Source organism: Myodes glareolus, chromosome 6, assembly GCF_982192425.1.
Source record: "Myodes glareolus chromosome 6, mMyoGla1.1, whole genome shotgun sequence".
NCBI lineage: Eukaryota > Metazoa > Chordata > Mammalia > Rodentia > Cricetidae > Myodes > Myodes glareolus.
Window position 1 is genome coordinate 27475440 of NC_142031.1, and position 273584 is coordinate 27749023.

The window sequence follows — 273584 nt, forward strand, 5'->3', positions numbered from 1 at the left end:
CTTTGGGGTTAAGAAAAGTTAATACATATTGGTGGGGAGAATATATAGTCAGGTATGACTTCCTAAAACTGGTTCCCATGGAGCTGGTAGTCACACTATGTGATCTGCCTTCCTCCCAGGGCCTCTGCCCTCTAGCAAAGGGGCTAACCCCAGAGTCACCTAGTGGGTTAGGTTATAGGGTGTCACTATCATCTCTTATTACCTTGGCAAGTCAGTTCCTTTCTTTATTTTTAAATCTAAGAGGGGGAAAAAGAACTCTTGATATCAGTAATGGGCTAAAGAAAATCCAGAAAAGTTAAGGGAACAAACAAAAGTCCCTGGTGATTTGGGTCCATTCCCTCCTGTTCTTTCTCACCCTTGCTTAGATCTCTGTCTCCCATGGTTGCGGGTACACTGTACCAACACTGCTTGTCCTGGCTTTTGTACTATTATGAAGTCACAACTGTCCCTGCTATTACAGGCTTTATAAACAGCGTCTGGATACTCAGCCCAGAGCTGTTCTGCAGAAGACAGACAGGCTGCCTAAGAAGAGGCCTGTGCCCTGGTTTCTAGGGAGCGAGCGAGCTGCTTTCTTGTCTCCAGTGTTGGTTTTGAAATTGAGTCTCATGTAGCCAAGGCTGTCCTCAAAGTCACTGTTCAGCTGGGGATGAGCTTAAACTTCTGACCCTTCAGTCGCTACCTTCCAAGGGCTGGGACTGTGGACAAACACTGTTGCCTCTAGTTTGTGTAGTGTTGGGGCTAGAACACAAGGCTCAGTGCATGCAAGGCATAGCTGGGAATCCTCTTTCATGTGCTCTGCCAGGATGCTGCCCAGGCCTGAAGCTGTGACCTGGGCTTCTGCTCTGCCACTGATACCTTCCTTCCTTGGGGGGAGAGTTGCCAGGCAAGGCTAGCATGCTAGGTCTGTCCCACCAGGCCACTGTAATCATGAGTCTCCAGAAGGAGTCTGGAGGGTGGGGCAAGGGAGAAAGGTACAGAAAGTGACCCTCTGTCTCTGGGTGTTGTCCATTGCCACCTGAAACCGTTCACAACCAGCCCACTTGAACTTGTCAGCTATGACATCCTGTACCCAGATCTGAATCACACACAGGAGGCAGGGTAAACTCATCCACCCACCGGCTGGCACAGTCACAGTGCGCTCTGGGGTAGAGGGCAGGAGCTGGGTTGGCTGTCAGTGGTGTGCTGAGAACCATCCAGGGGCTAGATGGACATGGAATCCAGAAGTCCTGAGCTCAAAGCACCCAATAGTCTTCCCTGTCTACCCGAGGAGAGGTATACAGGCTACAAGTTTGACCCCTGCCTTGGCTGGGAAGGAAGGAGTCCCTTGCCCCTAACTTCATCCACCAAGGCCAGGTACCAGATGCTCCCTGGACCAGCTTTCTTTTCTTGACTGGTGGCATTTGGAGCTCTGAGCACCAGTGTTCCCACCACCAACCTAGTGTCAGGACAGATGGCTCAGTGGAGGCCTTTTTCTGGGACTGTGAGAAGAACCTGGGAGAGCCTCCATGACAGAGAGGAAGGCTGTGTGAGCCTGGCACATCCTAGGCATGGAACCCATCCTACAGCCAGGAGACCAGGCCCACGGCTGGCCGCCATTGCTTGCCTTTGCAGTTGTGTGTGATTGTCTGCAAGGGCTGCCTTCAGCCCTGCCCTGGGTTCTAGATCCCCCTTCAGCAGTCACTGCAGCTGCCAGAACTGAAATGTTCACCACCATGGTACATAAACAACCTGACGATGTTGTCTGCGCAGCCACGGTGGGCAACCCCTGCTTGCTTTCATCCGTGCTGCTATTCCTAGGAAAATTTACAACCCCATTGCCCCACTACCCAAAGGATTCACTGGCACAGGAGACCAGGAGGTGCCTTGGAGCAGCAAGGGTTCCCAAATGCGTCTCTCCTATGGATGAGGGATGTAAGTCCAGAAAAGGGAAGAGACTGAGCTGAGGAGAGTACCTGACTTTCTCCTGCTAGCACCAAGGAGGATCTGGGCCTGGCTGGTCCTCAAGGCCAAGTGAAGAGGTGTGCAGTCAAAGCCGTGAACTCACGTTTCTTCTGGGGTGTGGAAGTACCGAGGGCGCATGGGGAGCCACTCATGGGAGGATGTGAGAGCTGAGTCATGGACACCCAGTAATGCTGGGAGAGGAGGAGGAGGAAGGAGGAATGATTGGAGCTGGGAGAGGAGGAAGGAAGGATGGTAGAGAGGGACTAGGTGGGCTTCCTGGAGATGCCTAGAATCACAGGCGCATTCCTATCATCCCAGAAGACGGTAGGCCTAGCTGTGCAAGCCCCACCCTTCTTCTTATAGGGATGCCCACTGCCTGGCACAGAAGTGGGGACTCCCTATGTCCTCACTCACTTCTGTCCTCCAATATCTCTTCTGACTGTTGTGTGACCCATGGCATCTAGAGGGGCCACAAGAGTCAGTTATGTTGGACCAGGAGGTGCAGAGCTGACTGTGTGTGTGTAGAGGGGGTGCTCTCAGACAGAACTCTCCCCGTATTTGTCTGTCTAAGGGAGTCAGAGGTTCTTGGGTGAATTTCAGACTGCCCCAAGGAGCTGGTACCTGAGGGACAGGATTTGTCCACACAGCTCTGGCCTGCCCAGTTCTACTTCTGGAGTGGGTGGGACAGTTTCACAAGACTGCTAGGACAGGGTTCCAGGTTGAACAAGGCTGTGACAGAGAGCATGTGAGTTTTCAGTGTCCACGAATGGTTCTGGGATCTTAGATGTAGTCTGGCTGTCACAGGCTGTGTTCTTCCACCTCTAGGTTATGAAGCCTGTCTGTCTCTGTGCGGCATTGTGGGACCAGCACAGGAGATGGAGTGTGCTTTAGGTCCTCTGGGGGTGACTACATTTTCTCTGGAGATTGGCAGAGCTCTCTTACATCTGCTCACTGTGGCTGCAGGGACCAGGAGGCTCAGCAGCTGTACCCCCTTTGTCTTTATTTGGGAGAGACTGGAAAACCGCTTCTGGTCCAGTCCCTCCCCTGCCCTCCTCACTGGCACCTGACGAGCAGTCTTCCAGACCCGTCAAGTGGCAGATGCTTGGAAGGGAGAACCCTGGCCTGTGTAGCCGCAGTTTCCCCACCTGACTCCCAGTTTAGCTGGAGTATGAAGGCCATCTTGGCTGCTCTGGGTGTTTCTTACCTGTGCCCCTCCTTCCCGGCCCAGGTGAAGGTGTGGTTCCAGAATCGGAGGACAAAATACAAACGGCAGAAGCTGGAGGAGGAAGGGCCTGAGTCCGAGCAGAAGAAGAAAGGTTCCCACCATATCAACCGGTGGCGTATCGCCACGAAGCAGGCCAACGGGGAGGACATTGATGTCACCTCTAATGACTAGGGGAACAACCATGAGCCCACAAGGGCAGAGCATTGCTTGCTGCTGGCCGGGGCCCCAGGGGGCCCAAGCTGGACTCTGGCCAGTCCTTAGCCAGGCTGCAGGAAGGCCTCGAGTCACGGCCCCACAGGGCTTGGAGCCTGGGGCCATCACTGTCAGAAGGACAAGAAAATGGGCTGGCTGAGGCCTGGGACTGCTCAGCCTTCTGGTGGAGAGCCTGCTGCTTGGGTGGGCCACCATCACTGCAGCCTCCCAGCTGCTCTCCATGTCTCTTTCTGTCTTTGTTTTGAGACATTTCTGTTTTAATTTATTTTCCAGGTACCTGCTATAGTTCGTAGTGATCCTCTCATGCCCCCCCTTCCCTATGGGAATAATAAAAATCTCTCTCGTAATGACACAGCCATTATCTTCAACTGTAGAGCCTGGGCTGGTGGGTTTCAGTTCCCAGTGCAGTGGGGGCGGTCAGCAAAGGTGCTCAGGGCCCAGGAGCCTGAAGGGAAGCCTCGTTGGGTCTTTGCAAACTCATGGAGGGTCAGGAGGGTGGAGAGTCCTTACATATACAGATACACATACACAGCTGGCTTCTCCAGCTGAGGAGAATCCAGACGAAGGAGTCCTGGGAGTGGGTTACGGAGGGTCCAAGTCCAGGCCTTGCACAGATGTGTGCACGTCCAGAAGAACCCGAGGCAGCCTTTATTTATTTATTTATTCAAATGCAAGATCTTACTCTGTTGCCCAAACTGGCTTCCTAGTCACATCAATCCCCCTGCCTCAGCCTCCTGAGTACTGGATTGTAAGTATGAGAGGACACACCTGGTGTCCATGGGCTTAATGGTGAGCTTGCAGGGGTCGTTGGCAGAGAAAGGCAAGACAGGTCCAGTGAACTCTTGTCCTTCTGTCCTTCAGTTTGTCTGTTTTCTCCCCCCTTGACACATTTCCTCCATCCTAGAGAAGTTCGATTTGTGTTTCCAACAGTCTCCCCAGCCAACACCCAGGCCTGCCTCTACTTCCCCAACTGTCCGTCCACTCTAGCACTCTGCGGTCACCAACCACTGCCCCAGTCCCCCTGGCAGCCACACCCATCCACTCCTCGCTGAGCTAGCCTGTTTCTCCTTTCCTCCCTAACCCCATGTCTCTATTTTGAGTCCCTTGTCTCCTCTTCCTCTGGTCCATCCACACCTCACGTCTGTTCTACCCAGCTCATTTCCAGACCAGACAGTGGTGTCCAGTCACGCTTGGCCAGTGCAGCTCCCGCAGCGGTCCCTGCCACCTGCCTGACCCCAGTCTGCTCTCTGGGAAGAGCATGGACATTAAGGGGCTTCTGTGAATATCTAAAAAGGTCCTCCATGCTGTGACCAGGAGGGCTCTGTCACGACCCCCCATCAGGCAGGATAGTGTCCCCCCTTTCTCAGTCCCGTGCTGACTTGTGGTTTCTCCTACGTTGCTCCTGGTGTCCCTGAGCGAGCGGTCACGACTTTTGCTGGCCTGTGCTGTTCTTCCCATCTGGGAAGTTGGTGAGTACCCTGTGGACACCTGATCCAGGCTGAAGGCCCATGCGTGTTGCCTGGGCGAGGTGCAGAAAAGAACACGGGTGCTTTTGCCAAGAACACTCCCACTGTCCTCTGGGCACCTTTTTCTACTCTGCCTGTCTTGCTGATGTCCACTCCAGAAACCAAAAGACTTTGTTCCTCCTGTCCCCTCCTCCATCAAACGAACACCACCCGCAGATCTTAAAAGTCTTAACCTGGCTGAGTCTGAATTAAACCCTCAGCAACTCTTCCTGCCAACCAAGTGCAGTAGTTGTGTGTCGGGGGGTGCATGAACAGGTAGGGTGGGAGTTAGGAGAGGTTCCCATCTCAGCACTAGTGGTGGTGGGACAGAATGGGTGGGCCCTTCCTCTGAAGATCCTACCATGCTTGGCTGGGGGGTGGGGTGGGGGATGGGTCCTGGAAGATCACAGCAGAATGCCCTGTCAAGAAGATAAAGGAGTAGAAGGACCGGAAACCTGCCAATCTTCCTAGGCAGGCCTGCTGGGGCGGGGCGGGGAGCCCCTCCATCCCCCCATGTTGTGCCTCTCCCGCAGACGGTAAATATTGGTGTTGTGACTTCATTAATAAAGGCTTCTGTGAGCCTGAAAAACATGGAATCAGGATGAACTATTTTCTGAGCTGCGGGCTTGCCAGGTTTGCTAATTTGGGAGTTTTTGGGCCCTCTCCAGGGAACAAACCGAAGTCTCTCCCGAAGAGACGAAAGAGACGCAGATGCAGCCGAACAGGGAGAAGACAGGACTGCGGCTCCTTCTTCCCAGCAGCTCCTGCCTGGAGAGGGAGGCCTGCAAAGGGCCAGAGAGCTGACACCGGCCCCTCCCCTGCATCCTAGCCTGGTGAACAGCTGTACCAGGCCTCCCTAGGCAAGCCTGCTCGGCCACTTCTCATCAGTAGTTTGCTGCCCTCCAGAGCATCACCGAATGATGGCCTGATTCTTCTGAGCTGCTAAGAGCATAGAGTCAGCCGCACAAGCCTCAAGGGTAGCAAGCAGGAGTCCTTAACCCTTAGGCCCAATCCGTGTCCTTCCTCTCAGGGAGCAGTCACGCTGTTTCCTCTTGTCCACAGAACTTTCCCAGATCGGTCTCTGCATGGTGCCTGCTGTCTTTACCAACTTCTCCTCACAGGTGCTGTGGTTGCTTCCCACAGGGCATCAAGCCTTCTTTGACTGGAGAGCCAGGCTCTGCCTGAGAGGAGTCAGCTTGCCCACGGGCCTCTCTGGGACCCTGCTCCAGGGCAGTCCCACAGTGGGAGGGGATGGGGGCAGCAGGCTTAGCGGTGCAGGCCCAGCCAGCTTTCCTGTCAGACGGCGCTGCCAAGGCGGAGCCAGACATCGGGAACAGGTTTAACCAATTACCCGAGCGCCCCATCTGCTGTCTGGGGTTCGTGTGAGGGTGAGTGCATGTGAGGGTGTTTGGAGTGTCTGGGAGGGCTGTGGGCGTGCGCGAGAGTGTGACTGTGTGGGTGGGTGTGGGTGTGTGGCTGTGCATGTGTGCTGTGCACGTGCGCGGAGTGTGGCTGCACATCCTGGCCATGCCCCCTCATTTGTCCAAGACTGAAGCTAGCAGCTTCTGGTCTTCCTGCCCACCCCCAAAACCTTGGGGTCTCAGTGGTCAACCTACCTAGCACTTCAGCTTCTTGTCAGCAGTTCTCCTCATGCCGGCGAAGAGCATTTTCAAGTCCCATGTGCAGACGCCCTTTGCTGGCTCCTCCTGCTGATGTGTTCACTCTCTCATCCACATTAGTGTGGGACCCCGCGTGACCCTTCCAGCTGTTCCCCCATTCTCTCCCGGATATGCCCCTGTCCTGCTGTCCTTGGTGGTACCAAGCTAGTAAGTCTTCTCAGACCACTCCTGCACCTACAAGTTGAGCGGTGAGGACACCAGATGATGGTGCCTGGGTGACACCCTCTGCACGCTCTCCGTGCAACCCTTATTCTCTTTGCTAAATCCATTCTTCCTCCCTAAAGAGAGACCTTAGACTGTCATTCTTCTCTCCGAGTCTCTTCCTGGCTACTGTCAGCAGAGACTCTTCCTTCCTTCCTTTCTTTCTTCCTTCCTTCCTTCCTTCCTTCCTCCCTCCCTCCCTCCCTCTCTCCCTTCCTTCCTTCCTTCCTTTCTTCCTTTCTTCCTTCCTTCCTCTCTTCTCCTTCACTACCTCCCTCCCCTTTGAGACAGGGTATCATGTATTTCAGGCTGGCTTCATATTTAATAAAAAAAAAAAAACAGAGAATGAACTTGAATTTCTGATCCTCCTGCCTTCATCTCCTGAGCGCTGGGATTACCTGGGTGTCCCACCATGCTCAGCTTAAGTGATACTGGAACTTGTACCTTGGGCTTTATGAATGCCAGGCAACCAATGCACCTACATCCCTGATTTAATGACTTCCATCTTCAGGGAGAAAAATGAACCCTGGAAGGCATGCCTTTGCATCACTTAGAGGAAGGAAGTTTAGGCTGGGAAACTGAGGGGAACTGACTAAAAGGAACCATTAACAAATCTGGAAAGCCATGAGGAATGCTGAAGCAGCCTTTATAAGACTGGGAGGCTGGATAGTGTAGCCCTTAGTAACAAGGAGAAGGCTGAGTAGCCCTTAGGCCTTAGGGCAGGAGCAGTGACCAGCAGAACCTGGAGCTATGACCCAGGGCAGAAAGAAATTCACAAAAGTTGGAGGTCCAGGAAGAATACAGCCCCTCAGCCTTGTTCCGCCAATCCCATCTTCCTGCTCATGACCCCATTGGCAGAAGTTAGGCTACAAGGCCCCCCAAGAGTCCACCTCTCAGGATTGTGAACTGTGGTGCATGTGCCTTTGACAGGGCCTCATGGATACTTCTGTATCTAATTCCTCCTCTGCACCTGCCTCCTGTAATCTCCTGGCTCCCTTGAAGGTCTCAAGAGCTCTCTGAAGTGGGATCCTGTCTATCTGTCCCTCAGGACACATTCCTCGGTTTCTGGTCTTTCTCTTGCCTTAATTTCTTTTCGCCCCTGCCTGAGTCTCCCTTCTATGCCCACTGAGTTCAGTGTCGGGCTGACATGACATATAACCTTATCTCTCTGCCAGCTTACAACCAAAGCTGAATAACTACTTCCAATCAGGGTCAGGGCGATGGCTCACTTAATAAAGTGCTTCCCCATGCAAACACGTAGACCTGAGTTTGATCCTCGTGTAAAAATAAACAAACAACAACCTCCCCACCCCGCACCATCATGATTCCAGTGCTGGGGAGCCAGAGACAGGAGGATTCTTTGAAGCTTGTTAGCCAGGCAGCTTTTCCAAATAGGTAACTTTTCGGTTCAGTAAAAGACCCTGGTTCAATAAATAAGACAGACAACTGGAGAGAGAGGGAGGGATGAGATGGCTTAGCAGTTGAGGGTGCACACTGTCCCTGCAGAGGACCTGGGCTTACTTCCTAGAGCCCATGTTAGGTGGCTGACAACTGCCTATAACTCTATCTCTAGGGAATGTGATGCCTCTGGCCTCTGAGGGACACAGACACACAGACAGACAGACACACACAATTATCTCCACAGGTTATGAGCCAGAGGCCTACTGACTTCCCAGCCCACAAAGCTTGTGCTTGCCCCGTCCTCACTGTGACCATTCAGCTCTCCTTGGCTGAGCTTTCTTGGCAGCTTCTGGTCCGTCCACAGAGGTGGGCTTCCACGGGGCTTTACCCTAAGCCTTCTCTTCTTGCTAGCCTACTGTACTCCTGGATGCAGTCAATAAGTAAATCCTGTGCACGTCTTTTGCTTTGCTTTTGCTCAGATGGTCTGGTGAGAATGACCGACCTTGCACTCCCAACTCTCCATCCTCCACTTCCCAAGTGCTGGGATGACAGCAGGCAGGTGCCACCTCAACTGGCTTCTAGTATGCACGCTTATATATCCAGCCCTTGCTGGTCTCCTGACATCTCCACTTGGCTGTCTTCCAGAAACATGTAAGAAGTTCTGAGATACAATGGCTGCCTCTCCTGCAGATTTAGCCTTCTCTCTGTCTTTGTAGGCTCAGAAATATAACATCCTTTCTCCTCAGTCTCCCTGCTGCCACACCCTCCCCAGTGACTTTACTTCTCTCTACCTTTGTCTACCATCCCGGCCCAAGCCCTGGCTTCCCAACCTCCCATGATCAAGCAGTGTGCCCTACCTGTCTCTCAGCAGCTGCGCTGTGTCAACTTTCCCCTCCGTGCTGCTCTTGGATGAAGTCACTCTCTCCACAAGGTCTCAGTGGCCTCGCTCGCCTCCCCAGGATCTTGCCTCTGTTCTGGAAATACACCGGATTTCATATGGCTCTTTCTTAGAGTGGCCAGAGCCTTCTGTGCCACCTCTGCCTCTCCCATACTTGCACAGGAAGAGGAAGAGAGTGGTGTCGGGTGGCCTGGGACTGATAGCAGCCCCTCCGTCCTCACTAGGGGTGCATGGACTCTCCCAGGGGAGAATCAGTTGCTCACCAGTCTGTTCACTGTCTCCTCTTTTCCCATCTGTTATTTCTCTTTCTCTCCACCTCTCCCAGAGCTTTGCAGTGGGGCCCAGGTCTTTGAACTGACTGAAGAGGCATCTTCTTAGAAAAGGCGGACAGCAGTTGCCTGGAGGTGTAGGTGTGGGGGACAGTTCTTGGCCATTGCCACTGGGGATACCTGGTACTACAGAAAAAGGTGGAAAAAGGACTTGGGAGAAGCAGGATAAATTCCCATCTGAGGGCTTACTAGTGCCTAGGGGAGATGGCAGGAATGGCAGCAACCGGGGGTGGGGGCAGGAGGTGCCGAAGGAGACCTCGGTCTGAATATAACTCAGGCCTCAGGAAAGGGTCACTCATCACTGCTCTCACACCCTTCCCCCTGCTGCAGCATGCTGACTCTCCTGGTCTTTGACTGAGTGGGAGGAAGACCAGATCCAGGCCAGTCCACGGGGATGGAGAGGAGAAGCTGCATTCTTCAAGTGTTAATGATCTCAGATCTGGGCAGGAGTGGAGTCCCCATCTAGGTAAAAACAACAAACAGTTCCCAGGAGGGATTTGTGTGGGTCCTGAGAGTCAAGGATTTCCGCCCCAGAGACCAGTAGCCTTCTGATCTCAAAGTATCACTTTGAATAGAGACCCCATCCTCTCCCTCTTTAGCCCTTTTAGTGAGGTCCAGGGCCCTCCTCATACCCTGGATGATTAGGAGGCAGGAGAGAAGGATCTGGTGCATTTCCCGCTGGTCTCTCTACTCTTCTAACAAGCCAGTGGGTGACCCTGTTCTTGTCATTTGGTAGATAAGTACACCAAGTCTCAGTTCAGAAGAACCTACACCAGGGGCTGGGGAGATGGTTCAGTTGGCAAAGTGATGAAACCAACTTTTAAAAAGCCAGGGGGCTAAGTGTGGTGGTATATGCCTTTAATCTCAGGATTTGGGAGGCAGGTGGGTCTCTCCGTTTGAGACCAGCCTGATCAATACACTGAGTTCTAGGATATCCGGGGCTATGTAGAGAGACCTTGTCTCAAAATAATCCAACTAATAAGAATAACAATAATAATGATGATGGTGATCACGATGATAATGAAGCCAGGTGTGCTGAGCCATGCTTGTAATCCCAGCAGTAGAAAGGTAGAGAGAGGCAAATGCTGGGGTTCGCTCACTGGCCAGACTCGGCAACTTGGTGAGCCTCGGTTCAGTGAGAGACCTTAAAATCTAGGCAAATGGCTCCTGAGGAATGATCTCTGGTCTCTATACACATGTGCACACAGATGTGCACCCAAATACTCACACACCTGTACACACACATAAAAAGAAGTGCCTCCAACAGCCACTGGCCGCGCTGGGGTTGAGCCAGCACCTGCCTACCACATGCTTTCTACCCACCTCAGCTTCTCTCTTCAGGGCTGGAGGATGCTCAGTGACCCCAAAGAAGTGGGCAGGTCTTCTCCTGGAGACTTCTAGGGGGAAGTCAGCTCTATCAGGAGGTGACAGTCCTTATTCTGGGGTGTCCTAATTAGGGTCATTATTGTGATGAAGCCATGGCCAGAAGTAAATTGGGGAAGAAAGGATTTACTTCACTTATTCTCCCATATAACAGATCCAGCACCGAAAGAAGCCAGGACAGGGACTCAAACAGTACAGGAGCCTAGAGGCAGATCCAGATGTCATGGAGGGATGCTGCTTATCAGCTTGCTCCTCACGGCTTGCTCAGTCTGCTTTCTTATAGTACCCCCGGGACCACCAGCCTAGGGACGGCAGTACCCACAATGGACTGGGCCCTCCCGCAGCAATCACCATAAATGAAAACACCCTACAACCCAATCTTATGGGGACATTGTCTCACTTAAGGTTCCCCTCCTCTCGTCACTATAACTGTGTCAAGCTGTGACATAAGAACTAGCCAGCACCTGGGGACAAGGGCAGAGGCCCAGGGCTACAGCCGTACACACGGAAAACACATCTGCACTTGGCACAGATCCCTCCCTCACAGGTCTCCAGGCCTTAGGCAGGCCAGGGTGGTCCCCTTCCCTTCACCCCCAGTTTCCTGGGTCCACACAGCACAAGAATCTACTGAAATACTAAATGTGTTCCAGTTCCTTAAGGTAAGTCTCCTCAGTAGCCATTCGGCCACTGGGCTTCTTTTGTGATTCCTTCTTTTTATGTGTGTTGGGGGAGGACAGAGGCTGGGGGCTCACATGCTATGGCATGTGTGTGGCCGTCAGGCGACAACTTCCAGGAATCTGTTCTCTCCTACCTCAATGGGTTCTGGGGATTAAACTCAGTGGCTCAGGCTTACAGGGCAATCTCTTTTCCTGAGCCAATCCAAGCCGGTCCTCTTCCGTGGTCTCCACCCACCAGCTTCCTGTTCAGCTTCCTGTCCTCACACGTTCCTCCTCCTCTCCTCTCCCCTTTCTGAGCCTTTCCTGAACTCTGGGCCTGTACCTTCCTTTGGGGGCATTTCCACGAAGTTCCCAGGCTGCCTTTACCTGCTCCCTCTGTGTTCCTTCATTCCTCCCCTCTCACCGTCCTATAATTCACAAAGCCACACCCGTGTGTTTTAAATCCACGTTTATTGCCCACAGCTCATTAGTATGGCATAAATCACATAAATTGAGAAATTTTCAGAGGTTAAAAAGACAGTCTGAAGTCTGTAGGTATGCTGAGGCACACATGTTGGGGCCTCACTCATACTTGCCCAAGGCTGGAAGCCTACCATGGTTCTGCCCACCCCCACGCATACTGGCTCTTCTCCTCCATCCCCCACCCTTCCCCAGGACGGAGGCTTCAGACAGGAGATATCCACAATCAGCAAGTGAGACAGAGTGAAGATGTCCTGGTTTGGTGGCCATCTTGGCATCATGGACTTTTGGTTCCTGCACTCTCAAATTGCTTTCCCAAGATGGAAGAGCAACCTTGGAGCCTTTGGGAATGTTTAAAGTAACCAGAGGGGAGGTGGTCAGAAATGTTGGGGCTGGGGAGCCTGTTGGAGATACACCCTGACTGTTGGCAAAACAAAAGCCATAGAGTTCATGTGTGCGCCTTTTCCCCTTGGCTTGCTTCCTGTAGCCTCAGCAGATAGGGGCATTTGCAGTCACAGAAAGCTTCCCTCATGGAGTTTATGAAGTCAGAACAGGGTTTAGCAGCATGCCTCCCTCAGTCACCATCACGCTGAACTGCAAGGACCTTTCCCCACCGCTCCAAAGGAGCAGCCCCCTCCGCTCACCTGGGCTTGTATTCAGGAGTGGGATAGAAATCACCTCCATACACAAGGTGTGCTGATGAGGGATGCTGAGGCCGTGCAGTGACAGCTAGTACAAAGAGAGCTGGAGGAGGCCCTGGTCTGTGGGGCCTCTAGGGGAGGCAGGGCTGGGTGAGGGCAGTTTTGGTCCCAAGATAAAATGTGTAAGAACAAGGCTCCGTGACAAGTGCAGGCAGGGAGAGTTGGGAATGAACTTTTCAAAAGAGGCTCTGGACACATCTAGTCCCTAATCAAGGTCTGGAGACCATGGTGCCAACACCCATGGCAGATGTAACTGTAGCTACACCCGCCTTAAGATTCTGGCAGGCAACCTGTGGCCTTGTCCCTTCTGTCCTGTGCCAGCTTTTTACTGCAACCATACATGGTCACCTTGGGCTTGACCCCTCCTGAGTCACCATGGGGTGGCTCCAGGGTCACAATCCAGGGCTCCCATTCTAGTAGTGACCCTACTAGATGAGGGCTATGTGAAGACCGTGTATCTCCTTTCTGTGGATCTTTTGGACCAGGAGTCACCCTACCCATCCCCACCTAGACCCTGGTCCCCTAGGTAGACCCATCTCTTCCTCTAAGGCCTACAAATGAGACAGGATCAGGAGCCAGCAGCAAAGAGCCCTCTGCGTCAGCAGTACGGAGAGGTGGCCTGTGGAATGGCACCTCATGCTTGCGTTAGGCATCCATACCACCTCCTCCACAGCCAGGAGGTGTTTGGCAGAAGTCAAGGTCTTCCAGGATGTGGGATCACATACAGAAAGGCAAAATCCTCCTTTGAGGCCAAGTGCTGGCCATTTCCAAAGGGGCCGGATGCATTTGCAGACCGGAATCCACCGTAGAGACATACTTGGAATGTGCAGCATCTGAGCGAATCAGGCAGAGAGGAGTCAAAGGCCTGGTGGGAACCCCGATTTGGTCATTTGCTTCCAGGCAGGGGATAGAAGCTCAGAGATGCGGGTGGTATGTCCATTGCCACAGAGCCCACCAGTGCCAGAGCTGGGGTGATGTTACCTCTCAGGCAGTTGCCAGAGATCTGGCCTTGTACCCTCAAGCAGGAGACTCCCCTATGCAGGAAGGTGTGGGATGGGACAAACAGGGCCGGTGGCTACAGACTGCACAGCAGTGGGCTCAGCCTTCCTTTGTCCCAGTTTAAAACTTTAGCTACTCTTGGAAAAGAACCTTCCCCAGAGAGCCCAGACAGGCTCCTCTTCCTGTTCACACAGAACAGTGTTCCTTCCTGGGGCTCCCTGACTAGAGCTGGAGAGCTCTCAGGGGCCTGGGTTCACCGATTTCCACTCCACTGAGGTGAGGACAGGAGTTGGCTACATTCAGAGCCCGCTGCTCCCGGAATCTTCCAGAGGTCTCTCACGCTCCCTTAGCAAGTGAGCCAGTTCCTGAGGACCTTGATTATGGCTGCTCCATGCTGTGGGGTGCAGACCTCCTCCCCTCCCTTCTCTAACTCAGGGGCCCCTTGAGTCTAGCCATTACACATTTCCCTTCCGTCAGTCCAAACCAGATCCCAGGCTCCTCTGGCTCCCTCCACCTGTCCTCCTGTCCACCTGCTGCTTCTGGTCAGCTGCAACCAAGGCTCAGACTTGCTTCTAATTAAAAAAAAATTAAAACAAAAAAATCCAACATATAAAAGGATCCTAATTCTACCCCGGGAACACTCTACAGTTCTTCAGCTCAGACGGAACTGTGCTGAGAGGAGTTTGTCCACCCCATGTAAGGCCCGGGGATGCACTTGATTCTTTTTGTGTAGGAAATGTGTCAGCATTGCTCTCCTCTATGTTAAAATGTGAATGGTTAGTCTCCCTACTGCTGGAGGGTGACCGCTCCCCAGGCAGCCCCTCCCTGCAGAGACAGCTCATGAGACTTCTTCCCCGCCCCAAACATCCGGCCTGGACAGTGTGTTTCCAGGCCGTCTGATCTTCACTCATAGCCCCTTATTGTACACCACTGTCCGGCTGCTTGTAGCCCGGGCTATCTCAGGCTCCAGCTGGGAGGTCTCAATCTGAGGAGAGAAAGAGAAGAGTGAAGAGGTTGGGGGGGGCAGGAAGAGAAGAGCAGTGGATCTAAGGAGCTCCCTGGTACCCATAGTTCTGTCCCTGTGCATGTCCCCCAGCCAGTGCCCACAGGTCCTAGTGAGGGGTATGCATACTTCCTCTTACATCACACCCTCCCAGCTCAGGGATAGTTTTTTTTCTTGTCTAGATCCTGGGTGTCCCTCATTGCAAATGCTCTTGTTCCCCACACTGCCAGCATATATGAAACCCTCTTCTACCTGCCCCCCTAAGTCTCTCCCCTGACAGCACCCATTTCACAGCTCTCCTGGACTGGAGGTCTCACACACACACACACACACACACACACACACACACACACACAGACCACACACACACAGAGACCACACACGCACGCACACACACACCACACACACACACACACACCACACACACCACATACACACACAGACCACACACAACAGACACACACACACCACATATACACACACACACACACCACACCACACACAGACCACACACACCACACACACACACACACACCACACCACACACGCCCCAACTCAGCACTCAGGGATCATTATTTCGGCTCCTTCCCAGACACAAGGATGCTTCTGATCTTGATTGGTAGAAGCCCTGCTTTAGAGGTCTCTGCCCATGTATCCGCCCTTCAACTTGACTACCTCACAGAGATCCTCAAAACCCACTGTCCCTGACTTCAGCCCGACCCTTGCGGCAGCTGACAACAGCTTCCCCCAGGCCCAGTGACTTCTCAAGTCCACCTCCCCACCTCCCAGCCTACGGAGGCCACGCTCCATCTTCTCAGTCACCTCAGCAGCTCACCTGCAGCTTCTCCCTCCTGAGCTACTGAGTCTGCTTGCTTCAGTGGCTTACTCCACTGCTTACACTAGTGGGGAGCAGCTCTCAGCCTCCCATAATCAAACCCATAGCCTACCAGGGTCCACACTCTGCACCTCCCTCTTGCCCCCTCAGAAGGCAGAAACACGGCCGGCTCCACCTTCCTTTTGCCTCTGCACAGCCTTCTCCTAGATGTCTGTCTCTCCCAACTTTGCTGTCTACTGACTTCTCCCCATGAGTGTCTAATGCCATAGGAACCTTGCATCTGAGGAAATTCCTTTTGCACCATGGCTGGCTTGCCTGCGGCCTGGTATTTCTTCTCCCCAGCAACCGCACTTCTTTAAATTGTCCATTCTGGTCAAGTCCACCTGTCCACTCCCACTGGCCAGCCCACAGCAAATCTGGCTCCTGCTCCCATTCTCCTCTATAGAAAGCTCTTTCTGCAAGGTCACTGTCATCCTCATTTCACACCTATTGGACACTTCTTGTAGTACTTCAGGCTTGGTCTGGCAGGGCCCTGGTGGCCGTCATGTCTGAAAGAAGTCCAGTTGTGGTCCTCCCTTGAGCCACAGGCCAACAGTTGACTGCTGGCTTGACAGAGATGATAGATGCTTTATGGGTACATAAACTCAACCATTCTGAAATGTTCTGAAATGGAACTGAGTCTGCTATTTCCCACTGTCCTAGCCCCAGCTCCATGTTATGGGCAATAACACCCTTATCAAACAGCTATCTGACCAAAGACCCTGGGTCTTCTTCCCTTCCCCCTTCCCTTCCCTATCCTTCCCTTCCCTATCCTTCCCTTCCCTTCCCTTCCCTTCCCTTCCCTATCCTTCCCTTCCCTTTACTATCCTTTCCTTTCTTTCCTTTCCCTTCCCTCCCCATCCTTCCCTTCCCTGTCCTTCCTTCCCTTCCCTTTCCTTCTTCTTTTCCCTCTCCTCCCCCTCCCCCTCCCCCTCCTCTCGTTCCCTGTTCCCTCGAGGATCTATCCACTTCAGCCTACTACCTTCTGAATCTCAGGTCTGATTGCCCCATCCTCACTTAAAAAAAAAAAAAAAAGGCCAGTGGCCTGAAACCATGCCCTCGGTCCCCACTGACAAATGTACTTCTTTGGGCTCATTAGACAAACTGGGCTGTTCCCTGCCTCACCCCAAGTCTACCTGGGTTGCCTGTCTGTCAGAGGCATCCTCCCACCCCCATTCTCATTCCCACCCAGTTTCTCTGCCTTCAGTCAGTTTTATAGGCTGCACTGTAACCCATTGCTCATCTAGGCCAGGTAGGACAACCTTTCTGGCTCAAGACCCCTGCATTCCTTATATCCAAGTGACATCACAGCACTGGGGGACTGACTGCTCTCTCACCCTCTGCCTTTCCATGTCAGATCACAAGAGCCCCCCTAAGACAGACCTGTGGATTTTGTTCACTCTGAATCGTTAAGGCCTAGCACAGTTTTAGACTCTCTGGTTGAATTAATGGGTGGAAAGAAAATGGGCAGCAAACTCCTGGAAACTAGATCCTTCTGGAAACCACAGTGGCCCAGATGTTGGCCTTCAGCTCCATGTTGAGCCAGAAGGGATAGCATGAGGTGGACCAATGAGGGGGGTGCTCTGTTAGGTTGGCATGTGACCCAGGCAAGATCATAGAACTACCAGGCCTTTATGTTGGAGCTCAGTTGAACGTGATCCTAGGTACATGCCATGTAAAGTCATGGAGGCCTTAGGATGTGGCCAGAGGGCAACACAAACCAGGGAGATTTCGGGGAATTCAGTTATGCCAGGGCATTGTAGGTCAAGGTCCAGGCAAGGAGTTTGGTGAGGACTGGAGCTGGTGGGCATGGAAGGCATGGATGGGAGCCTGGAGAAGGGGCACCTACTCTCTGTACTCCCAGATACCCTAACACTCTGGCTCCTTGAGATGGCCAAAGAGACAAGAGCTAGGCTCAGGACCCAGGACCCTCTCCTGAAACCGCCTTCTCTTGCCCCAACCCTCTACCCTGAGTCCCCTCCACCCCGCCAGCTCCCCTCGTCCCCATGCTGCCACTGACACAATGCACAGCGCCCACGCTTAAAAATCTAAATGCTTTTGAAAATGTTTAACCTAGTTAGACAAATTAGCAAAAATTTGTGCAAAACAATTTAGGTATTTAAAATATTCAATGTTTTTAAAAAACTGGAAAACTGTTCTTAGCTTTCAGCTGCAAAAACCAACAAAATATAACATCCCAGCAATCTTACCATGAGGTGTAACATAACCCTTCGGGAAAGCTGTTAAACAGCTACCGAGGCATCCTGGGAAATAGCACTTCATTTATTCAAATGCACATATGTCAGGCTTTTGCACCATATGTCATTCCAAGCTATTTACAGTAATAATTAAATCTTAATCAACGTTTAACCTCTGTAAAATGTTTGAAGAATCCTAATCACCCTTCAGACTGCACTAATGAAGGAGAAATATATAAACATAAAAGGAAAATGATGCATAGATACCACACTGGAAAGAACAGTAATTGCAAAATTGTATTTCTTTTAAATATAATCAGTAAATGATGTAAAGTAAGCCAAGGAGTATTTTAAGTTAAGACATCTTGGATGTCAGAGGTGTGAGCAGCTAATTTTGTTCTGCTACCCATAACAGATGTAGCATATTTTATTTTAGTGCCATTATTAGCAGCTCCCCATGCAGCTTTCACTGAAGCACTGAGGCCCACATTAAAATCCTAGAGGCTGCTCACCACCGAGGTGGAGGACCAAGGCCCAGGGCCACGGCCTGCAGGGCCCGCTTCCCACAGAACCCAGCACCCCCCCCACACACACACACACAAAACTGAGGCCTTTCCATCATTGCACCCAGGCTTCCCTGGGCCCCCACTGAGCTGAGGGCAGCAGGTAGAATGGAAACAAGTGTGGGGAGAAGCAGGCAGTGCAAGCCTCCTGGGGGAGGTGGCCCAGGCATTCGAGATTAGGGTCTTGGGGACAGCGCCGCTCTACCTGCTCATTTTCATTCAGAGTGTGTACATGTTCACATTAGCCAACTCCACACACTCATGTGGGTGAACAGTGATGGACGGGGCCAGCCCACTGCCCTGGAGAAGCTGGAAGTCTAAGGGAGGAGTCAGAAAGGGAAAGCAGATGGATTCCTGAGAGACAAGCAAAGTACCATGGAAACTGGGGAGGGCCTTGGGGTTACCATGTACTGATGAAGGAACGAGGAAGGGAGGCTTCTTAGAGGAGGTGGGCCTGGAAGAGAAGGGAGGATCTGGATAAGGGAAGGTAGGCAATACTTGCTTAATTAAGGGAAGAAACCAGCTGGCCAGTCAGCGTGTGTTGTGGAAAGGAAGAAGAGCTGGGGTGGTCACGGGGACATACAGATGTCAGCCTAGGACAGGCAGGACATCGTAGACTACCTGGGGGGTGTCAGTCATTATCTAAGAGAATTGGGGAGCTATGGGAGGATTGTGAGCAGGAATGGGCAACCCAGGTTTCAGAAAGGCCTCTCTGGCCAAGGCAGGGTGGGGGAAGGGGGAGGGAGAGCGAGGGGGCAAGGGAGCCTCCCAGCAGAGCAGCTGTTGGAGCCAGAAAGTTCTTAGGTCCTGCCTTCTGATGCTGTCCATGGAGACAGGAGGAAGAGTGTGCCAAGGAGCCTTTCTGAAGATGACATCTACAGAGTTGATGACCAATTGCATGTGGGGGTGAGAGCGAGGTGTCGAGGATGACTGGGCTGGGCGTTGGATGACTCCTAATTCTAGCTTAGGAGGTGCGGTGGTGGTGGTGGTGGTGGTGGTGGTGGTGGTGGTGGTGGTGGTGGTGGTGATACCATTCTCAGAGGCCAGGAATTTGGGAAGGGGGTGGGCTGGCCATGCTGAGGCTGGGGTGCCTGTGGGTCTCCTGGATGGACCGGCCTGGGCAGCAGATGGGCCCAGGGTTCTGGACTCTGGGTAAGAGGGAGTCAGGATGTGTGTGCACAGCCAGCGCCTCCAGAGTGGGGGAGCTTGCCCGGGAGAGCAGATGGAGGGGAACAGGCACATTCGAGGGGTGGAGAAGGGAATGAGCCCAGGAAGGCAGCCTTAGGCGGCCAGCGTGAGCAGCTGAACAGTGACATAGGGTACCCAGACACCTCAAGGCCCTCAATACCAAGTGAATGATGTCTCCCAGTGATGGCCTTGCCCCTAGTAGCTAGATTGTGGATCCTCCTCAAACCGAGACTTCCTAGTGTCAGTTCAGTGCTGACCTTGGGGGCATGTAGTCCTACTTCCTTTCTGAGGTAAGTCAGCTAGCCACCTGTGAGGAGCCCTCTCATTCTCTGGCCATGGCCGGGTCTGGGGCCAATGATCTACCATATCCAAATCTCATGTGTGTGGAAACCACTGAGGGCCCTCACCTTTGGGCTCAACTAGGGGAAGCCAGGACAAGGACCCCGGCACCGCCTATGTTAACAGGCCACCATTTCCTCCTGTTTTCTATAACCAAGTGTACTTGTAGTAGGTCACCTTTCTGAGATGAAGGCAGGAAGGCAAGGTTTCTCCAAAAGAATTTCTCCAGGCCCTGCCTGGCAGTGTCATCTAAGCCTGTGGCCCATAGTATGGTTGGACACTATACGTTTTCCAGTCACCCTCACCAGCTCCAGGTCCTCCCAGCGCCCCAGAGTAAAGGACAAGTGCTGTTCCCTCTCTGCTGCTGGGCAGGACTGAGACATAGGAACCTTTATATACCACCTTGGAAATGGCACAGTGGCCACAGTAGCTGGCAGATGGGGCTGGGGAGGGATGGAGAGATGAAGGCTCAGAGGGGCATAGGTACAGCCAGAAGGGACACCAGCATCAGAGCCCCAAGGGGTTGGCCTGAGAAGGCTGGGACTTGGCTATATCCACAAGGCAACTCCCCCAGGATCCAGGGAGATGAGATGGTGCTGAACAGCCACGGGAAAGGGATCACCCAGCTTCAGGCTGTTGGCTGAGGCAACCAGGAATCTGTGTGTCTAACCTGGTGGGATCCTTCAAGCCCAGGCGGGTAGAGCTGAATGGAGGCTCTCATAGAAAAGTGTCTGGAAAAAGGTACCAGAGCCTCTGAGAGCAGGAGCTGCAGGGACAGTGGAGGATGCTGACGGTATTGCTCACTACATGCTGGTTGGTCCTCTTGCCCCAGAACCTGCGATGCCACGAACATGTCTAGCCTGCCATGAATAAGCTCTACCACTCGGCTGGACCTGCTTGGTCAGCCCCATCTCCATCCTGCAGACCAAGTTTCAACCATGACACCCCTCTAAGGAGACACCCCCAAGTGCAAGCACCGTGTCCAGTATCTCCCCCAAATACCCCAAAGCCTAGCTAGCTCCAGAGCCCTCTTCCCTACAGCTTTCCTTCATGGCCTGGGAAGGGTTAACCTTGAGTTATTTGCAGCCAGACACCCTGTGTTGGGGTGGGGGCCAGGAGTCAGGAATGCACTGGGGGCACCTCTGCGTCCCAGCCTGGGAGCACACACACCTGCAGCCAGGCCCAGTGGATAGTTTACATATTTGAACCTGGAGCTAAGGTGCAGAGACATAAACAGGAAACTGGATCCCCCAGCCGTGCCCCATTCTCAAGGGCTTTCCCCTACTACAAAGCACTCCCTCCTCCTGCCTCCGCTGCTGTGGCAGGCTTTTCTGCCTCCTTTTCAAAGAGAAGGGCAGAGGGGTGGGACATTCAGCCTGACCCTGTGACACAGCCTAAAGCCACTTCCGTGCCTGCCCAGGGATCTGGACCTCTAAGGCAGGCAGGTGACATAGCACTTGACATAGGTTCCCAAAGCTGGTCCACCAGGCAGCCATATCCCACTTTTCTAACCAGGACTGAGCTGACCTCAGGTTTTACTCATATATACACTGCACATGGGAGAGTCTTTGAAAGACCAGAGTAAACTGGGTGGGATACATGAGTACCTGAGGCCTGAGCTTGAACCCCTGAGTGCCTGGGTTAGGCCTCTGGTACCCATGACAGCCCCCAACAACCTTCCTAATGGAGGCCACACTCCAGCCAGGCATGGGGGCACATGCCTATCAGCTCAGTACTTGGGAGGTAGAGACGAGAGGATTGAGAATCTAGGCCAGCCTGGTCTACATAGCAAGATTCTGTCTTAAACAAAACATAACCAGACTCCTTGATTCCAGACTCAGCAAAACCACCTCCCAGCCTGTCCGTCCCAGAACCTTCTAGGACATCTGTTAAATTTGGTGGAGAAGCTTGGGTGGGCAAAACTTCTACTGAGCAAAGAGCATGTCTGGCCTACTCAAGACCTCTTGGGGCTTTCTCTGAGTTCCTTGGATGCTCTGCTCTTGAGGTTTAAGTCTAGGCTATATCCGCCTCCTACTGAAGAGGTCCCCTGATCTCACCACACCCCAGATGGTGGCCTTGAACATTCTTGTTTCTATCTTCTTCACGTCTGTGGTGAAGACTAAGGCAGGGAGGAGACATTACAGCTTCCACATCCACACCACTGAGAGCCTCTCAAGATGGCTCAATATTCCGACTCAATCAAACTGAACTAACCCCGCCAAATGTTGGGCTCTTTCCCTGAACTTTGTAGACTCAGCAAGTGCCCCAAGCCCCATCCACATTTCAGAACTTTACACTGTTACTGGGTGCCCTCTGGTGGACTGACCTCAGAGTCTCTCTCCCTGTCTCCTCAGCCTTGAGGACTCAGTTTCCCCACATAAACAGTAGGGAAATTTTTCTAGGACAAAGATAACAGCTAGACGTGGGTGGGATAGTCTTAGGAGGGGGTAGAAACTCACTTGATGCTATGGAGAAATGGCAAGGTCATGACCGTCGTGCCCAGCCCTAGTCAGTAACTCCTCTTTCAGAGCTGGGCCCCCGCTGCAGTCCAGGCATGCTCCAACACTTCTTCTCTTAGTGCTTTTCAATCTGTGGAAGTTTTGCCCAGCTAAGCCTCCACTCCATTTTGAATCTCTCTAGAAGGTTCCGAGAGGGAGACCTGGGAAGGACAGGTTGGGAGGTGGCTTTCCTGAAGCCTGTCATTGAGATTGTGCATGTACTGGTGTGTATGCACGTGTGTGGGCCTGTGTGCATGCATGGGTTAGGATGGGGGTGTGGGGAACAGCAACATGACAGGTGGCGTTGGCGTTCCTGGGATCCAAGTGGCTTTGCCATCCCCGTTTGTCCCTCCTGGGGGGTCTTGTGGGCAAATTCCAAGAAAGCAGCGGGCGGGGAGGCGGCAGATTTCTGACAGCAAAAATAGCCTGCTTCTGTGTTCAGTGGGGATTGATTAAACCAGCAAACGAGAGAAACCCCAAACAAACATCTCTAAGCAAAGATGGATGTGAGACTGGCGGGCAAGAGGGACAATACTCTAAGGACACTGGAAGGTACTGCGAACTCAGGGGGAACACAGTACCCACCAGATATTGCTGCCTGTCTTGTTTTGGTCCTGGAAGAACAGAAGAAGCAGGAGGCAACAGCCTCAAGGTGAGTCAAAATGTCAGGTGGTGACAGAATTGGGTTCTCAGCCTTACATGGAGAGAGTGAGAAGCTCTGTCCTAAGGTTGGAAATGAGACCACAGCCTACATGTCTGAGGCAGGATACATCCTGAATAGCGAGAAAAAGGTTCCAGGGACAGGGCATTCTAGAAGATTCCCAACTCTTCCCTCAAATTTGTTCTCAGAGAAAGGGAGACAGACTGGGGAAGGCAGTGGCTTCTGATGTGGACCCAAGCGGGTCCACCAGCGCTACCACTTTCTGCAGGGATGACGAAGGTAGAGGGAGTGGTTCTCATACAAGAGGAGCACATTCTTACCTGGGGAGGGGTACATTTTTGTTTCTTATCTCTGAAAACTATAGAGGGACGAGAAGAGGTGAGGAGTAGGGACTGAGTAGGGACTGGATGTGGCCCTAAGAATTACTTCAGAGTCCCAAGTTGGGAGACTTGCATACAGTGCTGAGGACCAGCAGAGTACTTCAGCTTTCTTCCCATCATGCCTTGGCCCCAGGGGCCCTCTAGAGCTGAGCTGGGGAGCAGTTAGGCTGCTGGGGGATTGGCAGGGCTGATTGGCGCCTTTTATTCCAGTAAAGGTGTTCAGCAAAAGCTAGAGACTGGGGAGGAGGCTCCATCTGCTGAGGTGTCATTAAGGCCAAAGGCCAGGGGCCAACAAAAGACAAGACAACAGACAGAGCCAACAGGCCCAACGGGGAAACAACCTTCTGGCTTGGGAACATGACTCCTTGCCCCCAGGAGGCATCTGCCACACATCCTTCCAGCTGCAATTTAAACACTAGGACCTGATCCTCCTCTCCAGCCCTGCCTTTGAGGACAGGTCCCAGGGGACTCTAGGAACGGCATGCTTCACAGTAGGCTAAGGCCCTTGCACAACCTCCTTTTGGCATCATTCAGCTCCCATTCAGAGGGCACACTCACGCTGTGAGAAAGGCAGGCGCTTAAGGATCAGCATGAGACGCTGGGTAGCAAAGCTGCCACCCCTCTGATTCCAGCACCTGCCTCTTAGTTTCACGTCCAGGTTCCCACAGGGCAGAGACGGGAAGAAACTTAGCTCTAATACTTGCCTTTCGACTGAGGTCTTAACTGGGGCCATATAGGGTTGAAGCTGGGAAAAGCCAACCAGAGGGCAGAAGGAAGGCCCAAGGGTGCAGGATGGCCCAGGACCAACAATTCCCCCGCCACACACACCTAGAGACAGGGCTGAGCCTCAGGTGCCCCCCACCCCACCCCCCACTCGTCCCCAGACAAGCCCCGCCTTCTTCTGTGGACACATTTCAACCTCACCAAATCGGCTAATTATTGACAGTTGGTGAAGAGGAGATTTCACTTTTTCCTCCTGTTAAACTGCTCCTAATTAGCTCCCTGTCACCAAGCCGGCACCCGCCCGCTGCAGTCCCCCGTTCACAGCGCCTCATTAACCTTTCGCTCCTCTCCTGCCGCCTGCCAACAAGATGAGGACAAAACCAGATTGCGGAACAATAGCTCCCCGCTCATACAGCAGCCCCATCCCCTAGCCCCTGAGCTCCCCTGGGAGCAGAGGGGGAGGGGAGAACATGGATACGGGGAGTCCCAGAAGACTCGAGGAATTAAGAAAGACAGAGGCGAGGGTGAGGGAGGCTTGGCCAGGGCACTGCTTCTTGCTCCCTGGGAGACCCGAGGTTCATTAAACCGGTGGGTTGGATACATTCCCAGGTAGAGGACACCTGCTGTCAGATTCGGAAGGGCATTCGTCATTGCCCGGTCCCGACTCCGGTGACAGCCAAGCCCATGGACCCAGAGGCTGGACTCTGGATGATCCTAAGAGAGTCTAAGACACCAGTGTAGACTTCAGATGTGCAAAAGGATGGAGGTGACCACGTTCGCCTTGTTCAGAGACCTAATATTCACAATGGGCAGAGCCTAAAAGGCCACCCTAAATCAGGACCTTTTCAACTAGGGAGCCCTCCATAACCTACCCTGCCTCAAGGAGCCCTGGAGTGAGTGAGCCACAGCACAGCCCATGGCTTGACCTCCATCATAATTCCCACCCTCATACTTTATTTCAGATTTTTTTTTTTTGAGACAAGGTTTTATGTAGCCCAAACTGGGTGTAAATTCACTGTGTAGCCAAGGATGGCTTTTTTTTTTTCTTTTGACCCAGAATTCCCCTGTGTGATCCTAACTGGCCCACAACTTGCTATGCAGATGAAGCTGGCCTTCAATTTGTGGGGATCCCCTCCTTCTGCCTCCCAATAGGTGGGATTACATGTATGAGACACCACACCCAGGAACATTTAGCTACTAACTTTGTTTCAACACCAGAATACCTGCTTCTGGAGATTAGAAGACTGTCCCAGTCACAAGAGAGTAGCTTAGTCTTCATGGGAGGCCATGGGGCATCTTATTCTAGGGACACCACCATCTATCTAGCCAGTGCTCCACTGCTCATCCTCCGGGTCAAAGAGAAGATCCTATTCTCCCTGTCCAGTCAGTGAGTTGTGCCTACCAGGAGGCCAGACCTAGTTCCCATACCCAAGTTTAGAGCTTATTCCAGATCCCACCTGCTGGCTCCGAGATGCCTCCACCCTGCCTAGTTCTGAGTTAGAAAACAAAAAAGGAGCCCACTGAGGTCCCTGGAGATATGAGGGTGGATTCCCTAGGAAAGGCAGGAGGTCAGAAGGACAGTTTTGTTCTGCTAATAGATAAACAGTGGGCAGTCTAGGACACATACTTGGTTCCCCTCCCTTCCTTCCTTCTTTTCTTTATCTATCTTTTTGTTTTGTTTTGTTTTTTTGAGACAAGGTTTCTCTGTAGCTTTGGAGCCTGTCTACTAGGTCTGGTAGACCAGGCTGGCCTCAAACTCACAGAGACCCGCCTGCCTCTGCCGCCCGAGTGCTGGCATTAAAGGCGTGCACCACCACTGCCTGGCCTTGCTTTCTCTTATAGTAGGGTGTGGGCAGGCTGGAGAGGGTAACAGAATCCTGTCTGGGAAAGCTGCCTCTCTTATGACCAACATGGACCTTGGACAACACACTTAACCTTAAGCTGCCTCAGGGCCCTCCTTTGTAAATAGGGAAACTTCCCTTGCTGTTTACACCTCTAAGCTTTCCCCAAGCTCCTCTTCCCCTGTGCTCATCCTTGGCTCTCCTGAATCCGCTCTCTATGGGTTCACTCCCTACCTCTGGTTAATCTTGACCTTCCTTCCTCCCACATCTCCTCCTCAGTCCTTTCAATGCACCAAATGAAAGGATAGATACTAGGCACAAGACACCCCAAGACCAATTTCTCAGTACAAAGGAGATTTATTTGTCACAGAGGGGCAGAGGGCAGGGGTAGGAGACAAAGACAAGAGAGAGAGGACAGAGGAGAAGGGGAAAAAAACCAAAGGAGAGGGGAAGGGATATTTATCCCAGAGGGACAAAGGACTGCCTCTGGATGGAGAGGAGACAGACCTGGCCCATAGGCAAACGACAAAGGTAAAGGCAAAAGGGGAAACCCTTTGTTAGGATGAGGTGTTTAACTTTGATTGGGCATCTTAATTAGGGCAGTCAAAGGAGGGCTTTTGATAGCTGGACCTTGGTAATCAGCCTCAGGAGGAGGAGGTGGCCAAATAAGGGACCGGACCTTGGTGACTAACTTTAGGAATGAAATCTAATGGTTTTTAGGAAGGCAGAGGGAATGGGGGAAAGGCAAGGCCTGCCAGAGCCACATCTGCCATGCTCAGGCGGCTAGAATCCCTTCACGGAAGGTTCCTTGGCTCCAGCCAAATCTCTCCCCAGAGCAGTCAATGACCTCTGACTGGCTAGGTAACATCTCTTGATACCTAACTATACTCGAAGAACTTAAAACACAAGGCAAGCAGAGAGCTAACATGCAACCTTGAGTCAAGGTAGCTATAATTACTATTGACATATGATGCCATTTCAATAAGTAGAAACACTCATTTGAGAAGAACAAAGCTCTCTCCCAGGCATGGAAGGGGAAATGAAGCTCTTCCTCCAGCTCTGGGGTGGGAGAGTCGGCCACTACACCAGTCACAGCAAGCTAGCCATCCAAGGCACCAGCTCCTGAGCTTGGTCTCCAAGTCTCCTAGTTAATTAATTAGTACTTCAGCGATGACTTCTGTTGACAACCCTGGTGATTTTTGGCAAGGCTGGGTCAGCTCAAGCAAGTCCAGACTCATATGGTAAATTCCCCCGGCTTCTGGGACATGAGACTTGATCCCCGCACTGCAGAAACAGGACCTCGTTAGAATTAATTGGGAAGGTGAACAAAAGAGTGGGGGCCTTCCAACCAATGGCTGGTGGCTTTGGTGCCTTGGGTTGCAGACAGGCCTCAAGATACTCTATAATATCCAGGTTGGCCTGAACCCTGCTGGGGAAGGTGCAGCTGAGCAGGGAGCTCTGAAGAGCATGTTACTGCCTCCCTTCTGAAGGCCAAAGACCTCATGCAATTCTTCCCAACCTCTAAGAGGATTGGGTTGTGGTAAGATGAATTTGGCCAGACTCCCGGAAGCACTGCATGCATGTTTACTTGGGCAGGCAAGGGGGACAGAGGAGTCTTGGAGCAGCTTAGACCCCTATTTGTACTGGAGTATGGCCTCCCCTCATATCAACCTGCTGAGCTTCTGTGACTGGGGGCTGGTCCAGCAGAGCCAGGAGGATGATATGTGGAATGGGCCTTTCTAGCTGGGACGGCTTCTGATTTGGTGATCCGGGGATTCTCTGCTGTGGATTCTCTCCACAGGCAGAACTTTCAGCACAGTGCTGCCCTCAGAGACCTCAGAATAACCTCTGCCGAGTCTCCAGGGCTGATAGGTGCCTACAGTGTTGGGCTCCACTGGGAGTTCCCAGGCTCAACTTTCTCTGGGTTGGAAGAGCCTGCGGGCACAGGGAACTGCAGGCTCACAAAGCACACCAGGCTCTCAAACATGAGTGCCCCAAAATTCTAGGCTTGGTAGGGGACAGTGACTCCAGCTTCTACACTGAGGCCCCGAGCTTCCAGTCTTCACTAAACCCCCTCAGGAACCCTGGCTTGCCCTCTGTCCCTCATCTGGGCATTCCTTGAAGCAGGGCTGCCCTAAGATCACTCATGCAGAAGCGGCCCTCTCTAGCCACAAGCTCAGCATCCGCGTGAGTACTGGTACCACAGTGGCCTAAACAGCTGGTTCTTTGCTCTCTGGGCCCTTGCCTCTGACTTGCCATCATCTGTCTCCCCCTACAATTGCACCTGCCATCTGCCCACCCTCTCTACCAGCTACCCAGAGCACAGGGCTTGCCTCTGCCAAGGCTGGTTCCTTGGTCTGCATGCTAGTCCTTTTCTCTCATGGACTTTGCTCTTTCCCTAAAGGCCTCTGTTCTCTTCTGGAGTTTCCATTTTGAATGCATACAAGTTTTTCTCCCTTCCATTTTCTTTCTTTCTTTCTTTCCTTCCTTTCTTTCTTTCTTTCTTTGGATTCCAAAGGTCTTTCTTCCTTCCTTCCTTCCTTTCTTTCTTTCTTTGGATTTTTTGAGACAGGGTTTCTCTGTGTAGCTTTGGAGCCTGTCCTGGCACTTGCTCTGTAGACCATGCTGGTCTTGAACTCACAGAGATCCGCCTGCCTCTGCCTCCTGGGTGCTAGGATTAAAGGTGTGCACCACCACTGTCTGGCTCCCATTTTCAAAAAAACAAATAAAAGCTCAAGAGGTCTGCTGCAGCCCCCACCCCCACCCCCGTCCCTATCCCCCCCCCACCCCCCCTGCACCGTGAGGTAGGAGGAGGTAGGCTCCTCCTACCTCACGGTGCACAGGCTCCTCCCACCCACAGCTCGATCTGACTCAACTCTGTCCTCCATCGACCCTCCCTCTTCCCATCTCCATCCTGCGACAGCATGACTACATCTGCCTTCTGGTTTCAAAACCAGAAAGCCAGGCACACATCCTGCAGGCTCCTTTCCCCTCCCACCACACGCGGTTCTCGAAAATCCCGAGGAAGCGGCTGCCCCACTCTCACAATGGCCTTACTTCTCCATGCCCACTGCCAACAGCCCGGTCCAAGCCGCCATCATCTCTCACTGGACGCCCGCCACAGCTTCCTGATGGTTCCCTCTCTAGAGTTCCAACTCAGCTTCATGAAGCAGCCATGGAGACCATCCGTTCGCGATCAAGAATCCTTTGTGCGGCCCTTTGGAAGCCTTCTCCCCTCTGCTTCAGCCTTCAAGTTCCCAGCATGCCCCAGGGTCATCCGGCTTTACCTGGCTTACCTCATCTCTTCCCACTATTGCTCACAGGGCAGACTTCATTCAGGTATCCAATGTCACATATTGTCTTCCCTCAGAACCTTCATACCAACTGGTCCCTAGCCTGTGTGTTCCCAAAGTCTCAGTGGGCCAACTCCAACCCAGCTTCCGGGCCCCAGGGAAGCACGGCTTCCCTTCAGGTTCTGTTTGCTCGGCTGCCTCTTTCTGCCCACCCTACCTTCCTTGAACTTCATTTGCTATTCCAGAGCATCCTCGTGCTGCTGCCTGATAGCAGTCTTTGAAAGGTCTAAGTCTGGGTCAGTCTCAGTCCTTGTTTTTCCTTTTTTATTATTATTATTATTTAAGAAAGACTCTCACTCTGTAGCTTAGGCTGGTCTCCAACCGACTTCGTAGCTCAAGCTGGCCTCAGACTCACGGCAGTCCGGCTGCCACATTTTCTCCACCCCACGCAGCCACTGCCAAAAATGTTGGGATTACAGACATGAGCCATCACACCTGGCTTCATTCATGGTTCTCACCACCCAGCCTGGCTCAGAACTGGCAGTCAGTACAGGTTAAGTCTTTGTTAATAAATGGCTCCTCCCTGCCCTGCCCTTTACCCCCACTGACCTCTGACATCTGCGGGAAAAGGCTGATGGCCAGTGGCAGGGCCAGGCCGAAGGCTGCCAGGCACACGAGGCTCTGCACAGGCAAGAGTAGTCGCGGGCGTGCCTGCAAGAGAGCTGTCCTGTGGAGAGAAGGAGGACCATGTGAGGTGCACAGCCAGGGCTGGATGACCATGAGCTGCCAACCTGGGCCCCATGCTGCCTCAGGGCCAAGGCAGCCGATCCTGCAGCCCAGTGCGTCTCTAGCTAAGTAGAAGAGTGAACACAATCTTTGGGGCTCTCACTAATTACCACTGCTCTTCCCACACCCAGCTTTGAAGGACATGGCTGGACCCAGCAAGGAACCCTCAGCTGCTTAGATCATAAACAAGTTCTTACAGGGGGACACCCATCCACAATGGTCTGGCCCTGTGCATGGGGGTGGGGGTGAGGAGCAGAAGAGACTGTCCTGCCTGGCTCCAGGAGAAACACGTAAGCATGTGAGGTGGCCTTTGGATGGACTCAACAGCAGGAAAGCCCCAGTATATGCCATCTGGGGGAAGACACAAAATATACTGTGTACATACACACATGTGCGTACACACATGCACGTGATCAGGAGAGGCCGTCCTGTGTTCCATGCATGAGAATGGAAGACATTCCATTGACTTCCACTTCCATCCAAGAGCCATGGGGAGGGCAGGCATGGCCGAAGGTAACTCTGCAGGCAGCTGTCTGGACTCCTGGGGTTGCTATTATCCTGAGCTGCTCCTAGCTCCTGACTTCAGGATCCTTTGAACAGCTACACCCCCAAACATGGCACACTTGTCATCCACTCCCTATGGCAGGTTTTGGGGGGTTGGTTCCCGAGCAGAAGAGGAGTGTGAAAAACTTCCCTTCGATGTGCTGAGCTTGAGTGATTTCCTGGGACAGAGTCGGGGGACACCCTAACAGACAAGCACCTGTTCACCACACTTACCAGAAACCACCGTTTGGCAACGGCATTCCACCCATGGAGACCAGGCAATTCCACAGGATGAATACCTGGATCATCTGCTAGAGACATTAGGTGGGCACTAAACCTGACCTCAGTGGCCACAGCAGCCTCACAGGACCAGCCCAAGTGATAGATTATAACAGGAGATCTTACCCCTCCCCTACTGGAGCAGGTCTGGCCCCAGTCATAGAGGAGAGGCCCTTGCTGTACACGGTCTAGATCTTAAGTGTCTCCAAATTGCCACACATTAAAGGTTTGGTCTCTAGTCAGACCGTGTTGGGAGACAGCAGAAACTAAAGCGCTAGGGTGTAGGGGGAGGTCTTCCGCTCACTGAAGTGGGCGCCCTTCAAGAGCATAAGGAACTTCCAGTCCCTCTCCTGTGCCTTTTCCACTCTATATACGGGATCAGTTTGCTCTGCTACCCATTCACACCACCTTGGCCTGCAGCCCCAGGGCTAAGGCTGGGTGACAGGCTGAATCTTCTGCAACTGAGAGCCAAAATAAACGCCTTTAATACCAGCACTCGGGAGGCAGAGGCAGGCGAATCTCTGTGAGTTTGAGGCCAACCTGGTCTACAGAGAGAGTTTCAAGAACAGCCAGGGCTACACAGAGAAACCCTGTCTCAGAAAAAAAAAAAGTTTCCTAAGTTACATCAGATATTCAGATATTTATTCGAATAAGGGAAAACTGATTAATCCATCCCTCTGGCTCAGGGTCCCAGTGTTGGGGACAGGCAAACCCCCTGTGACCTTTTCCTTCTAAGGGCAAACTCACCCCCAGCAGACAGCACAGTTGGGAGCCACAGTTCTCAGATCTTTAGTGCATACTGAATGGTCTAGTTAAAAGTGTGACTTCCCAAGGGCTCTTGATTCCATGGGACCCTCCCTTAGCTGGCATTAGACCCAGGAACTGGCATTCAGGAATCTACAGATCACACTTCGGGGAGGCGGCTGCCTTTCCATGTTCTCACTCAGGTGTTACCAAGACCCAACTGCTTATGGATTCTAAGCAACCGCAAAGGTCAGCCAGCTCTGCAGCAGGTAAGTGTGCAGCATCGTTGCTGGTGCTGCCCTTATGTGCACAAGGGATGGGAATCCCGACAGCTGAATTGTTCTCGTGCCCTGCTTGGCTGGCCCAGACCCCATTCTCTGTGTTCGAGGTTCAATTGCTAGGGATTGGGGTAAGGAGTCTCCAAGGAAGAAGAAGAGCAAGACAGAGGTGCTGAAATCAAGCTCAACACCCAGAGGAGCAGACTATGTTAGCCCAAGGCCTCACAGGCTTCCTCTGGAGTCACACAGGGGTTGGAATGAGGCCAAGACCAGTCCTGTAAAGCTTGTAGCTCTGATCAAGGTCTCATGCCTGGGACTCAGGGCTGTCTCCTGGTTCTGCAGCCATTCTTGATGGGTAGAGGGTTCCTGGAGGAACAGCCCTGAGGGTCACCTAGGGCAGGGGAAGGTCTTCTGGGACTTCCTGGAAGTAATGCTGGACAAATTTCCATCCATGAAGTTTGTGACCTTGACTTCTCTCAAGGGAGGCTGGCTGAAGTCTCTGGAGGGCAAGAGAGTTCAGGGAGTGGCACCCTTTGGGAAGCCTGGGGAGTCTGGTCCAGAGCCCCCAAGAGAACACACAGCAGGATGGGGGGAGGGGAGGAGAGGGAAATGGCAGGCAGGGATTGGAAAGGCAGCTGGGGAGTTAAAATATGCAGATGGAGAGATGTGCGAATGCCTGGAAAAAGGAAAGACCCGGATAACAGGCAGCGAAGGAGCTGGGGGAGCGGACTCAGGAATCTACCATGCGTGGGACTAGGACCCCCATCCAGCTTCCACCCAGCCAGGGGCACTTTTCAGTGTATCCTGAGCCAGGGTTGCAGGGCTTGGGAGCAAACTATAGCCTTTCTGTCCCTACACCAATGCCTGTCTCTGCGATGATAGATTACATCTGTGGGCCTCCCAGACCTGGCTCTGAACCCAGCTTACTGGCTGGTAGGGGCTGCAGAGAAGGTAGGGAGTATGACGTTTGGGTACGTGCAGGAGAGGAGAGAGGACGCTTCCAGCATAGGTGGAGGTCCCTCTACTTCGCACTTCAGACTTCTTTTGATCTCAGGGGCAAGGACAATGGAGTGCACAAGCAGTTTTTTCCACCTCTGTCTAATCCTAGCTGGCGGCCCAGGCTCCAGACCCCAGTGCTCCTGCCAGAAAGGATAGACTGAGGCCAGAGGCAAGCAAGGCGGGTCCCACCCCGCTGCCACACAACAGCTGGTCCTCCCCCAGCCCCCATGGCTGTGCATTCCTTCAGCACTTGCTGCCGCAGCCCTACTTGGCGCTCCATTAATTTGCAAGTCTGCTTTGTAAGTGTTCTTTTGTCTTTCCTCCCTGGCCGTCCAGACTTCCCCACCCAACCTGCCTACAGGGGGTGAGGGGACCCCTCCCACTAGCCCTGAAGTCTTGCACCAAAGAACTCTGGGCAGCACAGCAGCCCACTCCACAGGAAAGGAAGAGAGGCTGGATGGTGCCAGATGCCAAGCCTGGAGGAGCAGGAAGACAACAGCATCCTCATTTTCTGTGTGGGAAACTGAGGCTGGAAAACCCTGCTTCCCTATTAGAAGTCTCAGCTGGCCCAGCCTCTCCTGTCATCCAGTCCCATGGTTTTATAGTGGGTGTGAGATTAATAAATCTTTGTGTGTACAAACTGAATCTTATCCACCTTCATATTCCTGAGGGAACTGGGACTGGACTCTTCTCCCTCAAAATCATCCCAGGAGCCCCCAGAAAGGAACAACTGCTTTGTAAGCTGCATGGGGTCCCAGACTACTGACTTCTTACCCTTCAAGCCACCCTGGAGCTTCCTGAGTGGCGAGGATGAGGCAGGCCATGCAGCACTCCAGACACCAGGTTGGGGAGGGCGCACAGCCAAAATAACCCTCATGCCACCTCCCATAGCTCCTAAACCAATGCAAGCTGACAAAGCAACGGCCTGCCAACCCTCCTTCAACCCTTTACAAAGTCCGTTCCTACGCAGACTGGAAACATCACAGACCATGGATTTCTCCAGCAATCTGCTGCCAAAGGACGGGCCTCGGTGGAACCAGTTTTCACTCACTTCTGCCTGAGTCCTCAGGTTCCTGTGAACTGTGCTGAGGGTGCCGGATACTCAGACAGGGATGAGGGTTGGAGCTTTGGGGTCCTGCTCCAGCTGTCTGCAATGGATTAGCAAGCCACGTTCTCTCAGGCCATAAAACCCAGAGTCAGGGCTTCTGGATTCCTCGGCTGCTTTGTGACAGCAGTCTGGCCAGGTGAGACTCCATTCTCCCTCAGCAGCTTTTCCTGAGTCTCAGGTAGCAGCGAGTCCCAGGCTTTGCTGGTTTCTGCTGTGTGCATCAAAACTTCTCTACCTAATCTTCCAGGTGAGGGCTCCGTCCCACCAGATTTGCACAAGTGACAGGTGACTAACCAGTATGCAGTGAGTGCCCTCCATGCTCCCCCCCCACTCCCCCTCCCAGGCTTCAGCACTGAAGAAAACCATAACCGTGCTTCACCTGCTCCTGGCCTACATGTCTGTACTTGCAGTCACTGGTATTTGGAGACAGTCTTAGTTCAGGAGAGGGCTTAAATGCAAGGCCAGGGATACAAAGGATTACCCTCCTCAAGTCTACTTTCGTTCTTGCTTATTTGTTATAGGTTTCCAGACTAAATTGACTTTCTTTTCTTCCCTCCTTCCCTTCCATTTCCCTCCCTTCCTCCTTTCTTAATGAGTTTTTAAAACAGGGTCTTATATATTAGCCCAGGCTGGAACTCACTATGTAGTCCAGGCTACCTTCAAACTCTTGACAATCCTCCAGCTTCAGCCTTCTGAGTTCTAGGCCACCATCCCGGTTCCAGATGAATAATTTTCAATCTCAGTGTTCAGATACAGAGGCCCTGCTCATTTCTGGGACTAGAGGGTCTCTCTGATGGGCACACAGGACTCTCATCCCTTTGCCTCAACGGGCATGCTTTTCTTCCAGCATGCTGGGTCCTAGGGGGTCTCCACAAGGCAGGTGTCCAAAAGAGAGAGGTGACCACCTGCTTAGCAGCACATGCATGTACCAACCAGGCTGTGTGCCTCTAGGTCCCTCCACCCAGGGCCCATCCCTGCCCTCACCAGGCCTACTAGGCCTCCATGTGCAGCTGGACCCTGGTTCTTTCCTCCTTCCCTGTTCGGTCTTTTCCCAGCTGCACCCTGGTCTTCACCGTCCTATTACAGACTCACCAGTAAAGAGGCAGAAACTGTCTGTTGTGGCCTTCCCTATATTATGTAGACAGTGGCAGAAGAAATATTTGTCTTTTGATCTTCCTCTGAAGGAGCCAGGGAGATGATTATTGTTCCTGTTTTGCTTTATTTTAATTGATTTATTATTATTATTTTTAAAGACAGATGTCATTATGTAGACCAGGCTGGCTTTGCACTCACAGAGATCCATTTGCTTCTGCCTCCTAAAGGCACGTGCTACCATTTCCAGCCTATTTTTTGTATTTTGCTTGTTCGTTCGGTTTTTTTTTTTGTTTTTTTTTTTTTTTTTTTGAGAAAAGTTCTTAACAATATAGCTCAGGCTGGCCAGAATTCGTCACGTTACCTCAAACTCATGGAGCAACCCTGACTCTTCTTCTGGTGTGAGGCACAGTCAGATTATTGTTCCGGTTGTAAGCACAGACTCAGTCTGGTTGAAAATCTAGGCTTCTGGTCTCAGACTGTCCTCACGATAGGCTGAGGCTACTCACTAGCGGAGCATATGCATGTGTCCACACCCTCACACTCACAGCTCACACAGGTTCCCACCAAAACTGCCAGCTACCCTGCCCCCTCTGCCAAGGCAGAACCACGCTTATCCATGGGCAACCTGGTGGCATTGGGCACCAGCTAGTTTGCATAGGAAAAGTCATAAGTTTCAACACCACTGTCTCGTACAGCAGCAGAGAGAGTGGGTGCTTTCCACCCCCAGAAACACATCAGGTGGCTGCCATGGCTCCCATGGGTCCCTCCCCAGCATTCCCTCTGTCCCCACAACCTGACTTACTTCTCCAGCACGGACATGACGATCGGGGGAAGCACCAGGATGGGCATAGGCAGGACCACACGTGTCAATGCTGTCTCCAGCAGGGCCTGAGGATGGGGACAGGCTGGGTGAGAGGGAGGCTCCGAGCTGGGAACAGTCACTAAGGAAGCAAGTCCCACCCAGAGTCTGAGGTGTGTGCGCTGCTGTTCAGCACAGCTGGCAGCTCACAGCAGTACACACAGAGCTGGGTCACAGATACCAGACAATGCTGCCGCACCCTCACCCACAAGTGCTTGAAAAGAGCAGATTCTCTACATGAGGGAAGGGTAGTAGAGGACAGCCTCCCCTCCACCAAGGATATGCAGGGATCAGGGGTTGGGGGAATGGTACACAGAGAGCCTCAGGTGCTCTCAAAACAGAGTCAGAACAAATCGCTGGGACCAGGGGGGTGCCCAAGCTCAATGAACCTTAAAGACGCCGATCTACAAGATCGTTTGTCTTCCGGCTCCAAGTCTTTTCAGTTTTTCTTTCTATGGCTCAGGTTCGCCTTGGACTACATAGGCAAGGGCTCTTGACCTTGAATTCTCTTGCCTTCACCTCCTGAGCACTGAGATTACAGGCCTGAGCCATCACCCCTGGATTTATGTGGTGCTGGGGATTAAATCCAGGGCTCTGTGTGTGTTAGGTAAGGACTCCACCAGCTGAGCTACATCCCCAGCCCTGATGAGCCTTAGGAAGAAGAGGCCAGCTTTGTAAGGGGTACAAGCTTTGGCTGAGCATGCTCAGGAACCAATGGGAATCTAAGGGTTCCCTTGGGACTCCGTAGGATGCTGGGAGGCAGAGCCTGAGGCCTAGCTAAGTGTCTGTTCTGTCTGTACTACAGAGTCAGCCCCTGCAGAGACCCTTTGACTCACAGTGCAGGCCCTTCGGGGAATGCCCAGGAATGGCTGGCTCACAGCTCACAGATCTCTAAGTCTCTCTAAGAAGATGTCTTTCAAGCAAGGTTGAAAGAAGCCTGGGGCTGCAGAGGAGCTGGGTAACCTACCTGGATAGCCTTTAGAAAGGGTTGTCATCTCTGCTCTCTTCATAGGGCACTCTGAAAGGATGGGTTGGGACAGAGTAGGGACCTGAGGGTAGATTCCCTGTGGTGATGGGCTGGGGGCTGAAGTTTCTCCCAAAAACTTTGTCCCTTATAGTCATCCTCAGGAAGGGTCAGGAGAGGGTCTTTCCAGGCCCCAGAACAGCTGTGGGAAGGAGGGGAAGGCCTAGAGCCAGGCAGGAAACAGAGTGTACTGCTGCCATGGCACCCGGCCCTGGCCCCATACAGGTCTAGACGGGCCCTGTCTTCCCCTAAGATGGATGAAGAAGGAAGAGAAGATCAGAGGCTTATCGACAAGGTCTCGTGCACAGGGGTACACCTCAGTCTCCACGTGAGAATTGCTGAGCCTCAGAGAGTGGAACATCCATGATGGTCTAGCCCCTCATGGCTGATCCTTTGTTTCATTCCCACCACACAAGGCTAGAACCCAGGAGGGTAGGACAAGCCACCAACCACCATCAAAGCAAGGCTAAGAAAGCACAGGACGTGTGTGTGTGTATGTGCACGCATGTGCGTGTGTGTGTGTGTGTGTGTGTGTTTAAAACACAAGCACTACAGTGAGCAGGGCTAACGAAGAGGCCTTATAAGGAGCCATTTGCAGGGCCACACATCTTCCACAGCCCTGACACCCCAGCACTCACAGCACTGCTGCTCCCCAGCGAGGGAGCTGCCTCATTCCACTGCCTGCAGCTTCCCATTCACAAGCCATGGGGATGTGAAGGCCCAGGGCATGGAGAGAAAGCCCAGGGGAGGCTCCTCTGCCCTCTCCAATTAACACCTTCTTAGAGGAGCTGCGCCCTGAGGGGCCGGGATAAAAAAAAGGAGGACATATCACAGTGGAGATGAGGACGGATGCTGGGGAGCAGTGAGGGACTGACTGTCCAGGAGAACAAGCCCGGCTGAGAGCAGACTTTGAGGCCCAGGGCTCACACGGATGGGCGATGGGGACTATGAAGGGGAGGAGGAGACATCTAGAGAACCAAGCCAAGGTTCTGGGACCAGAAGATCTCAAGGAATGCGCCGGTTATGAATGAGAACACCCATCCATTCCTGGCAGGGTTTAGGCCCTGGGAAACCCACATGTCTGGCTGCGATCTTTGAGGAGCCCACGAGGTTGCCGTCAGCATCCAGGACATCAATCCCTTCCTCTAGTTCCCCATACCGCATCAGGACCACGTTGCAGATATTGGCACTGGCTGGAGAGAGAGGAATACAGAGAAGCGAAGTGAGGCACAGATAGCTTCCTACCAGGCTCCACCCTCCAGCCAGGGCTCCCAGCCCCCAAGAGTTCTGTGACAGCAGAAAGGTAGAGTACTCTGCTGTGCTTCCGCTAAGACCCTTGGAGACCGCAGCAAGCACAAAGTAACAGGTGGAAATGGTGAAGGCTTTGGGAGTTGCCACCTATAGAGGGCGCTGTTCACTTCGCTTCTGGGGCGGGTCCCTAGGCAGGGAAACAGATGTGCACACAGAAAGCTCTCTGTCCCTGGGATGTGTCCCCCTGGGGCCTGAAGTTCCACCACCAGCAACTCAGTCCCTTGCTCTTAAATGCCACTCCCCATATTTAGTCCCTCATGTCCCACTAGAGCAAACCAAGAGATTTCCATCCACAGCAGCAGGTGACAGAGCAGACCCTGTGCTCACCCAGCACCACCCCCTCATCATAGGAACAGAACACACGCTCAGAGAGCAAGCAACGGGGACTTGACTGAGGTCACACAGCCAAGGGGGACAGAGTGGAAAGGCTGTGGTGCCTGAATTCCAGGTGCCCAGAGACGGGGTTGGAAAACAAGCAGAGTTCTTCCAGTGGCTGAGCTGTTTCACTTAGCCAGACCTTCCCCTGTCTCACCTGAGCTTCTGGGGACCTATGGCTGAGCAGATGGTCCTGGATCCTTAGATAAGCCGTAGGCGAAGGTGGTTGGTTTGGCTGCCCTGCTCCCCTGAACTGGGACTCACAGGCCAGGCCCAGACTCATGGTGGTGTACGGATAGAGATCCGGCCTGAAGTCCTCCAGTCCTGCTTCACGATGAAAATGGGGAGACTTGGGGGTGGTAGGTGGGTGGTGGGAAATGTGGGGGGGTGACAAATGCAGAGTCTGCCTGCACCACTCCTCCCCCCAAAGCGCCTTGCTGTGTTTAAAGTTTTAATTTTTGCTAATTAATGTCAATTAATTTTGTATAATGAGTGTTTAATTTTGGGGAGTGTGTGAGCCTGGGAGCGACTGCAGTTCTGGGCTGTGAACGCTGATTAGCATCAACACCTGCTGCTTCCCCCTCTCCAGTGGGGGGGCACCCGGGTTTGGGGAGCTGGAGGGTGGTGGGGCTCAGTGGGCAAGTGGAGTGGGAGGGAGCCCACAGATGCTCCTGGGACCTGAGCCAATGGCTGGGGAGCCCAGCAGCGCAGGGTGCTCACAGCTGGGGGGACAGGGTTCTGCAGGTGAGGGTTGGTGTGGGGTCCAGGGGTCTCCGAGCCCCATCTCCTACTGCAGTAAAGTAGGGAGGTGGGATAAGCCGAGGCGACGACCAGGAGGCTCTGCAGTCTTTGAAAGCAGGAGAGCAAGCAAGCTCTGAAATGTATTTCGAGCACATATGCTATGTTTGAGCGTCTCCGCTGTTCCCACATGATGCTGATCAAGGCTCACCATGGCAGACCTTCTGTGGTAAGGACTCAAGCCTCATGGCTCCTGTCCCCACGATAGACACCTTTACCTGGCTAAGCAGTGGCTTTTGGTAGGGGCAATGTGGGGAGAATTTTTTTGTTATCGTGGTTTGGGGGCTGGGATGGGAGTGTTACCGGCACATGGCTGGTAGAGAGACCACTGATGCTCTGAAACACAGCTTCTGTGGAACGGCATGATAGTGCACGGGGCAGTACCACAACAAGGTGTTACCTGGCCCCAAACGTCAATAATGCACAGACAGAGAAACTCACACCCGTCTTTCTGTGTAGCCCTGGCCATTCTCAAGTTGGCAATTCTCCTGCCTCAGCCTCCCAAGTGCAGTTCCACAATGTCTGTGAATGCCTTAACCACATTCAAAGAGAATTAGGAAGGTAGATCTGAGGTAAAGACTTGGGACAGCAGGGAAGGTCATGGAAGATGGGCGTGGTGCCTGAGTTTGGGAACACCCGAACTTGGGGTCATTTCTGGCTTTGTTTCTCTCTCTGCTCAGTCCCAAAGGTGAGCTCCTGATAGACCCAGAATGCCCAGGACCCAAATAGGCCTCTTCTGTTGGTGACACGCCCTCTAGTGGCCACAGGAATACTCTGCAACCCCTTGGGTTGCCAGACTCTGAGTTCTCAGAAAACATGAGACCATCACTGAGTGGGAAAGTCGGGTTTTCTGCCTGAGAGGATGACTCTTGCCTTCAAATGCCTTTCACCAGTGACAGCACCACTGTTCCTGTCCCCAAGCAGGAAACTGAACGCTGTCCCCCCTGCTGGGCATTCCCAGTACTGCACTTAGGGTCTCCAGGGGCTCTCAGGACAACACTCACACCAAATGCCAGCCTCTGCACCTACTAGGTAAGCAGGAGGCCTCAGGCCTGAGGCAACTCAAATGCCTGCAGCCTCCATCCTGGGTGTTTATATAGTGTAGGAGGGTTGACAAGAGGGTGGGCAGGCTTTGGAGGTGGTGGGGGCCAGCCCCAGGAGCGGGGGTGGCAGCTCACGTTCTCTCCACTCTCCAAATGTGGGTGTAAGGATAGCAGGACAGAGAACTTTAGCGCAAACACAGAACCAAGTGAGACCAAAAGAAGAAAAAAGTATGCCCTGGAGTGATGATGTGGAGCTGAGATTCTAACAGTCCAGAGGGAAGGAAGCAGAGGCAGGAGGATGGTAAATTCAAAGTCATCCTCAACTATAAATTGAGCTCCAAGTCAGCCTGGGCTACATGAGGTCCTGTTTCAACCCCCCACCCCAAATCACAAAAGAAAGTGAAGTTCAACGCCTTCCACTGTCCACTCAGTCAGACTCTCCAGGACATCACCGGTAACAGTAACCCTGACAGCTAAGCTGCCTGGATGGAAGAGATAGATGCTCAATGCCAAAGGAAAAGCAGCCACCACCACCCCAACCCGGAACAAGCATTCTCTGAGGTGACTGACCGAACGTTCAGGTGGCATGTGCCTTACCATCTTTCTGTTGACCCTACAGCGGTTGTCTGGTTACAACCAGCCTTTGTAATCATCCCAGTAATAAACAAGGACACATGTCCCCTGAAGGGACTGCGCTTGTACCATCTCATCTAGACCGTTTGATTCTGCCATTGTCCCCCAGAACTTCCCAAATCTCTCCTATCCCATTTCACACACACACACACACACACACACACACACACACACACACACACAGAGAGAGAGAGAGAGAGAGAGAGAGAGAGAGAGACTATGCATGGGTCTCCCTTTTGACACACCAACAGATCTACCACTGACAATATCAGCAGGTTAATTAAGCAGTCTATTAGCGATAATGTTACAAAAACTGGCACATTTTCAACTCAGATCGACACCATTCAAGACTCAGGCATGACTGACATTGGAGCAGTAATACTGAGAGACATCCTGAGATGAAGGGAGGGAAAAACAAGCTCTTGACTGCCACAGATGTTCTTGCATGGACCCACACCGCCATGCAAACCCATGCAGATGGGAAAGAGCTAATAAAGCAGCATCCACAGTAAAAGGGACAGTGTGAGAAACAGAGAGAGCCGTGGGAAAGCGTGAGGAAAGTTCTCAGGAGACCGTCGCTGAACCTGCACAGGACAGACAGGCAGTGCACACCTCTGTGAGACACTGACATCAACCCACACAGGAGGAGGACTGTCCAGACACACTCATGCAGAGCCCTAGGTCACTGACTTGAAGAAAATGAGATCCCATAACTCTTCAACTCTGAGATGCATTTTTCCACATCTTAATATCCTCAAAACGATGATGTGCGAGGCTGGGAATTTGGTGCAGTTGTTAATGAGCTTGCTGTGCAAGTGCAAGGACCTGAGTTCAATCCCCAGAACCCATGTAAAACGCATGGTATGGTGGTACATGCCTGACATCCCTGTGCTGGGGAGGCGGAGACAGGAGGCTGCCTCAGGTTGGCTGGCTAGCCTCACTAACCTCATAGGCAAATGCTAGGAGTCAGTGAACAACTCTGATTCAAAAGACAAGGTATGGTCACGTGAGATAGCTCAGTGGGTAAAGACACTTGCCACCAAGACACAACCCGAATTTAGTCCCTGAAGCCTTCACGGTAGAAGGAAAGAACCAACTCCTACAGGTTGTCCTCTGATCTCCATACAGGTGCTGTGGCACATGAGTGTACAACATGAATGCACACACATGTGCATATACACGTACACACACCACCATAATGACTCTCAGGGTGCAGGGGAACCCTTCCTGCTACCCAACGCAATTGACAGGCCCCATGTGAGTTTCACATGGGCAGGAGGATCGTTCCATTCAGCTGTCACCTCAGCCGACCACAGCAATCCACACAGAACTTGCGCTCAAACTTAGATTCCTAATTGTTGCCTGAAACATCTTTTTTAAAACTTACACTATAATGGTGCACGGACACGAAAAGTTATTGTACATGCAGAAGATCGTCTGCCAGATACCAGGCAATGCAATTAAAGGCAGTAGAAATTGCCAAACCATAGATAGCTACCCTAAAGAAATGCTTGCCCATATGCACAAAGAGACATTTACAAGGATGTTAATTATAGCGCTGTTTGTAAGGAGCAAATAATTAGAAACAAGCTAAATGTCCACCATTAGGAACTCACACTGGACTCTCTCCAAAGCAAATCACAACATGAAGAACGCTGTGGAGAGCAGACAGGTGACTGTGTCAGTCCCTGTCACTGACAGAGCCAAGTGTATGTGTGCACAAACAGACAGGTAATGTTTTGGAAGGTACCTGTCCCCCAGAGCTGCCCATGGAGGAAAGAATGCAATTTGAGACTTAGCGCTTGTTTCGAGAGATTTCTGTATTTTTAACACTTAATGCTTCTATATTATTTAAATTTTACAATGGGAATGCAATCGTGGTTTAATTACCTAAAAAGCCATCTGATAAAATATAGAAGTCTCTAGGTATACTGGTGCATGCTTTAATCCCAACCCTTGGGACGCATAGGGAGAGGCAGAGGCAGAAGGGGCTCTGTGAGCTAACCTATACAAGTTCCAGGCCAGCCAGGGCTACACAGTGAAACCCTGTCTCACAAAGAAAAGCAGGGAAAAAAAAGAATTTAATCAAAACTTTTTTAATTAAAAAAGGAAATACAGAAGTTAAGATCTGTTTTGAGCCTATATTATAAGTGAGAAGCTGGGGAAATATACTAATTAAATATAATAAACAAAGGTCTACTTATATGAAGTAAAGGTGACTGACTCCCAAGGAGCTATTCTACCCCCAAAAATTAACCCAGAGGACTTCCCTCACCGGTGATTAAAAGAGCCATGTGACCCAAACTCTAGCTAGTGAGGAAGGTCTTTGGGGGTGCTGTGAAGGATCTCCTCCCACCTGGGGGGCGGGGGAGACAAGAATCAGAGGCCCTGGTTCCTGGGAAGAGTCAGGCTGGGATGTGACGCCCGGAGCTGCTGTGGTCACAGTGACAATGAGAGCTCTAGTCTAGAAAAAGGCCACTGGACAGCTGCAGGGACGAAGCAAAGGGCATCAGGTTCCAGGGTTCCCTGAGACGCCCCAGCTGCGAAGCAGGACGTTCTCTGATTATTTAAGTCACTTCCTTGATTTCGGGCCCAAACATTCACACAGAATACAGAGCTTTAAAAATGATTAAGAAAAGGGGCTGGGGAAATACTCAGCTGACCCAGCGCTTGTCATGTAGGACCTGAGTTCCAGCCCAGAACTCAGGTAAAAAGCCCAGCATAAGCACTGTGAGCCTGTGACCTCAGCACCAAGGAAACAGAAACAGGTGGATCCCTGGGGCCTGCCACCCAGCTGGCCAGGTAGCCTACTTGGTGAATCCCAGGTCAGTGAGATACTCATCTCAAAATGGGGTGTCGGGGGGAGAGGTGCTGCAGAATTGGTTCAGTAGTTGTGAGTTCTGCTCTTGCAGAGGACCTGAGTTCAGTTCCCAGCACACATTTGGTTAGCCTACAACCACCTGTTCTCCAACAGATCCAACATGCCCCCACCCCCGCCAGCCTTGCGCTCACTCACGTGGCGTTGTACATGTGTGTGTACATACACACACTGGCTTAGTTAGGGATTCTACCGCTGTGAAGAGACACCGTGATCAAGGCAACACTTATTTCAAAAGGCATTTAACTGGGGTCTTACTTACAGTTTCAGAGGGTTAGCCCATTATCATCATGGTGGGGAACATGGCTGCACACATGCAGAAGCTGGAGCAGTAGCGTGGGCTACATCCGGATACAGGCAGGCAGGGTAAGAGAGAGACACAGGGCCTGGCATGGGTTTTTGAAACCTCAGAGGCCACTTCCAGTCTCACCTTCAACAAGGCCACACCTCCTAACCCTTTCAAATAGTTCATAAATTGGGGATCAAGCATGTACACATATGAGCCTATGGGGCCATTCTTATTCAAATCAACACATACACACACACACAGATAAGAAGGTGTATGGTGCTCACGGAGGGATACTTGACCTTTGGCCTACACACACACACACACACACACACACACACACACACAAAGAAAAAAATCCAGGGGTCAAAATTGCAGAAGAATGTAAGACTCAGAATTTTATGAAATGAAATATAAAAAACCTGATAAACATGAACTCAATCTTATGAATAGTCAAAGACAGACTTCTGAATCTAAGAAAAAAATCAATTTGCAAGAGCTCTTTATATTTTGGAAACTAATCCTCATTGGTCAAATGGTTTGCAAATGGCTGCTGCTGGGCTGCGGCCTGGTCCTCCCCCTGTGTGGATGGTATCGTCTGTCGCACGGTTTAATGTGCCCTCAAATAAGCAGCCCTTCCCTTTCCCGGTACTTTCTGTGTCAATAAGAAGCTGTCAGTGCTCATCTGTATTTTCCTGAATTAATTTAAAATGTTTACTTTTCACATTTAGGTCTTTAATCTGCCTTGGAATTTATTTGTCTCTATGAAATTCAGATCACCTCATTTCTTCTATCTGAAGATCCAAACGTCAAATAAAGCTAAGAAAATTCTCAACTACACCAGGGCTTAAAAGGAAAAGTAAGTCAATGAAGATGAGAAACAGCAGCTGGGCGTGAGAACACAGTCTTAGCATCAGGAGGCAGAGGCAGGAAGATGAACACAGGCGCAGCCCAGGCTGCACAGCTTAGCACAGAGAACAGGCGGTGGGGAGATGGCCCAGAGGGGAAGAGCACTTGCTGCTTTCACAGAGGACCCAAATTTGGTCTTCAGCATCATGTTAGATGCTTCACAACTGCTTCAAACTCTAGGGGATCCAACACTCAATACCAGCCTCTGTAGATGCGTGCACACATGTGCACACACACATATAACACAATTAAAAAATATAAAGTAAATATTACAAAACTGAAGCTTGCATGAACGTGCATATGAAAAGAGACCATTTCCACTCCACACAACATTTGAAAGTTGCTAATACTGAATGTTGAGAGATGCTCAAGAGGACACAGGCCTGGGGAACAGAAATCCAGACCTCATGGATCTGAAAAACTTCTGTCTGGCAAGAGCCTGAATCAGAAACACTCCCTCCACTTCTAGATGCAGGCTCCTGGATTCTCGGCACTGCCGGGCTACTGAGACACAGTCAGAGGCAGGTCTCAGATCTGTGCCTGATTTCAGCTCCCTGGACAGATGTACAGATGAGAGTTTTCAAAGTCAAGTCCAGAAAAAGTCCATTCCTGTCACATGAATGTGTGCTCATGGGAGTAGTGTGTGCATAGCTATACAAAGAAAAAGGAAACAGTCCCATATTACCAGCTGTGGACAGTCACTGTAGACCCCAAAGGGCAGCGGAAATGGAGGTGTGTGTAGTAACACACACACAAAAAATCTCCAAAGCAAGCTTCTGGAAGATGATTATAAGGGTGGCATCATGGCTCGGAGGGTAAAGACACTCATTACCAAGTCAGACCACCCGAGTTCAGTTCCTGGGACCCACATAGTGAAAGAAGGAAACCAATTCCTAGAAGCTATCTACTAACCTCTGAACACGTGTGCACAGCCACACACACACACACACACACACACACACACACACACACACAGAGAGAGAGAGAGAGAGAGAGAGAGAGAGAGAGAGAGCAAGACAGAGCAGGGGACTAACACACTAAAGTGTGGTGGTGTGAATAAGAATGGCCCTCGTAGGCTCACACAATTGAGTGCTTGGTTCCCAGTTACAGCTGTTCAGGAAGGATTAGGAAGAGGGGCTGTGTTAGAGGAGGTGTGTCACAGGGGTGGACTTTGGAGTTTAAAAAACACATTTTAAGGAGCTGGAGAGATGGTTCAGTGGTTAAGAGCACTGGCTAGCCTTTCAGAGGACCCAGGTTTAATTCCCGGCACCCACACGGCAGCTCACAACTGCCTGTAACTCCAAGATCTGATACCCTCACACCAACATACATGCAGGCGAAATACCAATGCATATAAAATAATAAGTGAAACTAAAAAAAAAAAACAAACAAAAAAAAAAAACAAAACAAAACACATTTTAAAAAGACACAGCCATTCCCAGCGTTCTCTGTTCCTTGCACGCTGCGTGGGATGTGAGTCCCAGCTGTCCTGCTGCCATGCCTTTGCTGCCATCGTGGACTAACTCTCTGAAGCCATCACACACTTGCTCCTGTGAGCTGTCTTGGTCACGATGCTTTATCGCAGCAATAGAAAGGAACACATACAAACATACTGCGACACAGTTCGCATCAAACTTTTAAAACGCATGAACAGGACTGGGGTTGATTCAGTCAGTAACATGTCTGCTGCGGAAGCATGAGGGTCTGAGTTTGATCCCCAGAATCCATGTTTTAAAAAATAGTCATATGTGGCTGTCTGTGCTGAGGAGGCAGGGACAGAAAAACCCCTAAGCTCCTGGACAGCACACACACAACCCAAATCTGTGCATGGTGCACATGTGCGTGCACAATTCGTAAACAGCAGAAGCAGTCATTTCTGGAGCATATGCCTATCCTGAGATCTAGAAATCGGAATGAGCAGGGCCCACTGGTGGTGGGTCAGCAGTTGCTTTGGAGAGGTCCCCACCAAGAAGGTGAAGGACACTGGGGTTTTAAGTGTATCTAACATTTTCTGTTACCTCAATTGATTTTCTTTGCATTTGAAATATTTCATAATTTATTATTCACTAATTCACTTACTTTAGTATTTGAAGACAGAGTCTTGCTATATAACCTAGGATGTCCTAGAATTTGAACTGTAGCCTAGGCTGGCCTCATACTCATGATCCTCCTGGCTTTGACGAGCTAGGATTACAGGTGTGCACTACGGTGCCTAGTTACAGTATTTCAAAACTGAAAAAAAAGGAAAAAACTGTCATGGAAAGAATCACTGTGGCTAGATCTTATTGAAAAGGGGTGCCGGGCGGTGGTGGTGGTGCATGTCTTTAATCCCAGCAATCAGGAGGCAAAGGCAGGCGGATCTCTATGAGTTTGAAGCCAGCCTGGTCTACAGAACAAGTCCCAGAACAGGCTTCAGAACTACAGAGAAATTCTGACTCAAAAAAAGAAGGGGGGGGGGACAAGTTAGAATTTTATGATTTTCATGGAAAGATTTTCAAAATTTGCCAGGTGTAGCTGTATATTCCTATAATTCAAGCACTTTGGAGTCAAAAGTAACAGAAAGTTCTAGGTCTTTCCCATTTCAATAGTGAGTTCAAGGCCAGCATGGACTGTGAGAGTCCTCTCAAAAAAAAAGGGGGGGGGACCAAAATCTACTGTGGGGATAGTGTTTATTTGATCCCAGTGAACTTGATTATTTAAATGGATACAATAAATAATGACATTCATACACTTTTACTGTTTTTTTTTTTGATAGTCTCATGTAGCTCAGGCTGACTTGCTCTGTAGCCAAGGATGCCCCTGAACCTCTGATTCTCCTGCCTCCACCTTCTTACTCCTGGGGAGATAAGCAGACATCACCCCACCTAGTTTGACTGTAAACTTTTAGGCATTTACTTGACTTTGGAAGGGTACAGACAAACTTGTGTCTGGAAACAGGATTTACTTTATGCAATAATTCTATATTATCAGCAAAAACCACCTTTTTCCTATAAACAAACCAAGAACTGTGGTAGCAACAGAAAGTAGCTACCATTCTTAGCTCCAAATAGAGATGGCTGAAGTTCTTCCAAACTCCACCCCCTCAGCTTCAAGGAAAGTCAGGCAAACTTGCTCCCCGCCCTCCTCCCCTCTCCATCACTTCATGGGGGAATGGAGCCCACACGCTGTACATTCGTCTATAGTTGCAGGGAATACAGTCCATCATGGCAGTTACGGCACGGCAGGAGCAAGCAGCGGCCGGTCGCTTTATATTCAGAGCACCGCTAAGTCCTCTGCTCATTCTGTCCAGCCCTGGCACTGTGCTGCTCATACACAGGGTGGATTTTCCCACCTCAGGCAACCTAACCGGGATAATCCCTCCCAATGCCCGGAGTCATTTGTGACTCTAGGTCCTGTTAGATGGGCAACGATATTAACCATCACAGCGTGGTAGACAGTTCAAACCACACAGAAAGGAGAATAATCAAACAGCAGTTAGTCGCCTCTCACCCCTGGCTCTTAGCCTCATCCCCTCTTCAGAGGCAACAACTACTGTAGCCAGGTTCTCAGGCCAAGCCCCAGGGACAGGCACGGTCAGGCACACGCATGCGCACATTGACAGACTCGCATACTCGCTCAGCCTGCTCAAACTCAGCGCCTCTGTCTTTGGAGGAGCACTTTGCGGTTTGTGAGCTCACCACACAACCGCATTGACCTTAATATTTGCTTAATTTCACAGCATGGCTCAATAGTGCATCTGAGAGGCAGCTCTAAATGGCCCAGATTTTCTTTTAAATAGCTTGAGAATTGGGGAGAGTTTCACAGCCCATACTGAAGTGTCAGCAACTCAGGACTGGAAATTTCTAAACTGGAAAAAAAAATTAGCTTGTACATTCTAGGTATAGCTAGCTCGGAAGCCTGTAATCTCTGTCCAGAAGATTCCCGCTAAGGTAGCTGGGGAGACAGTTTGATAATTGTCCTTGCTGCGCGACGCAAGGCCCTAAATCCAATCCCTAGTTTCCCAATCACTGTGCATGGAAAAGGATGCACAGTGTGACAGTGTGCACTTGTAATCCCAGTGCTGGAGAGACAGGGGATCCCCGGAGCTGGCTGGACAGCAAGCCTAGTCCTCTTTAGGGAGTCCTAGGCCAGGGAGAGACAACACAGAAAAAGGAGAGAGAGAGGCGGAAGGTACCTGAGCAACCACATCAACGCTTGTCCTTTGGCTTCCATATGCACACACACAGTGAACAAGACTCCTGCTAAGACACCCCTCTTCTAAATATAAGGGGGCAGGAAGGGGAGCACTGACACCTCCTAAAGGCTTCCTTAGCCCAACAGTTCCTTAGCTGGAGACGGCAGTGGCTCCCCAGGTGATGAGATGAAGTTTAAACCCTAAACTCCTCGAGGCTCCAAGGCACCCTCTCCTGCCCTCCGACTGCCCCATCCTCTCCTCCCCTCCAGCTGCCCCAACTTCTCCTCTCCTCCTTGCCCTTCTCCTGAGCTTCTCTACCTCCTCTGCCTCTGGATCTCTCCGCCTTCCAGAGATTTCTTGATTAAGATAGCTATTTGTTTAGTAATATTTATGGAGCACCTACAGGATGTCAGCACCTAGGCAAGCTGCCAGAAAGTGGTGACCCTTAGAGCTTTCTAGGTCAGGCTACTAACTAGACACATTCCTAGAACTCAGGGTCACTCCGGTCATTCCAAGGACGCCCAGCCACTCTTGCCGGGCTCCCGCGTGTCAGGGCTACTCTGGAAACCAAGTCTTTTATTCTGAATGTCCTGTCTTCAGTGGCACAATGGAAACTAGTGTGAGCCACATACCACAGAATGGGCTTGCTCTGAAAGGAGCCCATGAAACCCCTCTGACCTCCAGGATTTCGCCCCCAAGTCCCTCAGTCAAGTCACGTGGCACCTTGACATTTGTGTAAATACATAATGTGCGTTCATGTGTGTGCAGGTGCATGTGTATGTGTGCTTGAGGAGGCCAGAGGATGACCTCAGGTGTCACCCTTGGAAACTCCACCCACCTCCTTAGAGACAAGAACTCACCAATTGTCCTGGAACTCACCAATTAGGCTAGGCTGCCCAGACAGCCTCCTGTCTCTGCCTTCCCAGTACTAGGATTACAGGTACTTGCTGCCATGCCTAGAATTTTTACATGGGTCTTGGGTATTAAATGTCAGGTCCTTGGCCATGTTCCTAGCCCCTGCAATTTTCTATTTTTTTCTTAAATTTTGTTTTTTGAGATAGGGTCTCACTATGTAGCTCTGGCTGTCCTAGAACTCACTATGTAGACCAGGCTGGCCTCAGAGTCACAGGGATCCATCTGTCTTTGCCTCCCAAGTGTTGGGATTAAAGGAGTGTGCCACCATGCCAGGTCTCCCCTTTAGTTTTTTTTTTAATTTTTATGATTTATTTATCTTTTATTGTATGTGCATTGGTGTGAAGGTGTCAGGTACCCTGGAACTGGATTTTCAGACAGTTGTGAGCTGCCATGTGGGTGCTGGGAATTGAACCTCGGTCCTCTGGAAGAGCAGTCAGTGCTCTTAACCACTGAGCCATTTCTCCAGCTCCCCTCCCCTCCAGTTTTTAACAGTATGCTTAATATCAGCCCCTTACAGCTCTTTTCAGATATTATGCCTTTGTCCCATGCATTCATAGCCCTTCTATATCCTGTCCCTTGAATGTGAGCCACAGGCCTCCTCTGTCCAGGCAGTCAGTAAATTAACTCAAGAGGACAAGACTGTAGATTGAGCTTGGGACACAGAACTAAAGACTTCTTTCCATTTGGACCCCCTGGTCAAGTTCTTTGGAAGCCCAAGGCATGCTGGGAGTCCATGCCAGTTCTGAGGCAGCCCCAGTTCTGGGTCCTTAGTCATCCTTCCTGGAAGTTGTGACTTAAGGGTCCTTCTGTAGGTGTTCAGACTCCATGTCACTCAGCCACACATTCCTCTGATGGAGAAGCTAGTGAGCGATCCCCCTCAAATGAAACATGCACAGCCTAAATAAAACACTAAATTCCTAAAATCTAGGAAGTACAGGAAGACTGTCCGGAAACAATGTTTCATTGGCTCTGTGGCTGTGTTCCTATAACTCTAGCTCTAGATGATCTGAGGCCTCTAAACACACATACACACAGACGTACGTTCACACACAGAGACATGCACATACACACGCACACATGCACACACCTTGTGGAGTGTAATCAAATCCTAGGCATGCTAGATGAGCACCCCAGCATTGAGTCCCAGCACTGGCCTCCATGAATTGTTAGAGCACGTGTCCCAAGAACATTTTCTTTTGTACCATTTTGACTATCCAACCAATGCTGCCTCCAAATTAATATTTCATAATGCTAGGTGTGTGTATGTCTGTGTGCAGGTTTGTGCACATGAGTGTGGGTGCCCGCAGAGGCTAGAAGTGTCAGATCCCCTGTAGCTGGAGTGAAAGCAAGCTGCTGAATGTTCAGGCTAGACTGGACCTGAACCTTCGGCCAAAGCACTTTGTTTGGGCATTAACAAACCTGCATGAAACTCTGTCATGCTAATCTTCACTGTCAACCTGATTGGAATTAGGATCACCATGGAAACAACTGCTGGATGTGTCTTTGAGGGTGCTTCCAGAGAGGTTCAATTAAGGAGGGAGGATTCACCCTAAACATGGGCAGCATCAAACCATGGGCTGCAGTTTTGGGCTAAATGAAAAAGAGAAAACAGGGTGGGGGAGGTGGCTCAGCAGTTTAAGTGCTTGCTATGCAAGTAGGTGAGGACAGGAGTTTGGATTCCCAGGAACCCATGTAAATTCTTAGGAGGGGAGTGATCCACCTGTCATTCTAGCCTCCAAAGGGGATCCCCAGAGAGGTGATCTAGCAAGGTTAGTCACACCAACAAGTTTTGAATCTGACTGAGTGATGTGGCTTTGTTGGATAAGGTGAGAGGGAACAAGGACGATCCCCAGCATCAGGTCTCCACGTACACATGTACACATGCATGCCCACATGTGCAAAAACATGCACACACACACATGCATATCACACACATGAAAATGGGGGGGTGTATCAAGTTGAGCACTAACATTCCCCTTTCTCTCTCTGTCTCTCTCTCTCTCTCCTTCCTGACTGTAGGCTCAATGTCACCAGCCATCCTAGGCTCTTGCTGCTATGACTTCACCACCATGGTGAATTCTTTCTTTTTTTAAATTTTGCAGACTTTTAATTTCATAATAAAATAAAACAAACAAAACCCCCACAATACACAATACCCAACTCTGCTATTCTGTGGGAGGGAATTTTCCGGCCTTAAGGCATGAGGACAGGATAGAAGAGCTCCTTTAGACATGACAGAGACAGGTGGGTCAGGGCCATCCAAGGCTGCTGGGGGAGCCCCAGGGACACTATGCACAGGGCACGGGTTCCCTAGGGGGTCTCTAATCTATTTCTTCCATGCAAAAGTATTCTCATCACTCAAGTGGGGGGAGGAGCACTGGGCTCCTCTGCTGTCACCTCATCTTATAAACGCCCAGGCCTAGTTTGCTCATGCAGCAGAGTGGGTTTGGGGATCCTCGAGAGAGAAACCTGGGTGCTGCTGCTTGAAATTCCTCTGGTGTATTCTTTCTTAAACTGTAAAGCCAAAAGAATTCCTTTCTCCCTTAAGTGATGTGGGATTCCTCTCTGTATTCTGTGAATAAATAAACTGTCTTGAGCCTGAGCAGGGAATAGATGTAGGCATTGGTGTGGGGGTGGGGGGGACTAAACTGAATGCTGGGAGAAAGGAGGCGGAGCGAGGGAGAAGTCATGTAGCTCCACCAAAGACAGACGCCGGAACTTTAACCAGTAAGTCACAGCCATGTGGCAATACACAGATTACTAGAAACGGGTTAAATTAAGATATAAGTGTTAGCTAATAAGAAACTAGAGCTAATGGGCCAAGCAGTGTTTTAAATAATAAAGTTTCTGTGTGATTATTTCAGGACTGAGCAGCTGGGAACCAACAAGCGTCCTCCATGCAACACTTAAGTTTGTTCTAGGCAGAGATTTGGCCACAGTAAGAGAAAGTAACTACTTACACCCTGGCTATATGCTGGGCTGAGGGGCCTGAGGAACAGTACCTGAGACACCCACACAGTCTGACGAGAGAAGCAAACTTGAACTTAGGCAGCCTGTCCTGGACAGGCACAGAGTAGTTGGCAGCCAAGTGGAGGGCTGAGTATGGGGAAGAGTGAGCATCTGGGCCAACAGAGCCATGTGCCTGAAGCTCAGCAGGAGGTAGAGGGGAAGACAGCAGTCACAGCAGCAGTGGGTCCAGGAGCAAGCACATAACAGGCCCAAGCAGGCTCTGCAGGACACCAGAGGACTCTCAAGGGGACACGAGTGCCTCATGAAGTACCACTGACCCCCGTGGGGGACACAGCTGCCACAGGTATGCCCCTACTGCTTTCCAGCTCACAGGGGGCGTAATGGGAAGCAATGTTTTGATGGGGGGTCTGAAGCTCACGGAGCACTGGTCCACCAACTCCTGGAGTAAAGCAAAGGGAGAGTCAATGCCATGGAGACCTCTGTGGTCTGGGGCGTGGGAAGGGCACAAGGGAGATCTAAGGCTCACTGGGTATGAATGTTGGAGGAGGCTGCTTGTTCTTCCCGGCCGCCCAGAACTGAAATAATCACAGAAACTGTATTATTTAAATCACTGCTTGGCCCATTAGCTCTAGTTTCTTATTGGCTAACTCCTACATATTAATTTAACCCATCTCCATTAATCTGTGCATCACCATGAGATCGAGGCCTACCAGCAAATTTTCAGCACGTCTGTCTCTGGCAGCTCCATGGCTTCTCTCTGACTCCACTTCCTCTCTCCCAGCATTCAGCTTAGCTTTCCCCACCTAGCTCTGTTCCCCTAAAGCTCTGCTATAGGCCCAAAGCAGTTCCTTTATGAACCAATGATATTCACAGCATACAGAGAGGAATCCCATATCATATGAAGAATCAGGAAACACTCTCCAGCCCCAGACTTTCTAGAAGTCCTGAGCAACAGCTCCCCAGGGAGCATAGAAAAAAAAACTTTTTTAATGGCAGTGAAACATTTTTTTCTTTTTTCTTTTCTTTTTTTTAAATATTTATTTATTTTTTATGTATATAATATTCTGTCTGTGTGCACACCTGCAGGCCAGAAGAGGGCCCCATTACAGAGTCCATTACAGATGGTTGTGAGCCATCATGTGGTTGCTGGGAATTGAACTCAGAACCTTTGGAAAAGCAAACAATGCTTTTAACCTCTGAGCCATCTCTCCAGCCCCCCAGTGAAACACTTTTTGACAACTCATGAATGGTACCCCTTGGAAGGATCTAGACTTCCTAACTAAGGATGGACTTTCTGGTCTAAGAAAGATTATTATCCTATGAACGGCTGGGATGGTTCATACGGATTCTCAACTTGATAGAATCTAGGATCACCTAGGAGACTAATCTGTCCATGTGGGAGTGTCTACTCTAGGTTAACTAACTGCGGTGGGAAAACTCACCGTGAATATGGGCAGCACCATTTTGAGGGCTTGGTTCCGGACTGGATGAAAAGGAGCAAGCGAGCCCTTTTCTGCTCACTGCCCTCCACTGCTCACTGCACTAACAAAGGGACTCCAGCTCCCGCCATCGTGATGTCCTGCCATGACGGACTATACTGTCAAACCAACAAACTGGGCCATAGCAAACACTGCCCCTAGGGTGTTTTTGTTACAGCACAAGAACAGTAACTAATCCAGAGGCTTGAGCTCAGAGGTGCACAGAATTCAGATAAGGTCTTCATTACCCAAGAGCCTTTGCTGCTGTTTCCTTCTCCTTAGTACAGTCAGATGGACATGGAACCGGGGCACCTGCTCTTACCAGATACACTGAGACAGGTGACTACTGGGGCGTCTCTAGAGGCCCCATTCCATTCACCCCTGACCGCAGGCCTGCCCGTTTTCTCAGTTGTCTTATCTGGAGACCCACGCCTTGCACTCCCTCCTTGCGCAGAAAGGCTATCGAGGGGACCTGCCCCTGCAGAACGGCTCAGCCCAGGAGACCAGCAACTGGACCCAGGGGTATGCACTTTTCCAGTATCTCCTCTATTGGCCTTTAATGGCACTGTTTGCCCAGTTCCCAAACCATTAACTTCCACCTCCCAGCAGCCACACATCAATTAACGGAGGGCCTGCTCCAAGCCTGAGCTCCTGAACACAATTAAGCGTGACAGTCCACAAATAAGAAAGAACTGGAGAATTAATTAAGGTCTAAACAAATTAATTACCAGTCCCCAATCGATTCTGATGCCAGTACACATGCTCCCAGGCTCACCTTCTTTCCTACCGTCTCTATGTATAAATAGAAACCAAGATCTCCCACGTGACTGCTGTTCTAGACCAGAGCAGGGGATTGTGGGTGCAGAAAACCTCCCTGAGAGAGAGAGCAATGGCTGCAGGGAGCATCCGGAGCTTGCTTCCTGTGCACTTGGCACTTACGTGCACACAAGTGCTCACACAATCCTAGATGAAAAGTCAGGGGCAGTCTTGGAGATGGAATGCTCACTGCAAGACACAGCATAGCCCAGGTCACCCGCCCCCCCCCCCCACATCTAAGTTTCTCCACTCCAAAGGCACGTTCACCACAAGATTGAGTGGCCCTGGATCGGGGTTGGGAGTCCTCAGCTCTGGGTGCAAGGTGTAGATCCGATCTGGAATTTGTATATTCTTTTGTAAAATGGGGTGGTAAGCTCTGCCTTCGGTCCCTCCCAGCACTGAATGAGACACACTGAAGGGCTCAAGGTGGGAGGACTTGGTGGTCCCTGGGAGTTCTGGGCTCTGCAAACCTAGTGCAGGCCTGCGACGTTGTTGAGGTGGCCCCAGGATAGAGCAGAAGACTTAAACAAAGGGATGAAGCATTCCAAGCTGGGGTGGGGTAGGTTAGTAACCAGGGATCTGGATAGTGCAGAGGCCCCTAGATGCCTAGACTTTGTTTTCAGCTAGCATCTGGAGGAGCAAGCCAGAGAAGTGGGGACACAGCAGTTCCAGTTTCCTTGTTTGCCTAGGAAGAGAGGCATGGTTCCTTCCTATGACAGAGAGAGTCGTCTCGCCATGCTGGTGCCCTAAAGGGAAAGCGGCCTTTTACACGGTGAGGCAGGCTCTGAGGCTGGCGGCGACCAGCCAGCCTGCTGCAGAAAGCAAGAGCCAAGTCCTGGCCAGGGCACGGAGGGACATGGTAGAGAGAGACCAAGTGCAGGCAGCAGATGATGGCTTTGACCTTATATTACATTGTGGCAATCACTCACCAGAGAGACGAACAGAATCCTCTTTGCAGATGGGCCTGCTTCTCCCAAAGTCCTGGGAGTGAGAACTAGCAAGTTGCAAAGCCGGATGTATACAACTGGCTATGTATTAGGGCCTCAAGCTGTGTGGCAGAGGCTGTACTTGGGTGGGAGGGCTGAAGGCTGTCCCATGAAGACCGGAGGGGAATCAGGCTAAGGCTAAGAGGAGCAGGGCAGAGTGTCTCCAGAGGAGGAAAGGCTTTTCTCCTCCTGAGTCCCAGAGAGGTTAAGATCAGCTCAAGGTCACACAGCACAATGGATGCTGGACGGGGCTGGAACAAGCCACTGGCAAAGTTCTTATCTGAAGCTTACCCCCACCCCCACCCCAAGTCCCAATTACAACTTGGTGGGACCTCTGAGCCAGTCTAGTCTGCCTCGGACCCTCCAGCCCTGGCGGCTGAAAGCCCAGCCACTGAGTAGCTACGTTCTTTGCTCAATTAGATCCCATGACAAAGTCAGCTTTAAAGAGCTATTCCATTAATGGCCCACGGCAGAAATAGCTAAGAGTTCATTACAAGTGTGGAGTTGCTATAGCAATTATCTGGGTTGGCTAGGCTCCACTGGGTGGTTGGTTCTGGGAGTTTATTAGCTGCTGGGCATGGAGTGGGTGAGATCACCCCATTCTGTAGGTACTCCACAGCAAGTTCCTGTCAATGGAGTTTGGTCTGTGGCCTCACGGGCAGTTCTGGGTCAGAGATGGAGAGTACCAAGCCTACATAGTACATACAGGAAGCTGAGGCCTGAGGGGAAGGTCAGATCAGGGCTATGGGAGGGGGGCTGTGGGGTAGAGGACTCAGCTCTTCAGAGTGAGCACTGTGGGGGTGTGGAGGACTCAGACCTTCAGAGTGAGCACTGTGGGGGGTGGAGGACTCAGACCTTCAGAGTGAGCACTGTGGGGGGTGGAGGACTCAGACCTTCAGAGTGAGCACTGTGGGGGGTGGAGGACTGAGCTCTTTAGAGTGAGCACTGCTGGGGTAGAGGACTCAGCTTTCAGAGTGAGCATTGTGTGAGGTGGAGGACTCAGCTCTTTAGAGTGAGCACTGTGGGAGGTGGAGGACTCAGCTCTTCAGAATGAGCACCATAGGGTGGAGGACTCAGCTCCGTGGGGATGGAGGCCTCAGCTCTTTAGAGTGAGCAACATGGGGGTGGAGGACTCAGCTCTTCAGAGAGAGCACTGACATCAGAAGGATGTGGAACCTTCAGGCCTGGGCTGGGCATGTTCCCACTTTGGTTCTCCGACAAAGATTCTGAGCAGGTAACTTGGACTCGTGTATTCTCTGAACAACAAATGCTGACCTGCTTTGTGTTGCATTAACAGCTATTTCTTTAAAAAACAAAACAAAAAGACAAAAAAACAAACAAAAAACCCCACAAAACTTTGCACAGTGGTCTCCTTTCCAGAAACTGGCTGCTGCTTCCTGAGAGCCAGGCCAAGCTTTTCAATATCCTAAGGCTCCAGCAGAAAGTGAGCTCCCCTGCAGCCAGCGGCCCCTCTGACAGATGGGCGCAGACTAAACATTCCTCTCAGATTAATATTTCTATAGTATAAAACAAAATTCAAAGGATTTATAAAGATAATAAAACAAGTTATGAAAAAATTTTATTGTGATTTAGTAATAGATGTGCCTTTAAATTTCTTTATGCGGGGGAGTATGTGTGAACAGCAGAGGACCACTTTCCAGGATCAGTTCTCTCCTTCTACCATATGGGTCTTAGGAACTGGACTCAGGTTGTTACCTGTGGCCCAGGCTGCCTCAAGCTCACTATACAGCTAAGGATGATCTTAGACTTCTCGTTCTCTGTCTCCACCTGTCATGTACTGGTATTACAAATGTGCACTCCCAAGGTTAGCTGATCAGTACGCCTTTTATGACTACTTATATTTACCCTGCTCAGAAGCACCACATTGCGTAACATCACAATGTGGCATGGAACACACACGCGCGCGCGCAAACACACACACACACACGCACACACACACACCCCTGTGTGCAGATCTTACCTACTGCAGGGAAGGGCACGAATCTCTGCACAAGCAGGCGAGTGGCTGGGGTGAACTTGTTGGCTTTCTGAACCAGCACATTAAGGCCCACCTTGGAAAGGAAAGAACACAGAAAAAGATGCAGGATGCTGCAAGGGCTCATGGGATGGAGGAACAGACCTGGAGGGACGGCAGGAGGGAATTCCCTCCAATTTCCCTCAACCCCACACCCAGGTGCAGCCCTTCTGAGGCCAACTGGGCCTTCTAGCCTCTAGCCTTTGCTGACCCGGGCCCTAGATCTGGGGTAACCCACCCACCTCAGGCCACACCTGCTCCCTCAGGACCAGCTCTGAAGTCTACCACCTCTGTCACTTACTAGCAGTGGGACCTTATGCAGGTGACTCATTATCCTTTCTCTACTTCACTGCCTGGTGGTAGAAAAAGCACAGTTATTTCTACCACGTTCAGGGTTCAGGATAAGATCGTACATAAAAGGAATGAGCTTGGCACACAAGAGAACTCAGTAAGTGCAGTCATGGGACAATGGCTCCTTTCCCAGGCAGGCAGACCATGGGTCCTGTTTTCCTGGTACCTTCCTCCAAGCACTTAGTCCTCGGCTCATCAGTGTGGTCCCTGACCCTGGACCCGTGAGAGGCAAGGACCACAGGCCTTTTCTATGTGCGCTCAGCACTAAATGCTGTGTCTAGTAGCCCTGAGCACACGCTCAATGAGCTAGTGGTTGAGGATTAGGTACAAGCAAACACCTGGATAGAGAGCTCCCACAAGTGAATGGCACCTTCTCTGGGGGACAGGAAGGTGAGTGAGGCCATCAGAGAAGAAACTAGATAGGCAGCAGGCATGGGAAGACAGCAGATGTGACTCAGAAGTCTTGGTACCCTAGACTGATGCCCAGACAGCCCTGCCATGATGGTCCATCTTGGGAAGAGGAGGCAGTGAGGGGCATAGCAAGATCCGGCCTGTATTCAGCTCTGGACTCCTGGTGGATTAGCAGGCTGCCCTGTGCTCTTAGCCTGGCTCTGGACTCAGGGTTTTTGTTTGCTAGGGCTTTAGGAAGTCTCCAGGAGGTCGAAAGCCTGCAGGAGGACAGGAACAGCTGGGCCCGGAGTCCAGTGCAGGGACATGGGACAAGGGTGTGCCAGATAACCATCCCTTAGGCAGCCAGCCACTTCCGCCCAGGGTGCTCTGGGTGCTGAGTGTATATCCTATGTATTGTCAGCACGCTTACTTGCAAAAGGTTTTTTATTTTCACAGTGCTGGGGGATGAACCCAGGATGCCTGGCTGCTGGGCAAGTGCTCTACCACAGAGCTACCCCGCCGCTATCACGTACAATGTCTGAACAAAATATTTTCACCAAGAAGAGGCAGGCCCGGAAAGGACTGGTGACTTTGCCAAGGACACACAGTCATGTCGTGGCAGGTAAAGCTAGGATTTGAACTCAGGGCCTGCTGATTCCAAAGCTTCACCCCCACTTTCCAACTGACCTCTGTGATAGTTAACACCATTAACTTGACAGAATCTAAAATCACCTAGGAAATAACCATCTGGGTATGTTTGTAAGGGAGTTTCTAGATTGGGTCCACTGAGGTAGGAAGAGCCACCCTAAATGTGGACCAGGGTCCTGGACTGCATAAGGAGAAAGCAGGCTGGACATCGACATTCACCCTGCTTTTCCTCCTACTGTGGGTACAGTATGACACGCCACCTCTGTGTCACCATGCCTTTCCTGCCATGACAGACGGTATCCTTAAACTGAGAGCTCAACCGCAAATCCTCCCTCCCTTAGGGCATCCTTACGGGTGTTTGATCACAGAACGAGAAGCAACTAACATAGCCTTCTCTCAAGAAGCAACGGCCTGATACCCCAAACCATGGAGCATGTGTGGAACACAGAATCCCTGACAAAGGCCCATGAGGCATTGGGGTCCAGGTGTTGTGTGAATGGGAGGTGGGGCCTTTAATGTATCCCTGTCCTGGAAGGTGGCAAAGCCCTGCACACATACTCAGAAAGACGATGAAGCATTGTGGGAATGGGAAGCAGGAGTCATGGGGGAAGGGAACAAGGAGGCCCAAGCTTTCTCATGACTGGCAGCCTTCTGGGAGTAGGCAGAGCTGAAGTGTAGCGGGGGTGGGGGGGAGACAGAGACTAGAGACAATTGTTTGTAGCCAACGCGGAAACTTGCGGTGCCAACCTGAGACTGACCCCTCCTTGGCTGGCCACTCTCCCCCCTGGCTAGGACTGTCACTGTCTTGAAGGGGTGATCTAGTTGGTTTGCCCCATGCCAAGTGGGAACCGGGGGTAGGCAAGAAGGACGGGCAGAGTCTCGCTGAAGCCGTAGGAAGCTAGTCCCTTTAGGCTTCCCACCAGCAGCTCTGACCTCACAGTCCCCTTGGAGGTGAGTGGTCACACAAGGACCCGTGCCTCCTTCAGGCAGTGGCCGCTGTCCCACGGGTCCTGAGCATGGGCATGGCCGCACTAGGAAATCGCCTGCAAATCTCTACCTTGTTTGTTTTCCCCCTCTGCCCAAATGGAGCCCCTGTTTGGTTAATTTCTGTTTTGTAGTTTATTTGGAGGCTGTTAAAACAGACCCTGGGGGACCCTCGGCAATGGCTGTTCCATATCTCATTATCTCTTCTGAACCCGATTATTAGCTCCGATTCTTCTGATCGCTAGCTGCTGTTCGTGATGAGTTGTGTGCCATTAATGCCAGCTGGTTCCCTTAAACAGGACCCACCATGCCAGGGAAAATGAGCTGGCATTCCGAGCCTCCAGCCACTTGGCTTTTTAATTTTAATGGGCTCCACCAAATGTTCCAGGCCAAAGGACCCCGAGAAACAAGAACAGACGGGCTTCAACCCCCAAACTGCAGCCCTCCCTGGGACCCTTCCCAGACTGTCTGTCCCTGTCCAAGGTTCTGGGGGCAGTATGGCTGGGTGTCGAGGAGGTGAGAGCAAGTGGCCGTTTGCCTCCGTGTCTTTGGCGCAGACTCCACACTCACTGCCAGTGGGTAGGCGAGGCAGTCATACTGCCTCCCAGTGAACCCCCAACTCGGCAAGGACCCTCTCTCCACTTTGTAGTCCCCTGGTTCCTCTGTGGGTGTGGGGATGTTGGTCTACCTTCAGATAGATGTGTGTTTCTTGTTTCACCCCAGCCAAGTGGGGCTTGCTAGTTTTGTTTTTATACTTTATTGTTATTTTTTGATACATGCTTTCATGTAGTCCAAGATGGCCTCAAATTTGCTGAGGATGACTTTGAACTCCTGATCCTCCAGCCTCTACCTCCTCAGTGTCAGGTACAGGTGTGTCCTTGGTTTATTTAATGCTGGAGACTGAACCCAGATCTTCAAACATGTTTGGCAAGTCCTCTAACAACTGAGCTCTAGTCAAAGAAGCCTGCTAGCTCCCCACTCCACCATTTTAAAAAAGAATTGCATTTAACATTTTATTTATTTATTTATTTATTTATTTATTTATTTATTATGTATACAATATTCTATGTGTGCCTGAAGGCCAGAAGAGGGCACTAGACCTCATTACAGATGGTTGTGAGCCACCATGTGGTTGCTGGGAATTGAACTCAGGACCTTTGGAAGAGCAGGCAATGCTCTTAACCCCTGAGCTATCTCTCCAGCCCCTGCATTTAACATTTTTAATTTCATTTCATTTTTATGTATACATTTATGTTTTGAGACATGATCCCACTCTGCAGCCGTGGCTGGTCTATAATTGTGTAACAGACTCGAGTCCAGCTCACAGAGCTCTGCCTGCCTCTGCCCCCTCACCTTGGAACTTCTTCCTACCGTCACCTAAGCCACTTCCACCTCCATTCCCCCCAGTGGCTTTTTACAGAAGCCACAGAAGGGGTCTTCTGAGAGTGAGTACTGAGGCCAGTGAGAAGGCTTAGTGGGTAAAGACACTCGCTGCTAAGCCTGATGACCCAAGTTCAAGCCCCAGAACCCACCTGTTGGAAGAACTGAAAGCTGACACACAATTAAGAAAGAAAACGGACACCAACCTGCTTCACAGCCTTCACTGGGTCTCATGGCATCCACGGAGCCGCAGAGCCCCGAATGACCTCACTCTACAGATTTGGAGGCTCCTCTTGTGGACCAGTCCTCCCCGCCCCCACCAGGGCCTCTGAGCACTGTTCCTGCCAGGCCTCCTCTCTGCTCAGGGTGCTCAACTAACAGTTTCTGAAAGAGCCTGGAACTGGAACTGTATGTGGGGTGCTGGTGTTCATGTATGCTCGTGTGCATGTGTGCGCATGTGCCTTTTGTTCACGTGTACTCATGCACACATGTGTTCATATATATTTGTATGTGTGTGTGCATGCGTGTGTGTGTGTGTGCGTGCATGTGTATACTTATATGTGCGTGCCTGTGGAAGCCAGAGGGGGCATGGGATCCCCTGGAGTTGAAGTTACAGGAAGTCGTAAATTACCCTAGTGTGAGGATTAAATTCTGGTCTTCTACAAGAACACCAAGTGCTCTTAACCAGTGAACCACCTCCCCAGCCCCACACTCAGATGCTTCAGTTGTCAAGCTTGCAAGGCAAGCATTTTCACCAACTGAGCTATCCCCCCCACACCCCCCAACCCCAGGCCCAAGGCCAGAACTTTCTTCCATGTAGCTTAGTCTCCAGTACATATGTGTTTGCCTTTTACACATCTCTGAATCAAAATAATACATGCATCTGATAACTGAAAGAACACTGCAATATTTTGTATCTGTGGACTTGAATAAAAACCCATCTCTCCCAACAGACACTGAGTACCAGGGCCCAGGGCTTGCCATCTCTTACCCGCTCACTGAGTTCCCAGCATGTGGTAAAATGAGTGTGGACTTAGTGATGCTTCTAAAATACATCGAAGTGAATGATGTCCAAAGCATGAAGGTAAAAGGGGGAAGTCCCAAAGCAGACCTGCCTTTGCAGCCACTGCATCTGCCGTGCAGCTACTGCATCTGCCTTTGCAGACACTGAGCTTGCCGTGGTCCGTGGCAAGATGCTCACTCAGCTTGGGGAGGAGGCCCTGAAGGTCACCAAAGCTTCAGAAATAAAAGTGCATCTGATTGAACCCTGGGGGTGAGAAGGAGGAAGCTAAGTGGTGAGGGAGGAGGGCAGATGGAGGAGGGCGCCGCTCTGTAGAGGTGAAATCATGTAATCCCGTGTTGTCTACAAGGCTCTGCAAACTCTACTGCGCCTGTCAGTGGGGTCTGAGTGATCCTGAAGAACAAGGGAGGAGGAGGCATGCGACAGGAGGGATGCATGAAATCAGACCTCAGACCTCTCTGAGGAGATTGGGCAATCATATGCCCAAATGGTCCTGGGTTTGTGTGGGTCCCAGAAAGCAAGGGGTCAGGAAATCGCTGAAGTACCAGAAATACCCACCAGAGGGCACAGCTTTGTGAACTTAACCTGGCTACCAAGTGGACTGACTGGTGACCCTTCATGAAGGTCAAATGTCTTCCAGCCTCAGCCAGCCGGTTGCTTGGCAATGAGCTCAGGGGCAGAGAAGCAAAGGAGAATGGGATAGTCAGTCAACAGTCGTAGTTCCCGTCCTGGGCTGCAGCTGCAGGGGAGGGGCTTATCTGCTAGGGACAGTGCTCATGCCTAAGGCCTGAACTCTGTCTGATAGGTACTAGTGTGCTGGCTGTGAGGAACTACGTCAGACCCTTGTCCTCCCAAGAATAGATGCAGGGCTGCTTCTCCTGTTTGACTCGCCACTGCCAGCACCACCATCTGCAGGCTTCTGGAACACTTCACGGCTGCTGGGTCTATGCCATGGCCCCTCCAACCCAGAAGTCACTTGAAGGAAAAGTAGCATGCAAAAGACTGGACCAGGATTCATGGGTACATCCCAACTACCCTGGGAACTCTGAGGAGAACAGAAAGGCCTGGCTATGCCCTTGTCTTTCAAGAGGCAGGGTATGACCTGGATCATACCATTGACTTAATGTTGGGCAGAAGATAGAGGTCTATAAACCAAGCAAGCAGGTTGGTGGTAGACCTAAAGAACCACCTCTAGTCTCGACTGCTCCCAGGATGCCTGTGGGGGGGACCAGCCTACCAAGGGGCCCCAGTGGGAACAGGACAAAAGGTCCTTTATGTTAACAGGAGAGGATGTAAGTAGCCCTGGGGTGGGGAGCAGAGGCTCTGCCCTTGACTTCAGCTTGCGCTCAGTTTCCCTCTCTGTAAAATGGGGTTGAGCTAGCATAGTACCAGCACTCTGGAAGCATCAGCCATTGTTACTACTTGCATGGCTGTTTACTAACAAGGGCACGTGGGGTTGCCAGTAAGCAATGAGAACTGGAAGGCTCCCTGGGCCTCTCCCTGCAGACAAACGCTGCACCCAACAAGGAAGGACTACTTGGGGGAAGGAAGCCTGCATTGTTCCTTAAGGAGAGGTCAGTGTAGCTAAGGTTTAGCTGAAGATAAAAGAGTCAGGTACAGGACACAGATGTGTCTCTTGTCATTAGGCTCCCACAACCAGCTCCTGACAAATCACACAGATCAGCGCTGAACCTTCCTCCTAGCCAGGAACCAGTGGTCAGTGAGTTGCATCGGCCACCTCCTACTTCTGCCCAAGAACCTGCAACGCCCAGCCTTGGACTCCTCGTACGGCACTCACAGCCCTAGTGAAGAGCGCTGCTCTCACACTCTTGTCCCCTTCACCCTTATTCTCTACACGGCAGACACGCTTCTGACGGTGTCCAGAATCCGTTCCCATCTTTCTGAACCTACTGTGCCCTCTCTCCAGGACACCCAGCCCTGCTGTCTGCTGGCTTTCTCCATCTGTCCCATGTGCCATCCCTGGGACTGAGTTAGGTACTCAGAGTCAGCGCCACCAGGTTTCTAACTGCCCTATGCTCTCCACTCACCCTCCTAGCATCTCGAAAGCCATAACCGCAGCCCTGGCTCCTGCAAAGTCTGGACCTTGCAGATTTTGCAGAAGGAGTCAGGGTCCAACCTGCTCTCTTCCTTCACTGAGAATGCAAGGGCCAGCCCAGAAGCATTCCACACAAACTTCAGAACAAAAACACAAAGACGAGAGAGGCTTCCTTTGTTAAAAGACGGCAAACTGTTAGGTTTCAAAAATAACTTAAGACGGGATTTCTTTTTTATTCTAGAGCAAGCGCCCAGACATTGCCAAATCTATTTAGGAGGGCCCCAGAGAAGCCTCTCACCCCAACAGTTCGGGGCCCAGCATGAGGTTTCGTTTGGGGGAATGTCTGGTTGGCAAGGGGGTGCTACTGGCTAAGGTCAAGGGTTTTCCTGAGAGAGAGAGAGAGAGAGAGAGAGAGAGACAGGGCTCTGAAGACCTCGCAGAGGAGGCTGCATCTCGGCTCAGCTTAGTCTCCAGGACCTGCTCTCAGCCCGTCAGGCTCCATCTAGCCACCTGCTTGTAGGGACTCGTTTTAATTAATGCCAGCACTGGGCCAACCACTGGGGCCGCGACACCTGTTTGCAGGTCGTCTGCTCCTAACAGGCTCGCCCTGGGAGGGGATTTGTCTCTAATTGAAGCCGAAATCAGTTAATGAGCCTGCAGGGCCTGGGGTTCCGGGGAACAAGGGAGAGGAAAATAAAATCAAGGCCCTGTCTTAGGCAGTTTTGTGATTTATACACACAAAAGAACAGAAAGCAAGCTGCCGATTTTCCAAGTCAGGAACTCCACTCCATCTGCCCGAGTGAGCCCCTCGCTGTGTGAAGTCGTCAGGCAGAGGGACATGCCACTGCTAAGGCTCAGGCTCCTGGAGAGGAGAGGAGGGGCCTCTCAAGACCAGCAATCAATCAGCAGCCTAATTAATAGGTATTTATGGCACAGGGCTCTATGGTGCCCTCTGTGGGGTACAGGACAGATGCCTGTCCCTAGCTAACTTGTAATCCTACTGGGGACAACGAGAGGACAGGGACAGGGTGTGACTGAGTGTGGGAGGAACAAGAAGTTTCTGGGACTTAGATCAAAGAAAATCTCCTCTGGGGGCATCTGGAACCAAGCAAAGAGGAGGAGGCCGAGGGTGTCCCACACCGTGCAAGCACAGCCCAGTGTGAAGGAGCAAGCCCCAAGTAACTCTGCTGGGTTTTGTGGTTTCCACTAACCAATCTGAGGGCAGTATAGGTCTGGGAAGGATAGGGATGGAATAATGGGAACACCCCCCACCCCACCCCCACCCCCGCTAGGAACCTAAGGGCTGGGATTCAAGAGAGGCCAGAGCTTTCATAAGTAGAATTCCTGAGCCCTAGGCCCAAGGGGAAGGTACCAGGGCAATGACCTCTCCTTTGAAGCCCTTCCCTGTGTGGCCCCCACTCTCCTTCCAGATCCTTCTATTTCATCAGAACATCTCCAGGAAGGGGGAAGCTGTTGAAGCAGCTGGGCCAGAGAGGCTCCAAACTCCTCTTGAATGAGGCCTCTCTCCTCGGCAGAGTCAGGAAGCCTCAATTTTTCTGACTCCCAAATTAAGTTCCATGCAGGGTTGCAAGGCAACCGGGCGGATTTGCAGGTTTTCTACAGTGAGTCGTCTACACAGGTCTGGCTGCCTATGGCTTCTCACTGGCAGCAAGGCATAGGATTCAGGGAAAGAATGAGATAGATCCCAGGCACAAGAAGGGATGCCCCACTTAACAGCCACTTGGAGATGGCTTGGTCTGTGTGGGAGTGAAATAAAAGAGGCCACTTGAGGACAGCCCCCAAGCTCTACTTTGGAAGACAGCAATAGCAGAGAGTGTGTGGGATGAATGGTTTGTCACAAGTGTGTACAATTATGTTTAGTGACAGGAGAGATGAGGAAAGAAGGATTTATCAAAAGATTAGTATATACAAATTCTTTCTTTGTGTTAATTTGCATTTTCTTTCCTTTTAAAATTTGCTTTTATGTGTGTTTGGCCTGCATGTACGTGCACCATGTTTATGCAGCACCCATAGAGGCCAGAAGAGGGTGCAAGATTCTCTGGGACTAGAGTTATGGACGGTTGTGAGGGTGCTGAATCAAACCCAGTCCTATAGAAGAGCATTGTTCAGTCATCTTTGTTGTCAAGACAGAGTCCCATGGAGCCCAAGATGACCTCAAACTCACCATATGCCTGGGGATGACTTTGGGTTTCTGATCCTCCTGCCTCTACCGTGTGAGTGCTGGGTACAGGCATGGGCCACCATGACCTGTTTTTTGAGGTGTTGGGAATTGAAACAAAAGCGTTGTGCCTGCTAGGCAAGCACTCCAGCAGAGCTGTGCTCCCAGCCCTGACTTGTACTTTCTTTCTTTTTTAACAGTTAATAATTGTCGTGTTACTAGTTCAGAGTTGAAAGTTGTGAAGGTACTTCACCCTTTGGAGTTGGTTACAAGAAGCCACCCCAAGGGGGATCTAGGAAGAGCCACACATACAGGGGTAGGAACAAGATTGGACAATGTCTCAGAGGCTGTGGCCCACATCGCTCTCGGTGGCCTGCTTGCTGCCCCCAACTGGGAATCACTAATTCCACTCTCGTTCAGTCAATCTGCAAATTCCTCTAACAAATTCCAGCTTTCTTTTTACAGGTCACAAAGGCTCAGCACGAGCCTGACTTGAGGCGTTTTATAAACCTTCTGGACAGTAACCCTCCATCCAAGACTGAAGAGACTGCACACAGTTCTGTCCCCTGCATGCCAGTCCGACTGAAGGCCAACAGCCTCCTCTAAGTGACAGGACCAAAAAAAAAAGACACACACACCCTTTACTCGTGGAGCCTCCAGCTTCACATGGCTGCTGTCCAGGGACCCTTAGCTCAGTTAGGGAGAGGAAATTAAGGATCTGGGTTCAAGGAAGTTTAGAAGCAGTGAACTGGGACTGTAGACAGCCATAGACTGTGCCCCAGAGCTTCTAAGGAAAATAGGGAGACAAACAGCTAAGCTGTTCAAAGTGAGTGCTCAGTGCAGGGAAAGAGAGATGGCCGCCCTCCCTACCCTGAACTACACATCCCCATCCTCCCAATACCCTGGAGTGTCGATTTGTGTTCTTCCTATCAGAGACTCTTCTCGGAAAAATGGCTGGGCATCCCCTTGCAGACTCCACTCCCCACGCCCTGGCAGCAGCTCACGGGAACTGGGTAAGGATTACTCACAGCGATGGAGACAGCACTGATGACAGCTCCCAGGTAGCCCTGGATGAACTTGGATGCAGGTGAAGGCTGGAAGACACACAGAAAGGTAGACACACCGGGTATCCAAAGCTCCTGGCCCATGAGAAGCGCTCCCCAGGAAGCCGAAGGGGCCCAGGCCTCCCTCAACAGCCTTTGAAGCAGAACATACAAGGCCGGGGCAGGTATCACTGGGCCCCTTTACTCCTGCTTTGTTCTAGAAAGATCTGGGCAGACACTGTTGGCTGAAGGTGGGAAACAGCAGGGGCCCACACAGGCCCTTTATGCCCAGGCTGTTCAGGGTCCCAGTAGGAAGGTTGTGCTATGAGCAGGTGTTTAGGCCTGGCACACTTCTATGTGAGATAGCATTGTCTCACCAGCGACAGTCTAGTTGGCTCTCACAGCCCCCTCAGCCCAGCCATTGGGCAGCTTTGCTGTGGGTACTGCTGCCCAGTCGTTCCATAGAACAAAAGACCTCAAGTCCCGACGTAAAGAGAATTACAGGAAAGCTGAAGAACCTGGCTTTGCTACAGCTGCAGTTTGGAAACAGGTTTAAGGTTATGTAGGAGGTAACTGAGTGCAGCCACATAGGTGAAACCTGCAGGAGGGATGAGGGATGCAGGGCTAGATGAGATGGTGCCCTTAAAGTCTCCGGCCCCTCAAGCTCCCACTGCAAAGACCAGCTTCTAACTGCTCTTTTTGCCTCTGTCAGAAAATATTAAGAACAGCCCCTCAGAGGGAACCCAGATTCCTCTGGATCCGAGGATGGCCCAGAAGGAAAGATGGCCTTATCAGACATCAGCTTGTGTGGTCGGCAATCTAAGAGCTGGGGACACTGAGCTGGCTTCTAAGTGGGTTCAGAAGCTTAGGGCAGTTCAGTCCTCAGGAAGTTGATACCGTCTAGATGCGGTCTCTGAGTGTACGAGCTCCTCCTCCAGAAGCACCCGGAAGCCAGCAGAACTCACCTCCTACAGACCTCCCTCATTTTACCCACCTATGGCAGGGCTCTTCCCAGAGGCTCCCTGACCCATGCCACACAAGCTGGACGCTACCTGCCTGTGGAGCTGGCAGCAGAAACAAGCACTCAAAGGGGGCAGTGCTTGGCACCAACCATGGTAGCCTGTCACACTGCAGAGAGAATGACCAGGTCACTCCCACCTGAACCGCCATGTACAGAGAAGGCAGCAACACTCACCTTGGTAGCGTTGCGGTTTGCATAGTTGACACAGGCGTTATGGCTCTGGTTCAGCCACTGAAGGCAACAGGGAGAGAAGGGAGGGAAGGCACGGTCACCTCTATGGAAGACCCCACCTCCACTCCTGCCAGAAATCATGGAAAACTGTCTCTGTATGTAGACAGAGATTGGGGACACTGCGGTGATGTCTAGGTGAGCACGGAAGTTTGGGGTGCGGGGTACAGTCCTCAGGATATAGATACCATTTGCACTCAAGATCTGAATGTACAAATTGTCCCAGAAGAATCCAGAAGCTAGTCAAAGTCCCCTCCTACAGAGCCTCTGTTATTTGACCCCTCTTTACCTGCCAGAGCCACATGAGTTTCTTGCTGGTTAGCATGATGTTGGCATGAGAAAGGGGCTACAGGGCCCTGGTCACTGACCAGTAGTCAAGCAATCAATGGGTAGAATGAGTTGCCAGTGACATGCCATTGTGTTCCAGGTGAGGGTACCCAGCCCCTCATCACCTCCATCTGAAGGTTAAAGTGACACAAAATAGCCGGCATCACACTGAGGTGGGGGGGGAGACTGTTCAGTAGAAACAAAGTCTTGGTGCTTTAGGGATGGGGCAGGGCCTAGGAGCACGCGACCCAGGGCTAGGCCTGAATGGATCAGGGGACAATGGGGAAGTTCCAGACCAGTGTGTGTGTGTGTGTGTGTGTGTGTGTGTGTGTGTGTGTGTACGCATATGTACATGTGCCTGCCTTCAGAAATCCTCTCCACAGATTCTTACCTGCCAGAAGACAGTGGATGCCAGAGTCTGGTTGGGCAAGAGAAGACCCACCACCTAGGAAAGTGAGAGGAGTAGGTTAGGGAAGGCAACAGAGATGCCCAATGCTTTTCTTTTTGTTTCCTTCCTTCCTTCCTTCCTTCCTTCCTTCCTTCCTTCCTTCCTTCCTTCCTTCCTTCCTTCCTTTCTTTCTTTCTTCCTGAGACAGAGTCTCACTACATCCAGGCTGACCCAAGTTGGCTTTGAAATCATAGCAAGCCTCCTGCTGCAGCCTCTTGAATGCTAGTACAGGTGTCTACCACCATGGCTGGTTCACCCTGTGAATTTGCAAAGCAAAACTATATAGCCATGGAATAGAAGGACTTGGAGCTAACGGACACCGGTGTGGTCTGGTGTGCAGGTGAACAGTGGTGCCCCGGTGAGACTGCATGCAGCAAAACAACCGGAGTGCAGAACTACATCACTGTGCAATCCTGTTTATATGAAAGAAAAAATATAGCTGTCTACACACACACTCACACATTCTCACACACATTCATACACATTCACGCACACTCATACTCATAACACTCACACACCCACACTCTCACACACACTCACACTCTCATACACACTCATACACACATACACACTCACAACACTCACTCACACACACACACACACACACACACACACACACACACACACACACACAGCATCTGTAGTTAGCAGAATCAGTTGAGGATTTCCATGGAAGCCATTCCACAATACCTCCTCATAGTCTGACTGCCGCCTTTCTCTTAACAATGGATTTTATTTATTTCCATAATTGGAGGGAGCCATAAAAACAAATGAGCAAACCAAGGAACCTCACTTCTTCCCCTCAAGTAGACTAAACCTTTCTCCTATGTGATTCTTGTGATAATTAAATAATCTCAAAGTCCTCCAAGGAATTCATACACAGAATTTGGGGAATTGTTATCACTAAGCCTTTGTCAAGAGAAAACTGACACTGTGGTTAACCTAATGACTGGGCCACAAGAGTTTAACAAGCAGTGGTTTCCATGGGCGTTAGACTGCCCCCAGGGTCATGTGCTAAAGGCTCAGTCCGTGAGGGCACTGCAAGTTCATTCCTGAGTTATCAGGGGAGGAAGTAGGTCACTGAGATGGTACCGTTGAAGGCATATCCTGTCTCTAGGCATTTCCCCTCATGCACACTCTAGGCCTCCTGTCCACCATGCACTGAGCCATTTTGCTCAACCACGAATGTGTTCCCTGCCACATGTACCTCATCATGGTCGTAGAAGCAACAGAACCAAGTGACCATGAACTGAGACCTCCGAAACCATGACCCAAAGTAAACCCTTTTCTCTTTTATATTGCATTTTGCTACAAGAGGACGCTAACATTTTGAGTGAATGAAGAAAGAAATGCACTAGGCATGGTTGTCGACCCATTATACCTCAAACCTAAATAGCACCTGGAATCTAGACTTGCTGGCTACCTTCAAAATGTTATTATTTATTTATTTAGTTGTTTATTTATATGTGTGTGTTTCTGTGCATGAAGTCCCAAAGAGATCATTGGATCCCTGGAGCTGACGTTATAGGCAGTTGTGAATTGCCTGATGTGGGTGCTGGCAACTGAACTCAGGTTCTCTGGCAGAGGAACACATGCTCTTAACCACTAAACCAGTGGTTCTCAACCACTGTTACCCTTTAATACAGTTCCTCATGTTGTAGCAACCATCAACCATAAGATTATTTTGTTGCTGCTTCATAACTGTAATTTTGCTACTGTTATGAATTGTAATGTAAATATCTGATATAAAGGATACAGTCCCTGTGAAAGGGTTGTTTGAATCCCAAAGGGGTTGCTGTCCACAGGTTGAGAACCATTGCACTGAACCATCCCTACACCCCCACACCCCTTCACACACACACACACACACACACTTTCTAAACAGTTTTATATGTCCTAGGACGGCCTTGTACTTGTTGTATAGCTGAGGATGATCTTGAAGTCCCTGCCTTGCCTCTGTCTCCCCAATGCTAGTATTGCAGGAAACAGAACCATGCTGGGGTGCTGGGGATTGAACCCAGGGTTCTGTGCATGCTGAGCACCAAGCTACATCTCCAGTCTTGACTGTATGTGTGTGTGTGTGTGTGTACGTATCTGTGTCTGTGACTGTGTCTGTGTATCTGTGAATGTATGTGCACCTGTGTCTCTGTGTGTATCTATGAATGTGTGAATCTGTGAATGTGTGTGTCTCTGTGTGTGTCTGTATGTGTACCTGTGAATGTGTCTGTGTGTGCATCTGTGACTGTGTTTGCATGTATGTGTCTCTGTATCTATGACTGTGTGACTATGTATCTGTATGTGTCTCTGTGTCTGTGACTATGTGTCTGTATGTGTCTCTGTGTCTGTGACTGTGTGTCTGTATGTGTCTCTGTGTTTGTGTGTGTTTGTGTGTATATCTGTGACTGTGATTGTGTCCATGTGTGTACACACAGACACCACGGCTCATGCATTTGGAGGTCAGAGGACAACTTTTACAAGTCAGTTCTCAATTTCCATCTTGTTTTGAAGTGAGATCTCTCTTGTCTCTGTCCCTGTGCTCCATGCTCCAGACAAACTAGCCCATACACTCTGGGCAATTCTCCTGCCTCCACTTCCCATCATACTATGGAAATGGTTAGATTATAGATGGACACTGCTGTCTCCAGATTTCTACATGGGATCCATGGATCCAGGCTCAAGGATCTGAACACAGGTCATCAAGGTAGGTGCTTTACCCACTAAGTCATTTTCCTGGCCCTTTGCTATTTTTTTTTTTTGAGACTGAGTCTAATATAGCTCTGGCTGGCTATAAACTTCCTACGTAGTTGAGGAAGATCTTGAACTCCTGATCTTCCTGCCTCTACCTCGCACATGCTGGGCTTACAGGCATGCACCACCATGCCTGGCTGATCTTGACATTGGCTGCGCCATGGACATCAAAGATTCGTGTGAGCCTCTTAAGTTTACCTTTGGAGTGTTTGTGTGCAAAGCAGCATCTACTAAGTACTGCTGCATATGGGGAAAATGTGCACAGCCATCCACATATTGACTTATTTATTATTCCTGTAGATAAAATGGCTCTTTGGCAAGAATTTCTGCAAGGAACAAGTATAAACATCCAATACTATGCAGTAAATCAAATTCTAGACATCCTTAGCAGCATTAGTAAATCATGTTTTAAACATTAAAATGTTTTAAAACAGCGAACACACACGCACATTTATATTTATTGGCCCATATCAGCTTGAATAAAATTATATAATGCGAAGCCATTCCACAGCTCCAACAGGAGCTACACACAGTAATTCTTTTCCAGGATGAAATCTCTATTTTATTTCTTTGTGCAGCAGCCACAAAGGGCAATGAACTAAAACCCAGGCAGGTGACCATGAGCCTCGGCTGCAGCTCTAGCCTGGTGGTCTCAGATCCATGATTCCCTCTGGAACATGACCTTTCTATGCTATCAGTTCCACACACCCTCCACCCCAGTATGTGCTGTGTTATGTGTGTCTGGGATCTATGTTTGTGTGTAGATACATGTGGAGGCCCGGGGGAGATGTAGAACATGTTCCTCAATCACTCTCCACTGTATTCATTATTTACTTTTAATGTACATGTGTGGGTGTTTCCCTGCATGGATGTCTGTGTATCACTTACATGCAGTGCCTACAGATGTCAGAAAAGGGTGTTGGATCTCCCGGGACTGGAGTTGTGAGTTGCCGTGTGCTGGGGACCTAACCCAAATTCTTTGCAAGGGCAGTGTGCTTAACCACTGAGCCATCTCTCCCTAGTCCTACCACTTTTATGCTTTGAAACAGGCTCTCATGGAAACTGAAGCTCTGGCTGGCCAATCAGCTTTAGGGACTTATTTGCCTCCATACCACTCCTCCACCATGCTAGGTTGCAGGCACACACTACTGTGCCTGGATTTTTTTCCATAGGTCTGGGAATCTAAACTCAGGTCCTCATGCGTGTATAGTAGGCAGTTTTTAGATTTAGTCATCTACACCCCTCTCCCAGCTCAGTTTAAAAGTCTATTCTCAGGTTACAATTGTTTGGAGAGGTAACCCCATTGTCTGTGAGGTGCTGTCTCCCAAGGGATCCAGACTTTTTTTTTTCCTGCCTTGGGTCTCTAGTCAGAGCAAAAAGAAACTGAACCTAGAGTGACAGAGGAAAAAGTCTAACTGACACGAGGGAAAGGTGGGGTGTCACATAGTCACACATGAGCCCATGAGCGGCCACCTATAAACGGGCAATTCACAGTGTCCTTTGGTGAGTGTTCAGGTACCCCTACCTTCTGTGGTTTATACATTATCATACTGAGGACTATGCAGTACACCCCTCATCACCAAATCCCACATTTCTGGATGGTGCTTAAGCATCAGGAATGTTCTCAGACACCATTACCTGGGGCTCTGTGTATTGTCACCAAGGCACTTGCTGTCCAGGATGATCACTGTACTTTGAATGATGGGGTCCTGTAGTGATATTTCATGTGTATTTTAATAAAGCTTGCCTGAAGATCAGAGAGTGAAACAGCCACACTGATCAGCCGTACAGACCAGGCAGCAATGACATACACCTTTAATCCCAGTAGCCACACTAGCTTGCCATAGAAACCAGGTGGTAGCGGCGCACACCTTTAATCCCAGCGCTAGAGAGGACTATAAGATGGGAGGAGACAGGTCTTACTCACAGTCTCATTCTGAGATTTCTGGAAGCAGGATCACCATTTCAGACTGAGGTAGAGGTCAGAGCCAATGGGTGGCTGTTTTGCTTTTCTGATCTCCAGGTTGAACCCTAATTTCTGTCTCTGGGTTTTTATTAATCATGCTACAGGGTCCCTTCACTGAATTACCTTAGAAAGACTTCTTGGTTTTTCAGTCAGAGGTTGTGTGTCCAAACAACTGGTTCATATCTCTCCTGCGGTCCCTCGGTCATTTACCTGTGTCTGAACACTAAGAAGCCCAGGCCAGGGTCAGTAAGATGGCTCAGTGGGTAAAATGCTGGCCATGCAAACCTGACGATTTGAGTTCTACCTTAGAACTACCCACACTTTGAGTCCTCAGAGTTGCCCTCTGACCTCCACACATACATGGTATTACACACACACATGCATAGAAACACACACGCACACAGACATAGACGCACAGACACATTCACACACACAGAGACACACAAGTGCATACACACACTAATAATAATAACAACAATAAATAAAATTAAAAGAAGCCTGGGCCAGCTTTCTCTGTCCACAACTCTCATGGATACAGACCCACACTGCTCATTTCTTCCCATTCCCAGCCTCATGATCTTCTCTTCCCTTCCCCTCTCTAACTTCTTTTTTTTTTTTTTGGTTTTTCGAGACAGGGTTTCTCTGCATAGCCCTGGCTGTCCTGGAACTAGCTCTTGTAGACCAGGCTGGCCTCAAACTCACAAAGACCCACCTGTCTGCCTCCCAAGTGCTGGGATTAAAGACACGCGCCACCACTGCCCAGCCCTTGGTGTCATTTTTATCTTTACTCATTTTATTCTATAGTATGCATTTTAAAAACTGACATATACTATTTTCTAGAATACTCCAGAGCCCTGAATGAACGTGTACCTAGGTTGTGTCAGGCATTGCACATGATTCTGACTAGCAAGTGTTTGAATGTGTTGAAAACCTTGTTACCTGCTACAACACAAACCTGGGGTCCATACCAGGGCCTCAAACCACTGAAACTTCTCCATGCTTTTCTTAGGGAGATCACCTTGTTGGATGACCTTGCCAAGCATGAGCCCCTTGCTGGAACCTTATAATAACGAAGACCCTATAAAATAGAGTCAGCCTTCCACATTTTGCTGAGGCCTCAAGAAGTGCAGGGATCTTCCCAAACCTTTCTAGTAAATTCAAGAGCCGGGTCTCTCAATCTCGAGCTTGGCATCTTGGTTCTGATTTTAGGGTGCTCCTCCAGCTTGTCTCCATGAGCTCTAAGGAAGAGGGGGCCCAGGTACTAATCTGGTTGATGGGGCATAGTATATGTAGTGTGCCCTGAGGTAGGGAGTGGGGAGCTTAGGTGGTCCCTATGATGGCAGGGGAGGGGAGTGGGGAGCTTAGATAGTCCCTGTGAGGGTTAATCTTCATTGCTAACTTGACTGATTGAATTTAGAATGACATACACCTCGGGGTGTTTCATGATAGAGTCCATAAATATTTAATTGAGGTGGGAAGATATGCCCCTCAAATGTAGTTGGCCCTATAGAGAGCTAGCTGCTTCCCGAGAAGTGGACATCATGTGACCAGCTGCCTCAATTCCTGCTGCCACGACTTTTCACCATGGGAGACAATGTCCTCAAACTACGAGCCAAAACAAACCCTTCTTTACTTAAATTGTGTCTATTGTGCATTTCGCCACAACGGAGAGAAAACTAACCAAAATACTCTCCCTTGTCACAAAACATAAAGCACGGAAGATAGCTAGGCAGGTCGATGAGGTTCATGGGAGCGAGCAAGGCTGCCGGACCCTAACACTCAAATGGGACTTTAAGAAGGCCAGGGTTGACTACTGGCAAAAGAGGCCAACTTCTGCTGAGGCAGCCGTGTACACGTGAGTGCATGCATGTCTGTGTGTGTGTGTGTGTGTGTGTGTGTGTGTGTGTGTGTGTGTGTGACAGAAGTCAGGCAACAGAGGCATCAGGGACAACAAAGTTACTGATCTGACCAAGGAGAATGTCCCAGAAATCGACAAAAGACAATCTGGAGAGGATAAAGATAGCAGACCACGGACCCCAAGGAGCCGCCGTAGGCCCCAGCCCTCTGGGTCCCTGGCGAGGAGGGACCAGAGCACACGATGCAGCCCCACTCCCTATTAGGCAATGCACAGCACCATCTGCACAGTCCCAGGAGCAAGAGCAGGCATTTTATAACTTCCTTTTCTTTTTCAGTCTACATTAAAAATAAATGTTCCCTTCAGCTCTCAGATGTATATCTCTGGTGCAACCTGCCCACATTCCCTCCTGCTGCCCTTTCCAGAACATGGCAGGGGAAGGGAAGGAAGAGAGGGAGAGAGGGAGCCAGTCCACCCGGCTGATGCCAGTGGATCACACCTCTTCCAAGAGGGAAGCGCGGCAGGCATGGCCACACTTGGTGGAGAGTGCCCAGAATGCATGGGGACCAGGGAACGTGGAAGTAGAGGAAACAGGAGCCAACAGCCAGGCTTTCTTCCCGCCCCCACCCTCCCGCGCTGCAGGACCTTGGCCAAGTCACACATCCATCTTTTCATTTATAGTTCATGCAGTGGCTGGAGTCCCCTTACAGTTCCAGCCCTCTGGTGGCTGTCCTCTCTGCACATCTGTGGGTGCCATGGGCCATGCAGTCCCATCATTTGTCCTGCTGTGGACTAGTATGCTGGAGCCAAGACTGGCCCAAGCAAGTTACCTGAGGTCTTCACACCTGTCTTTACCTGTTAAATAAAGAGCTGCCCTGGCATTTCTTTGGAGACTCAGGAGAGGAAGAAAAGCACAGACGGAATCTGCCTCAGTGTCTGGCACATGTTCCCGGATGTCAGGTGGCGGTGTCATCCCTCCTCCAGTCTAGTTTCTCTTTCAGTCTAGCCTGCCCCCCAACTTCGGGCCCCACAGCCTGCACCTCATAATTGAGCATCATCTCAGAACATAAATCTTTGTGTGAGTACGTATGTGTTCATGTGTGTGCACATGCAAGCACAAGCCTGTGAAGGCTGGGAGGACCAAGGATCAGACAGACAGCACGGATCAGAACCAGCGGTTTGAACCTCTTCCAGAGGTTGGTTCCAACTAACCAAGAGTCCCTCTGAGTGTGTGCGGAGTGTGGGGTGTCTGTGACAAAACACTGCATTCTTCACTGTCTCGGGGCAGCACACCAGAGTTCTGCTGCTGTTGGCACTGTGATCAGCGAGCCTTACATTGCCATCTTCACTCACGCTATCGGCTCCCGAGCCCCCACCCACCCGGGCTCTGGGGCTGGAGAGGGACAATGTGCTACTCTAAGGACAGAGCAGGAAATGGGGTCAGTGGCTCCCACCTGGAAGATAGTTCAAAAGAAAGCTCACTCCTCCAGTGTCCTAACGGCTATACATAGACAAGGTTTTTTTAAGATTTATTTGCATTTGTATTTATGTGTATATGTGTGGGTGTGTGCACAGGAGTGCAGGTGCCCACAGAGGCTAGATGAAGGCTTAGATTCCTTGGAGGTGGAATTTAAGGCAGCTGTGAGCTGCCCAATGTGGGTGCTGGGAACTGAACTCAGGTCCTCTGGAAGAGCAGGCAGTGCTGTTAGTCTCCGCATCATCTGTGGAGCCCAACAGTGTCTCAGACATCTCAGTCTTCTGGCCAGGAGCCTTACCTGAGCTGCCCAAGGATGTGTGTGCGTCCATCCGTGTGTGTGTGTGTGTGTGTGTGTGCGCGCGCGCGCGCGTGCTACCTGAGTTGCCGAAGTGTGTGTGTATGTGTGTGCATGCTACCTGAGCTGCCGAAGTGTGTGTGTGTGCGCGCGCGCGTTCTACCTGAGCTACCAAAGTGTGTGTGTGTATGTGTGTATGTGTGTTATCTGAGCTGCTGGAGGCGGGGCATGGGCCACGCAGGGCACCAATAACTGACCTTGGAGAGACCTGAGCAGCTCCTACAGCTTGCCACTTCCCACTCTCGGTTGGTGGAAAGACTTTGTACAGAGCTCATAACAAGTTCAAGGCTAGCTTGAGCTATATGAGGCTGTACCCCCTCCCCCAGTGTGTGTGTGGGGGGGGGGGGCTGGAACAATGGCTCAGTGGTGAAGTGCACTAGCTCTTGCAGAAAAACCTGACTTCAGTTCCCAGCACCTACGTGGTGGCTCACAACGGTCTACAACTCCAGTTCTCAGGGATTCGATGCCCTCTTCTGACTTCCATGGGCAGTGCATGCACATACTTGCAGGTAGAACATACACATAAAAGATAAATAAACAAATCTAAAGGTGGGGGCCACTGGGAGATGGCTCTGTTAGAAAATGACTTGCTGTACAAACATGAGGACCTGAATCTGATCCCCAGCACTCACACAGAAAATCGGATGCAGCAGTATGCAATCCATCACTGAGGAGGTGGAGACAGGCGTCGTCTAGGGGCTAGCTGGCCAGCCCGTCTAGACGATTGGCTAGCTCCAGATCCGGAGAGAGATACTGTGTCAAACAGTAAGGCAGAACACAATTAAGGAAGACATCTGAGGTTGACCTCTGGCCTCCAAACACAAGTCTGTACACCAGCATGTGTATGTGTGCGCACACACACAAACAACAAAGCAATCAAATGATTGGGAGGTGAAACCACCACAGGGTACCATCAAACTATCCCAACTGACAAGAAAAGGATAGGAATGAGCGACCCTTTACCCTCCACTCCTCTGTCACTAAGCTCAGCACCCCTCTCCATTCCTCAGGTCTCCACTCCGACTGAGGTTCTGCCCCTTTGCAGGCTCCCTCCCGACATTCACCTCGGCTGTCGCCAGGATTGCTTCTATTTCCCCAGAACTGTCCTCAGCCTTGGAGGTGAGAAGCCAGAGGACGTTCACAACCCTCGCTAGTGGAACACCTGTCTTTTGGTAACGCCTCTTTCCACCACCTCCTCCTCCTCCTCCTCCACAGCTGTCTCTCGCAGACCCGCCACAGCTGGGGCACCCAGCCATGTGCTAGGTTTTTTCCCTATGCTTTGCCTCCATCTTCTGATTTATATGGCAATGATCAGAATGAAGAGTAATGTTTAACACTTGGTGTATCGGGGACGTCGCTGCCATTCACAGGGCACAGCCGTCTCAAGGAGCACCTTTCGTCAAGACTGTGTCTAGCCTTGGCTGCTGGGGTCTAGCTCTAACTGGACTGACACCTCTTGCATGCTGTGGATGGGGTCAAAATGGCTGTTATTTGGTGACACTGGAGGTGGGCTGAGGGGAAACGAGGGCTGGGATTAGGATACTGGAGAAAGTTTGGGTTAAGGAGGACTCGGGATGCCAGGAAAGCCCCGGGATGTGGACAAACCCTAACTAACATCCTTTGCTACTCCCTCACGGTGGACATTCAGTGACCTCAGGGATACCTTCCGAGTCTTGGGGTTTCTATACTCATGGGGGCATCTGTAGCAGTGGGAGAAGGTTCAGAGTGTGTAACCCAAGCCTAGAAATGTCCCCAAAGAGTCAGAATCTGTGACCGGGAAGATAGCTGGGTTGGTATGGTGATCGTCTAATATGCACAAAGCTCTAGGTTCCACGCCCAGCGCTGCATAAGCCAGATGTGGAGGTGTACTCCTGCAAGCCTAGCACTTGGGAGGCAGAGCAGGAGATCAGGAGTTCAAGCCCAGCCTCAGGTATTGAGTGAGTTTAGGACAGGCTCAGTTATTTCTGAGACTCTGTCTCATAGACAGACAGACAGACAGACAGATAGATAGATAGATATGGCATCAAACTCATTGACCAGGGGCTCATGGTCTGTGTCCCTCATCCTCCTGAGATTTGAAAGTTCCAGACTGGATGGGAGCATGAAGCTGAGGAAGGAGGTGCAGATGTCCTCAGGGGGCCCGAGGCCCAGGAAGGCCAGAGTTCCTGGTGTGTGAGGCGTGCAGGGCACAGGCAGAAGAGTTGAAGAGACCCCAGGGCAGGGGAAGCTGGGGAAAGAGCTACTGACTGTAGGAAGCACCCCCACGGTGGGAGCTTCTTGGAGTACCGAGACAATGGGTACCGGGCCACAGCAGCCGCAGAAGTGGCCCGGGCACACTGGCTTAGCATCCGTGCTTCTGTATAAATTGGGATCTTTTTGCCACACACTAAAGTGGGGGAAAGTTCCCATCTTTAAATGTTAAGCTTAAAATAAGCCCCGACACGGGTGCCAGTGGATCTGTGAAATCTGCTGACTAAACTGGCACCCGCACTGGTGAGAGAACCAGCTCGTCCCTCTGGAGCCCCTGGGTAGGCAGTGAGGTGATTCTCAGGCTACGCAGGAGGGCATGGGGTCGGGCAGGGATGCTCACGCAGGCAGGAGGTTGCTTGGATGTGGCATCTAGAAGCTTCTCGGTTGAGCTACCTGCCAGCCTTGCTCGCCCCTTCCCTTCATCACTCAGGGGCCCAGTTCCTAGTACATTCGCTGGCACCCTTGTTTCTATTTCGGTACGCGTTTTCCGTGGCTTCTACATGCGTATGATTTCTTATTCTGACCACGGGCTTCATGAAGGTGTGGACTGGAACCTTCCAGACCCTTTAGGGCCAGTAATGAACAAATGTTCAAGGCTGTCAGGCATCAGCGGGGCATTCGAGGGGCTACTGTGGCTGAGGGGCTTCAGGCTTCAGGCGGAAGTGCTGGAGAAGCAGTCATGTTCCTTCTACATAAGGTTAAGTTTTGATCTGGTGGCAGTGGGAGTCCAAGCCCAGAGACAGAGAGCCATGGCTTCTCCATATTCACGGACTCAACTGGAGATCCACATCTGGCCCAATGCTCTGGATCTCAGAACATGGCTATCTGGGACTCAGAAGACAGTTCACTGCTGGGCTGTCTACTGGACATCATGTCCCAAGCCATGCTGCCCATTCGGCCTCAGTGGAGAGATCACTGCTGCTTTGAGGTGTCCCATCTCCACGCTGTACACTACTCAGAGGCTCTGAGGACTGGTCCACCCCGGACATCTGCTTTCGCAGCGCGTAGTCCACGGCAACGAAGACAAGCATCCCAAGCTTAGACGCCAACCAACAGGGCTGCAGTTCCCTGCAACCAAGGGTTTGTCTCGGGCATGAGGGGAGCATCTTGGGGGCACTTCAGGAACAAAGACAGAACTGCAAGCACATACTTCAGCACACAGCAGGCTGAGGCAGGAAGATCACAGTTCAATACCAGACTGTGCTATACAATGAAATCCTGTCTTAAAACAAATACAAAACCACCCTGACAAAACAGAGCTGAAGCTCTTAGCTTTGTTGATTTGTCCTGGCTGAGGGCAGCCACTGACTCTGCAAAAATCTACCTGGCCACTTAGTGAGTCATGGGCCCATATCTACCCATGAGTGACCAGCTCAGATGCCTAGGTCTCTGGTTTGATAATGTTGCCAAATTATGTATCAATGTCAAAGCGTATAAAAATTATTACGTCACGGATGAAGAGATGGCTCAGTCAGTAAAGTGTTTGCCTTACAAGCATGAAAACCTGGGTTCAATCCCCCTGGGGACACTTTAAAAAGCAGTGACGTATGGGAAGTGAAGGCACATGCTTATCTCAGCACAGGGGAAGTGGGAGCAGGAGGATCCTTGGCGTCCACTGTCTAGTCTAGCCTGCTTGGTGAGTTCCAAGCCAGTGAATGACCCTGTGTCAAAAACAAGATGGCACCTGAGGAACAACACCTGAGGTTGACCTCTGACCTACACATACACAACCATGTGCATACACACACACACAGAGACACATGTGCAAACACAGAAATGATTATGACAGACCCTTGCATGCCTATCTATTAACTATCCTACCCTTCTTTCTCATTCATAAAAATCTCTGTATGATTGAGAGTCAACTATGCACTAGCTAAATTCTCCATGAAATGTCACGGTTGTATGGGACTCCCAAGAAAACTCCTCAAAGATGAATGACTCAGTTGGGAGATATCTCACTCCTGTCTTCTTTATCCTCTTTGAAATGTGCACACGACGGATTCCAGCAGCTGTCATGTGGGCTGAAAGGTGACATATACAATAAAAACTAGCACTGAGAATGAGTGATGAAAAACGGAAGGCTGGGTTCCTGGTGGCCTTGGGAAGTTCTAGCCACATTCAGACTTCTTCGACATTCGAGAGAAATAATGTTGTTCAAGTCATTGTTAGCCTGGATTTTCTATAACATGCAGATGAGCCTACACATACCTGATAACAGTTGTGCCACAAAGAAAACCACACTAAATTCTAAATGACAGACTGTCAAAGGTCACATTCTCTGGGCAGGATTAAGCTATAGTGATAACAAATAATACTTTTCTAAAATAAACCAATTAATCTCAACCTAGGAGTTGGAGAGATGGCTCAGCAGTTAAGCGCTGGTGCCACTCTTGCAGAGGACCTGAGTTCAATACCCAGCACTCCCAGTAGGCAGTTCACAGACTCCAGGACTCCAGCTCCAGGGGATCCCATGTCCTCTTCTGACACGTGCAGGCACTGCACACACATGTCCAAACCCATACACAAGAACACATAACTGAAAATAAATCTTGAGGCCAGAGATATGGTTCAGTGGTTAAGAGCACATACTGCTCTTGCAGAGGACCCAAGTTCGGTTCCCAGCATTATACTAAGTGGCTAACAAACACCTGTGACCCCAGCTACAGGGAAATCTGACACCTCTGGCCTCTGGTCACTTGGACGCCTATGCATACACACACACACACACACACAAAAGTTAAAAGAAATCATTTTTAAAATCTCCACTAAGGATTCAAAATTATAATTTCAAACTTATTTGGAAAACAAAAGCATAGGGCTGCTACGTTATGTATCTATACACAGGAAAATATATGATACCAGGACCTTTAAAAGGCAAATAACAGTCATAAACACTTTCAAGACAAAAACTAAGAAAAGCAGGCTGGGGCCTGAGAGGGATGGCTCAGTGAGTAAAGGTGCTTGCCCCAAAGACCCATGACCTGAGTTCGAGCCTTGGAACCCGCCTGGTAGAAGGAGAGAACTGATTCCACCCATGCTCCGTGGCATGTGCACAACACCCCAATAAACACAGTGATAAAAATACTGTTTAAGGACGCCAGGCCAGAAGTAGCTTGGTTGGTAAAGTGTTTGACTAGCATGCACCCAGCAACACATGAACCGGGTGTGGCAGTGCCTCCCTGTGATCTCGGGGCTCTGGAGTTGAAGGCAAAAAGAGCTGAAATTCAAGGTCATCCTCAGCTAACTGGTCAACCTGGGCTACTATTACTGGGCATTCTGCCAACTGAAACCTTTCTTCCTTTCCTTCTTCCATTTTCTTTTCTTTTTGAGAAGTGACCTCACCATGTTGATCTGACTGGTCTCAAACTGCACGGCTCAAAGTGATCCTCCTGCCTCATCCTTCATTGGCGTTCTAATGCTAAGCACAGCAGGGGAATCTGACTCCAAAAGAATAACTGTCCACGATAACTTGTATGTACACACACGGGGGCTGAAGCGTGTGGTGAGGGCCTGCGCTTCTGTCTGTATCGTCTGAATCCGGCCAAGAAGACACCCATGTATCACTTATATAAATGCTAACGACTTCATTTTTAAATGTTAACTCCTTTCAGTCACAGTCTCGCATGTCTTAGGGCTTTGAACTCTGTGTGACTGAAGTTGGCCCTGAACTCCTGATCCTCCTGTCCCCATCTCCAAATGCTGGGATTACGGGCATGCGCTAACATTAAAATATTCTTTATAAAAAAAAAAAACCTCTTGGTGGTATTTTTGAATCCCAAAGAACATATTCATATATTACTTGTATAAAATATACATCTTTTTTCTTTTAATCCTAGAGATATTTTTGAACACCAAAGATAAGAGAAAAATATATCAAATGATTCTCAAAGAGATGAAAAAATTTACTTACAAAAGAAAACATATTTGAGCCAAATATTGTTCATGCCTAAAAGGGGAAGAAAGACATTGCCTGCAAACCATGTAGCAGACAGCGGATGATCCATAAGCCCAAATGTCACTCAAAAGAGCATTCTAGCCAAACACAAAGTCTACATAATCACGATGTTTGAGACAATTGTTGATAAGACTCCAAATCATTTCCAAAAAATTGGCAGGTGTATAGAAGCAAAGGCTAGAGGAAGAACCAGGCTTGGTGGCACAGGACCATAATCTTAGCGCTCAGGATGCTGAGACAGGCTTAGGAGTTTGAGGCCAGCCTGGGCTACATAGCTGAACTCATCTCAACAAAAAGGCAACACCCCAAAATGTGAATGGAGTCCTCGGTCTCTCTCTCTCTGTTTGTATTTGGAGACACCCAGAGGCCAGGCTTCTTAGCCTTCTCCAGCAGACAGGAGAGTTTGTCTTTTCCACCTTTGTGTTCCCAGCCTTACTCAGAGTCCTAGGGAAATGCAACCTTAGGAAGTTCCCTTTACTAGGAGTCTCCACTAGTGAGCCTCTGAACACTTGCAATAATAGTTATTCAACTGGAAAAAAAAACCAGGAAAAATGGTATGATAAGCCCCGCCTCCCCACCCCCTACTCCCTGCCCTTCCCCATGCTCCTGGTCAGGCAGAGATACACACACACACACACACACACACACACACACACACACAGGCAGAGATGCACACACACACAAACATATACACACACAGGCAGAGATGCGCACACACACAGAGATGCACACAAACACACAGGCAGAGATACTAACAAACACACAGGCAAAGATGCACACACACACACAAAAACACACACAGGTGGAGATGCACACACACACACACACACATACACCTGGCACAGGATAGGACACACCGCATATCTACTATTTGATTCTCGATATTTATAATGCTTTCACATAGAATGTCACGTATCTGTGCTATTAAACCATGTGAGTGAATGGCCATCATCAGAATTCAGAGGGTCCCCTTCCAGAGGACTAAATAAAAACCAGTGAAAACAATTGCTCTGATATAAACCAGAAATAAAACGGAAAAATTAACCAAATATAAGTAACAAGTCAGAAAAGAAAACTGAAAGCCTGGGTTAGCGAGGGTGGGCTATGACTTGGTGGGTAGAGTGCTGGCAGGCAGGGGGTCCTGGGTTTCAACTGCAGAGTCACATAAGGCAAGTACAGCGGTGCACATTTGTAATCCCAGGACTCAGGAGGAAGAAGCAAGAGAATCACCAGCTCAAAGTTGACCTCAACTACATATCAAGGCTAGACTGGGCTACATAGACTTTAGCTCAAAAAAAAAAAAAAACCAGATACATAGACAGACCATTTATTTTAAGCCGAGTGTAACGGTATATAACAGTAGCCTTAGCACTTGGAAGGCTGAGACAGGAGGACCAGGAGTTCCAGGCCATGCAGAGAAAATGTCAGGAAAAAAAAAAAATCACCCCAGAACCGTGGATGTGGTAATGAAGAAGTTCTTAGGTGTGATGGGAAACATTAGGGGAGAAAGCTGAAAGAAAAATGAAATATGGGGGGAAACAAACAATCTTCAAAACTAAATTGCATATGTACGAGATGAAGTTTTCAAGCGCACACACGTCTGGGGTGACATGATGTGCACTCTGTCGCTGGTGCTTTCCCTTCCTCAGAGGACGACGTGTGCCTTCTCCGTAAGAGCCCACGGGAACGATGGCATGGCTTTCCTGCCGGGTTCCCTTCTCAACCCAAAGCGAAAGGGACAGTGGCTCCTGCTAGTCCTTCCCGGGGCCGCTCTCGCAGACACACAGCACACACACCCATACACTATATATACTATCACTTGGCACATTTTTAAACATGATATAAATGACATCAGCGAGTATTACTACTGTGCCACTATTTTCTCATTCAACACTGTTTTTCAGACTTAATCCATATTCATAACACAGAATACTTAACACAGGAAAGAAACCATGCACAGGGCTAAACCCGACTCCAAAACCAAACAAAAAGAACACCAGAAACCCTTTCTGAATTAATTTGCAACTTCAATTTCCACAAGGTGCCCTTGTCTTCCCACTCCCCTGATTCCTTTGGAAGACTTCCAGTCTCCAGTGAGGGGCCAAGGCACCACAAAGTGCAACTCCCGGTGCAGCACTGCACAACAGCAAGGGCAGAAGGATGTGCATGCCCTTCCTCCCAGCAGTGCCCCACCAGGACAGTGAACTAGATCCTCTGCCAGGTGTTTATAAGCAATGATGCTGTTAGACCTTTGATGTTTCATTTTGGCAAAGAAAACCCTTTGCAGGTAAGACTTACAATTGGCGTCCCGAAAGGAATGTAACCTGCGGGTGGGGAGAGAAAAAGAGTCAGGTCCCATGAACCTTCTGGGTCTCATGAGATACCCAGAAGCCTCTGGGGCTTGCTCTGCCCCATGGCCCTGGTGAAGAAGTCCAGGACAATCACAGAAAGACACCACAGTTTTCCTTTAACTCAGCTTTTCCCACTGCAAAGGATTCACGGTCCCTCAAACTCTACCCGCCCCCCAATTCTCCAGCTGCCAGACAACTCCAGCTCCCCGCCAGAATCCAGAGGCTGACCTGCAGACAGAATAGCCTGCTCCTTGTCACTAGTGGTCTCTGAATCTTTTCCTCCCCAAGGTCCAATACCCACATCCCCATGGTTCTATCTCCCATGGAGCCCTAAGCATCTTCCTCCTTCCTTTAGCCGTTTTGACGTCTTCCACTTTACAGCCATTCCTGGGACAGGAATTCCCTCTCCACCTGAGATGGCATGTGTTAGATGCTAGAGCATCTGGTGTTCTGGCTGGCCAGCCTCGGGGAGCAGGAGAACACTGGGTGAGGTTCGGCCAGGTCTTGTGTGCAAGGCTTCCTCACTGCTGTCAGGGAGCAGACGCCTGTCCCTTGGCCTGACTTATAGTAGGCAACCAGCTGATGGTCCGGTACCAGGGACCACACTTGTCTGAGTGGCATGGAGAACCCAGGTTCACATCCTGAGCAAACACAGCTTTATGTGCTGGTGCCATGGCTCTCCTGCGCCTCCCTCTGGGGACAGGGCCAAGTTTGCGGGGGGGGGGGGGTGTGGAAATGAGAGGGCTGAAATGAATGCCTGCCTCAGAAAGGTCCAAAATTACAAAAGAAGGCGAGTTGGGGTAAGAGCCGGTTCTGCCCAGTAGAGGGACAGCGGACAGCTCCAACTCTGGGTCCTGTATGTTCAAGCCTTTGCTGCCTGAGCCCTTCACACCGAAGCCAGGGCTCCCAGCCGCCATTGCCCAGTTTACAAAATGGCATCATGCAGCCACATTGTGACCGAGTCTGTAAGGTCAGGTTTTCTGAGGCAGGTAGGATGTCCTCACCTGATTGAGGTCTGCTGATGCAGCCAGGTGGAGGCCTTTCAAGGCAGCAGACAGTAGCCCTCTGTAGCATTCTCATGAATCAGTGGGTAAAATGGCCACGACGAGATGGTAACACACTGGTGTGAGTCTATCCCTCTGCAGAATGTCTTGGGCAAAATCCACAACCTCTCAGACCAGAGGAAGGGCCCCCACCTCAACCTGAACAATTGTATTCCAAGTCCAAAGTGTGAATCACACAACATAGCCCTCCAGGTACTATCAGATGGGGACTTTGCAGGGGCAGAAACTCATAACCCTCGTGGGCATTTATTCCACAGAACGGGAGCTCTGCCTTGTCTATACAGACAAGGGTCATGAGTACACACTACACACCGGCCGGAAGGGGAGGTTATTGAACAACGTCAGAGGACAGTGAGTCCGTCTCGATACTATGGCCTAGAACAGGGAATAGACAGTGAGAAAAAGTGCATTTGCAGGGGGTCAGATGGAACCTACAGGAGCCAGGGCTTGCCCAGGACAGGTGACATGAGGCTGCTATTAGGAAGGGGTCTGTGACTCAGTAGAGGCCACAGGGCCACCCCAACCACATGGAGGGAATGGAGGCAGGTGTGAGCCTGGCCAGTGTCTAACAGGGTGGAGCTAACATGAACAGGTGGGCAAGAGTGTGGCTATGCCCTTCTCTGGTGCTGTGCTGTGACTACGGCCTCCAAACTGAAATATTCATTTCTGGAGGAAGGAAGCTCAGAAGATGGAGGTGATTGGACCACGGCATAGAATGCTCAGAAAGTTCTAAGATGCCCAGGGGCCTCTCCGAGGCTGTAGAAGCTCTAGACACTTGCTGACAAGTCTCTTCAGGTAGAGCTGCCTGCAAGGTAGTCAGGGAGTGCCAGGGATGCAGCTGTCGTGAGATGCCACCTATGCTGGGATGGGATTTTGGGTAATGGTCTTGCCTGAGAGCCAGCAATGCTCCTTTAAGTAATCCAAATAAAACTTGGCTCACCAAGAGATTTGAGTGCACTGTTTCTTTGGGATGCCATCAGTCCTTTTTCTGGGGTGAATACATTTCTTTCACATCTTCCCAGGAAAAGTCATATAATATCTGAACATGTGGCTACTCCTAGTCGGAGCCACAACCAGCACTCCAAGCTGGGCAGAACCAGGAGGAGCTCACCTGACATTCTGAAAGGCATGAAGATCTTCTCATTGGTGTCCGGGTGTAGGATAGCCTGATGGTGGGGAGAGGAGATGGGAAAGGAACAGGCAGAGGATTAAGGATGAGAGTTAGGACAGCTTCCCCAAGATGACCCTCCCACCAGTGACTTGGTGTTGCTCTGGGCAGTTGATTTTCACCACTTGAGAATAAATGAAAACTCAAACATGAGCCGTGGTCAGCATCCTCCTCCTGACCCATCCTCCAAGCCCATGGGGGCCAAGACTGTGCCCACCTTGAAGTCTCCTTGCCCTGGCCTGGCACAGACTCAGACTTGATGAAATAGAACCTAGAGTTTCTTTTCTCAAAACCCCCAGAGTTCCTGGGGTGAGGCCAGTAAGGCCAGAACAGGGTGCTGGGAGGAAGGAAGGGGTGAGGAGAGGCTGGACACCCATTAGTCATGGAATTAGGGCTTCTGTTAGACCCCTGGGACAGGGAGAGGAGGGGGTCCAGGAAGGCACAGAGAAGGAGAAAAAAGAAAACCAGAACTAGATTACCTGTTTGATTTTCTGGGCACTCCAGAGCTGGAAGAGAGAGAGAGAGAGAGAAATGAGAAGTTTAAGCTCTCTGGGCCATGCTTTCTTTTAATTTTTTTTTATTGTTTTAAGATTTATTTTTATTTATGAGTATATATGCATGTTATCTGTGTGAGTATATGCCACATGTGTGTATACCTGTAGAGGTCAGAAGAGAACTTCTGATCCCTGAAGCTGGAGTTTCAGGCAGTTATAGTTATGAGCTGCCCAGTGTGGGAACTGAACTCAAGTCCCTGGGAGAGCAGCCAGTGTTGGAGTCACTGGACCACCTCTCCAGCCTCCAATTTACTGATATTTGAGACAGGCTCTCCCCATAGCCTATCCTGGCCTCAACCTCAACATGCAGCTGACAATGACCCCGAACTCGTGGCCCTCTTGGAGCCTCCTCCACCACTAGGGTATTCACGTTAAGGTAGTCCACCATGCCTTTAGGGAGTCCTGAGGACAGACCTCAGGGCTTTGAGCATGCTAGGCAAGCAGACTACCAACAGGGTTACGTCCCTAGCCCACTCTTTGCTTTGTTTTCCTTCTTTTTGTTAAATAAAAATTTTTAATTAGCACATCTTCATTATGACAGTCATACATATATGTTATTGTACCTGGCCAGTGCTATACTAACCAAGGGAATTTTGAGACAAGGTCTCCTTTAGTATGGGATACCTTTAAACACCTGATCTTCCTGCCTCTACTTCCCAAGGGCTGAGGCCACAGGTGGGTACCATTATAACATGTACTTTTTGAATCAAGCAAACATGACAAGTGAAGATCAACACTGGACAAAATAGTAGCCTGTGAAAAGACAATTGATCTGGTGCCTGTGATCCCAGAAACTCAGGGGGTAGAGCCAGGACAATCAGGAGTTCAAGACCAGCCTGGGATACTTGAGACCCTATTTCAAATTAATGTTTGAAATACCTAAATAAAAAAGATCCTTTCCCAGTAAGCCTGGATATGTAGACATACAGAAAGAATTCAGAGGAAAAAAAACAACTCAGGAACTAAAGCAAACTTTGAAAACCTTGCAATATCTTTAGAGAGAGACAGGACAGAACAAGGAGAAGAGGAGGGGACAAATCCTAGCTCTACCACTTCCTGGATGGGAAGCTAGGCTGCCTGCCTGCCTGCCTACTTGTTTGCCTTTTCCTCTTTCTTCTGTCATCTTTTCTTCTTTTCTTTTAAAAAATATTTATTTTTATTTATGTATATATGTGTACATGGGGAAATATATGTGCATATGAGTGTAGGTGTCTACAGAAGCCAAAAGAGGGCGCCAGATCCCTTGGCATTGAAGTTACAAGCCATTGTGAGCTTCCCAATATGGGTGCTGAGACTCAAACTCAGGTCCTCTGCAAGAGCAGGGTGTACTGTTAACTGCTGAGTCATCGTTCCAGCCCCATGTTTTGTTTTGCTTTTCAAGACACAGTCTTATATATTCCAGACTGCTCTCAGGCTCTCTGTATAGACCAGGATGACCTTGAAATGCCGACCCTTTTGCATAGCTAACTCAAAGCACTCTACCAACTGAGCTACATCCCCAACTAAGACTTCTGCACACAGGGGATGAATGATTGGAGGTCAGAGGTGAATGTCAAGTGTCAGTCTTTATGATCCAACTAGACTGACTGGCCAGTGAGCTGCACGGATCCTCTTATGTCTGCATCTCCAGTGCCTGACACAAGGTGCCTGCCAGGCTCTATGCCTGGCCTTTGCATGGGTGCTAGCACGTCAGCTCAGGTCCTTACGCTTGCATGGCAAGCACTTTACTGAATGAGCCATCTCCAAAGCCCCCAGAACATCTTTATCTATTCTTTGCTCTTTTTATGCTTCTAGAATTCTGTCTTGTTCACATATTACCTTTTCAAAATTTATATGTGTATATGTACACGGCTGTAATGGGCAAGACTACTTGCCCAGTATGCTCAAGACCCTGGGCTCACACTGTAGATTAATCAATTAGTTAATTAATATAATATAGGCAACTACTAGAAAAAAAAATAGTGTACATTTAAAATTTTTCATGAGTCAGGCTTAGTGGCACACACCTTTCATCACTGAAGGGCTCTCCAACAAGGCAAACAGAGGCCCAAACATGCAAACATGAGCCAACAGGTTTTGCCCTTTACCCTTCTCTCTCCATTGGTAAAAACCATTAGATTACATTCCTTTAGCCAGCCCTCAAGGTCCGTTCTCTTATTTGGCTACTGATTCATTCCTGAGACAAAACTCCAAGGTCCAACAATCAAAATTCACTGGCTATATTGGCTAAACTGTCCAATGATGTCTTACCAACTCACCCTGGCACAGACGCCTTTTCTCCCTAAAAACCCAGTCCTACAAAAAAGTTGCTGCTGCTGCTGCTGCTGGCTGGCTGGCTGGCTGCTTTTCCCAATTCAGAAGTGCCCCCTCCCACCAAACCCTACCTTGCTTGTCCCTTTGGGGTAATAAATATCCTTTGTGCCAAGAACTTGGTGTCTGGGTGTACAGACTCCAAGGGACCAGGGGCTGTCCTCCGCTACAATCACAGTACTCAGGAGGCAGAGGTAGGTGGATCTCTGTGAGTTCACAGCCAGCTTGTTCATAGTGAGTTTCAGGACAGCCAGAGATACATAGTGATACCCTGTCTCAAAAAAAAGAAAGAAAGAAAGACAGAGAGAGAGAGAGAGAGAGAGAGAGAGACAGACAGACAGACAGACAGACAGACAGACAGACAAGACAAATGTTTTTGTTTTTGTTCTTGTTCTTGTTTTGGTTTTTAATGACAGAGGATGTCCAGCATCCAAGTCCTTTACTGATTCCTATGGTATATGGAAGATAAAATAACCAACAAAATCCTCATATCTAGAGAGCAGCAGCTGGCAGGTGGCTGGCTGACCAGGTGGGGTCTGTGTGACCGAGCTCCTGTGGCAGAGATGAGACAGCACCTTTCCCAGGCCAGTGCTCCCCACCCTCGACTTTCTGCTCCCTCCTGTGTGTCAGTCTTACAGATGCTAGCAGGACACCACGAGGGAGGGTGGAGTCACACCAGCCAAAACAAATGTTCCTTCCCTTCTTAGCAGGTACTTTATTTCTGGCAAGAGCAAAGGGATCGTACACAGGGTCCAGGACTTCGGCCCTGGCACAGCCACCATGTTGCCTTGTACTCCTGGTTAAATTCCCACATACTTTCGTTTGCACTTTTTTTTTTTTTAAGTCAAAGCACACCTGTAACCCCAGCACTCAGGAGGCTAAGGCAGGAGGAGCCTGATTCTAGGCCAACCTTAGGTACACAGCAAGTTCCAGGTCAGCCGGGGGTGCGCGGAAAGCAACTCTCTCAACAAGTCAGAAAAATAAAAAATTAACCAGAGCTGGGAATGCTGACATATGCCTACTTAACCCCTGCATTCTAGAGACAGAGGAAAGAAGATCAGAAGTTCAAGGTCATCCCAGTCACACATCCTGGGCTACAGGAAACCCTGTCTCAAATAGCAGCAACAATAATCAGTCAGAAGAGGAAGGAAGTGGATGGCATGCCCCCTTCCTGCCTGACCTACCACAGCAACTCAGAAGGACAGGTGAAGGACACTGGGTTTTCAGTTTTGGCTGGGCTTTCCCCCACGACCTGCTGGACCCATGGATTAAAGGCTGGATTCGGAAGAGGCAGCAGGTACGGCCCACAGAGAAAAGGCAGCAGTTCTTCAAGCCACGCGTGGAAGCAGGTCACAGAGAACAACCATCCTGGGACACACAACCACTCGTGGAAGGCCACAGCCACCCACATGGAGAGCCCAGGCCAGGATCTTCCTAGAAGCACGCGGAGGCACCCTGACTCTGAACTGCACTCCCAGGTAGAGCACTGACCGCCACTGTGCTCAGTTCCGCACCCTCTGCACTTCTGGCTGAACCCAGAACTGTGCAGCCCTGACCCCGTGGGAATGACTGGCTTTAGGAACAACCCTGCATGGTTCTGAGAGTTGAGACTCCGTTTGTTTGGCTCATTGGAGAACCGGGACAAAAGGGCAGTGTGGGGAAGCCATCTGGGTGGCTGTTACAACACACAAATTTACTGATTTCAGAAGCGGTCAGTGTCTCAGCGGAACCTGCCTCAGTCTCCAAGTGGAGACCAAAGTGGGGTGGGCTGGGGTCCCACATGCTGCTAGGAGACAGGACACACCCAGCACCCAGAGGGAGAACAATGGCCCCACCCCCAGTCTGGCTTGCTTACTTCCCCTCTGTCTCCTAGCAAGCTGCTTCTCTAAACCTCCTAAGGCAGCAAAGACAGAGCCTATTTAAAACAACCTCCAGAAGGTAATTAAACAGAGCCTGAAGGGGACCCTTCTGTACGGGAAGGACGCCTCCATTCAACAAACAAAAAACTTCCTAATTGATCAGTTGGGCCCATTGTATTATAGCGGCACCATTAATTGTGTTGCCATGGTAACTCCCAGGTACCATGTACCTATGCAAGCCTATGTGGGGTGAAGGGAGCCCCAGTTTTACAGATACAGGAATAATGAGGGATGTTCTGCCCACTTTGCAGCCTTGAACCAGCAGCAGCTGTGACTTCTTCACACTTGAAGCTTCTCTCCCAGTAGAGGTCAGGCCTTACAGGGGAACCCAGATTTGAATTCAAAATCTCCACTGGCTCACTAGATGTAGGTGATTTACTTAATCCTTCTTAGCCTCCACTACTTCCTCTGTAATATGAAGGCAGGGATATTTACTCTCATGTTTATTATAAATTTATTTATTTAGTGAGCAAATGTTTTGAGTTTTGTTGTTTTATTGTCAGCCCGAACTTTTTTTCCCCTGCGAGCAAATGTTTATTAGGCACCTACTGAATACTAAGCACTAAAGATATCTCAGTGCAAAACAATAAGGTGGCAGCTCCGTGGGCAGAATGCTGTCTTAGCACGCCCGAAGTCCTGGGTTCCGTGTCAGCATCGCACACAGCAGGCACGTGGTCCATGCCTATAATCCCAGCACTCTGGAGGTGAAGCAGGAGTTCAAAGTCACCCTCAGCTACATACAGAGTTTAAAGCCAACCTGCAGCATGAAATCTATGCTGTAGCAGCTTCCTCCAAACTAAAACATTCATTCCAGGAGGAAGAAAGGATCATGAAACTCAAGAGGTAAACAAAAGGTCACATATCTGGGAAAGAAGAAACTTGGAGGTGTTTCTCAAGGATTATTGAAACAGAATATAACTGCTGGGGGAGGAGACTGACCAAGCAGGCTGAGGGAGACTCTAGACTATGCAGCTCCTGCAAGTCAGGCATCATTCATTGGTGTGGCGACCATTTAAGAAGTCAACTGTCTGTGGAAAAGCTATCAGTTGTCCATGAGCAGAAGAGCAAGTGAAGCTACAGGATCTCGAACGGCTTGGATGACTAAGAGCCCTCACTAGGCAGCTCATGACATCAGTAACAGTGGCAGGTATCAGGGCCCGCTGCGGGATTTTGCCCCATCTACCTGCCAAAGAACCTTGGAGCAGACAGAGCCCAGGTGCGGAGAGCAAGAAAGACTACTGTCTATCCAAGTCCAAGAACTCTGTGGGGCTCTTCAGATGCCCCAGACATGATGCCTGAGCAGAGCCATCTCTAAACTAGAACCTGAGGCTCTCCTAATTTCATACTGCCGTGAAGCTGACATGCCTGCCATCTCTGTCCCCTATTCCCAGTCTGTGAAGGTCAGTGGCGTGTGACTTTGATGACTGGCCCAGGGAAGGAAGCACTGTGACAGCCACCACACACAGCCCGATTGTTCAGGCTCTGCAGAGGGAGCTGCTGCTCTGCGGACCAAGGTGGCAGGCTCACACCTAGCCACCCAGCCACTAGATGGACCTATCAGGCACCAACACTGCCAGCCAGAATGCAGAAGCACAGGAAACAGCTAAATGCCAAGCTCCAGGCCCTTCCCCCACTCCCAGGAGGCCAGTAAGGGCTTTGGGGACAGAAAACAAAGCAGGCTGAAAAGCAGGACAGCAGCTCTCAGCTCTCTGAGGGAGCAAGGAGAATAATGTGGCCTCTATCCCCAAACTCTGGGAGCTGAGAGAGGTCCCAAGAGGCCCAGCTCAGAAGGAATGGGGCATGAGGGAGCTTAGACAGGCAATGGGTCAGAGTCAGGAAGTGGCCTTACTTCTGACAGGTCCAAGGACACTCTGGAAGGTACAAGGGCTGGAGGTTCAGGTTCACCATGCAGACCCAATGCCAGCCAGAAATGACACTACTGGGGAACAAGACTACAGCCTGCCTCCCTGCCCAGGGCTGGAGGGCAAATACATCAAGACGGACTCGCTTGACTGCCTGGGCTTCCTGTCTCATCATTCCCTCAGGGCCCTGTGTGGGCTTTTAGCTAAGACACTGAGGTCACTTTGCCATGCTAGCATCAAGCACATCTGCCCTGTTCATTTCTTCTGGGTTGCTTCCTTCCCGGACCTTCAGCCTAGTGTCTGTCTCTGTCTGGACCAAACCCACTGCAAATTTGCCTAGCTCACTCCTTTCTCATCCTTGCCTGGACCCCTCCCAGCCCAGTCCCTCCTCACTAGCTGGCTTCTCATCAGCCAATCTCAAGTAAGAAAACTCTTACAGGCTAGGTATGGTAGCATACACCTTTAATCTCACCACCCAAGTGGCAAAGGTAGAAAGAGCTTTGTGAGATCAGGGCCAGCCTGATCTACATAATGTGTGCCAGGACTACATAGAGAAATCCTATCTCAAAACACCCAAAAAACAAAGGAAGGAATGAAAGAGGGAGGGAAGGAGGAAGGGAGGGAGACAGAAGCAGGGAGCTCTCTAGCTGCCCTGAGTCTGAGTCTGGACAAGCTTCTGCTCCCGTTGGCCTTCCACACCGTCACTTTTCTTCACTGTCATTGTCTAGGGGTGGGGTGGGGTGTCCTATGAGGAAAGAGCCTCACCCCGCTTCATCCTTACTCTCTGTCTGTAGTGATGGAGTGGAAGGGGAAGGGGAGTTGAGGAAACCTGAGAGTGGAGGACTTGGTTCAGTGGACCCTGGGCCAGTTCCTAGTACTTAGAAGTAGAGAAAAAGAGGGAACCTGAGTGGCAGTTTAAGATGTACAAGTGGGACTCGGGGGGGAGTGTCTGAGATGCAGACACCTGAAATTGGATCCCTGACACTTGTGTAAAAATCTGATGTGACAGTGTACACTTGTAACCCCAGTGATATGAGGGGTGAAGACTAGAGGATCCTTGAAGGGCAATGACCAATTATCATAGTCAGATACTAGTGGATCCTTGAGGAGCAATGGCCAGCCATCATAGTCAGAGACTAGTGGATCCTTGAAGGGCAATGGTCAATCATCATAACCAAATCAATGTGGTGTAGGATGTCCTTCTGTCTATGTGTTGCTTTCATTGGTTAATAAAGAAACTGCCTTGGCCTGTTGATAAGGCAGAACTTAGGTAGGTGGGGAAGACAGAACTGAATGCTGGAAGAAGGAAAGAGTCAGAGAGACGCCATGGAGCTGCCAGAAACAGATGCTGGGAATTTTACCTGGTAAGCCACTGCCTAGTGGCGATACACAGATTAACAGAAATGGGTTAAATATATATAAGAGTTAGCCAATAGGAAGCTAGAGCTAGTGGGCCAAACAGTGATTTAATTAATATAGTTTCTGTGTGATTATTTTGGGGTTGGGCAGCCGGGACAAACAAGCAGCCTTCCTGTTACATCAATGAATGATCCACAACTTCTGTGAGAGATCCTTTCTCAGAAAGTAAAAATGGTGAGCGATTGAGGAAAGACACCCTCTGTATTCTCCATACTACTGCATACGTGTGTACCACCTGCACATACACATGCACACACTAACAAGTACATAGTAGACACATGAACATGTAAAATACATCTAATATCTGAAGTCTAGGAGCTCCAGAATGGTAAGAAATTATCAAGGACACAATATAACTTAATATGGTGGCTCACCCCTCTAGCTCCAGCACTTGGGAGGCTGAGGCAGGAGGATTACCTTGAATTGAAGGTTAGCCAGCTCCAGAGTGAGACCTTGTCTCAAAAACAATGACAATGAAAAAAAATAAGTAAACATGTTTGCCAGGACTGCTAAGAACTTTCAGATTTAGAAGGGGCACCAAAAGCTAAAATAATGGTGTATAAAAGACTTGGGATAAGCTGGGTATGAAAACTCACACCAGTAATTCAAGTAGAGTAATTCCAGCATTCAAGAGGCTGAGGCAGAAGGGCTACCATGAATTTGAGGCTGAGCTAATGAATGAAACCCTGAAAACAGGCCTGTAGTCCAAGCACTTTTAAAATGGAGAGAATCTGAAATCAAGAGACTCAAGAATTCAAGGCCATCCTTGTCTACCGAAAGATTGAGAGTCATCTGAAAGATTGAGAGCCATCCTAGGCTACGTGAAATCCTATCTCAAAGGAAAAGAGGAAGAGGAGGTAGGGGAAAGGAGGCAGAATGGGAGGAGACAGAGGGAAGAGGGGTGAAGAGGATTATAAGTAACCCCAGAGAAAGAAAGCAGGACTGTGATGGTCTGGGAAAATGGCCCCTATAGGCTCACAGGGAGGGGCACTATTAGAAGGTGTAGCCTTGTTGAAGTAGGTGTGACTTGGTTGGAGGAAGTGTGTCTCAGTCTCTTCCTGTTGCCTTTGGATCAGGACATAGAATTCTTAGCTCCTTCTCCAGCACCATGTCTACCTGCATGCCACCATGCTTCCCACCATAATGACAATAGACTAAACCTCTGAACTGTAAACCAGCCCCAGTTAAATGTTTTCCTTTATAAAAGTTGATGTGGTCACAGAAATAGAAACCCTAACTGAGACAGCAACCTTCAGAAATACCAGAAATTAAATGGCATCAGAATTTCCAAAAGCCATACTGTAAACCAGGAGAAAATAAGTAATGGTCTTCAAAATTATGAGGACTTTCTCACCCAAACTGTCAGTTATGTCTGAGTGGGGACACATGCTTTTAAGGTGGATCTCTGCATATCTGAGGCTAGCCTTGTCTCCATGGAGACTTTTAGGACAGTCAGTGCTGCATAGTGAGACCCCATCTCAAAAACAACGAGAACAAAAGCCCTCCAAACATTTAAACATTCTTATCATCCACCCCTTTCCGGAAGCTACGAAAAATATTTCACCATAACTACAGACACACAAAGAAAAGAAAGACCTGGGACTGGTTGGATTTAGGAAAGGGAAAATGGTAATACTGGGGCCTTCAAATTAAAAGGAGGCAGTAAGATACTGAATGCAGAAGATACAGCTGTTTGGTCAAAAGTGAGACCCCAGGCCCCTAACACCCCTACATCTAAGGACTCTGGGATGATTGATTGAAAACATCACCCTGGCAACTGGCATCCATTTCAGGTCCCCTCCCCTGGGAGTTGCCTTGGTCTGAACTCTGCCTCCAGAAAAGCCCGCAAGCGCTGACCCCTCCCCAGGGAAGGCCAGGACCACTCCCACAGGCTATTTAGGCTGCCCAGAAAAGGAACACGTGTTCTCCATGTTTTGCGCGGTTTCCCCTGCTCTCTCCCTCCACGCTTTCCCGGCCACCTGGGAGCGCTGCAGTAAACGTGGGCATCTTTTACTCGGTCTAATTTGGTCTGATTGGAATTATTGGCGTTGACAGAGAGGCTCGTCTTAAGGACTGTTCCTAACAACAGCAAGAGCTAGAAATGGAACAAAGTTCATCAGTGAAAAACATGGGCAATAATTAACTCCAGGTAAAACATAAAGTTGAAAAAAAAAAAACAGCCATGGTACAAACAACTTGACTGTTCAGAAAACGTTATTTAATAATCGGAATGCCATGACAGCTGAAATACAGCTCTCACACCATGATTAGATGTGTGAGGAGGGGGTGTACTAGAAGGAAGATGTTCTGTAAGTAGTGAAGGATAGGGGAGCGAATCCTCAGCAATCACACCTGGCTGTGCCGAATGGCGGAGAACCGGAAGTTCCCGCGAACAGATACAGGCTTACACCTGAGATGCGGCTACAAGGAGCTCCTTCCGTGGGCAGAAACAGGACTGGGGGGGAGGGGGGACACAACTCAATGCTCTGGTCTTTTTAACAAGGGCCTTTTTGAACTATGTGTAAATATTTCTTTGAAACATACGTAATTAAGTTTTGAAATAAAGTTTGTGAACAAAAAGAAAAATTTTGGCACATTACCCACAAGATTCAGGATCCCCTCCTCCGGCCCCGCTACCCTCAGCAGAGGTACCTGTTCATTGGTAACTCCTGGACGTAGGGTGCCATGCTTGTAGTCCTCCAACAGCTGCACGGCCTCTCTGAGACGTCTCTGCGGAGGAAAGAGAAGAGACACTGTGTGGCATCAGACCGGCACTTCTGACAGCACCTTCAACCAGAGTGACAGTGTTCACAGTGCACGACCACAGCCCTCAGAGTACACACGGAACAGTAGGAAGGATCTGGCCTAGGTGTCCTCCCACAGAGACCTGGCTCAACAGCCATGTGTGATACACAACAGATCAGGCCAGCGCACCCAAAAACTGAAGTAAAACTCAGAGATGGTTTAGTCAGTACAGTGCTTGTATGCAAGCACAAGGCCCTGGGTTCAATCCCCAGACAGCGCTAAAAAATGAAAGTGAGGTAGCACATACTTGCAATCCCAGAGCCAGAGGGATTGAAACAGGAATTTCTGGGGCTTGCTGGCCAGAGAGCATAGCCAGCCCACTAGGTGACCTCCAGGTCAAGAGAGACCCTGTCTCAAAACAAAAAGGTCAACTGTACCTAGGGAAACCACACAGGGGTTGACCTTTAGCCTACACACACATGCACACACACACACACACACACACACACACAGAGCAAGGACTGGGGTGTAACTCAGGGCTAGACCATTTGCTTCACATGCTTTAGGCTCTGGGTTTCATCCCTAACAATGAGGAAGAAAAATGACACAAAACTTTTCAAGCATTTCCTGACCACATCCAGGGTAATTTCCTGAGTGAGAACAAAATGGTCAAGCAGTATAACATCATTCACTGGATCAAGCACACACACAGACACGCAGACACACAGACAGGCAAGGAGGGACAGCAGGTACAAGGTTTTTCTAGGAGTATATTTATGTGCCTATGAAAATTTAAAAAACAAAACAAAAACAAAAACAAAAACAAAAAACAGGCCCACCAAGCTTGTAACAGGAGCAACTTTAAATCTGGAGAAAAAAAAGGACCAAGGCTGACATGGGTCAGGAAGAACTTAACTTCAACTGCAACACCAAACGTTTGTATTAGGTGGATATAATCACATTACACTCCCACGATTTATTTTTATCATTTAAAAAATACTGGCAGAAGTCTGGCAAAACGGCTCAGTGCATAAAAGTGATCGAAGCTAAGTCTGTCTGCCTGTGTTCAGTCCCTGGAATCCAAGCGGTGGAAGGGAGAGAACCAGTTCTCGCCAGCTGTCCCCTGAATGCCACACATGCACGGAGGCATGTGAACACACACACACACACACACACACACACACACAATTGGTGAATAAGATTTAAAAAAATATTGACAGATTTACCTATTCAAGTACTTATGGCTACAATACCTGACGGACAGGAAGATGAAAAGAGGGTTGAATTTCATGTTTTTGTTTTTTTTTTAATTCTTAGAAGCAACCCGGGTAATAGAAAGTGGCTTTACGTTCACCAAGAGACATGGATAAAGACAGCAGCGCCTACACATGACCAAGACTACACACAGACAACTAATAAAAGACTAGATACATAAACTGAACTACACACACCCAGTTAAAAAAAAATCACACAATAATCCTCCAGGAGTGGTGGTGTCCGCCTGCAATACGGGTATTGGAGGTAAAGTCAGGGAATCATGAGTTCCAGCCTGGGCTACAGACTAAGTTCCAAGCCAGTGTACACGAGACAGTGAGACTGTCTCAAAAGGAGGCAAACAAGCCAGATGCTACGGCACACAGTTTAAATGCCAGCACTCAGGAGGCAGAGGCGGGCAGATGGCTGTGAGTTCGCTGCTAGCCTGGTCTACAGAGTGAGGCTACATAGACCCCTTGAGGCAGGGAGAGAGAATGATAAATTACATACATCTAACACCAGAACTTGTGAGGTGGAGTCGGAAGGATCAGTTCAAACCAGCTTTGGTTACATGGCGAAGTCTGAATACAGCCTGGGTTACACAAGAAACCAAACAGAGGGAAGGGGAAAAAGGGGGAGAGGAGAGGGGAGAGGGAGAATATACAGCAATTTAAAAAGTAAGAAGTAAGCTGGCAGGGTAGTGTGCATTACAGGCTAATTGTAGTAGCCTGTAATCCTGGCACTGTAGAGGTGAAGGCAGGAACATCAGAAGATCAGGTTGGTTACACAGCAAGTTCAAGACCAGCCTGTGTTATATGAAATCCATGTAAAAAAAAAAAAAAAAGCAAAACCTAGAAAACAATGACTACTTTGCTACATAGATGACTCTCACTGGTATAATGGACACTCTAAGGACAATCACCCACTATCCCAATGTCCAGAGTCTTCCAGAATATTTCCATATCCAAGTCTAGCAATAAAATGTATGCACCCTCCCTTTGGTTCCAGACAGACTTTGTGACTATCTCAACACAAAGAAGATGGTAAATAAAAGGAGGCTAGATCATGAAGTCTTACAATTTCACCTTGCTCTCAGGACGGTCCCTCTCTTAGAACCAGCCACCATGCTGCACGGGAGCTGGATCAGCTCAGGAAAGACCCACACGCACAGAGGTAAGCCCTTAGTGCACTACTCCAGCTGAGCTGCCCACCAACAGCAGCACACACATGGCCGCCACATCCCTTCCTGCATCTGTCCGTTTCCAAAGGGGATAATTTGCTTTCACCCCCACCTGAATGAGCCCCTCTTTTCCAAATACATGAGCAATTTATGATGTTCAAAGACCATGTCATGATGTTTAAAGCACAGGGCTTGGTGGACACACCTGTAATCCTAGCACTTCGGAGGTGAAGGAAGGAGGATCAGAAGTCCACAGCCAGCCTGGGCTACACAGTGAGTTACAGGACGGCCTGGGCTACAACAGTGAGACCCGCTTCACAAGCCAACAAAGACTGGAAGCTGGAGAGATGGCTCGGTGGTTAAGCAAACACACTGCTTCTGCAGAGGACACAAGTTTGAGTCCCAGCACCCACATCAGAGGGCTAACCTGCAGCTCCAGTTCCAGAGACTCTGAGGATCTCTTCTGGCCTCCATGGGCACAAACTCACATGCACAAACTGTTAAAATGTTAAAAATAACAACAAAGAAACTGAGCATGGTGGCACATGCCTGGGATCCCAGAACTCAAGAGGGTGAGGCAGAAGGATCAAATTTGAGGCCAAAAGATTTTTTAAAAAAAAAGAAAGAAAGAAAGAAAGAAAGAAAGAAAGAAAGAAAGAAAGAAAAAAGAAAACGAAGAAATCAAAAGCAGGAAAACATAAAAAACCTCATTCCCAACCACTGTACACAACACCAAGATAACCACAGCAAATGCTTAACTTTTATCGTAGACTTGGAACTTTTTTTTTCTTTGTATCCTTTGTTTTTGTTTTGTTTGTGTTTTAGGAGAGTTTCACTTTGTAGTTCAGGCTAACCTAGATCTCACCTCCTGTCTCAACTCCCCAAGAGCAGGGTCAAGAGGTGTGCACCACCACAACTGGCCTTGTGTTTCAGTAAAATTGGATCACATTGTTTTAATTCGCTTAAGGCTGCACAAGGAGTAAAGTGCAGGAGTTAGCACTTGAACTAAGTTTCATTAAACCTTTGCCAGGCACCTCTGACCCCCAGTACCCCAAAACCTCCTAGAGGTGCTTGGGTTCCCCAAGTCCGGGTGGCTTCCTCCTGCTGCCAGGGCCTCTATGAACCTGGACAATCACGCTCCACTTTCTCCTGAAATGCAGTGAAAAGCCCTCAATTCTCATTATTTCTCCCACCCCAGGGATTCTCCTGAGTTCCTATAACAACCTGGCCAGATTCCATCTCATTTGACACAGTCATCAAAGGCAGCCTCAAGCCAAAAGAATCAGTTCCATTAAGCCCTGAGCTTGGCAAAGAGTGTAAGGGAGGAGAGCCAAAGTTCCTGCAGACAGGCCTGAGGGCCCAGAGGGAAGACAGCCAGAGGAACCTGTTCACTCTGGGCCTCTAGGCTGGAGCTGGCCTAACTAAGCTTTGCTCAAAGGTCCTATGGGATGGACATGGCCCAGTCACCTGTGTGGACAGGCCACAAGAGCTAGCCACTCTGGGGATTTTTCAGAGAGGCTTGAGGCTCACAAGAAATGTGTCCCTGCTATGCCCTGCTCCCCAGTCACTGTATTATGGCGCTTGGCGAAAGGCCCTTGAGGAGGAGGAATGCTGGGAGGTCAGCGCTGGGTGAGCTTGGCAGGAAGTCTTTTTAACCAGGAACAAACAGGCAGCCAGCCCCTGAATGTAAAAGCTCCGAGGGGCCCAGCTGGCTCAGGGGATGCTGCTAGGCAGTGGCCCCTGCTGAAGCCCCAGGCTGGGAACAGCCTGGCCAATGATGCTGCTTCCCAGCTCCCCATCACCAGCCTGGCTGCTCACAGGTAGCTCATAGGCCCCAGGGGCAAAACTACTAATATTTTGCTAAATGGACATTTTCTAAATTCCTATCTCTCTACCTGTATATTAGTGCAGCTATCAGAGTTCATCAGAGAAGTTTCTTTGTGCAGTGGAGGTTTAATTAAATCTTTTTTATTTAATTTAATTGAAATCCTACAACTGTTCTAAGTGCAGAGAACGAGTGTCTATGGAGGGCCCAACCATAATCTGTGGATTGCTCAGCTGTAACTGGGCATCTATGTCAACCCCCAGCCCCAACGCTCAGGGCCTATCACTGAAGGAGAGGCAGAAAGAGCCAGAAGCTAGGGAGGAAGGGGACAAAGCAATGTCTTCCTGACATGACAGGACACGCATTCATGACCTCACAGCAGTCTGAGCCTGCACGAGACCTGCACACGATGAAGCCAGTCAACACTCCAGCCTGGAGCTGGGGAGGAACTCGTGAGCCCCAACCCCTAGTGGAGGAGTTGCTGAGAGTTGGTGGCTCCTGGGAAAGGGAGAGTCCATTTCCTTTAAGGGTGTGACCTTTGTAAGCTGACCATGCTCCAACGGATGACCCCACACCTATGAGTGTCTGAGCAGCATAGACTGGAATCAGTGCATTGTTTTTTATTTGGGTTTGGTTTTTGGCTTTTCAAGACAGGGTTTCACTGTTTGGCTGTGGTTCCTTAGTCTTGGTGTCTCTTTGCAGCAACAGAACAGTGACTAAGACAGAAGATGAGGTTGGGAGGGTGTGGGGATGTGCCAGGCAGAGAGTGTGAGAGCTAAACAGGAGAAACTGGCATGGGAGAACCAATAGGCAGTAGGGTCCACAGCTGGTAGGAAGCCCAAGGTTTATGCCACTCCCTGCCTTGACTACTCAACAGCTGGTTCTCGCCCGGGGGCTGGTCTGTGTGTGTGACCTAGGGCCAGAGATACCGGCACTGCAAGCAGTCTCCAGACCCCTCTTGGGGTGTTCCAGTCGCCTTTCTATCGCTGCCACAGAAACACTTTGATCAAAAGCAGAAGAGAGATAGCTCAGTAGTTAGGAGCACTTGCCGCTAACACAGGGCTGGGTTCGGTTCCCAGCACCTATTGTGTTCAGTGTGCTAGGTATGACAAAACTGCAAGCAAATAAACAAAAATTTAACTTGTAACAAGACTGTGTGTGCGCGTGCACGGGTGTGTGTGCGTGAGTGCGTGTGTGTGTGTGTGTGTGTGCATGCATGTGTGTATGCGTGTGCGTGTGTGGTGTATTACTGCACCTGTACATGTACAGAGACAAGACGAAGACACCAAATGTCCTATTTTATCGCTCTCTGCCATTATTCCTTTAGACAGGGTCTCTCTCTGAACCTGGATCTAGGCTGGTGGCCAACAAGCCCCAGGAGTACTCCATCTCTACCTCTGACAGAGCTGGCTCACATCCACATCTGTCTTTTTATGTGAGTTCTGAAATTCAAACCCAGGTCCTCGTACTTGTCCAGTAAGCACCCCTACACAGCGAGCCATCTTTCCAGCCCCTTGGGAATTTAAAATTAAGAGTACCACTAGAGGGCCAATGAGGTGGCTCCGCAGGTAGAGGCAGTTACTGCCTGACCTGTCTACCTGAGTTTAATCCCCAGGCCCCACACCTTAGGACAAAAACAACTCCCAAAATTGCTCTCTGACCTCACATTTGCACGGTGGCACATAAACACATATTCTCTCTCCCTCCACCACCGCAAACACTCACTAAATTAAAATGTAACTTATTTTTTGAAAGACCTGAACCCATCTGAAAGGCCAGTAATGGAAAAACATGTAAATGTGCAGCATGACATGTGACGGGTTACTATGTAGAATGTGGTTTTCTCCTTTCTAATAGGATGCTTCATAAATTTGCTCGTTATCCTTGTGCAGGAGTCATGATGATCTGTAAAGTTGTAGTTTTAGCATCGGTGCTGCTGAGCTGGGCGCTTCCCACCCAACCCCTCAGAATGAGTCTTCAAAGAGGAAAAACAGAGAGGGGCTGGAGAAATGGCTCAGTGTTTAAGAGCCCTGCCTACTCTTGCAGAGGACCCAGGTTTGGTTCCCAGCACCCACGTGATGATTCACAACTGCCTAACTCCAGTTCCAGGAGATCTGATGCCCTCTTCTGGTCCTGGAGACACATGTACATGTGTGGTACACAGTCATACATGCAGCCAAAGCTTCCATACCTATAAAATAAAATGTTTAAAATGTTAATTTAAAAAAGAAATTTGTTTTAAAACAATTTTATATACAAATAATTTTCCATTTATTAAAGATGAAAGCAAATTTGCACACTAATGAGATGAAGGTGTTTGTTTTTGCATAAAGAACTAAGTCTCAGAGGGGCACAGCATGCACACCTGTGATCCCAACACTCAGGAGGCAGAGGCAGGAGGATTGCTGCAAGTTCCAGCCCAGCCTGATCTGCAGAGTGAGTTCTAGGTCATCCTGGTCTACATAATGAATTTCAGGCCAGCCAAAGCTATATAGTGAAGCTTTCTCCAAAGACCAAAACCTAATAACACCAACAATAAATCATGGCTGGATGTCTGCTTTACAGAAAGCAGAACATCTTCAACTGTTTCTAGAGCTGACAGACATTTTGATTTCATAAGTAATGCTGAGATCACCACTTCACAGAAATACATACTGCAAAATGGCAAAAGTATGTTTTAGGCCATTTCAAAAATTCCTAGAGAACGTTCTAATTCCACCAAAATTCATTTAATAACTTTTAATTTTTAAGCATTTGTTAATACATAGATTATATATTGACCATATTCTTTCTAATAAATTTAATCGTTTTTAAGTGAAGCTCAATCAACTCTAAAAGGAATTTTATATGTGTACATATGTGCAGAAAAGTGTGTGTGTGCCTGTGTGTGTGTGTGTGTGTGTGTGTGTGTAGAGGCCAGAGGACCTCGTTGAGCGCCATTAAGCCCTCCTCCTTGATTTTTGACAGTCTCTGGCCGACCTTAACGGTAGGCCAAGCTGGTTGGCCAGTGAGTTCAAGGATCTGCCTGTCTCTGCCTCCCCAGTGCCAGATTTACAAACACATCCACTGAACTGGTTGCTTTTCACATGGCTGCTGAGGCTCAACTCAGTCCTCATGTTTGTGTGGGGAGAAGTTTGCTAACTGCGCCATCCTCCCAGGCCTCACACAGCAACGTTTAAGTCAGACATTCTCAGATGTCCCAGAGACGCCCTGTGACATTCACATGCCCAGAAATGGAGGCAGGGAAATGCGAAGTCTTTGTGTTTATGATTAAACTTAGGATTCTCTGAAAATGGAACACTTTGTGTTTCCAGAAACAACGTGGAGATTCGTAGCATACAAGAGTCTCAAATCTCAGCTGAGGTGTTTTGGGCAGCGTTGACTGGTATGAGGTCTGATGGGTGTGAACAGTACAGAGTGTGCTTGCCGGGTTTCAGACCTGAGTCTGCAGCAAAGGTGCCTGAGACAATAACACCTTGGATTCATCGCAGGTTTGATTTATCCATTCATGGACCTTTCTTGTCGAATTTTTCATAACTCCACATTCAGTTCCCTCTATGGGGGTCACAACCCCCAGCTTAAGAAGCTGGGACCCAGTTAAAGGGGGTGTTCCAGGCAGTGTGGTACACACCTTTAATCTCAGACTCGGGAGGCAGAGCCTGGCGGATCTCTGTGAGTTTGAGGCCAGCCTGATCTACAAGAGCTAGTTCCAGGACAGCCAGGGCTACGCAGAGAAACCCTGTCTTGAAAAAACAAAAAAAAAAAACAAAAAAAAAACAAAAAAGGAAAAGAAGAAAGGAAGGAAGGAAGGAAGAGAAAAAATGAAGAAAATCTGTCTCAAAAGATGGCTCCAACCTCTTCAAAAAGATACCTTTTTATCTTCCTAATAGCTAAATAAGCAAGGTGTGTGTGTGTGTGTGTGTGTGTGTGTGTGTGTGTGTGTGTAAATGTGAATGTAGTGGGATGGGTATGTGAGTACATGTGGTTGAGTGTATGTGTGTGTATATATAGCTCAGAGGTCAATTTCTGGTGTCTTTATCTATTGCTCCCACCTTACTTTGATACAGGGTCTCTCTGAACCTGGAGCCCTCAGTGACTGACCACTGAGCTCATGGACCCTCTCCTCAGCACTGGGGTTACAGTCACATGACACCACACCCAGATTTGTATGGGGGTGCTGGGGACCCAAACTCAGGTCCTGCTTCTACGCTAGACACCTTACCAACTGACCATGTCTTCAGCCCCAGCAGGGGATGCTTTAGAGAAAATTAACGCCCTATTTCTGAGAACCCCTACTTTCCAGTGTTAGTGTCCCCAGTGAACTTGATCTAAACCTGCTGTCTAAACAAGTTCACCAGGTTGCTCCACAGCTTTATTAGATCCAGAAGGACCTGAGAGACTAGGGAAGCACACTCTGAGCACTTCTGTGAGCATTCTGCTTCCAGAGAATTCTCAAAGCCAGGGAACGCTGCCCCTAATATGAGTGGGGGTAGCCATCGTGCTGGGGACCCAGAGATGCCTACCAGTAGGAAGCCTCTACCACATGCTCAGCAACTCAGAACTGAGGGAGGCGTGGACCATGAACCGAAGCCTCTGACACTATGAGCTAAAGTAATTCTTTCCCCTTAAGTTATGAATATGGGGGTAAAATAACACGACAGTGACTGCCATCAACACCCCTAATCCCACATTTAGTGTAACTGGACTTGTAGACTTTTTATAAATTTTATATATTATCATTGTGTGTGGAACATGCTATGGTGCGTGTGTGGATGTCAGGAGACAACTGTGTGGACTTGGCTCACTTCTTCCACTTTTATTGGGACCCGGGGATTGAACTCAGACCACCAGACTTGCACAGCAAGTGCTTTGGCTGCTGAGTCATCCTGCCAGCCCTTGGGGACGTGTTTTCTCTCTGTTTGGGGGATATTAGAACCTGTCCATCCTTCTAAGGCCAAATTCGTCCAAACAGGGACAGTGTTTCCAGTTACTGTGCGCGTCTCTCACTTCCATAGCAGTCTCATGCTTTCCACAGCCGTGTTCCCTGCCGCAAACCTGCATTCACCGTCTCTTACTGATTCCTATGATCCGCGGTGGCAAACCTGGATTCGCAGTCTCTTACTGAACCCTATGATTCCCTGCTGCAAACCTGCATTCACCGTCTCTTACTGAACCCTATGATTCCCTGCCGCAAGCCTGGATTTGCCATCTCTCAATGAGCCTTACGTTTCCCTGTCGCAAACCTGGATTCACTGTCTCTCAATGAGCCCTACGTGTTCTCGTGTAATGGCCTTTAGAACCCAGGCACTGAATGCCAGTGTGCCACATCTCCACCCTTCCAGTGAGCACAACCAGGAAGCTGGGAATTAGAAGTATGTGTATGTACACATGGTGTGAAGTCCTGGCTTCATACTGATGCCCATGGTTCAAAGGCAGCAGCACCACATGGCGCCTCTCCCTACTCCCACAGTGACAGCCCCAGGTCCCAGCACCAGCAGGTAACTGGAGTTGTTTGCTGTATACTTAATTTTTTACTCTTTTTTGTGTGTATGTGTTTGTGTTTATGTATGTGCATGTGTATAGGGGTACCCATAGAGACCAGGAGTGAGCACAGGCTCCTCTGGAGTTGGAATACAGGGAGCTGTGAGCTGTCCAACATGGATGTTAGGCACTGAATTTGAGACCTCTGGAAGAAAACTGAGCCATCTCTCCAGCACCGATGTTTGTCTGCTTGTTTTTGACAGGATTTCGCGTACCTGAGACCAGACTGGATCCCTGATCCTTCTGCCTCCACCTCCCAAGTGCTGGCATTGCAGGCATAGGCCAACACCCCATTTCCCCCACTGAAGTTATTTATTCTAACCTACATTGCACTCAGCATAGTTCTGAATTACTATATTAATATTAGTACTGAGTGGGTGTTATTAACATTTCTGGGACTGAAGAGAAGGTTCAGCAGTTAAGAACACTTGATTCTCTTCCAGAGAACCCATGTTCAATTTCCAACACCCACATGGTGGCTTAGAACTGTCCGTAAATCCAGTTCCAGAATATCTATGCCCCTTTTCTAACTCTGTAAACACCAGGTAAACACAAGATCCATAGGCATGCATGCATGCAAAATCCCCATACACATAAAAACACATATATACATTTGAATATGCATACACACATATATATCATATATATAAATATATATATCATACCATTTGGCTAGCACTCTCTCTTTTCAAGATGATCATATGTTAACCTTTAAGTGATGACTGAAATAAGAATAGCCAACTCATGCCACCTTAAGACAAAATTAAGAAGAACTTAGACCCAGGTGTGTTGTCTCATGTTGGGAGGCAAAGGCAAGGAGATTATTATGTGTTCAAGGCCAGCCTGGGCTACACAATGAGTTCCAAGACAGTCTATGCTACAAGATGAGAGACTGTCTTTAAAAAGAAAAAAATCCTCAAATTTGGTGTTATAGAACTTTAATCTCAGCACTCAGAAGGCAGACGCAGGCAGATCTCTGTGAGTTCAAGGGCAGCCTGGTCTACATAGTGAGTTCCAAGCCAGCCAAGACATTGTAAGATCCTGTCTCAAAACAACAAAATAACAATGGCAAAAATCAGCATGGATGGGGGAAGACACCTGTCTGTAGTTCTAGCACTTTGGAAGTGGAGGCAAGAGGATCAGAAGTCCAAAGGTAGCATCAGCTACAGTGGTGGTTTGAATAGCTATGGCCTCCAAGGACTCACGTTTAAATGCTTGGCCTATAGGGAATGGCACTAAGAGGAGACGTGGTCTTGTTGATGGAAATATGTCACTGTGGGAGTGGGCTTTAAGGTTTCGTATATGCTCGTATATATATGCATGGTAGACAGTTCACTTCTGTGGATCAAGATATAGAACTCCCAGCTCTTCTCCATCATCTTGTCTGCTTGCATGCTGTCATGTCTCCTGTGATGACAATAATGAACTAAACCTCTTAAAACTTTAAGCCACCCCAATTAAATGTTTTCCTTTATAAGAGTTACCATGGTCATGGTTTCTCTTCACAGCAGTAGAAACCCCAAGACAGCTACATCATGAGTTTTGTGGTCAGCCTGGCTATATCCTGAGCTCCAGACTAACATGGCCTGTCTGCCTCCCTTTCCCCAAATAAAACAAAAGCATAGGTGCCATTTGCACAGCCCTGCCTTCAGAGGTCGTAGCCCACATGGAAATCTGGGACATCGCTCCTGCGTTTCTGCAAGCTTCCCTTGCTGAGCTGGATGCTGTGCACTGTGCCCTGCACAGGAGTCTCAGTCCTCCGGACTCCCAGGTAATCTTGCAGTGGTTTCAGGAACCATATTGACTGTGCCAAGGATTCCTTGGGGCAGTCACGGAGTGGACCACAGCATGTGTTAGAACATTCTCCAGCATGGAATGAGATCAGCAGAGTTCAGCCGCATCTCACTGTGCACCTCATATGCCAGTCTTCCAAAGCTCACCCATCTTCTTGCTCCCCTCCCCAGTTTGGGCCTCTTCTTCCATCCCCCACCTCTCCCCTTTTAGAATCAAGCACACAATTCTTTCCCGCTGTCAAGCAGAGCCACCTCCTCCTCCTCTGAAGCCTTGTTCAAGGCATTCTGAGAACAAAGACAGCCTTCTCCCTAAGAGAAATTACGGTGGATAAAATTGCCTCCGCCTCATTACACATACAAGGGTTGGAATCTTTTTAAAGCTTGGCCAGTTATAAATTGCAAGCCAACAGCTGCAAAACCTTCTGAAGACGATCCTATCCACAGACTCCAAGACTGCCTCAGATCTGGGACTGCAGGTGGCTCAAGCTGCCCGGGATCATTCCCTTGCTGGGGACCTTCATTTAGCACAGCCACCTTCTCGTGTCCTCTACTGTCCTCCCACCCTCAGATCTCCAACCAAGCAGTCACACCCCACCTTCCCTCTGGACACCAGTCACAGAGTCCTTTAGACGTGAGTTCTAGTCTATGGGGGACCTGGCATACCATGTGTCCCGCAGCCCAGCCGAGCACACTAAAGTTAGAGACTCCTCTCACTACCTTTGCTTCTGGTGAGGGTTTAGGCTACTGCCTTGCTGGCCTGGAGGTTCACGCAGGGTCCTTGCAGACTTGGGAGGGAGGGAGTCAAGATTTTCTGAGAATACTAACTTCCTGAGAGGCTGGCATGTGCTCCTGGAGACAGTCCCCAACGCTGCTGTGGCAGGGACGGGAAAGGCAGATCCCCTATCAGATCTCTATAAGGATGGAGTTTGTGTACGGTTTGAACATTTGAAAATTGCTATTACCTGGGTTAACTTCTAATTAGTAAGTGTTTGAGTTGCTTTGACATTTTAACTGCTAATGGGAAAGGGAGGTGTGCGGTTTGATTATTATTAATTAATACAAGAAATCAGCCCTAAATAGGTTGGTAATGTATAAAAGGTTGTAGTCTTTTAAATGTAAGCATTCCACTGGGCACGGCAGTGCATGCCTGGAATCCCTGTATTTAGGGAGCGGAGGCAGGAGGAGTAGAGAGTGAGTTCCAGGTTAGCCTAGACTAAATAACAAGACCCTGTTTTAGAAAAAGAGGAAAATCAAAATAAGCAAAAAATAGCAAAAAGGCAAGATTTGAAGCAAGATGTAGATAATGAAGGGCAACAGCAAATGAAATGCTGAGTGGAGAAGGGAGGAGGGCACCATGGAGGAGGGAGGAAGGCAACCTGGAGGAGGGAGGAGGGAAGTGAGCTCCTAGCACGAGGAGCATCGGGTCCTGTAGCACCTCCTCTGTTCCCAAAGCCTCCCTGCTCATGGTCATCCGAGGAGCAATGAAGGGGCTCCCAAGTCCCCTAACCCATTCCCCGCCAGACCCATAGGCCACCGACAACATTTCCAGCCTTAAGTTAAGCACTAGCCCCCATAGACTCCACACCAAGCAAGTGGCATTTCTGTTGGGATTTCAGAACTATGACTGTATCTGGGTTTGGACAAGGTGGTGGTTTGAAAGAAAATGGCCCCCAAAGGGAGTTGCACTATTTGGTGTGGCTTTGTTGGAGTAGTGTGGCCTTGTGGGAAGAAGTGTGCCACCATGGGAGTGGGCTTTGAGGGCTTTGTTCCAGCTGCACTTGGTGTGGCACACAGTCACTTCTGCTGCCTGCAGATCAAGTGCGGAGCTCTCGGCTCCTGCTCCAACACCATGTCTGCTAGCTTTACCCAGAATAAGTACATGGAAACTGTATTCTTTTAAACACTGCTTGGCCCATTATCTGTAGCCTCTTACTGGCTATCTCTTACATATTGATCTAACCCATTTCTAATAATCTGTGTAGCACCACGAGGTGGTGGCTTACCAGGAGGATTCTAACCTGCGGCTGTCTCAGAGAGGAGAGTCATGGCGTCTGCCTCATTGCCTTCTTCCCAGCATTCTGTTTTGTCTACTCCATCCACCTATGTTCTGACCTATCAGGCCAAGCAGTTTCTTTATTAATTAACCAATGAAATCAACACCTACATCATATATGCCACCATGGCACCACCATGAGGATAATGGACTAAGCCCCCAAACTGTAAGCTGCCCCAATGAACGGCTCTCCTTTATAACAGTTGCTACGGTCATGGTGCCTCCTCACAGGAATAGAATCCTAACTATGACAGTCATAAAACTTTTTAGGATAAAATATTACGGAGCCAGAAAAGCGGGCTTTCTTTTCAAGTTTGGTGCTCTCCCAAATGTTTATGCAGTCACCTCCATTATAGAAAAACAGCCAAAGCCTAGGTGTGCAGTGGCCTTGGCCTTTAAGGGATGGTAACCTTTAAGGCCAATCAAACCAGATAGCAAAATATCCAGGCCTTATGTTCTTGCTTAGGTACAGTAGGAAACCACATATCAGGTTATGCCCACACTTCATATAACTAGGGGTCCCAATGCCATGTACCCAGAAAGTCTTGTACCTTCTCCCACCATGCCTTTGAGTTAGTGATACACAAATGTTTTGGTGTCTTTCAAAATATAAGAGCTGAACCTGGGCAGGAAGATTATGAGTTTGAAGCTTTGCTTGGGCTAGTGAATTCCAGGTCCTGTTCCAAAAAAAAAACAAAAACAAAAACAAAAAACAAAACAAAACAAAAAACCAACAGCAAATGACAACATCATTTGAAGACATGGTTTGCAAGCAATTCCACCCCGGGGTCTGTGAGCTACTGCCAGGCAGAGAGGTGCAGGGCAGCCCTGGCAGTCAGGAGACCACCTCTCCAGGCTCAGTGAGGAGCTGCAGTGGACAGGGCACTCAGAGATTGTGCTCAGTTCTGCTGTTGCCTGGGTGATCTTAGCCAAAATTCAGTTTTGTTTTGTTTTTTTCTGAGACAGGGTTTCTCTGTGTAACAGTTCTGGCTGTCCTGGAACTTGCTTTGTAGACCAGGCTGGCCTTGAACTCACTAAGATCCACCTGCTTCTGTTTCCCACTTGCTGGGATTAAAGGCATGTGCCACCACCACCCAGCTGAACTTCGATTTTCTAAACAGGGATGCAAACCTGTTGAGCACCAAGTCTGCAGACCAGTGTACCTGCTCTTACCCTGCCCCAGGGCTGCACTGCGTGCACATGAGCCTCAACTTTCCATCCTGCAGAATGGGATGTGTATCAGCAGCTGCTGGTGGGGCAGATTTTTGTGATGCTGAGAAGCTACTGGATGTGGAACGTTTACAATCGCCATAGAAAAAAAGACAAATATTTGAGAAGGACCAACATATTTACTCTGCTATGAACATGGCAGAGTTACATGGGGATAGAATCATGACATGGAACTGCAAATGGATGTGTGTTATATGTCAATTTAATCATTCAGGGCTGGTGAGATAGCTCAGTGAGTAAAAGCACCTGCCATTAAGCCTGAGACCTGAGTTCGATCCCCAGAGCCCATATAGTAGAAGGCAAGGACTAATTCTTGCACCTTGTGCTATAGCTCACACCCTTGACACACCTGCTCATAAAATAAATAAATAAATGTAACACAAGATAAAAATACAGGGCTGGAGAGATGGCTCAGCAGCTAAGAGGACTTGCTTCTCTTCCAGAGGACTCAATCCAATTCCCAGCACCTGTATTCAGCAGTTCACGACTGCCTGTAACTCCAGCTCCAAGGGCTCTGACACCCTCTCCTGGCCTCCACAGGCACCAGAACACACATGGCACACACATACTCATGCATACACGTTTATATGCACACACATAAATAAAAAATGATAAAAAATAAATAAAACTAAATGCACGAAATGTCTTGTTCAGCATGTGTTTAATAAATGAGTGCTATCTTATATGAATATGAATTCCCACATTCATTTCTCAAACTCATACAAAAAGACACACTTCCTAAGCTGCCTCTGCAAAGAATTATTTTTTAATTTAATAATACTGAATGCTTCTCAGCCTTTTGGATAAGATCAAGAGATAATAGCAAGCATCATGTGTGGCAGTGCAGCCACTCAAAGTCCCATGCGTTGCTGAAGGGAATGTCACAGGGAGAGCCACTTTGGAAAGCCCTGTGACAGTTTCCCGAGAAGTTAAACATCTATTTTCCACACTTGCCTTGTAAGCTAGCCAGCCATCTTGTTCCCAAGATCAACCTGGTTACAACACAGCCAGGGCTACATAATGAGACCTTCTCTCAAAAACAAAAGAGAGAGAGAGAGAGAACGAAGAAAGCATACATTCACACAGAGGACGTTCATAGCAACTTTATTCAGAGTAGCCGAACACTGGGGAAGGTCCAAATGTCCACAAACAAGTCAATGCACAAACAAATTCTTGAACATTTACTCAGTGGAAAACTTCTCAGCATTACGAGATGACTGACCGACAGACACAGCAACATGGTGAATGGCAAAGCATGCCAGTGAGGGAAGAGGTGGCTGTGGAATTCCATTAACGCACTACAGCCTGGAAACGGCAAACAGGATGAGAAGCTGACAGGAGCTGGGGACAGAGAGAACTGGCTCTGACAAAGCACAGCCAGCATTAAGATGACAGAAATGTGTAGGGAGTGGTGGCGCACGCCTTTAATCCCAGCACTCAGGAGGCAGAGAGAGGCGGATCTCTGTGAGTCTGAGGTCAGCCTGGTCGACAGAGTGAGTTCCAGGACAGGCTCCAAAGCTACAGAGAGACCCTGTCTCAAAAAACAAAACCAACCAACCAACAAACAAACAAAAAGATGACAGGAATGCTTTACACGCTTATGCATGTACAACTGTGCTCGTACACATACACAAGTACACAGCATGTGCTTGTGTGTGCATTGTGCATGTGGAGGCCAGATCTTGGTTAACACTGGGTGCCTTCCTCAGTTGGCTTCCACCTATTGTTTAGAGGCAGGTAGTTCACTGAGCGGGGAACTCACCCATGTTACTGCACTGGTAAACACCACAGTGATCCTCCTGTCTCCCCCTCCCCAGCTTACACAGGAAGGCCACTGCATTTGGCTTTTTTTTTTAATGTATGTGTATATGATGTTCCTGTGTGTGCAGTTGCACATGTGTTTGTATGCATGTGTGTGTGTGTGTGTGTGTGTGTGTGTGTGTGTCCAGATGGAGGCCAGAAGACAACCTCAAGCCATCCTTGGGCTTTCCATCTACCTCCTTTAAAACAGGATCTTTCATTGGGCTGGAACTCACTGATTGGGATACACTAATCTGCACAATTTTAAAGGCACATAATGCCTTTAAAACTAATAAACTACATATTTAATAAACTAGATATTAAAAGCCATGCACAATGGTTGCCTTGGAGAGACGGGAACTGAGCACGGAGGATAGTGAAAGGTTTGCTCTGCTAACCACATCTAGACTGCCTGATTACCCCCTTCCTGCCACACTGGGAATCTAATCCAGGGTCTTACACACATAGGCAAACACTATATCGCTGAGTCCCACCTTGGGCCCTGTTTGAACTTTTGTGCTAAGTATATAATTGACATAATTGGTAACATTGTTGAGGTTTTCAAAAATATAAATGCTGTTTCTCTCTAAAGAGTACAGTGAGCACCAATGGAACCATGGGAGAAGGCTCACGGCACATGTAGGAATGCCCTCTTGATTGACTGAGCTAGACAAATACAGAGTGGATGACTTTCCTTTTACCTCGAACGTCCTTACCCTCTTCACCTCCTCAACCGTTCTGGGGACCCGCACATTCCAGAGTGACAAGACACAAAGGCCAGGGGCCTCCCCTGAGAGTGCCAGCTGTGACTCACCTCACTGACAAAGAGTGTTCGAGGGTCAATGATGTCCAAGAAGTGCCGGAAGCGACCGTAGAAGGATGTCTGCAGAAGGAGAGGAGAGGAGGTCAGAGGCTGTACCCAAGTTCAGGACACTGATGGCCTCACCCACAGTACCATGGATTCCCCACGTGAGTGATGAAGGCCACCAAGGCCTCAGTCCTCCTCCCAGGGCTGGGAGCTTCCTAAAATCAATGCAGAGAGACCATTAAGATACAGCATGACGCCAGGTATGACGGCGTACTCCTTCAGTCCCAGCATTCAGAAGCAGAGTTTGAGGCCAGCCTAGACTACAGAGTAACTTTCAGGATAGCCAGGGCTATAGAGTAAGACCCTTTCTCTACCAAAAAAAAAAAAAAAAATCATGACTGGGGCTGAAGAGATGACTCAGTCATTAAGAGCACTTGCTGCTCTTCAGAGCACCTGAATTTAGTTCCAGCACCCACATCAGGTAGCTCACAACTGCCTGTAACTTAAGTTCCGGGGGATCCAATGTCTTCTCCCAGCCTCTGTGAGTAGCCGCTTTCACGGACACAGATACACACATCTTTAAATATATAGATATAGAAATATATAGATATAGATAAAATGACTTCAACCTTTCCCCCAAGTGTCCCCCATGTTTTCCCCTTCCTCCCCCTGTTCCAAGATCTAGTCTAGGCACTTCTGTAGCACTCAAGAATCCTAGGTAGGTACACGGGCACTTTCCTCGCTCAGGAACTCTAGAGAGCGAGCTTGCCTGTCCCCACAGGCCCCTCTCCAAGGTTCTGCTCTGCCTCCAGGGAGCAGCTCCCCACAGGCAGAGCCCAAGCATGACAGTCCCAACTCACACCAGACCCTCCTTCAGCTCGCTGCCCTGTTGTCACAGTGAAGTGCGGAACAGGGGCCCTGGAAAAGGAGGGCTTTGTTGTAAGCAGGCCACAGGCATTCAAGCACGATGAAAGGGAACCAAGCAACAGGGCTGCTGGGCCTTCTGCCTGAGGACAGAGCCAATAGGGCAAGACTGGGCTCAGAAAGAAAAAGAGAAGGTATTGGCTCAAGGATGAAGGGGCAAGACGCGAGCGCTGGGGGGTTCATGCCTCACTGCGCTCTGGGCTTGGCCCCAAAGTCCTCCATAGAGCACGGCTCCTACCACTCTCTGCACTGAGAAGGAAACAGGCCTGCTCCACTCATCCCACTCAGGGCTTCCCAGGGCTCTTCAGTGACTCCAGTCCTTGCTCTTCCCGGGAAAGACCCTGCAAGGTCCCTGAGGGATGTCAAGGGTCTCATTCCAAAGCTATTCTTGACTTCCATTTCTTGCCCACCTGCCATGCCTGTACAGGGGCAGCTCCTCCACAGCTACTTCCACCCCACCCCTGGGGCAAAGCAGAGACCAGACTAAGCCTCAGCACCATCTTAAGTCAGAGATGCTCTTTCCTAACCTCCCACAGCCCGAGGGGCTGGAACTGTCTTCACTTGAGACATGCATACACGATGTTCATTCATACCGTCCTGGCAAAATTTCATCCCTGAGAATACAAGAAGAGCCCCCACTACACTGTCCATGAATGGACTGACGGTTCCTAAGTGTGAACACCACGTCAGCGCGTGTGTTCAAGTGACAGTTACGATATTAAAAATGATTTTGATTTCATAAAGTGCATGCATCGGTGAGAGCCCAACGTAATAAGGAAGGAGACAGAGAAGGATGGATTCCTTTTTGTGGCACTGGGATCAAATCCAGGGCGTCAGGCATGCTAAGCAAGTACTCTACCAAGACACACAGATACAAAAAGACGAACAAAAGGCCCAAATGACATCCAGTCTCTAAAAAAACAAGGGTTTCCCCCCAGGAAGTGGCTTATTTCAGGGCTGGCACAGAGAAGGGATAAGATGAAACTAATATATTTTGTGGTTCTAGAAAGTGGTAATGTGGCTGGAAAGATGGCTCAGAGGTTAAGGACACTGCTGCTCTTGCAGAGGACCTGGATGCGGTTCCCAGCACCCACACGGTGGCTCACAGCTATCCATAACTAAAGTTCCAGGGGACCCAACAGTGCAGACATTAATGCACAAAACACACCCATATACATAAAAATAATATTAAAATAATAATTATTAAAATAATAATAATAATAAATACTGTATCCAAGTCAAGTATCCTGAGCACAGTGACCAGAGTTCTTGCCCTGGAGCATGAAGCAGGGAATGAATGTAACCTACTCTCAAGCAGCTGGGATAAAAAGAAAATACCTAAATGTGTGGTGCAACCACACGACCAGACAAGCAGGTGCTACTGCTTTGTTTCCTTCCAGATTAAAGATGTCCTTGGCAGTGGCATCCGCTCTGCTGTGTTTCCAGGTTTTCTGGTCACCTCTAGACAAGGGTGGCTGCAAGCGCCCCTTGCTCAGAACTAGGAGGTGACATAAACAGACTACAGACCAGCTGGTGTGGTGACGTGCACCTCTAATCCCAGTACTGGGAGTCGTCTGAGGTTAGCCTGGTCTACACAAGAAGTCTTAGGCCAGTCAGGGCTACATAGTTTGACCCTGCCTCAAAATAAATAAATAAATAATAAAAAGGTAATATTCTATTTTAATGGATATAAAGTACAAGCTGGTAAGCTAAATAATGCATTTTTCTTTTTAAAAATTATTTATTTTATCTTATGTGTACGAGTGTTTTGCCTGCGCACATGTGTACCACGTGCATGTCTAGTGCTTGAGACTAGAAGAGAGCATCGGAGCCCCTGGAACGGGAGTGACACAGTTGTGAGCCACCATGCAGTGCCAAGAACAGAACTCTGGTCCCTGACGAGACCAGCACATGCTCTAGCCATCCCTCCCGCCACAGTGAGAGACACACTTGACCCTCTTCTCCCTCTTTGGTTCCTGGCTTCCCAGACAGACCTGACATATAGTGAATGGGGACTGGGCAGCAACCCTCCCGAAGGGACGGTGGCCGAGCGCAGCTACCACATGAAGGCAGGATCAGAAAGAACAGCAGGCTGAGAGAGATGCGGATGAGCACGGGTGCAGGTGAGAAGGGTATGGCCCGAGAGATGTGACTTCTGGAAGACACCCCAGACGACACTTCCACCTTCGGAGTCACCCTGAGGTCTGTCTCGATCCTGTCTCAACCTCCAGAGGTCGCCCGTGCCTCTTTACCACAGCCACTGTGTATGTGTAGGGAATGGGGCTGGGGGTGGGGTCCCAAATAAAGCATTTGCTCTGCAGACCTCTGCAAATGGCTGCTGAACCAGGCCTGGGAAGAGCACACTGTGCAGGCCTTGCAGCTGCTGAGAGCCATCAAGAACTGACTGCAGACAGCAAACCAACAACAAACAACAAACACCCTGACCAGAGCTCAAAGACGTCACAGAGCACACCGGAAACACCCAGATCTCTTCTGGTTTCTTCCCGGGGTGAAACAGGGGACATGTGCAAGGAGCTATGGGCTGTGGTCCAGAGGTGGCAAAGGTCACTGAGCCCACGGAGAAGACTGAGGTCAGAAAGCGATACCCATGTCAAAGGAGACTGCTCGTTCACTTCTCAACTGCTCAGACCCAAATAATCACACAGAAACTATATTAATTGGAACACTCTTTGGCCTATTAGCTCCGGCTTCTTATTAACTAACTCTTACATCTTAAATTAACCCCATTTCTATTCATCTGTGTATCGCCATGCGGTTGTGGCCTACTGGTAAAGTTCTGGCTAGAGGCTGACGGCTTTCTCCTTCAGCAGCTACAAGACATCTCTCTGACTCCGCCTACTTTCTCTCTGTACCTCTGTTCGGATTTCCCGCCTGGCTTTTCTCTAAGCCATTGGCCAAAACAGACAGCTCCTTTAATAACCCATGGCAATAAAATATAGTCATAGCATACAGAGGGGAATCCCACACCATGCTCAGATTTTCATCCACTGTTGAACACCTACTGTGTGCTCCATGCTGTGCCAGCAGCTAAAAGAGAGCCAAGCTCGCTGACCACCGAGAGGGAGGAAGAATACTCATGGGATGCCTAGTGTCCTAGCTACAGTCTAAGGCTAACGAGGGTAACGAGAGCAAGAAGCATGTTACCGTCATGGAGAAGATAAAAATTCTGTATCGATCAATTACATTTGAGATATGTAAAGGCCTTTCTAGATCTTTTCAATAAGCGCTTAGAAATAGAGGCTCATAAAAGGCACCCTGGGTTGGGATGCTAAGCACACAGCCTGGTCCCCCAGAGGACTGCCCTTGAGTCTAGCAGTCTTCCTGACTCACTGCAACAACGGGACTACACAGCAAGGGAACGGTAGGGTGTCTGCCAGAAAAAGGCAAGAACATTCAGCACAGAAGGCCTGCTAACGGTGTGCTGAGATAGAAACAAAGCCACTCAATCACGCCCAGGAGAGTCAGGTTACCAGGACAAGAGTTGACGTAGGTCCAGACTGAGACAGATCACAGGGTGTTGTCTCCATGAAAACTACAGAGTTAAGATCAGTGTTCAGCCTTGGGACCAGAAACACTGTGACACTAGATGCTTGGGGTGATTATGAAGCAGAGTGGCTTGGATCTGCCAATCAGAAGTATACAATGGGAGCTAGGGATGTAGCTAAGTGGTAGAGCCTAGCATGTCTAAGGCTCAGGATTCGACCCCTAGTGCTATGAGAAAATAAATAAATAAAATCAGAACAGGCTGGGGCTGAGGACCTGCCTCCAGTGGTAGCATGCTTACCTATCCCAGGAAGCACCACAGAAGGGAAATGTGCATGCCTCATTCTTTTTTTAAGTATATATACATATGTGTGTGTTCGTTTATGAGTATATCTGTGTACTTGCATGAATTTATGTGCACCACATGTACGCAAATGTGCAAAGAGGCCAGAGGGCATTGAACTCTCTGTAGCCAGAGCTACACAGAGAAACCCTGGAACTGGAGCTACAGGTGGTTGGGAGGGGCCATGTGAGTGCTGGGAGGTTAAGTTGGGTCCTCCACCAAGAGCAGCAAGCACTCTTAACTGCTGAGTCATCTTTCCAACTCTGCATGGTTAATTTTTGCTGACAGTACTAAAACAGCCAACTTCCAGCTACGGTCAGCATGATCTCAGGGAATGGAGTTTCTTGGGGATTGGGAGATGGATCGGCAGAGGGACATTTGCCTTCAGGTGTGTGTGCTAGGTAAGTGTGGTGGTCCACACACAACTCCAGCCTTTGAAAGCAAAGATGGGGATCCCAAAGCAAGGTGGTTTGACTGAGAAACCCTAGCTCAAAGAGTAAGATGGGAGAATGATGGAGAATGATTCTTGACATTAACCTCAGGTCTCTACATGCAGAAACATACATACACATACACGTAAACCACACACACACACACACACACACACAGGAAAAATGGAGAAGCAGGACTGAGCGGCTTCAGTACTTAGTTGCTGGCCTCAGTTCTTTTTATAAACAGTGTTTCTGAGTTTTGTCAAAAAAAAAACACTGTTTCCAGCCAGGGGTGGTGGCACAGGCACGTAATCCCAGGATATGGGGGGCAGAAGCAGGCAGAGCTTTGTGAGTTTGAGGCCAGCCTGGGCTACCGAGAAAGTTTCAGGACAGCCAGAGCTTCACACAAAGAAACCCTGTCTCAAAACATTTTAGCTGTGTTTGTCCCTCTCTGTTGAATGGAAAGTAGTTTTTACTTTCCGAGTCTGATTTCACTTTACTTTCTCAGTACTTAAAAATGTATCGTCATCTCCTCCTCCGCCACCCCAATTCAGCTCCATCTTTGCTCAATCACACCGGGTGGTTTTCTTCTTCACTGGAAGAATGAGTCAATGAAACCAATTCCTTCCCTTTCTCTTCACAAGTGAGATGAGTCAGCTCCCTGTGGGTAGCACCCGCCCCCTGCAGCCCCAAGCTACCCCCATTCCCAGGTACAGCCTAGAAATTGCCTGAGAGACCTGCTAGCCCCGGTCCCAGATTCTAAGTCACCCTTCTTCAGGAAGGACTAGCACGGGGTCAAGCTAGTGGGTGTCGGCAGGACCCTTCACTGAGTCGATTAGCAGATGAGGCATCTGCACTGCCTCAGCACCACAAACGACCTGGGACTTCCCTGGCAGGCCAGATCTCCAGGACTGATTCCACCAGTCTGGAGTGGGCTTCAGACACCGGTATCTACTAGATACCTACCCAGGGGCTAGAGAGAGGGCTCAAAGATTGAATGAAAACCCGAGTTTGGTTCCCAGCACCCACACTGGGTGCCTCAAAACTACCAATAACTCCAGATCCAGGGGATCTGATGCCTTTTTCTGGTCCTCTGGGGAACTTATACTGACATGTGCAAGTGTATGCACACACATAATTAAAAGGTACATTTTTAAAAAATGATATCTACCCAGTGCTCGAGTCCCCTCCTCAGTACAACCCCCAAAAGCTACTTTTGGCAACAGTGAGCTCATAAAAGGATTCTAGAAGTTCATTCTAAGCAAACTAAATGAGAAATAGGCTCACAGCCACACGATCCAGCCTACATCAACCTCTCAACTTTGATGTGATGGGTGTACTCTGCCACCCAGTCTCTGCGAATCCCATAGGCAGCCCGGCCTTTTCAGCATATGCTTGGCCCCCAGGCATCTGAACAGGTAAGTGAGATTCTGAAGGAGCAAGAACATTAAAGTACTGAACACACCAGGCTATAGAGTTGGTTCAGTGGTTAAGAGCACTGGCTGTTCTTCCAGAAGACCTGGGTTTGATTCCCAGCACCAACACGGCAAATCACAACTGTCTATAACTCCAGTCCTAAAGGATCTGATGCCCTCCTCTGACCTCCATGGTGCAAAGACATACATGCAGGCAAAACATCCATTCACATAAAAAAAGACAAATAAAATAAAAGATAGACATGGGAGGAAAAGTAAACAAGCCAACAAACTGTGATTCTGCATAGATGGAAGGACAAACAGGAAGAGGCCTGCATGCTTCTTTCCTGTTCTGGAGCCCTAACTTGCCAAATCAGTATCTGAGTCTGAAGGAAAGAATGGGGGCAGGGGGTGAAAGAAAGGAGGAGGGAACACTGCAAAGGGGCTGGAGAAGAATGCAGGAGCTCCACAGATGGAGTGGAATGCTGTGAAATACCGTCAAGACACACGGCTGTCACACTCGTGAACACATGAGACCACGCCAGTCAACATCCCAGCATGGATGGAGGAGGGGCTCATGAGGCCTCACCCTTTACAAGGAGCTACTAGCAGCTGATAACTGCTGGGGATGGAAAGTCATGTTCTTTAAGGGTGTGGCTGCTGGCAGATCACCCCAAAGGAATGCTCCAACTAGACTCAGAGTTATTTTAAAATAGACACAAAGAGAATATGAAGGTGGGAGAGGAACGTGTCTGGTGGGGTCCAGGGTGAGTGGGAGAGGAAATGGGGCTGAATATGACTACGACTAAGATACATACACACACACACACACACACACACACACACACACACATCATACATATTACGGTTTTATTTTTAATTATATGTAAGTTGTGTGGCTGTGTGCAGGTATGCGTACATGAGTGTAGGTGCCAAATGGGGCCAGAAATATCAGATCCCCAGGAGCAAGATCTATAGACTGTTTTAAGTCGCCAGACATGGGTGCTGGGAATAGAACTCAGGTTCTCTTCATGGGCAGTCCACACTCTTAACCACTGAGGCGTCTCTCCAGTCCCATAATGTATATATAGACATTTACCCCTCAGAGACAGCGTCTCACTAAGCAGCTCTAGCTGTCCTGCAACTCCCCATTTAGACCAGGCTGGCCTTGAACTCACAAAGATATACCTGCCTCTGTCTCCCGAGTGCTAAGATCAAAGGCATGTGCCACTATGCCCAGCATTAAACTATTTTTAAAAAAAGAAAAAGAAAGAAAAAAAACTGAAAATAGAAGGAGGGGAGAAGAAAGCAGGCAGGTCTCAGAGGCTTCTGGGAGGTGTACTGTCCTCTTTTCACTAGGAATGAGGGGTAGCCTTTAAAAACAAGGCAGAAAAGAGGGACAAAGGAACAGGTCAACCAGCACCAACTACATCCTTATGGAGGGAATTCTATAAGACAAACACCCCAATTTCTTCAGCGGATGTGAGGGGGGACAAGGGAGCAAAGCAATAAGCAGAAGGAAGAGGAAAGCTATCGCATACTATACATGCAAATCACTCTTCTGAGGTTGGAGGGAGAGGGGTCCATGTCCCAGGCCAAGCTGGGCTCCACAGGCAGACATCCTGAAACTATGGGGTGTGGGTGTTGCACAGGCCTATCCTCCCAGCCAAGCTGCCACCACCTTCATCAGATCACCGTGGCTGCCTGAAAGAGACCGTCACAGCTGAGCTTATTGAGTGTGGACATCCCCTCACAGAAGGAACAGTAGGGAAGGTCTTGGAACCCTCACGGGCATATCCAGTCACTGCGCCTCTCAACGGGTCATATGCAGCTCTGTCCTAACTGTGCATGGTCTCAGGTTAGAGCGGATAGCTGGGGAATGATGAGGGGAGGGAGCCACTCACCCATGGCTGTGTAGGATCTTCCAGCGTGGCAGCTTCTGTGGCAGCTTGCCAGCTCCTGCCTCTGCCGGCGCCTGCATCTGCCGGCTCCTGCCTCTGCTGGGCTCTGTAAGCCATGTACACTGGTTCCCCAGAGTGAACTCCAGTGGAAGCCCACCTTGTCTTTGGGGCCTTAGGAGCAGGGATAGGAATTGTTCCCATCTCTCAAAGGGAAGGCATTAAGCAACAGTGGAGTTTCACACAGGGAGTGTGATTCAAACAAACCAACAATTTCAAAAAGCAGGTAACAATCAGGGAACTATGAGATGACTCATTATTTGATGTTAAGAAATAATAAGGGCTGGAGGGATGGCTCGGTGGTAAAGGCACTGTTGCTCTTGCAGAGGACCCAGGTTCGAACCTCAGTACCCACATGGTGGTTCACAATTATTGGTAATTCCAGTTCCAGGGATTTGACAACCTCTTCTGACCTCCAAAGGCACCAGGCATGCACATGGTGCATAGACAAGCATGCAAGCAAACACTCATATACATAAAATAAAATAAATAAAATTTAAAATAGAAAAGAAAATAGAAATAATGAGAGACTGAAGAGATAGTTTAGCAGTTAGAAGCTTTTGAGTTCTGTTCCCAGAACCCATGTCAGGCAGCTTACAACTAACTGTCTGTAACTCCAGTTCCAAGGGACACCTGTACACTTGTGTGAATATAAACACACAAACATAAATAAAATATTAAAACATTTTTGGAAAAAAAAGAATAGGCCGGGCAGTGATGGTTATGGCTTTAATTCCAGCACTCAGGAGGCACAGGTAAGCGAAACTCTGAGTTCAAGGCCAGCCTAGTCTACAGAGTGAGTTATAGAACAGGCTCCAAAACTACAGAGAAACCCTGTCTCAAAGAACAAAATAATAATAATAAAAATAATAATGAGTGTGACATTAATGGCACATGCCTGTAACCCCAGTCCTGGGGGATAAAGGCAGAAGGATCAGGAGTTCAGTCAAAGTCATTCTCAGTCATACACAAAGCAAAGCCAGTAAAAAAAAAAAAAAAAAAAAAGAGTTGGGTGGTGGTGGTGGCATACGCCTGTAATCCCAGCACTCAGGAGGCAGAAGCAAACAGATCTCTGAGACAGGTTTGGTCTACAGAGTGAATTTCAGGACAACCAGAACTACACAGAAACCCTGCCTCAAAAAATAAATAAATAAATAAAGAGTAGGGGTAGGCTGATGTGATGTGGGGAAATATTGCACTCACGTCAACACTAATTCTTATTAACTTTTTAAAGATTTAATATTTTTAATTTGTGTGTGTGGTGTTGCTCTGGAAGTCAGAAGAGGGCAGGCATTAGATCCCCCGGAGCTGCAGCTACAGGCTGGCCCCTGATGTGGGTGGCAGTAACCACTGAGAAATCTGAACTTGAGTCCTCTGGAAAAGGACCGTTTGTATGCACTCTAAACTGCTGAGACACCTTTCCAGCCCCCAGTAACAAGCTGCAATGTGGTGGACACTCGCTTCTGGAACACGTTTCCTTCAAAGCCTGCAGCTCTATCTCTCTGTCCGTGTGGAATGCACTAGGTACACCCAAACTGAAGATATTTTACAAAATATCCCAGTTCTTCCCAATACTGTCAAGGTAAAAACAGAAGAAAAGTCTGAGAAACTCAGACCAAAGGATACTAAAAAGATATGCAACCCCAAAACAACCTGGAACCCTAGAAATGAAAAGAGACATTAACGTGAAAAATAAAAAGTATGACCAGGCGGTGGTGGAACACGTATTTATCTCAGCACTCAGGAGGCAGAGGCAGGTAGATCTCTGTGAGTTCAAGACCAGGCTGGTCTATAGAGCGAGTGCCAAGACAGGCTCCTAAGTTATACAGAGAAACCCTGTTCAAAAATAAATAAATAAAATAAAATGTACAATTCAGTCTGAAGTGTACTGATTTTTATTTTTTTATTATTCACACTTTAAATAGATTTTTGGCTTTGAATAATTTTTTTTTAATTTTTACTTTTGGCAGGAAGCAGTTTCAAGACAGAGTTTCTCTGTGTAATAGCCTTGATTGTCCTGGAACTCACTTTGTAGACCAGACTGGCCTCAAACTCACAGAGATATGCCCGCTTCTGCCTCCCAAGTGCTAGGATCAAAGGCATGCACCACCATGCTTGGCTTTTACTTTATGTGTATGAATGTTTTGTCTGGATATTTTGTATGTTTGTATGTGTGCCTGGTGCTGGCAGAGGTCAGAAGAGGGCACCAAATTACCTGGAGAGAGTTGTCAGCCACCAGGTGAATGCTGGGAATCAAACCTTGGTTCTCTACAACCTCCACATATTTTCGTGAGACACATAGTCCTGGATGATCTGGAACTCATTATATAGACCAGACTGACCACAAACACAAAGAGATCTACCTGCCTCTCAAGTGGTAGGATCAAAGACAAGCACCACCTCACCCACATATTTACTTAATTCTTTGTGTGCCACACATATGTGGATGCCCATAGGCACCAGAAAAGGGTGTAGGATGCCCTGGAGCTGAAGTTACAGACTATGTGAGCCACCTACCTAACATGCATGCTAGGAACTGGACGTGGGTCCTCTGCAAGACCAGTAAGCATTTCTAACTGCTCTGCCATCTCTCCAGCCACCAATTTTGATTTTTTACTTTTGAGAAACGTACCTTGGCTTGTGTGAGAGTAGTTTGGGAATTTCTTGTTCTAACTTTTGTAAATCTAAAAGCATTTCTTTCTTTCTTTTTTAAGTTTGTAAAACAAACCAAACTGGGTGTGATACCTGGGGAACTGCAGCTGAAGTTTTCCTCTGGTCCACACACAGGGGATCACAAATGTAACACACACACGCACACATACAATACACACAAATTCTTATTTTTAGATTTACCCACTGACCGGTTAGTAAGTGAAACAGCAGGTTGTCTGTGAGTGAGGAAGAATACAGGCGAAATAGCTTGGCCTTAAATTGGCAAAGCTAATGCTGAATGATGGGCAGTCAAGGGTTAGAAGACGAAAGGCTCTGGTTTTGTTGTTGAAAACCTCCAGAAAAAGGAACACAGACATAAGCAGATCTCCCTGATACAAGTACCTTTAGCCTGCCCACAGGACCGCAGCCATGCAAAGTGCTGGTCTGCCTCATTGGATCTCCTTTTTGTTTGCTTTAAAAGGTCATAAAGCATTAATTCACATCTCCCCCCACCCCTTAAAAAAAGTTGACAGTAAATAAGCCTGGACTCTGGAGCTAGGCTGTCTGGGAAGTCACTGAATCTGTGAACTGCAACTTCTTGCCTGAAAGTTAGAGGACCTTGTACCTGTCACAAAGAGCTGTAAAATTTTCATAAGCCAATATGCGGGGGGGAGGGGTGTTTGGCCACCATCATCATCTTATGGAGAGAAAAGCAGCCATGGACCAAAACCATCCATTCCCTTCTCTGCTCTGATCCTGCTCATTGCTGCCCCTCCCACTACCTTCACAGAAAGAATAATGAGCAGGGAATGAACAAGGAGGGAAGGGCTTCCAGCGAGAGAGAGGAAGAGCTCAGGCCCCAGTCCTACAAAAAGCACTCAGACTAGAGCTGTAGCTAGGTTGGTAGAATGCTTGCCTTAGCATGCACAAGGCCTTGGGCTTGGCCCCTAGCACCCCATAAAACTAGGTGTAGTGTTGAATGCCTGTAACCCATGCATTAATCAGAGGTGGAGGCAAGAGGATCAGAAGTTCAGGGTCATCCTTGACTACCCGGTAAGTGTAAGTCTTGTGAGCTACACGAGCCTCCAGGAGGGGTGAGGCGCTGAGAGAGACTAGGTGGGGATTCAAGGGCTCCTTGAGTGGGCTCTGGGAACGGACCATGGTTTACGGACATCTGTCAGGCCAGTGCAGGCTACTACAGTAGTAGATACCTACTGTGTGCCAAAGACTGAGAACAGGACCCAGGACCCAGACAAAGATGGCTGGGCCCAGACAAGGAGGTAGAGACGTGAGGATGAGATATTCAAGGTCATCCTCAGTTACAGGCTCCTGAAGGACCCTGCTCACTCAGAATATATGTAACAAACTATCGTGCCTTTAGAATTACCTCTTGAAGAGTGGAACAGTGTTGCCATTTTACAAGATTCTGAAAGGACAGTTTAAATAAAATTTGACCAATCGCCCCAATCAGACTTGTAAATCAATTCCATTCAATTCCACAAACACCACTGCAGAGTCTCACTAATCCATAAAATTCTGTAACACCCTTCTGCCACCAGACAGTATGCCTCCTCCTCTAACAGTGGAGGAGGGACTATGTGGCAAGGTAGATAGACAGTCCCTGATCCCATGGAGTACATGATCAAACGTGGAAACAAATGGTAATAAAGAAGGCAGGGGCATGAGGCTCTTTCAAGGAAATGATTCTTTGCAGATACTATAAGGATGAGGAGGAGCGGAAAAGAGTTGAGAGATGTTTCGGTGGATGCCCAGGCATGAGAGGGAACAGGATAGGTCTGAGGGCTGAAAACCAACCAGTATGGTGGAAAGAAGGGTGCAAGTAAGGAGTCACACGTCAAGGAGTGGGCATTACAGAACTTGAGTGCTACATCCACGGCTGTCACGCCAGTGTAGCAGAAATGCTGACTGGACGGACTGTTGCCATAGGATTGGGATTTGTGCTTCACGGAGCTATGTTCCAAGCGGTCCCTTGGCAATCAGCTGTGGTCATGATGCCACCTGAAGTTGCTACCTGCACTGACTCGACCTGGCTGTCCTTGGCGCCATATGTCTGTCTTTTCCCTTGTCTTTGTGTTCTTTGTGATCCTTGCATATTGCTAACAGATCAGACTATTCCAGGCAGTTGCGGATACAAACAAGACTGCTGAGGATGTTTTTGAGCTCTGCCCCACTATTCATTAAAGCCTTTAAGGAAATAGCTAGTTCTGGAAATTGGGAGGTCATCGTTAAAATAATTCCTTAATGATGTGGAGCAAAAGGAGTTGCTCTTATCAGAAGAAACCTTAGAAGCCTTCTGTAGGAAAACAGCTGCAGCAACACTAGATGTTTGCCTGAGAAATGCGTGCAGTTTAACAGGAGGCCTATGCAGCCTTCCTTATGGCCAGAATAAACCTAGGCTAATTACAACATCTGACCCTGAGAGTCGGGGAGGGAAGAGAGTTGAGATTAATGGTATGAGACCAGTTTCAGACAAGTTTGAGATCATGTCTTTAAAATTTCCTAGCAGAAAGTTTTCCCAGGAAGATAGTGGCCTTCTCCTCTCACACCCCAAGATATTCTGAGCACAAGGTCACTTAGCCCAGCCAGCCGCCTGGTATAAACTGAGCAAAAGTCCTTGTACCCAAGTCAAAGCATGGAGCAAAAGTCCTTGTACCTAAGTCAAAGCATTTTCAAAGATTATCTTTGTAAACTGTTTTATGCTGTTCTTTCTTTTTATGATCTAATGATGTATGTCTTTGCCAAGCTTTGTTTTTGATTGTGAATCTTACGCTGAAAAAAGTAAAATTACAGCAGCATTTTCAATCACATTGAGGGTGTCTGACTGTCAATTCCTCGCTGGATTCCTGGAATCTTCTGAGCCTTCGCCCTGTTTTCCTACGGTCTGAGTGGCTCCCCTGAGCCGGTCCATGGCACTTGAGGTCCCTTCAGATACGAAGTTTGTATCTCAAAAATAGAGGAAAACACTGCAGGGCGTTTAAGGATGCTGCGTGTGTGGGAATCACCTGATCAGACCGCATTGCTGGGACTCTGCCTTAGAGAAAAGGGAAAGACTGGAAGAGGGCCAGAGCAGGACTGGAAGCCCTGTCGGAGGCTCCCATATTGGCTCAAGAAATACATGGCGGGGTCTGGCTTAGCCTTGGATAGGGCAGCTAGGAGACTTGTTGGGGAGAAGCGATCACAGCTCTGACTCACTGACAGGGGTATGAAATACAGAGGAGAGTCTAGGTTTATGACCCTAGAACATGGGTGTAGGCTGAACGGTTTGCAGAGGCTAGGGTAGGTGTGGAGGAAAGAAAAGTTTTCAGCATGGGTGAATCAGATCTACTGAGCACCCTTTCTTATCAGGCTATGATGCTGTCAGCAGTGGGGGCTTCAGCAGAGGTTACTTCACTGCTAGAGGTAACCGGACATGGACAGCTGCAGGAACTAAACCTCCTCAAACACACTCCACCAATGATCAGAGCAAATAGACCAGCGCAGAGAGCCAATAAAAGATGACCCAGTAAATGTCTGTTGGGTAAACGGATGTCCCAAGTGCCACTCAAATACCAGACACCAGGGAAAGAAACACTTACTCAGGACATGTTATTAAAGTCTAACTGCCTAAAGCCCTTTTCTCGAAGTTGAAGAGTCACAGGGAATACTACTGAAAAGTAAGCTGCGAGGATCCCACTGGGGGTGCAGGGGGGAGTTTGGCGGCCTGATAGGACCTCAGGGTGGTGGTTCCAAAGACAGAAATGTTTCCCGGTGGGGGGGGGGGGTGTCGCCTGGCTGAAGGATAAGCAGAATGAGGGGTGGGGGTGGAGACAAATGGAGAGTCACTTAAAGCCAGGCACAGGCACCCCTAACCGCGTCGCCATAGGTGGCATTTTACACTAGCGGGGACATTAAGCCTCTTCAGATTCCTCCATGCTGAGACTGTCTATTTTTAAAAGAAATCAAGTCCCATTTAAAAACTCTAGGGACATATTCTCAGAAAGCTCATCTCGGTGAAGCTGGGGGCTGAATTTAGACCCAATCTCACCTCCGCGCCCGCCCCCCTCTAAAAAAGCCACTGCATCCCACCTTTGTGGCATTTCCTTTCTTCCTTCAAAGTTCTCTCTAGCATATCTGCTACCCCTAATCCTGGCAAACCCAGGCTCACTTCAGCTCTGGAGGCAGAGGGTCTGCGGCGTTGGAACGCGCCCCCAGGCCCCTGGCTCACAGACCTACATCTCCAGTTTCATAGCCGAGTTAGTGATGCCTGGCCGGGTTCGTGGGTTTGTGTCCGAGGGCTAGGCTAACCACAGTTACGGTGCACCCCGAAGAGACCAAGAGGGTGTGGATGGGGGCCAGCGCTGCGCTGCGCTGCGCCGCGCCAGGGAGCATCGAATGCGAGACTAGGGTGCGCTTGGGACCCTCGGGAGGAGCGCGGAGGCTCCGGAGGATGACACAGCGTTTCCCCGCACCCGGCTCTCTCCCGTGTCCCAGCCGCATCCCCGCAGAGACCGCTAGCAGGCCGGCAGGTCTCGTCACTGAAGCCCCGGCCCAGGGATAGAGATCGGGTCGCCGCACCCATGCATGTGGTCCCATCCTGGGGTGCACGTAGCACCCTGCTGGAGGTCGAGGAACCGGAGCGTGACCGTGGGGCGTGACCAGGGAGTTTTGCCCCGCGACTGCCCCGCAGCTCACAAGGAAGGCCAGTTTCACTCGGGGAGAAGTTGAGAAGCGTCCCAGCCACACCACCTACCAATACAGCGCAGGACGGGAACTTTGCGCCTAAGGCGCACTTGCCAGAGCGACCCTTCAGAGTCGCTCGGACCCGGGACCCGCGACCCGCTTGGCCAATCACCGCGCGACGCGGACGGGGGCGGTGGCAGGACGCGGGCATCCGCGGAGTGACTGCGCCACCCGCCAATAGGAAGCCACGGTGGGAGACCTCGCCCATCCGGTTGACCAATGGGAAAAGAGCGGCTATAGCCGAGGTCCCCGCACTAGCTGTAGGCGCTGGTGGCCGCGGGTTGGAGACCCCTCGGGCTGAAGTGACTTTGCAGAAGACTTGTCTCGACTCCCTCCCCTGTGCCTCCCTCTCACCCGCGAGCCGCACCCCGGGCCTCACCTGCTGGAAGCGGGGCTTGCCCAGCTGGAAAGGGGGAGCATCAGTGGAGGCGTTTGCGGGACTGGCCGCCGCCGCCGAAGCTGTGGTCGCTGTATCCGCCATGGCCACTGACGCCCGCAATCTCCAGCCCTTTTAAAATGTCCCTCCTCGGCCCCCGCCACAGTTGCCTCTCCCGATTGGCCGTGAGCAACCGCAGCGAGCAGGGCGCGCAGGGCCTTGTGGGAAGTGTAGTTTTTCCCAGCTCTGAGCCTGACAACCCCAGACTGCAGAGAGCTGCACCCACGCAGACCTGGTTTCGGTTCCAGCCGCCAAAGCAGCAGGCATTGGCATTCCTGGGAATGTGTGAAGGTGCGAGTGTACCCGTGGTTCTGAGTCTTACGACCAGGACCCGACCCCGGACTAGATAGGCAAGGACTCCAGGCAGAGTGGGGTTAATTCAGAAGGCCTTCAGCAAGGAGTCGCACTGCGGGATTTTTCTGCAGTTTCTTCTATCATAACCCTGCCTTGAGACATTCTGTCACTCTGCCTCTCTCTTAAACAACTGCCCAACTTGCTATGACCATTGAACATGCTACTCATACTTTTACTATGGTTTGATGGCGTTAATATTCCATCACCCTAATTCGACAAAATCTGCTTCAGGATTCTGTATATGGGTGCTCTTTTGCCTAGCTACATACTAAACTATGTAGCACAGGCTGGCCTCAAACTCGTGATCCTCCTTCCTCTGCCTTCCAAGTCTAGGGTTATAGGTGTCAGCTAGCAGACCAACTATGGGCTCAATTATCTTTCCACTGTATGGTGTGTGTGTGGAGTAATTTTGGTCGGATAAATCTTCAATGCAGGTATAGGAGGGGTCACACTAGGAATTCAAATGTATTGGGTGAGTTAAGCATCCTGAGAGACCCCGTTTTTGTTTTTTTTTAACTCAGGAAGTTCCTTCCTAAGCCTAATTATCAAATACCAGCAACAGGGATTCATTGGGAGCTACAAAGCACACCGCGTAATAAACATACACTCCTGCAGGATGGCAGGGAATGTGAGCACTGATGGTGGGGGATGCTGGTCTCACCCAGGACATAACTTCTTGATTCTAGGGAAGCTTCCATCTCTTGATGGGCTTCAGAGTCAACTTGGGGTTGCCCTCCTGTCCTTCCAGACACTGCATGAGCAATAGGTGGCCCACATGCTCATCCACTCACTAATGGCTGAGCCACAAGGAACAGAACTCACAAATGATCCTAAAGTTGAGGAGAGATGATGGCTAACGAAAGAACAGTTTTTGTTTTTGGTTTGTATCTTACCTCCCTTCACTAAACTTGGTGACTTCAGAACAGAAACCACAAACCTTGCCCTCTTTACTTCCCCACAGCATTCACTAAACGTATGCCAGTGATCAGTGCCCAGTTAACACAGGCACCACAGGCAGCACTGCCCATGGTTTCAGGACAGTGGCATTATCACCCAGGAACCGCACTGCCTTCTCCCATAGGCAGTCTCGGTCACCCACTCATTTCAAAACAAGAACACACCAGGCCAGCTGTGGTACACGGATTCTTTATTCTTCATAAAGTGCTCAAAACATGAAGAACAAGCTCTTTATAGACAGGAGTTTCAACTAGGAAGACAAACAGCAGAGCAGAACTGTGCCTGCTCACTGTCTGCCAGCTGCACTCTGCAATGTGTGGTATGGAGCAGACACAAGCAAAACCCTGGCTTCAGTTCAGAACCTCTGCTAAGACACCCCCTGCCCCGGCCACATAGGGAGGCCAAACAGCAGGGATGATTGAAAGATGAGGGACAGAGCTGGAACCATAGAAAGCCCAGAGAAATACTGAGCAGAGGGGTTTGCTTCCTCAAGAGGCACTCTCCAATACCAGTGACACCCCGTCCCTCACACACAGAGTGGTCAAAAGTCTTGGAACTGGTGGTTACTTTCCCATTTCTGAGTTGACCTAGAGTTGGTAACTATACTGTGGGGGACCCCATTGTGGGATTTCATCTGCTGTATGCTGGCAGAAGATTGACATCATCCAGAGCATATCCTCTCGAGGTGTTCTGAGTGAACTCATGATCCTTAAAGAGAGTCGTTGCCTTTCCACTGGGCCAAAAGCATCCTTTGTTCAGCATCCCACCTCTTTCACGCATACTTTTTGCTAACGCAAAGCCACCAAGGACCTCTGCAGATGCCATGAGGAGACCTGCTGTATTCACAAGCAAACTAGAAGCTGAACCACAGGGTAGATACTTGGCTTCAAAATGCACTTAGCCAAGCCAGGAGAGATGGAAAGGGTTGGTGAGCAACAGGGAGGCTGCACAGCAGCTTACAGAACAGCTGGAGAGCCACAAGGCGTTTCCTAAGCACAGGTGTTTCCTGAGGCAGAGGGAAGTCTCCTACTTCCAGACAAGCCCACAGGTTCAGCACATCTGGGACTCAAGGTCAGATACTGTAAGTTGCAGGGTATCCCCAGGCTTATGCATGATCGATTTTTATCCCACGATGCTCCGAATGGAGGGCAAGGAAGGAGCAGGAGGTGGGAGGAAGACTTAGGGGGTGGCAGCAGGTTTGCCAGAGTCTTAGCTGAGGTACTTCTTAGGGAAGCAAGAAATCTGATCCATATTCCCCTTTCAGGACCCTAACAGCCATTTTCATGTGCTCAATGGGAGGGCGGGGACACCACAACCAGAGAGAGGCCTACACCCAGAGGCTCTTGTCCTCACCCACAAAAGGCACATTTTAATTGGTTTCCAAAAGTTCTAACCCCACAGCAGCACAGTTTTGGCATCTGGACAAATGGTAACAACAGACATGGAAGCCTGATCCCCAAAACATGAGCAGTCCAAAGCGCCAACCTGGGTCTCATGTTAGGGAGGTAGGGAGAACCTCAGGAGAGAGGAGTCAGTCTCCCTGCACCCAGCCCACCACCCATTACCACTGGGACATGGAGTGGGAGGGTCTGAAGAGGGGCAAGGAGCAGCTGAAGAACACAGACACATAATACCGCCACCACCGCCACTGCCACCACACTGTATACATGCTCCACACACACAGCCCCAGACAGAGAGAGACAAGACTAAAATACACAGGCTCCCTACTCTTAGGGTACAGGCACAAGGTTGAGGTGTAGGTGCCCTGGTTGTCTATATAGTGCACAGACAAGCAAGCAGTTTGGTCCCCATCCTAGTCCCAAGAAAATGCTAGGAGGCCCTCCAGGTGCTGGAGGAAGATGAAGGGCCAAGAAGAAACAATTGACCAACCTCACAGGTGGTTAAATCTGTGCTGGCAACAGTGTTGCCCTAGTTACCACAGCTCACCCCAGAACCCACAGCTCACTTCTGGGCCATCTTGACAGCTGACATCCTTGTTCCAATTCTTTGAGGGGGGACCCAAAGCTACAAGTGTGAAATGGGTAGGTAGGAAAGACCCAGGGCTCTCGTGGAAGGTCAAAAGGGCCCCGTCCAGCAACCCCAGCAGAGGTGGGATGGAGAAGGGAGCAGAGTGATCATGAGGGCAGGCTGTGCCCTACTCAGGTGAGACAGGTCAGTGGAGGGCATTACACAGGTCCTCACCAACCCTCCAGGGATGGACTGAATGGTTACTTGGGGGGTGCAGGGGAGATCTGCAGCAATGTGGGTGAGGTCTCCATGATCCTCACCAGCAGCCGGTCAATGTAGCTCTCCAGCTCCTGCACATGCTCGTCTCTCTGGCTCAGCTCACGCTCACGCTGCAGGAGCAGGCCAATGAGCTCATCATGAGTCAGGTGATAGTACTTGGCCGACTGGTCCAGCACAGCAGAGTCCTACAGCCGGACAAGATGGAACTAAGAAGAGGAGGCCCAGACCTTCCACCAGCTAGCCCAAAAAAACCTGTTTCCCCCACTGCAGAAGCCCAGACTCTGCAGCAGCCCCTGTCTAAGGTCAGAGGTGTCCTACCCCACTTCAGAACTGAGGCATGGTTAGCTGCTCTGCCCTTCGCACCACCTGTTCTCTCAGGGGCCTCCTCACCCCTTGCTGGGCCTTACCTTCAGTTTCTTGGTGTCCACAGCTGGGCCAAGCTGAGATGCTGGAACCACAGACTGAATGCTGCCAGACGTGACAGTTTTAAGCTTCTCCAGTCCGCTGCTCAGGGCTGTGCTCAGGCTGGTGCGGGTCTGTTTCCTGTCGGGGCTGGCCTCCACGGGGGCAGCACTGAGGGGCTTCACGGGATGGGGACTGCAAGACAAATGGGAGGTGAGCTGTGGGAGGGAAGGGCAGCACAGAGGTGGAGTCACTGTCTCTGCACAGCCACCTGGCCTGCTGGACAGCTGATGTCCCCAAGGCACAGTGTCCTGCACACCTCAGTGTGCAATCCAGAGCGGACAACTGGCCTACAGACTCCTGTACCTGTACAGCCATTCCCCTTCCCTCGTCGTCTACACTTTCTTGGTTTCCCAGCTGCTGAGCCCGTGGGTATGAAAATGTCAGGCTAAAAGCAGGAGAGACCAGCACGTGGGCTTCCTGCCATCATCTCCCTCCAATGGTGGCTTACCATAAGCTCAGGACAGGACTGCAAATCTCTTCTCGACCTTGACCCTTCCTCCTCTCACGACCTGCCCAGAGCGTGGGGACTGCCTTTAGTTTCTAACTTCTCACTTCCCTTGAGAGTACTTAGGCCAAGAGAACTTGTGGTGTCCCCTCTTCCACCTCTCAGAGCTCAGCTACAGACCTCTCTCCTTATTCAAGACCTGCAGCCAGCGCTCTGAGATTCTACCAGCCTCTTCTCAGGCTAAGCTGCTGGTTCTCTGGCTTCGCTCTCCTCCTGGACACCTCCTATCTCCCCAGCTGCAGCCCAGTTGTTACCTCTAGGACAGCTGTATCCGTGGGGTCCACCTAGCCGCACCAAGTTTCTCTCACACCTGCCTTTTCCAGAGCAGCCCTCTGGGCGGCCCTCTATCTTCCTCTTCTCCTAGCTGCACCTGCCCTCCAGCCACCCACTCCCTATTCTGCTAAAGGATAATTAATGGCTTTCCACTTCTGAAAATTCCTTTAATGGCTCTTTTCTAGGTAAGATCACAAACTCTTAAGACAACTTGGGCTTTGCTGTGCCTCCTGGCCCACAACTCCACCCCTGCCAGCCATAAACAATGACGATCTTTTGGCCCTTACAAAAACTATTTCTAGCTAGACATGGTGGTGCACACCTATACAAATAGCACAGCAGAAGCATCAGGAGTTCAAGGCCAGCCTCCGCTAGGTGAAACCACCTCAACATCAGCACAGCCCCACACACCAAAAAAAAAAAAAAAAGATATTTCCCTACCTGGGGGTACTTCCCTTCCTTCCCACTACTCTTTCAAACCTCTTCCAGCCTACTGATTCCCTGAAGCTAAAATAATCCTCTCCTGGGTGCCTTAGCACCTAGTTATGTAAGCTGTAAGCAGCAGTCCATAAACCAGCTAACCTGACCTGGGGGAACCTCATAAATCCACTCTCACCCTACAGGGGCTTCAGGCCTTCAGGCAATGAATAGGAAGCAAAGCCACTTAGTCTCTGCCCAACTCAGGCTCGCCAACCTGAAATAGCACTGCTCCTAAGGACAGGGCTAGTGTTTAGTCTCACAAATATGAAAGCATATCAAGTCCCCACACAGGGCAGAGCAGTCCCGTCACCTTAGGGTCTGCACTGGAGATGGTATGAAAGAAAGTGGCTCTAAGGCCACCAGTCTGAACAGTTACCCTCAACCGCAGGGAGGTATCCCCTCCAGAAGCAGCTAGAGTGCTGGCTGTCAGCATGATCCCCCACTCAACTGAGAAATAGAGACATCACTCCATGTTTCTTTGTACTTTCTATGTACCCATCACTCCACAGGGTAAGGCCATGCTCTATATAGACATGAAATGATAGCAATTCTGAAAAGGAACCCTATAAGCAGTATATATAAATAGAAGTTATAGTGCAAGACTTGGACCAAATGAAGACAGTGTCATCAGGAAATGAGGGAACCATAGTCACCAGCTCCTTCTCCCCACATGGGGGTGGGGGAGGGACACAGCCCCATCCATCACTTGGAGGTCAATTCCCTCCCTGACCTGATTTCTTGGGTGTCACCTACAGGCCCTACTGCTTCCCTCACTGAAATCTCAGCTGTTCACCTACCTAGACTGGGAGGGAGTTTGTTGCTCCCAAAATAGATGCTTAGCAAACCCTGGGCAACTGAACATGAGCCAGCAGGTACCTGCCTGAGCAGGCTGGGGGACTCACAGAGGCCAGGGCTAGATTCTGAGGAGCCCTTCCCCTCTCCCCCCATGCTCACCACGTCACCTGGCCCAGCTGCTATGCTCCTGCCGCCTTCATCCAAGCCCCTAGAGCACCCCTCTGGACTCTGCTGTCCTTGCCGAGATACATGCACTGAGGCTTGAGCCCAAGGCTCCTGACCACTGCTCTCATCACCCCCATTACCCTCTGGTGAGGTCTTGCCTCTCCATTCTGCCCAAGGCCTAATGCCATAGAGACCACAGCCACACACACACACAGCTGTCCAATCAGCTGCCCTAAATGGATGGGAGCCCAGACCAGAAAAATCAATGACAAGACAAGCCAGTGAGGCACCTGCTGCAGCCAGAGAGCCTTTCCTACAGATTAAGGGGTGGAAAGCATTTAAGGAAAGCTTCCCTTCCTTCCTTCCTTCTGAGTCTGTGTCTTTAGCCTCCTCAAAGGCCAAGTCCTAGACCCTCTGCCAGCCCTCTGCTTCCTAACCACATCTGGACAGGAAACTGCTGTGGGCCCACCACTACCTGCCAAAATTCTCAAGGCCTAAAAATGTATTGATCCCCTGTGGAACCTCACCCCCCAACCATGGCATCTCTGTGCAGCACATACAGTTTTCACCCCATCTCCTGCCAGGGCATTCTGACTCCCCCGAACCTCATTCCTCAACCACTATCCTTATCAGATGCTATTTTCCAAACCCCCAGTTTGTGGGATCACCCAGAAGGTGCAAGGTCCTATTTATTAATAAACAGCTTCAGAACTAGTCCTACAGAAGCTCACAGGTTCAAAGCCATCACCACTTACCTCCAAATAGAGCCGACTGTTACCATGTGCCCTTGGCAAAGATAAAGCTGGACTGGAAAACACTTCTACTCCTGTGTCACTATGACCCCCTGCCCCTCCCCGGATACCTTCCTCCTGGGAAGGTTCTGAGTGGATGCTCACCTGCCACTGGGCTGGAGCTCCTCAGCTGGTCGTGTCTCCAAGGGCAGAAGCACAAGCGGGGAGGCTGGGGTGGCTGCAGCGTGGTCTTCCCCATATGGCGTAGGGGAGCCCCCAGTGGGGGAGCGCTCAAGGGGACCAAGGGGTGAAGCTGACTCCTCGGGAGGTGAGGAAGAAGAGGTCAAGGGCCAGGCTACAGGCAGGGGAGGGCATGGAGGGCCTGGCACCCCATGGCGGTGGCTGGCCCAGGGTGGGAGAGGGGGAGGTGGGAAGGCAGGTTCTGGGGGTGTGGGCAACTCTTCTGGACCAGAGTGGATAGAGGATTCCCTTGACCCTGGTGGTGATATGGATGGGAGACTGGGGGGATCTTGGCTCTCCTGACATAAGAAGGGATTCAAGGCATCCTCCTTCTCCTCCTCCTCCTCCTCTGAGGCCCACAGATCAGCCTGCTGAGGGGTGACTGAGAGAGGCCCAAATCCCTCTTTGGCTAGCTCCTGGCTCTGGGTTTTAAGGTTCTCACCTGTATCTGAAGTCCCCCAGACCTTCTGACTCAGCAGAGTTGAGCCGGTTGAGCTATGGGATCTGAGGATGGGCCCCTCAAGGCAGCTGGTGAGTCTCATGGGGCTGGCCCCGGATTCAGGAGCACCAGTATCTCCTGCTAGCTCTTCAAGCTCTGGCTCACCCACCAGGGTCCCAGAGGGCAGGCTGTGCAATCCCTCCAACTCTGGATTTACCCCCTCCTCCTTGGACTCTTGAGGACCAACAACCAATGCACTTGGGGTGATTTCTTCTTCTATCCCTGGCCCCCCACTATCCAAACCCCCTATAGCATTCTCTTCCTCCTCTTGGTCCTCCTCTTCCTCCTCCTCCTCCACCTGGGAATTTGTAGGTGTGAAGAGGCGTGGTGGCTTGGGAGGTGGTGGACCAGGCCATGGCTCCTCATCTAATCCCTGCTCAGGCTCTGGCTCCAGCTGCAATGCAGGGTGCCCCTCACTCTCCACGGGGTGCAGAGAGGCTGGTGATTCAGGCTGCACCTGGAGAGGAGGCACCTCATCGGACTCTCCCTGTATGATGGATGAAGCAATCTCAGCTGTAGGAGAAATGGTGATCACATCCCAAGGCCAAGAATCCTCCACTGTGTTCAGCTCCTGGAAAAGCTGGCCTCCATCTTGGGGAGCCTCCTCATCCTGGCCCCCAGGAATGTCATCTGAACCAGGAAGTCTCTCCCACACACTGAGCACTTCTGGGGAGCTGAACAGAGATGCCCCGCTATCTGCTGGGCTCTGCCCAGCTCCCACTTCTGAGGCAGGAAGCTCCCGGTCTGGCGTTGAGGCTGAGGCTCGTAGGTGCAACTGGGCTGCTCTGGAAGATGGGCTAGTTCCTGAAGACCCAAGGGGTCCTGGGTCAGACACACTTGTGCTTGGCTGGTCCAGTCCCGAGTCCACAGGCACCCTGGGTTCCAGCCATATCCTGCTTCCATCTCTTTCTCCCCCAGGGTCTCTCTGGGGCTCTGTTGCTTTCAGTGTCATGGTCCCAGGGCCTGGGTCTTGCAGCCCATCCTCCTCCAGCCCCATTTCTGCAGGGACCAGAATCTCACTCCTGGCCTCTGGCTGCAGCCTGCCAGCAGCAAAGATGTTGAAGGTGTCGTCCCACTCAGGCAGGGTTTTCCCAGGGGAGGCCAGGGGGGCCAGGCTGGCCCTCGAGGCACTGGGGAGAGAGGGAGCAGGTGAAGGAGAATTTAGTGCTATGTCGGCTTTGAGCTCCTCGAAGAAGGGGTTGCTCTGCAAGGAGGTGAGGAACGGGTTGGTGACCCCCAAGAATCCAGATGGGGTGGCTTCAGGGACAATGGTGGCAGCAGCGGCAGTGGTAGCAGCAGGGGAGGTGGCTGCAAAAAGGTTAGTGCTTAGCATGGGAGCAGCAGCGGGAGCAGGAGTAGGGGGGGCCAGAGCCTGGGGGGAGCAGGGGTGAGGAGGAGCAGCTGGGTCAGATTCTACCTGAGGAGACACGTCCAGGCTGTGGAGAAGACAAAACCATGAGCCTCCTGGTTAATGCTGAGACTGGAAATATCTCTGCCAAGTACCATCCCTACTCCCACCTCCAAGCCAGGTACCACACCATCACAGGGACTATATGCAGTCACACGACCCAGGGACCAAATGAAGGAAAACCCCAATATTATGAGGCACCAAAGGGAAGGATGCTGGGAGAACTCATGGACAGAGACAGAACTAAGAGACTCAAGCAGGGTACCTGGGATTGCAAACTGAAATAGACAATTCCCACTGAACTCTTGCAGGAAGTGGTAAGGATGGGGCTGTCATCGGGCATGACAAGGTGTCCAAGAGAGTTCACCCATTTCATTTCATGGGGAGAGGGGCAGAAAACTAGCTAAAGAGCACATGGCATCTGCTGGGAATACCTACTGCCAAGAGACAGTACCCTCATTTTACCCCTCTTGTGGGCCAGCCTTGGGAAATGAGATAAAGGGGTACACACTGAACTAAGAGCCTTCATTTACCCCAGGACACAGACAGAATCTAGAACACATTAAGAGAATTCACCCCTCCTACCTAAATGAGAGCAACCAGGGAAACCTCCTCCTATTCATCTTTCCCACTCAACCAGCAACTTTTCGGAAAGTACTGGTGGTGAGCCAAGGCAGTTCTGCTCATGAAAACGGGGGGGGGGGGGGGGGGGTTATGACAGGAGGGCAGGAGGTCAAGCTATCTGAAGCTTGCCACATTCTTCCCAGGAACTAGACAGGTTGTATACAGGGCCTGATAGGCAACAGGAAAAAGTCTAGGTCCACCAGGGGCAGAGGACGCTCCAAAGTCAAGCATGGAGGGGGAGCTCAGCCTACTCAACAGGAGGACACAGTGAGATTCTCCAAAGGATTTAGCCTTCAAACCTGAACACAGTGGTGCATGCCCCAGCTCTGGGGATGTGGAAACAGAAGGATCAGAAGCATGGTGTCATCCTCACCTACAGAGCCAGCCTGGATTACATGACACCCTGTCTTAATAAACCAAAATATTTTAAAGGAGGCTGGGGCTATAATTCAGTTGGCAGCATGCTTGCCCAACATGCATGAAGCTCTGGTTTCCATCCCCAGCACTGCATTAACCAAGCCTGTAATCCTAGCACTGGGGAAGAAGACCAGAAGACCAAGGTCATCCTCAAGAAACACAGCAAGTTCAAAGACGGATCTGTAATGGATTGAGTCCCTGCCTTTAAAAAGAAATAAAAGATAAAGGCTAGGTGTGGTGGCACACACCTTTAAACAGCATTTGGGAGGCAGAGGCACAAGAAGGCAGGAGGATTTTTCTGAACTGAGGCCAGCTGGTCTACATAGCAAGCTCCAGGGCAGCCAGAGCTACAGAGTGAGACCCTGTCTTAAAACAAAACAACAAAAAGTGATTTTTAAAAATCCAGCTTTCAAAGATTCCTGTGACCTTATTTCTCCCCTAGAATAGCTACAACTATGCTGGAGGGTGGATTCTCAAGTCTGATCCCCACCTCTAGACAGAGATGGAGAGGGAAGGGAGGCACAGTTCCCATGTCCCACCTCCAGTTCCCAGCACTGTTCTGAAGACACTGAAAGGGGTCCCAACTCCCACAGATGTCTCCTCTCCCTTCATTCCAGGCAGGTCCCAGGGCAAAGGCACAGGCATGTCTACTCCTGGAAGTTAGGGGAATGAAAAGCAACACACCAACGACCACTTGGGTCACAGTCAGGCTTAGAACATCCATAGCATCCGAGTTGCATCCCAGTAACAGGGCTGGGGCACTCTAACTCTGAATGATACAACTTCTCTCTAGGCCTCTCATGATGGCAGCCCTAGTGACCCCATCAGCACTGCACAGCAGCAAGCCCAACCCTGTCTGACAAACCCACATACACACTCACCCTCAGGCTCACGGCAATCTGCTGCCAGTCAGACTTCAGGGAGAAGGCACCAGAGAAGCACCACTAGGAGCCCCGGGCTCTGTCAGCAATCTCCTCCCCACAATGGCTCCCCAGAGATGCACACAAACCGGTTGGTATGGAATAAGCAAAGTGCTCTCCCTTGAGGCCAGGGTTCTAGGCAGCAGGCCTAGCAGGTTTCCCAGAGCCAACAGGGCTTGCTAACACCCTGCCTGTTCTTGCCCTCAGAGCCCCTCCATCTTCACGTTCCCTGCTCCACACCAAACACACATTCTTTTGGTTGTGAGCCTAGCCTTTAACAGCTTAGCCATCCCTACAGCAACCAAGCACACATTCTGAGGGGCATCGTTCTTGCCTTGCAAGTGTACATGGCATAGGGCAGCAGAAGCATGTTTGTGGTCTTCTGTGCAGGCTGTGCCCTGAGAACATCCCTGTAACCTGGAGCCTACCCAGCCAGCCTGGCACAGCCTCTGCCTCCCAAGAAGGGTACAACATATGCTGAATTGTCTCCCTCAGGGCCAAATATTGGGAAGAGAAGGAGAAAGAAGACCAAGCAGTTCTGTCCCTTCAACCCACGGAAATAAGCTTCAGGGCCCGCGGGAAACTAAGGATGACTGGTTAACCTGCCACTTGATGTCAATCGCCAATTCAATGCAATACTTCTCTCCCCACCTACCCTCCTTTAAAGTTTTTAAAGGTAGTGTCTCTCTATGGACCCTAGGTTAGCCTCAAACTCAAGTAATCCTCCTGTCAGGGCCCCTGAGAGATGGAATTACAGGCATGTCACATGGAAGTCACACCCTGGAACCATGTCTGGAGAAAGCAGGTTTCTGTACTGCTGGGGCTTCCTTGGGATGTGGTCTGTGTTCCACACACTAGTCGCAGAGGTAGCAAGTGGTTCTGTGAAGGCTGCCCACCAATCCTCAAAGATTAAAGACAGCCTTTGAGATAGGACCTGTAGACACTGTATCCCTGGCCAACCGTCCCTCCTGAGCTTTGGAAGCTCCTGTCTTCCAGGAGGTGTGCTCATCCTCTTGTCATCAGGACAAATGAGCAGACACAGCAGAGATCCTAACATCATCTTCCAACCAGATCACTGCTTAGAGAGTAATTATTCTGGGAAACAGCCACAAAACAGCCACAGATGGGACAGGAAAATATACTAACACCAGCCAGAGGGCACCTCAGATGACCCATTCTTTCTGCGACCACCAGACATGTTTACCATACCTTGGAAGGGACTGGGCAAACACCGAATTGCTAAATGCCATTTACTAACATCCCTAGCTCTCTGTTGCACCAGGTTTGCCCCCAAGCTAAATATATTTTTGCATTAGTATTTGATCCCTTCCTGTGTTCAAAGGTTGCTGTAAGAGAAAGGAACAAAAAACAAGGCACTCTGGCACAAGAGGACCTCACATGTGTGGCCTATCTTAACTGAAGCACAGGGCACAGCCATGCTACAGACCAACACTAATGGCTCAGCAGGTCCTGTGGCCCAGGTGAGGCTCAGTCCCATTCTGACACCTTTCACCCTCACATCAGTAGGGATCAACAGTCACATGCCACCAGAGGCACGCCATGTCAGGAGGACCAGGAGGATCATCTTACTACTACTGAATTCTACACTGCCTCAAGCCTCTCCATGGAGAACAAGTGCCAAACCGAGTCACTAGAGGGCGCTGCGGCCCTTACTCAAACTCTCATTATTTGTGACAGTAGCCCCTGGGTACAAGGGTTTCAAGTCCCAAGGCCTGTGGGCTGGCTCTCCAGGTTCCAGTAGAGATGCTCCAGCTGAATGGCAGTTCTGGTTCTAACCTGCCGATGCTGCCTTGAGCTGTCTTGTCGCTCAACTTTCACCCTAGAACTCTAAGCAAGCATCCCAATCAACAACTGCTCCTCCTGGGCCAGCTTGCCCTCCAGCTATAGGCCTACCTGGATGCCAGGCCCATTGTCTGCATGAAGCTGCCACCTACAAATGACCCAAGGCAGGCAGGCAGGGTGCTTAGACAGCCCGGTCTGTAACAAGACCCGGACAGAAATCCCCTCTACCTTCTGTCAATCAAAGACTTGAGTTTTCTGGAGTCTGAGGGGCTGTTAGGAGTCAGAGACGTGGTAAGGAAAATGGAGATGGGAGGAAACTAGAAGTGAAGCTAGAGCTGCAAGGTCCAGCCTCCCCTCTATGGGAAACAGATGCAGCATCGTCAAAGCTGGGTCCAGTCTTCTTTCTCTAGACCCACTGACTGGGAGAGGTAGACTTGCTGAGGAGAGAAACAACTGGCCTCAAGACACTAGGTAGATCTGCCATCAATGCTAGGCAGCGAGACAGACTGCTGACCTGCCCATGAAGACCCTCCTTAGGTCCCTGCCAAACAATACAGCAGTTGCCCTACCTCAGAATAACACACAGGTTCTGATCAGGACCAAGAAAGGGAAAGAGAGGGCTGGGCATATTCCCAACAGAGCAGAGTCGCCAGCACTCCCAAGAGGGGTCAAAGAACACTAGGCCTTGGTGGGGGCTTATTCAAGGGAGTTGCTATGATCTCTTTCCAGGCTAGGAAGCCTGGTGAAGAGAAAGGATGCAGCCACAACTATTTAATTCCTGTCCCTCAAGGGGACAAGACCCCAGAGACAGGTGGAAATCATCTACTTTCAGGCAGGGTAAGGTGTCTTAAGGCACAGTCTCCAGTCTCAAGGCTTCCTTACCTTGAGGTGAGGAAGCAAGGGATGGGGGTTAGGAAACCAAGAAGCACATGAATGCCCCTCCCTTCCTGTGTACTACCAACTCAAGCATGGGGCCTGGGCCCACACTGATCCGTGGGACCCTCACGGCACTATGTCCCTGAAACTCACCTGTGTCGGTGGCACACTCTGAGCCTTGGTTCAGGAAGACAGGACACCTCACCCAACCATGCAAAGCTAGAGCTCAGGCAGCCTGCTCCCTGCTCCTCCCAGCCTCAGGCCCCGGGGAAAAACACCCAATCTCCTCCAGACAGAGAAGAAGTAGCCTTATTAAATATATACCTGGGCTTCTGAGTTGATTCCTTGGATTCTCTCAAGCCAAACCAACTACTCTTGGCCTTTTCCTCCCCTGTGGATGAGTGGTGCGGGGAGGCTCCCAGAGAAGGACTCCCTTTCTCTCCAACTGAGCCGCGGCGCCCCAGCTCACTCCGGCTCAGCCCCTGGTGGTGATGGTGATGATGGAAGAGGCCCATGCGGGGCTTCCGCTCCTTCTCTGCCACAGCCTCAGATGAGGCCACCATGGGTGTGGCAACCTGGACTGGCTTTCCCTCTGAAGGCCGGGCCCCCTCTTCTTCTCCAGAGCAACCAGCCTCCAGGGCCAACACTTTGGCCTGAGTGCTCAGCGCCTCCTGTCCAGGCACAGCCTCTGAGCTACTGGTGCCACGGCTGCCTCTGCCCCACGAGTCATCTGAGGCCCGAGGCCCTTCTTCAGAGGGCCGAGGTGGGGCACTGTGTAAGGAGGTTGAGGTTGGAAAGGGGCCTGAGATGGAACTGCGGTGCCGTAATGGGGGTTGAGGCTCCTCATTGTACACATGGCTCCCATTGACACAAAGGGAGGAGCGGGAGGCACCATCAAGGTGGCCCTGGAGCTCAAGAAGAGCCCGAGGAGGAGCTGCACGTAGCTGGCTGGCCTCATCGCTGTATGTCCTCTTGTGGGTGAGCAGCTTGGGGGACTGTGTAGAATCCCTGCCTAGAAAAGAAATAGGAACCATGTCAGCACTTGGAAAAAAGAGTCCCGTGTCTCTGCCCGAGGCCTTCCTCACCACCTGGGAAGAGCCCACCCTCTCCCTATGCTCACCCCCTTCAGTGGACAGCCAGCTGCTGTGACTTGGTGAACGGGTGAGAAGCTCAGCTCCAGGGCCGTGGTAGACCAGGCTGCCGCTAGTAGAGGACAGGGTGCTGTCCGAACCCAGCGAGGTATTGGACTGTGTGAGCGAGGACTTGCGTAGCTTGTTGCGGAGGAAGAAACCTTTGGCTTTGCCCATCTTGCCCAGGTTGCCCAGATCAGGATCCTCCAGGGCACTGCTTGGGAGAATAGCTGAGGCAGATTCTAGTTCATACTTCTTTTTGCCCTTCACCTTGTCCTTGAGCTTGCTGAAGGGGGACCGTGGCTTGTCCTTCATAGACAGGTCAAACATGCTGGCACTCAAGTTGTTTCGTGTAAACTGGATGGTCACCTGGATCTCACCGCGCTCCTTCTCCTTCTTGCCTGGCTTAGAGTATAGCTTGTACCACCTAAGAGAAGAAGCAGGGCAGAGCTCTGGTCACAGGCAGCTCTGAACCTCTCCTTACTTCTGAGACCAACTATAGACCAATTCCCACTCCCACCAGCTCCTGTCCTGGCACACGAGCATGGGTTTGGGAACTAGAAGTATAACCAAGAAACCCTAATTTGTCTATGATGGAGAAAACCACATCCTGAATTAGGAAAGCTCCTCAGGTGCCACTGAGCAGGGAGGGTAGCAGTGACCAGGCCCCAGTCCCTCCCGCCCAGTGCTTTCCTGGAGCTCATAGGCCCCACAGGGCCTCATCATCCCCTACCTGTAACTCTGAAGCCCGAAGGGCGAGGCTGGACCTGTTGAGAACTGCCCTGTATCCAGCCCCTGGTACAAAGAGCCCTATCCATGATTTACATTAACTCCTCTGGCCAATCCCAGCAGGAAGTCTACTCTGAGCCACCAAAACAGACACTGAGGCCCAGGACATGGTGAGGAGTATGTACACACACTCCTCACTCATGCACTGACTCACCCCAAGTCCTGCCAAGAATATTTCTGGGAAGCAGAGGAGCAGACAGATATGACTGAGACCTGAGGCAAGAGAGCCAGGGGGAAGGAGTGCCTCCATCCACTCTCTTCCCCTACTCTCACCCTGCCAGGTACTCCCAAGGGAGTCATCACCCTGTTCTACAGATGGGGGTGAGGCTTGGAGTCACAGCAGACAGGCAAGGAAAGGGGTATACAGAGCCAGGTTCTCGTCACTTGCAAGACCGTGTTCCTCAGCTACACTCTTCCCACAGAGTCACAGGGACAATCCCTACCTTGGCTATAATGGCTCAGGTGTTCTGCTTTGTTTTTGTTTTGGAGCCCCCAGGATGGTCTTGAACTCACTAACTGAAGTTTAGTGTGGACTCCACCACTCAAGTGCTGGGATCACACGTGTGCACCACCACACCCACTTAACTCTGTACCTCTCTGTCCACGCAAGGACTGTACTTCTTGGCTTTTACCTGTTGGAGAGCAAACTCGTGTCAACTGAAAACTCTCACAGAAGTTGACAACACCAAACCTGGAAATGCCAAGATGCCCTTCAATAGGTATGTGTATAAACACTGCTACAGACCGTGGAGCTTCAGTCCTGACCTTCCTGAAACTCTGCAGACCAGGCTGGCCTTGAATCACAGAGATCCGCCTGCCTCTGCCTCCGCCTGCCTCTGCGCCACCACTACCCAGACAGACAGTGGAATTTTATGCAACGATAAACAAAAATGAGCTACAGCGCCATGAAAAGACACAGGAAGACTAGACACGTAAGAGAAAGAAGCTAACTTGATAAGGCTTCAAAGATGCCATGATATGACAGACACTCAAGAAACAACAAAATATCAAGACAACAAAAAGATCAAAGTGGAGCATGACAGGCAGTGCACATCTGAAGCCTACCACTCTGGATGCTGAGGCAGGAGGATCACTGAAACTTTGAAGTCAAAATAAAACAAAGAGATCAGTGGTTGGCAGGGAACTGACAGAGAAAAAACAGGAATGAACAGTTAGAATTTTTATGAAGAATGGAGAATTTTTATAAGGGTGAGACTATCCAGATGACACCATCATGATAAATGGTGTCATTTTGTTTGTCAGAACCCAAAGAATGTACAATACATAGTATAAGCAGTGATGTACAATCAGCCAGGGACACAGAAGCAGGGGGGCTGCCATGCATTCAAAGGCAGCCTGCACTACACAGAGATTTCTAGGCTAGTTTGAGATTACAAAGTGAGGCTCCGTCTCAAAAACTATGCAATAAAAACCTCTGATGCTGTGATATTGGTGCCTCAGCCTTAACAAAAAAGCACTACACTGGCCAGATGTTAGCAACAAAAGAATTTGTGGTTTGGGGAATGGGATAGGGGGACAGACAAAATTCAGACTTTTAATTCACTTCTCTAAATCTAAAACTAAAACTGCTCTTTAAAAAGGTAACTCAATGGGGCTAGTGGGATAGTTCAGATGTTAATGAGCATACACTGTCTTCACAGTGCATCGATAGTAGGTGGCTTACAAAGGCCTGTTCCTCAAAGTCCAAAGGATGCTCTCTCCTGCCTCCACAGGCACTGTACTCACGTGCACACGCTCATGAACATGAGATTAGTGGGTTCCATGGCAGTCGCTTTGATGCCATTTTGCCCAATATTTATAGCTTCAAGAAGGAATTGTTACTTTATAGCATGGTGTCAGAGGCTTCAGTTCATGGTCCATGCCTCCCTCGATTCTGACTCCTTGGTGAGGCTGCCCACCAGGGTCAGATCCCTGGCTAGTGGCATCTCCTCTGGGACAACAGCATGACTAGCATCACTAGCAACACTCGGGACAGCGTTCCCTGGCTTTGGAAATCCTCTGGAAGCAGAATGCTCACAGAAGTGCTCAGAGTGTGCTTCTCTAGTCTCTCAGGTCCTTCTGGATCTAATAAAGCTGTGGAGCAACCTGGTGAACTTGTTTAGACAGCAGATTTAGATCAAGTTCACTGGGGACACTAACACTGGAAAGTAGGGGTTCTCAGAAATAGGACGTTAATTTTCTCTAAAGCATCCCCTGCTGGGGCTGAAGACATGGTCAGTTGGTAAGGTGTCTAGCATACAAGCATGAGGACCTGAGTTTGGGTCCTCAGCACCCACATACAACGCTGGGTATGGTGTCATGTGTCTGTAACCCCAGTGCTGAGGAGAGGGTCCATGAGCTCAGTGGTCAGTCACTGAGGGCTCCAGGTTCAGAGAGACCCTGTATCAAAGTAAGGTGGGAGCAATAGATAAAGACTCCAGAAATTGATCTCTGACCTATACATACACACACATAACTACATGTACACACATACCCATCCTACTACATTCACATTTAGACACACACACACAACTGCAGTTTTCTTATTTAGCAATTACAAAGAGGAAAAGGTATCTTTATGAAGAGGTTGGAACACACCCTTTAACTGGGTCCCAGCTTCTTAAGCTGGGGGTTGTGACCCCCACAGAGGGAACTGAATGTGGAGTTATGAAACATTCGACAAGGTCTATGAATGGATAAATCAAACCTGCGATGAATCCAAGGTGTTATTGTCTCAGGCACCTTTGCTGCAGACTCAGGTCTGAAACCCGGCAAGCACACTCTGTACTGTTCATACCCATCACACCACATACCAGCCAACGCTGCCCAAAACACCTCAGCTGAGATTTGAGACTATTGTATGCTACGAATCTCCATGTTGTTTCTGGAAACACAAAGTGTTCCATTTTCAGAGAATCCTAACCATAAACACAAAGACTTTGCAGTTCCCTGTCTCCATTTCTTGGCACGTGAGTGTCACAAAGTGTCTCTGGGACATCTGAGAATGTCTGACTTAAACGTTGCTGTGTGAGGCCTGGGAGGATGGTGCAGTTAGTAAACTTCTCCCCACACAAACATGAGGACTGAGTTGAGCCTCAGCAGCCATGTGAAAAGCAACCAGTTCAGTGGATGTGTTTGTAAATCTGGCACCAGGGAGGCAGAGACAGGCAGATCCTTGAACTCACTGGCCAACCAGCTTGGTCTACCACTAAGGTCAGCCAGAGATTGTCAAAAATCAAGGAGGAGGGCTTAATGGCCCTCAGTGTGGTCCTCTGGCCTCTACACACACACACACATACACACACACACACAAAATACATTTCTACACATATGTACACACATAAAATTCCTTTTAGAGTTGACTTGAGTTTCATTTAAAAACAAAGATTAAATTTATTAGAAAGAATATGTTCAAATACAATCTATGCATTAATAAATGCTTAAAAATTAAAAATCAGAGCCGGGTGGTGGTGGCACACGCCTTTAATCCCAGCACTCAGGAGGCAGAGGCAGGAGGATCTCTGTGAGTTTGAGGCTAGCCTGATCTACAAGAGGTAGTTCCAGGATAAGCTCCAAAGATGCAGAGAAACCCTGTCTCAAAAAAACAAAACAAAAATATGAAAAATCATTATATGAATTTTGGTGGCCAGACGGTGATGGTGCATGCCTTTAATACTAGCACTTGGGAGGCAGAGGCAGGCGAATTTCTGAGTTCGAAGCCAGTCTGTTCCGCAGAGTCAGTTCTAGGACAGGTTCCAAAGCTACAGAGAAACCCTGTCTTGAAAAAAAAATTTTTTAAAAAATAAATTTTTGGTGAAATTAGAACACTTTCTAGGAATTTTTTGAAATGTCCCTAAAAAAAAAAAAAATACTTTCGCCATTTTGCAGTATATATTTCTGTGAAGTGGTGATCTCAGCATTGCTTATGAAATCAAAATGTCTGTCAGCTCTGAAAACTGTTGAAGATGTTCTACATTCTGCAATACCAGACACCCAGCCATGATTTATTGTTGGTATTATTAGGTTTTGGTCTTTGGAGAAAGCTTCACTATATAGCTTTGGCTGGCCTGAAATTCATTATGTAGACCAGGATGACCTAGAACTCACTCTGCAGACCAGGATGGGCTAGAATTTGCAGCAATCCTCCTGCCTCTGCCTCCTGAGCGTTGGGATCACAGGTGTGCATGCTGTGCCCCACTGAGATTTAGTTCTTTATGCAAAAATAAACACCTTTGGGCTGGAGAGATGGCTCGGAGGTTCGGAGGTTAAGAGCATTGCCTGCTCTTCCAAAGGTCCTGAGTTCAATTCCTAGCAATCACATGGTGGCTAACAACCATCTGTAATGAGGTCTGGTGCCCTCTTCTGGCCTGTAGGCATACACACAGACAGAATATTGTATACATAAATATTTTTTTAAAAAATAAACACCTTCATCTCATTAGTGTGCAAATTTGTTTACATTTTTAATAATAGAAAAATGATATATATATGAAATTGTTTTAAAGCAAATTTCTTTTTTAAGTTAACATTTTAAACATTTTATTTTATAGGCATGGAAGCTTTGGCTGCATGTATGACTGTGTACCACACATGTGCATGTGTCTCCAGGACCAGAAGAGGGCTTCAGATCTCCTGGAACTGGAGTTAGGCAGTTGTGAATCATCACGTGGATGCTGGGAACCAAACCTGGGTCCTCTGCAAGAGTAGGCAGGGCTCTTAAACACTGAGCCATTTCTCCAGCCCCTCTCTGTTTTTCCTCTTTGAAGACTCATTCTGAGGGGTTGGGTGGGAAGCGCCCAGCTCAGCAGCACCGATGCTAAAACTACAACTTTACAGATCATCATGACTCCTGCGCAAGGATAACGTGCAAATTTATGAAGTATCCTATTAGAAAGGAGAAAACCACATTCTACATAGTAACCCGTCACATGTCATGCTGCACATTTACATGTTTTTCCATTACTGGCCTTTCAGATGGGTTCAGGTCTTTCAAAAAATAAGTTACATTTTAATTTAGTGAGTGTTTGCAGTGGTGGAGGGAGAGAGAATATGTGTTTATGTGCCACCGTGCAAATGTGAGGTCAGAGAACAACTTTTTTTGTTTGTTTGTTTTTTGAGACAAGGTTTCACTGTAGTTTTAGAATCTGACCCAGAAGGCGGAATTAAAGACCTGTACCACCATGCCCCGCCTTTACATAAAGGATTTTTATATAAGGACACATCCCCATTCCAGCTCTGTCAAGGACTCCTTTTTGCCTACCAGGAGCCCCAAATTGTCAGTGTTATGGGGAAGGGTGACTCCCAGTGTGAAACAGTTGACATATGCTCTGAGGCATGTATGTATGTCCTCTGTATGTGTGGACAAGGGCTCTGAGCCTGTGGCAGCAATGTTAACCACCTTGGCCTATCTTTCTTGTACCTTCACCTGAGCGACTGGTCTTGACATGCATTGCCCTGTGTGTGGCATTGAGAATGAGGGCAAGATCCTGCTCTCATTCTGGAATCGTAAGCCAGCTTCCCCTTTGGAGACCTTTAGGGTTTTCTTTATTTGCTTCTTGTTAGGAAGTCTCAAAGTGTCATCTCTGGATGTGGTGCTGTCTTTGTTCTTTGTTCTTCAATGTGCTGCATACTTTGAGGCCTTTGCATTGGGCTGGTAGCTTTCAGTTTAAGAAAACTTTCTTGTATTGTTTCTTTTACAATTTCTTGCTGTGTTCTCTCTTTCCTCTCTCTCTCTCTCTCTCTCTCTCTCTGTAAAAAGGCAGATTTTTACACTGTAGCCTTTGTTGACTGGGAACTCACAACATAGCCCAGGCTGGTCTTGAATTTGTAGTAATCCTGTCTCTGCCTCCTGAGATTATAGGTATGCACTGTCAAGCTCAGTTTCTTTTTAAAGTAATACGGGTTATTATTACTATTATTATTATTTTAATTGGTTATTTGAGACAAGGTTTCTCTATGTAGCTTTCTCTATAGACTGAACTGGCCTCAAACTAAATCTGCCTGCCTCTGCCTCCTGAGTACTGGAATTAAAGGCATGCACTGCCATAGCCAGGAAACTTATTTTTTTGGAGACCTTTTTTTTATGTAGTTCAGGCTGACCTTGAACTCAGACCAGTCCTTTAGTTTCAATCTTCAGAACACTGTTCCAAGCATGCATGACCATTCCCTGCTTAGTTAATATTTTTAAATATTTTATTTTTTAAACATTTACTTTTTTAGCTTATTAAAACTGTTTTTGCTGGGCATGGTGGTACACACTTTTAATCCCAGCACTCAGGAGGCTGAAGCAGGTAGATCTGTAAGTTCAAGGCCAGCCTTGGTTAAGGTGAGATCCTGTTCAATGTGGGTGAGAGTAGTAAAGCTTCTCATCCAAATATACAGAATTAACTCACCATAAGACTTGATAGCAGTAAGCGTGTTTTATTGGGAAGGGACTTTTATTGCCTTTTGTGACAGGGTCTTACTATATAGCCTAGGCTGGTCTCTAAATTAGGATCCTCCAGTCTCAGCTCCCTGGGTACTGATTAAGGCATGAGCATGACATCTGGCTTCTCAGCCTTTAGGTCTTTAAAGATCAAGGTCCTAGTCACTGTCCCCAGATCCAGACAAGGATCTTAGAGCAGGAAGACCTGAGACAGAAAAAAAAGAGAAGTTATGGACTCTGACTCCAACCGGAGCCAGTCTGGTAAGACACTAGGTGGACCACAGATGTCCTCTGTGCTTGGCCTGAAGGTCACATGCAGCACAAGATACTGCCGGAGTGAGAGGTTGCAGGGAGCTACCTCATCCTATGTGGCTATTTTTGTACTGCCTGAATCTTTTATAAGGAACATCTATCAGTGCTGTAATAGGAAGGTGAAATACAAGGCTTGAGTTCCTATCTTCCTCTTCAGCTTCCAGGGCCACCAAAAAGGGTGGCTCTCGGGACTTCCCCAGATAAAGGCAGGGGTCTCACAGTCCAGGTTGAGGCTTGACCTTCTCCCCTATGGTAACTGCCCCATCTCATACTGCTCCCAGGAAATTCAACTCTCTATGGGAGGCCAGGATGGAAGAACTGCTTTGCCCAATGTGATGGTTAATATTAACTGTTGATCTGAATGACGGCAAGTTACCTAGTGAGTGAGTCTCAGAGATTATCTGTTGGGCTCATTGATTCGGAAGGAACGCCTTAGCTGAGGGACACCACAGAAAGTGAGGAGGAAAGCAGATAAGCATTACATTTGTTGCTCACTGCTTCCTGACTGCAGAGACAATGTGACCAACTGCCTCACATTCTTGCCAGGATGACCTCATTATCACAATGGACTGTACCTCCAACTGTGACCTAAAACATACCTTTTGTTCCTCCAGTTGCTTCAATGAGGGTATTTTATAACAGTCGAGGGAAGGAAGCAGTTAAGATCCTCAGCATTTCTCAGACTTTCTTGTCCAGAGAAGTCTGGGGTTGAAAATGCCTTGGGATACAGAAAATCGTTATGCCTGTCCCTCACCAAGCTCACTCGACACTACTCTGGCCATCAATTCATGTACCTTGAGTACCCTGGCGACTTGGCCAGAGCTTAGCCTTCCTCCAGAGAGGTGACCCTAATCTTGATGAGAGAGCAAGAATATTCACCAAAATTCTTGTTTCCTCATTCCTGGAGTAGATAAGTCCTCAAATACACCCCACCCAGACCTACCAGGCACCAAACTACTGCATGCCTAGGGCAAAGGCGGCCACAGACACTGCCTAACTGGGCTGACACAGTTGGACACACACCACACAACCAATAGCAAATGTGCTATGAGCGCAACTCCCTACAGACTGAGGCTCCCAAAGCTCTGTCCATGCAAAGGTGGCCACAAACAGTCATGACTTGCCATGTAATTCTCTCCTAATCTCCAGGACTAGACAGGGAAGATAGAGTACTCTCCCTTCCCCTCCCTGCTCCCCCCCAGGGCTACCTGAGTGGGCGTCTCACAACCCTAAGAACCTCAAGACTCATTTTAATGCCTGACCCATTACTCTCATTCAGGGTTGAGACACAGCCAAAATCCATTAGGATTTGGCTAAATCTTCAACAAAGCCTGGACAGTGGCTTTGTTGGACAAGGCCAGATCCATAGTCAAGGCCCCAACTAGCTATGCATCATAGTGCAGAATTCTTTTGTCAGTTTATCGCTCCCTCTAGAGACACCAAGACTCTCCCTAGTATAAAGTCTGGACTGGAAGTAAGACTATGACAGATTGGTGGAGGCACTTCAGATGACTACACTCAGCCTTAGTGGAAACACGATGGATAGTCCTGCCTTATCTCCATCAGTTTACCAAGTCAGAGACCAAATTTCCCTCCGCACGTTTCATTTTCAAAGACACTCAGGTGGGACCAGAGGAATCCTTTGTTGCTCTAGGCCTGGCCAAGTCAAAATATGCTTTCCTGGCGCTGTCTCCAGTTTCTTATTTGTTTTTTAGACAAGAGTCTAGTGATATTACTCAAACTGGCCTCAAATTCTCAGTCCTGCCTCAGCTAACCAATGCTGGGGATATATCTGTACACCACCACTCCCAAAAGGACATGCCGTTTTGTCTAGGTTGCTGCTCCTGGAGGTAGGCCTCATGCACTCTAAGCAAGTGTTACCATTGAGCTATACTACACCTCGGCCTTTATTTGCTTGTTTTTAGTTTTTTGTGTATGGTGTTTTACTTGCACATATGTCTGTGTACCAGGTGTATGTCTGGTGCCTTTGGAGGCCAGAGGAGCATGTCAAATTCTGCAACTAGAGTTACAGATGGCTGTGAGCCACCATGTAGGTACTGGGAAGTGAATTCAGGTCCTCTGGAAGAGCAGCCAGTGCTCTCAATTACCAAGTCATTTCTCCAATCCTCATTTTGAAATAAGGTTTCACTAAATTGACTCAGCTGACCTTGAACTTGCCCTGTAACCCAGGCTGGCCTTGAATTCTGACCCATCTTTCTTAGCAGGTCTGTGCCACCTGGCCTAGCCAAGACATACTTCTTGTTGGATGATTGATCCTAGATGTGCCCATCCTCTCCAGGAGGCAACCCGCCAAAAGATACACACTTAGGGTAAGGACCAGCCTCATAAAGCACTTCCTACAAACTATGTGTGCTAAGATGAATGAGGCCTCTTTTTCCCCAAAACCACTTCTGAAATACCACAGGAAGAACAGTGACCCCACTTAATCCATGACCCCCTAACATATAACTGGTCCTCAAAGCACAGGTTCTTCAGTCTCTGTAGTTTGTCATTATCCATATACCTGTACCCAAAAACGCCATACACAATGCACTTCAAATTAATACAAGTCAGTGGTACAAGTAGAACAGACAAGTTAGTGTCTTTAACACTGCAGAAAAGCCCTTGGCTGTGGGCTGGGTCTTGGGCTAGTTCAGTCAGTAAAGTCCTTGCCACGCAAACATGAATTCAAATCCATATAAAGTTGGGCATACTAACACACATTCATAGCCCAGTGCTCTTAAAAGGATAAAGGGGGTGCTAGGTGGTGGTGGCACAAAACTTCAGATCTCTATTAGTTTGAGGTCAGCCTGGTCTACAGAGCAAGTTCCAGGACAGCCAGGTCCTGGAGAAATCCTGTTTCAAAAACAAAACAAAAAACAAACAAGCAAAAAGCAATGGCTTCATGCCTGGCGCTGGTGGAGGAAACATGAGAATCTTCAGAATCCCTTGGATCGCCTAGCCTGGCTTATGCAGTAGCAAACAGCAAAGAGACCTTGACTCAATCAAGATGAAAGGTAAGCATTGACCCTGAGGGTGTTCTCTGACCTCCACACATGTGCCAAGGCATGCATTCTCATGCACACACATTATACACATATATCAAAATTAGAAGACAGAATGCCTAAGATCTTTTCAAAAGGCTCCATGTCTGCCCAGTTCACAGTGGTGATCCAGCTATTGCTGTCTGGAGCACATTTGTGTGAAGAGATGCAGACAAGTGGGCCAGACTATAACCAGAGTTAACCTCCGGAGGAACTTGCCACACACTGCTTGCTGCTCTCTGCCCCTGGGGTCATGGGGAAGAATCTGACCTGAGAGCTGAGTCCCAAGTCTACAATGTGACCACTAGACTGTGTTAAGGAGATAGGCTTGGGAAGGAGACTTAGATGAAAGTTCTTGGAAAATTTCCCCAAAGCCTAGGCCTGGCCTCCTTGGCTCTGTGCAGAAGGCTGTTTGTTTTCACAAGTTTGTTTCTGTTTTCTTTTGAGACAAGATATGGAGTAGCACAGGCTGGCCTCCAGTGTGGTCTGCAGTTAAGGATGACCTTGAACTTCCAATCCTCTTGCCTCTACCTCCTAAGTGTTAGGACTCAGTGTGGATTACTCTTAACTTTATGCACACAGCACACTGAAATGCCCTGATCCCTAAGATGATCCAGAGTCACAAAAACATGTAGGGGGTAAAGTATGTGACCTTAACTGCTGGGCCATCTCTCTAGACCCTCTAACTAAAACATACCCCAAAATAGGTGTGTGTGTGTGTGTGTGTGTGTGTGTGAGACACTGCAACAGCATAGTGGCAATATACAGATGTTTGTCACACACATAAAAGTTGTTCCTATCGACTGACAGCTGTTTAAAGCATACCCACCACTGCTCTAACCTACATAGCAATGAGAGCAGAACCAGATCACTGGATTCAACAGGCCTAAAGAGTATGTCTTTTCCTGTGTTGAATACTGTCTTCAACATCCATGGTGTGTAGGGCTTGTAAACGGTTTATTTAGAGTCTAGACTCTGAGAAAAAAAGAGGCCTGTGGGCTTCAGAGGCCAAATAGGCCAATAGGCCAAGGAAGACTGTGAATGCCTAGGAAGGGAGCTCAACAGAGGACCGGCCTCCCTATCCAGCATAACCTCTAGGCTGAGGGGTTCCAGCAGAAGGCACGCACCTCTGTCACTTCTCACCCAGGAGCACACAGGGCCTGGAGTCAGCAAGGAGTCAGTCAACGGCCCTCAGGGTCCCCAGCATCACACCATGGCCATGGTGATCAGCTTGGTCTTCAAACACCCTGAGTGCCAATGGAGGCAACTGGGGGAGTGAGAGAGGGAAACCAGGCAGGGCACCTGCCTCCTAGGGAGCAGAAGCTATTGATCATGTGACTAATACCATACATTCCTGTTTCCTGTTAAAAGCAGTTAAAAGCACTAGCCAGGCAATGGTGACACATGCCTTTAATCTCAGCACTTGGGAGGCAGAGGCAGGCAGATCTCATTTAAGATCAGCTTGGTCTACAGATCAAATTCCAAGACAGCCAGAGCTACACAGAGAAACTCTATCTCAAAAACAAAAACAAATCACTAGTTTTTCTGGGAATGGTAGCACATGCCTTTAATTCCACACTTAAGAGGCAGAGAGAGGTAGATCCCTGGGTTCAAGGCCAGCTTGGTCTACATAGCAAGTTCCAAGACAGACCTATGTAATAAAGAAATGCTGCCTCAAAAGCAAAAGAGAGATGGCATAGATTCCAAACACTCCTTCCATCCTATCTCCTACACCCTAGCTGCACAGAATGATGTCCAGCTGCTGGTGGCCTTAGAAGGCACTAGAATATCTAATAGTAGATTGACTAAAGGGGAGATGCCACCTGCTCAGCGTTGGAGAGGTCATGCTGGGATGGGGCTTTGAGGGAAGGCAGCTATTCTGGGGTCACCCACACTCCTGTATATAATCCCTCGGTGTACTCATAGCACGCTCCTGTAAGTAAGCCCAATGGGCCACTGGCTTGCCAAGCTGCACTTGGACAGACATCTGCTGGACTGGTGAGTAGGTGCGACTGAGGTGTTCACAGGTGAGCACAAGGCTCAGGAGTTGGAGAGCACTGTTAGGAGTTTGGGGCCAGCCATAAAACAAGAGAAAAGGCTAACTTCTAACCTCTACAAGGGTCTAAGGTAACCCCATCCTAGGTCCCTAGTAGGACAAAAAGGAATGGGAATGAATCATCTAAATGCTCCAGAATATTCTGGAGCCATATTTCAGGTGCTGTATGAAAGCACAGGAATGGTGTCATTCACAGCAGTTTCATGACAACTCCCCCTCAAGTTAAAATCTCTTCATGGCTGTTGGTTGTCTATCTTCTCTCCAGACTTTTCCAGCGTTCTCTCTCTCTCCCATACATCATCGGGTAGAGGAAGTGGACCTCCTGTGGCCCTGAAAGTAGATTTTCATGATGGCATTCAACATAATTCTACATCCCCAGATACAAGACTTCTATACATGAGTCCTCCCTGTGTGGGTGTGGGTTTCCTGCATGAACTCAGGAGCTCAGACTCAGCAGCGGGCTCTCCACTGTTGCCCTGCTCCCTGTTGTGTGACTGGAGATGATGCGAACAGATGTCTGTTCACTCCACGTTGGCACACTGCACACATGTCAGCATCATCCCTCCCAGTGGTCCTGCCAGCAACATTCTACCCAGCCAGGTCTCCACTCAAATATTCCAGGGACAAGAACAGTGTCCTGTGGAACTCACACCCTGGTGGGGAAATGAGAGGCAAATAAATAAAGATGACAGTCATCGCAGGAAAGCACGGTAAAAAGGAGTTGCCAGGAGACTTGAGAAGGGCCCTAAGATCAGCTCCTTACAATGGGCTTGAAGGATGGGGAGGGGAAAGGGAGGGTAGAAGATATTCCAGATAGAAAGAACAGCAAGTACAGGCACTGGGCTGGGCTGCAAAGGGCAGACTGGGAGTAGACTGGAGGCAGACTGGGAGGCAGACTGGGGGTAGACAGGAAGCATACTGGGGTGCAGACTGGGGGATAGACTGGAGGCAGATTGGGAGTAGACCAGGGGCAGACTGAGGAGCAAACTGAAGGCAGCCCAGAGCGTAAACTGGGGGTTGGATTGGGGGTTAACTTGGGGGATAGAGTAGGGGCAGACTAGGGGATTGATTGGGGGCAGACAGGAGCTTCCACCACACCATGGAACTAGGACTTTCTTTTCTTGTTTTCATGGTTTTTAAAGATCTATTTTATTATTTATGTGTATGCATCTGTGTATGAGTTTGTGCACATGTAGTCAAGTGTCCATGGAAACCAGAAAAGGGTATTGGATCTCCTGGAGCTGGAAATAGAGGTGGTTGTAAGCCACTGATTGCAGGTGCTTGGGACTAAACTCGGGTCCTCTAGAAAAGCAACATGTACTCTTACTCAGTGACAGAGCCATTCCTCCAGTCCACTATTTGGTTTTTGAACCAGTTTTACGCTGTAGCATAGGCTGGCCTAGAACTCTCAGCAGTCCTCCTCCCCTGGCCTCGCTAAGCGCTGAGATTAGAGGTGTCTGGAGAGCTGTGGCTTTACAGTGAACCCTGGGATGCTAGAGGGTATGCCTAGGACAGAACTGATGGACACTGGAGTAGCAGAGAGAGGATCTCATGGAAGGGTTGCACAGAGAGAAAACACAGAGAGGCAAATGTGGGGTCAGCACAACCATGGCAAATCCCAAGACTGGATGATCCCCAAACACATTATATTTTAACAGCAATTTCTGATCATAAATCAATAAAGTATCATCAGCTAACTGTCTAAAATAGAAGGTAAAAACAAACATAATCCTAGGCCAGAGAAAAGGCTCAGAAGGCGAAAGGACCTACATGGTGGAAGGAGAGAATCCTTTCCAGAAAGTTGTCCTCTGACCTCAGCATGTGCCATGGTATTTACACACCCATATACACCCACATAAATAAATTTAAAAAAGAAGGAAAGAAAGAAGAGAAAATCCTGGGCCAGTGAGATGGTTCAACAGGTAAAACCATTGTAACACAAGTCTGGCGACCTGTTCAATCTCCGGGACCCCCATTGAGCAGGAGAACCAATTCCAGTTGTTCTCTGACCTCTACATACACACTGGAGCACACAGTACTTGCTCACAGAGGGCATCAGAACACAATAGCAAATAAAGGTAACAACTATAAGAAACAGTTCTGGGAAGATGAGCACAGTAGTGCATGCCTGTAATCCCAGCACTTGTGAGGGGAAGTTAGAGGATTAGGATTTCAAAGTCATTCTTGGCAACATGGCAAGTTTAAGACCAGCATGAGCTATACAAAGGCCTTGTCTCAAACAGGAACTCCTGACCCAGGGGCAATAGGGAAGCAGGAGGGACAAGGGCTTCCTCGGGGGACCTTCTTGGTGTCCTGGCAGCACAACTCGATGATGGATTCTCCCAGCAGTTGACAGCAGACACCAATGCTCATTCACCGCTTCTCTCCCAGGCTGTCACCTGGGTGGGTGTGGATAGGAAGTGTACCCAAAAAGCTAATGTGCTGCAAGCTTGTTTCTTTTTTTGTTGTTGTTGTGTTTTGTTTTGCTTTTGTTTATTTTTGTTTTTTGAGACAGGGTTTCTCTGTAGCTTTGTAGTCTGTCCTGAAACTAGCTCTTGTAGACCAGGCTGGCCTCAAACTCACAGATCCACCTGCCTCTGCTTCCCAAGTGCTGGGATTAAAGGCATGCGCCACCACTGCCCATTGACCTTGGATAGATATTTTTTTTTTAGGACTTGTAGTTTTATTATGAAACTTGTCATTGTTTATACAAGAAAAGTAAATGAGAATATTCATAAAATGATACAATTTGAAAATTAATATTAATAAAATGGATGTCAATTAAACAAAAGATTTCATATTATTACAAAACGATTAAGCATAGAATGAGTTAAACAGACTATAATATTTGAGATATTAAATGATGCAATAATTCTACTAGCAGATTTATTTATATCTTTTTGGCTTGGGTAGATTTTAAAAGCTATTTGCCTCTTCAAAATGAAGTGATAAAATAGATTTTTTTTTTAGAATAGAATTGGATATTTATTACTTAGAGGAGAGAGAAAGAGAGAGAAGAAGAGAAGAGAGACAGAGGAAAGAGAGAGAGAGAGAGACAGAGAGAGAGAGAGAGAGAGAGAGAGAGAGAGAGAGAGAGAGATGCGGCACGTGCCCAGAGGGGACAGAAAAAGTCGATAAATTTTTATAAATAAAATAGATTTTAAAATGAGAATTCATAGTTGGAGTCTAGGGACAACCAGGAGACACCCCCCCCCACCATCTCCTCTGCCTTCTCCCTCCATTTTCTGCCTCCTCTTCTCACAGTTGGAGTCTAGGGACAACCAGGAGACAACCCCCATCTCCTCTGCCTTCTCCCTCCATCCTCTGCCTCCTCACCTCTCACAGCTCCACAGAGCAGTCAGTGTGGACAGGAGTTGGGGGCTCTCAGGCTAACCCATGCTCCTAACTCCCACAACTTACTCTACAAGTAAGTCTTGCTTAAACTACAAGCCAGACATAATCCCAGGACGCGATTGAGCCTTTTATCAGGCCCAAAGACCAATCTTATCTCTCCTCTGGCATCATGCCAGGCCTGGCAGCCACAACCCTTGGAGGAGACCCAGACTAGCATTCACTGGTTACCCCTGTGGTTACCCCTGTGTCACTTCACAGCCCAGCCAGGATTAGCCTCCACCCTCACTTCCTTCATATAAACATCTCCTCTTAATACTTGTCCCACTGCCTGAAGCTCCAAAGGTCTGCATGTCAGCTGGCCTCAGAAGGAGTTGGGAGCCCCGTGCTATAAAAATGCCAGAAAGCAAGTCTAACCACAAAGCAATAAGGGCAGATACTCAGGGTGCAGGGCCCAGAGCAAAGGCAGTTGAAAGTGCACTGGGCTTGAGGTAAGGAACCTGTCCACCATTAACAAGCCCTGAAACCTTGGACAGGTCATCCCATGTCTTGAGACCCCAGTCATCCATGTCTGTGGAAATAGGGGTCACTCTGCTACCCTCAGCAGGGAGTAAAATGAAATAATTTTATATGTGGTTGGCTGAGAAATAGGCCAACCACATATAAAAGCTTTGGGTTTATTGTCTATGGAAGGCCTTTTACCAGTGCTGACCTCTCTTGCTCCAGGAACCTTAGCCAAGGGGTAACTGTCCTTCTTGGGAGCCTCTGTTTGAACCCCAGCATAGACAGACACCAATAATAATTGTCCCCGTGTGGGAAAGTGAAGCAGGGTCATGGGTGCAGAGCTGCATTCGAGAATGTTGCACGTGGGCAAACAGGGAGGGAAGAGAAAATATGCGGTTCACTTGCTTGTAATGCAGGAAGTTTGGAAGCTCGCCCCAGAGCTGGAAAACCTTGGTGCCTCTGAGAAAGGGAGCAGTTGACTCAGGGTGGGGGGCAAGAAGTACCCAAACTCTGCTCAGCTCCCCTTCCTGCCTCCCCATACTTCTGAAGTGGTCCCTTCCCTGCCTTATCATCACCAGGCCGCATCAGGTCTCTTCTGCATCCCCCAGGAAGCCAAGCATGGTTCCACCAGCCCTGTGGTGGAAATCTTTTCCTGATTCTCCTCTGGGGGTGTCTGCTGACTGTGGGAAAAAGCTTCCTGAGAAGTTTCCTCACAAACACACTGCTGTCCCTCTCCTGAAGGGGTGACCCATTTTCCTTCCATCACTTCCTCCCCAACATCGCCTAGGCACAGTGGTTACAGAGGGACCTCAGGAAAGTCTTCCCAGATATTGAAAAAGTGGGAAACAAACAGAAAATGGCTGCATCTCTGAGAAGAGCAGGAGGCATGCGATACCTTGAGAGAAGCTGGGGAGATTCGGAGGGGCCATCCAAGTCTGAGCAGTAGCCCAGGCCTCACTCACCCTACCCTTGGGATTCACTCAACCCCTGGGGTGAACATGACCAGCTAGAACCACAGACACCCATAAACTGCTTAGCTCATAAACTCAGGGCTCTGCCAGGAGAAACAGGTCCCCAAGGCCAACCCCAAGATCTGGAGATCTATACGGGAGAGTGAGAGGAAGCCTCAACCAGGCCCCTCCCAAACACCTGGACCTATGCAAGGTGGGAGTGGCGGGAACAGGAATGGACCAATGTTCCTATAGTGTGTGGTCAAGAGCCCAGCCGGGTTCAAGTCCTAATTCTGTCAAGTGTTATGTCAATTCACCTCTGTGTGCCATGAAGTGAGGTAACAGCAATGAAAGCTCACAAGCTTGCTCTGAGGTAAGGGAAGTCTTAGAAGGGATTTAGTGACTGACACTCTAGAACAAAATGCCCATCGATGTGGGGCTGGGAGGCAGAGGGGCTCTCTGATGTCCACTCAACTGGTCTCTAGTGTGTGTCATCTCCTCAAGGTGACTGGCCTTGACTACAACAAACCCAGCGACCCATCTGCTCAGAACACATCCAAGATTCCTGTCTGGGCCCCTAAACACAGCTTTTAACTAAAGTGTTCCCTCCCAAAGCAGACCAGTCTTGAACTTTGCAGGTGCTCCAGAGATGCAGAGGAAACTGCCCTCCAGAACTGCAGAGAACGCAGAGACCTCTCTGCTTCCCAACTCACAGAAACCCCACAATGCACACAGGACCCCAATTGCCAGTTCTTGCTCACTGGGAACTCTTCAGGCTGCCAGAGCTGAACAGAAGTCATAGAGGGCCACGCCCTCCCTGACTACTGGATGGATAGCTCCTAGGTTCTCTTCTTATCCCCAGCCAGTCTCCACACGTTCCAGCCTCCTCCAGCTCTGGGGTTGGAATTTCCTGAGTAAAAACCCACTGCGTAGGGAGTAGACCAAAGGTGAGGCTGAAGGGCAGTGCCCTGCTACAGCCCTTCCCCACAACCGCTGACTGAGGAGACACTGGGCCTAACCCCTGCAGGGCCTCATGACCATGTATCAGGACCCCTCGCAGCCATAGGGTAGCCAGCTCAAAAGGAACAAAGTGACCAGTCTTTCAGTCCTGGGCTTCCAGGATCTGGCCTGAGCGCACACTCCAAACAGGGAAGTAAAGTGCGGGGGCTGATTTCCACAGAGCAACAGCCACCCCTGTCATTGTGTTAGTCATCTGTCCCGAACAGGGTGGGAAGGGCAAGGGAAACATCTGGAGAAGGCCAGACCAGCAGTTTAGCGGCAAGGAAAGCGTCACAGCGCCAGTGTGACTGCAATAACAAGGAGCGGCCAGCTGCAGCCTGGACTACACAGCAAGTTCCAGGTCAGCCTCAAGTATGCAGTGAAAACACCGTTGCAAAGAAAATAAAATTAAAGCAAAACCAGGCCTCAAGGTCAACCAGGGCAGTGGCTCTGCTGGCTTACACCTTGTCCCCATCTGCCCAGTAGAGTGGAGAGGGGACATACCTCCGGTAACTGCTCGGGTCTGGCCCAGGGCCAGGGGCAGATTCAAAGGAAAGGGGAAGCCACTGTGCTGAGGAGGAGTTACACCTCCTCTGACCCCACCACCACCACAATGCTGCTCAAACAACTTCAAATAGGGGTAGGCCACCAGACCACAATTGAGAGATGAAGCTTGTTCATTCTAATGACACCTTCTGAGTGTGGTCACACCACTCCCCAGACCCCACTCCAGACCTGGGGTTCAAGCAGGGGCAGAAACAGGGCCTGAGTGGGTCTCGGCTGCCTCTTGAAAACCGGGTCACACTTATACGTCAGTAGAGAGAAGGTTGTCGGGCTGTGGGTGAAAAGCCCCAGAGACCCCTAACAGTCAAGTTCTCGGGGGCAGAGGCAGGAGAACTGGGAGTTTAAATGGCCATGAGCAGCCAGGAAGACCCTCTGCCCTCAGACCTCCACACCCACGAGCTTCCCTGAGCCTGCTCTTTCCAAAAAGTAAAAGATAATTTAACAGTGGCATAGGCTGGGCAGGAACTGATGAAGCCTCTCAAGGGGCGGTTAGCCTGGTCACGGTCACAAACAGTGTTAGACTGTAGGAGAGAAGACAACTGGTCCCAGCTGACAAACACACAGCCGTGGCTTTACCAGAGGACCAGCCCTATTTAATTCTGTACCATAGACTTCAAAGCTGGGAGCTGGTCAGGGTGAAGGCAAATGTGGGGCTCCACTCAAGATGGTTATGCCTTCTCCTTTCTCAGTACAGACCAACCAACACTCTCAGGGGGGCAAAAGCATGTCTCCCCACCCAAAAATCTCTGTGACAGATTTCCAAACAAACCTCATTCAAAAATTCTTGCCGCTTTCTCTTTCCTCTTCCAAGTTATTTGGGATCATTCCCCTGAGGTACAAGTCACATCCAAAGCAGGACGTCCAGAAAAGTTCAAGTGTTCCCATCTGACCCCCCAGGTAACAAAGAGAACTGTCATTATTCCATCCCATGGACATCTGTCCATGTCCCATCTAGGTCCTAGGAGGCAGAATAGCAAGGCTGGCACCCACTGGGCATTCCAGGATGGGAGGCAGTGGTGGTAAAAGACAGAAGTGGGCAGCACCTTGGAACTGTCCCAGCTACACAACACTGGTGTCACGCAGGAAGATGGTGCTCCAGATGGGAAGTAGCTCTGATCAAATGTCATATGCACCATGTTTTTTGTTTGGAGAGCTTCCTCTCTGATGGCTGGAAATACAGCTCAGCAATACTGTGCTTGCCTAGCACACACCAGCCACCGAGTTCCATCCCTGGTACGGGAGGGGTAAGGGTAGATTTCCTCTTGGGGTATTTCGAAAGCCTCTAGTAAAGCCTCTCACGTTGAAGAGTGCCTCACAGAGAAGTAACTTTCAGGGGTCCCTGGGGTAGTTAAAGCCACAGCACAGGAAGCAACTCCCACGGCAACTCCAACCCTACGCTTAAGAAAGCAGCCATCTAGAATTACACCAAGCCTTCACAGATGGCATCATACCAACCTATATAGCTGATCTCTATCATTATGACCCTTGCAGAGATGTGGTGAAAAGGTTAAGGAACCAACACTGTGCCAGCGTACCTTCCTCCAGGGCATGGGCAGTGTCAAACAAGGCTTGACAGGGAAAGCTGCAGAGCCACTGGGTGACCTGAGCCTGGCTTAAGGAGCATGGATGCTTCCCAGGTGCAACTAAAGTTCTTGGGCCTCCAGGGGGCAGCTGGGAATTCTGACACTCATCCTTCACCACCCATGGTCATGAGGCTTTCCCAGACTTAAAAGTTCTGAGTTCTGGAGCAGTTCTTCCAAGGCAGAGGACTTCTTCCATGGTGTTGCCAACATGTCCTTTCACCATCTCTCCTATTCATTGACTACACACACACACACACACACACACACACGCACGCACACACACACGCACACACACACGTGTACCTGGGAACTGCATTTCATCTCCCACATCAACCCTGGACAGGTATAAGTTACCCCATTTTAAGGACTAGTAAACTGAGACACTCAAGAGTTGAGAAAGGGCTCTGCTCCATGCAACTTCTCAGCCGCCTCCTCTCAAGTCAGATTCTCTAGCTACCCGGGGCCCACCACCTGCTCCTCCCACCCCTGCCTCCTAGAGCTAATGTGAATACAGTACTTTCCCACCAGTATCCAAAACTGAGGATGCTACCCCTAATCTCCGCTTCACCACCTGGGCTTTGCACAGACTTCACCTGGCTCAGGCCAGAGTGGTCCAGGAAATGCCTCCAGGAGTGGCCATTAGAGACTCTGGGACATGGAGAGGAGTGGCTGCCCTGGTTCTCGGTTAGTGCATATGCTGTGAGGTCCAGGGACTAAAGGTACAGAGCGAGCCAACAGCATGGACTTTTCCTTTGCCCGCCCTAAGTGCCCCCCTTCCTGCCCTCTCCAACTCTATAAATAAGCCGGGTCAGTGCATCAGCAGAAAGGCAGCCAGGTGGGCGTGAAGAAGGCTTGTGGAAAAGATGACTTCTGAAAGTAAATTAAGGCTCCCATTCAGATCAAGGGATAGCACGTCAAAGTCTCCTGGGAGCACTGTTCTTGGCAGAAAACAGGCCCACCTGGACTTGCAGGCTGGGCCAGCTCCACAAAGCAAAATTCAAGGCCAAGAGAGAAGCAAGGGCATGAATTGGAAAGAAAGGGGTGAAAAAAAATCAAAGAAGCTTCCCTGCTTGTTGCTGTTTTTGTTTTCTGAGTTTGTTTTAACCTGTACCCTTGGTTCACCCTTCTCCTAAAACATATTCCATATGTAATTACCACCCTGGTTGGAATAGCCAAATGGCAAAGGGATGATGGGAATGGGAAAAGGAAGGAACTAAGAGATCAGGGAAGAATTCCATCCCACACCCAGTACCCTGATCTGCCTGGACCAGGAAGGAGGGAAAGGACACGAAAAAGAGAAGGAAAAGAACAAAACAAGGACCAAGTTGTACCACGTGACCCGGCAGTCAAACAGTAAGTCATGAGGAAATGAGGAGAGCACACCAGGGGAAGGGGGGGGGGGGATGAAGTCAGGTCAGAGCCCTGCCTGGAATGTGCCCGGTTCTATCCCAGCCCAGTCACAGCAGGCCAGCCAGGAAAGCCCTTCCCTATTCATGTTTTAGGGGGAAAAATCATTCAAGGTCGGACCCTTTTTATATCCAAATCTTGCTTCCCTCTTTGTCTGTACCTGGCTCAAGGCTCACCCCTCACCAGCAAGCCTTCCTTGATTTACTCAAACCCAGCAAGGTTTTCCAGCAGCTCTCCCATTCCCTTATAGCCCCCACCCTGGAGGCTTAGAAATTAACTGCTCCAGCAAGTCACAGGAGGTGGTCAGCCCTGGAGACCAACTCTTCCAGATGAGCACAGGCTCTAACAGGAAAAGGTGATCCAAGTTTTATGGCCTGTTTCTCTTTTTCTTTCTTTCTTTCTTTTTTTCTTTAAAGGGGGGTTTCAAGATTGGGTTTCTCTGTAGCTTTGGAGTCTGTCCTGGACCTAGGTCTTGTAGACCAGGCTGGCCTTGAACTCAGAGATCCACCTGCCTCTGCCTCCCCTAGTGCAGAGGAGATTAAAGGCACGTGCTTCCATCGCCCGGCACAGGGTTTTTATGCATAGCCCAGGCTGGCCTGGAACTCACTGGTAGACAATGCTGACCTCAAACTCAAAGAGATCAGCCTGTCTCTGCCTCCCAAGTGTTGAGAAAAAAACGTGTACCACCACTGCTCAGTTAAGTCTTAGGTCTCGATTTTAGGAAGGCCAAACCCTGCCAAAATAAATGATTAAAACACCCTATCCTTACAGCCAGGTTTTAGTGACACACACCTTTGAGCCCAGCACTGGGGAAGCAGAGGCAGGATTTCTTTGAATTCAAGAGGAGCCTGGTCTACATAGCAAATTGCAGGACAGTCAGGGCTACAAAGAAAGATCCTGTCTCAAAACGAAGGAAAATAACAACAAAAACCCCTCCAACCTTTCCAGGGAAAATATCCTAGAGAATGACTGGGCATTATAACCATGCCACTGCCTCACTGGAGGTAAGCTGACCCAGGTGTTTCCTTCCTACTCTAAGGAGGTCGACCAATTCTCTTAGTTCTGGTAGCCTGGGCAGAGTCAGGAAGCATGTCTAGATGGTGAAGGGCATCCCTGTACATTCAAGAGGCACTTGTTCTGTGTAACCCCTAGGTTTTGCTGGGGCGTCTCCCTTCAATCTTGCCCTAGAAGGTAACAACAACTCACCTTGCTGTGTCTACAAGGTGAGACAGTCCCTCCACTCACCTACAGGCTTGGACACCTCTTTGAGGACGGGAAGGCAGGCCCTGAAGCCCGAAACTTCCCTTCTTGAATCCTTAGCCTCAGAATCCCATTCCGAACTTTCTTTGGCCATGTACTCTTAACGCTTGGTCACTATGCCAACTCCACCAGGCCTTCCAGGCCCACCAGGCTGTTTGGGAGGCAGTCGGGGGGAGCGGGGGGACCACAAAATGACAAGTAACAACTAATTTGTCGGTTTTATGTCCTAGAGCGCGAGGTTGGGGTCCCGATGTACCACCAACCCTGCTCGGTTAGGCCTTCAACCGTTCGGTACCCCCTCCCAGCGCCCCAAACTCACTGCGTGTGCTGGGCGCGGCCTGCGCGGAAGACCTCATCCAGAGCAACGGTGGCCCGACCCAGAAACTTGTCCACACCGATGAGCGAGCGGTGCATGGTGGTGAGCACCAGCTCGCAGGCGGCGTTGGGGCCCGAGGCCCAGGGCGCAGGGGACCCATCTGCCTCCTGTGCCCGCAGTAGGCCGTCCAGGGCACCGGGCGGCAGCTCGAACGAGCACTCCTCGCACCATTCCGGGCAGCCTTGCGTCTTCTCCACCACCGAGGTGCTGTACTTCTCGCGGCCCACCTGGATCACCGTGTACGCGTCGCTGGTGCTGCCGGCGCCTGAGCTCTTACCCCTCAACCCGCTGGCCCGCAGCACAGTCACCTGGACGTGCGTGGGCAGCCAGCGGGAGGACCCGGCCGCGGGCTCGGCGTCGCGCACCAGGGCCATATCTGACCCCGGGACCGAGTGACAGCCGCGGGATGTTATTAGGAGCCGGCTCCCGGCGCTGCCTGCAGCGCACCGACCGCCTCAGCCGCGGGCTGGCCTGGGCCGAGAGGGCCGCCGCCTCCCTGCCGCCCCGCCTCCCGGGCGGCCGCCCGCCCAACGACGTCACGCCCCGCCTAGGCCCCGCCCAGTCCCCGCCCCCTGGCTCCTCCAGCCTATAGCTATCTTGGAGCTTAGAGGCCCAGAGAGGGGCGCGGCCTCTGCAAAGATGTGGGCGGGGCACCCTCACTGGCCCAGCCCCTCTCGCCGACCCTCAAGCTAGTACTGCAGTACTAAAAGGTGACCAGAGCGGAAGGGGCACGGGCATGGATTTGAGACGGGGATTGGGAGCTGGCCACGCCTTATTCACGACGGGATTCGCGTGTGCACTGTGCGTATCTGCAAGAGAAGAAACGGAGGGGCAATGGGTGAAGGCTGCTAACAGCCTCTGCAGAAAGGTAGGCGTGACTATCCTTATGACCCCGCCCCGTGTTGGCAGCGACTCTCAAACTGGAAAACCCGACTTCTGTTTTACTACTCCCCGCGCTGTGCGTGGGCAGTCCCAGGTTTTCCTGCGAGCTCCTCGACTCCCGAAAACCCTCGCTGCTCCGAAGACCCCACTCAGCGTGGGTTTGAGGGTTTGAGGACTCCGGAGAGTCCCTAAAGCACACACGCTCTCCCATCCTTCATCCCGCCGCTCCACGTGACTACCCGGCATCACAGCCTTCGCTGACACTGCAGTTGAGGATCTGTGATGACTTGGAGCAGCCAGTTGTGTGCTGAGAAGTCACTGGAGTGGGGCTACCAAGAACCATTTTTTTCGAGACGGAGTTTTTTATGCAGTCCTGGCTGTCCTGGAATTCGCTATATAGACTAGGGCACGAACACACAGATTCTCCTGCCTCCATGCTTCCCACGACAAGATTTTTATTTATCTACCTATTATTTATTTATTTTTGAGCCACCACACTGTTTTGATTTTTTTTCTTTTTTTTATACTAGGGGCTCATATGGTAATCCTGCACATGCTCTAACTCATGCCCAGCCGTCTTTAAAACTATTTTGTGTGGCCGGGTGTGGTGGTGCACACCTTTAATCCTAGCCCTTTGAAAATAGAAGCAGGAAGATCTCTGTGACTTCGAGGCTAGTCTGGTCTGTGTAGGGAGTTCTAGATCAACCAGGACTGCCATGTGAGATCCTGTCCAAAACTCAAGCACTTGCCCTTGAAAGACAGAAGCAGGCAGATCTTTTGAGTTTGAGGCCAGCCTGATCTATATATAGTGAGTTCCAACCAAAGTTGCATGGTGAGACTTTGTCCAAAAAACAAAACAAAACTCACAAACTTTATGTTAGAGTTATATTTCACACAGGGCCTTTCTTATAGTAGGCAAGCCTTCTCCAGAGCTAATCTTCAGCATCTGAATCCATTTGTACGTGCCTGCTGTGTGCTGTGTCCTGAGTACTGCCAGCACGCTCGGTGCATTATGAAGATGATGATTAATAATTTGGGATGTTAAATTATGGCAGGAGTTGGCCAATACTGACTCATGAGCTGTATGTGTACAACCTCATTTCATTTTCAGAGCCATCCTGTACATGAATTTAGTTTTCCAGAAGACAGAATTATAGACTAGAGAAATTTGTCTAGTATTCATAGCCAAGAAGTCATGGCAGCACAGCCAGTAATCCTAGGGCTCCACAGGCAAATCCAAGGCCAGCCGGTGCTACATGGTGAGCCTTTACTTTTTGCTTTTACTTTTGTTAACTTTCAGAGCCTACACAGATTAATTTTTTGTTTGTTTGTTTTTGAGACAGAGTTCTCTGTCTAGCCTTGGATCTCTCTCTCTCTCTCTCTCTCTCTCTCATAGTGTGTGTGTGTGTGTGTGTGTGTGTGTGTGTGTGTGTGTGTAGACCATGCTGGCCTTGAACTCACAGACACCCCCTGCCTCTGCCTCCCACGTGCTATTATGAAAAGCGTGTGCCACCACCGCCTAATTTAGAATATTTTTCAGTAATGTGTACATAATATACTCAGATCAAAAAAAACAAACAAACAAATCAGGAGGCTCCAAGGTGGCCACCAAACTTGATGACTTGAGTTTGATCCCCAGCACCCACACGATAGGAGAGGGCCAACTCCAGCAAGTTGCTCTCAAACTTCCACATGGACACTGGCTGCAGCACACCCTCTCCCACCAAACACAATCAAATCTTAGAAGTATCGGAAGAGATTGAGAAAGCTTTCCATATCCTGGGCTATCTCTTTTAGTTTACTTTATCTCCCCCGCCCTGTCTGTCTGTCTGCGTCTGTGCACACATGCACCCACATGTGTAGCAGTCGGAGGACAATCCACTCAGTTCTCCTCCCAGGGCCGACCAGGTCATTGGGGTCCACAGCAAGCACTTGCTTTCTCGTCCGAATCATCCTGCCCAATCATATTTTTAAATTTTTATTTGAGCCAAGGTCTTTTTGTTGTTGTTGTTGTTGTTGTAAGTTATTTATTTATATTTTATGTCCGAGTACACTGCATGTACACCTGCAGGCCAGAAAAGCCACCATGTGAGTGCTGGGAATCGAACTCAGATCCCCTAGAAGAGCAGCCATTGCGCTTAACCGGTAAGCCACCTCTCCAGCCCCCTTGAGCCAAGGTCTTACCATAACCCTGGTTGACCTCAAACTCACAAGAATTAGTTTGCTTTTGCCTCCCACGTGCTGGTATTAAAGGTATTCCCCACCACGCTCTTTATCAACTTTATTTTTCTTTTGTGTCAGAGTCCTTGGTAGCCCAGCTGGCCTTTAAATTACCATCAACTGGCCGTGAACTCCCGCTCCTCCTACTGGGTGGGATTTCAGATCTGCACCACCACGCCCAGCTTCAATCCAGACCTACTTACATTTGTTTCTTTAAAACAGGAACTTGTCTACCTCAGGGTGGCCTTCATATGAAATGTAGCCAAGAATAACCTTTAACCCCTGATCCTTCTGCCTCCTTCTTTCCTAAGGTTGGAGTTAGAGGCTTGAGCCACCACCTCCCATGACTGCTGGAGATAAATCCCAGGGCCTCACTCAGGCTCTCTAAAGAGCCACACACCTCGGAGAGTATACCTCATAGACCTATTTGTGTTTCCAGGCCTGAGGTTGACCCCACCTAGCTGCATAAATCGCTTCTGTGCTTGTATCTAAATTTGGCACTGGCTGTAATCTGTTGCCTTCCTGCTAAGATAGATACAAACTTTATCTGGCTAATAACCACTCTCCTCCCTCAGTCTTTTTAGTTCTACTATTGCTTTCCTTTATTTATTAGGAAAGAATTTGTGTGCTAGCACACAAATTTCTACTTGCCAGGCCAAATCCTCAACAGGAACACAAAAGCAATGCGGAGGGTTGGGCAGGGAGGATTGGCAGGGGAAGGAGACGCTTAGGAGCACTCCACCACAACCCATGTGATCAGCCTCCCACAGTAGGGGTGTGTGTGTGTGTGTGTGTGTGTGTGAGAGAGAGAGAGAGAGAGAGAGAGAGAGAGAGAGAGAGAGAGAGAGAGCTCCAGTGTCAACCCTCACACCACATTTTGGATAGGGTCTCTGCTGTTTTCTCCTAGACATGAGTACACTGAGCTAGCTGGACCTTGAGCTCCCTGGGAGTCTCCTTTCTCCGCCTTTCTTCCCACAGTAAGGGCACTCACTGGAAGTACAAACATGCTTTGCACCACACCCAACTCTACGTGGGTCCTAGGGATTCAGACCCAGGGCCATCTCCACTGTTGGGGTTGGGGTGGACAGCTTGCTTACATACATGCATGAAGCCCTGGTTTCCATCTCTAACATCACATAAACTGGGGGGGGGGGGGGGGACATGCCTTTATTCTCAGCACTTGGAAGATGGAAGCATCAGCAGGATCAGAAGTCCATGGTCAAGCCGGGTGGCGGCGCACGCCTTTAATCCCAGCTCTCAGGAGGCAGAGGCAGGCGGATCTCTGTGAGTTCGAGGCCAACCTGGTCTACAAGAGCTAGTTCCAGGACAGGCACCAAAGCTACAGAGAAACCTTGTCTTGAAAAAAACAAACAAACAAAACAAACAAACAAACAAAAAAAGAAGTCCATGGTCATCCTTGGCTACAAAGTGAACTGAAGTCCAACCTAAGTTACATGAGACCTTGTCTCCTCCCCCCAAAAAAGCTTTTAAGTTATTTGGGAAAAAATATAAACTATAAAGAAAAATAAAAGTATCACCCAGAATCAACACTGCCAGCAATTTGTTGCCTTTCTAATCTTTACACTGTCTGCATAAAATTTGAGAGCCCTAAAAAGGTTAAACCTGTAGGTTTGGGAACCTCCTGTTTACATTCTGTGTTATCTCATTTGATCCCAAAGACAACCACAGGAGTGAGGTAGTGTTCTCTTACTACCCTCGGTTCACTAAGGAGGAAACCCAAGCAGAGAGCTTAGACCATTTCCCCGAAGTCACTGGAAAACTGTAAACTGAAGTTAAAAGAGTTGTAGTGAGCCAGGCAGTGGTGGCGCACGCCTTTAATCCCAGCACTCCGGAGGCAGAGGCAGGCGGATCTCTGTGAGTTTGAGGCCAACCTGGTCTACAAGAGCGAGTTCCAGGACAGGCTCCAAAGCTACAGAGAGACCCTGTCTTGAAAAAACAAAAGAAAAAAAGAGAGTTGTAGTGATTTTCTTGCCTATGGCACTCTGCCTTCACACTAGCTTGTTAGTCATCTAAATACTATAAACTTTTGTAGGCTTAGTTGTCTGCTTTTAATTTTTTGAAACATGATCCAGTGGTGTCTTAGTCAATGTTCTGTTGCTGTGAAGAGACACAGTGGCCAAGGCAACTTTTTGTTTTATTTTCGTTTAGTTTTCTAGACAGGGAAGCAGGGTTCCTCTGTATAACCCTGGTTGTCCTTGAACTCACGAATAAACCAGGGTGGCCTCGAACTCAATTCAGATTTGCCTACCTCTGCCTCACAAGTGCTGGGACTTAGCATCATGCCTGGCTAAGGCAACTCTTATGAGAGAAAGCATTTAATTGGGTCTGGCTTACAGTTTCAGAGGGTTAGTCCATTGTCATGGTGGGAAGCATGGTGACGTACAGATAGACGTGATGCTAGAGAATAGCTGAGGTATGAACAGGTCAGCTGACTTGCCCATGGTTACAGACTCAGAAGTCCCCACTCCACTCCTCATACTAAATCCAGGGCCTCTCACACTGACCACCATTCACACACACATACACACACATACACATACACACACGCAGCCTTTGCTGAGCTGAGGTTCCCATTTTTTAACAGTCTATTCCCAAGGTCTTTCAAATGAAAGTTTCTTTATTAACTTTCAACTACCAAGAATCTGCTATGCTCCATTAGAGTCTGTTTCGTGCTGGCGGCCGAGCTGCCCCCACCTCCTGCCCTCTTCCTTCCCCACAGCAGTAGGCAGCCTCCAGGAAAGGGCAAAGGGAGCCCAGATGTACTACCCCTGCCCTCTACCCTCCTTCCTCCCACCCTGGCCTAAGCAGTTGGCAAGTTCAGGCTTCCTGCTGGCTCAGGACTGTGGCCATAAAAGGGCCATGGAGCTTGGCAGTGCTGACCTGGTGAGGCCCTGGACCCGGAGAGGAAAGAGTCTGCCAACTTGCTATCTGTGGCCTGGCAAGAGCTGACCCTCCAGAGGGCCTCTTCCTCTAGATTAGAAGTTGAGACCACCCACCACACCCACTGCAGACCTGGAGAAGTCCCTGCTTCTAGAACCAGAGGAGGGAAAACAGGATGAGCCCGGATCGTTTTGTAATAGTGGAAAATAAGGATGTCCTTAGGGGCAGGAGGTCTGCGGGATGCCAGGAAAACAAAGGAACCAACCAGGAAGGACTCTAGGTGCCCAGAGCTGGGGCAGTAGAGCCAGAACTATGTCTCAAAAGAACTGGATTTTAACCCATTAAAAACAAAACAAAAACTCTACGTGTCTGTAAAGACAGCAGTAAATGCTTGAACGAATAAATAAGGCAAACTATGGCCTGTGAGTGTCCAGTTCTCTTACTGCTACATTTCACTCAGAGTGATTGCTTTATTTTTTGTTCCTTTGGGGCTTCTTGTTTGTTTGTTTGTTTGTTTGTTTTGCAGCAGTTTTACTCTGTTGCCCAGGCTGACCTGGAACTTACAATCCTCTTGCCTCTGCCTTCTGAATTTTGGGGTGACAGGTGTATGCCACCATACCCAACAGAATTTGGGATTTTTCTAAGGGTGATTCAAATTATTTCCTAATGATGGAAAGGGGAATACTTTCTAAAAATATTATTCAGCCCTCAGAGTTTCTGCAGCTGTGCTCTGGGCAAGATTGTGGGTGTGTTCTGGTGCGAGCAGTTACCCACAGAGATTAGGAAGGCAGCCATAAAGCAACAAGGGACTCTAAGTCACTCTCCTGGAAGAGCAGTGGCACAGCTGTCAAGGTGACTGAGGAGGGGAGGCACACTGGCCGGGAGGTGCTCTGGCAGGGAGGCTGGGAGGCGCATTGGCAGGGAGGCAGGCGCACTGGCAGGGAGGTGCTCTGGTGGGATGCTTTGGGAAGGCAGACAGTGGGTAAGATTATGCAAAACTATTGGTTATTTGGGATGGGGACAGGACAGAGTGTGAGAAGCCAAACTGAGAAGCCTGACCTGAGACAAGCACTGCAGGAAATGCAAAGCGGTGGACGGCCCTGCAATGGGTACTACTTGTCAAGGGACAATAGAAGGAATCCTGAGGACTTAGCCTCTGAGTGATAAACACGTCCCTCAACTCCCCCTTCTCTTCCCCCTCCTTCTCCTCCTCCCTTTTCTTCTTCTCCTCCTTCTCCTTCCTTCTCTTCCCCTTCTTCCTCTTCCTCCCAGTGTCATTTGGCCTCAAACTGTGGAGCCAGGGGTGACTGAACCTCTCCTGTCTACACCTCCCAACTACTGCGATGATAGTTGTGCATCATCACACCTGACTTTTGAATATTTTTTTTTCTTTAATTCACGGGGAGGGTAAGTGTCTCACTATGTAACCCTTAGTGGCCTGGAGTTCACTGTGAGACCAGGATGACCTCTATGTAACCTGTGGCACTTTTACCTCCACCCCTAGAGTTCTGGGATTTCAGGCATGGGTCACAAGCTCAGCTCTAACATGGATTTTTAAGGTATCTTTACTGTGTATTGTACCTCATTGGCTGAGCAGATGCTCTTCCAGTGCTGAAGTGAACTAGACAGGCGTGTTGTTCATGTCCCAGACACAGAACAACTTTCCCCACCCTCAAAGTGACGGTGCTGCAGAAGTGAATGGCAGCCCTGGGGTCCCAGGAGGCTATCAGTGTTGTGTGAAAACACAGCAAGATCCACACATGAGAGACTACTGACTCCCAAATATCCTAGAGAGGCCAGAAACATGACAGAGGGAAAGACCCTCCTGGTTACATCCATGGGGGATTTTCAGCCAGACATGCAGCTGACGGGACAGAATGCTCAGACGGGCTGGGGATGTGGCTTGGTTTGAAGAGCACTTGCCCAGCATGCAAGAATTCTTGGGTAAATCAGTAGTGTCCGTGCATGCCTGTAATCCCAACACTCCAGGTGTGGAAGCAGGCAGGTTTGAGGCTCAAGGCCATCAGCTACATAGCAACCAACTTGGGCTACACAAGGCCCTGTCTAATAAATAATAGTAACAATAGTAATGCAGCCTGGGAGGTAGCCATTCTGTCCCCACTTCAGAACCTCTAAAAGGGCTTGGAGGAGGGCCAGAGGGCTTTGTGCTAACAGATAAGCACCAGGAGAACCTGGGATGTTAGCACACAGGCTTGTTCCTTCAAGAGAAGGAATGCAGTACACTCAGGAGACTGGGAGAAGACCTGCATACTAGCCTGTTGACCCTTGTGATGTCTGAGTGGCCAGAGACCACTCTGGATCCTTCCCCACATCCTTATCTTAAGCTTGTTTTTCTCTGTCAGTCTGTAGAACCTATCTTTATGGACTTTACAAAGAGTTTTGACGTAGTCACGTCCAATCTTTATTGAACTTGCTTCATTGTGCACGCAGGGTCAGGTTATCACCAAGAAAGTTTTCACCAAATTGTGCTGTGCTTAAATATGCCTAAAATAAGCCACTGGGGTGAAACTCCTGGAGTTTGAACCAGCACTGGCTACTTAGCTATCGTGAAGCAAACTGCCTCCTGCCTCCCTCGGATGTCACTCTGCTGGCTGTGGAGGTCGCAGAGACCCCTGCAGTAGCTCTGTGGTGGATGCTTGCCTGGCATTCATGGAGTCCTGAGTTCAATGCCCAGTTCAGGAAATGAACCTGCAAAAGGACTTCTCAAAAAGCAGACAGTTATAATCTGTGCTGGCAAAGGCGATGTCGCAGCCATGCAAAGGGCCTGCCTGAGCCACATCCTCCCACCCAGATGCAAACATGGCTGCAGAAAGCCTCCAGTAGCCAGTCAGGAGATAGGAGCTGCAGACACCACAGAGAAGCAGTTACACACAAGGAAGCCTACACACAAGGAAGGACAGGCACCGGAGATAAGGCCCAACTAGAATGCCCTACTGATGAGGACAACCTGGCCACTCAGTCTTCCAGTAAAACATCAATGAAGCCATAAATCCATTCTTAATGGGAAATCCAAAAGAGCTTATGCAGTTTCTGTTATTTCAAAAGCTATATTGACAATAACAATTAATGAGACAAAAGGCCACGAATTTGAAGGAGAGCAAGGAAGGGTACACAGGAGGGTTGAGAAGGAAGAAAGGGGAGGGTAAATGCTACAATTAAATTATAATCTCAAAAAAATTTTAAAATACATCAGGACTGAAGTGTATTCAGTGCAAGTAAAATGTTTGCCCAGCATTCCAAAGCCCTGGGTTCTGTTCCCTAAAGAAAAATAAAATATAAATAAAACCTGGATGTTGGTAAGGGTTCATTTTGTTTTTCCTTTTCTTGTCTTTTTTTTAGACAAGGTAGGATACCCATGCCCCTAAGTTTTCTTCCTTTTGAGATAAGGTTTCAGTATGAAGCCTAGGGTGGTCTCAAACCTGTGATTCTCCTACTTCAGGCTCCTACTGCTAGGTTTATAAGCATGTGCCATCATACCTAGCTAAATAAAACACCTTTGAGAACTTAGTATTAGTTTCTTATTGTGTTTAATGAACAATGGCTTAAAACACCACAAATTTAAGCCAGGCATGGTATCACGCACCTTGGATCCCAGCACTTGTGGGGCAGAGGCAGGCAGATCTCTGAGTTTGAGACTGGCCTGGTCTACACAGTGAGTTCCAGTACAGTCAGGGCTACATAAAGAAACCCTGTCTAAAAAACAAAAGACAAGAAAGAAAGAGGAAAAAAACACAATTTTTTTCTCTTCTTCTGATGGAAATGGAAATCTAGAATCATTTTCACTGGGCCCAGGCGAGTGAAGACAGGGCTGAGTCTGTTGGAAGGCCCTCGAGAGGGTCTGTTTCTTTACCTTCTCTTTGTGACCCTTTATTCCAGCCCCTCCAGCTTCCCACTCCTACTTTCCATCTATTACTTCCTTAGTCAAAGCTCCTCTTTCCTTGTAAAGTGTTAATTTTACTATTACCTGGGAATGGAAAGGAGCGTGCACACCAGCAGACCCTTGTGGAGGTCAGAGGGCAGCTTTCCAGAGTTGGCTCCTTCCTTCCACCTTCATGTGAGCTTCAGGGATTGAACTCAGGTTCCAAGGCTTTGACTGAGCATCCCCTCTGCCCTCCCCCTTCCTACCATAAAGGTTCTTGTAGTTTCCCTTAAGGGTGGTTCAGAATTATCCCCGTGATGGCTGGCTAACTTCCACTGTCAATTTGATAAGGCCCAGAATCACCTGGGAGTGGGCCTCAGCGCTTTTGGGTGCAGAATTATCTTGACTAAGTTAATTGAGGTGGGGCCTCTCCACTGTGAGGAGCACCCAACCTCGGCTGGGCTTGACTAGATTAATTGAGGCGGGACCTCTCCACTGTGGGGAGCACTCTACCTCAGCTTGGATCCTGCACTATATAAATAGAGAAAGCTAGCTGAGAAGCGGCATCCATTCTTAGATCTCTGCTTCCCGATGTGGATGTGATGTGACCCGCTGCTTGAATCTCTACACTCTTGACTTCCCCACCACAATGGACTGTACCCACAAAGTGTGTGAGCCCGAATATTCCCTTTTCTCCTTCAAACTATTTTTGTCTGGGCATTTTATCACAGAAACATGGAAAGAAACCAAGACAAATTTGTAGCAAGATTCCAACTCAAAAACAAACAATAGACTACCCTGTGGACTCACTAGTTAAGAGCACTAGTTGCTGTTGAAGGGACCCAGGTTCAGTTCCAAGCACCCACAGGGAGTCTCATAACTTAACTGCCTGCAACTCCAGACTCTGAGGACTGATACTTCCTCCTGCCGGGCACCTCTGGCACCAGGCACGCACACTGTGCACACGCATATGCACGCATATGCCGGGTGGTGGTGGCGCACACCTTTAATCCCGGCACTTGAGAGGCAGAGGCAGGCAAATCTCTGTGGAGTTCGAGGTCAGCCTGGTCTACAGAGGGAGTTCCAGGACAGGCTCCAAAGCTACAGAGAAACCCTGTCTCAAAAAAAAAAGAAAAGAAAAGAAAAGAACAGAAAAGAGAGAGAGAGAGAGAGAGAGAGAGAGAGAGAGAGAGAGAGAGAAGAAAAGAAAAGAAAAGAAAAGAAAAGAAAGAAAACTCTCATACACATGAAATAAAAATTAGCCTTAAAAAACCTGTGCCATCTAGCTCCAACGTGGTCTTCCGACACGAGAAGTCTGTCTAATCAAGCCCCGAGAGCTGCGCTCCAGGTAGCAGCAAGAGAGGGGAGAGAAAAGCAGGTTAAGTGGTACCATGAGGAAGGTGAGAGACAAAACCAGAAACGAGGGCAGTCCACAGACTGATCCAGTTTCCCAACGTGTCATTATCGCGGGAAATTAAAGAAAGGGAAGACTACTCTAGATTAAAAGGAATTTATAAGCCATAATTACTAACTGCAAAATATGTGTACCCCAATGCCAACAGACGGGAGATAAAAGCCATTTTTGAGACTACTAGGGAAATTTGAATGTGACCTGGAAGTAGAGAGTATGAAGGGGTGTTGTTAGTTGTCCTCAACACAGAAGGGGCGATATAAGACAATGGCCACCCACTAGAGAGACACTAAGTGTAGAATTTGTTTCAAAATACTTCAGGGACAATAAAAACAACACACCAAAAAAAAAAAAAAACCAACAAAACAAAGGAACAGCACGGATTGTGAATGTTTACTTATGGAGGGGAGATGACATCCAGGCAGCTGTGGGGAAAATATCATTCCGGCTGGGGTAAGACTTTCTAGTGGCATGGTTGTTGGGGGGAGGGATCACCCGCAATTCTGTTAAGTAACCCCTCACCCACGGTCTTAAGAAACCCAGTAATTCATTGGTTCACTGAGCCGGACTTTGGAATCACTAAATACTTTGTCCTGCTGTTTGTGTCTGCGGTGACTAGCCCCCCTTTTTTTTTTTAATCTCCCCAGGGAAAGCTCACAGAGGAAACCTACTCTGCCTCCTGTTATGGTTTGGATCCGAAGTGTCTCCTCAAGGCTTCCGTATTGAGGACTCAGTTCCCACTGTAGTCGTGTTCAGGGGACAAGGCTTTGATCCCATCAGGGGACTGATCTTTGGACAGCATCATAATTCGATATGCTATTGGAGGGAGCTGATGCAGATTTAGGAGGCTGAACCCAGCTGAGGGTCTTGATCCGTGGAAGGACTGTAACTCATCCTGGGCCCTTCTGTCTCTTCCTGATCCTGGCCCCTAGGAGGCGAGTAGCTTTGTCCACCACATCCTCCCTGGCTGGCCTAGAAATGGCAGAGCCACGTGGCCATGAATTGAAGCCTTCAAAACCATCAACCCCAATATATTTTCCTCCTTTAAGTTGATTGTCTCAAGTATTTCGTCAAGGTGATGACCAGCCAACTTAGTCACTGTTCTGTTTTAGAGATAGGTTTGAATTTTTTCATCATTTATTATTTTGAAATTCTTAGAGAAATGTGTTATACTATATCTTACAACATTTATAAAGTCTCCCAAGCTTTGCCATTAGAGAAAGCTGTTTTATTTAAATATCTTTAAAGCCATGTGTGGAAGAGCATGCCTTCAGTCCCAGCACTGTGAGGCACAGGCGGGTAGATTTCTGGGAGTTCAAGTTCAGTCAGGTCTACATTATGAATTCTAAGCCAGTCAGAGCTGCATAGTAAGACCCAAACTGAAGAAGGAAAGGAAGAGGAGGACAAGGAAAATATAAACAAACACGTGGGAAGAGGAAAGCTAGAGTGTGTGTGCATACACGTGTGAAGATCAGAGAGAACTGGCCTCTCTCTTCTCATTGATTGGCTCTGGGGGATGGAACTCAGGCCTTCAGGCTTGGTGCCAGGTGCCTTTACCCACTGAACTAGCTCTCATCTCATCATTTTCCCATAAATTTTCTATTTAATATTTCAGGATTCAAGTTGGTTACAGATAACTAAACTCAGGACATCGAAGCTGGTGCCTCTTTTCTTCCAACGGGAATGGGAATGATTCTTCTCCATCTGGGACAAGACACTTCTCTCTAACCTGAAAGGCAGAGGGTTCCCTGACACCTGGCTCCCACAGTCACGCTTAATCTAGTTTGTTTCAAGGTCTTGCTATGCGTTCATCTCTGGCCATCCTGGACTCCCACCTTGACCTCCCAGCAATCCTCCTAACTCGGCCTTTAGAGGATGGCAGATCTGGGCACAGTTCTGGTTTGTGATGTGGTCTGGGGTGGTAGAGTGTTTGCCTGGCATGCACAAAGGACTAGGTTTGAGTCCCAGAAACTCGTAAACCAGGCATGGCAGTATTTGCCCTTAATCCCAACACGTGGGAGATAAAGGCACAAGGACGGGAAATACAGGGTCATTCCCAGCTATATCTGGGGTTTAAGTCTAGCCTGGGCTATGTGAAACTCTGCCTGGGGAAGGTCTGTGAAGAGATGGGCAGAATAGAGATAATGTTGGCAACTTTTGAAACTAGATATTGGAAATGAAGACATCCAATGTACTGTTCTCTCTGTTTTAAGGTATTTGAAAATTTCCACAACAAAAAGGACTCCCCCCGCCCCAGGCAATTAGAGAGCAAAGTTTTATCATCTACAAAGAAACAACCACTGAACTGACAAATTTCTTGCTGGCAAGGGTAAACAGACCATAATAGAATAATATCCTCAAAGGATGGAAAGAAAACAACTGCCATGTTAGAATTAAATATTCAGCATAACTAGCCTTGAAGAGTAAGGTGAATTGAGGATTCAGCCATAATAAACAAAAGCTGTGCTTAGCCGGTAAGCAGGTGCGAAACCCTGCTAAGGAGCGTTCTTCAGGACAGAAATGAGCCAAGAAAACATAATGAGCAAACAAATGGGCACCAGTATAGCCAAGCGGGTGCTCCCTCCATCCCACCACTGGATAACTTGACCTTCATGCTTTGTTTTGTTGGGATTGTTTGTCTGCAAATGACTGGGTTTCTCCCTGCAGTTTACCAGCCCCTCTGACCTGTTTGTTTGTTTGTTTGTGTGTGTGTGTGTGTGTGTGTGTTTTAAGCTTTTTACAACTCTGATGATTTTCACTTCTCAGCGTAAAGGTGCCACCTTCCATCCAGCCTCTTGATTTTAACTGTCTTTGAATTCTCTGGTTCATATCATAAAAACAAACAAATACGCTGGGCGGTGGTGGCGCACGCCTTTAATCCCAGCACTCGGGAGGCAGAGACAGGCGGATCTTTGTGAGTTTGAGACCAGCCTGGTCTACAAGAGCTAGTTCCAGGACAGGCTTCAAAGCCACAGAGAAACCCTATCTCGAAAAAAAAAAAAAAAAAAAAAAAAAAAAAAAAAAAAAAAAAAAAAAAAAAACCTGAGACAAGGGAGACAGGCAGGCAAAGGTTTTGTTAGAGAGCTCCCAAGGGTGGGAGGGCACTCCTCCATCTCCACACACCCCACTCCCTCTTTTCTTAAAGACAAGTTGGCCTTGAATTTTTTTTTATTATTATTTTTTGAGACAGGAGAACTCACTAAGTAGACCAGGATAATACCACCACACCTGCCTTGGCCTTGAATTTGAGATCCTCCTGCTTTAACCTGCCAAGTATTGGGATTATAGCCACTATATGTAGCTTTCATGTACGTTTATTTTCTTTCCCACTCTTGGAACAAAATTTCACAGAGCCCAGATTGGCCAAGGATGACCTTGATGACCTTGAACTCCTGATCCTCCTGCTTCCTCCTTCAAGTGCTGATAGGACGAGCCCGCAACACCAAGGCTAGCTTCTCATTGCTTGGTTATCAGAAACTAGGGAGTCCACGTCCAAAGTGTCCCAGTTCTGCTCAGGACCATAGCTCTTTCCAGGCCCATTGCCCTCGGTCACTCTGCACTTAGCTGGGTCCGCCCTCTACTGCTCATATAGAGAACTACAATTTCTATGGACAGCCCTGGCACTTGCCAGCCTGAACAAGGTTTGGAGTCCCTCCCTACCCCTTCCCCATCTCTCCAAGGGAATAAAACTCTGCCTTGGCTTGCAAGGCTACACCCAGCAGGGTCTGTGCACTTTGAGCAAACCAACTGTGCTGGCTAGTCTTAATGTCAATTTGACACACATGGTAGAGTTATCTGAAGGAGGGAACTTCAATTGAGAAAATGTCTCTGTAAGATTCACTATAAGGCATTAAAAAATAAAACTAGGTATTGATGGAGAAGGTTCAGTCCATTGTGGGTGCTGCCACCTGGTCTGGTGGTCCTGGATTCTATAAGAAAGCAGGCTGAGCAAGCTATGAGGAGCAAGCCAGTAAGCAGCACTCCTCCATGACCTCTGCACCAGCTCCTTCCTCCAGGTTCCAGCTCTGTTTGAGTTCCTGTCCTGGCTTTCTTAAATGAGGAACTACAATTTGGAAGTAAGTGAAAGTCATATAAACCCTTTCCTTCTCAACTTCCTTTTGGTCATAGGGTTTTGTCAAAGCAGTAGAAACCCTAACCAAGACACCAACCATCCCTCTTCCTTGATCCCTGGTCAGTTCCTCTGCCTAAAGTGCTCCAGGCAGCACAGAGTTGCCCCATGCCTTGCTGACCCCTCTCCTCCTGGCTCACAGGAGCCACCTTCCCTTGAATTCAACCTGGTGGAGTCAGAATGAGAGCTGGGCTTTCAGGCTTTAGAAAGAGATGGTTTCTATTGCTGTAAAGAGACACAGTGACCATAGCGGCTCTTAAAGGGAAAACATTTAATTGGGGCTCGCTTTCAGTTTCAGAGTTTAGTCCATTATACCATGGCTATATAGGACATGGCAGCATGCAGGAAGACATGGTGCTGGCTACATCTTGATCAGCAGGCAACAAGAAGTGAACTGGGACACTGGGTGTGGCTTGGGCGTATATGAGACCTCCACACATATGACACACTTCCTCCAACAAGCCACTCCTACTCCAACAAAGCCACACCTCCTAATGGTGCTACTCCCTTTGGAGAGCCATTTTCTTTCAAATTGCCACAGGGCCCTTTGGGCATGTTAAGATGGCTCAATGGATAAAGCAATTGCCAGCCACCAAGGCTGATTCCTGGGACCCACAAGATGGAAGGAGAGAACCAGTTCCAAAAAGTTGTATATACACAGAGAGGGGTGGGGGAGAGGGAAAGAGAGAGAGTAAATAAACACAACTTTTTCAAAAAGAAAGACATGGGGGACTGGAGAGATGGCTTAGCAGTTAAGAGCACTGATTATTCTTCCAGAGGTCCTGAGTTCAGTTTCCAGCAACCACATGGTGGCTCACAACCACCTGTAATAAAATCTGGTGCCAACTTCTGGCCTTCAGGGAACACATGCAGGCAGAACATTGTATACATAATAAATAAATCTTAAAAAAAAAGAAAGAAAGAAAGACATGGGCCTAGAGAGATGGCTCAGAGGTTAAGAGTACTGGTTGCTCTTCCAAAGGTCCTAAATTCAATTCCCAGAAACCACGTGGTGATTCAAACCATCTATAATGAGATCTAGTGCCCTCTTCTGGTGCAGGCATACATGGAGGCAGAATGTTGTATATATAATAAATAAATCTTTTTTTTTTAAAAAAAAAAAAAAAGACATGGTCCCTATGACAAGCCCCAGCACCTGCCATGAAGAGACATTCCTCCTCCTCTGGGCAGTAAGAGGTACCCTGACAAGGTCACAGAATTGTGACAGGTCCCTGAAACCAGTAACTGGGAGTCCTGTAGTATCTTTATTTGAGACCTCTGTGTCATTGGTTCTCAGTCTTCCTAATGCTGTGACCTTTAATTTAGTTCCTCATGGTGTGGTGACCCCCAACCATAAAATTATTTTGTTCCTACTTCATAACTGTAATTTTTCTACTGTTATGAATCACAATGTAAATATCTGATATGTGACCCCTGTGAAAGATCCTCAGACCCCCAAAGGGGCAGTGACCCACAGGCTGAGAACCATTGCTCTATCTCTGTAGACCTGGCTGGTCTGGAACTCAGTGTATAAATCAAGCTTGCCTGGAAATCACAGAGATCTGTTTCTGCCCCCAAGCACTGGTATTAAAGGTGTGCACCACCCCACAGGCTTGCCTTTGATGTTCAAAACCTGCAAGTGCCTTGCTAACATGCGGTCTAGTATTCCTAAGCACAAGACGGCCGTCTTACAGAGAAAGCAGTCACATGTTGCCTAACCATGGGTATGCATTCTGAGAAACATGACTGGGGGAAGCTTTTAGATGCTGTGAACATCTCTGTGTATACTCACACTAACCAAAAAGACCATATCATCACTAGGCTAAGCTATAGATTTTTTTTTTAATTATTACCACAGGATCTTGCTGTGTAGCCCTGGGTGACCTAGAACTCAGTATGTAGCCTAAGCTGACCTTGAGTTTCAAAGCATCTTACCACTTGAGCCTCCTGGTGCTGGAATTAAGACTTGTGTTGCCATGTCCTGTGGTCAGCCTTTCTTTGGACTCCAGCTCCCAAATAATGATACGGAGACTTCTTATTGATTATGAAAGCTTGGCTTTAGCTTAGGCCTGTTTACAACTAGCTCTTATAACTTAAATTAATGTTTGCATTAATCTACTTTCTGCCACGTGGCTCATTACCTCTCCTCCATACTGTATGTCCGACTTCCTCAGTGTCTCGATGGTGTCTTCTACTTCTCTTCTTCCCAGATTCCTATCTCTTCCCTGAAGTCCTGCCCATCCTCTCCTGCCTAGCTATTGGCCATTCAGCTCTTTATTAAACCAATCATAAGGTACCTTAGCAAAGACACATTTTCACAGTGTACAACAAGATTATCCCACAACAATATCCCAATAGGATAGCAGTCTTTTGGGGCTACCACTGAACAGAACTCTGTCAGTAACAGCATAGCCTCCTGTTTCACCCACTGTCCACAGTGCGTTTAGTGTTAAGATTCTGCCACATAGGGTAGACAAGATGGCTCAGCAGGCAAAGGTGAATGCTACAAAGCCTGATGACCTGAGTTCAGTCCCCAGGACCAACATGGTGGAAGGGGGAACCAACCTCCTCTAGTTTGACCTCTGTATGCTGTGGCACCACTCTTACATTTACACACATGTACATAAATAAATGAATGAGAAGAAAAACTACTATATGATTTAAATAAGGTATATTCAAACACAAACACACATGCACCTGAGCTATGTGGGCTGGGAATATAGCTCAGTAAATAGAGGGCTTACCTAGCAAGCACAAATGTAGTGGGAAATCTCTCCCTCCTGACAGTGCCCAAATAACCACTCAGAAGCTTAATATTACTTGCAAATGCTCAGCCAATAGCTCAGACTTATTTTTAACTAGCTCTTGAAATCTCAACCCATTTCTATTAATCTATGTGCTTCCACGTGGCTCATGGCTTGTTACCTCATTTTGTACATGATCCTGCTCCCTGTACATCTGACTGTGTTCTAGGATTACAGGTGATACAGGGAGCCCACCAGAGACATTGAAAGTCTTTATTCCAGCTGGATGGGATGACACTCAGGTATTCAGAAACTCTATGTAGCCCTGAGCATTTAGACCACGGGGTCTTAAAGGCAAAAACCACACCCTGCTGTTTCCCTTAGGAGCTGCAGGAGGAGGCTGCACAAGCAGGTGATTTAACAGAAGCTAAGCTAGTTGGGGCATTTTGCTCTCAGGTTCTAAAACAGAGTTGGGTGATTTTTCATGGGATTCTCCATCAGGAAGATCAAATTCTAGTTAAAGCTAATATGCCCTTAGCAAGAACACAGGAAGAAACTTTGCATTGCTTTCCCTATACAATCATGCCTGATTTTTTATTATTGCTGCTGAGATTTTATTTATTATCATGTGTATTAAGTGTTTGCCTGAATTTAAGAGCACCAAGTGTGTGCAGTACCTGAAGGAGCCAGAAGAGGGTATAAGATCCTCTGGAACTGGAGTTATAGACAGTTGTAAACTGTCATGTGGGTGTTGGGAACTGTGCCCTCTGGAAAAGCAGCCAGTGCTCTTAACTGCTAAGCTAAGCTATCTCTCCAGCACCCCTACCTTTTTTTTTTTAAACATCTTTTGTTTTGTTTTGATTTGTTTTGTTTGAGACAGAGTTTCTCTGTAGCTTTGGAGTCTGTCCTGAAACTTACTTTGTAGACCAGGTTGGCCTAGAACTCACAGAGATCTGCCTGCCTCTGCCTCCCTAATGCTGGGATTAAAGGCGAGCGCCACCACCGCCTAGCTAAACATCTTGATATGATCACAGATTGACCTGTAACTTACTATGTAACTCAGGCTGGCCTCTATCTGGAAGCAATCCTCCTGTCTCAGCCTCCCAGTTGCTGGGATGATAGGCATGTGTCACTATGCATGGCTGGCAAGTTCCTCAGAAAAGGAAGCTTTTTGGAAGAGGTGATATTTAGCTGAACCACGAAGGTGGCATTTAGGCTAAGCTAACTTAAAGAGGGGCACTGGCCCTCCAGGAAGAGAATGTGCAAACCCAGGTGGGCCAGGGAATGATGAGGACACACAGGGACAGCTCGGTAGGGTACAGATGGCAGTGAGCACACAGGTTGTGCCCAATGTCCCCAGGTGCTAGAATGGCAGGCATGGCACCAGAAGAGGTTTTATTGCGGGGAGGGACTTTTGGATGAGCTCTGACATCACTGGGCCAACACTCTGGGAAGATCAATATGAGGCGAGAGCAGTTGGATTTGTTAAGGCCTGGGGACCACACAGCCCGTTATAAGGTCCCCTCAATGAGTGGCCTGCTCACACATAGGCTCTGACTACTGGGACCAGCACACCACCTAGCTGTGCTACCAAATCCTACAAAAGCTAAAAAATGGCAATGGCTTCTCTCATGAGTCTGTGAGGTTTGTGTTCTATTAGGAACTTTTTTAAATTTTTGATTGATTTTTATTATTTCATGTATATGAGTGTTTTGTCTACATGTACATCTGTGTGCCACATTCATGCCTGGTACCCGAGGAGATAGTGAGACGCCATGTGGGTGCTGAGAGTTGAACACTGATCCCTTGCAATAACAGCAAATTCTCTTAACCACTGAGTCAAGTCTCCAGCCTCAGTATTTTTTTTTTTTTTGATTTTTGAGACAGGGTTTCTCTGTAGTTTTTGGTGCCTGTCCTGGAACTAGCTCTTGTAGACCAGGCTGGCCTCGAACTCACAGAGATCCGCCTGCCTCTGCCTCCCAAGTGCTGGGATTAAAGGCGTGCACCACCACCGCCCGGCCAGCCTCAGTATTAAAAAAAAAAAAAAAAACCACCGCAGGTAGGGTTCACATTTAAACAAAAGCCTACTTCTCCAAGTCAGCTTTCCACTGCTGTGTTTCCATTCATTGAAACAATTTCAGAAGACGTCCTGAGGCCCTTATAAAGCTGTACTGTTAATATTTAGGAGGCAGTTTTCAGGTCAGGCATCCAGGTAGATACCATCATGTCTTAATATGGGTACAGGTGTGTGGTAGAAACCCTAATTAGTCAAGGACTTCCAGGAACAGGCTCGCAGAGAAGGCCTTCAGTCAGATCTGAGAAAGGAGAGAAGCTGGGGACTTCCAGGAGGAGAGGTAGCTTTGGTGGAGGTGCCGTAGAGGGAATGGATGCAGGGCACCTCACCAGCCATGACTTATCAGCCCATCAAAGGGCCCCCTTCCACTTGCCCAATCCCAGCTTTAGCCGGCTAACCGCCCCAGGGAGCATGGGAACGGGACCCAGCTTCATTTACTCTGCAGTTAATGGACCTGTAACCATACTTCTCTACTTCCAGAGAAGGTAGCAGAGTTAGTAACAGTTCCAAGTACTGTCTGCCTGTGGGGTGTAGCTCTGTATTCACCTGCTGTTTGTACTTTTTAAACTTCCTCAACCTTTTTTTAACTTTTTAAACACACTTCCTCAAAGGAAAGCGCTGTCGTCATTGCCTAAGTCCATTCACAGCTGAGGAACCACACGCCAAGAGGACAAGGAACTGCTTAAGGCGACACAGCTGGTGCAGATTTTGAGTTTTGAAACTAGGTACCCTCTGCTCACATTTCAGCCCGCTGTAGCAGTGGGAGAGATCCAGGCTCTCTTGGAATTACTCTTGAGTGCTTTTGACCTCACCCTCCGCTTCCCAGTCCCATTCTATTTGGGTACAACAACGTCTCTCATTTCAGGAACCTCTGGGACTTGCTGAGCGGGAGGTGAGCAACAGTTCAATTTTGGTTCCTACATGGTTTAAAAGATAACTTCCCCGGGCTTGTAAACTGTAACCCTAGACTGGGGAGGCTGAGCCAGCCTTGGCTTCCAAGCCCTAGGCTGTCTCAAATCATAATTATCATCACCTTCATCTGGTCTGCAGAGGCGGCAAGTGTATCGAGGCTGCCATCCAGTGGCCAAGTTCTGAAGGACAGCTCCTTGCTCCTTTTGGGACTTGTGTAAAGATTGGATGGATAGAGAAGGTCACAACCAGGCTTGATTGATTGATTCATTCATTCATTCATTCATTCATTCTGGTTTTTTGAGAGAAGGTTTCAGTCTGTGGCCCAGACTGGCCTCAAACTCTCTATGTAGCTATCTTAGTTTCTTCTCTGCTGCAGCAATAATTCCCTAGCAAAAGCAGCTCAAGGGAGAAAGTTTATCAAGGCTCACAATTCAGGTTCCTTTGCGTCATAGTGGGGAGGTTACAGTGTGGGAGCCGGATCGGAGACAAACCAATGCCTGCTAGCGCTCAGCAGGCTTTCTCCATGTTGTGAAAACAAGGATTCTCTGTCCAGGCAATGCTCTAACCACTGAGCTGTGTCTCCTGCCCAAGAACCTATGTTTTCTAAGTTATCTTATGTCATTCTATCTTTCTCAGTAATTCTTCACTGCTTTTTTAAAGTTTATTTTTGTATTTTTTTCCAATACATTAATTTATCTACGTGTGTGTAGACTGAAGTTCCTGTTCCACAGTCATTCAGTACCAATGAAACACAAAGAGGCTTATGTTAATTATAAACTGTTTGACCTATTAGTTCAGACTTATTATTAACTAGCTCTTACAACCCTTAATTCTTATCTATGTTTAGCTACGTGGTTTGGTGCCTTTTCTCAGTGAGACATTCTCATCTTACTTCCTCTGTGTCTGGCTGGTGACTGCCTCTCTGTCTTTCCTCTTCCCAGAATTCTCTTAGTCTGGTTGCCCCACCTATACTTCCTGCCTGGATACCGGCCAATCAGTGTTTTATTAAACTAATACCCATGATAAATCTTTACAGTGCACAAGAGCATTATCTCATAGCATGTGTGTGCATGAATGCACACCTGCCACAGTGTGTGTGTGGAGGTCAGACAATGGCTTGCAGGAGCCTGTTCTCTCCTTCCACCATGCAGGTCCTAAGGATTGCTTTGAGCCTGGCAGCAGCTGCTTTACCCTTCAAGCCTCTCTCCAGTCCAGTTTCCTTCCTTCCTCTTCTTTACAGTCTCTTTGTAATCCCTTTACAAAAAGGGATTTTTTTTTTTTTTGCTTGTCCACTGTCTAAGGATTTCTGTTGCTGTGGAGAGACACCATGAGGACAGCAACTCTTATAAAGGAAAACTTTAAATTGGGACTGCCTTACAATTCAGAAGTTTAGTTCATTATTGGCATGGTGGCTGGCATGGTGGCACACAGGCAGACATGGTGCTAGAGAAGGAGCTGAGAGTTCTACATCTTGTTCCACACTGAGCGTAGCTTGAGCATAGGAGACCTCAAGTCCACCCCCACAGAACACACTTCCTCCACCAAGGCCGCACCTACTCCAACAAAACCAAACTTCCTAATAGCGTCATTCCTTATGGATCTATTTTCTTTCAAATCATCACATCCACACATAAATGGTCTCATTATTTTTTGTTTGTTTTTGTTTTGAAGTAAGGTCTCATGTAACTCAGACTGACTTCAAAATTCATATATAGCCAAGAATAACCTTGAACTCCTAAGTCTCCTGCCTCCACTTCCCCTTCTCAAGTGCTGGGACTGTAGACATGTGGGACCCATGCTTAGCAATTCTTTTTTCTTTCTTTCTTTCCTTCTTTTTCTTTTTTTCTTTCTTTTTTTTCTTTTTTTTTGTGCTGAGTGGTCTTCTATAGCATAAATGAACCAAATGCATTTAGCTTCTCCCTGTAGACTTCTAGCCTGGTTGCCCGGCAGGGAGAGTGCCTTTTCTCCTAAATACATATAGAGGGGGATTTCCTCTTCCTTTTCCTGTAGTGGGGTATGGGAAGGATGGGGGCAGGGAGGGTAAAACTTAGAAAGCCAATGGAAAAGTTCTAGAAGGTTCTGCCATCCCTTTGTGACTCTCAGTTCCCTTATCTGAACTCCTCACCATTCTTTCCCTGTCTAGTGCACTCCCAGGAGCTGGACACCCTCCCAGCCCCTCTGGGCAGCTTCCTCCTGGCCTAGGCTAGGCCCTGGTTGGCAGCAGCTTCCGCCTGGCAGGAAGGGGAGCCTGAGCCCAGAATGCTTAGCAACACTCAGAGTTAATTATTTAATTGGGTGAAACACCCATTAGGGAGGATTCTCACTTTCCCAGACAGCCTGTGAGTAAACATGTCAAGAAGAGTGAAGTGTCCATGAAAGCTGCCACTCACCCTGGCTCCTCCCCCGCTCCCGGTCTCCAGCTGAGGAGGAGACCCTGGAGGATTCTGCCCAGATGTTTCCGCAGGCGGACCAGGCGAGGCTGGCCAAGCAGCCTCTGAGACAGACTGTGGCCAGGAGGTGGGAGGGTGTGGCAGGGACCTGCAGCTAGCCTTGTAAGGAGGAAAGGAGCTCTCAAGAATGCCACTTCCATTAGGTAGCTGGGGATAAAGAAACGAATCTGGACCATTAACTGTGTTCAGAGAGCTGGGAGCAGGATGCTCACCCCCCAAAGGTGAGCATCTGAGGCTGGGGAGATGGCTCAATGGTAAAGTGACAGCTGTGCAAACCTCAGAACCTTGGTTCAATCCCCCACACCCATGGAAGAGACGGACATAAATCTAGACTCGTGGTGCACGCCTTTCATTCCAGCACTCAGGAGGCAGAAGCAGGAGGACCTCTGTGAGTTCCCAGACCAACCCGGTCTAGCTAGTGGATTCTGGGACAGCCAGGGTTAAAAACTGAGGCCCCATTTCTAAATAAATGAGTCAGAACTGGAGCGATGACTTGGTAGTTAAGAGGAGCTGATGCTCTTGCAGAGGACCTGGGTTTGGTTTCCAGCACTCATATGGCAGCTCACAACTGCCTGCTACTCCAGTTCCATCAGATCCAGTGCCCACTTTTTTGTTTTGTTTAGTTCTTTGAGAGAGGGCTTCTTGATGTAGCCCTGGCTGTCGTGGAACTGGCTCTGTAGACCAGGTTGGCCTCAAACTCACAGAGATCTGCCTGTCTCTGCCTCCCAAGTGCTGGGATTAAAAGCATGAGCCACCACCACCCACCTGATCCAGTGCCCTCTTATGACTTCCACAGCCACCAGTCACATGGTGCACATACACACGAAGGCAGAAACGCACACACACACACACATGTGCACACATGCGCACTCACTCACACACACACACAAATCTAAAATAAATAAAGCTAAGGCAGGCATAGTGTCACACATCTTTAGTCTCAGCACTTGGGAGACAGAGGCAGGCAGATTTCTGTGCATTCCAGGCCAGCCTGGTCTACACAAGACTTGCATAGTGAGTGCCTATCTCAAAAACAACAACAATAAAATAAAGCTAAAGAAATGGACATGGGGGAGGGTTGCTGTTACCTCCCACCTTTTCTCTGGGGGAGGTAGAGACTAGTGGATCCCTGGAGCTCGCTGTCCAACTAGTCTAACTAAATTGATGAGCTCTGGATTCAGAGAGACCCTGTCTCAAAATATAAAGTGGAAAGTGATTGAGGAAGGCATAGAACACCAACCTCTGACCCCTAGATGCACACACATGTGCATCCGTTGCAAGCACATGTATACACACTCATGAACACATACGCCACATGTATACATTCAGGCTCTCCTGAGATCTCCAAGGACAACGTCTAAGGAGTACAGGAGCTTCCCTGAGACTCAAGGACCAGCTGTGAAGCGCAGAGCCCTGTAGGGATAGCAGGAGGTGAAGGGAGCCAAGATGGAGCCAGGGAGTTTATGCACAGGACAAGGCTTCTTCAGGAGAGGAAGCATCCACTTTGTGTGCTGTGTCAGGGAATTGAAGATGTCCGTGTCTTATTCTGTGCTTTGCCTGTCAGGGTTCAGCATAGAAAACTCTACTGAGCATTTTCACAAAGCAAAGATTTGTTTATTTTAATTTTTTGATGTTTTTGAGACAGATTCTCAAGTGTACCTCACTGATCTGGAACTTGCTGTATATCCAGGCTGACCTCAAAAATTTCCAGAGATGCACCAATCCCTCCTGAGTGAGTAATGGTATTCAAGTCAGATGCCAGAAAGGCGTGGGGAAGCGTGCCTCTTCTCCCAACACTCTGGAGGCAGAGGCGGAGGCAGGTGGATCTCTGATTTGATGTCAGCCTAGTCTGCAGAGTTCCAGACTACACAGAGAAACCCTGTCTCAAGAAATAAAACCAAACAGTCATATGTTACCACACCCAACTTATTTATAAAATTTATTTGTTTGTTTGTTCATTTATTTTTGGTTTTTCAAGACAGGGTTTCTCTGTAGCTTTAGAGCCTGTCCTGAAACTAGCTCTTGTAGACCAGGCTGGCCTCAAACTCACAGAAATCCGCCTGCCTCTGCCTCCCGAGAGCTGGGATTAAAGGCGTGCGCCACCACTGCCCGGCTTATAAAATTTATTTTTATCTTTTAAAATTATGCACATGTGTGTGGGTACTTGCATTTAAGTGAAAGTGTTTGAAGAGAACAGAGGCATTGGAGTCCCTGGAGCTGGGGTTAAAGGTAGTTGTGAGTGGCCCAAAGTAGGTGCTGAGAACCCCACAAAACTCCTACTAAAGCTGTCAGTGCTCTTAACTGCTGAGTCATCTCTCCAATCCCCCAAGAAAAGATGAAATAGAAAAACGGATACTTCTAAAAGTATAGCCAGGCATAGTGGGTTCATACCCTGAAATTCTAGCACGTGGGAAGTTGAAGCAGGATTGTCAGCAGTTTGAGGCCAGCCTGGTCTACAAAGTGAGTTCACAGTAGTGAGTTCAAGGCTTTATTTGAAAAAAAAAAAAAAGACACTAGGAAGATGATTCCATGGATAAAGGGATTGCAGCATAATCGTAAAAACCAGAGTTCAGAGTACCCAGCATCCACATTAAAGAATGAAAATAAGCCGGGCAGTGGTGGCACACACCTTTAGTCCCAGCACTCAGGAGGTAGAGGCAGGCAGATCTCTGTGATCTCGAGGCCAAACTGGTCTACAAAGCAAGGTCCAGAAGAATAGCCAAGACTGTTACAGAAACTCTGGCTAGAAAAAAAAAAGAAAAAAAAAAGAGAAAGGAAGGAAGGAAGGAAGGAAGGAAATTAAAAAAAAAAAAAGCCATGTTCCATGACTCCCTGACTGTAATCCCTACACACAGGGGTTTAGGAGTTGGAGACCAAATCCCTAGAGTATGTTGGCTTCAAATATTTGAGCTCTGGGTTCAACAAGACACCCTCTGTAAAATAAAGTGGATATCAACAGAGAAAGGCACTGTCGATCTCTGGCCTCCCCACAGGTGCTTGCTACACATGAGCCCCATGCCTGCATAACACGTACATAGACATATGTAAAATAAGTAAATAAAGCTTCCAGAGGTGCCTGTTCAGTTTTCAGCAGCCACATGGTGGCTCACAACCTTTTATAGCTATAGTTCTAGGGGATCCGATGCCCTCTTCTGACCTCTGAGGGCACCAGGATTACACGTGGTACACACGTGCAGGCGAAACACCCATACCCATAAACCAAGACTTCCTTAAAAAGAAAGACAGAGGGCTGGAGAGATGGCTCAGAGGTTAAGAGCACTGACTGCTCTTCCAGAGATCCTGAGTTCAATTCCCAGCAACCACATGGTGGCTCACAGCCATCTATAATGAGATCTGGCGCCCTCTTCTGGCATGCAAGCATACCTGGAAGGAATGTTGTATACATAACAAATAAAGAAAGAACATTTTTAAAAAAAAAAAAAAAGAAAAGAAAGACAGAGCAAGAGGAGTAAGCAAGAAATAAAAGTGAGATGTCAGCTGAACACCTAGACATTTAGGAGTGAGTTCCAGAAAATTCTATAACCTTAGGCTGATGAAACGGGACTCCAAAATGTGGAAATCCAAGACAAGAGGGCAGCTGGTTCCATGGGCTGCAGTATGAGAGGCTCCCCAGAGTAGTGAGCATTGAGGGCACTTTCCTGAGGCTAGCCCAGATGAGACGTCATTACCTGGATCAAACAATCCAGCTTCCCACGACCACAGTCACGTTAAGCAGGTCCCACCCACCACAATCCCATTTACAAGTGGGACAGCTGAGGCTGGAACAGAGCCCTGGGCTGGGTGTGGAACAGCAGGGCAGGGAGGAGAGGCTGTAGGAAGACCCAGTGAGGGCCCAGAAGCGAGCAGAGACACAGGACTATGATGGTGGCACACAGGACCTGGGGGAGGGGTGCACTGACTCCAGTGGAGACTTTCTGCACACTTGACTTTGTGTCCTTTTGTGTGTATAGTGAGGAACATGAATGGTATCTGCATGTGTGTGCACATGCGTGTTGAGGCCAGGGGAGAACTCAGGTATTTTCTTCTGTGGGTCTGCCTTATTTTCTTGAAACACTCTTTCAGTGAACCCAGAGCTTGCTGTTTTCCAGCAAGGCTGGTGACCAGTCAGTCCCAGTGAGCCTCCTTCTGCACACTCCCAGCAGTGGGGTCCAGGCCTACCATGATGGCCACACCAGGCTATTAAGGCAGGTCCCAGGGGTCTGAACTCAGGCTGTCTTGTTCTTACCCACTGAGAATGAGAAGTAGCCCTGTTTGTTTTGAACAAGGTCTCACTTCATAGACCAGGCTTGCCTCAGATTTATGGCAAGCCTCCTGCTTCTGCCTTCTAATCTGGGACTGCAGGTATGTACCACCAAACCCAGCACTTCCACATACATTGTTTGGGGCAGAGTCCAGGGTGGCCTCAGACTGGCTGTGTAACTGATAATGATCTTAACTCCAGGTCCTCCTGCCTCTGCTTCCAGAACATGGAGACTGTAGGTATATACCAGCACGCCTTGAGCCTCCACTTGATGCTTCTTTGGCTGTAAGAGCCACACACTTAGCTGCTTGGGTGTGTACCCTGTATTCTTTTGCGGCTATCTTGAAATCCTCAGTCTTTTGTTTTGAGACAGGGTCTCTCTATGTAGCCTGGCTGGCCTGGGACTCACTCTGTAGACCGGTCTGACCTCCAACTCACAAAGATCCACCCTCCTTAACCCCCTAGTGCTGGAATTAAAGGCATGCATCACCAACTTTTACAACCACTTTCAGCAAGGTTCTATGAACTCTGGCTTTGTACCCATGGCCCACACAGCGTGAAGTCTGTCCTGGCGAGAGCTAAAGCCATTTTAGGAAGTTTTTCATGGCACCTGGGATGGGGGGCAGAGAAGCCTCCTCAAGGCCTTGGAGGATTGTATTCCTCGCACTGTTTTGGATTTCAAGGACACATATACTCCCTAAGCCTGTCCACCCTGGCGTCCTCTTTTATAAACAAGAATCAGGTTTCCAGGTCCTGCACAAAGCCTGCTGCTCTGAGCCTGAGAAACAAAAGCCTGTGTTTAACAACATCAACAGACCTCAGGCCCCCTCCAGTGTTCCCCAAAGGATCCAGAACACTGCAGGGGCACAGTGAGGACTGTTGATCCTTCCTAAGGTCAGTCTAGACAAACTGACAACCCCCTGAATGACACTGTGCTACAACCTGGGCAAAATGAGGAGGGGAGGGGCGTGTGTGTGTGTGTGCGTGCTGCACAGAAAACAGAAACAAATAAAGAGTTCAAATGTGAAACGATTAAAAAAATAAATCGAAGAGCGCGAGATAAGGCTGCTGAGGCCCTGCTTCCTAGTTAACATTCATTGGATTGAATAATCAGCCTTCATTATCTCAAATTGTCTGCATATTTGCCCTCAAAATGCTAATTTACAGTTGGCTGGGAGCAGTCTCAGCCTATTTTGACTAAAATATGATTTCACTTTATTGAGCATTGTTCTTAGCTGTCGGGCATCTCAGTTTGCATGGGGAAGGAGGGAAGCAATAGAGAGAAAGGAAACCATTTTCTATCAAAGTGATGCCCGGCTCAGCTCTGATTACGACTCCCTGTTTTGTGTGGAAATGGCATTTCTAAGCCTGCAAGTAAAATTAAAGTCGTTATCATTTTCTTTTAGGGGACAGACAGTTTATCATTAATCTCAGAGAAGAAAATGGGAGAAATAAATTTTTTGTTGTTTCACTGAGGGATGAAAAATCTTTCCCATCACTTCCCCTCCCCCCTGCTTAAAGAAGCAGCCAGCTCCCTCCTCCTTCACTCACTGTGACCTCCAAAGGCCTGGGATTCTCTGCCTCTTGCCCTTCTGTGTCCTCTGAGCCCTGGAGGGCAGATAAATAACCCCATCACTGAGAAGTAGCCCAGGATGGCTAAGAAGCCAGCATTCCTGAGGATAGTCTCAAATATCCATTTGGTGGTGAGTTCAAGGCCAGCCTGATCTACATAGTGAGTTCCAAGACAACCAAAGCTACAAAGTAAAACCCTGTCTCTAAAACCAATCCCCACCCCAAAAAGAAAGAAAGAAAGAAAGAAAGAAAGAAAGAAAGAAAGAAAGAAAGAAAGAAAGGAAGGAAGGAAGGAAGAAGTAACCAAAAAATAAAAATAAAACTCAGAGGCTAGCTGGGTAAGGTGGCTCATGCCTTTAATCCCAGTGCTCAGGAGACTAAGAGTTTTGAGACCAACCTGGTAGACATAGTGAGATACTATTGGAAGGAAGGGAGGGAAGGAGGGAAGAGGAAGGGAGAGAGGAAGGGAGGGAGGGAGGGAGGGAGGGAGGGAGGGAGGGAGGGAGGGAGGGAGGGATGGGGGGGTCTTCTTGGAGCTGAAACACTGCAAGAGCCACACATTTGTCTTCACACAGAAGCCTCAGGTTTTACCCCGTCAGATACTAGCCACAAGCTGGTTTTCAGCCTGGAGAGAGGCTGGCCTGGAAAAGGGCAATTCTCATTACAACCCTCTCTCTGCAGTGGCAAGGCCAAGGCCAGACAGTAGGCACAGCCACAGGTCACCATCAGTTATAAGTCTCCTCCAGGTCACAGTTCTGTGACCAGTGAGCAGCCATTCTGACCCTCTTAGTCAGGAAGTCCTTGGGTTCTGTGCCTTCTCCCCAGGCCTCAGGCACTAGGTCTCTACTACCCTGCAGCTGTCTTTGGTCCTCCCAAGACCTTCCCCTCCTCAGCAGTGTGAGCTGTCTACTTCTGAGCTGCTCTCCAGCCCAGCCTCTGTCAGGCAGGATGTAGGCTGCACAGGAGCAGGGCTGGGAACCAGGTCCAGTTCCTCCTCAGAGTCCTGTGCCGTGGTGTGGGGCTGTCTTTGCCCAGGAGGATGGTGTACAGACAAGCCTGGGCCTGCAGAACTGGCTCACTTCTCCTTCTCTCCTCCAACCACTTGGGCTCAGGCTTCTTGGAGAGTTCCTCTCCTGAGTCTCAGTGTGCTATCTGGATTGAGACTCCAACTTCATTATTTATCATCTCCTACTGCCTGGAATCTCTGGGGTCTGGGATACACAGGACCTTGATATCTTGTTGTTGTTTGAGGCAGTCTCTTGTAGCCCAGGTTGGGTCTCACTACGTAGCTTTGAAACTTCTGATCCTCCTGCCTCCACCTCCTGAGCACTGACCTAATGTGCATCTAGCACCACGCCCAGCTAGGTTTTTTGTTTTGGTTTGGTTTTGGGTTTTTGTTTGTTTGTTTGCTTGCTTGCTTGCTTGCTTGATAGTTTTTGTTTTTTTTGAGATAGGGTCTTACTATGTAGGCCAGCAGGGGCCTTGATTTCACCATCTTCCTACCTCTGCCTCCTGAGTGCGGAGATCACAGACAGGCCACTACACCTAAAACCATATAGTTTAGCAAGGTTTGAACCCCCCAGCTATGGCCTCTGCCTACTTCTGCTGCTGTCACCTGTTATGGCAGCTACTGCTTTCCCTCAGTGCTGGGTCTCACAGACCCTGACTGCTTGCCTGGAAGAACCACAGCCAGTGGTGGGGACATCTCAGCAGGTCCTTAGCATCCCGAGGCAGCCAGCAGGCACCTTTACCTACCTCCATACACACATGTCTTGAGACACGAGTGTATTCCTAGCCCTGCACACGTTGTGTGCACATTCCACTGACACTGCTTCCCCTCACCTTCCACAAACATGACAAAACCAACAACTCAGGACATACTGCATGCATACCAAATCCTCACATATAGATCCCTAAGGTGACGCCCTTGTAAGCCTACACTCACCTACAGAATCCACAGACCGCATCAACTGAATCACAAACCCCATACTTCCAGGAGACCACACACACATACTCCAACACTCTCATACACACACATATGCTGCTTCACCCATCGAAGCTAGTGGCTAGAAGAATTCAGATGCGGGCTGGAGAGATGGCTTAGAGGTTAAGAGCTTTGCTGCTCTTCCAAAGGTTCTGAGTTCAATTCCCAAGCAACCACATGGTGGCTTACAACCATCTGTAATGGGGTCTGGTGCCCTCTTCTGGCCTGTAGGCATACAGACAGAATATTGTATACATAATAAATAAATAAATATTAAAAAAAAAGAATTCAGACACCAGCTGGGTGTGGTGGTACACACCTTTAATCCCAGCATTTGGGAGACAGAAGCAGGTGGATCTCTGTGACTTCAAGGCCTACCTGGTCTGCAAAGTGAGTTCCAGGATCGTCAATACTCTTACACAGAGAAACCCTGTCTCAAAAAACAGAAACACAGCTGAGAAACCTCCCCCAGCCAATCTACCTACACGAGACCCAGAAATTGTACCTTCTTTAATTCATTCCATATGACTACAGAGGCCTGCATGGTCTACATAGTGAATTCCAGGACAACCAAAGCTATGTAAAGGGATCCTGTCTCACGTCCCCCCCCCACACACACACACAAAAGTGGGGGTTAGGATCTGGGCAGTGGTGGTACACACCTTTAATCCCAGCACTCAGAGACAGAGGCAGGTGGCTCTCTGTGAGTTTTGAGACCAGTCTGGCCTACAGAGCTAGTTCCAGGACAGACTCCAAAGCTTCAGAGAAAAATCTGTCTCGAAAAACCAAAAAAAAGAAAGAAAAAAAAGGGGGAGGGGGTTTAGGATGCCAGATCGGCAAGTGTGAAGGAGGCCCATTCCATTAGGTGCTGCAGGATTTCAAAGCTGGACTTGGTCCCTCTCGCCAGGGCTTTGTGTGTCTTTCCGCAGACAAAAGCAGGACTTGGTGTCAGAGGAGAAGACACCTGCCTGTGGAGTACAAGCGAGTCAGATGCAGCCATGCAGCTGGCTGCTCTGGTGGCTGCTCTGGTGGCTTCAGGAGAATTTCTAATTCCTGAGCCAGTACTGCTCTTCACAGTGGCCACACAAGACGAGGCCTCTGCCGTGGGCTGTCTCACTGGGACACACCAGCCAAGTGGCTGAGGCAGTGTGGGGGCACTGAGACAGATCCACAGGTGGTGGATAGGTGATGGCTATCGGAGGCAGAAAGCGTTTCTCTGGACCTGAGACTATGGTGAGGCAAGGAGGTACTCCCTCTCAGGTGCTCACGCTGCCTTGTAACTGGGACTTGTAAGAGGCCTTGCTGGCTTCTTAGCGAGACATCCATCCTCCATCTGTCTTTGTTTCTCTCCCAGCATATCCCTGCTCCCAGCTGGGGCTTCCCTTCCAGGAGTGCAGGATGTTACACTGGCAGGGAAATAATGGCTGATGAAAGTCTCCTGCCAGCTAAGAACGAGAACTTCTTTTTCTTCTTCTTTTCTTTTTTCTTTTAAGGAGAAGGAGAACTTCTATAAAGCAACGTTTGCTGTAAAGACTGCCAACATGAAGTTGATAATTGTCTTAGTTAGGGTTTCTAAGAAACACCATGACCACAACAATACTTATAAAGGAAAACATTTAATTGTGGAGACTTACTCTCAGTCCAGAGGCCTCGTCCATGATCATCATGGCGGGAAGCATGGCGGCATGCAAGCATACATGGCGCTAGAGAAGGAGCTAAGAGTTCTTTCATACATCTTGACTCACAGGCAGCAGGAAGTGGACTGAGACTCTGGGCTTGGCTTGAGTCTATGAGACCTCAAAGCCCACCTCCACAGTGACACACTTTCTCCAACCACACCACACCTACTCCAGCAAGACGACACCTCCTGATAGTGCCATTCCCTTTGGGGTTATTTTCTATTAAACCACTGTAATATCCCTTTCCTATATAGATAGTTTATGTTAAAATAACAGTGACCCAGATGTAAGGTTTATGACCTTGGGAAAGGTCTTACTGCTTTGCCCAACCATCTCCTAAGATTCTCAAACAAAACTGTTGACAGTCAAGGTACCTTTCTGCATTCCTGTGGGCTAGACTTTCCCCTCACCTCTTGTAATCCTGCCTTGCCCTTCAAGAACCACCCAGTGATGTTGTAAAAAAAACAATGAGAACCCTGAGAAGCCCACATCTAGGCTCTTTGATTTGCCTTCCTTTCTTCTGGGTGCCTATTTCCTCCTAATCCTCAGGCTTAAGCCTAAATTAAAATATCTTCAATAAGATCTCCTACTCTCCTTCAGAAAACTGCCTAGTCTTGAAGTCATTAGCTGAGCCAAAGCGACTAACCTTGTTTCAGTCTAAACTGAGGTTCCTAGAACTCCAAGGGAACTAACTCCTCAGGCTGTTGGGGGCAAGAATGAGGAACTGGGTCTCTGTCACCCACACAGCTGACAAGAGGAGACCGCAGCACCAAGTTTGCTCTGTCTCTAAAAACCACACTGTCAGCTCGGACCAGAGAGCCTGTGCTCAGGTTTCCTGGCCTGGGTTGGGAGTGAGACAGACAGGACTCAGGGAAAGTGAGAGACACTAGACAAAACTCACTCAATAGGACAGGGTCTAGCTCTGCAGTCCCACCAGCTCTCCAGACTCCCACGAGCCCATCTCTCTCCTCCTGGCATGATCTTTCTCATTAACTATTTGTGGTGGAGCCTGTGTTGTCTACCTTGGAGCCCTTAAACACCCTGCCTTCCACCATAAAACTGAGTGAGGGCTCATGGTCGACCTGACCCAGCAGGCCTGGTTATTGCAGGTGTGCTGAGGCCCTGATGGTGATTTCGGCCCCCAGCCCATAGTGAGCTCACAGGGTGTGTAACCCACCGGCACCAATGAGGCCCTGTAGCCTGTACACCTCGGTGGTGAATAATGTGGTCAGGCTTGTCCTCCCCAGCCTGGGAGCAGCCTCCGCGCCCCCACCCCCACCCCGCTTCCTTTGCAGCAAGTCAAGTGTCCCCCACCTCCCTGCTGACAACCTCGCTGTCCTTCCCAGGGACAGAGGGCCTCAGTTGAAATGGATGGAGGGGGTGGGGAGCACCAGCCAGCAGCCCTAGGGAGCTAGTGGAGAGGCCGATGCGCTAATCCTCCGGCCGCAGCTGACTGGGCCTGGCGGGGATTAGGCCGAGAAGGGCACTGACCAGCCTGCGGTAACCGCATCCTCCGCCCGCAGCTCAAATGCCGCATTTGGGATGCGGTGTGCGCCCGCCTGTTTGCTCGCGAAGCAAGCCCCGGGCGGCAAGCCGACTTGCAAGTGTTTCAGAGATTAGGGGGCCGCCTCAATCCCCCGGCCCCGATTCCGCCCGCGGGCATCAACAGCAAAAACACTGGTACCGGGGAGGGGGGCACCCAGGGGAGACGCCGAGGGGCGCCCACTGAGGGCCAGGGAAACCTCCCTCCTTTCAAGGCCACGAAACCTACAGCTTGTCTATCCTCTAAAGTTCGAACTTGTCGGGGGGGGGGGGGGGCAACTCCTGGTAAAAACAGGGTTGGTTCAAATATCAAGATAAGGGAATGAGAGGAAAAGAGAGGAAGAGGAAGAGGTGGGAAGGAGATGGTCACTGCAGCAAGAGGTGATGGCATATGCTTGTAAGCCAGCAGTGGGCTGGTGGAGACGGGAAGATCAGATTCAAGATCAGCCTTGACTACACTGTGAATGCAAGGCCAGCCTGGGCTACATGCCATCCTGTTTCAAAAAGCTGGAGGAGGAGGATGGGGGGGGGGGAGAGAATGAGAGGAGAAAGGAGGGGAAAGTAGAGGGAGAGAGAGTGGGCTGGGGGAACAAGAAAAGACAAGAAGAAGAGGGAGTCAAGGATCCCCTTTCTGCTCCCATCTCACCTCCACTCCCTAGTTCACTATTTCCAGGCCCAATGGCTCTTCCCCATCTCCCCCTCAGTTCCCAGGCTACCAGGGCAGGTCCCTGGCACAGGGCAGCTCCATGGTGTCCAGAAGACCTGGCTTGTCCCCAGCCCAGTTCTGAGTACTTGGTGCCCTGAAGCCTTCGGCTTCCTTTGGTCCTGGCAAGGGGTGTGTTTGTGAGTCTTAAATTTCTCAGAGATCTCAGAGGTGGGAAAGGCAGTCGTACATTTCTGGATGCTATGGGACTCGCAGAGAAGCCATGCCTGCAGCTGTATCCCCACGCCTGCTCACTGTGTTCCTCCCTCCCTGCGCCTGCCCCGTGTAAACTGATAATTCCCCCGGCTGCCCTCCCAACCTGTTCCCTCAGGAAGCCCTCTAGGTTGCCATCTTCATCTCAAAGTTTAAAGACAAAAAACGTCCATCCACCTCAGCTGTCCGCCAGTGAGGTGTCAGCCTTCTCCCTTTCCTTCGGGCCATATATTACTGTTTGTCAGGAGTCACTCAGGGACGCTTGGCCCTTGCTCACTCTGATCCCACCTTTGGGAGACAGGACAACCGTAGCTATCAGTCCCCTCTCCTTGGAGTTAAGAAGCCTTTTCTCCTGCTATCCAGACACTTGTGAACTGACCAAATAAGTCCCTAACCGGCTCCGTGCTCTCTGAACTCACTGCCTTCTAAGTTACTTACAGAGCTTCTGGAACTGAATGCTTCCGAGTTCCCTCATTTGGGAATGAGTGAGGTTGTATCCCTATCCCCCCCCCCCCACACACACACACACACGCCCTCTGCTGTCCTCTGGACATAGGTCCCTTCCTGTCTCTCCTTCCCCATGCCAGCTTCATTTCCCCTAGCTTTGGAGGGACCTGTGAGCCAAAATGGTCCCAGGCTGCTCTGTAAAGTTCTCTCCCTCCCAGCGTCATCCCTAGTCTGGATCACTGGGACAGCGCAGTCGCGTCCCCAGCGGCCGCTACAGAAATTTGGGCGCTGCCATCGAACAGTCTGCGAGCGCCCTCTGCTGTTCACTATGAGAGATGACGCTCTTCATAGACCTGGCCCTGCAAGTTTTTGTTTTTAGCACCTACCGTTACTGGGTGCTTTCTTGAGTCCTGACTGGGACAGAGCCTAGGAGAGCAGATATCCGTTTAAAGGGTTCAGTACCACCTGGTGGTATTGTAGAGAAGAGGAGAAAAGAAAATGTCCTCACTCCAGGGTTTGAAATAAAGGCCAGCAACCCGGCGGTAGTGGCACACACCTTTAATCCCAGAACTTGGGAGGCAGTGGCAGGAGGACCTCTGTGAGTTCGAGGCCAGCCTGATCTACAAGAGCTAGTTCAAAGACAGGCCCCAAAGTTACAGAGAAACCCTGTCTCAAAAGAAAGAAATAAAGGAAGGCAGGAAGGAAGGAAGGCAGATTAGCTGAGGAAAAATGCATTAGTATATTAGGTGCCCAGAGCACAATGAGAAAGAAAAATAATACCCAAAGCCTATAAAAGCCTATGTGGTGGTTGTAATCGGCCTATAATTCTGCCACTAGGCAGGTGGAGGCAGAAGGATCAGGAGTTCATGGTCATCCTTGGCTATATAGTTAGTTTGAAGCTAGCCTGGGCTACATGAGATCTTGTCTCAAACACAAAATAGCCTATCATAATAGCACATGCTTTGAGCTCCAGCACTCAGAGACAGGTAGATCTCTGTGAGTTTGAGGCCACCCTGTTTTACATAGGGAGTTCCAGGCCAGCTATGGCTACTTAGTGAGACCCTGTCGGAAATAAAATAAAAGAGGGCTAACGAGATGGTTCAGTGGCTCTCTCTCTCCTCTGTGTGGACTCCAGGGTCTCACCTCAGACCGTCTGGCTTGTCACCCTTTACCAGATGACACACCTCACTGGCCCACCATCTTAGTTCTTAAAAAACAAAACAAAAACAAAAAAAATGGGTGTTTTTACTGTATGTGTTTGTGTATCTGTGTAGGTATGTAAATGTGGGGAGGGGGATTTGAGGAAGCCAGAAGTGGATCTCAGATACCATAGAGCTAGGGTTACAGACACTTGAACCACCCAGTGTGGAACCAAATTCCCATTCCCTGGAAGGGTAGCAAGTGTCTATAACACAAACAATAAAAACCAGAATCAGATGTTGGAGTTCAACCTGAAGATCAAAAAAGCAAAGCAGTCAGCCACTAACTCTTAGCTCTACATCAGACCAAAATCCTGCCTCCCCAATGATACCACCTCCATGAATCCTCAGAATGAGACTGAGCTGAGACCTATCTCCTCTCATTTTATATTCCTCTCTAGTGCTGGGATTAAAGGCATGCATCACTACTGCCCGACTTCTATGGCTAACTAGTGTGGCTACCGGGATTAAAGGTGTGTGGCACCACTGCCTGCTCTGTATGGCTGAAGAGTGGACTTTTAGACAAGGTTTATTTATTAAAATACAAATGAAATATCACTATGTTTCCCCCTTTTTGTCTAAAATTAAAAAGAAATCTATAACTACTATAAGAAAAAACTATATACAATAAGTACAATGACTATATACAATATATAAGGCAATAAATACATTGACTATGTCTAGTCCATTTGCATTTGACAAATATTCCATATCTATCCTATCTTGGTGAGTCCAAAGTCTTATACATAATTTGTTTTCTATCGTAACTTGCTTTCTGCATCAGGTAAACAAGGAAAACTGTAACTATCTAGTCTTAACTCCCTCAGAGACCCAAGAAGGAAATAATATTAACTGAGTAAACAGCAAGTGCTAGCAAACAACTTTCAAAACTTGTGCAAATGACAGAAACAGCTGGCTGCCTGGATAGTCACCCAAAGTTCCTCTGCAATGTTGGGGCATCCATCTTCAGCCTACAGGCCTAGAATATCTGACAGACTTTTCTATGAAGCAGGGATATATATATATATATGTGTGTGTGTGTGTGTGTGTGTGTGTGTGTGTGTGTGTGTGTGTGTGTATGTATGTATGTATGTATACAGAGACTGTGTTTTTGTTTCCCGACCACCCAGTCCCAAATAATCACACAGAAACTATATTAATTACAACACTACTGTTTGGCTAATGGCTTAGGCAAATTCCTAGCTAGCTCTTACATCTGAAATCAATCCATTTCTATTAATCTATGTATCACAATGAGACTGTGGCTTACAGGTAATGTTCTGGCATCTTTCTCCTTCAGTGGCTACATGGTGTCTCCTCCACTCTACCTACTCTCTATCTCTGTTCAGATTTCCCACCTGACCTTACTCTGCTAAGCCATTGGCTGTAACAGCTTTACTCATCAACTAATAAAAGCCACACATATACAGAAGGACATCTCACATCGAGTGCCATTAACCACTGAGGCATCTCTCCAGCCTCAGCTTAGTTCTTGACTTGCAGTCTATGGAGCTTCTCCATTGTCTGAACTGGGGTTTAGTGAGCAGGGATTTTTCCTTCCCTAGAAGCCTGGCACTGAGCCTAACCCAAGAGATTCCAAACTCAGTGACCTGTGTGACAGCTTCTCATTCATGCAATGAAATAGCTTGTGCTAACAACTAATAAGGATGAAGGATGAAGGAGCTGAGTCATGGCTTTAGAAGTTACTGTCCCTGATCACAGCTCTATTGTTGCTGGGCCTGTGGTGACGAAGAGTGTCATGGTGGAAGGGTGTGATGGAGCAGAGCTACTTCTCTGGGGCCAGAAAGGAGAGGAGGAGGGGAGACAGGAAAAGATAAGGGGAGAGGGAGGGCCTGCGCTAGTAGGGGAAGGGCCTGCATTAGATGGTTTTTCTCTCCCATTTGTTCCATCTGGCCTCCCAGCTCATTGGATGACATCAATGCTCAGGGCAGGTCTTTCTCCCTTAGCTAATGTCCTGAAAAGCCCTCGAAGATATACCCAGAAGTGTACCTAACAAATCTCCTAGGTATTTCTCGATCCATTTAAGTATACCTGTAATCCCAGCAGTCAGGAGACTGAGTTAGGAGGGTGGCAAGTTCAAGGCTACATAGAAAGACCTGTCTCAAAACCAGAAAAAATAACTAGATGAACTGTCACATCCTATTATGCCTCCCCTCAAGTACCTCCGGTGTTGTAAAAGACGCAGACTCATGGACTGTGTTTTGGTTTTCTGTGGTCATATAACAAACCACCCCTAAACATTGTGGTTTTAATGGCAACAACTTTCTTTTATTTATTTATTCATTTATTGTGTATACAGTGTTCTGCCTGCATGTACATCTGCATGCCAGAAGAGGGCACCAGATCTCATTACAGATGGTTATAAGCCACCATGTGGTTGCTGGGAATTGAACTCAGGAACTCTGGAAGAACAGCCAGTGCTCTTAACCGCTGAGCCATCTCTCCAGCCCCGTGACAACAACTTTCTTTGCTTGAAATCTGAGAATAAGGGCAAGCAGGATGGCTCAGCAGGCAAAGGCATTTGCTGCCAAACCTGATAACCTAAGATGGCCATGGACTCACATAATAGAAGCAAAAAACCAATTTCCACAAATTGTCCCTCTGACTTGCCATAATTCAACACAGAGAGAGAGATATGAATGAATATAATTTTTTGATAGATTGATTTTTGAGACAGAGAGTCTCTCTATGTAGCCCCAACTGTTCCGAAAATCATTATGTAGATGCGGCTGGCCTTGAACTCACAAAGACACGCCTTCCTCTACCTCCTGAGGTAGATTTAACCCCTAAAAAGCTATAGGTATACATACTACCATGCCTGTCCTTTTTGCTATTTTTTAGACATGGTCTTATCTAACCACTGCTGGCTGAAAATTATGTAGCCAAGAGTGACCATGAAATACTGATCCTCCTGCTTCTACCTCTGGAGTGCTGTGGTTACATGTGAGTGCCACCAACCCCAGTTGGTCAATGCATTGCTGGGATTCAAACCCAGGGTCTGGACATGCTAAGGCAAGCACCATACCAACTGAACGACAGCCCTAGTCCAGGGCCGGTCTTACAAGGTTGCAAAAAGTGGATTTTTCTGATGTGTACCTTGAAGGTGCACAGGCCCAAGCTTGGAGGGAGCTTGAGGTTCAATCAATGCTCTACCATTGCTGTCTTGAATCCTAAATGATTTTTTAAAACCACAATTCCCCATTTTCATTGTGCACTGTCTCCCACAAGTTTTGTAGTTGGTCTAGTTCTAGTAACTAGAACTAGACTGTCTAGGATAATAACTACATTCATAAACCTAGGGTCCTGGCTGGGTGGCCTTGGCAATGGGTCCATGCTGTTGTCTGGGAAGGACATGACTATTGTAGTCATGAAAGCAGAGCAGCAGTGATTACCAGCTTGAATCCTTCACAAGATCAAGCCCGTTAACATGCCCTCACTGTAAGGCAGAGCCTCAGGCGGTCCTTAGGCTCCACCTGAGATTTCAGCCACACACCCCTTCCTGGTCCCCAGTGACAGAGGCAATCTACCCCAGCAGTCTGTGGTCTCAGAAGCTGCTGAGGTGGTGAACAGACTGCAGAGGGACCACATCTATTCAGCTTTTGGGGGGTTCTTTGCACACACTGGGGTGATACAGTGATTGGGATCACCCATGCCCTCAGATATGTGTAAGTCTGATGAACTCATTGGTTCACCAAGCTGGACATGGATGGAGCTGCTGCTTTGGTTTGTCATAGGTGGCTGATCTAGGATGAGTAGACATTTCTCCAGAAAATATAATCCAACTGGGACTGGAGAGATGACTCAATGGTAAAGAGCACTAACCTTGAATTGGAGACCTGGGTTCAATTCCCAGGACTTACAAGGTTGCTTACGATTGTCTGTAATTACAATTCCAGGAAATCAGATGCCCACTTCTGGCCTCTGTAGGCACCAGACACACACACACATGTGCACAGGCATGCTTGTAGGCAAAACACTCATACACAAAAAGAAATTATATTTTTAAAAAAAGATTATATTTATTTTTTTGTACACTGGAGTTTTGCTTGTATATATGTCTATGTAAGGATGCTAGATTCCCTGGAACTGGAATTACACAGAGTTGTGAACTGTCATGTGGTTCTGGGAGTTGAACCTGGGTCCTTTGGAAGAAGTGGTTAAGTGATCTGAACCACTAAATTATCTATTTCTCCAACCTCCCCAAAATTATCTTTTTTTAAAAAAATGATTTATTTATTTATTATGTGCACAGTGTTCTGCTTGCATGTATGTCTGCATGACAGAAAGGGCACCATATCTTATAACAGATGGTTGTGAACCACCATGTGGTTGCTGAAAATTGAACTCAGGACCTGAGGAAGAACAACCAATACTTTTAACCAAAGAAATTATCTTAACTGGACTTCAGTCTCTTCTCCCGCCCCCGTTCCCCCTGCCCCAGTCTGTCTTCCTCTCTGTCTTTTTTTCAGGATCTTCACAGAACCACTAGACCCAAAGACAAACATTGCAGCAGTGAGGGAAGGCTCCAGATCATAACGCCTAGCCTCAGAAGTTATAGCACACCACTGATTCCACACTCTGTTGACATAAACAAATCATGCCTGAGCTCATCTGCCCAGAACCCATGTGAAAAAGCCTGGTTCCATGCTGTGCGCCAGCACTGCTGGCCTTGGGAGATAAAAATACATCTCAGTGAGAGATCCTGCCTCAAAACACAAGGAGGAAAGCAGAGTATGGTGTTGAAGGCTTGTAAGCCCAGCATTTGGAAGGCAGATGGATTTCTGTGAGTTCAAGGACAACCTGGTCTATACAAGTTCTAAGCCAGCCAGGGCTTCCTAGTGAGACCTTGTCTCAAAACCAAAACAAAACAGTGGAGAGTGATTGGGGAAGACGCCTCTTGCTTCCACGGGCACATGCACACACACATGCATACATGTACTAGATAAGTAAATAAAGAAGGATCTTAAGGGCCCAAGCTAAAACTGTTGAGTAGGTAGGGACACAGTCCCACTGGTTCATGTTTCTGTCAAGGATTGGGAAACAGTTTGCCTCCCTGACCTCCAAACATAGCTATAGGTTAGACCAATCAAGTCAGAGGCTCTCAAGTGGGACATCAGGATTAGATCATTTGTTCCTTGCTGCGTGGTCCCTGCAAAGCCCAAACCCTTCTCCCCAGGATTCTCACAGGATGAGACCCATGTTCCTTCCAGGAAAGGAGGGGACAGGCTGAACCCCACACCTCTCTTACAGCTTCCAACCGAACTCAACCTTCTCTTCTTCCTCCAGTAGCTTGGAGAAAGTGACTTTTCCAGGCTACTCTCTGGATGCTGGGGGACTCTGAGTGCAGGCTATACCCCTTCCTAGGCCACCCCAAGGGGCAGCCCTTTGTGCAAGTGTGAACAGCAAACAAATCAGTCTGGACACAAACTTCCTCAAAGGACTGCGCTGAGCAAACAGCCAGCCAAGCCACCATCCCGCTAGGAGACCCCCAGCAGGCCAGGCCGGGCTTTGCACCTGGCCTTTCCCAGGACCTCCAGCACCCCTCCCCCCAAAGCCCTCACAGCCTGCCCCCTTAGGCTCAGCACCCCAGAAGAGCTTGAAAAGCCCCATGGCTTGAGAGAACATCCGAGCTCATCAATAGTCCAGGGACTATTGATGTCCTTGTCCCCTGGTGCAGATGCACCTGGCATCTGCAGGGCACACCATCGGCAGCATCTGTTTCTCTTTCCTTTGAGAACAGACACTTCTAGGTGGTTGATCACACTCTCTCCTCTCTGACCCCCTGGGCTTACAAGGCATCGGAACTCAATTCTTGCTGTCATTTCAATGGTGCTTCTCATCCTCAGAGCAGACAACAATGACAAGGGCAGTGTTGAGATGGGGTCTCCTTGTGTGGCACTAGAAGCAACCTTCTTGCCTCAGCCTCTGAAGCACTAAGGTTACAGGAGGTCTCACTGTTTAGCTCTGCCTGACCTAAAACCCACAGAGACCCTGATGTCTCTGCCTCTGCCTTCAAGTACTGGGATTCAAGATCAGCTCCACCATGACCAGCAGGACCTTTTTAAAAAAGAGTCATTAGAACGGGACATGGTGGCACATTCCTGTAATTGTATCACTTGGGAGACAGAGGCAGACAGTACTCTGTAGGTTAGCTTGGTCTACATGGCACCAACCTGGGTGCCACTGTGTGATCTTTTGGAAAGAAAAGAGAGTTAGGAAATTTGGTAGCACATACCTGGTGTCCCAGCTCTCCTGCGGCAAAGGCAGAAAGATTGCTGAGAGTTAAAAGTCAACCTGGGCTACATGGATACTGTTCAAAAATAGAAAGAAAAAATAGCCATGAAGGAGATTTACACCCCACCCCAACTTTTATTAACCCCATCTCGCAATCTCTAAAGAAAAAAAATCACCTTTCCCTATAAGGGTTGTGAGTACAGAGGAATCAACACAGTTCAAGTTCAAATTTTTAGTTTGTTTTTTTGTTGTTGTTCTTTGTTTGTTGTTTTAAGATTTTCTCTTAAGAGAGAGATATAAAAGACTTGAGGATACCTGGGGCATTGGATGGCCTAGAGCCATCTGGTCTACCTCTTGGCAAGAGCAGCAGTTCTCCATCCTAAACACTGAGCAATCTCTCCAGCCCCTGGTTTTTGTTTGTTTGTTTTAGACAGACCCTCAGTAACCAGGTTGACTTCTCCTCCTAAGTGCTAGATTGAAGATAGGTATTACTTTTTAAAAAATGGGTTTTTTTGTCTTTGTTGTTGTTGTTGTTGTTGTTGTTGTTACTATTGGTTTTTATTGGTTGGTTGGTTGGTTGGTTGGTTGGTTGGTTGGTTGGTTGGAGACATAGTCCCACTAAGTAGTACTGACTGGTCTGGAACTTGCTGTGTAGACCAAGCTGTCCTCAAACTCACAGAGATCTGCCTCCTGCGTGCTGGAATTAAAGGCATGTGCCATAATGCCTTTATTTTTAACTTTTAATTACATTGTATTTTAAGTGATTGTATGTGTGGGCATGTGTAGGTCAATGCACGTGTGGAAATAAGAGAACAAATTGAGAGAGTCAGTTCTCTCCTCTCACTATGTTTGTCCTTGGATAATTAACCCACTGAGCCATCACATCAGCCCTCTAGGTCATCCTCTTGCCATGGCATTTCCTTGTACTGGATTTCACATATAAGCCACCATGCTTTTTTCCCCCTTAGTGCTGGGCATCCAATCCAGGGTCTCAAAAATATGAAGCAAGTGAGTCACATCGCTAGAATTTATTGAAATTAGAGTTGGACAAATCTAGATTGACATTTCTAGCTATGAAAGAAGTCATGGGGCTGGAGATGTAGCTCAATCAGACTACTGCCTGGCATGCACAGAGCCCTGGGTTCAATCTTAACACTGCATGAACAGTACATAGTGGTGCACACCTTCAATGCCAGCTCTGCATGAACGGGGCATGATGAGGCATACCTTTAATCCTAGCACTTGGGAATTGGAGATAGAAGTTTGAGATCATTCTCAAAGTTCAAAGCCAGTCTGAACTATGATACCAGGTCACAAAATCAGTCATTTAGTTATTCAGCTTCTATTTTCTACATGTGAAATGATAGAGGGCTGGGGGCTGGGGAATACCTGCACACCTTGTGGTGCTTGCAGAGATAACAGGTTCAGGGGCATCCCTCTTTCTAGTCTCTTTCTTCAGAAACTGAGTGGGGGGGAGGAGAGAAAGAGAACTGAAACTTAGCATATCTGCACTGAGCTCCACATGGCCCGTGGATAAAGACCGGGTGAGGAGCTGACCAGGTCTTGTGTTGTCCTGCGGCTGCCCGGAAGAGTGACCTGGATGTTCAGAGCTGAACCAAGATTTGCCTTTGAAGCAGTGTCCTCCCTTGGTGAATCCTCAGTGTCCTTTTCAACACACCAAAGGGCTTTCATTTGCTGCCAAATCCCAGCACCAGGGTGTTCCAAGTGGCTAGGACATAGACTGTCTCAAGCCTGGCACTGTGGCATGTGTTTCTGAGCACAGCACCTGGGAGACTGAGGCAGGAGGCTGGGAATTCAAAGTCGTCCAATTAAAAGTCTACATAGCAAGGGCAAGGACAGCCTGGGCTACATCCTTGCCCTCCTATCTGTCCAATCCTCCTTTGTCTTACTCACTCTTAAAGTCTCCAAAGTGCAGACCAGCTCTTCTTCCTTCTGCAGAATTCTTCCTCTGCTGGGTCTCACCCAGACTCTGGTACTTTGGTGGACTTTGCTCGCTTTGGACTTAACTCCAGAGGGAAGTCTCTGGGAAGCCTTTCCACATCTCTGATGGTGTGGGCCTGTTGGCTCAGCTACTTGGAAGACTGAGGCAGGAGCATCAAGAGGTCAAGGGCCTGTCTAGGCTATAGAGTGAGTTCAAGGCCAATCTACACTTTAGGCTGTCTGCAAGTAAAAAGTGTGTTCAATGACAGAAAGCTAGCCTAGCATTCACTGAGACTCCATGTTCTATTCCCCAGTGCTGAAAAAGAAGAGTTAATAATAATAAAATAAGTTTCCCTAACCTCTCTGCCTTTCATCCTCCAATAGACTCTGCCCCTAGCTTGGCAACTGCATTAGCAAGTTGTAGACAGGTCTCTCTGTCTCATCTCCCACCCCACCATGAGACCGGTAGTTCCCAAGGCAGGAAAGGTAACACATACACACCCGTAGCTCTTTGTACCCCTCGTAAAATCCAACTCACAAAAAAGAGCTCAAACAAATACATGTTTGTTAACTTCAGTCTAATTAAAGAGCATAGAACTTCAGAGGGTCTTAAAAGCAGCACACATAAGAAGAAGTTAGAAGACCCTTGGAAACTGCCTAAGTGTATGTGAGTCAACACAGCACCTCATTTGCCAGAGCATTCCAGGGAGGGAGGAACAAACAATCTTGTTTGCTCTTTGCTCTTGGTCAGGTGCAGCATGGGAGGAGGGGCAGTGAAAGAGGAGCAGGTGTGGGCTGGAGCTGAGGAAGCCTGGCAGGGGGAAAAGGGGAGGGGCTCCTCCAGGGTGCCTTCAGACACTCCATAGGCTATGCTCCACTTGAAGCCTATGGTGTGGGCTGTGGGCTTGTTGGCTTTAGCTCCATAAAGCATCATGGTTATCACCAAGCATGTGGCCTTCGGAAGGAGATGACTCCTCTTGGGGGTGCGGAGGTGGGGTGGGACCATTGTAAAAAGGACAGTGAAGAAAGAAAACAGGAAAGGGGAATGTTGGGGGAAAGGGTGGCAAGGGACTCTGCAACTATCTCCCCAGTTCTCAGCTCCCCAGCGGCTCTAAATCTCAGCGAGGGAATCCCTCCATCCGGTGGAAGGAACCTGCTCTCGACTTAAGGGAGGTAGCCAAGCAAAGCTCAGTGATGTATAACGTCCAGTTACTGGCATCATGCTCTCTTCCTGACACACACCTCATTGACTTATCAGTGCTCAGTGCATTCAGAGAGGAGAGTCCCTATTGCAGATAAGTGGGGAGTCGGGGGAGGAACTGGGGTGGAAACAGTTGGATAGCCAAGTCTCAATTAGTTACTGTGTTTGAAACAGAACAGGGTCTCCTTCTGTAACCCATGTGGACCAGTGGCTTGCTTCAGCGTCCCAGGTGTTCAGGTTACAGGTGTGTGGTACTCACCATTACAAATATATAACTTTGGATGCTGAGAGATGGCTCAGAGTCAAGAGCACTTGTTGCTTTTGCAAAGGACAGGAGCTTGGTTCCTAAGACCCGCATGACAACTTGCAACACCAGTTCCAGAGGATCTGTGAGCACTGCACACATACGGTGTACAAACATACATATAGGTAAAACATCTATACACACAATATTGTGTGCATTTGTTTCCTTTTCTCCTCTCCTCTCCTCTCCTCTCCTCTCATCTCTCTCTCCCTCTCCCTCTCTCTCTCTCTCTGCCCCTCTGAGACAGAGTCTCACTGTGTAGCTGTGAATGTCCTAGAACTCATTTTGTAGACCAGGCTATCCTTGAACTTCTAGAGATCCAGACATCTGTCTGCTTCTGCCTCCCAACTATTGGGATTAAAGGTGTGCACCACTACTTTTTTTGTTTTTGTTTGCTTTGTTGATTTTTGAGACAGGGTTTCCTATGTAAGCTGGACTGTCCTAGAACTCAGTATGAAGACCAGGCTAGCCTTGAATTCTCAGAGATCCACCTGTTTCTGCCTCCTAGGTGCTTGATTCAAAGGTGTGTGCCACCAACCCTGGCTATTTTTGTTTTGTTTTGCTTTAAACTTTTTAAAAGTTTTTTTTATTATGTATACAGTGTTCTGTCTGTATGTATGCCTGCATGTCAGAAGAGGGCACCAGACCTCATTACAGATGGTTGTGAGCCATCATGTGGTTGCTGGGAATTGAACTGAGGACCTCTGGAAAAGTAGTCAGTGGTTTTTGCTTTTTGTTTGTTTGTTTGTTTTTTCAAGACTCAGTTTCTCTGTAGCTTTGGAGTCTTTCCTGGAACTAGCTCTTGTAGACCAGGCTGCCCTTAAACTCACAGAGATCCTCCTGCCTCTGCCTCCCTAGTGCTGGAGTTAAAGACTTACACCACCATTGCCTAGTGTTCTTAACCACTGAGCCATCTCTCCAGCCCTCATTTTTTAAAAAGATTTTATTTATTTATTTTAACTGTATGAGTGCTCTAGCTGCATGCACTCCTTTATTCCAGGAGAGGGCATCAGATTCCACTATAGATGTCTGTGAGCCACCATGCAGTTGCTGGGAATTGAACTCAGGTCCTCTGGAAGAGCAGCCAGTGCTTTTAACCTGTGAACCATCTCTCCAGCTTCTTGTTTTGTTTTTTAAAGTTAACATTTTATACTTGTTTGTATTTATGTGTGTGTGAGTGTGTGTGTGTGTGTGTGTGTGTGTGCGTGTGCATGTGCAGCTCACAGCATACATATGAAAGTCAGAGGACAGCTTTCAGAAGCCTGTTCTCTCCCCATTCTGTAGGCCCTGGGGCAGTGAATTTAGGCTGACAGTGCTGGTGGCAAGTGCTTTACCTACTGAACTATCTTGCCAGCCTGCGGTTTTATCTTTGAGGGAAGACTCACATTGCCCAGCTTGGCCTTGAACTTGCTATGCAGTTGAGGATGACCTTGATTTTCTTGATTTCCTAACCTTCCCACTTTCATATCATTAAATTCAGGCTTCTACATGTATATGTACCTGGACACATGTGTACCCACATGCATGCAAACATACATACACACATGCATACCACACGCACACATACACACACAAACATGAAAATGGAAAAAAGAAAAAGCCAACACTTGGAGTCAACTTATGAATTCCCCAGATGTATAACGCCTGCCTGGAAGGATTCTGCAGCCCAGAGATTTCTGAAGAAGTTAACTTTTGCCATTCATCACCCAGGAGCAATGTTTTCTTTTTCTCACTCAATGGCGAACACCCTCCCCCATCATCATTGTGTTTAGAACTTTCACTCCGGTGAGGGTGCAGCACTCTACAGTATCAGTACTAACTAGCTATTAATTGGTTAATATTATTTTTAAAGATAAGGGCTCACAGTGTAGACCAGGCTGGCCTCAAACTCACAGAGATTGACCTCTCCGCCTCCCAAGGGCTGGAACTAAAGGCGTGCAGTGTCATGTCCAGCCCTCCCTTTCACTTTTTTTTCTCTTTTCTGCCTCTTTATTTTTCAGTTTTTAAATTCCAAGTTTAAAAAACATCATTTAGAATTTTAATTGAAATAGTTGCCTCTATTTGTGCAATTGTTATTTTTTAATTCATTCTCTCATATATTACATCCTGACTGCAATTTCCCCTCCCTCTTCTCCTCCCAGTCCCTTCCCCCATCCACTCCTCCTCTGTTTCCCTTCAGACAAGGGCAGGCTTCCCAGGGATGTCAACCAAACATGGCATATCAGGTTGCAATAAGACTAGACACCTCCCCTCATATTAAGGTTGAACGAGGCAACCTAGTAGGAGGAAAAAGTTCCCAAAAGTAGGCAAAAATGTCAGAGACTTCCCACGGTTAGGAGTCCCACAAGAACACCAAGCTACATAACTGTCACATACATGTAGAGGGTCTCAGTCAGTCCCATGGAGGCTCCCTGATTGTTGGTTCAGTCTCTGTGAGCCCCTATGAGCCCAGATTAGTTGATTCTGTGGGTTTTCTTGTGGTGTCCTTGACTCCTCTGGCTTCTAGAACCCTTCCTCCCCTTCTTCTGAAGGATTCACAGAGCTCTACCGTGTCTCTGATCTGTCTCCATCAGTTGCTGGACGGAGCCTCTCTGATGATGATAGGCTAGGCTCTCATATGGCTTCTCCCAGTCTGTGTCCTCTCATTTTTGAGATTAAGTCACTAAATTTTACAAGTCTTGAACTGGCATTCTTCCTGTCCCAGTCACTCTAGTACTAATTGGCTTGCACCCAAGCATTGGCTATAACTTGTTCTATAACAGCTGCGTCAGGCCCCATGGTGCAGATAAACCACAATAACTCAACCCTTCCTTTGCTGAAGGACTTCCTATGGCTTCTTAACTTATGCCTCTACAAACAAAATATATTTTCAATATTTAATGCACAACTGGTGGTCTTATTTCTGTACAAAAAATTCTGCAAATAGGATCAATAGGCTTAAATTTATATGAATTTATATTTTATGCCACATTGATCTCCAAACTAGTCTTTAATCATTCAACCTTTGCTATACTTGCTATTTCCAGGGATCCAGCACAATGCCAAGAACTCAAGTGGTCAAACAAACAATATAAATATTTAAAATTTGGAGTGATGGTGCATGTCTGTAATCCGAGCACCAGGAGGTGAGGGCAGGATGAACAGGAATTCAAGGCCGGCCCCAACCAATAGTTTGAGACCAGCTCCTGTTTGGAACCTGCCTCAAACACACACAGACACACTCACAAAAACATGAAATTTTCATATCCCCATGCTAGATTTCAGGCCTGTGTCTCTATGCCTAGTTTTATGGGGTGCTGCGGGTTGAATGCAGAATTTTATACATGCAAGACAAGCACTCTACCAGATGAGTTATATACCAGCGCGCGCGCGCACACACACACACACACACACACACACACACACCCGTGTGGCAGCTTGCTCTGAGGATCCCATCTCCATCCTCTGAGGCTGGAATCACAGGAACCACACCCACCTGGCTGTTTACCTGGCCTGGAGGTCCAAACTTGAACTCCTATTTAAGCTTACTCTTGCCCGGTGAGTGCCTTGAGTGCTGAGCCATCTCCCTAGACCCTGTCTCCGGGTTTTGGTTTGTGGTGCTGCGGCACACTGAATCCGGGCCTTTGGAATGCTGGGCAAACACTTTACCACTGAGCTGCATCACCAGCTACCTTCCATCCGGTTAGGTGTTACAAAATGTGCCTTATGCAAAACTCCTTAAAGGGATGTTTGAAATGTTTTAGTGGCTACTGCAAACTATCTTCTAAAAAATTAGAAATGGCTGGAGATGTAAGTCAGTGGACTACTTATCTAGTATACAGGAGGCCCTGGTGTACCTGGAGGTTTCTCTTCTACCCACCAGCTCCTGAAAAACCACTCCGAGGCTTAATATTAATTACAAACTCTTTGGTCTATTAGCTCAAGCTTGTTATTAACTAGATCTTACAACTTAACCTATTTCTATTATCCTATATTTTACCATGAGCCTCATGACTTGTTATATCACATCTTGCTTCTCCAGCGGCTGCTGGCATCTTTCTGGCTCCACCCTTTTTCTCCCTATATCTGTTTGAATTTCCTGCTTGGTTCTATTCTGTCTGGCTATTGGTCAAATCAGCTTCTTTATAAACCAATGGTACTAAAACATATTCACAGCATACAGAAAGACATACCACATCACCCTGGTATTAACATCCTGCACCCAAAGCAGGAAATAGGTCTTTGGATGGAGCTCAGCAGGTACAGTGCTGGTCAGCATGCATCATGTCCTGGGTTCAATTTCCAGCTTCGAATAAAACGGAGAGTGGTGGTTTATGTCAGTACTTTGGAGGGAGAGGCAGGAGGATCCGGAGTTCAAGGTCACCCCCAGCTACACAGCAAGTTTTGAGGCCTGCTTCAGCTACTTGAGACTATCTCAAAAGAAAAGAAAGGAAAAAATTCCAGAAACAGAGAAAGGCCCTAAAAGGGTCAAGGCTATCCTGTGGGACAAATTATATTCACAACTTCACAACTTCACAGTTCTCTTCCATTGTATAGCCATTTCCTCTAGCTTGAAATACTCTTCTGGTAATTGTGAACAGCTCAATATGGGTACTGGAAATTGAACTCTGGTCCTATGCAAGAGCAATATATGCTTAACTACTGAGCTATCTTACCAACCTTTTGCTTTTGCTCTTTTGAGAAAAGGTCTCATATAGGCTAGGCCAGTCTCAAACTCCTAAGCAGTCAAGGATGACCTTGAACTGCTGATCTGCCTGCCTTTCACTCCCGCCAAGCTGGGATTGCAGGCCTGCACCATCGTGCCCAATTTTATGAGATACTGAGTATTGAACTCAGGGCTTTACACATGCTTGTCAGGCACTCAACCAACTGAGCCACATTCCCTAGACCTTCACTTTCTTGCTGGGCTGCTCAGAAGGCAAGATAGGTGTCCTGGTTAGTTTATTATAAAACCTGGGTAGATGGAACCTCAGTTGAGGAATTCTCTCCATCAGATTGCCCTTTGGGCATGTCTGTAGGGAATTTCCTTGGTTGTTAATTGATAGAGGAGGCTCCAACCCCCTGTGGGAGATGCCATTCCTAGGCAAGGTGTAAGCGGTGTTTCTCCTTCCTTGTGGTTTCTGTTTCAGTCCTGCCCTGACTTCTCACAGTGATGGACTGTAACTTCTTCCCCATTTGCTTTACTTGTGACAAACTAGGACATCAGGTGCATGTGCTCAAGAGGGAGCAAGATTCGTTCCACCTCTGTTTGGCCAAGCAGAGAAGCACTTTTGTCTTCCAGATAGCCAAGGACATGGGGCGACAGGGAACCAGTTGCAACACGTTGGTGCAGTTTTAGTGCTAAAATTGATTTGGGAAGCTGGGATGCCAGGAGAGCCCGGGAACTGGGACTCTTAGGGCTCCACCGTCACAGCCCAGGGCTCACCACACTCCAGACCATTTCCAAAGCATTTCGTGATTTAACTCACTTGAGCCCCACATCAAAGTCAAGGTAACTTTGCAGACGATGAATGCAAGGGGTAACTTGGAATTCACCCCAAGACACAGCCAGAAAGAACTGATGAGCTTGCAAAGTTGGGATGCAAACGCCTGCCCTACAAATACATAATGCAGATTGCTGAATACAGGAATGTCCTTTCTTCCCCAAACTCTCAGAGATCCGCCTGCCAAATGCTGGGATTAGAGCTGGGCACCACCATGGCCAGCCCTGAAACAATGGCTCTTGAGCTTCTGGTCTCAGTCTGAGGCCAATGATGATTAAATACTAGGGCTCATGGGAATAAGCAAAACAAAGTAAACAAAGTTTATTAAGGAATATTGAGGAAAATGAGAAAGCAAGGGGGAGGGGGATATGAGAGACACTCCTAAGATTAGGAGGGGTTGCAAGAGAGGAGAAAGCTACAGAGTCACTTTGTAGGGGCTTTTTCTAGGGCCTCCAGAAGAAACTGGAAAGACTGAGGTAATTTCTAAGGACTGGTTATTTCCTTGGGCTTTATCACAGGCCAGGCAGTAGGGGTCCACCTGCCCTTGGCACGCTCCTAGGCTCACTAGGTAGACAATCGGGAACTGTCCATGTACTGCTTGTTCAGTTCAGGGAGGACCACACGTCGAAGCCCCCCTGTCCGTCTGTGATTTGTATCTGTTGACTTTGGCTAGTGTTTCGCTGGCCTGACGTTAACTAAACTCTATGTGCTGTTTTGGTTCTCACCTTTTACCAGGGGCCATTTTCTCTTTACTGCCCACAGAGAACTAATTCCTGCCCACTTCCCTTCTTTCCCTTCTGTCTTCCTCTCGTCCCTCCCTCCCTCCCCCTTCTCTTTTTTAAAATATGCATGTGTTTGTGTATGTGTGCATGTATGTGTACACCTGTGTATTTGAGTGCCATGGTACATGCATGGTGGGGCTCAAGAGGACAAACTTGGCTGTCTGTCCTCCCCTTCCACCTTGTCTGAAATAAGGTTTCTCTTCCCCCCTCCCCCATATCTTCCTCTTTCTCCTTCTCGCATAGGCTACCTGGCCCTGGAGCTTCTGGGGACTTTACCCTCTTTGACTCCTATTTCCCCATAGGAGCTCGAAGATGACAGATACTTGCTGACACAGCTGATTTTATGTGATTCTGGAAACTTGAACTCAGGCCCTCCACACTTGCCGGGCAGGTGCTTTACCTACTGTGCCATTTCCCCTGGCACCTGTCTAATTTTTAAAAAGAAAGAAAGAAAGAAAGAAAGAAAGAAAGAAAGAAAGAAAGAAAGAAAGAAAGTTTCACTATATAGACCTGGCTAGCATGGAACTCACTATATAGACCAGGCTGGTCTCAAATTCAGAGATCCACCTGCTTTTGTCTCCTGAGTACTGGAATTAAATGTGATCCACCAAGTGGATATTGGGATTCTAACCCAGTTTCTCTATAAGAGCAGCAAGAAGTTTTAACCTCTGAACCATCTGTCCAGGCCTCTGTTCAAGTTTTTGAGACAATGTCTCATGTAGCCCAGGCTGGCCCCAAACACACTGTGTGACTAAGGATGGCCTTGTCCTCCTAGTCCTGTTGTCCCCACCTCCCAAGTGCTGGGATCACTGGAGAATGTCACCATGTCCCCTTGTTTACTTTCCCTTCTTTCTCATTCTGACAGAGTTTTGTTTTTTAGAGTAGATTTGGCCTTGAACTCTAGATCCTCCTTGTTCAGCATCCCAAGTGCCAGTATGCATAGCAGGAAAGACCTTTCTAGCAAGACCCTGTGTTGAGGGTAAGGACACTCCTGAGAAGATCTAAAAGAGACTGACAGTAACTGCAGCAGCAGCAGGGGTCTATGAAGTTTACTTTTCGCTGTGTTTATGGATAAAATGCTTGCATGCTCTAAAATTCCAGTCCTTATGTGAATCTAACCAGGGCTTCTGCTTTGAAAAGGGCTCTCCCTGGAGCTCAGTGGCAGAGCGCTTGCTTAGCCAGAGCCAGGCGAAGTCCCAGTTGCAGTGAGGCAGTGCCCAAAGTTATTTGGGAAAAAGGTGAAAGTTGGGGAAACAGGACAGCATGCACTGCCCCATCCTTCTGAGATCACTCTTTCCATTATCAGCAGGGGAGACTGGAATCTTAGATAGCAGAAGCAGGGGCAGAGCCTTTATCCAGGGTCACCAGAGAGCCACGGTGAAACCAGGCACAGTGGCACATGCCTGTAATCCGAGTTCTTGGGGGACTGAAGCAGGACTACCATGATTCTGCTATGATTCACGCTTTGGAGGTCAGCCTGGACTACAGATTGGGGGCGGTGGTGGTATGGTGGAGCATGTCTTCAAGCTCAGCACTTACAAGGCAGAAACAGAAGAAGGGATCTCTGTGAGTTCAAGGCCAGCCTGATCTACATGGCCTGTTCTAGGGACTTTCTAAAATAAAAGAAGAAGCGAGAAGGAGGGTGCACTAGAGAGCGGCAGAGGGGTGGCAACTCTTTTATGGTCCTTCCCCCAAAGCACCAGGGTAGAGGAAGTTTCCTTTCCACCTCCCACCCCCTACCCTCCGCCCTGGTAGGATGCAACCTGCAGCTACTGCTTTAGAAACCTGGCCTCACTCTAGGAAGATTAAGTGTGGCCTTCGCTCCGCCTCCTCCCACCCGCTAAGTTTAAGAGCCCTTGCAAACAACTGATCCCTGGGATCGTGATTCACCAGTCTCCTGTCCCTTTAGTAGGGTGGTCTCTCTCTTTCTTATTGAGCTCCTTGCACAGTCCGGGAGATCCTCTCGCTCTTCTCCAGTGTAGGTCCTCTCAGGGGTCGCACCATGTCCGGCCCAGAGCTTCAGCAGCATGCTCTCTCAGGCGCTCAGGTCCAGCCCAGGCACTTGGGCCCCTGTCCCTTGGCTGTGTCCCCAGTGGTCCCGCGCCGCCTAGCTCAGGGACGCCTGGAGTCCTCCTTTTCTGTCGAAGCCATCCTGGCCAGACCCGAGACCCATAAGAGAGTGGCTACCCCACCTCCGCTCTCCACCTGCACCAGTCTGAACCGCAGCTCCGTGTCACAGTACCCGGTCCTGCCTTGGGTGTGCTCTGCAGCGACTTGGCTGCCCGCCTACTTGAGCCTGGGCGTCCACCCGCTTTGCTCCATGCCCTGCGTACCGGGACTCAATGTGGCTCACCTCTTCTGCCAGCAGGGCCTCAGCCTCACAGGTACCGGGTTGGAGCTTGGAAGTGGTAGCAGATGGCATCAAAGGGGAATCCTAGAGTTGGCCAGGGGCGATGGTGTATGCCTGTAATCACAGCTGCTGTGATTTCACAGCTGTAACAACCATGTCATGTCACGTCCAGAAGACAGCTTTTCACACATTTTTTCCTATTCTGCTTGCTTTTTAAGATCTCTGGGTTATTGTTTATGTATATTCATATGTATGCAGGTGAGTGCACATGGGTGTGGATGTCAGAGGTCACTATCAGGTGTCCTCAATACCTTTACACCTTAGGTTTTTTGAGTTTTTTTATGTTTAGCTTTTTATTGTTTTTATTGAGCTATATATTTTTCTCCACCCTCTTTCCTCCCTCACCCCTCCACTTCTACCCTCTCCCATAGTCCCCACGCTCCCAATTTACTCAGGAGATCTTGTCTTTTTCTATGTCCCGTGTAGTTTAGATACATGTGTGTCTCTCTTAGGGTCCTCATTGTTGTCTAGGTTCTCTGGGATTGTGATTTGTAGGCTGGTTTTCTTTGCTTTATGTCTAAAAGCCACTTATGAGTGAGTACATATGGTATTTGTCTTTCTGGGTCTGGGTTTCCTCACTCAATATGATGTTTTCTAGCTCCATCCATTTGTCCGCAAATTTCAAGATGTCGTTGTTTTTTTGTTTGTTTGTTTTGTTTTGTTTTTTTCCTGTATGTACTCCTTTGTGTAAAAATACCACATTTTTCTTATCCATTCTTTGGTCAAGGGGCACTTATCCACCTTATTGTTTAATGATGTTTTTACTTTTACTTATGTGTATATGTGAATGTACACTTGAGGTGGCCAGAAGAAAACATAGGATTCCCTGGAGCCAGTTAGAAGAACAAGTGATTGTAAGCCATTGGGCCTGCGTGCTGGGAACCACACCTGAGTCCTCCAGAAGAGCAGCAATTGCTTGTAATTGCCAAGCCATCTGTCTCTCTATTCCTTTTCCATCTTAATTTTGAGACAGGACCTCTCACTTAATCTGAAGTTCTCCAGTTGGCTGGACTGGCTGGCTAAATAGCTCCCCAAGCACCTTGCTGGTCTCCATAAGCTCAACTCTGCATTTTTTTTTCCTTTGGGCTGGGGAACAGAACACAGGTCCTCAGTCTTGTGCCATTCTGATTTACTGACTGAGGCATCTGCCCAGCTCTTTTGGGGTTATTTCTATATAGTGTCTTCCACTTCCCTATGTTACCTGGCCAAAGAGATGGAAGAGATTTGGAACCTGTAAGTTTCTTCTCTCCTCCACGATGTGTGTGTGTGTGTGTGTGTGTGTGTGTGTGTGTGTGGTGGGGGTGGGGCCAGGCAGATGGCTGCTGGCTGACTTCCTCGGCTGTTCGTTGTTCTCTAGGCTCAGAGCTGCCTTACTGTCCAGGCCTCTGGAGCCCTCTGGACTGGGCGCCTACCGTGGACCTTCAGGACACAGAGAAACACCAAAAGAGGGTTCGCACGATGTTTAACTTTCAGCAGCTGGAAGAGCTGGAGAAGGTGTTTGCAAAGCAGCACAACCTGGTGGGGAAGCAGAGAGCCCAGCTGGCTGCCAGGCTGCGCTTGACAGAGAACCAGGTGAGAAAGGGACCTGAGGCTCAGGCTGCGTGGGGACCAGCACCACCTTCTGATAGGCTCTTAGTAAGGGTTGAGAGGAAGCCATGACATTTTTTTCTCTGGTCTAGGATGCTGGGGAGAGAGGCCTAATTGTTTACACATTCTGTATGTCATATACTATTCCAATATGGAGTCACATTATAAACATGTTCCTCTAGTACTAGCTTCTTTTTATATTTTGTGTATGCTTTGCATATGTGTGTGCAGGCACACATGTGTGCCAGCGTGTGTGCCTGTGGAGGAGGCCCACGGTTGATGTCAGGACTCATTCTCAGGTGCTCTTCCACACTGTTCGCTGAATCAGCATCTTTCAGTCGAACCCAGAGCTGGGGTTTTATGCCCGGTCCCTTTGGACCTACTTGCTCTGGGCATCCTGTCTCTGTTTGCTGAGGCTGGAGTTACAGGTGAGTTTCTGGAGATATGAACTCTGCTCCTCAGACTTTCTTAGCAAACCTGAGACTTGAGCCATCTGGGCCATTTCCTCAGACTCCTCTGGTACTTTCTGATTGTTTCCATGCTAAAATAGGGGCTGTCAGCAAAACCAAGTAGGTATTCAAGAGGCTCAGTGTTTAAGTAGTGACTGTTCCCCTACCCCCAGACTCTATGGTTACTGTATCACTGCACCGTCCCATTTGTAGGCAGACTCCTCAGGAGTTTGCTAAGCTCACTCTCATCCCTCCCTCACTTCCATTCACTCTTTGTTTTTCCGTGTGCGTGCGTGCGTGCGTGCGTGCGTGTGTGTGTGTGTGTGTGTTGAAACAGGTTCTTATGTATCCCAGGCTGGTCTTGAACTAGCTAGCCAGAGATAATCTTGAACTTCTAATCCTTCTGCCTCACCTCCCAAGCACTAAGGTGACACGTTCACCATGGTGCCGAGTGTCAAATCCAGAGATTTATGTGTATTAGACCCGTGTTCTGCCAACTGATCAAATCCCGGCTCTCTGTTTTCTCTTGAATTCATCCCAGCATGATGATTTTCCCTCTGCTACATCAAAACATCCAAATTGTCAAAGCCAGCCAGCATGCTTCTCTCCTCAGCTGACTCTTGAGCTGCACAGTTCTCTGTGTGGTTCACTACACCTCCCCAGCCTCGACACATTCCCCTCTTGACCTGCCTCCAACTTCCCCAGTCATCATTGTCTCCCCTCTAGGCTACTCTTTCCTTTGAGACTTCATGCCATCTAGTCTCATCTATAGCATGGTTTAAAATGCCATCTCTAAGCTGATGGCCCAAATTTATATTCCTGGCCCAACCTTCTCTGCTAGGAATTGAATCTCATCCTACGCAAGTTCTCTATAGTAGTGATATTTCGTTTATATTTTAATAAATAAAGCTTGCCTGAAGATCAGAGAGTAAAACAGCCCTACTGGTCAGCCTTACAGACCAGGCAGTGGTGACACACACTTTTAATCCCAGTAGCCACACTAGTTTGCCATAGAAACCAGGCAGTAATGGTGCACGCCTTTAATCCAAGCATTAGAGAGGAATATAAAACGGGAGGAAACAGTCTCATTCTGAGATTCTTGGAGGCAAGATTATCATTACAGACTGAGATAGAAGTAAGAGCCAATGGCAAGCTATTTGCTTTTCTGACCTTCAGGTTGAACCCCAAAATCTGATTTTAGGTTTTGATTGATCGTCTACCACAAAACTACATCCTCAGCCCCTAACCACTTTCTTAAAATCTCTACTTAGATGTCTCTGGGGAGGCACTGCAAACTTTACAAAACTTGAATTCTTTTTTTTTTTTTTACAAGACAGGGTTTCTCTATGTGCCCTGGAACTAGCTCTGTAGACCAGGCTGACTTTGAACTTACAGAAATCCACCTATCTCCGCCTCCCAAATGCTAGGTGATATTAAAGGTGTACACCACTACCTGTTTACAAAACCTCAATTCTTAACTGTTTTTCTTCCCTAAATCTCTTTCCTCATCCATGGTCAGACCACCCAGCCAGTTACTTGAAAATAAAGGTCATCCTAGATTGCTCTTCCTCCTACAACTCTAACCCTCAACAAGCCTTGTCCTCTCGCCCTCTGACCTGCTAATGGAATTGCTTCACTTTCCCATTGCCCCTGCTTTATATCCCGACATATCCCAGCTCTCCCTGGGTGCGGCTATGACCTCCTGGCTGTCTTCTTGCCTTTGCCTCCATCAATCCCCCACAGATCAGTCAGCTGTGCAGTTCACTTCAGGACAATGCCACATCCTCTTTGCCAGCCTCAAGAGGGACTTTCCCTCCCTATGGCCTTCAAGATCCTGGGTGTCCTGGCTCTTCTGACCTCTCACTTCCCTGCCTGTTCTTCCTTGCAGCTGTGCTCTCCTTTCTGGCCCTCACCTTGAGTTTGATGTCAACTGAGAGACATTCCATTGGTTGTCTCCCTGCTCTACCCGGTCTGCTTCTCTCTGTCCCTACTGGGATCGACCTTACCCTCAAAGAGATCGCCCAACCCAAGCCTCTGGTGCCTCTGCTTATACCTTCTAGTTATCACGTATTTATGTTGGGGCTTCTTCAACTAGATAGTGATCTCCAGAGGACAGGGACCGGCCTTGCTTGCCACTGTCACTGTCACCCAGTACAGCACAGTACACTGTAATCACAAGTACTCACAGGGGGCTAGAGCATGGCTCAGCTGGTAGAGTGCTCGTCTCAAATGCACAAACCACTGGGCTCACTTTCCAGAACCACATAAAACGGGCATGGTGGCATACACTTGCAATCCTGGCACTTGTGGGGTGGAAGCAGGGGACCAGGAGTTCACAATCATCCTGAGCTACATAGTGAGTCTGATGCTAGCCTGGGTGATATGAGCTATCATCTCAAAAGAACAAAGGTACACACTGGGATGAATGGGTGGTGACAGGAATGACATTTTGGAGGAGATGCTTAGCTCATCACGAAAAACAAATTTTGTCCAGACAGCAAGAGGGAGGCCCTTCTGGAAGTGACTGGAGGGTAAAAGGGACCTGCTGGCCAAATTCTGACGCCTTTCCGCTGCCTCCAATTACAGGTGAGGATCTGGTTCCAAAATCGCAGGGTGAAGTATCAGAAGCAGCAAAAACTGAAATCACCTTCCTCCTCTGCCATGGAAGAGCCCTCCAGCAGCTCAGATGGCAGCATCCGGAGTCAGGAGTTAGCAGCTAAGGACTGAGCCAGAGGCATACGATATGTACTAGTTTCTTCAGGGGACACTTATTGGACCTCCCAGTCCCATCTCCACAAAGAGTTTCCTTAAGGTTAAAGGACACCAAATGGCAATGAAGCAAGGGACAATCAAGCAAGCCATCCCTGGGAGCAGACTGCTGAAATGTTCTATTTCCTTGGCTAGGATAGCAGGTATATTGAGGACTTACACAGCTCTCCTGGGTGAGATGAGGTCTGCAATGCACTTACAGAGTGTAAGCCCAGAGGTCAGGATGGAACTGGTAAGGTTTACAGGTCCTCTCACCTAGGGAATGGAAGCACCTGCCCCAGCTCTGCCCTGAGGATGGACTCATCAACTCTTTCCTGGCCTTGCTGTGGAGAAGGGGCCTCCTTGAATGTGCATCTGGGTGTGAAAGACTTCCTGAAGTCTGGAGGGAAGCATATTGCTTCGTACACTTGGCACAAAGTTTCCACATCTCAACCCTACCCCTCTTCATCTTCTCCACCCCCCTCTGTTGTTGACAGAGGTTTCTGTCCTACCCTGTCCCACAGTTGTTCAGCCCCAAAGAAACACACAGAGGTCTACATTAATTATAAACTGGTTGGCCTATTAGCTCAGGCTTTTTATTAACTCATACATATTAAATTATCCCATAATACTTGTCTGTTTAGCCACGTGGCTTGGTACCTTTTATCACAAGACATTCTCATCTTGCTTCCTCTGTGTCTGGGTCACGACTGCAGACTGAGCCTTTCCCCTTCCCAGAATTCTCCTGTTCTGGTTGCCCCACCTATACTTCCTGCCTGGCTACTGACCAATCAGCATTTTATTAAACCAATACAACTGACAAATCTTTATAGGCTACAAGACCATAGTCCCACAGTACTCTGTATCTGAGGATGACTGTGCACTGTGCATTCCTGGCCCTCCTGCCTCTACTTCTCACATGCTGGGATGTGGGATGACACTTTTTTTTTTTTAAGATTTTTCAAGACAGGGTTTCTCTGTAGCTTTGGAACCTGTCCTGGAACTAGCTCTTATAGACCAGACTGGCCTCAGACTCACAGAGATTCATCTGCCTCTGCCTCCCGAGTGCTGGAATTAAAGGCATACGCCACCACCGCCCGTCACCAACTTTTTTTTTTATACAGATTTTTATTATGTTGCACAGACTGACCTCACACTCGTGGAAGTTCTCCTGCCTCGGCCTCTTTAGTGCTAAGATAACAGATGAAAGCCTCCATGTTTTGCCCAATGTTTTCTTGTTTCGTCTGTTACCAGTTTCCGTATGAGCTCAGGTTTATTGTAATGGTTTCCTTTGGAGCAACACACTACTTTGTCCACCATCTTTTTCTCCTAAATTTATGCTGACCTCATTTTGTCATAGCTTCTTTTCACCTAGCACTGGCAACACCATTCCTCCCTGAATGACCCTCTCACCCTGTTTGATTTCTTGCCAGGAAGCCTGCTGAGAGCTTTTTCTCATGACGTCTGCTTCCAGCATTAATTACTGATCTCTGTAGTACAGACTGTCCAGCCACAGCTCCCGGGCTGAGGGGAGGTGATGGGGTGAAAGAAGGCCTGATCTTCCTTTACGAGGTTGTTCTCAGGGCCCAAGTTTCTGGGGAAAGAGGAAGGAAGGAGGGTGGTGGGAACTGCTCTTTGAAAGTAACCAGCACACAAGACAGTGGACTTTAGCCAGGAGTGGTGGTGTATGCTTTTAATCCCAGCACTCAGGAGGCAGAGGAAGGTGGATCTCGGTGGGTTTCAGGCCAGCATGGTCTACATAGAGACTTTGTCTCAAAATAAACAAAAATTAGAAACATCACTTCTGAAATAATTACTAGGCTGTTACCTAATCCTCAAGTGTCACCATGAAAACATAGCTGAGCAGATAGAGTTCCGTTTTCAGGGACTATAGTCAACCGAGGGACAAAACAACAAAAATAAGGTATGGTCAGGTCTAGCTGCAGGAACAGGAGCATCCCTCTTCCGGTCTCAGGACAATGCCTGTGTGTATTCATTCTGCACTAGTTAAGGGTTCCTCACACCTGACTACTGCTCCATAACCCCACTCTGCAAAGTCAAGAAAGTCCCTGTCAACTCAGAGGCACTGGTCCAACCTGGTTAAAATAAAATTGACAATGGCAGGAGGGTTTATAGAAAAAGGAAATATTTTTTTTCTTTTTAATTTTTGTTTAAATTTGTGTGAATGATTGTTTTGCCTGCTTGTGTATATGTGTACTATGTGTGTGCCTAGTGCCTAAGGAGGCTGAAAGATGGCATCAGAGCCCAGTAACTCCAGGAACTGGAGTTACATACAGACAGTTGTGAACCAGTGTTGGGAACCAAACCTGGGTCCTCTGCTAGAGCAACAAGTGCCAACTGCCAATCATCTCTGCAGCCCCTAAATTTTCTTTTTCAGACAGGGTTTCACGTACTCAGGCTAGCCTTGTGTTCACTATGTAGTTGAGGACGACCTTGAAATTCTGGTCCTCTGAGTGCAGAGGTATTAGGCGTAGCCATGGCATTGGGTTTAAGCAGTGTTGGGGCTCAAACTCTCTACCTGAATGCAAGGCAAGCACTCTAACAACTGTAGAGCAGAAATGTTGCCAACCGAGGCAGGGGAGTTTTTAAACTGCGAGTGAGCCCCAGCAACTAAACTAATTCTTCCTTTCAGGATGAGGGTCAAAGAGAAAATGAGTAGGTCAGTCTTCTACTGTAACACACCTTCTCACAGTCTAAAAAAGGCTTTGTTCATTGTTAGGAGAACGGTGAAGGGTTTCTGAAGCAGGAGGATGTCTGCAAGCTCGTGGCCAGCCTGGGATACATAGTGAGACCCTGTCTCAAAAACAAGAAGGCGTGAAAAGAAGCAACAATGGACACTTATGGACACAGACAGGGGTTTTGTTTTTGTGGCGCTAAGGAAAGACTAGGGGGCTCCCTCTGGGCTACTTCGCCAGCCGTCATTAGTGGACTCCGACACTGGCCACCGAGTCTGAAACACAGTCTACCAGAAGTGCAAGCACACAGGCAGGTCCGGTCCACGCGGTCAAGCGACCAAGACATCCAAAACCTTGCCTCGCTGCAGAGCAAAGCCGGTGGTGTGGCTCACCACGTCCTGGGGCGGGGTGCGGATGAAGGGTGGGCGGTCGGCGGTTCGATGGGCGGGGCCTCCCGGGACGGGGTCAAGGGTCAGAAGGCGGAGGCGTGGCCAAGATGGCTGCCTCCATGTGCGACGTGTTCTCCTTCTGCGTGGGCGTGGCGGGCGGCGCCCGGGGCTCCGTGGAAGTCCGTTTTGTGAGCAGCGCCAAGGTGAGGCCGGACTGGATTCCGCCGGGGGAGACGCCCCGGGGACCGGTGCCCACAGCCTGGAGTTCGGCCCGCTCGGCGCCGGCCTGGCCCCTGCTCGGGCCCGGGGCGCAGGGTCTGCCCTCGCTCCCAGGCTCGCGGCGATTTCTCGCGGGGGAAGCTCACCCTCGGAGCCTGCGTGCTCACCCCTCCCAGCGGAACACGGCCCACTGGCTCGTGGCGGTGCTGCGATGTCCTGGGTGGAGTTGAGGCTCTGGGAAGTCCTGGGGTTGGGACAATCTCCTGGACCAGGTTGGGGAGCTCTTGGCTAGGTGTGGGGTTTAGCTTGCTGATCAGAAGGCAGTGGGTGGGGAGTGCTTAGCCAAGGGAACTGAGGTATAAATCACCCTGGCACCCCAGTGTCCTTTTTCAATGAGGTACGGGTGGAGGCTTGGAGAGTTAGGGAGCTTGACCAGAACCCACACACCGAGTGCTTATCTGAAGGGTTTTAAATAAGAAAATGGTATGATTTCGTGACAGGGTCTCACTGTGTAGCTCTATCTATCCTGGAACTCATTGTGTATGTAGATCAGGCTGACCTTTGCTGCTCCAGTACTGGGATTAAAGGTGTGTACCACTATGCCCGGCTCTATTACCGTGCTTTATTAGTTCCCTGTCGAATAGAAAATGCACATAAATAAAGATAAAACTCACTTTGTACTTGTGCACATATATGAATATTAAAGTTACATCTTTAAAAGCTACCTCTTTAGTTTGAAATGAGGGCTTCGTGTAGTCCAAGCTGGCCTTGAACTCATCTTCCTGCTCTCCCACGTGCTGAGTTACTGCCTGTTGGTGGCTGAAACATCCCCCCCCCCCCGTTTCTTTCAGTACATCTTCCATATCTTTGAGTCCATTTCTATTTGGTTTATGAGTTGACTGATGTGTTTCAGGGGAGAGCCACACTTCACTCAACCAAATCCTTATTATGGCTCCTTTATGTCAAAGCTTATTCGTCACCCCCAGGAGCAAAAGTCTCGCTGCTGGGTTTCAGTGCAGAGAGACTTGGTTATTTCCAGCACTGTTGTTTCCTCTATGACTCTGCCAGTTGACATATGCAAATGGTTTATCGTTTGCATTCCTAAGGGTAAACGTCGAGTTTAATTAGTAATGATAATAGTGAAATGAACATATCCTTGGTCCTTGGCTCAAGATGTTAGCTCTGGAGTCATCTGCTGTCAGCATCTCCAGATGGTACAGGTTCCCATCCCAAACACTTTTAGTCTTTCTGTTCCGTAGGCATTGGGGTCACTCCTCTCCTTGGGTGTGAAATCAGCTCCCCTATATCCTTTGTGTCCTTAGTTGTTCAGGTCCCACAGTTGGAGGTGTCTCAGATCCTGTCATAATCACCTTCCATCTCTACTACCCCTCCCCTATCCTGGCCACCTTTGTTCTTCATTTCCTGCTCATTTTTCACTTCCGCCAGTCTCCTTGCTAGTTCTGTCCTAGCCTTCTCCCAGGACCCCAGCTGGTGACTAGCCCTGGCCTGTTCTCCAACACTCAAGAAACTGAGGCAGGAGGACTGTTGTGAGTTCTAGGTCAGCCTGCGGTACAGAGTAAAATCCTGCCTCAAAACCAAACAGGAACTCCAACTGGTCAGTTCCTCTGCTTAACCCTAACCTCCTGCTGGGGAGAATTGCCTTCCCGTGGGCATCTGGCAGCTGTGCCATCTGTTGTGACTGATTTATACTATTCTCCCTTTGTGCCGTCTTCCTCAGGTTACCACATTTACCTGCCTTAGGGTAGAAAGTTTTAGAGAACTGTCTCCTGAAGCATGATGGGAGGGGACAAGTGCAAGCTAGTTTTAGCCACTTTGTACTATTTCTGTGGAAATTAGTAGGAATGATTTCTAGATCTATGAATTGTTATGCCAGAGACAAATCAGTGGGGCCAGAAACCTAACTTGAGGTCCAATAGATGCCAATTGGAATGCTGTATACTAGCAAGGTCCCAGCATGGCTCGTTAATTTGGGCTTGCTTCCTTTTGAATTATTTTGATTATTGTATTTCTCTTAAAAAAAATCACTTGTGGAAGATTGTAATTTTTTAGTGGAATCTCGTGCACTTTAAAGTGTGTAACATGAAGGGCCGGCTTGTTGGGGTATCTGTCCCGCCTGGTACCCCACAGCCGGCAACTCCCAAGGAAAATCAACCACACAGAGATCTCTATAAGTTATAAACTGATTGACCCATTAGCTCAGGCTTCTTGTTAACTCTTATAGCTTATATTAACCCATTATTCTGATCTATGTTAGCCACGTGACTTGGTACCTTTTTCAGCTGTCAGCTTACATGTTGCCTCTTAGGTGGTCTGCGCAGGAGTGGCAGAGGGAGCTTCCTGCAGTCTCTTTGCTCCACCCCTACTTCCTGTCTGGCTTTCCCGCCTATACTGCCTGCCTGGCCAATCAGCGTTTTATTAAAATATGATTGACAGAATACGGACAATTCTCCCACACCAAAAGTGTTTTATTATTACTTGTGTGGAAGGTGTGTGTGTGTGTCTGGACATGGATGTGTGTGTGCCACATCCTGTAGAGGTCAGAAGACAGCTTTGAGTAGCCGGGTCTCTATTTCCACTGTGAGCTCTGGAGATGGAACTCAGGTCATCAGGTTTGATGCAGCAAACACTTTCACCCACTGAACCACCTGACTGCCATAGTAAATAAGGCTTACATATACTGTATGGTCTAAAGGTTTGTATAATCATCTCTTAAAGTTTGTCTTCCACCCTCTTTTCCTCCCTTCTCTTGTCCACTTCTTCCTTCTGATGTGGTCTTACCGTATATTATGTCAGCGGTTCTCTCCCTGTGAGTCACAGCCCCTTTCACAGGAGTTGCCTAAGACCATCAGAAGACAGACACAGTTATGAAGTAGCAACGAAAGTAAGGTTATGGTTGGGGTCGCCGCACATGAGGAAGGCAGAGGACCACATTACGTAGTTCGGGTTAGCCTTTAATTTAAGGTCATCCTCATCCATCAGCCTCCCAGATTCTGAGACAACAGGTGTGAGCTACAGTGCCCAACCTTGTGTGCTTTTTGATCTGCGTTGGAGCTGTTTTTCTTGAAATACTTCTGTATGTTTGAGGATTGAGTGACATTAGATAGGAACAACTCTTGATTCTTTCTCTTTGCTTGTTTTTGTTTTTGTTTTTATTTAATTTTTTTTTAATGTGCATTGGTGTGAAGGTGTAAGATCCCCTGGAACTGGAGTTATAGACAGTTGTGAGCTGCCATGTGGGTACTGGAAAAGAACCCACTTCCTCTGGAAGAGCAGTCTGCTCTTAACTGCAGAACCATCTCTCCAGTCCTGTTATTTTTGAGTGACCTTGAACTCCTAATTCTCCTTCCTCCTAAATGTTAGGGTTACAGACACCAACTCCCATTCCTCTGGCTTTCCTTGGCTTTAGTGATTGAATATTTTCAGTGTTTAGTCATCCAAGACCTAAGGCAGAGAGAGACCTATAGTTATAATCCCCCCCTCCCCCTGACAGGACTTCTCTGTGTAGGCTTGGCTGCCCTGGAAGTCATTCTATAGATCAGTGTGGCCTCTCCCTCTGCATCAGAGGATAAAATGAGTTTGAAGTCAGCTTGTGTGTGTGTGTGTGTGATCCTGATGTTCGAAGTGTGGCAGCTAGGCTTCTTAACCTTTGGTGCTGGGATTAAAGTCATGCACCACTATGTCTGGTTAGTTACCCAGTTTCAAGATTTGAAATTGTCAGAGGTCACATGGGTCTCTGTTCCTACTGCTTTGTTCCATCCAAGAAGGCTGAGTTTTCATTTTGCTTGGTTGATCTCAGGGGCAACAAAATGTAGAGATAGGGCTTCCAGAAAGGAAGTCAAGGGGGAGTTCTGGGCTTTGCTCTCACTTTATTTCACCTTCTCTGTCCTATAATTAGCTTCTAGAGCTGGTTAGTGGCACATCCCTGTTATCCCTACCTATAGAAGAACTAGCACAAGTTCAGGGTTAGCTTAAAAGAAAGAGAAGCTATCTGGGTTGTGCATAGATTGGGATTTGCTCTGAGTGTGGCAAAGTCCCATCTGTATCCAGAGCCAGTACTAAAGGGAAACAGGAAGCTGCTGTGGCGAGCACAGTGACAGGGCACTTTCCCTGACACTTTGTGATGGCAGCTCCTGTTGGCAGGGGCACCATCACTTGCTGAAGCAGTGTCAGCAAAACTATTAACTGCCTAGGCTCCAAGTTCTCGTGAGTTCTTAAGCTTGGTCAGAAGATAGCAGTGGAACCAGAGGTGGTAGCTGATACCTGTAACTTTAGCAGTCCAGAGGACAAGTTTGAAGCCAGTGTCTGTCAGTCCATCCGTTTGTCCCTCCCTCCGTGTGTGTGTGTGTGTGTGTGTGTGTGTGTGTGTGTGTGTGTGTTAGAGAATAGTTTAAGGGCAGTCTCCTCTCTCTTTGTCCTGATGTGTAAGGTGTGCCAGGTTAGGCTTTTTATTTTCGAGACAGGGTTTCTCTGTATGGTCTGGCTGCCCTGGAATGCAGTATGTAGACCCTAGGTTTTGAACTCAGAAAGAAATCTGCCTGCCTATGCCTCCCCAGTGCTAGGATTGAAGGCATACACCACCATTGTCTATCTCAGAATACGTTTCTTAACCTTTAGCATACATAGAAATTTCCAGAATCCTATTAAGATGCAGATTTTTGGCCTATGAGATTGCTCAGATGGGAAAAGTGCTTGTCATGCAAGCCTGACAACTTGAGTTCATTCCCTGTTCCCCTAGTGACATGAGAGAACCGAACCAACTGCTGAAGGTTGTCATCTGACTGCCACACAGCATCTGCATTCACGCATGTGCCTCACACACAGACACATAGACACACACACAGACATAAAGGTGCAGATTCTGATTTACGGGTTTGGGCTTGGCCTGAGATTTGCCTTTTAAATCCTGGTTAGTGGCTAGTTTAAACCAAGGTAGAGTTCATGAGGGCGCTCACTTGCACCATATCGCCACACCTCGGAAACTGTCTGGCAGAATTACTGGATTACCCACTTCTCCAGTGGGAAGCAGTTCACTGGGAGGGTCCCAGGAGGTGTTGGGAGCTGGCTCTATGACTAATTTAGTGCTTTGTGCATCCCCTGAGCCCTGACCAAAGAAGAGATCAGTTCTCCCCGGGACTGGTCTGCTTTCTGCTGGGTTCTAGAATTTCTCTGTAACCCTAAGCAGCAGAGTTTCTGGGGATTTGAGGATGGTGCCATCCTGATAGCCACTGCTGGTTTAGGAGGCCCCAGCCTACTAGGAATCTTGGCCTTGCCCCCAGTTATTCTGAAATGTCTATCTCCAGGTATCCAGGTGGCTGCTGAGGTGGCTCCCTCCTTGACCAGGTACTTCAGTCCTGTTGACGGAGAGAGGTGCAGCTGACAATAGGTCAGTCAGCTTCTAGAGCAGGCATTTAAGGAGGCTGATGACCTGTCACCAGAGGTGCAGCTGGTCAGCCTCCTGAGAGCTCTTGGAACTGTGTCTTTGTTAAAAGTTATTTTTATTTGTGTATTAGCCTAAGTGTATCCCACAAGTGCTTAGTGTCAGTGGAGGCCTTCGATGTCAGTTGCTTGATGTGAATGTTGGGAGCCAAACTGGGAAGAGCAGCCAGCAGTCTAAACTGTTGAGCCAACTCTTCAGCCTGTTTTTACTTTTTTGTGTGCATGCCTGTGTATGTGCACAGAAGCTACAAGAGAGCATTGGTGTCTTCTTGCATTACATTCCACCTATTCTCCTGAGGTAGGGTCTCTTCCTGAATCTCAGGCTCATATCTTCACTTGGCTCATACCCCACAGGCCCCAATGATCTTCCTGTCTCTGCCTTCTTTGAAGCTGGGGTTACAGACATTTGTAGAGACACCTGAATTACTTATGTGGGTACTGGGATCCACACGCTGGTCCTCAAGATTATGGAACAAGTACACTTAACTACTGACCCATCTTTCAAGCCTGTTTTTTTCTTTTTTAAAAAGGTCTTATGTAGCCCAGGCTAGCCTTGAACTACTGATCCCCCTGTTTCCATGTGTTAGGATTATAGGCATGTGGCTCTATGGCAGGTTTGGAGCTATTTCTTACCCTGTCTGTTCTCTGCCCTCTTAGGGGAAGGGGCTGTTTGCCACACAGCTGATCCGGAAGGGAGAGACCATCTTCATTGAAAGACCTCTGGTGGCTTCACAGTTTCTCTGGAATGCACTTTATCGGTATCGAGGTGAGTACATCTTGCCTGCTTCAGGTAGCGGCCAGGCCCAGCCATTTTGTGCATGGAAGAGAGCCTTACACATCTTCAGGCTAACCCTCTGGGTGCTGGGAGGAAATGCTATCTTTCCCTAGAGATCAGGACCTGAGACCCTCATCTCTGCTTACCTCTGTGTTTGAGACTGTGTACCTGTAATGGGAGGTCCCTCCAAAATGCTTCTTGGGGAGGATGCTCTCTTAGACAAAACTTAAAGCCTGCGCCCATAATATAAGTGTCTGGATATCATGCTGAAGGGCTCTGTACCAAATTAGACGTCCCTACTTAAAGGTGATGCATAACCAACCCATGCTCAGTGAAGACTGAGTTAGGGGCCAGAGCAAGTGGAATCCTTAGCTTTGCCAGCCACAGGCCTTTTCATGATTTTCTTAAGCTAGAGACACACTAGAAGGAGCACCAGTCTGAGGCAGGGATCCCCATGACTGAGTCTGATGGAAAGACAGTGGAGGAGATCAGGAGGAGCTAGAGGGTTCTGGAAAGAGGGCACTCACTGTGTCTGGCTTCCTTGCAGCCTGTGACCACTGTCTTCGGGCACTGGAGAAGGCAGAGGAGAATGCCCAGAGGCTGACTGGGAAGCCAGGCCAGGTTCTCCCACACCCAGAGCTGTGCAGTGTGCGCAAGGACCTCCACCAGAACTGCCCTCACTGCCAGGTGAGCACCCCTGGGGATGCACAGGGAAAGGAAAGGCCAGGAGATGTTAGGTAAGCCTTCACTGGCAAGACAGAGTTTGAACCTACTTGGTCCGTTCCTCAAGGATCACAGTCTAGTGTGTGACAGTGAAAGGCCCAGTACTTGTTCAGCTTCCTTGCTGCCAGTGTCCAGAATCCAGACAACGGGTGTGGCGGGACGTGCCTTTTCCTTGGCAGTTTGCCGGAAGCTGAAACGCTCTTCCCTTCATGTAGTATAACAAGGTTAGGTTAGGTGCATGCCCCTAGAACTCTGTATTACCCTCTCTGAGCTCTCGTTCTGGGGCTGTTAGAGAAAGAAAGCAGCTGAACGAGGTGAGTGCCCAGGTCCTGGGGGCTAATGTCCACCCCACCTCCCAGGTGACGTACTGCAGTGCAGAGTGTCGGCTGGCAGCTGCGGAGCAATACCACCGCATCCTGTGCCCAGGCCCTTCCCAGGACGACCCCCGGCACCCTCTCAATAGGCTGCAGGAGGCATGGAGGTAGGTCTCTTCTCTTTACCCTTGCCTCCATTCCTGCCTTGGCTCCACAGCTGTTGGGAGCTGTTAGGAATTACATCCCCAAGATGTGTTCTCCACTGTTAGGCTTAAACAGAAGTCACAGTTTGTGGCACCCTGCCTTGTGGCTGAGCAGCCAGCCCTAGTCTTCAGCCCTTTTCAGACCCATAGAGAGATACCCTAAGGATACAAATTTGCCTAAGTACAGCCTTTCATAACCGATGGATGGGCAGGAAGTATCTCTGTGGCTATCAGAATGGGCTGCTCCTAGGGAGGGAATTTCTAGGCTACACTTTCTCTTTCCCCAGGAGTGTTCACTATCCTCCGGAGACAGCAAGTATAATGCTGATGGCTCGGATGGTGGCCACAGTGAAACAGGTGAGCCAGAGAAACTGACCTCCAGTCAACCCTGGGGTCAGTTATCTGACCTTGTTTGGATGCTCTTGCTGCTTGATATGTAGAACCTCCAGTGCATGCTAACCAGAAATCAGGCATGGGCCATGGCTCTGGATTTGCCTGTTTTAATTTTTCTATGAGATGTCTGTCTTATGTCGCAGTGGTTCCTGAATTTGACTGACAGGTGCCAGTGTTCCAGGACAGCATCTCTTACATGAAGTGAGAGATGCCATGTCTGTATTGTTCTTCCACAGTGGCCTTCTATTTTTAGTGTTTGGAGTTGACAAGCCCTGCTCCAGCTAGAAAATGGCTGTGTGGACAGAGTGGGGAGGAAGACCTGGGCAGAAGCTCTTGGATGTTGGTTCCCTAATGGAAGGAACTTGAGAAACATAAGCCCTCAGTTCCACATGGGCACATGGCCCTCATGTGTCTTTGCCCTACAGGCCAAGGACAAGGACCACTGGGTCAGGCTTTTCTCCCAGTTCTGCAGCAAAACAGCCAATGAGGAGGAGGAAATTGTCCACAAACTCCTAGGGGACAAATTCAAGGTTGGTTTTTTCTCATGGCCTCTTTCCTCTACCCTTCAAGTAGCCTGTGGTGTCTGTGGCTACCTTTAGGGGACTAACTCCACATTTGGTCTCTTTTCAGCTACAGTAGGAATTAAAGCCTGGTTCTAAAACTCCCCCCAAAGAATGTGCATTCCTGGCCCCATTTACCTTTGTGACCTAAATATAAACCTAAAACTGGAAGTAGGGAAGAGGGGTTGCATGTCCTACTCAAGAGTGCTTATTATGGCATATGGAAGGCAAGACGTGAGGAAGGCAGCAGTGGCACAGCAGTTTGCTGGAGAGTGGAGGGCTGGGGTCCACAGGTCAGGCAGAGATGTGAAATTCATGTGGCGAGAATAAGACACTAAGGACCTCAACCTTCCTTTGGAGCTGCCAAAGTGGGGAGGCTGCCAGAGAGTAGAGACTGTCCAAGGGAGGCAGATAGGGTGGGAATGCAGCTCTGCAAAAGATGTAGCTCAGGGTGTTGCTTACTGGATCTAGAAAAAAGAAGAACTGACAGCAGTGATGCACGCCTTAATCCCAGCACTCGGGAGGCAGAACCAGGTGGATGTTTGTGAGTTCGAAGCCAGCCTGGTCTACAGAGCGAGTTCCAGGACAGCCAGGGTTGTTATACAGAGAAACCCTGTCTCAAAAAACAACAACAAAAAGAATAAAGAAGGAGAAAGTCAAGCTGGTCAGAGGCCAAGCAAGTCTCAGGGAAGCTCCAAGGGATGGTGGGGATGGTGCCGCCCCATCTAGTACATGCTGGAACAAGTACTAGAAACCGGAAGAAGCCTAGGGCTCACACCCTCACTTGGATCCCTCAGACAGTTGGAAATAAGTACTGCCTCTGTCCCCAGGGAAAGCTCAGGGCACACATCTGACTCCTTTTCCCTCTTTCACTTGATTTTTTCTCTCACCTATCTGGTACTAAGGGGGAGTTTCCCGGGCTGCAAGTGTCCCTCTGTTTCCCCTAAACCAGGGCCAGCTGGAACTTCTGCGTAGCCTTTTCACAGAGGCCCTTTATGAGGAGACCCTCAGCCAGGTGAGTGTGGCAGGGTGGGACCTGAAGCCTCTCTTCCTGGTGCTCCAGGCCTGGAGCTGAAGTGAGGCCAGCTCTCAGAAGCCTCCACTGTAGAGCTGGATTAGGAAGAGCAGCCCAAGGCTCACCTCTCTCTCCCTACAGTGGTTCACGCCAGATGGATTCCGGTCTCTCTTTGCCCTTGTTGGGACCAATGGTCAAGGGATTGGAACCAGGTTAGGAGAGAATGTTCTAGACCTATTAAGTAGTCCCTTGAGGTTCAGATGAGGGATTAATGTAGGAAGATTCTTTCAAGATGGGTGGGATTGGGTGACCTGGATGGGAGGAATAAGACAGGGGAATTTGCTGCTCTTTTGGGAAGATAGGGTCCTTTAGAAAAAGAACAGGGTAGGGTGGGAGACTCTTCTGCCTTAGCTTAACATGCTTGGACATGGAGAGAGCCTTGTGAGGTGGGCTGTTTCCCACCGTGGCTACTGGGACTTGCAGCTCCCTCAGCCAGTGGGTGCATGCCTGTGACGCTCTGGAGCTGAAGCCTCAGGACCGGGAGCAGCTGGACACCTTCATTGACCAGTTGTACAAGGACATCGAGGCAGGTTGGTAAGATGGGGCTGTGGCTTCCCGCATTCTTAGAGCTCCCCTAGTCAGATAGTAGGCACAGTTCTTGCCAGGGATGGCTAAGCTCATGGTAGGGGAAAGGAACCCCTGTGCGCCCACGGAATGCTTCAGCTCAAGCCACAAGACATACAGATGAAAAATGGTCCTGAGATCTATCCAGAGGCTCCATGCCGAGAAGAGGGAGAGTACCAGATAAATAGGTACTCTCAGAGGTTTGTCTTAGAGAAGGAAGTTTAGGTACAATACTAGAACCTGGGTGGCAGGACAGCTGAGCTGGTGTCTTGTTGTGGTTTAGTTTCCTTTTCCCACTGACATCTTCACATTACTTTCTTACAGCAACCGGCGAGTTCCTGAACTGTGAAGGGTCTGGTCTCTTCGTGCTTCAGAGTTGCTGTGAGTCTTGGCACTGGGGAGGAATGAGTCCACATGGTTCTGCTCTTACCAGGCCGTCTTTCCCAGTTTGCCCTGTTTGGGCTGACTAGGGAAGTCTAGAGTGGGGTTAGGTCACTTATTCATTCATTCATTCACTCATTCTGCTTGTTTGCCGTATTACTGGGAGCCAAACCCAAGGATTCATTCCCATCCTTCTGCTTGTGTTTTAGTAGACATTTATAGTAGGCCATGCCCCCTAAGGGGGAGACACAGAGCCCTGCTTCTTGGAAAGGGAGGCATGAGCATTGTACCCACCACTGCCCTGTGGGGTGTAGTCAGGAAGCACAGGGAGAGCCTGAGGCCTGTAGGATCCGGGAAGGGGGCTCCTTTGCACCTTTTTCTCTTTTCCAGATCCCACTTTCCCACCTCCTGCTTTCCTCACTACTAAAAAACCTCTCCTCCCAGGCTGGGTGGTCAAGGGTTCCAAGTCAGCAGACACAATGTCTGTTGTAGATGCCCTCAGAGCCTCTCACCTCCTTTGGTGAGACAATGGGACACAATTGAGAACATGGCCAGTGTTGTGGAGTAAGGGTAGAGCCGGCAGTGATACAGCAAGGCATATTGTATCAGTATTGTGCTCTTCAGGAAAGAGCAGTAGGTACTGGGACAGGATATGGGGTCTCACACCTGCCCTTCCCTGCAGTATTGAACCACAAAAGTGATCAAGGGTTCGGTAGTATTAATGCTTTTTTTAAAGTTTAGAGACAGGGTTTCCTGTAGCCCAGGTTGACCTTGAACTTACTATGTAGCCAAGGCTGTTAGGAACTGATGGCCCTCGCTCCACCTTCTAAGTGCTGAGGCTACAGGCATACCATGCCCTGCTTTGTTTTTTGAGACAGGGTCTCTTGTGTCCTGACTAGACTGAAACTCACTTGTGCCATCAGTTGGGCCTCAGACTCACAGCAAATCCTCCTGTCTGGCTCATGGGGGGCCGAGATCACAGGTGTGAGCCACTAGACTTGAGAATATTAATTCAGTTTTATTTTTTTATATTTGGTTGTTGTATTTTTTTAGTTAAGGTCTCACTATGTGGCCCTGGCTAGCCTGGAACATTTTCTGTAGATCTTCTTGTACTGCCTCCCAAGTACTATGATCACAGGCGAGTGCCACCACACATTGCTCCGCTTTGTTTTCACATTTATTTACATGCACACACAGGCTATGGTGCACATATAGAGGTCAGAGTCAAGTCTTTCTACTAAGTGGGTTCTAGGGATCACACTGGGGTTGTGAGGCTTGAAACAAGCACCTTCACCTGCTGAGTCATCTACCTGCCCCTAGAATTACATTTTTGTTTTGTGGCTTTTGTTTGGTGTCCTTGTCATCCCTCCTTCCCCTAGGGTTTGTCTGTGTAGTCCTGGTTGTCCTGGAACTATAGACTAGGCTGATCTTGAACTCAGAGATTCGCTTGCCTTTGCTCCCTCCCCCTGCCCCAAGTATTGGGATTAATTAAAGGTGTGTGCCACCACTGCCCAGCTAGAGTAACCATTTTTAAAAAACTAATTTTCATTGCTGGGCGTAGTGATGTACTTGTGAGTCTGAGGCAAGAGCATCACAGGTTCAAGGGTGGTCTGACCCTGATTCAAAACTAAGGGCTGGAAGTGTAGACCAGTCATGGAATGCTTGTCTAGTATGTTCAAGGTCTTGGGTTCTTCACAGACATACTTCACTCATTATCTGTCTTTTGTGACCCAGGCAACCACAGTTGTGTCCCCAATGCAGAGACTTCCTTCCCAGAAAACAACTTTCTTTTACATGTTACCGCTTTGGAGGACATTAAGCCAGGCGAGGTGAGAGGGCTGGGCAGCACGGGTGGGCATAGGGCCTTGCAGCTTCTCTCCAGGGAGCAGCAGGAACTAGCTGGAGTCCCTTTGTTGGGCTGGTAGGGCTGTGGGCTGGAGTCTTTTTGTCATAAGTATGCTTTGATCCCTCCCAGTTCTTCAGACATCCTCAAAGTCTCAGATTGAAGTAGAGCTATGTGCCCAGGTCCCTGACCCCAGCTACCATTTTGATTTCTTTGTGGTTTGAGCCACAGGGGTTGGTGTGAATTGAGAGTCCTGATTGGTGGCCACAGCCTGACAAAATTTTCTCCTATACAAGTTATCATACTAAGATTAACCTCTGACCCCATCTACAGAGCTTACCTACTGACTGGTTTTCCTCAGGGTCTGAGGCCAACCTCCATCCTTGTCTATCTCAGACCCAGGTGGGAGTCTTGCCTGCCGAAGGCGTGAGAATGGATCAGTGTTGAAGAGTATTGAAGGCCTATTCTAGGCAAGGAACAGTGGTTGACAATAGATATGGCAGCTGTTGGGGAAGTTCTTTTTTGTTTTGAGACAGAGTTTCTGTGTAGCCCTGACTGCCCTGGAACTTGTTCTGTAGACCAGGCTGACCTCTAACTCACAGAGATCCACCTGCATCTGCCTCCCGAGTGCTGGGGTTAAAGGTGTACGCCGCCACCACCTGGCCGGGGAATCTTTTTTAATATGATGGAGGGCATAGGCAATCATACCCTTCTCTACCCCACAGGAAATCTGTATCAGCTACTTAGATTGCTGTCAGCGGGAGCGCAGCCGCCACAGCCGCCACAAGATCCTCAGGTGCCAGCTGGGGACATGGTTGGGCTCTGGGCTTTTCCATCCCAGCAACTGCCTTACCTATCACCCCTCTACTTTGAAGGGAGAACTACTTGTTCATCTGTTCCTGTCCCAAATGCCTGGCAGAGGCTGATGACCCTAATGTGACCTCAGAAGAAGAGGAGGAAGAAGATGAGGAAGGAGAGCCTGAGGATGCAGAGCTAGGGGATGAGATGACTGATGTGTGATGTGACCCTGCCTGGAAGGGGCCCACCCTCCACAAATGTGGTTGGAAGGAACAGCCCCTCCCCCTTGCACCCATTGCCTGCTTTCTCCCTTCTGGCATTCTGTCAGGAAAGGAGAGAGGCTGGACCTGAGCCCCACCCCTCACCAGACCTCATGCCCTGAGCACTGCTGCTGAGCTGCATTGGCCCTGTGCCATCACCAAGCCTTCCAGAACTGGTCTTCCCCTGCCATGGTCCACCGTAGCTGTGAGACTGGAACAGGCTCCAGGCCTCATAGTTTTCTTCCTCTGGGCTCCTTGGCCCATACTCACCCATCCACCTGAGGCTTGGCCCCTCTTGACTGGCTGTTAACTTGAGGGGAGCAACAAAATGGCCGGTCTGAAAGCAGACTGGTTTCCTTGAGAGGTGATGTGATGCCTTACCTCTTCCTTACTGCTCACCTACACAGCTGCAGCTGAAGTAATGGCCTGCCACTTGGCAGCAAGAGGCAGGAACAAAGGTCTAGGCCTTCAGAACACTTCAAAAGACTCTGTGCCTGGGATGCTGGGCTGTTCCCATTGGACACCGGGGAGGTGGAGATTAACCTATTCTCCAGACTCCAGATTGTTGCGCCTGTGCCTTGGCTCTTACGCTCAGGCAAGGTGGCTAGCCCTAAAAGGTATGGAAGAGGCTCGTCTTCATCAGGACTCTAGCAGAATGCCAGATGACAGATTGTGCTCCTTAATTTAGGATGCTCCACTCTGCCCTGCGACCAGCTAAAATGGTCCAGCAAATGCTTTTAAGATATCCATAGAGGAACACTGAAGTCTTCCAGAAACCTGAAGGAGCTGGGCAGATGCTTGGAGATGAGCCATGACTTTTTCCTCCTTGCCACAGATGATCATCTCATTCTTGGGGTGGGCATCATGGAATGACAGCTACCCCCCCCCCCCCATTCTTTCCCCAAAAGGTCTGCATAGCCCTGCTAGGGGCTGCCAGGGAGGACCAGTGCCTATGCTACAGGCTTTTTCTAAGGTGGAGCCAGGTGAAATGTGCCTGACTAGCCCCCTTACCTGTTGGGCACACTCCTTCACAACAGCCAGCACTCCTCTCCCTCTGGTCTCAATAAAATGTGAGTGGTGATGGGCCTCTGGCTGTGCTTTGTGGAGAGTGGGCTGTGTGCACAGGGCCCAAGTTACAGCAGGGGGTGGCAGCAGAATGCTCCAGGTTTCTCATACTGCCAGCCGCAAGGGTGTGTTAACATCCCTAAAGCCAACAAGGTCTCTGAGGCTGGATTTCAATTGCTGGCTCTAGGTAAAGGAGTCTTTTTCCCAGAGGGCTGAACCACAATTAGCAGTCTGTTAATCCTAATGGGCTTGAGAAGCCTTGGCCTTCTGTGAGGCTCCGCTAAAAGCAGCAGTAAGTATGATGTGGGACCAAATAAATGAGTCCACCCACACCCACGCATTCTTAGTTTAGGACACAGGTACAAACCTGATGAACTTTATTTACCTTTATTGCTAAAGAGTAGAGAATCCTTAGGCCCAGAATAACTATTTCTTTAAACCACTTCAGCAAGAGCTACAAGAGTCACTGTGAGGAAGTCCGGGATGTGGGAGGCTGGAAAACTGGTGTGTGACAGGTGGCCGAGGAGAAGGCCACCTGCCTTCAGCACCTTTTGTTCCAAATTCTACCCAGACGTCTTGGGCCTGGTTCTTGCCTCTTACTGGAGCATGAGATGTCCTTGCAGGCCCTAAGGAAGGGAAAGCCACGAGTGTGGCTTCCCTGTCCCATCCCCGGCTCTACTTGTCCTCAGAGTCTATCTCCAAACTCCAAATGGCAGAATCTTAGGGTTTTTTTCTTCCCAGTGAGTCACCTGTGGCTGGAACCTGGGGTAAGCTTTTCTACCAGAAAGTCCAGGGAGGTTGCAGCAGCTCAAAAGTGGGGATACTCGTGACATTGACTGGGATAGAGATGATGGCCCATGGCAGCCCATGCTGTTCCAGAGAGCGTCGGATCATGTAGCTGGGAGGGCATGAAGAGCAGTCACTTTCTCAGCACCCCAACACTGCCCTCTGCCTGTTACTCTGGGAGTTTCCAGAATCTGAGAACTTTTTTGCCCTTTGGGATAGTCAAGACAGGGCCTGTGAAAGGGGACTGGTGATTGCCTTTGACCCCACCACGTCACACCACCCAATTTAGTGTGGACAGCGAGAAGCAAAGAGCAAGCCCTCACCCATCTCGGCCGAGCAGGAAGAGGGCAGGAATGTCAGCTGTGCGTTGAGTACTATCCTGGATCATCTCCACGTAGAAACTGTCATTGTCAACTGCATTGTCCGAGATGATCACAGCCCGCCCACCATGCTCCTGTACCACCCTCGTCTTGGAGAGGAAGGAGCAGCCCCTGGAAGAGGTTGGTGATGAGACCAAAGGAAAGGCTAGCTGCCCCTCCCTCACATCCTCTCTTTGGGAGAATGAAGGACCACAGAGAACTTGTATTGAGGGTCATCAGTACACAGCAGAAAGTAGACAAGACATTTCTTAAAGACCTGTAAAGGATGAATTATTTAAAAACTGGCATTTCAAACTACCATGAGCTGTGATCAGAATCTGCCCTCCCCGTGTGTTACGCCTGCCCACTCCTTACCCCCTTTCCACCAGAGCAATCTGGTCCTGGATGAAGAAGCCGTTGCTGAGTTCCCCACAGGCCTCTGGAGGTTCAGCAGGGACAAGGTGAATCTGCTCATACCGTGTGTGCTGAAAAATGTTCAGACAGTAGGACAGGGAAGAGTGTGAGAAAACATGGCTTTGGAACGAGCTAACAATCCATCGCCCTGGCGCCTCACACCGAGTTCAGGAAGAAAATGGAGTGCTCTCCCTGTGGCTGGGCACTCTAGCACTTTCATTCTCACCAAGATCCATCTGACTAGGCACCCCCCCCCCCCCCGCCTTTCTGTGAGAGGGCGCTGGTTATAACCCAGGGTGGGGGAAGCAGGTGGAATTGACAGAGAAAGCCAGTGCCCTTGGTTTCTCAGGTAGTTTCCACCAATGAAGGGAGTCTCCCCTTGGTTTAGTGTGCGGCAGCTCCTGGAGGGCATGGTTGGATTATGCTCCCTGCTCTGTCCCAGCATAAAGGTGGGATGAGAGTCACCATGGTTCACTAATGGCAGCAAGGCTGCTGAGGGTCAGAAACCTGAGCTTCTTTTAACTTACAAATATACCACCAAAGTCCTTGGCAGGCGTGGCTGTGAAGATGTAGCGAATGTCCCCGGGACTCAGCACTTGGAAATATAAGTAGTCATGGATACGTAAGCCTAAAGGAAAAAGTGCAAACACAAAGCCTTTTAGGAGCCAGCTGGTTGGGCTTCCTATGTCTTCACCTGGGTGGACTGGGGTCTGGATCCAGAGGCCCTGGCATCAACTGATTGGATCCTCCGGGAGCATGAGATCTTATTTATTTCTTAAGCAGGGTCTCACTATGTAGCCCTGGCTCGCTCAAACTCAGAGATCCACTTCTGCTTCCCACCCCTACCAGTGCTGAAATAAAGGCATGCACTACCACCTGGAAATCTTTTTAAAAATGGCCGCACACAGCCCAGGCTGTCTTTGAATTAGTTTTGTTTCCTTGGTGGGCCTTGAATTCTTCCTGATTGCCTCCCAAACATGATTACAGGCATGCAGTGCCACACCCAGCTTGAGAAATGATTTCTAGACTGGACAGACAGACTGGATATAAGAGATTTGTATTTGTTGTGCTCCTACCACAGCAGGTGAGCCACAAAGACCCAGAGCTCTTGGGTTAACAGCCATCCCTGCTCTGAGATCTAAGAGTTTCTGAGTGGATAGAGAAGCCCCCAGTTTCTAACCAGATCTTTAAGTTAGCTCTGGTCTCATTGGCATCTCCTAGCCCAGTCACTGTCATCTCTTCTGACTGTTCGAGCTTAACTGCTCTTGCTCCCATGTCTCTTTTTTCAGAAAGGGTCTTGCTATGTTGCCCAGATTGGTTTTCAACATCTGGGCTCAAGCAATCCTGACTCACGTTGCCATCTGCCTTCATTCTGTAATTTACATTTTATGTATATGTGTGCTTTGGCTGCATGTATGTCCATGCACCATGTGTGTGCCTGGTGCCTGCGGAGTCCAGAAAGAGAATATCAGCTCCCCAGAACTGGAAGGAAAAGCAGCAATGAGTGGGCCCTCTGGAAGAACAACTAGTACTCCAAATGCTGAGCCATCTCTCGGCTCCCTCTCTCCATTGTCCTCCCTAAGGTCCTCCTGCCACTCACTCACTGCCAGAGCCTCAGTGTCCCCTTCACTGACTAAAATGTGTGCCACTGCTCACGGTGGTGTAGAAGGCACTGCTTGATCGACTCCTGCTCCAGATCTGTCATTTTCCCAAGTTCAAGCATACTAGCTTCTCTGTGTTTTAATCTTCTTGTGTCTTCCTAAAAGTTTCCCTGTCATTTCTCAGAAAGATGCTACCCTGTTCCTTCCTATAGTCATTCAAAAACGTACTTTCTTCCAGCTAGTACTTCCTCAGTAATTATGGTGTTTTTATAATAGTCTATATCTGTTTCTTAGAGCAATGATTCTGAGTTTGTGGTTTTACTCAGTGATGAATCCCTAGTGCCTAGGAGGACACAGCGGCAGCTCAGCAAAGGCTACTGAATGAACAGCTGCCCAGCTATGCTGTCCTGAACAAGAGAGCTGCCGGAACAACCAGGGTTTTGCTAGGATATAGAAACTTCTCAGCATCGAAGTTTAATGTTTTCCTGGGAGTTGAGTCCCTGGATTCCTTAAGGTGAGTGAATGTTGATGGATGGAAGCCTTTGCCTCAGGTCTGTTAGTCAATTCAACAACCAAGCTATCAATGTGTGTGCTGTGGTTATAGCTGTTTCTGTCTATGGCCCAGATAACTACCCAGGCAGACAACTACCTGGGTGGACAACTACCCAGGCAGAGCTCAGGGGGCTCAGCTTATTGTCCTGTGTGTAGGCACACTTCATCGGATGGATACGCCCCTAAGAAACCCTTCTGGATTAACATGCGGCACCCTTTTCCCAAGCACACTCCTGTCTGGCGTTTGATGTTCTTATCTCTTCGGGTATATGCATGTGTTCACTTAGCGCGTAGGTGTGTACATTTATGTGCGAGTTGTGTAAGTGGGTGCCTGTGCGTGTGAGCCCACGTGCATGTTCCTGCCTGTATGAACGCTCACGTTGCTCCATTCTGGATCTCTAGTTGTCACCCGGGTCGCCCTCGGGAGAAGGAGGGCTGGAGGATTTTGCTTCGACGTGGGGAGCCTCGGTCTGCGCCTACTCCGGACTCCGGGGACCAGCACCCACCCACTGAAGTCGTCTGGCCCCAGAACCTAGCCAGCCCAAACTCCCGGGGTCCCCAAGGTGACCCGTGGCCCCCCGGCCCGAGCAGCGCACACGCTGGATGCCCGCCCCGCCCGCCAGTCCGCCGCCGCTCACCGTGGGCCGCGACGCACGCGGGTAGCCAGAGCACGAGACAGCACCAGCCCGCGGCACCACGGCTCATCTCCAGGGCCAGTCCTGCCGCCGCCGCCGTCCCGCCGCGCCCGCCAGCCGGACTTTAGCCTGACAGCCGCCCCGGCCTCCCCCAGGCCCGCTCTCCGCGCGGGTTGGAGCGCCGAACCGAGGCCGGCGGCCGATTGGCTGCCAAGCCTGTTGGTGTGGCCGCACTTTCCGCCTCTGCGCCCTACGCTACTTCCTATTGGCCAGGAGGAGTGGAGCCGGCAGCGGATTTGTCAAAACTCTTAATAGCAACTGCGGTTCGCAGCCCCGCCCCCGCGCTCCTCAGTATAGATGTGGCTCCCGAGCGGAGGGTGGGCGACTCGCGGAGAGGTGCGGGATCCCGGCTCCCTCCCTGCCAGAGGCTGGCTGCGCGCGGGCGCCGCGGGGCGGTGCCTCGGCCGGCGGGAGGTGCTACGGAGCCAGAAGCCGCCCTGCGAGTTTTCCGCGCTCGCGGGCTGCGTATCTGGGACCCAGGGCGCCTCAACTTCCCCGGCTCCCCGTGAAATGCACAGAACTCCGACGCCAAGGAGCTCTGGGGGTGCGGTGCAATTACTCACCTAAGGTGCTTCCCCCAACCGCCGTTCAGTCTCACCGCCTGTCTTCCATGGTATCCGGGGACGCGGGACGAAGCGGGACCCTTCTGCGTCCTCCCAGAGCCAAAGCACATCGAAACTCGGTGATCCCGCCATAGCCAACGCCGGTTCCTAGAGCGGCCGCGGGCGTCTTCGTTTCCTCTAGCCAGCCACCTCGCTTGTAGCCAACCATAGAGTGGCGGAAGTGGTCCGTCCCTTTCCTCTCCCGGGCCTACATCTAGCCAGAAGCTTCTAGGGACGTCGGCGCGGAGCATTGTGGGCGTGGGCGGGCGGTTCCGAAGCCGAGAAGAGGCGAGTTGCGGGCTCCTGAAGCGCTTCCAAGATGATGGTGAGTGGCTCCCCGCGCATCCGCTGCCATCCGCGGCCGTGGGGCCCAGACCCGCCCTCCGGGGAGTCGGCAGCGCCCGTTCCGGCCCCCCTGCCCGTGGACGGCCGCGGCCCGTAGCTGGAGCGGTTGGCGAGAGCCGATGGGGCTCGCGACTCTACTGGGCCCGGGGTCTACGGGTCTCACGGTGATTCAGGCCGTGAGCCCCCGAAAACTTGGGTTTTCGGAACCGAGTGCGGATTCAGACTGCTTCGCCGCCCTGGGAGTTGCAGACATAAAGACATGAGCTAGAGCGCTGAGAGGCGGCGTGAGGATCTCTGGGTTGGGCCGAGTGACGCCCAGCATGGCACTGTGGTCACTTGCGTTCCCACATGCGGGAAAACAGAATCCTTCATTTCTGCTGGAACCCGTTCGTTCGCGCAGTCCTTCAGCAGGTGCACTCTTAATGTCTCCTGAATGTACAGGCCCAGCTTCGTGCTGGGAAGGGGCGGCAGTTGAGGAGCACAGCATCAGAGATGGGTAGACGTGAGTGCCTTAGGCAGGAGAATCTCTTAAAGGTCTGTAGCTGTTCTTCATCACGACCTGTTCTCTTACAGAGCGGCAGATAACTTCCTTGTGTGTGAGACACCTAATTGTTGATGAACAACGTCAATTTCAGAATCCTGTGTACTTGGCATCAGTTCCACGCGTTAATTTTTGGTTTTCAGTGTCAGCCCTTCTGCCTTTTGCAGCTTCTTCCAGTCCCCAGAGTCTGATAACCTGAATAGTCCTTCTCCCTGCTACCAAATGCTTTGTGGTTGCAGCTCCTACTCAGTAGAAGGACCCTTGTTCTCTGACCACCCCCCTCAACCCCCAACACTGTTCTTTTCAGAGTCTTTTAAGCATTACTATTTCTTGAACTTGGTTTGGTTGGCAAGGACCAGAGCTGAGGAGTAAAACTCTTAATGTTCCTCAGTAAAACACACGTCGGGGCTGCAAATGTGACCTAACGTACATCATTTTCATAGTGTGTCCAGGGCCCTGAGATCCATGCTCATCCAGTCCTCAGAGAAATAAACCTTTTGTCTAAAGGCCTCAAACCACTACATTTGGGTTTTACCTGAATTGATTATTTTTGCCCTGTCCAATAGACTTGTTTGCCTGCTGGGCAAATGAGAGTTCACCAACTGATCAATGCTGTCAACCAACTGATCTCAGGTAGTCTAGAAGACTTCTGTTCAAAGGAGAGTTAAAAGGTCCCCTGAAATCCTGAACTTTGATACATCTGTTTTCTTTTTGGCATTAAATTGTATGTTTTCATATACATATAGCACTGGTCTTGTTTTGTAGAACATCAAGTCAATGGCTTTGTTTTTACTTTTTCGGGTACTGGGGATTGAACCCAAGGCCTCATTTGATTGTTCTACCACTTAGCTAAAGCCCAAGGCTTTCCCCCCAAATTTTACGTATTTATGTATTTTTTTTTTTAGGTATGAGTGCTCTGTCCGTGTATATCTGCAAGTCAAAAGAGGGCATTGGATCCCATTGTAGATGGTTGTGAGCCACCATGTGGTTGCTGGGTATTGAACTCAGGACCTCTGGAAGAATAGCCAGTGCTCTTAACCACTGAGCCATTTCTTAAGCCCTCAAGATTTATTTAAACAGCAGGCTCTTTTGTAGCTCAAGGCTGGTCTGGAAGTCACTGTGTAGCCCACTCTGGTGATTAGTTTTGTCAGCTGACACAACCTAGAAACACCTGGGAAGAAAGTCTCTGAGGGATTGTCTAGATCAGGTTGGTCTGTGGGGAATTAATTGTCTGGGTTGCTTTCATTGATAGGGAAATACCCAGCCCACTATGAGTGACACCATTCCCTGAGCTTGGGTCCTGGACTCTATAAAAGAAGAAAGCTAGTTGAGCACCAGCAATTGAGCAGCGTGCTATACATTCATTTTTCTCTGTTCTTGACCAGCTGCTTCAGGTTCCACGACACCACACTCTCACCCCTCATCAAGTAGCAGACTATAACCTGGATTTGTAAGCTAAAATAATTCCCCCCACCTCTTTTTGGAAACAATTTTTTTGGGTGTATCCCTGACTGTCCTTCAGTTCTTCCTCTTATATAGAACCAGTCTTAATGGATTGCTGCGTATTGGTTTGTGTGTGTGTGTGTTCAAGACGGTTTTTGTGTGTAACTTTGGAGCCTATCCTGGAACTTCTGTTTACCAGGCTGGCCTCAAACTCACAGAAATCCATCTGCCTCAGCCTCCTGAGTGCTGGGATTAAAGGTGCACATCGCCTGGCTGATGCATATTCTTTAAAGTATTTCAAATTTTTTGGTGGGTTGTGTTTGATTTTTAGATTTGTGTATGGGGGGGTTATTCCATTCATTTGGACATGTGTATACATCCATGTAGGTACCTCTAGAGGCCAGAAAAGGGCATTGGATTTGGTCTTGGAGCTGGAATTAGAGATGGTTGTGATATTGATAATCAAACTGTCTGTCTTCAAGGACAATAGAGAGACTTCTTAACTGCTGAGCCATCTCTCCAGTCTCAAATCTATTTTTCCATTCTACTCTTTTTTTGTTTGTTTGTTTTGGTTTTCGTTTTTCGAGACAGGGTTTCTTATAACTTTGGAACCTATCTTGGGACTCATTCTGTAGACCCAGGCTGGCTTCGAATTCACAGAGATACTCCTGCTTCAGTCTCCTGAATGCTGGAATTAAAGGCATGTGCCACCATGGCCTGGCTACATTTCATTCTTGATATCTTTTCTTAGACCAGTACAACTTCATTTACTATTTCTTCCATTTGAAAGTATTTGCCTACAACTGGTTGTTTTACTTTGAACCAGGCACTTTAATTCCAGCACAAAGAAGCCCCCTGAGTTTGAGACCAGTCTGGTCTACAGAGTGAAGTCCAGGACAGTCAGGACTACACAGTGAAAGCCTGACTTGGGGGTGAGGTGGGGAGAAGAAAAAAAATTGGTCTTCATTGGCTGTCTTGTGGCTTCTGTGACTGGTGAATACAGTTGTGAGACCAGCACCCTGATACCAGTCTTCATTCGCTAAAGATAGTGGCTCTCTAACCAATTAGGATATAGTATGTGGTACTGAGTGCATGCATCTCCATCTCTATCTCATTGGACTGCTAATATCTTGCTTGAACAATTTTCTTTTTAATTTTATTTCAATTGTCTAAAAGTTTTGCCTACATGCAAGTGTGTGTATCCCTTGTGTGCCTCGTGCCTATGAAGTCTAGAGGGGTTGCAGGTAGTCGTGAGTCATTACCACATGTAATGTGGGTGCTGGAAATCAAACCCAGTCTTCTAGAAGAGCACCTGTTGCTTTTAATTGCTGAGCCATCTCCCCAGCTCCAAGCAGTTTTGTGGGTTTTTTGTTGTTGTTGTTGTTGTTGTTTCTGACAGCTATGCTTGATGGATTCCATGTTCCTGTCAGTCCTATCGGGCCGAAACCATACTTTATTTAAACTTGTCTGAGATCTGATAAATGTACAGCATTTACCAGCCTACTTATTTACAGGCTTTTTGTTTTGTACATGTGCACTATAGTGTTTTCAAGCTTTAGTGTTCATGTAAATCCACTTGGGCCCTTTCTGAAAGTCAGATCCTGTTTCAGTGGGTCTTGGATGTAGCCATACACGTTTCTGCCCAACTCTCAGGTGGTGGTTATGCTTGACATTGACCTGTAACATATGTATCTGTGTTGCCACCAGTAACTGCCCTCTGCTGACCACAGAGGATTTTGACAAATAAGCAGTGTGCTTCAAAAAATGTTATGAAAAAAACCTAACAAGAAATTTAATAGTAGTCTGTGTTTCTTCAAATTAAATTAATCATTTAAAAATATGGTCTAGTTCTGTAAGCCTAACCTAAAAGAAAAAAGAAAGCTGGGAGCAGAGACTTTCACCAAGGTCATTTCCAGATCTAACACCCACTGGAGTTGAAAGACAAAGACAACAGTACAGCCCCCACTACAGTGTCTGCATGGAATGAGGTTTCCAGTACTGAGAAGATGACCTGGCTCACGGCTTATCCCTGAAGACTACTTAGGTTTAGCTATAGAGAGCTCTGTTTTGCCAGCTACTCCAGTGTCTGTGCTACTTCCTGGACATGGGAGGAAAGATACCAGATACTATTCTGGTTAGGTTTCTGTTGCTGTGATTAAACACCGTGACTGTCTTAGTCACTGTGCCATTGCTGTGAAAAGACACCATGACCAAGGCAACTTGTAGAAGAAAACATTTAATTGGGGGCTTACTTACAGTTTCAGAGGGTTAGTTCGTTATTATGGTGAGGAGTATGGCGGCAGGCAGGCATTGGAGAAGTAGCTGAAAACTACATCCTGATCTACGGGCAGCAGGTAGGGAGAGAGACACTGGGCTTGGTCTGAACTTTTGAAACCTCAAAGCCAGTGAGTGACACATCTCCTAGTCCTTCCCAAGAGTTCCACTAACTGAGACAAAACATTAAAACATGAGCCCCTGGGTCCGTCTCATTCAGTCCACCACAATGGTGAAAGCATGTTGGGGAGGACAGGATTAGTTCATCTTCCAGCTTACAGTCCACCATTATGGGAAGGCAGAATAGGAACTGAAGCAGAGGATGTGGAGGAACTTTGCAGACTGTCTTGTTCCTTGTGACTTGCTCAGCCAGCTTCCACTCCCAGTGGCCTAGACCCTACTATATCATTTGTAATTAAGAAAATGCCCCATAGACATTTATAGGCCAGTCTGATGGTGGCATTTTCTCAGTTGCTATTTCTCTTCCCAGATGATCCTGGCTTGTGTTAGTTAACAAAGAACTAACTAATGCAGCAGCCAACCAGGCTTTACCTGCATTCTTACCTTCTCATAGTTTCTAGAGTGGTTGTGCAAAGAAAACCCATGCAGGGACGGTGACCCTTCTGGGCCAATACTAGAGAGAAAGGCAAAAATCACTGAGTTACCTGAGAACATTTTGGAGTGGGTATGAGAGGTGAAGTCAGTGTGTTACTTCGTAAGGTAAGATAAACGTGCTTTTTGTCTTGCTGCACTTCAGCTGAGGTCTCTGGTAAAGCTGCCTTTCTGGTCATCTCCAGGACAGTGTCTCGGTTTCCATAACAGTTACCCTCTGCTTCTTTAACAAAAACCATTGAATATTTTATGTGGGAGAAGGGGTGCAAAGCAGGGCTTGCTCTTTTTGTGCTGTGTGCTGTGACCCAGTTGTGAAGCACAGGGCAAAGTTGAAAGGGCCATATTGGATCATGTCAGCATCAGAAAGCATAATTTATTTAGACTTCAATATCTAAATAAAGATAGATAATAAATCTAGAACCAACAGTGGTTCTAGAGGTAGGTGTGGTTGGGGAGTCAGTCTGGGTAGCAGGGGAATGTGCTTTAAAAGGGTGCAGATTACTCTGCCATGATGGAATTGGGAGCACCTTCCCTGCCCAAGTAGCAGATGATGATTAAAAGCAGTTATTTGCACTCTCTTCTCCAGCCCACACCAGTTATCCTATTGAAAGAGGGGACTGATAGCTCCCAAGGCATCCCTCAGCTTGTGAGTAACATCAGTGCTTGCCAGGTGATTGCTGAGGCTGTAAGAACCACACTGGGTCCCCGTGGCATGGACAAGCTTATTGTGGATGGTCGAGGTAAGTCTTCATGGTTCCTTGGGGCTTCATGCAGGAAAAGAGGTGCTTGGGGGGTATTTGGGACTTACGGTTGCCATCAGAAATCCATTGCTTGTAGGATCTTCTAAGGGATTAATATGTCTGAATCTGTGTGCACGACCTTGAATGAAGAACCCTGTGGGGATCTGTGGGAGAACCTGGGCTCAGGAGTCTATTGCCTTCAGAAAGTATGGCTCAGAGCCATAAAAAGAACAAACTGGGGTCTAGAGAGAAAGATGCCTCCTCAGTTGTTAGGAGAGCTTGCTGTATTTTCAGGTGACCAGCTTCTAGCACCTATGTCTGCCTCTGGAATCCCAATCCTTGGAGTTCTGATGTCATCTCTGGCTTCTGAGGGCACCTGCATACATGCACACATACATATACACATGTATATACATAATTAAAACTGGAGATCTTTTCTTTAAAAAAAAAAGAAAATGGTGTTCTCTGGGGTCCCTCCCATTATAACATGTTGCTAACATAGAAGGAAAAAATTGCCCTTTAAGTTGTATTGTATTGTGAGATACTAGAATATCAGTTGTGTTCAAAATATCTTAAGTGGGGGCTGGAGAGATGGCTCAGAGGTTAAGAGCATTGCCTGCTCTTCCAAAGGTCCTGAGTTCAATTCCCAGCAACCACATGGTGGCTCACAACCATCTGTAATGGGGTCTGGTGCCCTCTTCTGGCCTGCAGGCATACACACAGACAGAATATTGTATACATAATAAAGAAAGGAAGGAAGGAAGGAAGGAAGGAAGGAAGGAAGGAAGGAAAGGAAGAAAAGAAAGAAAAAAAAACAAAATATCTTAAGTGATTACTCTTCTTTTGAGCAGTGTAGCCCAGGCTGGCCTCAAACTGGATGTTCTTTCTTATCCTCCTAGGATGACTTGTACACCATTGTGCTTGGCTATTTAAGACATGACTCTTTTCAGTTAACCTGAACTCAAGAAAATTAAGAGCCAATAATATTTAAAAGCTTGTGACCCAATCCCAAGAAAAAGTGTGTGTGGAGTCCAAGTCTAGTAAACAGAATTAAGAAAAGGGGTTTTAACTGTTAACTGTTTTTCTCTCTTAAGGTAAAGCAACAATTTCAAATGATGGAGCCACAATTCTGAAACTCCTTGATGTTGTCCATCCTGCAGCAAAGACTTTAGTGGATATTGCCAAATCCCAAGATGCTGAGGTAGGAAGTCAATCATAGAAACTTAAGTGGAGGCTGGAACATAATGTCTCCTTCAGTGCCTTGCTCTTTTCACTGAAGATTTTATTTTTTTATTTAGGTCTAAAATTGTAATTGTGTAAGTACTTCATACTTAAAAATAGTTAAAATTGAAAAAAAAATTAAAAATTATTTTGTTTTTTGAGACAGGGTAATGGTACCTTTGTAATTTTGGCTAGCGTAGAGCTGGCAATGTAGATGAGAACAGAGATCCTCCTGCCTTTACCTCCCATTTAGCATGTGACACTATATCAAATCTATGAGTAATAACCTTTTAAACTGTAATCCTGCATGTCCTGTTTCATATCTATTAATTCATTATGGATAGCAACTGTCTCCAGGTCTAAGTATGGAAGATTGAGTCTAAGCACTTTAATTTAGACTGGGCCTGTGAGCTGTTAATTTTCTTGAGTCACTGTTTTCCAGTTTATACAATAGACTGGAAACACTAAGGTTTCCATCTTGATGTGTGTGAAAAGTACACATAATTTATCTTTCCAACCAGTTTTAAGTGTTCACGTTACTGTCTTTGTGAGCATCAGTTTGATGCTATAGTCTGGTAGTAAATGTTAGGGTCAGTTTTGTACTGTGGAGTGCTGCAGAATATGGATGTTGAGATGTGTCTTCAACAAGGAAATAATGCCTCGTTCTTGTCAAAAGTGTGGCAGCTTCATCCCTTCTCCAGGGTGTTTCCTTTCCTATTGAGTATTCCTTATTTTACATAGGGGACATAGATGAGTAAGAAAGGAATTCATCCCCAGTCAGAAGCTATCCAGTTTCTGTAAATGATCTTACTTTTTCTCTCATTAAAATAGAGTTTAGTATCTGTTCTTCCAGAAAATCCAGATTCAGTTACCAGCCCTCATGGATTAACAACTGCATCTAACTCAGTCCCAGAGGTTTCCACACCCTCTTCTGACCTCTGTGGACACTAGGTACACAGATGGTAGACGGGCATACAGGCAAAACCCCCATACACATTAAAAAAATATTAGGCTGCAGCATATAAGCACTGAGAAAGATTATCAGACTAGGAAACCACTATTTCAAATAGTGTTTGAAGCATATTGAACTTGACTGCTTCTAGGAGTCTAGTTGGCTTTTTGTTTACTTCTGCCTTACAGCTACCCGATCTAACTCCAGAGAATACGACACCTCTGGTTTCTGTGGGCTCCTGTGCTCGTGCTCAGATGTCCACACACATAATTAAAATATTGTTGTTGATGTTGTTGTTATTATTATTATTATTATTATTTGTGGCAGAGTTTCTCTGTATCCCCTCCTGTCCTAGAACTAGCTCTGTAGACTAGCCTGGCCTCAAACTCATAAAGATCTGCCTGCCTGTGCCTCCCAGGTGCTAGGATTAAAGGTGTGCACTTTCTCCACTCAGCTATTTAAAATTTAAAAAAAAAAATTAAGAAATGTTTATCACTTCTTGGTACTGTGGTTATTTGTCATACGCGCGTGAAACTGCATCTCTTACTAACTTTGTACGTAGTAAAAAGTGCACTGGCTAGTTTTATGTCACTTGACACAAGCTAGAGTCATTGGAGAAGGGGGGAGCCTCAATAAGATCAGGCTGTAAGCAGACCTGTAAGGCATTTTCTTAATTAGTGGTTGATGTGGTAGAGCCCAACCTGTGTGGGTGATACTTCCCTTGAGCAGGTGGTCCTGGGTTCTATAAGAAAGCAGGCTGAGCTTGCCACGAGGAACAAACCAGTATCACTCCTCCGTGACTCTGTGGCTTCTGCTTTAGCTCCTGCCTCCAGGTCTGCCCTGCTTGCATTCCCATCCAAACTTCTTTGGTGATGAACTGTCAAGGAGAAACATAAGCCAAATAGACTCTTTCCTCCCCAAGTTTCTTTGGTCATGGTGTTTCATCTCAGCATTGGCAGCTCTAAGGCAGTGAAGTATCTGCTGTGTTGTGTTCAAGTTTGTATCCTGATTGTGAACTGTCTCTGAACCCTTTGGAGAACTATGCTGTCTGGAGAATTAACTTTGTATTTCAAAGCTATCTGAGAAAGACTGATTCCCTGGACACTCTCACTTTTCTATTTTTGTTGCAAAATATATGGGTTTCTGGAAAGAGTTTGACACCATTTAAAGTGTAGGTTGCATAAAAAATGATTTTCAGAGCTTCATTCCCTGAATAGCAGAAAACATGTATTCTTGCCATCCTTTTCTAGGTTGGTGATGGCACCACCTCAGTGACCCTGCTGGCCGCCGAGTTCCTGAAGCAGGTGAAGCCCTATGTGGAGGAAGGTTTGCACCCGCAGATCATCATCCGAGCTTTCCGCACAGCCACCCAGTTGGTATGAACTATTATCACCTGGGCATGTTCACACTTATGTTAGTGAGGATAGTGCCTTTCCTGGGTGTGAAGGAACCACACAGAGTAGACCTGCGTGGGCATTTCCAGCCATTTCTCTGTTCTACCCTTCAGAAACTGATGTCAGCCTGGTAGGCATAGGCTCTTTATAAGTGAGAACTGTTTTTAATTATTCAGAGTACACAAAATAGGGACATCTTAATATGTCTATTAAATACAGTCGTTTTATTTTTTCTTTTACTTTTTTTAAAATTTTGAGATATTTTACTTAAAGCATTTTCCCCTTACCATTTCCCCTTTTAAGCCCTCTCATATAGTCCCTACTCTCCTTCAAATTCATGGCCTCTTGTTGTTGTGTGTGTGTGTGTGTGTTAATATGCTTCTAAATATAACCTGTTGGGTGCATATAATATAAAATGTCATTTGTATGTTTTCAGGGCTGATCATTTGGCACTGGGCAACCAAATTTTTTCTTCCTTCCTTCCTCCCTTCCTTCCTTCCTCTCATGTAGCCTAAGCGGTCCTTGAATTTGCTTGATTCTCTCACCTCTACCTGCATGAAAGATTGTAAGCGTATGCCACTGCACCTGGCTCATGACAGTTTTCATGCTTTTTTTTTTTGGTTTTTTTGAAACAAGGTACAATTTTGTTTTTTATGGGTAACTCATGATCGCTTAAAGTGACTTGTGATATCACTTAATCCTGTAGGTCTTACTTTCTCCTTTGCTGTGTTGCCAGTGTTAGCCCTGAGATTAGGTCATATGTAAGGAATACTTTGGAGGGGATTTACTGGTTTAAAAGACTGGCTTATGTATTGTTTATGACTTGCATATATATATATAGATTTTCTCTTATGCTGGAAGTTGTCCACTTGTGAGCCAGAGGTTTGACCTAACCTAGCAGGCTGTCTGTTTCAGGTGCATTGTCCTCATGTTGTTAATTGGCAGTCCCAGAGCCAAGTCCTGGAGGTGCCTGGTGATTCTTCAACTCTGTACCTGCCCTATCTTTCTATTGAGAGTTTTCAAGATGACAGAGCTTTAAATTTTCCTAGGCAGATACAGGCACAGGAGATGTGCTTAAGATCTTGGCACTGTTGAATCCACTTCACTGTTTTCTGTGTTTAGCATGAGACTCACTCACCTTGTGTTTTTGGTAGGCTGTTAACAAAATCAAAGAGATTGCCGTGACTGTGAAGAAGCAAGATAAAGTGTAAGTTTCCAGTGGACTTTATCAGAGCCTTGATGTCTTATGACCAAACTGGATGTGTAAGCATGTTGCAGTCTCTCTGGGCAGGCTGTTTTGTTCTTGTCAGACTCTTGGTCATGCAACATGAAAGAGCTGACACTGGGGTGGGTGGGGTGGGGGTGATTGCATCTGCTGTCTTTTGCTGATAATCTGCCCTTTAATGATAGAGAAGGTGGAGGGGGTGGGTGGTGAATTTTGGGTTAGAGGGAAAGTAATGGGGTGATAAGTTGATACTGCTTTTGCCAAATATGAGTTTTCTGCTGCGCTGTCTAATGGTTAATATGTATAGAGTGTTATGTGGAATGTACCATTCCCACACTGTAGTTGAGTCAGTAAGAAGCTCAATGCCCATTCTGCCCTATGCCGCAGAGAGCAGAGGAAGATGCTGGAGAAGTGTGCAATGACAGCCCTGAGCTCCAAGCTGATAGCTCAGCAGAAGTTCTTCTTCGCCAAGATGGTGGTTGATGCTGTGATGATGCTTGATGAGTTGCTGCAGCTTAAAATGATTGGCATCAAGAAAGTGCAGGGTGGAGCCCTAGAGGTGAGCCTGTTGTGGCCTCCCTAGACAGCAGACAGCTTCATGTGGGAGCAGAGTTCACAGTATAGGTGAAGAGAGAATGCAGACAAGGCGGGAAGGCCGATGTGACCACTCTCTCATGCTGTCTCTGGTCTTTGGATTTGTTTGCTTGCCATCAGAATGGGAAAGTGGACCTGTGCCAATTCAGAATCCTGTTTCTTTGTTAGTTTCAGGTGTATAGAAGGATTGGTTCAGATAAATTACTTGTAAATTCTCCAAAGATAAATCCTGAGGTATTCGGCAGTCCACTCTTCAAAAGGGGTACTGTCAAACTTCCCTTGTATTAATTTCTCTTGAGTAGGTGATATATAGTTCAATCCATAAAAGGGACTTAAAGTTAATTGTCCCATAACCACCTTCGCCCCTTAAATGCAGCCACTGTTGTCGGTTCTCATGGTGTAACCTAGAATTCTGTATGCACACTGTGTGTACTTGCACACTATACTAATACCATTGGTTGCTTCTGATGCATACTGGTGTTCTGTAGCGTGGTTTTTGTACGTTTAGAACTGTTGTAGCAATTGAATGATACCTCACCTTAAAGGGGCAACTAAAATATGTTGTGTCACTTAAAGAAAGATGGGTTTGTCCCAAATTTTATGATGATGACCACTAGTAGAAAGTGGGGTTCACTCTTCTGGGTTCATGGATTGATTGGAATTCTGACTCTGACGAAACCATTGAACTGTCTGTCTTTAACCAGGAGTCTCAGCTGGTGGCTGGTGTTGCATTCAAGAAGACTTTCTCTTATGCTGGGTTTGAAATGCAGCCCAAAAAGTATAAGAACCCCAAGATTGCCCTCTTAAATGTTGAGCTCGAGTTGAAAGCAGAGAAAGATAATGCTGAAATCAGAGTCCACACCGTGGAGGTAGGTTCCCCAACAGGGGTGAGGAGGCAATCAACTTTCTGGATGAGGGCCTCCTTTCTCTATATTGCTAAGGGTTAGCTCTGTTTCTCAGGTGACTATGGGCACTTTATCTTCCCTCTGTGTCCATGTCTGCATACATGGCTCACTAATTTTCTCACTTTGTTTTCCTTGACTACCACTTCAGATAATTTGAAAACCTATTGAGCAGCTGTGCTCTGCCTCCTAGAGATGGGCCCTCCAGCTTGCCTAAACTTTTTGGTTTATACTCTTCTTCAGAGTAAGGCTCACATGCACTAAGTAGGGCACTGCTGCTGAGCCTCATCCCCAGTCCTGGCCGCCCCTTTTAAACTTTCTCTCTCTCTCTCTCTCTCTCTCTCTCTCTCTCTCTCTCTCTCTCTCTCTCTCTCTTTGTGGTGGTGGTTTTTCAAGGCAGGGTTCTTCTGTGTTTCTCTGGCTGTCCTGGAACTCACTCTGTAGACCAGGCTGGCCTCAAACTCACAGACATCTGCCTGCCTCTGCCTCCCTGAGTGCTGGGATTAAAGGCCTGCACTACTATTGCTGCCCGGCTTTAACTTTTGTTTCTAAGATAAAGTTCCTCTGTGCGGCCCTGGCTGTCTTGTAGACCAGGATGGTCTCCTTCCTCTGCCTCAAGTCCTGGGATTAAAAGTGTACACCACCACCACCCCTCTTTTTTCTTTCTTTCTTTTTTTTTTTTTTTTTTAAAGAGGACAGGTTCTCACTCTGTAGTTCACTATGTGAACTAGGCTGGCCTCACCGATAACTGCCTGCCTCTCCCTCACTAGTACTGGGATTAAAGGTATGTACCACTACACCAGACTTGCCTGACGTTTTTTAAATTTTTATTTTGGGCAAGTCTTAAGTCTCTCAGGCTGGCCTTGAATTTGTAATCTTCCTACCTCAATCCTGAGTAGCTCGGATGACAAGCTTGCCTGTGATTCTCCTTGATTAGACAGGTCTCCTTTCCTTCTAGACTGAGTCTCATAACTGTGTGTTCCTACCATTGTGGTTCCCAAGGCTGCCTTTAGGTAGCAGTGTTTTCCAGCACAAAATGGCCTCTTTGGTAGGAGAGGTCTTACTGGGAAATCCCTAGGCAAAGCCCCCTCCTATGTTTCTATTTGGAAGTGCTAAGTGGTTCTTTTAATGGTCCTAGTGTGTTTAAACTGTTGTCCGCTCTTGATTCCCAGACAGGTCAGCACAGTTTTCTGTGGGGGAGAGAGTTAGGCTAGCCTTAGACTGTCATATGCACTTTTCATCCCCAAACACCCTCATCTTTTTTGGGGTCTCTAGGATTACCAGGCAATTGTTGATGCTGAGTGGAACATTCTCTATGACAAGTTAGAGAAGATCCATCAATCTGGAGCCAAAGTCATCTTGTCCAAACTCCCCATTGGGGATGTGGCCACCCAGTACTTTGCTGATAGGGACATGTTCTGTGCTGGTCGCGTGCCTGAGGAGGATCTGAAGAGGACAATGATGGTAAGCAAAACTTCATGGGTTACTGCTTATCTTTCATGGCCCTGAGCTGTTTCCACTGTCCCTGATGTAATAGACTGTCAGGTTGTCCCTGTGTTAGCTGTCAAGAAATGACCCATCCCAGTGTCTGTATACCCAGCAATGGAAACTGCTTTGAATTCACTGACCAAGACAGTTGGAAAGTAGGTGCCACATAGCTGCAGCACTGTGCTCAGCAGGTCAGGCTCAGTGGGTTCCCCTCTTGGTGCAGGCTGTCATCCAAAGAACTGCTCCTGGGTAGAGTTGCTGGACCCAGAGCACTAGACATCAGGTCTCTATCTCCTTTGACCCTTTTGCCTTTGTGTGTCTGGCTCTGTTTTGATTTCATCTTTTTGAGAGGGTGTAGGGATCATCTAGAGGTCAGGGTAATTAATGGTGGACTCTAAGGTTCTGTGGCAGATTCAGCATGGGAAGAAACTTGTTGAATGGTAACAGGAGGCCAATTACCCTCATGAATTTTTCTTGCTCCTCAGGCCTGTGGAGGCTCAATCCAGACCAGTGTGAATGCTTTGGTTCCAGATGTGCTGGGCCACTGCCAGGTGTTTGAAGAGACCCAAATTGGAGGCGAGAGGTGAGCCTGTGGGCTCAGCTCCCAAGAATTGCTTGGGTCTGCCCAACCCTTTATCTGTCAAGTTCTTTCTGGGTGTGGGGTGTGACTTGTACTATTCCTTTTTCAAGGTACTGTTGGGTGGAGGGGTGGGTAAAGAACTCAGGTATAGCGTTAGAGAAGGGAAGTAGTTACAGTCAGATTCTAGATCTGATTCCACAAGCATTGGTGCTTCTACTTCAGTCCTGCCTCAAAAAATACCTTCAAGGTTAGAATTGACAGCCTGAGTCAACTGCTTTCTTCTGGAAGGACTTGGCATGGAGATCAGATAGCAAGGTGACAGCAATTCATGTGTGCACCATTGCATCCTGGGCATAGGTACAATTTCTTCACTGGCTGCCCTAAGGCCAAGACATGCACCATCATCCTCCGTGGTGGCGCTGAGCAGTTTATGGAAGAGACAGAACGGTCCCTGCATGATGCTATCATGATCGTGAGGAGGGCCATCAAGGTACTGGATGACACCTCTTGCCCGTAACTCTGGGGCTGATAAGATCCTGGGTTTCATGTAACCTGTCCTTCTTAGGTGGCATGTTGGGCTTTGATTTCCTCCTGCAAACCACAAGAGAGACTAAGTTCTCATTTGTCCCACAAATCATGGAGAAATAACTTCAGCCTCACATATAGGCCATGCTGGCTTTTGGTTGTTTTTGTTTGGGTTGGTAGGGGAGGGGTTGTTTTGGTTTTTGTTTTTCAAGACAGAATTCTCTGTGGTCCTGGCTGTCCAGGAACTTGCACTATAGACCAGGTTGATGTCAAACTCACAGAGACCCATCCGCCTCTGCCTCCTGAATGCTGGGATTAAGGCATGTGCCACCACTGATCATTGTCGGCCATGATTTAGTTAAATGGGACTAATCTATTCAGCTGTCCTCTTGAAGTTGCTATGCCCAAATTATGGATGGCAGTGACCTTTCGATTCCTAAAGTTGAAGCTGGGATATGCTGGATGCTGACTGCGTCTAGGCACCTGGGGTTTGCGAATGGGGATATAAGCCAGTATTTACTTTTTGGCCACTTCCTGGGCTGGAGAATTGCTGTGTGTCCCAACTTGAAACCTGGAGCTGGGCCACTACATTGTAAGCTATTTGGTTTCTGCAGAATGACTCTGTGGTGGCTGGTGGTGGAGCCATCGAGATGGAGCTCTCCAAATATCTGCGGGATTACTCAAGGACCATTCCAGGGAAACAGCAGCTGTTGATTGGGGCATATGCCAAGGCCCTGGAAATTATTCCACGACAGCTATGTGACAACGCTGGCTTTGATGCCACGAACATCCTTAACAAGCTGCGAGCTCGGCATGCACAGGTGATTCTCTGCTCCCTTGGAGTCCAGGGATTGGATGGTTGAGGGTAGCCTCTTAGATATGTGCTCTCTGGGAATGCAGTCACTGCCAGGTACAGTGGACATCTCCCTCCTGGCACAGTACAGCTTCCTGGAAGGGCTTGGGTACTTGTGGTCAGCATGCCCAGAGTTGGAAGCAGGTGGGGAATGGTGCCATTTCCCTCGGGAAAGTGCCATCAATTCAAAATTACTGACAGCTGAGTTCTTTGGAAGGTGTGCAGGAAGAAGTGAAAGTAGTTCCAACGTGCTTGCCCTCTCTTTCAGGGGGGCATGTGGTATGGGGTAGACGTCAACAATGAGGACATCGCCGACAACTTCCAGGCCTTTGTGTGGGAGCCGGCCATGGTGCGCATCAACGCCCTGACAGCAGCTTCTGAGGCTGCATGCCTTATTGTATCCGTGGATGAGACTATCAAGAACCCCCGCTCCACTGTGGATGCTCCCCCACCGGCTGGCCGTGGTCGAGGCCAAGGACGCCTCCATTGAGAGGCAGTTTGCATACCTCCCTGGGAGGTGAATTCATAGTGAGGAAATGGTTGATTAGTCCGCTGTATTCTCACTGGAGGTTATTTAAATAAAACTTAAGATTATTTGGTCACAATTTTTCTCATAAACATCCTCTTGCCTCAAAATGAGCTGTGTGTATACTTGCTGAAGTAGAAGTAAATAATTCTGCAGGCCTGTTGAAGTCTCAGTGTGGTTGTGCTTCTGAGTAGTAGCTAAGATGTATGGTGATTTCCTTTTCCCGTTACCATCTTTAATCCTAGCTCATGCACTGCACACACGCAGCATTGCTTCCGTCACAGTAGGTGGACTGTGTTCTCTGAGCTTAGGCATGCTTCCTCTTACAATATTTTAAGTGAGGGCTCTGGAAAGAATGTCAGGGTGGATTGAACCCAGGGCCTCATGAGGTTTGCTAAACAAGCACTTGCCTCTGAGCTATGTTCCCAGTCCTACTATTTGCTACTGAGCTATGTTTCCAATCCTCTTTTTACTTTGTGTTGCTCAGTCTTTGAACTGTCAAGGTTTCACTAAGTTGCCTAAGCTGGCCTTGATCTGCTTTGTCTCCTGAGTAAGCTGGAACGACTGGCTTGTGCCACCGTCCGTTTCTTGTAATGAGGGTAGTTAATTGTTTGGCATAGAAGCCTGGCAGGGTCTAGCAGTGCCTGTTCTGCTAACTGCCCCAAGCTAGAGCTCTGAACTAGTGGCTGTTAGAGCGGGGCTGTGCTGAGTAATTGAAGTTCTTGCTTCTAAAACTGGAAAGTGAATTTGAGCTTTGAACTCATGGTTAGATGAGTCTTAAAGCAGGATAGGATTTTGGGGCAGATGTGCACTTTGAAGTGTGACATCCGTCCTGTCACACTCGAGAGCTAGGTTGGAACAGCTAGCTCTCAAGGATTACTTGTACAATATGCAGTTTAAACTGAGCACCTGATTGTGTGTGTTTAAATTTAAACAGGTTAGGTGCTATTAATTAAATCATGAAAAGCCCATTTTCTAAAATGGGAAAATTAAGGCCAGGCCATGGTAGCAATTTGGTCTCTCGTGCGTTTAAGTCATTGCCAGAGCCTCCTGAAGTGAGACTAAGCTGCTGTGGGTGGACAGTCCCTACTGCTTATGTTCTGCCTATTTGGGTTTACCTTGGAGGCTTGATATATTTGGACACCAAAGCAGGCTTGAGCAGTCATAGACCTTTCTCCAGCATTGTCTGCAGCCCTAAGGACGGTGCCTAAATTCTTCACTTGCCCCATTGACTGGGCTGTCAGACTTCTTCCTGCCTTAGTGACCTAAACTGCAGAAAAAGCTGTAATGAGGCCTGAGGATGTTGGTTGATTGGG

The 273584-nt window shown here is 48.8% G+C and overlaps 7 protein-coding genes across 16 annotated transcripts in view; 4 read left to right on the forward strand and 3 right to left on the reverse strand.

The window, feature by feature from the left end:
- Nucleotides 1–3726, forward strand: part of Emx1 (empty spiracles homeobox 1) — a 16450-nt gene extending 12724 nt beyond the window's left edge. The window contains exon 3 of the mRNA XM_048416620.3: nt 3170–3726. Coding sequence (XP_048272577.1) covers nt 3170–3337 — 168 coding nt within the window. The 3' untranslated portion in view covers nt 3338–3726. The remainder of the gene's footprint in view (nt 1–3169) is intronic.
- An 8159-nt stretch (nt 3727–11885) lies between these two features.
- Nucleotides 11886–134561, reverse strand: Sfxn5 (sideroflexin 5). 6 transcript variants are annotated; one of them, XM_048416366.3, is made up of 14 exons: nt 134402–134561; nt 118062–118130; nt 100479–100556; nt 90242–90268; nt 89706–89760; nt 87478–87503; nt 70514–70567; nt 69742–69798; nt 68532–68597; nt 58441–58531; nt 37965–38080; nt 35807–35892; nt 29782–29899; nt 11886–14596 (listed from the first exon to the last, which is right to left on the reverse strand). In XM_048416366.3, the coding sequence occupies exons 1-14, from the start codon at nt 134501–134503 to the stop codon at nt 14519–14521; spliced, it is 1023 nt and encodes a 340-aa protein (XP_048272323.3). In that variant the 5' UTR covers nt 134504–134561; the 3' UTR covers nt 11886–14518. The 6 variants fall into 6 exon arrangements, with proteins under 6 accessions (XP_048272323.3, XP_048272324.3, XP_048272327.3 ...); XM_048416367.3 differs by lacking the exon at nt 87478–87503; XM_048416370.3 differs by lacking the exons at nt 29782–29899; nt 37965–38080.
- A 1381-nt stretch (nt 134562–135942) lies between these two features.
- Nucleotides 135943–173451, reverse strand: Rab11fip5 (RAB11 family interacting protein 5). Of its 4 annotated transcripts, XM_048416486.3 has the most exons (7): nt 172910–173450; nt 149338–149774; nt 148542–149229; nt 143587–143605; nt 141596–143373; nt 138424–138613; nt 135943–138201 (listed from the first exon to the last, which is right to left on the reverse strand). In XM_048416486.3, the coding sequence occupies exons 1-7, from the start codon at nt 173338–173340 to the stop codon at nt 137998–138000; spliced, it is 3747 nt and encodes a 1248-aa protein (XP_048272443.1). In that variant the 5' UTR covers nt 173341–173450; the 3' UTR covers nt 135943–137997. The 4 variants fall into 4 exon arrangements, with proteins under 4 accessions (XP_048272443.1, XP_048272442.1, XP_048272444.1 ...); XM_048416485.3 differs by having other exon boundaries at nt 141596–143605; nt 172910–173451; XM_048416487.3 differs by lacking the exon at nt 143587–143605 and having other exon boundaries at nt 141596–143299; nt 172910–173449.
- Nucleotides 173452–228137: 54686 nt separating this feature from the next.
- On the forward strand, nt 228138–233882 carry Noto (notochord homeobox). The gene is made up of 3 exons (XM_087906705.1): nt 228138–228519; nt 229903–230117; nt 233168–233882. The coding sequence occupies exons 1-3, from the start codon at nt 228138–228140 to the stop codon at nt 233306–233308; spliced, it is 738 nt and encodes a 245-aa protein (XP_087762831.1). The 3' UTR covers nt 233309–233882.
- Nucleotides 233883–236477: 2595 nt separating this feature from the next.
- Nucleotides 236478–251065, forward strand: Smyd5 (SMYD family member 5). The gene is made up of 13 exons (XM_048416652.3): nt 236478–236617; nt 242748–242856; nt 243413–243552; nt 243948–244069; nt 244393–244462; nt 244924–245028; nt 246011–246073; nt 246215–246285; nt 246557–246663; nt 247022–247078; nt 248813–248907; nt 249647–249717; nt 249797–251065. Exons 1-13 carry the CDS (start codon nt 236522–236524, stop codon nt 249939–249941), a joined length of 1251 nt encoding a protein of 416 aa, XP_048272609.1. The 5' UTR covers nt 236478–236521; the 3' UTR covers nt 249942–251065.
- Nucleotides 251066–251415: 350 nt separating this feature from the next.
- Nucleotides 251416–255589, reverse strand: Pradc1 (protease associated domain containing 1). 2 transcript variants are annotated; one of them, XM_048416653.3, is made up of 5 exons: nt 255395–255566; nt 253131–253231; nt 252565–252674; nt 252154–252321; nt 251416–251942 (listed from the first exon to the last, which is right to left on the reverse strand). In XM_048416653.3, the coding sequence occupies exons 1-5, from the start codon at nt 255459–255461 to the stop codon at nt 251822–251824; spliced, it is 567 nt and encodes a 188-aa protein (XP_048272610.2). In that variant the 5' UTR covers nt 255462–255566; the 3' UTR covers nt 251416–251821. The 2 variants fall into 2 exon arrangements, with proteins under 2 accessions (XP_048272610.2, XP_085546682.1); XM_085690556.2 differs by having other exon boundaries at nt 251898–252038; nt 255395–255589.
- Nucleotides 255590–255932: 343 nt separating this feature from the next.
- Nucleotides 255933–272434, forward strand: Cct7 (chaperonin containing TCP1 subunit 7). Its single transcript, XM_048416650.3, has 12 exons — nt 255933–256378; nt 261855–262008; nt 263103–263209; nt 265432–265557; nt 266730–266782; nt 267188–267359; nt 268099–268263; nt 269572–269760; nt 270270–270367; nt 270722–270854; nt 271504–271710; nt 272011–272434. The coding sequence occupies exons 1-12, from the start codon at nt 256373–256375 to the stop codon at nt 272230–272232; spliced, it is 1632 nt and encodes a 543-aa protein (XP_048272607.3). The 5' UTR covers nt 255933–256372; the 3' UTR covers nt 272233–272434.
- Nucleotides 272435–273584: the final 1150 nt, after the last annotated feature.

Excerpts from the sequence above, each read along its gene's own strand:
- Sfxn5 (XM_048416366.3), bottom strand. The coding sequence starts at position 134,503 with ATGGCGGATACAGCGACCACAGCTTCGGCGGCGGCGGCCAGTCCCGCA. Across the intron at positions 69,799-70,513 it reads CATCCACTGTCTTCTGGCAG|TGGCTGAACCAGAGCCATAA; the intron begins GTAAGAATCTGT and ends TGTTGCCTTCAG. Across the intron at positions 35,893-37,964 it reads CAAAGATCGCAGCCAGACAT|GCCCTGCTGGAGACAGCATT; the intron begins GTGGGTTTCCCA and ends CCCCATCCTCAG.
- Rab11fip5 (XM_048416485.3), bottom strand. The coding sequence starts at position 173,340 with ATGGCCCTGGTGCGCGACGCCGAGCCCGCGGCCGGGTCCTCCCGCTGG. Across the intron at positions 149,775-172,909 it reads GGCCGCGCCCAGCACACGCA|GTGGTACAAGCTATACTCTA; the intron begins GTGAGTTTGGGG and ends TTCTTCTCTTAG. Across the intron at positions 143,606-148,541 it reads GAATCAACTCAGAAGCCCAG|CCTGGACGTGTCTCCTCAGG; the intron begins GTATATATTTAA and ends TCTTCTCCACAG.
- Noto (XM_087906705.1), top strand. The coding sequence starts at position 228,138 with ATGTCCGGCCCAGAGCTTCAGCAGCATGCTCTCTCAGGCGCTCAGGTC. Across the intron at positions 228,520-229,902 it reads GCAGGGCCTCAGCCTCACAG|GCTCAGAGCTGCCTTACTGT; the intron begins GTACCGGGTTGG and ends GTTGTTCTCTAG. Across the intron at positions 230,118-233,167 it reads TGCGCTTGACAGAGAACCAG|GTGAGGATCTGGTTCCAAAA; the intron begins GTGAGAAAGGGA and ends CTCCAATTACAG.
- Smyd5 (XM_048416652.3), top strand. The coding sequence starts at position 236,522 with ATGGCTGCCTCCATGTGCGACGTGTTCTCCTTCTGCGTGGGCGTGGCG. Across the intron at positions 246,286-246,556 it reads GGTCAAGGGATTGGAACCAG|CTCCCTCAGCCAGTGGGTGC; the intron begins GTTAGGAGAGAA and ends TGGGACTTGCAG. Across the intron at positions 246,664-247,021 it reads GTACAAGGACATCGAGGCAG|CAACCGGCGAGTTCCTGAAC; the intron begins GTTGGTAAGATG and ends ACTTTCTTACAG.
- Pradc1 (XM_048416653.3), bottom strand. The coding sequence starts at position 255,461 with ATGAGCCGTGGTGCCGCGGGCTGGTGCTGTCTCGTGCTCTGGCTACCC. Across the intron at positions 252,322-252,564 it reads ATTGCTCTGGTGGAAAGGGG|GGGCTGCTCCTTCCTCTCCA; the intron begins GTAAGGAGTGGG and ends AACCTCTTCCAG. Across the intron at positions 251,943-252,153 it reads TTCCTGCTCGGCCGAGATGG|CTACATGATCCGACGCTCTC; the intron begins GTGAGGGCTTGC and ends ATGCCCTCCCAG.
- Cct7 (XM_048416650.3), top strand. Across the intron at positions 263,210-265,431 it reads CCAAATCCCAAGATGCTGAG|GTTGGTGATGGCACCACCTC; the intron begins GTAGGAAGTCAA and ends ATCCTTTTCTAG. Across the intron at positions 266,783-267,187 it reads GTGAAGAAGCAAGATAAAGT|AGAGCAGAGGAAGATGCTGG; the intron begins GTAAGTTTCCAG and ends CCTATGCCGCAG.